General features: G+C 35.9%; 27 protein-coding genes and 1 pseudogene across 39 annotated transcripts; 5 read left to right on the top strand and 23 right to left on the bottom strand.

Annotated features, from left to right (window-relative positions):
- Positions 1 to 4713: 4713 nt before the first annotated feature.
- On the bottom strand, positions 4714 to 8456 carry LOC102616490 (subtilisin-like protease SBT5.3). Its single transcript, XM_025097461.2, has 11 exons — positions 8265 to 8456; positions 7998 to 8107; positions 7815 to 7912; positions 7560 to 7724; positions 7323 to 7431; positions 6676 to 7240; positions 6338 to 6435; positions 5954 to 6196; positions 5730 to 5844; positions 5404 to 5617; positions 4714 to 5314 (listed from the first exon to the last, which is right to left on the bottom strand). Exons 1-11 carry the CDS (start codon positions 8454 to 8456, stop codon positions 4752 to 4754), a joined length of 2472 nt encoding a protein of 823 aa, XP_024953229.1. The 3' UTR covers positions 4714 to 4751.
- A 2826-nt stretch (positions 8457 to 11282) lies between these two features.
- LOC102616778 (subtilisin-like protease SBT5.4) lies at positions 11283 to 14965 on the bottom strand. Its single transcript, XM_006475041.3, has 10 exons — positions 14882 to 14965; positions 14471 to 14580; positions 14264 to 14361; positions 14006 to 14170; positions 13791 to 13899; positions 13092 to 13644; positions 12901 to 13001; positions 12529 to 12771; positions 12322 to 12436; positions 11283 to 12215 (listed from the first exon to the last, which is right to left on the bottom strand). The coding sequence occupies exons 1-10, from the start codon at positions 14963 to 14965 to the stop codon at positions 11457 to 11459; spliced, it is 2337 nt and encodes a 778-aa protein (XP_006475104.1). The 3' UTR covers positions 11283 to 11456.
- Positions 14966 to 18238: 3273 nt separating this feature from the next.
- On the bottom strand, positions 18239 to 24005 carry LOC102617073 (subtilisin-like protease SBT5.3). Its single transcript, XM_052434143.1, has 11 exons — positions 23516 to 24005; positions 21354 to 21483; positions 21163 to 21260; positions 20911 to 21075; positions 20710 to 20818; positions 20044 to 20596; positions 19835 to 19932; positions 19469 to 19711; positions 19265 to 19379; positions 18944 to 19157; positions 18239 to 18855 (listed from the first exon to the last, which is right to left on the bottom strand). The coding sequence occupies exons 1-11, from the start codon at positions 24003 to 24005 to the stop codon at positions 18299 to 18301; spliced, it is 2772 nt and encodes a 923-aa protein (XP_052290103.1). The 3' UTR covers positions 18239 to 18298.
- A 5486-nt stretch (positions 24006 to 29491) lies between these two features.
- On the bottom strand, positions 29492 to 32377 carry LOC102607532 (BTB/POZ domain-containing protein At1g55760). Its single transcript, XM_006474735.4, has 4 exons — positions 31689 to 32377; positions 31056 to 31201; positions 30545 to 30663; positions 29492 to 30381 (listed from the first exon to the last, which is right to left on the bottom strand). Exons 1-4 carry the CDS (start codon positions 31805 to 31807, stop codon positions 29779 to 29781), a joined length of 987 nt encoding a protein of 328 aa, XP_006474798.1. The 5' UTR covers positions 31808 to 32377; the 3' UTR covers positions 29492 to 29778.
- Positions 32378 to 37404: 5027 nt separating this feature from the next.
- LOC102607832 (heavy metal-associated isoprenylated plant protein 47-like) lies at positions 37405 to 38497 on the bottom strand. Its single transcript, XM_006474736.4, has 3 exons — positions 38367 to 38497; positions 38100 to 38178; positions 37405 to 37974 (listed from the first exon to the last, which is right to left on the bottom strand). The coding sequence occupies exons 1-3, from the start codon at positions 38370 to 38372 to the stop codon at positions 37694 to 37696; spliced, it is 366 nt and encodes a 121-aa protein (XP_006474799.1). The 5' UTR covers positions 38373 to 38497; the 3' UTR covers positions 37405 to 37693.
- A 17384-nt stretch (positions 38498 to 55881) lies between these two features.
- On the bottom strand, positions 55882 to 56958 carry LOC112497921 (uncharacterized protein At4g26485-like). The gene is made up of 3 exons (XM_025097462.2): positions 56764 to 56958; positions 56321 to 56525; positions 55882 to 56206 (listed from the first exon to the last, which is right to left on the bottom strand). Exons 1-3 carry the CDS (start codon positions 56939 to 56941, stop codon positions 55933 to 55935), a joined length of 657 nt encoding a protein of 218 aa, XP_024953230.2. The 5' UTR covers positions 56942 to 56958; the 3' UTR covers positions 55882 to 55932.
- Positions 56959 to 59879: 2921 nt separating this feature from the next.
- LOC102609562 (disease resistance protein RPM1-like) lies at positions 59880 to 201244 on the bottom strand. 4 transcript variants are annotated; one of them, XR_008051680.1, is made up of 3 exons: positions 201199 to 201244; positions 159887 to 162779; positions 159326 to 159611 (listed from the first exon to the last, which is right to left on the bottom strand). XR_008051680.1 is itself a non-coding variant. In XM_052433486.1 (2 exons), the coding sequence occupies exon 1, from the start codon at positions 162764 to 162766 to the stop codon at positions 159941 to 159943; it is 2826 nt and encodes a 941-aa protein (XP_052289446.1). In that variant the 5' UTR covers positions 162767 to 162927; the 3' UTR covers positions 159326 to 159611; positions 159895 to 159940. The 4 variants fall into 4 exon arrangements, 1 of the variants encoding a protein (XP_052289446.1); XR_008051679.1 differs by lacking the exon at positions 201199 to 201244 and adding an exon at positions 175743 to 175856; XR_008051681.1 differs by lacking the exons at positions 159326 to 159611; positions 201199 to 201244 and adding an exon at positions 59880 to 60099 and having other exon boundaries at positions 159887 to 162927.
- On the bottom strand, positions 60748 to 61704 carry LOC102608124 (disease resistance protein RPM1-like). The gene is made up of 2 exons (XM_052434142.1): positions 61524 to 61704; positions 60748 to 61451 (listed from the first exon to the last, which is right to left on the bottom strand). The coding sequence occupies exons 1-2, from the start codon at positions 61702 to 61704 to the stop codon at positions 60748 to 60750; spliced, it is 885 nt and encodes a 294-aa protein (XP_052290102.1).
- Positions 67580 to 69692, bottom strand: LOC107176491 (uncharacterized; annotated as a pseudogene).
- Positions 74299 to 77506, bottom strand: LOC112497922 (heavy metal-associated isoprenylated plant protein 41-like). The gene is given in 3 exon segments (XM_052434141.1): positions 74299 to 74746; positions 75770 to 75832; positions 75835 to 77506. Coding segments are annotated over 3 exon segments (495 nt in total). The 5' UTR covers positions 75935 to 77506; the 3' UTR covers positions 74299 to 74414.
- On the bottom strand, positions 83791 to 85505 carry LOC127899966 (uncharacterized protein At4g26485-like). Its single transcript, XM_052434140.1, has 4 exons — positions 85337 to 85505; positions 84894 to 85098; positions 84539 to 84779; positions 83791 to 83892 (listed from the first exon to the last, which is right to left on the bottom strand). Exons 1-4 carry the CDS (start codon positions 85503 to 85505, stop codon positions 83791 to 83793), a joined length of 717 nt encoding a protein of 238 aa, XP_052290100.1.
- Positions 89068 to 175733, bottom strand: LOC127899965 (disease resistance protein RPM1-like). The gene is made up of 3 exons (XM_052434139.1): positions 173018 to 175733; positions 89492 to 89590; positions 89068 to 89145 (listed from the first exon to the last, which is right to left on the bottom strand). Exons 1-3 carry the CDS (start codon positions 175727 to 175729, stop codon positions 89068 to 89070), a joined length of 2889 nt encoding a protein of 962 aa, XP_052290099.1. The 5' UTR covers positions 175730 to 175733.
- Positions 108245 to 145890, bottom strand: LOC102608608 (disease resistance protein RPM1-like). Of its 2 annotated transcripts, XM_052433488.1 has the most exons (4): positions 144567 to 145890; positions 139014 to 139282; positions 108816 to 110270; positions 108245 to 108530 (listed from the first exon to the last, which is right to left on the bottom strand). In XM_052433488.1, the coding sequence occupies exons 1-3, from the start codon at positions 145720 to 145722 to the stop codon at positions 108870 to 108872; spliced, it is 2826 nt and encodes a 941-aa protein (XP_052289448.1). In that variant the 5' UTR covers positions 145723 to 145890; the 3' UTR covers positions 108245 to 108530; positions 108816 to 108869. The 2 variants fall into 2 exon arrangements, with proteins under 2 accessions (XP_052289448.1, XP_052289447.1); XM_052433487.1 differs by lacking the exon at positions 139014 to 139282 and having other exon boundaries at positions 108816 to 110539; positions 144567 to 145888.
- Positions 182766 to 185796, bottom strand: LOC102609288 (heavy metal-associated isoprenylated plant protein 41-like). The gene is made up of 3 exons (XM_006474741.4): positions 185470 to 185796; positions 184022 to 184220; positions 182766 to 183801 (listed from the first exon to the last, which is right to left on the bottom strand). The coding sequence occupies exons 1-3, from the start codon at positions 185687 to 185689 to the stop codon at positions 182955 to 182957; spliced, it is 1266 nt and encodes a 421-aa protein (XP_006474804.1). The 5' UTR covers positions 185690 to 185796; the 3' UTR covers positions 182766 to 182954.
- On the bottom strand, positions 188020 to 190900 carry LOC127899964 (disease resistance protein RPM1-like). Its single transcript, XM_052434138.1, has 3 exons — positions 188968 to 190900; positions 188443 to 188856; positions 188020 to 188360 (listed from the first exon to the last, which is right to left on the bottom strand). The coding sequence occupies exons 1-3, from the start codon at positions 190898 to 190900 to the stop codon at positions 188020 to 188022; spliced, it is 2688 nt and encodes an 895-aa protein (XP_052290098.1).
- On the bottom strand, positions 198360 to 201185 carry LOC112497927 (disease resistance protein RPM1-like). The gene has a single exon (XM_052434137.1). It carries the CDS (start codon positions 201183 to 201185, stop codon positions 198360 to 198362), a length of 2826 nt encoding a protein of 941 aa, XP_052290097.1.
- A 5264-nt stretch (positions 201245 to 206508) lies between the features above and the next one.
- Positions 206509 to 207482, top strand: LOC102607620 (uncharacterized protein At1g08160). Its single transcript, XM_006471236.4, has one exon. The coding sequence runs from the start codon at positions 206552 to 206554 to the stop codon at positions 207332 to 207334; it is 783 nt and encodes a 260-aa protein (XP_006471299.1). The 5' UTR covers positions 206509 to 206551; the 3' UTR covers positions 207335 to 207482.
- Positions 207483 to 208875: 1393 nt separating this feature from the next.
- On the bottom strand, positions 208876 to 210280 carry LOC102610573 (sufE-like protein 1, chloroplastic/mitochondrial). Its single transcript, XM_006474744.3, has one exon. The coding sequence runs from the start codon at positions 210187 to 210189 to the stop codon at positions 209113 to 209115; it is 1077 nt and encodes a 358-aa protein (XP_006474807.1). The 5' UTR covers positions 210190 to 210280; the 3' UTR covers positions 208876 to 209112.
- Positions 210281 to 227200: 16920 nt separating this feature from the next.
- On the bottom strand, positions 227201 to 229093 carry LOC102610883 (fructose-bisphosphate aldolase, cytoplasmic isozyme 1). The gene is made up of 3 exons (XM_006474745.4): positions 228930 to 229093; positions 227876 to 228558; positions 227201 to 227714 (listed from the first exon to the last, which is right to left on the bottom strand). The coding sequence occupies exons 1-3, from the start codon at positions 228955 to 228957 to the stop codon at positions 227352 to 227354; spliced, it is 1074 nt and encodes a 357-aa protein (XP_006474808.1). The 5' UTR covers positions 228958 to 229093; the 3' UTR covers positions 227201 to 227351.
- Positions 229094 to 229473: 380 nt separating this feature from the next.
- LOC102611190 (uridine kinase-like protein 3) lies at positions 229474 to 236390 on the bottom strand. 2 transcript variants are annotated; one of them, XM_006474746.4, is made up of 15 exons: positions 236223 to 236390; positions 235307 to 235472; positions 234656 to 234747; positions 233952 to 234021; positions 233502 to 233620; positions 233295 to 233391; positions 232663 to 232742; positions 232267 to 232461; positions 231988 to 232071; positions 231817 to 231877; positions 231308 to 231368; positions 230717 to 230810; positions 230560 to 230632; positions 230159 to 230241; positions 229474 to 230082 (listed from the first exon to the last, which is right to left on the bottom strand). In XM_006474746.4, exons 2-15 carry the CDS (start codon positions 235458 to 235460, stop codon positions 229906 to 229908), a joined length of 1440 nt encoding a protein of 479 aa, XP_006474809.1. In that variant the 5' UTR covers positions 235461 to 235472; positions 236223 to 236390; the 3' UTR covers positions 229474 to 229905. The 2 variants fall into 2 exon arrangements, with proteins under 2 accessions (XP_006474809.1, XP_024953163.1); XM_025097395.2 differs by having other exon boundaries at positions 230560 to 230810.
- Positions 236391 to 244648: 8258 nt separating this feature from the next.
- On the top strand, positions 244649 to 252505 carry LOC102611671 (kinesin-like protein KIN-14F). The gene is made up of 18 exons (XM_052433840.1): positions 244649 to 245026; positions 245216 to 245424; positions 246732 to 246895; positions 247027 to 247170; positions 247391 to 247747; positions 248198 to 248266; positions 248344 to 248568; positions 248732 to 248813; positions 248938 to 249033; positions 249120 to 249299; positions 249437 to 249543; positions 249710 to 249890; positions 250008 to 250170; positions 250358 to 250611; positions 250720 to 250883; positions 250973 to 251248; positions 251348 to 252060; positions 252162 to 252505. Exons 2-18 carry the CDS (start codon positions 245271 to 245273, stop codon positions 252319 to 252321), a joined length of 3489 nt encoding a protein of 1162 aa, XP_052289800.1. The 5' UTR covers positions 244649 to 245026; positions 245216 to 245270; the 3' UTR covers positions 252322 to 252505.
- A 543-nt stretch (positions 252506 to 253048) lies between these two features.
- On the top strand, positions 253049 to 253927 carry LOC107176496 (uncharacterized). Its single transcript, XM_015529137.1, has one exon. It carries the CDS (start codon positions 253049 to 253051, stop codon positions 253925 to 253927), a length of 879 nt encoding a protein of 292 aa, XP_015384623.1.
- Positions 253928 to 254316: 389 nt separating this feature from the next.
- LOC102612264 (uncharacterized) lies at positions 254317 to 257378 on the top strand. Of its 2 annotated transcripts, none has more exons than XM_006474750.4 (6): positions 254317 to 254485; positions 254787 to 255205; positions 255478 to 255652; positions 255863 to 255955; positions 256073 to 256160; positions 256738 to 257378. In XM_006474750.4, exons 1-6 carry the CDS (start codon positions 254412 to 254414, stop codon positions 257017 to 257019), a joined length of 1131 nt encoding a protein of 376 aa, XP_006474813.1. In that variant the 5' UTR covers positions 254317 to 254411; the 3' UTR covers positions 257020 to 257378. The 2 variants fall into 2 exon arrangements, with proteins under 2 accessions (XP_006474813.1, XP_006474814.1); XM_006474751.4 differs by having other exon boundaries at positions 256800 to 256945.
- A 120-nt stretch (positions 257379 to 257498) lies between these two features.
- LOC102611967 (leucine-rich repeat receptor-like serine/threonine-protein kinase RGI4) lies at positions 257499 to 261762 on the bottom strand. Its single transcript, XM_006474749.4, has 2 exons — positions 258690 to 261762; positions 257499 to 258591 (listed from the first exon to the last, which is right to left on the bottom strand). Exons 1-2 carry the CDS (start codon positions 261511 to 261513, stop codon positions 258137 to 258139), a joined length of 3279 nt encoding a protein of 1092 aa, XP_006474812.1. The 5' UTR covers positions 261514 to 261762; the 3' UTR covers positions 257499 to 258136.
- A 6394-nt stretch (positions 261763 to 268156) lies between these two features.
- Positions 268157 to 271707, bottom strand: LOC102612758 (protein transport protein SFT2). 3 transcript variants are annotated; one of them, XM_025097470.2, is made up of 5 exons: positions 271115 to 271263; positions 269996 to 270094; positions 269063 to 269330; positions 268847 to 268951; positions 268157 to 268663 (listed from the first exon to the last, which is right to left on the bottom strand). In XM_025097470.2, exons 2-5 carry the CDS (start codon positions 270034 to 270036, stop codon positions 268553 to 268555), a joined length of 525 nt encoding a protein of 174 aa, XP_024953238.1. In that variant the 5' UTR covers positions 270037 to 270094; positions 271115 to 271263; the 3' UTR covers positions 268157 to 268552. The 3 variants fall into 3 exon arrangements, with proteins under 3 accessions (XP_024953238.1, XP_024953239.1, XP_006474815.1); XM_025097471.2 differs by having other exon boundaries at positions 269996 to 270078; positions 271115 to 271262; XM_006474752.4 differs by lacking the exon at positions 269996 to 270094 and having other exon boundaries at positions 271115 to 271707.
- A 377-nt stretch (positions 271708 to 272084) lies between these two features.
- On the bottom strand, positions 272085 to 274602 carry LOC102613069 (peptidyl-prolyl cis-trans isomerase FKBP16-1, chloroplastic). Of its 4 annotated transcripts, none has more exons than XM_006474753.4 (8): positions 274411 to 274592; positions 273753 to 273941; positions 273565 to 273599; positions 273374 to 273467; positions 273145 to 273205; positions 272969 to 273014; positions 272496 to 272566; positions 272085 to 272328 (listed from the first exon to the last, which is right to left on the bottom strand). In XM_006474753.4, exons 1-8 carry the CDS (start codon positions 274467 to 274469, stop codon positions 272251 to 272253), a joined length of 633 nt encoding a protein of 210 aa, XP_006474816.1. In that variant the 5' UTR covers positions 274470 to 274592; the 3' UTR covers positions 272085 to 272250. The 4 variants fall into 4 exon arrangements, 3 of the variants coding, with proteins under 3 accessions (XP_006474816.1, XP_006474817.1, XP_024953240.1); XM_006474754.4 differs by having other exon boundaries at positions 273753 to 273938; XR_003064982.2 differs by having other exon boundaries at positions 272250 to 272328; positions 272496 to 272837; positions 274411 to 274602.
- A 2728-nt stretch (positions 274603 to 277330) lies between these two features.
- HSP90 (protein) lies at positions 277331 to 280018 on the top strand. Its single transcript, NM_001288915.1, is given in 3 exon segments — positions 277331 to 277456; positions 277941 to 278082; positions 278184 to 280018. Coding segments are annotated over 3 exon segments (2103 nt in total).
- A 1813-nt stretch (positions 280019 to 281831) lies between these two features.
- LOC102613852 (calcineurin B-like protein 3) lies at positions 281832 to 285671 on the bottom strand. 2 transcript variants are annotated; one of them, XM_006474757.4, is made up of 10 exons: positions 285470 to 285671; positions 284885 to 284954; positions 284648 to 284793; positions 283637 to 283719; positions 283413 to 283472; positions 283199 to 283307; positions 283002 to 283054; positions 282796 to 282876; positions 282582 to 282694; positions 281832 to 282137 (listed from the first exon to the last, which is right to left on the bottom strand). In XM_006474757.4, the coding sequence occupies exons 3-10, from the start codon at positions 284760 to 284762 to the stop codon at positions 282080 to 282082; spliced, it is 672 nt and encodes a 223-aa protein (XP_006474820.1). In that variant the 5' UTR covers positions 284763 to 284793; positions 284885 to 284954; positions 285470 to 285671; the 3' UTR covers positions 281832 to 282079. The 2 variants fall into 2 exon arrangements, with proteins under 2 accessions (XP_006474820.1, XP_024953651.1); XM_025097883.2 differs by having other exon boundaries at positions 284885 to 284956; positions 285572 to 285670.
- Between the last annotated feature and the right edge of the window lie 265 nt (positions 285672 to 285936).

The raw sequence follows: 285936 nt of genomic DNA, 5'->3' as shown, positions 1-285936 counted from the left end.
ACTAGATACTGTTCTGGAATAATTTGCGGCTCTAGAATGAATCTTTCAAGGCGATTTCCTCTGATTGAAGTTACCACTTGTTTGCGCCAAAGTAAGAAATTCGATTGATCAAGTTTCACAGTTGCAGCAAAAGTAAATGATGTTTGTGTATGTTGATTTGAGTTAATGATTGTTTGATTTGAGATTGTATTGCTTGAGCTGGCCATTTGTGGCTCTGATACCACGAAAGAAAACAGAGATGTGCTGTTTGGTTGAATAGAAAATCACAGAGAAATTCTCAATACTTGTATTTTATAAGATTCAATTTATATCTCTTTTACAAATTAGTACAAGTATTTATATTATTCCTTACACGTGAGAATTGCTAGTAACTCACTAACTAACTAACTTTCATGAGCTGGATAACTAACACTTGACTGAGCACGCTGAGCTGTTATTCTTCACTAACAACCTTCTGCTGACGTGGCTTCACCAAGCTGCTTGAATAATGAGCAGCCTTGACACTGTTCAAGCAGTGGCTTTTGTCATAAATATAAAATTTCAGAATATTGGAAAATGAAAACTTCTAATATCTAAACTTCACAGCTAGAGTTCTTTAGAATGAGAAGGTATTCGATGCAATGAATCAACTGCTCGACGAAATGCCACACTGAGGCAACATGCGGACTCAAGTCCAGCTCTTTATCCAGCGAGCATTGACATGGAAACTGACTCAGCAGCACTCTCAGAAATTGTTTGGATAGTTTGTGGATTTCAAAAGCCACTGAGCTCTGTCCTTTGTGAAGGTCAGTGAATTTTGTCCATTAGATTTAATCAAAGAGAGCCACTAGGTTAGCATTACAGCTGTTGTTGTATGCCTTGGCAAACAAGAATGAGTAATAAATATACAAATAAGAAATAAAATGCAAGTATATATGCTGAGCAAAATTTCCTTCTTCCCCCTGTAGTTTCGTGGTTTGCATTGTTAGTTCTCTAGTTCTGTCATGACAAAGTTTACTCATGTTTAGTTGTTGCATTAGCAGACTTGGCATGCTCTCCGGTAATAAGTGGGTAGACATTTTGAGATGGCATGTGTTTAAGCGCAATGCGTAGTCCCTGATAAATGGATCATTTTAGGGATTTTAATTTGAAATCAGACAAGGCATTGACAGAAGGTCAGGAAGCTGGAATACCTTAAGGACCTTTTTGTTGCCAAGTGCAACAGAATTTGTAAACTCCCTAGCTGTTGTGCTGGCACCAACCGTGAATAACCAGGGCGTCTCACTTAACAAGGTTCTGGGTTTTGGTCCTTCATTGCGGCAAGCTGCAACCACAGCAATTTCATGCATCATAGCATGGAAAAAACCAATTGCAATGGCTTGCTCAGAGAATTCACGGGTATTAGACAATGACATTGAAAGTACATCAACACCATCATATATCGGAGCATCAAATGCACAAGCATGTCTTCATCATGGCAAAGTTCCTGCCCGTCTGGCCACCAGCATACTCTATAAGATGCCACTCCGGCTTTAGTGGACCCTCCTTTCGCTGTCCATCACCAACATTGCCAAAAGCACTAACATTTTTCACAAAGCTGCCACCAACAGTTGATAAAGTGTGGGTTCCATGGCCGTGAAAGTCTGGGCCAGTGGATAAGTCAGGGGTGAGAGTGAAGTTGGAATCTTGCTTTCGAGCAAGTAAAAGTAGACCTTGGCTGAAGAACCTCATTCCTATCAGCTTCCTGTTTATACAAAGCACTCAGGAAGGAAACCATGAGTGCTAATCGTCTAGTCCAAGATAAAGATAATTAGTTAGCATTTCTGTAAAAAAAAGAAAAAAATGAATCCAGACTTTTTTCATGAATTCTTGAAACAATCTAATCCATTGCCATTAAATCAGCCTAATGGGGTTTTTTCAAAGGACAATATGTCTGATCTAGCTATCAGAATTAATTATGCAAAATCATATATAAGTGTTCTGAAGTGGCAGAGAACTTAATGATGCAGAAATTACCCCAACTTATTTCGCAAATTATCAATTATTTCAAATAACCTAACATACTGGTCAATCATATCAGCAGATTATGTGTGCTGCCCATTTCCCAAAATGAAAAGAAAAATGGAAAACAAAGATGGCAGCAAGTAAGATCCAGCAAAGTTCCTATTGCATTTAACTCCAAAATGGGTGTCATTTTGACAAATTCCTTGCCATTTTGGTGGCACCTGACCCATCCGTTCATCGCTAAAGCTTTTTGATTCAGGCCAAACACCCTCCATTAATATATAGCAAACAAAAATAAAGTAAAATAAAATAATATAATAATAACAAATGGAGGACGTCAAAAGCTGATAGCCATATAAAATATGCACACATCTAACGGATTCACACATGAAAAATTTTTCGGTAGGATTTGATTAGAATGTATCTAGAATGTTAAGAGAATGCAAAACCTACCTGTATCAATATTTCCGATAATCACATCTTCACCAAACCGTGCCTTGTTCCACAGTGAATTAGGAGGCATTATGTTATCCTTTTCCATTCCAAGAAAATCCCAGGAACGAGTCGTCAGAAGTTCCATTCGCCCATTCTCGAAAATTGATACCACCTCTGGATGCTCAAATTAATATATCATGCAAGTAATAAGTAGTTTAATAGATTCGGATACTACTAAACACCAGAACTTGGAGAAAATAATTACAAAACACAAAGTAAATTGAACTGCGCAGATACTTTCAAGTTGCTCGGCGTGTTCCTCTTCAAGAACTGCGGCAAAGTCATTGATATATTGAAAATACGAGGAAGAGATTGAATGTTTGGCCTCCTCAACGCTGTCCTTAATATTGTAAAATTGAAGAGAGTTACCGTTGATGATAATAACGAGTATAAAAGACCAGGGAATGACATTTTGGTCCCTCGTAGACCCTAGAAATTTGTTTACCATCATTGATTAATTTTTTATTATCCCGTTTTAGTTAAAAATAGTAGAAATAAAAAGTAGAACACAAAATGTTGAAGTGTGTAAATGTAATGATGTTTTTATTATATAAGAAATTTCTCATTTTGTATGACTAGATTTTGTACGATTACAATTTAAAGCTAGTTAAATTATTGATGGCCCAAGTGGTATTAAAAGTCTAAGAGGGACCAAAGTGTTATTTTTGCATTAAAAAATTTAAAGAATTGCTACCAAGCGTTTACCTTCCCAATATTGATCCAAGAAACTCGTTGCGATAATTTCTTGCAGGATCTATGTCATCAAACGTAGGATTTTGCCCATGTGAATGTGATCCTAAATAAACTATATAAGACTGCAAGATTCATAAACACGAACTTTAAGGTTAATGCTGAATTATACAAACACATAAGTAACCGCTGCATTGAATTGAATGAAATGCTGTAGGAATTACGAAGATATACAAAATGTAAGATAAAACCTAAGAGATTACTCAAAATTATAGTGAAAACTTTGGTGATCATAAAACAGATTTCTAATGCAGAAGAAGCTAATAATTACCTTTTTGGCTGCAAAAGTTTGTCGTTTGCAAAAGAGAGAAAAGAGAAAATAATAATAGCAGCAGCTTATTAGTAAATTTTAAAATTAAAATCCTCATGGTTTGATGAAGCGGGTGTAACGGAAGCACCAAGCTTAAGCGTGATTAGATTTTGTTTTAATCCAAATTCCAGAGGGAATTATAAAAAAAGAGTTTTATTAAATCATTGAATATGAAGTTATCAAAATAATTACACGACGTCTTTATTTATAATAGATAAAATCTACTTCCCTAAGTTAATTTAAATAGGAAACCAAATCACAATTATAATGGAAATAAAAGATACTTCCCTAAGTTAACTAAATCTAATACCTTAATTGACTCTAATAAAAATAGAAAGTCCTAAAATAATAAAATATCATAATTGACTCTAATTAAAATAGAAAGTCATAAAATAATAAAATTCTACAGTCTTAAAATTTCTAAAATAACGTCTTATGTCATGGTTTCTATATAAAATACATCCAATTAACTTGCTGCCGCTGTATTTCCTCTTTCTTCCTGATGAGATTCGAATGAGATATTTGTTTTCTCGTGTTGGTTTTATAAGTCTTGCCCTTTTCTTCTCCCGTTTAACATGGTACATTTTTTATTTTTTTTATTTTGATAGCAATGTGCTGAGTTGTGGGATGTTTTCAGGCGACAACTCAGAATTAGATATCATTCAGCTCCTTTATGTTTGGCTTAACCACAATTAACATCCAGTTAATTTATAAACTGTCATTGAAAAAAAAAAACACCATATTTTGACTTTAACACTATTTTTGTATAATGCAACTGCGCCGATCGACATGTTTTTAGAATGTTAGCTAAGAACTTCTTAATTAAAAAAAAAATGTTAAGTAAGAAATCAAGTAGGGATAATTTCTTTGTTTGTGGTTAGTGGAATAGTTTTTCTCCTTCTTTTTAGATATATAAACTAAGTGATATTATAAATTAGAAATTAAATTTATGAAATTAAGAGATATTAAATTACATTTATCTGCTAATTTAAGTAATATACATTTTTTGTTTCCCAAATGCGAATGAAAAACTCTAAACAATCTCTACCAGGACAGGAAATCTCAAAGAGGCCGGTTCCGATGGAAATTTTTTTTAACAATCTCCAAAAAATCATACTTTAGTTTTAGTAGTAGTATACAATAATTATCAAGCAATAACCTTTGATTTGCCCAACTATTCTTTCAGATTTTCAACTTGATGAATGTTTATTAATTACAATAGCTGCAACGCAATAGAACTACTCACATGGTGCAAACCATCTGAATCCGACCATATCAATTTTCCAAAAATATACTTCTCAGCCTTAGGCTTAGGCTCAACATTTCTCTCAGGAGTAAAAGTGACTTTAAATGTCCTTTCCTCGCCGTACTCTGTGAAGCTCAAGTTATTAGGCTCAACCACCACTGAGACTCCATCTACTCCCTCGACATTGGCCTCGTATGAGCTGTTGTGAGTACCGACATTCTTAACTCTTCGAGTAATGGTGACTGATTCGTTGAGATCAGGAATTGCAATTGTAGGGTAGTTGAAATCTAAAATACTGAATGACTTAGGACACGAGTGTATCTCAGGTGTTGTGAAATTGTTTATGATGCTTTGGTTGTAGCCACGGCTACATATGTAGCTCAAGTAATCGTAAAAACTTAAATCATAAACAAGCCCCGGATCCATTGCACTATTCGGATTCACATGTCCTGCTCCATATTCAAATGGAGTTGCCTTCAGGCCATCATAATCCGTAATAGGATTCTTGCCCGTATGATCCGTTGTTGTTGCTGCAATTTTAGATCAAATTTCATTCAATGAGCGAAAGGAACGTGGGCTAAGAAAAATATATTGAAATTATTTATAGATTTATAACTACCAGTAGTCATGATTGCAGATTTGATAGCCGCTGGACTCCAGTCAGGGTGTAGAGTTTTGAGAAGGCCAGCAATACCAGAAATATGGGGGGTTGACATTGAAGTGCCGAAACACGCATTGAAAGGAATTCTGCGATCATCGCTTGGACTCTTACTTGGAGCTACTGCTTCAGAGTAGGCGGCAATTATTTCAACTCCAGGTGCAGTGATATCAGGCTGAAATTGGATATTAAAAATTTACAAAATGTTCCAATATGAAGTTAATTACCAAAGAATGTTACTTTTATTAGAACTAAAAGATGAATGATGGTTTAGTTCTTTTGTCAACCTTGATGATATTGGGATTAATAGTAGATGGTCCCCTGGATGAGAAGAAAGTCATTTGTGGAGATGGCTTCGTATTGAATTCTGTCTTTACATCACTGACGGATGCTACCGGGTTCCTGTCGGACAGTAATGTTAAGCAACAGGATGCATATCCGTAAAATTGAATTCTTAGTAAATTGGAATTATTCGTGAAAAGAAGGGAAGTGAAAAGGGTAAGTGAGGTACTTGATCGAGTTGTTGTAGGCTATGATAGATTGAGCATCATCGAATTCAACTAATGAAGTCGGAAGGTGGTAAGGCAAGGGCAGAGATTCATTTTCCAGCTGTTTGGGGTTGACTAAGATCAACCCCGCAGCACCAGCTTGAGCAGCCAGCTGGCTCTTATCAATTCCGTGTGTGTGGTTCATGCACAGCAAGATTTTCCCATTAATCTTTTTTGGATCAATCGCTCCTGGGTTGCATTCTAAGCTGCAAGAGGTTCAAGCATTGGCTTTTGTCACAAATATATCGCTCTCACATTAGAATTTAAGCCGCTCATACATATATATCATTAAAAGGACATTACAAAACGGAAATCTTTAATACTGACAATTCACTGGATTTACTTGCCTATCATAGAGTGCTGCGTTAGTGGCCCTTGCATTATCTCCTGTAATCAATGAGTACAACGTTTGTGTTGCAACGCCTTTAGCCGCAATGCTTTTTCCCTGGCAAACCAATATAGTGAAATTGCCTCGCATGTTATTTTCACAGCCATATCAGAAGAGACTGGTGAACTAGTTTTATTAGTTTTCAAACTTCATTTACACTCTGACCTGTTATATATGATTCAGAACAAATTTGCCATAGCAACTTCACCTAGGTTGAGTTTGCAGAATTTATAAATTTAACACGAAGGAGATCAATTTGAAATGAAAAATGGCCAAATAGCAAAAATTAGGGAATACCTTGAAGATCTGCTCGTCTCCAAGGGTAACATAGCTAGTGAACTCTCTGTCCATTGTGCTAGCACCAACCGTCAATAACCATGGTGCCAAATTTACAACAGTATCTGGTTTCGGTCCTTCATTCCCAGCGGCTGCAACCACAAGAATACCATGCATCATAGCATGAAAGGAACCAATAGCAATGGCATCTTTAAAATACTCGGTATTTTTGTGACTAGGTTCGCCTAGTGAAACGGACAATACATCAACACCATCATGTATCGCATCATCAAAAGCAGATAAGATGTCAGAATCACGGCAATCTAGTGGTTGACCATTAACGTTCCAGCAAGACTTATAAGAAGCCAAACGGGCCCTAGGAGATCCTCCTTTTGCTGTTCCGTACCCATTACCAAAAACACTCACGTTAGCTACAACGTTACCAACAGCCGTTGATGCAGCATGTGTGCCGTGGCCATCAAGGTCTCGAGCCGTGGAATGTTCGGGAGTCGGATAAAAAGATGAATTTTGTGCACGAGCATGTTCAATTTGACCTTGGTTGTAGTACCTCATTCCTATTAGCTTTCTGTACACAACGTCCAACATATTGGAAAACTCAGATACAAAAGATTATGTTCATTTCAGAGAATGGTAGAAAGTGTAAAGACCTATTGCATTGAAATCCATAATGGGTGTCATTCTGACAAATTCCTCGCCATCTTGAAGGCACCGGACCCATTCCTTCATCACTAAAGCTCTTCGATTCCGGCCAAACACCTTTCAATATACCATGAATATACAACAAGAGATATCAAGTCCAACAGTTATTGATAGAAGTAATAGGGACAAAATGAACACAATTTATTGAATTTATGTAAAATTAAGGATGTTGAACCAAAACAGACCAGAGTCAATAACTCCAATAATAACATCTTCACCAAACCGTCCCTTGTTCCATGCTGAATTTTGGGAAATTACGTTATCTTTCTCTAATCCAAGAAAATCCCAAGACCGAGTTGTTTGAACTTTTCTTCCTTCATCCAAGAAAATTGATAGAACTTCTGGATGCTCTAGATAAAAAAAAAAAAAAATACAACATCCATTTATGAAAGAAATACAGCGATTGCAGAATCAGAAATTGGTAAATTTGAAACGCTAACTTGCAAGTTGTTGGGCATGTTCCTCTTCGAGAATAGCAGCAAAGCCATTGATATGCCGGCCGTAGGAGCAAGAGATTGAATCTCTTGCCTTCTTAACACTGTTGTTAAAAATAACAAAGCTCAAAAGAGTTAATGATGTTGAGTATATCAGCAAAACCACATAATTGGTTAGGAAGCTTTTACCTTCCGAAGAATGATCCAAGAAAATTGTGGTGATGATTTCTTGCACGATTGATATCATCAGCTGTGGGATTTTTACCATGTGAATGTGTTCCTAAATAAACTATATAAGACTGCAAGATTTACAAACGTGAAATTAATGTACGGTTAATGCTCAATTAAAGCACATTATTCCAAAAAAAAATTAATAACATGTAACTACATTGCAATTGGAAAAGGAAAATAATAATAATAATAATAAAAGACATAAAAATAGCTGGTAAGGCTTACCTTTTTGGCTGCAAAAGTTGGTGTTAGCAAAAGAGAGAACAATACCAGGACATACAAATTTGAAACCCCCATGGTTTCTGATTTGAAATATAAGCCTGGTATTTTCTCTTCCAAGAGAAGTTCTCTTGAAGAGATGCGTATGAGAACTCTGTCTTGCACAGGTTCTATCAGTCTGTTTCTTCCGTTTGACATGCGTCATTTTCGTTGTCCGGAGTTGAAGTTTTTTATGACCACAATTTCAGGTTGGATTGACTATATTGAGTGAGACCCTCCCGTAAGAATCAATCACGTCCTGTATGTTTGGCTTAAATACAATATGTATCCAATTAATTTGAAAATTATAATGAAAACACTGTATATAATTCTTTTTTAAAGCTAGAGTGGTAGGCAAAGGCCAAATCAAATTTTTAAGCATTAATTAGTTAAGAGGGTGCTTGAATAAGAAAATCTAACATTAAAAAATTAAATCTTTAAACTCTTATTTGTTCCTTTTTCTTTATTTATTATTTTATTTTGAAATGTTTATTTTCTTTAGTTTATTATTACTTATAATAACTTATTGGTTTTTAACTCATTTCAAGTTTACAATAATTAAAAAATTTAAAAAATAGATGAAAGTCCAGGCCCGACCCCGCAATGGACCTAGCCCAAGCGTGGCCCTTATGCTTCGAACCCTAAGCCCAAACCTACATTGTGCCATTAGGGATGGCAATGGGGAGGGGAGGGGAGGGGACCGATCTCCCCGTATCCATCCCCGATATTTTGCGAATGTCCCCATCAGAATTACTTGAGAGAATCCTCATCCCCTCCCCGAATTATAACATGGGATCCCCAAGGGTCCCCGATCCCCGAATAACTAATACAATTTTTATTTTCGATTTTGAGTTAATCATATTAAAATAAAAAATTCAAATAAAAGTAAAGTTTGAAATATATCTTACATTAATATCCATTACAAAAGTCACATATATTAAATTAGTAAGTAACACAGCATGTAAGGGATACAAACTTCTTTTACAAACTATCGTGAATAAATTAATAGTCTTGTTTGAGGGAAATACTCCGACGAGACCAGACGTGATGAGCAGATGTTTGGTGGCAGAAGTCTGTGAGCAGGTGTGTCCTGTAAGAGCCAGGTAGCAGGGAAACAGGGGCAGGAATATCCTGCTCATCCACGAGCACGTCATCCGCGAGACCAATTTCCCGTTAGAGGCATAAGGCCATTCCTGCTAGGAGTCGAGGCGAGGAGACCCGGTCAACGACAGTTGGCAAGACGTGCGTTCCTATCCGAGAATCAAGGCACGAAGTCCATCTCCATTCGCCCACAATGACTACAATGGGGCATCCACATCCGAGGGTGGGGAGAATAATGGGCGTGGACTACGGAAAACTGGGATTCAGAGGAAGCCTATAAAAAGGTAGCCAACGAAGGTAAAAGGGTTAGCAATTTTGAGACTAGAAGAGAGATAAAAGTCATTTTAAAAGAGAGAAAACAACCTAACAGCCATAAGATTTGTGGCAAGCGTTCCCCGAACCTTCATATCTGACTTGAGCGTCGGAGGGTTTGCGCCGGGAAAACAACCGACGTACTCTGACTTGTCTGTGTGCGCAGGAACCTCTGGAGAAGAAGCTTTACGAGGAGAGATCCTGGTCGTGGTGAAGTTGATCGAGCAGAGACCCTGGTCGTAGAACGAGGACAACCAGAATCTCGCATCAACAAGTCTAATACAAAATTGTTACAAATAAAATTGAATTTATATTCAAAATTAACTTTTTCAATGGTGGCGTGGGTACTTTATAAATGTGGACTATTCCCTTTACAACACAATAGTTAAATCGGAGCAAATCAATAGCAAATATTAGATTGGTTTAGATTAAATTAGATATTAAAATTGTGATTCGCTGTGGGCAATTATAACATCTAAAAATAAATAAAAAATATATTTAATTTTAAAACATTTAATAAATATTAAAATTAAAACAAATTTTTTGGGCTAATAGAATTTACCCAGTTTTGTTAAGGTCCTAAATAAAAATTTAGGATTTTAATTATTAATTAGGTCTAAAAGTTTAATAATATAAATATTTTGATATTTTTATTTTTACCAATATTTATAATTTTATAATTCAAAATTTATTATTTATTTACTAGTAATTATAAAAAATAAAAATAAAAATAAAATTATATTATGAAACCTCTCTTGTTCTTTATTTACAAATTTACCCTTTATATTTAAATTATATTAAAAATAAAACTTATCTAATTAAAACCACCTATGTTTTCCTATTTTTTCTCCATTATAAACTCATTAAATCTATAAAATTTGAAAAAACAATGAATTGTGATAGAATAAGAATTTGATTTAAATATAAATAAAGTTTTTGTAGGAAAGATAATTTTGTGAAGTTTGTTTACTTAGGCCTTTTTTTTTTTAAGATTCTCACACATGTCTTTATGTATATACCAAGGTTATTACCTACTAGGAAAAAGAAAGATGAATAGAGATAAAAATCATAAACTCATAAATGTTATAATCAAGAAAAGATTGAAAGTGGTTTGTAATGGGAGAAGGGTGAGAGAGAGCGCCTAACAATTTTTTTTTAAAGTATTGATGCAGGGGTTTACTAAGAAAATACAACAAATGAGAGTTATTTTAGGAATGAAAAAGAGTATGTAGACAAAAAGGGTTTAAAAAGAATGTTAAAGGTGTGCCAATAGTCCAACTCTATATTTAATTGCAATCAAATTAGATAGAATATAAATTTAAGTAGTGAGGGTTACGCTTGGAAAATTATAGGTAAATAGAATATGGATTAGTAGTAGCAACTCATGATCTTACTATCATGCTATCGTATTCAAATACAATTAACTCTTGTCTCTGTCCATATTTCTTGGGAGGGACATGTTATATTTAAATGAAGATGAGTTTGTTCTCTAACAAACAAAAATATTCTTAGAAGAGCTTGGCCTCTACTTCGGGTTTCATGCATTATTAATTTTCTTTTTCTGCATTTTCTGATAGTTTTTGAAAACTGCTTTGATTTATGGCTGTAAGATGGAATTATAATCATTTTTTAAATGGAGATCAAGATGAAGTCATTTAATTTTAGTAGGAATAAAAAAAAAAAAAAATCAGCATGATTTCTTTCATTGTAGTTCGCCACTATGAAAAATCAGTACATGGAGAAGCCTTAATGTAGCTTTACTGCAATCGGACTCCTTACATCATGAAAACCATCTGACCAAACCAATTCTCCAAAAACATAATCCTTAGGCTTATCATCACCCTTAACACTAAAGGTGACTTTAAATGTCTTCTCTTCCCCGTACTTTGTGAAGTTCAAAATGCTAGGCTCAACAATTGTTGAGACCCCCGTTATTTCTGAGGTGCGTGCCTTGTATGTGCTGTTTGCCGCGCCAACATTCTTAACTTTTCGAGTGAAGGTGATTGTGCCATTGAGCTTGGGAACTGCAATTGATGGGTAGTTGAAGTCTGCAAGATTGAATGACTTTGGACACGTGAACTTCTTTGGTGCCGTGAACAAGTCTATCGTAGATTGGTTGTAGCCGCGGTCACAAATATAGCCCAAGTAGTCCTCAAAAGTTAGATCATAAACAAGACCAGGATCCAATGCACTGTTTGGATTCACATGTCCTGCCCCGTATGCAAATGGGGTTGCCTTTTCGCCAGTGTTTTGATCAAGTATTGGACGGTTGCTTGAATCTTCTGCTCTTGCGGTGGTCATGATTGCAGACTTGATAGCTGCTGGGCTCCAATCAGGGTGCAGAGTTTTGACAAGGCCAACAATTCCGGCAACATGAGGGCATGACATTGAAGTACCTGACATCATGATGTAAGGAATCCGACGTTTGTCAGTTTCGTCAGGACTTGGTCCACTTGCTTCCGTGAAAGCGGCAATTATATCAACACCAGGTGCAGTGACATCAGGCTGAAAAAGATATTAAAAATTACCAAACTAATCTGCTACAAAAAATTAAAAATGCTACTTAATTTATCAATTGAACAGATAATAGAATTGATATCCCATCGCCAACCTTAAATATAGCTGGATCGATCATATTGGGTCCCCTGGATGTGAAGAAAGCCATCATTCGAGATGGTCTTGTATTGAATTCTGTTTTTGAATTTGTCATGGATGCTGTTGGGTTCCTGTTATGACAAGAAGTGGGCAGATGGATTAATCTTTAACTAAAAATGACAATTTCAATATGGACATCGTGAGAGAAGGATAGATGAATTACTGTGTGCTGTTTATGTAGGCATAGACAGATTCACCGTCTGTGTAATTAAGGTGTGCGGTCGGAAGATGGTGAACCATATTTAAAACTTTGTTGCCAGATTCTTTGCTGCTGACCAAAATCATCCCAACAGCACCTGCTTGAGCAGCCCACCGTCCCTTCTCATCTCCATATCTAGCACCATAGCAGATCAAGATTTTCCCTTGAACCTTTGCAGGATCAATAGATCCTTTCTTGCATTCAGAACTGCGTACAATCGGTTTCAAACTCATTACAAGCATGGCTCTTGTTAATTGCTTAAAGCAAAAGTTGCACGTATCATCTACATAATGCAATAAAAAAAACTTATACTCAAAGGTTACAAAGTGTACTCACGCATCAATTTCCGATACATTAGCAATCCTGGCATCTGCTCCACCAATCAATGGATAGGAATCCAGATCATTTAACAATCCTTTCTGAGAAACACTAGCCCCCTGACAAATCAATGTGATCATGTATATTACTTTGACATTTTCCACAACTATTCGACAGCTATTGTAAAAATTTTGTTAAGATAAATATACCTTGATAACCATCTTGTTGCCAAGAGTAACATAACTTGTGAACTCTCTGTCTGTAGTGCTAGCACCAACTGTGAGTATCCATGGAGCCACATTTTCTACGGATCCATCATCTGGGCCTGAGTTGCCAGCGGCTGCAGCCGAAACAATGCCATTCATCATGGCATGAAAAGAACCAATTGCAATCGTGTTTTTAAGATGTTCACGAGCGACCGAACCCAGTGACGCCGAAATCACATCAACACCATCATGTATTGCAAGATCATAGGCAGAAAGGATGTCAGCGCTAGAGCACGAGTCATTCTCGTTTGGCTTCCAGCATACCTTATAAGCAGCCACACGGGCTTTGGGTGACCCTCCTTTTGCTGTTCCATATCCACTGCCATAAACACTAACATTTGGAACAAAGTTACCCCCAGCAGTTGCTAGAGTGTGTGTACCATGGCCTTCTTCGTCTCGTCCTGTGGTTAAGTTTTGAGGAATAACAGCGTCGGGATTCTTAGCGCGAAGCTCTTCAATTGTACCTTGGTTGATGTACCTTATTCCTATCAGCTTCCTGCATTTCAAAAGAGAATACAAAAACCAACTTCTTAGCAAATTTGCTGAGGCTTCGGGTGATCATTCAAATATGCCCGAAAACGATTAAACAAAATGACTGTCAAAATGTTGATAGAACAAAAAGATGGGATTAAAATGACAGACTTATTGCAAGAAACTCCTTTGTAATTGTCATTCTGACAAATTCCCTTCCACTTTGACGGAATTGGACCCATCCCGTCGTCTGCAAAACTCTTTGATTCCGGCCAAACACCTTTCGGCACATACCATAAAGACAATAAGTGGACATAAATCGAACAACAGAAACAACAACTTCAAACAAATCAACTTTTGTTGATATAACGGATAAGAAAAATTACCGGAGTCAACATTTGCAATAATTACATCTTCACCAAATCGCGCCTTCTTCCAAGCTGAATCCGGAGGAATGAAATTGTCTTTCTCTAATCCAAGAAAATCCCATGATCGTGTTGTGTGCAGTTTTGCTCCCTCATCCGGAAAAACTGATACAACTCCTGGGTGATCTATTTCCAAAAAATAAAAAACATACAATTTTTACTACCAAGATGGAACAACAAACTAGACAAAGAAAGAAAAGAGTATATAACTAGGCTTACTTTCAAGCTGCTTTGCGTGCTCCTCTTCAAGGACTGCGCCAAAGCCATTGATAAATCGCCCATAGGAGTGAAAGATTGAGCTTTCAGCTTCCTCAACGCTATTCGGAAAAATTAAAAAAATAAAAATTGTATACAATGAGAAAGTTTATGCTAACCTATGCTACTAACCTGCTTTTAAAGTCCAAGGAGTATTTCAGATGCCTTTACCTTCCCAAGAATGATCCTAAAAACTCATGGTGACGAATTCTTGCTCGATCGATATCATCAGAGGTAGGATTGCTACCATGTGAATGTGATCCTAAATAAACTACGTAAGGCTGCCAGGTATATAGAAATTAAATTCAGTGTTAAAAGTCAATTGAACATGCATATGCAGTTATGTACCTAAACTCGATTTAAATGAAAATAAATAGTCAAAAATCATCATATACATCCATTTAGAGCTATTCAAGTTTAACCCAAAAAAAAATTAATAAATAAAGTTTTCTAGTATTATCAGAACACTTTCTTAAAACAAAAATTAACTAATGACAGCTTTGTTGAAGAGAAATGAATTTGAAATATGAGATAAAGAAAATAATAAAAAGAATAAAAAAAAAAGTATAAATGAAGGCTTGCCTTTTTAGCAGCAGAAGTTGGTGTCTGCAAGAAAGAAAGAAGAGAGAACAATAGCAGCAGAAAATATAGATTTGGGAGCCCCATGATTTTTTTTTGTTTTACTACTTCTGCTGCTATTTTCTCTCTCTTTCAAGAGAGAATTGAAATTACTCTTCTCTGTGCAAATGCCAATCAACCCTCTGTTTTCCCCAGGCTTTATAACTCTGTTTTTTTTCTATTTTTGCACCATAACTTGAACAAGGGTCAATTTTAGTTACAGATATTTCGGTTTTTAGTAATTTCAAGGAACCAATTTGGGCATAGAAAACAAGGGTCAATATTTATTCAAAAGAGTGTGCGGGAATGAGAATGAAAAAGATTATTAAAATTAGTTTCTCCTTTTCACTTATTCACAAGAATCGTCATAACAGCAAGACTTTTTTTTTTTCGGGGGCTGGAAAAACTTGACTATCTTTTGTATTACAACTTTGTTTTTGATGAACAAATAATAGCAATCAGATGTCACGAATATCTGTAGACGCATATGACTAGCAAAATAAAAATTGATTTCATTTGTGAAAGTTCCCTGGATATGAAACATGTGCCATAATTGATTCACCGAATCTTGCTTTCTTTCGTGATAGTCCAAGGGAACGACAACATTTCTCTTCACACCAAGAAAATGCTCCAACCTGTCTATGACAAAGTTATGGGTAGAACTCACTCTTAAAAATTGACTTGTAAGGAAAGGATAGGGTGCCTATGGACTTATGAGAAATGATATATATTTATACAGATGATGTATTTGTACTGAAAAATATGACATAAACAGTGATAAACCGATGTCAGCTTAATGCCTGTTTGGGGAGCTCGAGTATAAAGTATTTATTCCTTTCTCAGGGACAAGGATCTAGGGTTAATACCAATCAATAAGTTGGAAAAAACTTCGTAAGTAAATTTTCGATATAGGCGGAGGGTGCTTAAGACTAGAGGGCCACAACACCTGCAGACTTTAAAATATTTTTTGAAATTTCTAAAGGAAATATTAAAAATTAGGTATAAAAATATGATTTGGACCCTACATAATTAATTTATAAATTTTATGTATAGGATAAAAATATAATCTTATGTTTTGAAAATAGAGTCAAAGTGGCCCGATTGTTTGATCTTTATTTGGCTAATTACTTTTTCATTCTAACAAAATAGCAAATAGCCTTTTAAAAGATTGATAAACTTTGGACCCAACTCTTTGATTTTTAATTTGTTAATTGTTTCTTCATTTTATTTTTTGATTTGTAACTGTAGCCTCAATTATCCATCAAAATCCCCAAATCAAAATGTTGTAGGTACAAGCACGTTCCTGACAACTACACCACAGTTATAGATAAAAACCATCTAAAATCAATGGTACCCTTAGAGATTTACTCTGATCTCCACCCCTGCTATTTGATCTGACTTAGTATTTGTTTGTTATGACTTATTTAATAGGTATAAGTGCTTATTTAATTTTATAAGCTCGTATAATAATTTTTATTGTTATTTGATTTTTTTTAATAGAGATATTGAAGCTTAAATAAGTTATTTTGCCTCTATTAGTAAAAGCACAAATTTTGGGCTTTTGAGAGCAGATGTTGAAATTTTTTTTAAATGTTAAAATATTTAAAATATCCTCTACTTATTTAACAATCTTATTTTATTATTTTTACAACATAACTTTAAAAAACTTACTTATAAAAGTAATTTCATAAATTTTTAATATAAGCTCTTATTGACAACCAAACAACTAAATTTTTTTTGGTAAAATCTATATCTATAAAAGCTCTACTAACAAAAGTTATATTTAAATAAGCTCTACTTGAAAAACTATACCAAACAAAGCCTTATCTAATGGTCATAAGTGCTTATTTAATCTCATAAGTTCTTAACATAATTTTTGTTATTGTTTGGGTCCTTTTTTTTGTAGAGCTTTTGAAGATTAAATAAATTGTTTTGCCTTTACTAGCAAAAGCTCAAATTTTTGGGTTTTTGAGAGAAGACGTTGAATTTTTTTATATTAAAATATCTAAAATATCATCCACATATTTGGCAATCTTATTTTATTTTTCATAACATAACTTTAAAAAACTTATCTATTAAGATAATTATATAATTTTTAATAAACGATCTCATTGACAACCAAATAACTAAATTTTTTTGGATGAAAACTCTACTTATAAAAGCTAATAAAAGCTCCATTGATAAACAAACAAGTAAAAGTTTTTGAATAAGAGCTCTACTTGTAAAAGCTCTATTAATAAAATTTTACTTAGACAAGCTCTACTTAAAAAGTTATACCACTGTAGCCAAAAACACAATCCATAATTTGCGAACAATAATTTCAATAAACCGATATCAGCTTAATGCCCGTTTGGCAAAGGCGGACGATGCAAAGCCATAAACAGTGATTATTCAATTCATTGAAAATTAAGGCAAGCCAGTACTGACTATCATTGTTTTGTTCAACGTTCTATCAATGTTGTCTCTTTTGACATTTTTCAATACCCATTTAGAGGATAATTTTCAGCTCATTTTGAATTTTCATGATTGAGACATCCATCACGCTCCCCATCACTCCTAGCGGCAGCCAAAATAAAATGGTAGTTATGCTATTGTTAGAGCATCTCCAAAATGGTTTTTAAATTTTACTCTTTAAATTTCAATTTGTTTACTGATGTGGCAAATAAGTGTATAGAAAAATATAATCCCCTCCAAAAGACTCACCAAATAAGAATAAATTAATATTATTTTAATCAAATCTTTCTCACTATCAAATTGAATTGTTATTATATTTTTTAAAAGAAACATAAATAATAATTATTGCAGTCTTATCTTTTCAATAAATAATAATAAAATATTAATAGAAGAGGGAGAAACTCACTCGGCAATATTAAATAGTGAGAAATAAATCTTATTTGAAGAATCTAAATTAACGTGTCTTTTGGAGTGTTTAATATTGATATGACTCTTTAAATAAAAAATAAAATCTTATTTAAAGAGTCTTTTGGAGATGCTCTTACAATTTTTAAATTGATGACCGGATGGTCTGTTTTCTCCTAAATTTAAAGTGAAGTTCCTGATATCGAGTTCTATGTTTCTATTGGTTATTATTTCAGTTTTATTTTCTCTTTTGTTAGTTATTTAAGTAATTTAAGTTTGTGGATGCCATTTAGTTAGATTCATAAAATCTATTGTCTTGAAAACAAGAAATGAGGTTTAAGTCTACCTAATATGGGTGACGTGAGTTATCACCAAGTTAAAAAACAAGCAGATTAAGTTTGGTTTAAGATTTTATCATACTTGACAAAAGGGGACAAGCTCAAGAGGAAAAACTTCATAAAAGAATAGCAAAAGTCCTTCCTTTTAGTTTGGCACTGCCAATGTCATTACAGTAAGAAATTTTTACTGTAGCTTGACCGCAATAGTACTCTTAACATTGTGAAAACCATCTGACCAAACGAGTTCGCCAAAAACATAATCCGTAGCCACAGGCTTATCATTACCCTTAACACTAAACGTAATTTTAAAAGTCAACTCTTCCCCATACTTTGTGAAGTTCATGGTGATTGGCTCGACAACAGCTGATACGCCCACTATTTCTGTGATTTGTGCCTTGTATGTGCAGGTGGGTGTACCAACATTCTTAAGCCTTCGAGAAACGGTCATTGAGCCATTGACGAGATTAGGAACAGCAATTGAAGGGTAGTTAAAGTCTGCAATACTGAATGGCCCCGGACACTTGAACGGCTCCTTTGGTTGTGTGAATAGGTCGATAATGGATTGGTTGTAGCCAAGGCCGCATAAATAGGCCAAGTAATCACCAGGACCCAAGTCATAAACAAGACCAGGATCCAACGCACTGTTTGGATTCACATGTCCTGCACCATACGCAAATGGGGTTGCCTTTTGGCCAGTAACTTGATCAAGTATTGGATGCTTGCTTGAATCTTCTGTTGTTGCTGCAGATGAAATTAATTCCAGTTTAATAAAAAAGGGCTGAAACTCTTGTAATTTGACTGAATTTGAATAGGATAATTAAATTGATACCAGTAGTCATGATTGCAGATTTGATAGCTGCTGGGCTCCAATCAGGGTGCAGAGTTTTGACAAGGCCAGCAATTCCGGCTACGTGAGGGCATGCCATTGAAGTACCTGACATTACGTTATAAGGAACCCGCCGGGGGTCAAATTCTTCATGACTTGGTCCATATTCATTGGTGTAAGCAGCAATTATATCAACTCCAGGTGCAATGACATCAGGCTGAAAAAGGTATTAAGAAACTATCAAACTAATGTGATAGTAAATTATCCAAGAATGCTTATATTTTGAACAGCTAATAGAACTGAAAGTTTACTTCGCTGGTCAACCTTGAGGATAGCTGGATCGATCGAATTTGGTCCCCTAGCTGAGAAAAAAGATGTCATCCGAGAAGAGTTCTTATTGAATTCTGTGATTGAATTTGTCATGGATGCCACTGGGTTCCTGTCATATAACAAGTCTGGCGCATGAGTTGCAATTAACATTGACAATTTGAAGAGAGGAAATTTTGAGAAACCGGAAATATGGATTACTTGGTGTTGTATATGTAGGCATAGACAGATTGACCATCCTTGTAATTCACATATGCAGTAGGGAGAAAGTGAACCATATTTAAACTTATGTTTTGATCTTCTCGGCTGTTGGCCAAAATCATCCCAACAGCACCTGCTTGAGCAGCTTGCTGTCCCTTTGCATCTCCAAGTTTAGCATCATAGCAGATCAAGATTTTCCCTTTAACTTTCTCAGGATCAATCGTTCCATTCTTGCATTGGGTACTGCGTATGATCAATTCAAGTAAATTACAATCCTGGCTTTTGTTAACTGCTTAAACCAAAAGTCAGGACAAATCATTTGAAAAATGAAAACACTTATATTTACAGGTCACCAATTGTACTCACGCGTCCTCATTCGATACATTAGCAACTTTGGCAGCTTCTCCAGCAATCAATGGATAGAAATCTTGAGTTAACGATCCTTTCTCCGCAATACTTGCTCCCTGACACGTCAATGTGATCAATTATATAATACTTTATGTTCTACAACTAGCGAATGATAAATTCTGAAAATTTAGTAAATTCTGAAAATTCAGTTGAAGGGAAAAGAGTACCTTAATAACCATCTTGTTGCCAAGTGTAACATAACTGGAAAACTCCCTGTCTGTTGTGCTAGCACCAACTGTGAGTACCCATGGAGGCACATTATCCACGGTCTTTTCAGCTGGTCCTGAGTTGCCAGCGGATGCAACCACAAGAATGCCATGCATCATAGCATGAAAACTACCAACTGCAACTGAGCTCTCAAAATGTTCCTTTGGTTTTGAACCCAGAGAAGCCGAAATGATATCAACACCATCGTGTATCGCGACATCAAAGCCAGCAATGATGTCTGCAGCATTGCACAAATTTGCTCCATTTGGCTTCCAACATACCTTGTAAGCAGCTAAACGGGCTTTGGGTGATCCCCCTTTTGCTGTTCCATATCCCATACCATAAAGACTGACATTAGAAACAAAGCTGCCACCAGCAGTTGACAGTGTGTGTGTGCCATGGCCATTGTGGTCTATTGACGTGGTTAAGTTTTCAGGAACCAAAAAGCTGGAGTTCATTGCACGACAACTTTCAATTAAACCTTCGCTTATGTACCTTATTCCTATCAGCTTCCTGCATGTAGAACGCAAATGCGAAACCAACTAATTAGAAAGCGTGCCAGAGGCTTTTGAAGATCATTGAAATATGCTCGAAATCGAAAACACAATGTGGATGAGATAAAAGACCTATTGCAAGTAATTGCTTTATTGGTGTCATTTTGACAGGTTCCTTGCCACCTATCTGGAATTGGGCCCATCCCTTCATCCGTAAAACTCTGTGATTCCGGCCAAACACCTTTTAGTAGTACATGCCATAAAAATGATTAGCATTAATGTAACAAACAAATCCGGAAAATAAGCAAACACTACAAGAGCATTCCAAGTTACCTGAGTCAAGGTTTCCAATAATTACGTCTTCGCCAAACCGTGCCTTGTTCCATGCTGAATCCGGAGGAATTTGATTGTCTTTCTCTAATCCAAGAAATTCCCATGATCGTGTTGTGTGCAGATCTATTCCCTCTTCCAAAAAAACTGATACAACTTCTGGGTGCCCTATTTCCGAAAAAGAAAAAATTACCATTAAGATGGAACAACAAACACAGAGAACTTAAATAAAGTTTACACAACTAGACGGCTGACTTGCAATCTGCTTTGCGTGTTCCTCTTCAAGGACTGCGCCGAAACCATTGATATATCGCCCGTAAGAGTGGAAGATTAAGCCTGCTGCCTCCTCAACGCTGTTCAAAAAAATTATGTAAAAGAAAATGTTGATGCTAACTGAGCTAGGAAAAAGAAAAAAATTCCATTAGAGTTGTTTACGAATCCTCCACCTTCCCAAGAATGATCCAAGAAATTCATGGTGTTTAATTCTTGCTCGATTGATATCATGTGAGGTAGGATTGCTACCATGTGAATGTGATCCTAAGTATACCACATAAGGCTGCAAGAAAGATTTTGAACCTTATTAGCATTGGAGTTTATGGATTTAGTTTTGCATTTTTACTAGATTTTCTTACAATCAAAATAAAGGCTTGCCTTTTTAGCAGTAAAAGCTGGAGTCTGCAACAGAGAGAGAATAAAGAACAATAGCAGCAGAACAAAACCATTTGAGAGCCTCATGATTTATGCTGGTATTTTTTCTGCTGCTATCTTCTCTCTCAATACAGAGAACTAAAATAATTTCTTTCAGAAGAAATACTTATCGAGCCTCTGTTTTTTCTTTTTCCCAGGTTTAAAATTACTCTGTTTTCCCTTTTTTTTTTAGGTGAGACTTGTGACATTTGCTGGAATCAAAATTTTGAATAATTGGTTTTGGAGTCAAAAGTGATTACGGGAATGTTGTTGCCACTCAGGTATTTGCTGTGTTTACTAATTTCAGGAAACCGTGTTATGCACAGAAAATCAAGGGTCAAAATTTATTCGAAGAGTACCAGGGATAGGAATGAAGAAACAAACATCAAAACATCAAGATATTTTCTGTGTTACAGCTTAATCATTCCTTGAAAAAAATGAGATATGTATTTCGTATCGATGGCAAAGGCAAGTCTGGAACGTATAATAAACTTTTGATTCTTTTATCATTTTTATTTTTCTAACACTTAATTTTGCACTAAATTTAAACAATGCTTAATTAAAATCCAATAAACTCTCTTATACCTTTTTTTTATAATTATTGACTCATTCAAACTTGAACGACCTGTATTGTGTAACTGATGAAACAAATCAGAAATGATTTAAAAACGGCAGCATATATTGCGTTTTGAAGTTACTCAAGCCAAAACAACAGAAGATGCATCGTTTTAATGAGTGTTGATATTACTTGTTAAAAAGATATGTCAAGTTGCCGTTTCATTTAAGCCGTTATTGTTGAAAACTTAGAAGGACTGAATTGCTCAAAACTGAAACCATTTGAGCAATAGAATAATTTTGTTAAATTAAAGAATTTTATTTATATTTTACAAGAGACACTACAACGCTCACAGCTCACACTTCTTATTTTTCTCTCTCATTCTTCACTTCTCATTTGATGCCTATAACAAAGAGTTTAGGGCATTTATAGTAACCTAGAACTAGTACAAACCACTCAAATATAAAGTTACAAAAAATTAACACATTTTACAAATATCACTAAATATTCAAGAGTTTTCTAGATTTAGATATTTTCACCTTCATTAGATTTTTTTTTTTTTAGATTGAAGTCATCTCTCATTCTCCACACAATTCTTGAAACTTCCATGGATTGAGTTTTGAAATTGAGCTTGGACAAGTATAATTGGATTGGATTATAAAATTGGTGTTGAACTTTTAACACTCCCCCTCAACACTAACTATCATCTTTCGATCCACATTGAGTTGTTGGTGGAACTCTTCAAACTTTTCGGTACTAAGAATTTTTGTAAACAAATCAGTATCTTAATCGTTTGTCTTGACGTACTTCATCTCAACTTCACCTTGTAAAACCTTTTCCCCAATGATGTGATACTAGACCCCTATATGTGTAGTTCTTGCATGGAAAATTGGATTTTCCGCCAAGCCGATTATTGATTGATTATCGTAATATAATGGTACTACATAATTTACTGGTTAGTGTAGATTCTTCATCAACTGCATCAACCAAATGCTTTCTTGAGTTGTCACCTCTGTTGTTCTAAACTCTGCTTCTGTGGTTGATACTGATGTAGTTGGTTGTCTCTTACTATACCATAAATTTGTTACAGACCCAATTCTGAAAACATACCCAATAGTTGATCTTCTTGTATTATGATCTTTGGTGTACTCAACGTCATAATAGCCAGTTAGCTTGCAATTTTCACATTCCTTGCACAACAGACTATAGTTGATTGTACTTTTCACATATCCTAGTATTCGTCGAACCACTTCCAAGTGAGGCTTCTTTGGATTTTGCATGTACCGACTCATTACACCTATTGTATATGAAATGTCTAGTCGAGTCAAAGTTATGTAGATTAAATTTCTTATTAATTGTCGATACATTGTTCCATCTTGTAAATATTTGCCTTCATGCGTGCACGATTTTGCATTGACTTCCATGGAATTGAGATTAGCTTGCATTCTAACATTCCAAACTTCTTCAACAAGTCTTTGGCATATTTCTGTTGGCAAAGAAATATCCCATCTTCTGTTTGATCAACCTGTAGACCAAGAAAGTGCTTAAGCTGATGATGCTTTTTCATCTGAAAATGAACTGACCATTTCTCTCTTAACGATCGAATCTTTTCTTCATTGTCACCAGCAAGAATTAATTCATCCATATACACCAACATAGTTGCTAACTTTCCTTTACTATCTTTGACAAACAACCTAGAGTTTACATGTGCTACTGAATAACCAGATTGAATTAGAAATTTAGTAATCTTACCATAATATACCCTTGGTGCTTGCTTTAAACAGTAAAGTGTCTTTCTCAGCTTGCATACATACTCCGGCTGAGCTTGATTTTCGAATTCTCTCGGTTGGTTCATGTAGATCTCTTAATCTAATTCTCCATGTAAGAAGGCATTTTTTACATCTATTTGCCACAATTTCCATTCCTTACGAGTTGCAAGTACAAGTAGAACTGTTATTGTTGTGAGCTCTGCCACTGGACTAAACATTTCATCATAGTCTAACCAGTATTATTGTGAGAATCCTCAAGTTACCAACCAAGCCTTGTGCATTTTAATTGAACCGTCTTGGTGCTTCTTAATCTTGTACACTCATTCGTAAGATATTGGTTTTGCACCCTTTTGTCAGATCCCAAGTCAAATTCTACTTCAGTGTGGTGATTTTTTCTTCTATCGCCTTTATTTAATGAGAATTCTATGTTCCTTCTTCAAACTTCTCAGTATTTTTTATTTTTTCTTCTTTTACAACCGCTGCATTAGCTTACCTGAGATTTTGCTTTTTTACTTTTTTTAATCTTCTAAGTTGAGATTCAGCAGTTCTTGGTTCTGGTTCACTTGATTCTTTGTTTTCAATAGGGCTTTGGTAAACACCTGTCTTCCAAGGACTTTCCACCTCATCATGCTCAATATCATCATTCCTTGAATCATCAGAATCTTTAGATTCTTATTGACTTGAGCAAACTTTAACAATTTGTTCCTTCATTTAATCTTCAATTTCTTTTGAATTTGATAGTTTTTTTTTCTAAAGAACACCACAAAGATGTTTTATCAAACATTACGTTTCTTGTTGTGTAACATTATCCACTGGTAGGATCATAACACCAATATTCTTTCCTCTAGCTATCATACTCAATAAAAATACAATGGATTGCCTTCTTGTCAAATTACTTCACAAGTGGTTGATTGTAGGCTTCAAATTCTACAGCTTTTTGTAAGGTGATATGAACCTTATTTTCAGTTTAGGAAGTTTGTATATCACATGAGCCGCCATCTTCATAGATCAGCCCAAAACCTCCCTGGTACATTCTTCGCATGTATCATACTCTAACAGATCTTAGCTAGATGCTAGTTCTTTCATTCTTTTATATCATTATATTATGGTGTATTGAGATAAGTGAACTGATGACATATCTTATAATCTCGAAGATATTGGGAGACTCATATTATGTATACTCTCTTCTGTTGTTTGTTCATAAGCAATAAACCTTTTTTTTCTACTTCTTCTTCGACTTTATCTTTGAATTCCTTGAACTTTGAAAAAATATAGATTTTGAAGACCCAAATATACCACTAATAGAAGATTGCCTGACATGCCCAAACATGTCATAGTGTACTAATTCTAATAGTTCTTTTGCTTTGAACTTTGACTCTTTATATGGGAGTTGGTGAGCCTTGTCATGCTAACATTTTGCGCACATTGCGTTTATTCTTACGTCAAGTTAAGACAGTATTGACTTGTTCATCATTACCTTCAAATTGTGATGGCTAACATGTCCCATTTAAGCAAGCCATAAATTTGTTATCTCATTTCTTCGAGTCTTGTTTACATAAGCAGACTCTACTAACAATACGTAGACTAGCTCTAAACTTTGTCCTTTCATAATAAGTGTCCTAAGATCTTTAGGTCTTGATACACTTTGACATCTTAAGGATTGCACATGCATGGTTGCTTGATTATATTAGTTGTGATATTGAGAGTAGGTTTTTCTTTAAACTTAGGACATAATACACATCTTAAAATGACATTTTATGTGAACCATATTGAGGTGTAAGAACTATAATGCCAACGTGAGCTATTGTCAGTCGCGAATTATTTGTTATTACTAGCATGCAACCTCCTTTGTACTTGATAGCTCATGTAGCTTTTCTTCATCACCAGTCATGTGATCTGAGCATTCTAAGTTAACGTATGATTCAATCACTCTCGTAGTTAATCTGGCCATGTATTACAACTACAAGGGCTAGCTTATTTTCCTCGACGATGACTGATGCTTCAACTTCTCATTTTTCATCACTATAATTCTTTTGATTGAAGGTAGTAGTATTACTCTCTGCAAACTTTTTCTTATACCAGTATTTTTTCGCCATGTGGCCCCTCTTTCCGCAATTGTAGTAATTCTCTTCGACCTTCTTCTTTGACTTGTATTGTCAACCATTGCCGCGACTCCTTTGTGGTCCCTATATCTGTATGTTGTCTTCTTGTTGATAACCTATTCACTTATCAACATCTCCTTTGGATCCTCCACTATTATGTCGTCTGAATCGATGTCTCTTCTTATTAGTGAAGAATGCTTCATTATCATTATTTATGAGGCCCCACTCATTTCTTGTCAATTGCTTCTTGATTGGCAAGTAAATTTTCAAATTTGTTAATGGTTGGCTAAGTTAAACAACCTTGGATAGCCAGTACAAAGCTCCTAAACTCGGGCCTCAAACCATGGACAATAATTCTCTTCACTTTAGATTCAGAAATTGCAGCAGTAGGATTTAATTCAAAAATTTCGCAGCATAAAGACTTTACCTTGTTGAAGTACTCATCAATTGTCATGTTTTGTTGTGAAATTGACAATAGCTCATTTTTTAGAAGTTGTAGTTGTGTGTTATTCTTCTTTGAAAAAAAATCATTGCAAAAGTGTCCCAAGCTTCCTTAGGTGTTTTTAACTTTTTTTATGTGTTGCAGCAACTCTTCTTTAATTACACTTTTGATTGCAAACATGGCTTTCCCAACTTTAATGTTCCACTTCTTCAAAGCAGCATCCTTAGTTGATGGTTTCACATTGTTACCATAAACAATCTTCCAGAGATCCTAGCTTTATAAATAGGACTCCATCAATATTTACTATATTATAATTTTTTTTTTTTTTTGTTAAGCTTCTTGACTCCTCTAATTAAAGAAGAGCTTCTGCAACACATAAAAAAAGTTAAAACACCTAAGGAAGCTTTAATGTTCCACTTCTTTAAAGCAGCATCCTCAGTTGATGGTTTCACATTGTTATCACAAACAATCTCCCAGAGATCCTAGCTTTATAAGTAGGACTCCATCAATATTTCCTGTATTATAATTTTTTTTTTTTTGTTAAGCTTCTTGACTCCTCTAATTACTTAAAGGTCATCCATTGTGTTTGCAAGACTTTGACAATGCCAAGCAAGCTTGATTTTCACTAACGAACTTACAAAGTTTCAAACTCCTTGTGATTCAACAAAACTCTATCAAACGATCCTTGATTCGTCCTCGTTGTACTCATGCAGCTTCTCCACAATAGTTCTTGACTACTATGAACTTCTAGCAACACTGGTACAATGGTCCCTAACCAACCTCGCTATAATACAAATTATTAAAAACCAAAAAAGACTAAATTGTTCAAAATTGAAATTATTTGGGCAATACAAGCATTTTGCTAAATTAAAAGATTTTATTGATATTTTACGAGAGAGACACAAACTCACACTTGTTACTTTTCTCTCTTATTCTTCACTCTTCACTTAATGCCTACAACAAAGAGCTCAATGGTATTTATGATAACTTAAAATTAATACGAACCACTCAAATATTAAATTACAAAAATTTGACGACCATATTTTATAAATATCATTAAATATTCAAGAGTTTTCTTCATTTAGATATATTCACGACCATTAGATTTTTTTTTATTAAAATCATCCCAATTCTCTACACAATTCTTGAAACTTCCATGGATTGATCTTTGAAATTGGGTTTGGAAAAGTGTAATTGGATTGGATTATGAAATTGATATTGGACTTTTAACAGTTATTTCACATGCTTGGCACGTGCATTTCTAGGTTTCATCTGGGTTAGTTACAAAGCTATTGAAAGCAGCTACTTCTGGTGCAAAAAATTGAGAGAGGCTAGGAACTATATAAAGAGAGACTGCTGAGATAGAAAGCGCATTCTTATTCTCTGTATTGAACTTTGTCAACTCTTGTAATTCATCTTCAATAATCAATAAAGCCGATTGTCTATTCTTCCCTCGGATGTAAGCTAATGAGAATTAGTTTAACCACGTAATTATTGTTGTGCCCTGCTTTCTTCAACATTTGTAGTAATTATTAAACAAGATAAAGGCCTCCTAGATTTCACGGAGCATCCAGGATTTCAGGAAAGCTTGTCGATTTCAGAAAATATTTATAACTTTGTGCTATTTTAGTAATTTGCCGATGCTCTCACAGTCTCCCTTCAAAAAATGTTTAATTGGATCCATTCCGTCATAATAACGGGGAAAGAAATTTCTTCTTTTGGGTCCCAACGGGTTTGGACTTGTTCAACAGATAGAAAGGCTTTGGGCCTTGGGCCTGGAGCCCAATCAAAGTCACCACGCACTAATAATATTTCAAAAGATCCTAGTAATATTCCCCTCCATATTCCGAGTGTAACAACTAACTTCACGTTCCCTCCATGTTCCAGTTCCATGGTTCTTTTCACCAAACTGGTATTAGAAGATCCGCAGAGATTTCCTCTTGAAGGTGAGTTGATTCTTCATTCACGCACAAAAAACTTTACATGTTCTTTTGATGTTTATGCTGTTTGGGATACTGACTTGGTCTTGATATTCAATTTTTGATATGGAAGCTCCCAACTCAAATTGAGTTAATTAAATTATTGGTTAGTCATGCTTTTAAAGTTAAACAATTTGATTTCCATATGTAAACCATATCTGAAGAAATGAAAAAAGATTGATATGATTGTCTGTGAAAGTCAGCACTGTTGTTGTTATGAAACCATTATGGCCTAATAGAGTGGGCAAATTACAGCTTGAGCTGTCATTCTCGGCTGTGTTTCCCTGCAAAATCGCCATAAGAGCTAGTTTACTTGGAAGTGATGTCTTAGTTAGTATGATCCTTTTCAATATCTTAGTTAATATGATGCTTGCATTTTACCTGTGTTTTTAAAAAGAGAAGGTCAATGCGTTGGAGATTTTGCCTCTGTTGAGGTGTCATCAAATCCTGGATTTTGGTTGGGAAAAAAAAAAGAAAAAAAGGATCTTGCAGACTGAGAAAAGATTATTGATCAGAAAAGACCTGACTTTCAAATGTTTATGTTCACGTTTTAGCCTCCTTACTCTCATTTAAGTAATTTTGGGTCCCTTTTGGCAATATGATGGCCTATTAAGTAGCGGAATTATTTTGTACCACTGAGTTTTCCTGTCAAAATTTGTGACGTATTGTTATGTAGTTCCTGTCCTTCTACATGCTCACTTGATTGGCTCTTACATTTGCTAACCTCTTTGCTACCGAGGTTTATGAATCAATTGGAGATTCATTCTCAATCTAGTTTGATGGTCGAATTGAAACACGCAAACACAGAGAGTGGTGCTTCTATACATTTGATTCCCTTCCCCTTGTTTGTCTTTTTAATTCCAAAATCCACCTAATGCAAATCTCAGTAAAATTTCAGTTTTGCTTCATATATTTTTACTGCCTCTCCCTATATCAGTATAGGTCTGTAAAGCATGGCTGTTGCAGAAATAAAAAATTTTGTAATAGAAGGATCTCTTTAAGCAGGAGTCAAAAGTACAATTCATGAACATTGAGATGCAACAGTAAAATTCCAGTAAAAATCAATCATTGTATTTCGCAAATTATTCCCATGTCAAACGATTCATTACAATTTAATGAATTTGCATTCCTCTGTTTCAATAATACTCTTGTCTATGCCAAGAAAACCAATGTATATGTACAATGAAGAAGACATCGACAAATTCATCTGAACAAAAGAATCATCTTCTTGTCAACAAATTCTGCACACTATTTCTGTCTAATGACCCAAACAATTCATGGACATATGAGAATAGCGGATAGATTTTGTTCATCTTTTCCTTGTGTAAACTGAACTTCAGAAACCTTTCCAGGCACCAAGAACTTCATGGAATACTTCAGCTATAAGTTCCCTGTCTGCACATTGCAAGAAGACACTGAAGTCGTCTCGAATGTCAAATATCTTCCCAAACTTCACAAGATACCGCATGCAGCTGCTCTTCAGTTTTGGCAATTGATAGAGATATGCATTTTGGAGTCTCTCAAGTACATTCTTTGTATCAATATCTTCTACAAGGCTGTCATGACATGCCTCTTTCAAGTCGCAGATGTCATATTTATCAGCTGCACGAAGAAGAGCCAATCGATGGGTTAAGAATTCTTCATGTTCAATATTCCCATAAATATAACTGAGAAAAGCTTGGCAGGCATCAATTGACATGTCAGGGATGTCAATGGTTGAGAGTTCTTTCTCTTTCAAGTCATGAGAAAACATGCTGCGGAAAACAGGTGATCGTGCAGCAAGCACAGCACGATGAGCTCCAGTGCTTCCATTGGAAGCATTAATAATGATGTCTGTGTGGATGCCTTCTGTCAACATTCTACCAAGAGATGCAAGAGCTGTTGCATTTGATCGTTTTTGAGTGATTCCTTCGGCCCAAATGGAACAAGGTTCACCACCCTGTGTAGCAGATCACAAATGTTAACACAGGTATGCTAGTAACAACAATTCCTAAATTCTAGTTTAACTTAACAACAATTACTGAAAACAAAGAAGCACCAAATAGTTACTGCTCTCAACAAAAACTTTATAGTGTCAACAAATGTAGATATAAGATGCATACGTCTGAAGGTGCAATCTTCAAATCAAGAAATTCAACGTCAATGATGAATTTCCCAGTTAATGGGACTTCAATTGCCCAAACAAAATCGTCGTTATTCTTGAGCTGCCTGTCTGTGATTTCTGCATAGATATCGAAACAAATCCTTGAATTTTTCAAGCTAATAGATAAAGATAAGTAAGAACTAGACATGAATCCATCAAAATTTGATTTTGTACAACTATAAACAACAAATTATCAGAAATCAGCACAATTTAAAGCAAAAAATCTAGTATGAGCTCGTGGGATCATTCCTCTTGGCAGTAAGTTCCAAATTTCTTCAAGTTAATGCTCACAGATTCCTAATTCACATATAAGCCTTAATTACTAAATTAATAAAATCATTAACCGTCAACTCTGTTCTCTAAAGTTCTCATAATATCCAGAGCTAATACATGAATTAGTGTACAAAACTAAAGAACCGAGTACCGAAAGGATCAATGAAAACCAAAGAAGCCTCAGTTTCATTCATTACCTGGATGAGACAAAGCTTTGCGATCTCCAACAGAACTGACAACCCGAATAATGAAAGAAGCAATTGGGGGATTGTCTCTTGTTAAATTCGATACCTCTGGATACAGTTTAACAAATAACATCCGGTTCTTCTCCAGAGATAAATGCCTTCAATTCAACAAAATAAAACAAATAAAAGCCAAAACGGTTAAAAACTTGATTTGTCCCATTAAAAGAAACCAAACAGAGACTTGCAAAAACGGGGCATCCTTTCCCACAATTCATCAGCTACCAAACAAATTATCTCATTTTTCACCAAAAGATGTTTCCTAATCCAGTTTATAATAACAATATCATTAAACAAAAAAAATCAGATATAAAAAATGGGAGATTGATGAAAAGGTACAAAACTTGCAAAAGCAGAACAAAAAGAGGGCAGTCAAAAGTCATACTTTCTCGTCCTCTTTCCCACAATTTCTCAGCTACCAAACAAAAACATAAAAATTACACTCTCTCACCGTCCCATTTGTCACCAAAATTCAAAATCAAAATATCAAATAAAAAAGATAATAAATAAGACATGGGAAATTGATTAAAAAAAAGAAGAAGAACAAGAACAAGAACTAAAGAACAGAGGAGGAGGAAATTAACAAACCAATTCCACTTGCCGATCTTGAAAGGATCGGACTTGCGATAAGAACAGGAAGCCAAATTGTCTATCCTCCATTGAGCAAGACGCGACGTGGTATCAACCCTATAAGCAGAATCGCTCATCCTAGCAAAAGCCAGAGCCGTCGTAATTTCATGGATGCAATCAAATATTCCTTCGAACAGATACTCTCCGGGCTTCCCCAGGTTTACTAATTCCACAATCCTCCTTTCTCCTCATAAACATATGCTATATTTTCACAAAAAAGAAAAAGAAAAACCCCACAAAAGATAAATTAAAATGAAACCAAAAGAACCATTTGGGTTGTGTTTGTATTGTTCGGTTTTCCTCGAAACGGGTTTTGACAGGCACGGGCTTTTGTTGGTGTTGCTTTACGCCATTGAAGCTGCAGCTGCAGTCGAAGATAGAAAGATAGACTAGATAGAGAGATTTGGTGAGAGGTTGTTAGCTTACACTTCACCTTTAAGAGATGAGATAAATTTAATGGGGGAAGGAATGGGTTCCGAGTATTCGTTTTTGCTCTGTTTTTAAGTGTTTATATTTATTTTCATGTAAAGAGAGAGAGTATGCGTACGTAATTGGGTCATGTTTGGAAATCGAAAAAGCAAAAGAATTTTTTTCTTTTTAATTTATTGGGTGCTTTGAAGCAAAGAATCTGTGTTTTTATTATAGTCTGATTAATTATTTACCATAATTGGCTGCTTTTTTTTTTTTTTTTTTGTGCCTTACCGTAGGCTCACTCACGAATTTGCGTGCACCCAACTCAGGCTCCTCTCTCATCCCTGCCCACGACTCCACCCATGGCTAATAGCCTAATAGTAATAATAGCGTCTTCATAAATTATATATAATGTAATTTACAATAAATTTAAGTGTATTCACCATCTCTCGTTTGTTTCCACGTGTTATTATTATTTTTATATTGAGTGATTACTTTTAAATTATCGTAAGTTATATATAATATAATTTAAGAGCTACCCACAGGTTAATCAATGAACTTTTATTTTTCATAATCATATTTTTTTTCTTTCATTGTTTTTTTTTTTGGGAGGATTTTTCAAAAATACAAAATGTTTTGGTTTTATTGTATTTCCACATAAAGACTATTAAATTTGTTATTTTTTTAAGTAAACTATGAGATGTTTATTCACGTTCATATGAATAATTAATACTCATTAACACTTTTAAATGATATCAATATTCATTATCCTTGCTTAACAGGGTTTTGTAGACGAAAGTCAGAGAATTTTAGTTAGTAGTGGGTTGTTGATGACTGACCTTGTCAAAGAAAACCACTAGGGTTTTAATCTAGCATTGCTGTTGATGTATATATTTAGTCATTGCGTAGATTGGACCTAAATTTGGTTAACCAAAATTCTTCATCCAAGTTGGTTTTATAATATAAGCATTTAATAGATTCGAAGATTCTTTGCCACACTCCAATAGTGGCTTTTCTTGGGAGTTTGGACATTGGGAAGAGGGTTTATATTATTTGTACACTTGTACATCATATCCATGGATGAGTATTTATCAAGGTATGCAGGTAATCCCTTATATTTGAGCCCTAAAAGAAAAGGAAAAAGGACATGGAAACCAAATGCTTTCATCAACAATAATGTTCTCATGTACATGTCAACACTTTACTGCAGATATCACACTATACATCGTCATCAAAGCTTTTATTACACCTAATTTTAGTAATGGTTGGATTTTCGAAAATTTGCGAAAATGGCAAAACTTGAAGCCATTTATAATTTACACCAACTCTCCTTCTCTACGATTTTTATAGCTGAAAGAACCAATTTTGGAAGAAAAAATTACACCAAAAAAAGTATGTATATAAATTAAAAAAAGAAAAAAAGAAAACTTTCATTTAATTACAACCTAGGGTTCGATCGTTTGTTTCTTTCCCAAATATATAATAAAAATACTCATAAAATATGTTTGGGTATGTGTGTGTGTGTGTATATGTCCGTGTGTGTCTTTTCCTTTCCTCTTTGATTGGCGTTATGGAGCAGTGGATTTGCAAGTTGACAAGAAAGGTATCTGAGCGTGGGACACGGCACAGCAGAATCCTGGAGCATCCCCGTACTGCAAGTAATCAATACAATGATCCTGGCCATACACTCAAGCAGTTTCAGACTTCAGTCATATGATATTGAGGTTGTCGAATCAATTTTGCTTTTGATTTCGCTCCAATGAATTGCAATATCAATATATATAATAAAAAGGAAAATTAAAAATTAAAAAGATTGATAGCCTCACTTACTGAAAAACATAGAGGCTTTCATTGGACATAATTTCCTTACATAGCTGCTGCGTTAACCATCATCGTCTTTTTTTCTTTTTCTTTTCTTTTTTTTTTTTTTGCTTTTATTGTGTGCGTGGTCTCCTATTCTACGGTTAATTGAATTTGGGCCATCATAGTTCTTGAATCTTGATTTGAGAAATATTGGTGCTAATACCCCACCAATAAAGGAAGATTGTTTCAATTTCTACGCTATCAATGACTAGCTTCGATTTGGGGATAATAACATACTAGATTTTAGTGGTGGGGTAAAGTTTGATTATATTTTATTGGCTATCTTCTTCAAGATTCAAGATATTGGAATTTGTTCAGATGTGCCCTAGATATTTTTTCTTTTATATATATAGGAAAAAATTTAATTTAAAATTTTAAAGTGTAAAGAAATTTTGAGAAAACTTTGAATATATATATATATATATATATATTTATTTATTTATTTATTTTCTAACGAGAACATTCTCACTTTATTAAAATAAAAATGTCACTAACAAACAAAAAAGATAATTTTTAATGTATTAAAAATTGTGTATTTTTATATTTAATAATGTCTTTACCTTTTTAAAGTGAAGATTTCCTCAATAGAGAAGGATTATTTCTTTGTTGTACCATATCTTAACACGATTAACATATAATTTTATTCTTTAAATAATTTACTGTTGCTTTATATATAAAAGAAATTCACTCAAAATTAATCAAATGGATTGACATTTCTCAAGATGTAGTAATGTAATATTTTTATACCAAAGGATTTTTTGGATTATCAAGAGCAATAATTGAAAAAATAAAATTAAGGAAAAACGAAAGGCCACACAGATATAATTTATAGTGGTTCATTCTCAATGTAAGAGCTGTATCCACTTTCAAGCGTTGAAGGGTTTACTTGGTTGATCTTTGAATGCTTAGCATATACAGGGTTATAATTAATTAGGCTAATATAATTGTTTTGCTTGTTATGATGCCATTTTCTAAGGGGTTGATAATATAGAAAAAGACAATTTTTTTTTCCTTGACAATAACTAAATTTGCATAAACACACACTGATTTTTTATATAATATAACTTACAACAACCTAAAAGTAGTTAATTAATACTAAAAAAATGATATCATGTGAAACAATTGAGAGGTGATAGGTAACTATCTTTGAACGTAACCTAAGTTATATATGATACAATTTAGCAAGACCCCTAATTCTAATATGAACATAATTAATGACGATCACAATCAAGGTTATTATTAATTACCATTTTCTTTCATTGGTACAATAGATCATGTTTTGATATACATATATATCTACCACTTGACTTATATATATGATGTGTTGCTTAAAATAGTTTTTTTTTTTTCTATCAATATTCAACACTTAGGCTATATCTACCACTTGACTTTTATATATGATGTGTTGCTTAAAATCGTTATTTTCCATCAATATTCAACACTAAGGTCTTAAAAGGGGATCCAAATTCCAAATTATCATACTCGTGGTCTTTTCTTCCTTCTAACTATCTAATTACATGCATAATATATTTATAATAGTTAATGAAAAGGACACTATATATTAAAGAAAGACAATTGGGTCATCAAAATCGATCCTTTTTTTTTTTTGACCTTTTTTAATCAACTTCCAGTTCAAAGTTGGAACTTGAAATGGTAGTTGTAGTTTGTGCTCATTGGGACATGTGGCAGAAACATGTAATTAACTCGTTAGCAAATTAAATTATAATTGGCGTAATGATTATATTATTTTCATTAATAATTATCTATCACGTCTTTACTTTTGGGCACTCTAAATCAATGAAACCTGATAAATAAAATTAATTAACTGGTAAGGACAATTATTAAACCAACTTTTGTCATCAAATGCTAGCTGCCCATCTCTCACGACTGCTAATTTGCGAGATCATGCATTAGTTTCAACTGAGCACGCAAGACTTCATTTTTTTTATTTTTTTTTATTTAACACATATGATTAGTTGAATTCTTTAAAGTCTATTAAAAAGTTGATTTCTGGGTTTTACCATACAATCAATTACACTACAAGAGTCCAAAAATGAGCTGGTCCATAGTATATAGCAGCCCAGCCCATGATATGTACAAATATGTGCTTATATTGAACTTCACCGTCTCAAAAGATAGTCCCATAAGGCCCATAACTAATCAGGGATCTCTTGAAAAAGATTCTAAAGTCTTTTGATTGAGGAGAACTCATCCCATTCTTGTACAGAATGTTGATGTGAACAACGTACAATCCAGAAAAACGTAATTCGGAAGACCTCACGAACATGACCATGACCAAGACCGAGAGCCAGAAGTCTGCAGACGAATGACTTAATTGGAACCACAAGCTTGGTTGGGTTCCATGATGAACTTTACTAGATTTTTCAAGTATCTCATATCCTATTATCTTCAGTTCATGAACTTGTGTGACACTCGTTTATCGGATGATCGATCAATTTCACAATTTAAAAAATTACTCATTACTCTATTCCAGCACACTATCCACTGAGTGAACATCACCTCATTTGAGATTGTAAAACTTGTAATACTGCTGAAAAAGTCTAGACTATGTGATGATGTTAAAATGAACCAAGGCCATGTAATTAGAAATTGCATCTACGTCTATTCTATATCAATTTCAATTTAATTCACTGAAATTTATTACGTATAAATGTAAGAGAAAACAACGTTTACTTTAATGATTTAAACAAACCCAAAAGACTTAACTTTTACAAGCGATTGAAAATTTAGAGATTAAATGAAAAAATTGGCGTATTTGGAGAAACTGAATGACAATAATTTGGGAATATCATTTTGTTAATTAACAAAGATTTAGACAAACAATTCATATATATTCATTATTTTATTATCTCAATCGGCAAATTATTAGGTAAGACAATTAATTCTCACTGCCCTTAATAATATAAGATTCAGATAACCCTAAATTCTTGAGTTACTTTTTTCATACAAGTTAAGTGTAGGCTTTTTTCGTGAAATTTTTAAACCTTAACTTTAAAAATTATTAAAGCCTACACTTAACTGAAAAATAAAAGCTCGTTTTAACTCATATATATGCTTTTACTATTATTTAATGTAGTCCCCATTAAATCTATTTAAATAACCTCCATTAACACATATAACCCATAAAATTTCAGTTTTTTTACATCTTATTACTATATAATTTAGCCTCAGTAAATTATGTTTCTGGATCTGCTACTGCTCGGGGGCAATGCGACAACTATTTTGCACAATCAACATAGATTCTTGTTTTATATATCTTTATTTTGTATTATTTTCCTTAAAACATCAATTTATTAAGCAAGGGATTTTACTAAAAAGAAAAGGTTAAAAAGGGTATAAACGAAATGGAGAAAGCAGAAATTAAAAAGCCAGCCCCGACGTATACTCAAACAATAAAGTGATGATAATGCTTAATATATAATTGATACATTTCTCTTGCATGCATGCTGGTGGATATGAATTATTCTTTGTTAGAAAATGGATGGAATAATAAATGACCTTACATATATAAATCCGAGAGATTGACTTAAAGTTTTAAATAAAATCAGTCCAACTCAATACGAATTACCAAATCAAAGCGGAGCAGAAGCAGAATTTGGTGGTGTAAAAGCTATAGGTAGCTGCGTTGTTTTGATCATAGGGTGAATTATACATATGTGCCAAATCGATCACAGGATAAAGCAATTAGAACTTGGGTTTGCGTCTACCACAAATTGATGGTAAGGCGGAGGAGGAAATTGACTACAATATGCCCACTCAATTGGATTTTGTTTAATCTCTTTCGATTCCTTTTCCTTTTCCTTTTCATCTTTCTCTTCTTGGACGCTCAATAGAGACGCAAATCCGAGCCCCTTTCTCAGTGACCTGGTTAGGTTCACCGAATCCACTTCGTTTCCTATCACCACCAATTCATCTTTTCCTTCTCCTTTTATCTCCACCTTTATAACACCTATATATATATATATATATTAATATATATGCAATTAAAAGAATTGCAACATTAATTCATAACAATTGGCTATATACGAAGTAATTAATGAAGTTATTATTTCATTAAATGTATACAGTGCTAACCATCTGCCTTCACCGCAATCTTCATGGCTTTCTTTCTGCATTTTTTGCAAGTCATTTGCACCTTTATGACTATCTTTTGCTGAATATAAAACGCAGAACAAAGTATTTGTTAGTTCATGTTAAGAGAAGATCCTTATACTATAATTATTTGTTAACTTTTAAAACCTCTATATGGAAAAGAAGGAATTTTTTTTTTTTTTTTGCATGAATACATGATAAATCAATAGTCGTATGCTGTATTCTCTAGGAGAAAAGAGGCTCACGTACCTTCATGATTAACAGAATATAGCCAAAATCAATTAATTGGAAGCCTTAGCCCCTTTATGTAGAGAGCTTCCTTATGCTAGAGCTGTTAGCTGTATGATCTTTAATACTTCAAGAAATTGGCATCTATTTATATTACTAGAGCTCAAGGTTCGGTGTAATTATTTTTATTAATTTCTTGTTTTTCTCACGTGATTTGGAGTTGATTGTTAAATTAACTTAATATTGGCATGTCATGAGAACAAAATACGTGACTCAAGGGTCAAGGAAATGTTTAATCAACCCCCTTATACACGCAATGCTACCAATTAATGATGACGTGAGAGATAACTATATAAGAATAAACAAAGATGATAAACTTTTGTGGCGTTTATTGTGATCAAAAGAGTAATTGAAAATATTTCGAGTTATTCTCAGAAAAGAAAATATTTTAAGCAATTAGTTGGCAGATTTACGTAAATTATTATTATTTTTTTTCTTTTTAGCAAATCAAAGTACGTGGATTGATCGGATTACTGGCCTTTATTAAGAAAGGACATTTATATTTTTTTTTGAGCTTACTCCCGCCATATGTATGTGCAAGTCAAATTAGCCTTAAATCTTGATTGGAGGGATATATTCAGCAAGTTACTCCCATGAATTGTTATTAAATTGATAAGAAATTGTTGTTAATTTAATAAGAAAATTGAAGTTAGGTAATTTTCTTTTTTGTAAGGGAATTTCATGTTATAAGGCGGAATGCAAATGCAATAGTATTGTTAATATTAAAATCGAGAAAATAATGTCAATGAAAATTAACAAGAACAAGAATGCATGCACCCAGCTGAAGAAAAGTAAATACTGGGGCGTTCATATGCTTTCGGGGAAACTTAAACCTAAGTAATTCAGTAGAAAAGCCTGAACTCTGAATTTGCTATTGGAAATGATTATTGATTTCATTGACACGACTTTCGTTAATTATTTTTGTCTTTGGCGTGTAGACTAGGTCCTTGAAATTAAATGTACATGCATCAAGTTGTATTCATGATTTCACACACATTTTACATGGACGCGGTTTATAATTAATTCAACTTTAATTTTATTAAACTACATATTTAATAATGAATTTAACATTATTTATATATAGGGTTATAATTAATTAGGCTAATATAATAGTTTTGCTTGTTATGAGGCCATTTTCTAAGGTGATTGATAATAATAAAAAAAAAAGATAACTTTTTTTTTCTTCGACAATAACTAAATTTGCATGAACACACATTGATTTTTTTTTTATAATATAACTTACAATAACTCAAAAGTAGTTAGTTAATACTAAAAAAATGATATCATGTGAAACAACTAAGAGATCATAGGTAACAATTTTTGAACTTACCGTAAGTTATATATGATGTAATTTAGCAACACCCCTATTTCTAATACGAAAATAATTAATGACGATCACAATCAAGGTTATTATTGACTACCGTTTTCTTTCATTGGTACAATATATCATGTTTTGATATACATAAATATCTACCACTTGACTTATATATATGACGCGTAGCTTACCCAATGTCTTTGGTTCAAAACTTGGGAATGTAGTTGCGTTAAATACTTGTTGGAAGAATTTTGCCCCCCAGTGGTTTTGTCGCTCCAGTGGTCCTACCTGACTCGAATCTGAATTAGTCGATGTCCAATGTAATTTTTGGATACCAGATGATTTAATATGCAAAAAAATTAATAAGAAATTTAAAGTGAGGTAATTTTCTTTTTTGTAAGAGAATTTCACGTTATAAGACGGAATGCAAATGCAATAGTATTGTTAATATTAAAATTGTGAAAGTAATAACTACGAAAATTAAAAAGAAATAAGAATGCATGCACCCTGCTGAGGAGTGCTAGCGACAGTCGCCCTTGTCAGTCGCTAGCTTCTTCTTTTGTCACGCGTCCCATTATTTTGATATTTGTGTAATTTTAATTTAATATTAAAATATTGATAACTTTTAATTTTATTTTAATATTATTATCTTTATATTGAACGAATTTACCATTATTTTATTATCCTCATCCTCCACCTCCCTCCAACTGTTTTTCTTCTTTTCCTGCTCTATACCCACTGCAACTTCTTCTTTTTTTCCATCAGTTTCTTTTCTTTCTTTTTTTTTTATTTTTTGAAAGCTTATAAAAATAAAAAATTCTGATATGGTATTTTTTTTGGGTGTATACAGTGATAACTTTATGATTAAGATAATTTTGTTATTTATTTTTCAAATAGAATATTTTTAAAATAGAAGGCAATTCACCCAATTAAAGATTGAATTTCCAGTGAGTCTAATGCAAAATCCTCTACTAAATCGTTCATCACTATCCTCATTTCCGTGGGCTAGAGAAGAAACTAATGAAAAAAATGAAGAAGTTGCAGTGGGTATAGAGCAGGAAAAGAAGAAAAACAGTTGGAGAGAGGTGGAGGATGAGGATATTACGATAAATTCGTTCAATATAGAGATAATAATATTAAAATAGAATTAAACTCTATTAATATTTTAATATTAAATTAAAATTACATAAATATCAAAATAATGGGAGGCGTGGAAAAGAAGAAGCTGGCGACTGACACAGATAAGGGCGACCGTCGCTAGCGCTAGCACTCCTCCAATTGGGCAGCTTAAACGGTTAAACCTACGAGATTCAGAAGAAAAGTCTAAACTCTAATTTGCTATTGGTCATGGAAATGAGAATTGATTTTATCGACACGACTGTCATGAATTATTTTTGTCTTTGGTGTGTAGACTAGGTCCTTGAGAATTAAACGCACATGCATCAAGTTGTATTCATGATTTGACAGTTGACACACACACACACCTTCATATTTTTTCTTTCACATGAACGCGCTTTATAATTAATTGAACTTTAATATTATTAAATTATATAATTTAATAGTGAATTTAGGGGAAACCTTAGATGCAACTGTGGCACCGTGCCACAGTTGCATCTAGCCGTTGGATGCCAATGGACCCCACCAATCTAACTGCATCCAACGGTTAGATGCAACTGTGGCACGGTGCCACAGTTGCACCGTAGCCTGATCCGTGAATTTAACACTAATTGTGTTAAATCATGTGGTTCAATAATGTGTTTATATGAAAAAAAATAAAAGGACTTGCATGAGAAAAGGGGGGGTGTGTATACATATACAGATACATGTGCAATTGTACATCTTGCCCAATTGTATATGTGGCGAGCTCTCATTGGGACTTTAGACCCCACAACAGAACTCCTCCAAATGAGAGCTCGCCAAGCAAACAATTATGGTGTGCGATTGTGGGTACTAGATCAATTTCATCTATATATGTAGTAAATTCTTACTAAGTGATTTCTTACTTTATTAAAGTGAGAAATTAATTAAGAGAGAGAGAGAGAGAAACATGCTTGAATACACTACAAGAAAAAATATAATGCATTAGTGTGTGTGTGTGTGTTTTTTTTAATCTTTTAGTTTATCTCTCACTTTAATAAAATAAGGGATTTGTACAGGATTGTGAGGATATAACGAAGCACGATTAGTCAACATAATTTGGCTATACCGACATTGTATACATTTGAGATTAAGATCCTCTTTTAATATGAACTTTTTAGAAGTTTACGTGTTGATCGGTGGTTAATAAATAAAAAAAATTAAATCTTATTTATACAATATTCCTACAAGATACATGGTAAAAGATTTTTAAAAATTTCAAGAGAGCTAAGATTAAAAGATGATCCGAATCTATATACTTTATGATGACAATAATACTTGCCATATATCAATGTCATAATAACATTGATTTTTGGCTCGTAAAGATCTTCAATTCTCCATTGTTTTGATTGAAAAGATCTTCAACATCATCAACAAGTGATTCTTATAAATATTATGAACGAAAATTTTTTGACTTAAAATATGGAAAATTATAATTGTGAATGAAACTGTTTTGCCGTAAGACATTGAAAATTCTAAGTAAATATACACTTATAGAGGAAAAGAAAAGTTTTTAATTAGACAAGTACATGTTGCCTTGACGAGGTCAACTGGAAAACAACAAGCCAAGTCCACATATGGCGACTGAGTCGTTTGGAATTTCCATGTAGCAATGAAAAAGTCTTCAATTACGAAAAAACCCCATTTGCCTAACCGACTAACACGTACGAGACTCGATATGTCACACTAAAACGTCTATTTTTGTGAATTAATCGAATGCTCTAGACGTGTAGAGCCAAGATTCACTCAAACATGACATCTTGATAAGTGTACAAATTACAAAATATTAACTCTCGATAACGAGAAGTTAAGCACAAAACTCAACTAAAATCCTAGCAGGGTTACAACAGATGTTCAAATAAACGTTGAATATAGAGGAAATGATATGCATATTTTTATTATAAGATTGTCACAAGGTCGAGCATCTTTCAATTCCAATAGGGATGATCATGAATCATCTTATAATACACAGGGCGCTGTGGATATCCGCTACTACCATAACTTGATGAAGCATAGCACGTAACTTCCTCATCCTCATTATTATTATTCATTTTCTGTACACTTTCTAAGGAGGCATTGCCAACTTTATTCCTTAATGCTGTTGTCAGTTTGAATGGATCAACTCCATCTCTGATCACCATCACTCGATCTTTATTCGGCCCTTGGATTACTATCGATGTTACACATATTTAATGAACATAACAAATTAATTAATATGCTAAGTAAACTTGATTATGATTATTAATCATGATTACTGTTGGACCAAAAATAAAATAAGTCTAATAAGGCCCATCTAATAGATTTCCTCCCAATTAAGCCCACGAAGTGGTGGACAAATGACCTAGAAAGATCCTCCTAAGTAACAAGGTTTCAAAGCTTAAAAGGAGCCAAGGTCCTAGATTCCTATCCTAAGACAAATCACCTAGGATAAATCAACTAGGTGGCAAGGATTAAAAGTCCAAAACGTGTTGAGGTTCTAGGCTCTTATCCTAGGACAAACCTCCTAAGTTTGAAGGCTCTTATGATCCCAAGGTCTTAGTAAAAATAACCTAAGGATAAAACATTCCTTCCTCTAATTTGTAGACAAGTTTGTATATCCATGTGTCAATCCACATGAGCACTAGAGGACAAGTGTTGCCAAATGTCACAAGGACAATGACATTTGTCATCAAAATAACTAGGACTCAAGTCAAATCAGTTTGGTTGATAAATATGTCTTTCATTCACATCAAAAGGTAAGACAAAAAGAGACTCAAAAGGAAAAAATGCTAACTTTCTCCCTCTAATCTTTCTCTTTCTAAATTCATATTTCCAAAAGTCCGATGACTGACTTGACCGTCGGAGGGTTTACGCCGGCAAAGCCGGCCCTCTGATAATTTTCTTGTGTTTGTAGAGTATCACAGGACAATGACCTTCTGATTGCCTAAGGAAGTGGACTCAGAAGAGTATATACAAAGGCCCATAAAAGATCAGCCTAAAGAATGAACTCACCATCATAAGTTGGGACAAAATTTGCACCAACAGTTTGGCGCCGTCTGTGGGGACCTTTCGATAAAAGTCTTGGAAGCCCTACCATGAGCATGGATTCTAACAATGAGTACTATAACCTTGAGGCTGATGATGAAAGTTCCAGAGTGGATGAGGATGTTCACTTCCGACGAAGGAGACGACAACGAGACCTAGATGATGATGATGACGTGGTGCCTATCCATCTTCCTCCAGATCCTCATTTGAATCCACCTCACCACGCTAGACGTCGAGGACAGCCTCGTGTTGTTCGACTTCAACAACAAGTGGATCAGTTGGCTCGTAACTTCAATAGAATGTTCGGCCAATTTCCAGCTCGAGCTGAGGAAGGCGAGAACTCAAGTGGAGGTAATGTGGTTGATTCCGACTCCTCTAGAACAAGGTCTAGAGAAGAGTTAAATGAAGATGATCTCAGGCATTCCCTTAACCAAAGAAGATCTAGGAGGAGAATGACCAGAGAAGGTTTAGACCAAGGAGAGGAAGTCGACAAAGGATTACAAGAAAGGATGCAAAGACTTGAGCAAATGGTTTGAGAAATGGGCCCACTTGATGATGTAACAGCAGAACATGAGCCACCATTTACTTTTGATATAATGGTAGCAAAGTATCCACCTAGGTTTCATTTACCCCAAATTAAGGTCATGTCACGCTATTTACCGTTTGCTTTCGCGATAATCTTCATGACTTTGATTCTGCATTTTTCAGGGGTCATTTGCACCTTTATGACTATCCTTTGCTGCACCATTATGTAATAAGAATTGAGATGTACTAGTGTATGTTAACTCTAGCCACTAGCTACAATGATAAATGTGATGAGTGTACATAATATATACAGTCCATTAGAAGCTACCTAGGATCCTTCCTTTAATTTAAAATTTCGGTAACGCGGTTGGTTAAATGGTTATGATAGTTTCGATAATTAAAATATGTTAATATATTCATCAATTAATTGTTTCCACGTTACACGGTTCAATAGACCATGTCATCTATATGTTTATTCCTACCCCTTTTAAATTTTCCTACCATTCCATCTAAAAAGTATTACTAAATTCTTTGTATATATCCCAGTTCCATTTCCATATAAGTTTCTTATATGATCACTTGCGTGACATTGTCTGTTGATTGTTTATACGAATATCATTCAACCTTTTTATTTTATAAACTTCTTCTTCTTCTTCATTAATTATTATATATTTTTTAATTATTATTTGGGGTGGTAAAATGTCTACAGTGATCGAGAGAAAAAAATTATTAATGAAAAAATAAAAACTTATTTGAGTACAAGACGAATAATTAAGAAACTGATCAACAATTTACAACTCGTATATATATGTCAACTAACGTGGTAAATAGACTGGTAGTTTCATATTGGAAACACACCGCGTCATGTTAGTTTCATATTAACAATTTGTCTGTACTTAGTTCTCACGATTGACGACTCCATCTCCATTTCACAATGTCAATTAACTAATGTCAGTAATTTTAGATAGGGATTTCTGAAAGAAAAAAAAGATACAAATCTTGCATGATCAATAAAACGGAAGCCATAATTGATCGATCTTGTTTAATTATGTTTACATTTATAGGGTTAGAGAATTACTTTAATTTCTTGATGAGGATCTATAGGGAGTGATTGCAATCTTCTTTGCTATCTTCAATTCTTGATCCGTACATATGTTCAGTGTTAGAACCGACAAGGTCTCCTAGATTTCTTCCTCTCTTAGTTAATTTATTTACTAGTAATTTTTATGCTCCGTCTAGATTCATGGTAAAGTTTAGCCAATTAGTCGCAAGCCCGCACCATTTATGAACACACTTAATATCAATCATATATATCTAGGGGAAATTAGTAACCAGATGGTAAAAGAAGATGATCAAAAGATAAATCTTGTGTGTAAAAATTAGGGTAATTTTTAGGGACCTCCCCTGAGGTTTAACGTATTAACACATAGAGAGAATGTATCCACGTAATTACAAGCACCTCCCCTGCCGTTAGTATCCAGTTAGTTTGACTGTTAACAAATTATTGAAATTACAAAAATACCCTTTCCGTCAGAATAATAAATTATAAAACAGGACTTTAAGTACCGATTGGATTGTCAATTGCAATGGTAAAATGATTGTAAAATATCCCAAGCAGAGAGCTTAGAGCCTTATATTGTAAAATGATCATAAATGGTCGAATTGGCCTTAATTTTTCATAATGATTTTTTATGTAGATATGAAACTGGGAAAAAAATTCTTTTATTTTTTTAATCATTCATCAGTAAACAATAGGATAACAAGATGCAGCAAAGCAAGCAGAACTTTAAAACTGCATCAAATACAAAATAATCCACACAACCCCATCCAAAACATTATTCAAATCACAAATGGTCTTCAATCAACTGAAACCAATCCGTTTCTTTCCTCCAACTTTCCCACCACCCAAACACACACTCCTACGAAATTTAAACCTAACATCCTCGTACAGATCATCCTAGTACAAATCAATCTCGGTAACAATTACACGAGCACCGACTTACTTCAAAGCAGCAGCACAACCCTTGCCAACATCACAATAACCGCAAACAACAGCGGCTTTGACTCCCTCATGGATCAACAACGTGGCGTCACCATCATCATCGACGATGAGATCTGGGCCGTCGCCGGGACCCCAATCCAGGGCTTTCTTTGTGCACCACCAGTACTCCTGGAGGGTCTCGCCCTTCCAGGCAAAGACGGAGGCGGAGTCACGTGCTCTTGGGTTGAGAAGATGTTGCAGGAGCACTAGCGAACTTCGGCGCCGAGAGCGGTGAGGGTCTCGATGAGGTCGGCGGTTTGAATGGTCATGTGGAGTGAATCGGTGATCTTGGCTCCTTTGAAGGGCTGTGAAGTGCAGCTCCATAAAGATGAAGACGGTGTTGGGTGATGTTTGCGTGAAAGAGAAAGCCAAGTGCAATATTTGTGAAAAATTTAGTTTGCTTTTGTCCAATGGTAATTACATAGCATTGGTTAATGGAGTAAACCCTTACAGTTTTCTAGATTTTCTCAAACATCAAGAAACATAAAGCTGCACTTTTGATTTTTTTTTTAATTTTAAATATATTTTTACATATTTACCCTTATATACTGATACCATACGTATTTAGATACTAATAGCAGCGGAGGTACTTGTAATTACATGGATGCATTATCTCTATGTGTTAATACGCTAAACCTCAGGGGAGGTCCCTAAAAATTACCCGTAAAAATTATGACCAAATTTAAATTAGGTTATAAAGCTTGTCACGCCGACTGTAGGAAATGTCGTCTGTATTTTTAGAATTCGAACGGCAAGTCGTACTACCTCTTACAAGAAACGACCGGAATTTATATAGTACATTTGCGCACACAACCAAATTTGTGATATATTATAATTGTTATCAACTCAAAGCAATATTTTTTTCCCTTAATTAACGTTATAAGCGGATATATAATTAATGTTTATTGTTTCATGGGGAATTTCTTAAGTTATTTTTAAAAAAATGAATTTACAACGTCGACAGAACGAGAATGGATTTTATTAAAAATATATATATACAGTGCCAAGATAAAATTAAGAATACCAATCCCAGTAATCAGAGAGTAACTGACTGGACGGCTAAACCAAACCGGCAAGAAATGTAGAAAATAATTCTAATAAAATATCATACAAGTGGTGAAGAAACTTGGAATGCTTTATTTCCAACGCAACTCCAAATTCTCCCAAGATCACAAATCAAACTTGCAAGATGCTTTAAAGATATAACCAGATTAAATCACAACTAGACCTGATTTCAACAAGGTAGCAGTGGCGGACCCACGTGGGCTAGACCGGGCTGTAGCCCGGTTTAGTCCAGAAAAATCATCTAGAGCCCATACTTTTTAATTAATTTAGTAAAACAATAGAATTTTTATTTTCTTTTCATATATATCCCTAACTCAATACCCTTATATTTCCATCCATTTAGTATAACAGTAGAGTTTTTATTTTATATTCAAATATATCCTTAACTCAATTACCCTTATATTTTCATCAATTTTATATAACAGTGGAGTTTTTATTTTATTTACAAATATGTCCCTAATTCAATTATATTATTTTCAATTGAAATTAGTGACTTATTTTATAAAATGATTAAATTATATATTTATTGAATAGATTGAAAACACTAGGGAGCGAAAATTTTATCTTTGCTTTAATTTATTTTAAAAAACTTCTAATTGAAAAAAAATATGTCAATGTAATATAACATCGTCACTAATATTAAAAGTACTTACATAAACAACATATAGTAACTATTTTGAATTTTTCGATTTTATTTATTAGTTATATTAATTAAGAGGACAAGTTAGAAAATAAAATTTAATTAATTTAAGGAACTTTTGGTAGAAGAATCATCAACATCTAGTTTTTTTAAAGAGAGCTAGAGCGCCTGACAAAGAAACAACTACACCAAAATACATTTTTGCTGAATTGAGTTTAATTTATTATTGAAACTTTTGACTAATAATACTTTTACAATTTGAAAGGATGAATAAATTTTAATTGTTTAATTTATTAAGGTTGGTAATTTAGTGCATCACTTCAAGCATAAAATGTTTTATTTGTAATTTTTAATTGATTGTAATTACATGTATTAAGCTATTTTAATTTGAAATTATTAATTGATTTTTCAATCCTAATATAAGTACATGTTATCATAGGTTGCAATGTCAGATTTTATAATTGAAAAATAATGTTTTCATATTTGAGCTGCCTTTTGTTTTCTGCTATTTGTTTATAGTTATTTTTGTATATAGTACATATTTAGAGGGATAAGGTTCTTGGTGTTCCTCCTTATTTAATGTACTTCTTTCTACTTATAAATTTTTATATTCACTTTAAAATATAAATTTTAAAAATTAGCCCGGGGTAATATTAAGTCCTGGGTCCGCCCTTGCAAAGCTGTGATATGATCTTGATTTTTGGAATCAGATGAATCAAAAAGAAAAGAGATGAGCAGCAAGAACAGAAAGATTAACGTGGTTCAGCTAGTTCACACTAGCTTACATCCACGGAGGAAACAGGATCAATGTTTATTGATTCTTCAAGATGATTGTAGAGAGTTTACAGAGCTTAATACAGAGTATATAAAGCTTCATTCTCTCGAATCTTCTTCCCTCTATATAGCCCTCTTGGCACTCTCTCATGTTGCACCAGAACCAGCTGTTCGTAACAGCTTCCTAATAAACCAAGATGAGTCCAGAAACGCACGTAACTGATTCAAACGGACTTAAGCAGTTGTCTAGAGCACGTGTTTTACTCGTGCTTCACTCAAGGCGAAAACGACATACGATGTAGTCGTTCAAAACAAGTAAGAATATTACTCATTAAAACGCAGCATCAAATGTCGCCTTGATAAGTGAATCCTGCTTCAAAACGCACGATCATTCAGCCGTTTTGATCATCTTGATTTGCTTCACAACCCAACAAGTGGATTTATAATTAATGTTTAATGATTTTGAGTTGTGAATCTGTTTTCTTTTATGAGAACATGGAAATTTTAAATATTCACTTGACAAAAGTTTGGATTTTCTTCCATGACCATCAACTTGGATTCCTTTTTTTTTTTTTTTTTAATTGTGCAATTATCGACTTATTTCACAAACAAAAAAAATAGTCAACTCGATCTGTCTCTGCCTCCAACAAATAGTGATCAAATGTGTTTCATTTGAATGGTACGGCAGCCTAGTTTGCTTGAAGCCAGCCATGTCCACTTGGCTCTGAGTCTTATGGAGAAAGTCTTGATGAATCACAACAAATTAAACACTGATTTGCCAACAGATATTAAATACTAATTTTGTGGTACAAAATACAGTACGAACAAATTATATATCCCTCTCTCTCTACATATATTTCTATGTTATAAGGTGACTTGCCTGTAGAAATCCAGCAATGATGGCCAAGAGATTTTATCAACAATCTCATCTCACTCAAATAGTAGACTTATAGATATCAACTTAAACAAGTAATATTATTGTAACTCAAAACTCATGTAGAAGGAAAACCTAGCAAGTGTCAGATAGATGTTCAAACAACATCGAAAATTTTAAAGTAAAAGCCTCCAAAGACTCAGAGCCATGTGTTGCGGATAGTCACTGCCAAAATAAGTATTTGATGACGCATAGCACGTATTTTGATCGTCGTCTTGTGTATTATTATTATTATTACTTATTTTCTGCAAACTCACAATGGAGGCATTGCCAACATTCTTCCTTAACGATTTTACCAATTCAGCTGAATCAACTCCATCTCCGAGCACCACGACTCGATCTTTATCCGGCCCTTCAATTGCCACTGATGTTACACCTATTTTAGTTTACAAACCATGACAAACAATTTAAGTCTAAGTCAATTATGCAAATAAATCTAATGAACTGGAAATTTTTGTATCGGTTTTAGATACCCTATACATTAATTATTAAAGTTATATTTTGCTCTTTACCATATGCTTCGGCGATAATCTTCATGACTTTGACTCTGCCTTTTTCACCGGTCGTTTGTACCTTAATTACTGTCCTTTGCTGCAAAGAAATATACTAATGCATGTTAACTCTCACTCATTATCAGCGAATTCTCAAGGGAGGAAAAAAGATTATACCTTCATCTTAGATATGAAGATTACAATGGGAGATCTGATGTGACCCTAATTAGCAGAAATGGACGGTTACAATGAACAATGTGGAGAAGATACGGAACCAATTTATATATAATTGAAGCTTAGAGAAATTACTTGAATATTAATTTGGATTACGCGGTTACTTACGTATTGATTATGATAGTTCGATCTGACGTAATATTATAAATTCCTTACACTATGATAGTTCGTCTTCAAGACCACACGGTTCAAAAGACTGCGTCAGTTATTTGTGCCATTTTAAATCACCCTACAATTGCAAGGCATACTACTAAATTCTCTGTGCAAATCCCATTTCTCTTTTTATATTCTTGTGATTGCTTATCTTGCAGCTTATTGCACTACTTACATTTTGAGGACCACAAGAGGATCTGCCTTTAAATTAACTGCCCTTTTGATTGATTGCAACAATGCATCCAATCTTTTACATGTTAGTATGTTGTTGACACCAAAATCTAGTTGAGTCAATTAGTGGCTCGATATTTGACCCCTGCATTAGTATTAAATTTGTTTGGTTAGGAAGTGGCTTGCCAAGCTTACTGACTTCTTGCAACCATTGGCAGATAACCCTCAATCACCTAAAAATCACAAAGGACACTAAGAGACTCTAAAAGCTTTTCCGACACTCAAGTCAGTTTATGTGTTTTAAAAAATAAAATAAACAGCTTCTGTTTTTTGTGAAGAAGTAATCTCAAGATAAACTCTAATAGAAAAAGAAAAATAAAAACTTGAGAAGAAGAGTTGAACCTCCCTCTTTATCAATTTTCTCAGGGACTTTCATACAGGTTGGAGTTTTACTCCTTGTCAAGTCTGATTTTTCCATCCCTTTAATCTTGGTAGTCAGGATTTAATGATATGGACCCATATATTTAGGATAAGAAGTAGTAGTTGTTTTGACTAAGTCTTTCTTCCTGGTGACTTAAGACAAAAGTCTCCTCAAAACTCATCTGCTTGAGGTAATTAGAACTACGTTGTGGTCGAGGTGATTTGCTCAATGTCATTAGAATTACCACCTAGTCGAGGTGATCTGCTTGAGATCACTAGAATTCAGAGATGAAGAGTGAGATGGTTGCTGAATTTGCAGAGATATCGGCAGCGGCTGTTGAACAGCCCTGTCGACAGCCATGAAAATCTTCAGCTGGAACGTTCGGGGTTTGGGGAAGCCCCGGACGATCCGAGGTCTTTGTAAACTTCTCCAATTAAATAAACCGGATATTGTTTTTTTATGTGAAACAAAGATGTTGGCAAATCAAATGGAAGAAGTTAAAAGGAAAGTGAATTTTGATTGTTGTTTTACTGTCAATAGAGCTGGAATGAGTGGGGGATTGGCTATGATGTGGAATAATGAGATGGACCTTCAAATTACCTCCTGTAGTAGCCATCATATTGATGCAATTGTTAAACAAAGGAATGGGAAATGGTAGAGATACACTGGAATATACGGACACCCAGAGGTAGCTCAAAAAGTACACACATGGAATTTGCTACGGCGACTGTCTTCATTATTCAAATTACCATGGCTGTGTAGTGGTGACTTTAATGAAATTTTGGATCAAAAGGAAAAGAGTGGAGGGCTACCAAAAGATCCGTTTTTAATGATGGATTTCATGGATGTGTTAAAAGAATGTGGATTAGTTGACATGGGGTGGAGGGGTTATCCTTTCACATGGTCTAATAAAAGATTTGGGTCTCAGTTGATTGAGGAAAGGCTAGATCAATTCTTGTGTAATATGGATTGGCAGAGTATTTTTCAGACTTTGAAGGTGGAGCACATCAATGACTGGTGTTCTGACCATTGTCCTATCTTGTTAGAAGCTGGGATAAGCACATGGCAGAAGAAGAAATATAAGGGTGCCCCTAGATTCTTTTATGAAGATATGTGGAGTAGCTATAAAGAGTGCAAAGAACTTGTGAAGCGATGTTGGGTAGATGCTGGAAAGTGGGAGAATACAGATTCAGTGAGTTGTTTTAAAACAATGATGGAAGAATGTAAAGCTAAATTAAAAAGCTGGAGTAAAAACGAATTTGGGAGTAGAGAAGCTATGTTAAAACGGCTCATGAACAAACTTCAGGAAGTAAAGCAAAATGGGGGCCAATATGAAGAACAAAATGAGATTAGGCAATTGGAATTGTAGATAGACAACATTCTGCAGGATGAGGAGATCTTTTGGAGACAAAGATCAATAATTGCCTGGCTTAAAGAAGGTGACAGAAACACAAAGTTTTTCCATGCTCAAGCATCAGCTAGAAAGAGGAAAAATGAGATCAAAGGCCTTACTGATGAAGCAGGGGTATGGACAGAAGATGAGGAAGAAATAGAAAGTATTGCTGGCAGTTATTTTACAGAATTATTTTCTTTAACAGCCCCTTCAATTGAGCATATAGATACAGCTCTGAAGAAGGTCAGCAACAAGATCACAGACGAAATGCGAGCGAAGATGGATCAACCATTCACAAGTGAAGAAGTGTTAGCTGCTCTCTTACAAATGAACCCCACCAAAGCACCCGGGCCAGATGGATTTCCAGCAGCATTTTATCAGAAACACTGGTCATCGGTCTAACATGGAGTTATTAAAACATGTCTCCAAATCCTAAATGGTCAAGGTGATGTAACTCAGCTCAACCATACTTACATTGTCTTAATTCCTAAAGTTAAAAATCCAAAGAAAATGTCGGAATTTAGGCCTATAAGCCTTTGCAATGTAATCTATAGAGTAATTTTAAAAACAATTGCTAATAGGTAAAAAGGTTATCTTGATTTGATTGTATCAAAAAATCAAAGTGCTTTTATACCAAATAGGCTTATTTAAGACAATATTATCAAAGGATATGAATGCTTACACAAGATAAGATGCAGGAAATGAGGCAATGAAGGTTTCGTGGCTTTGAAGCTAGACATAAGCAAGGCGTATGACATGGTGGAATGGTGTTTTTTGCAGAAGACAATGGAAAGACTAGGCTTTTCTACTAAATGGGTGCAGCTAATAATGAAGTGCATCACCACTGCATCTTTTTCAGTTTTGATCAATAGAGTCCCAAAAGGCAGAATTCAACCTCAGAGGGGTCTAAGACAAGGCTGCCCACTTTCATCGTATTTATTCATAATGTTGCGGAAGTCTTCTCAGCATTACTACATGGAGCAGAGGAGGAGAAAAAAATACGAGGATTATTTTTTGGCAAGAATTTATCAATTACTCATATTCTCTTTGCGGATGACAGTTTGGTTTTTATTAAGGCGGCAAGGCAGGATTGTTATGTGTTGAAAGAGATGTTTGATTGTTATGCTAGAGCTTCTGGGCAAATTTTTAACTTTGACAAATCCTCATTATTTTTCAGCCCCAACACAAAGCAGCAAGTAGCATCAGATATTAAGTCCATATTCAACTTGAAGGAAGTCTCAATGCATGAGAAATACCTAGGATTACCATCAATGGTAGGGAGGAACAAAAAATGCTACTTCAATGAAGTAAAGCTCAAAGTGATGAAGAAGATTAAGGGGTGGCATAGTAGCTTGTTTTCTATTAGAGCAAAAGAAGTGTTGATTAAAGCGGTAGCTCAAGCCATCCCGACTTACGCAATGAGCATCTTTAAAGTGCCATTGGGGTTATGTGATGATTTGCAAAAATTATTGACAAGGTTCTGGTGGAGTGCAAAAGATTCTGAGAAAACAATCCATTGGATAGGATGGAAAAAATTGGCTCAACCAAAGAAAGGTGGAGGGATGGGTTTTAGAGAATTTGATTGTTTTAATCAGGCCTTGCTAGCAAAACAAGGGTGGAGAATTTTACAGAAGCCAAATTCCTTAATGGCAAGAGTTCTAAAGGCTAGATATTTTAGAAGGGAAGAGTTTCTTAAAGCAAAATTAGGTAGCAACCCATCTTTTATGTGGAGGAGTGTGCTGTGGGGTAGAGATGTTCTTCAAAAAGGTTTCAGATGAATGATTGGTAATGGAGACAAAGTATCAATTTACAACAGTAATTGGCTGCCAAGACCTCAAATGTTCAAGCCTTTTTCTCCTCATGTTCTTCCTATGGATACAAAGGTGAAATTTTTTATAAAGGAAGATAACAGCTGGGATGTTGAGAAGATAAGACAATTTTTTTTGGAGGATGATGTTAATAAGATATTAAGCATCAAGCTCCCACGAACTATACAAGAAGACAAATATGCTTGGCACTTTGATAGAAGGGGGATGTACTCTGTTAGAAGTGGTTATAAGGTGGCTCTGCAAACAAAATACCAAGATGTGCCTAGCTGCTCTGGTAATCCCACGAATGAATGGAAGTACATTTGGTCTCTAAACTTGCCAGCCAAGGTTAAAATTTTTATATGGCGAGCTCTTTCTAATCTCCTACCTACAGTTGGAAGACTTTACAAAAAGAATGTACTGGAGAGTCCAATTTGTCAAAGGTGTTCGAATGCAGCAGAAAATGTGTATCATGCTTTGATTGGGTGCAACCAAGCAAGGAAAGTATGGAAATTGGCAGGCTTCGTTCATCTAGTTCGACAAGTTCACAATGAAGACATTTGGGATGTTTTTCAAAATGCTATGCTATCAGTCTCAAAGGCTGAGTTTGAATTATTGGCAGCGTCCATGTGGACGATATGGCATGCAAGGAACGAGTTTCATTTCAGTAAGAGCATATCAGACCCTTCTAGTATCCTAGCCAAAGTAGAGGCCATGTGCAGTTCTTATCAAATGATAAGCTTCCAAGAGGAGACTGCTGCTGGAAGCAGAAGTGAACCAACTGTAACAGGGTGGAAACCTCCGCTAGAAAAGTGGTTCAAGTTGAATGTAGATGCAGCTACAAATGCTGGAGAGGGAAGGGCAGGGCTAGGGGCCATAGTTAGAAACTGGAAATGAGAGATAATGGCGGCAGGAATCCAGAGTACATACTTCCATGGGGATGTTGAATATGCTGAAGCTGAAGCTATATATTTTGGAATTAAAATGGCAATAAATGCTGGATTGGTGCCGCTAATGGTAGAATCAGACTCAAAGACTGTTGTCAGCTTGGTAAAAGGGTCAGATAGAAGCTTGAAAGAAATATCTTAGTTAATTGGTGAGATTAAAGGCTGTATGGGTGTAAAAAAGAGCTTCAAAATCAATCATGTATTGAGAAGCAGTAATACGACCGCTCATAGATTAGCTAAATATGCCGTTAGTAATCCGAGCGATGTAATTTGGTTGGAGGAAATTCCAACTTATGTAAGTCTTTTCCTTTCAAGTGATTAATAGAAGTTCTTTTGTTTCAAAAAAAAAAAAAAAATTCTAAAGCTTCATTAAGAAAGCAAGATATTATTTATTCAACTCATTCTCAACTAATAAGGTCATATATATGGCTCTATTTTTTTTGTTTTTTTTGTTTTAATTTTTAGCGAATTTGAATGAACTGCATACACCAACAGGAAAACTCTCATCGCATCTGCTCCCATCTCCCCTCTTATTTTGATAACCAGGATAATGCCACAGGTAAAATGGAACTTTTTCCACCAAACGCAGCCCAAATCCCACACCTAGCATCTTTATCTCCCACCTATTGAATGGATAAGCAATTTTGTGGGTTACATGAATTTCCCCATTCTCCTTCAACATGTTCACTGCACTTTTCAAGAATCCCCTTACCAACTCTTGGTGACGCCTGTAAACCAAAAGAAAAATATACATTGATATTCGCCATTGTATTGTTTTGAATCGATTAATTGTACTCCTTTCAATCAATTAATGATTGCAGATTCAGTTTAAATTAGCTTACTGAATAAGGAACAAGTCATGCTCCCGATAATTGAAATGGAAACCGGCATGGGGAAAGTTGAAGACTATCCTATCGAAAGATTTCGAGTAAAGCATCGGGTGTTGGCTCATTGTATGGGCGTCGACTTCATGCAAAATGGTACATCGACTCTCCTCCAGTTCTTTCAAGTTCGAGGTCGCTCTTGAATATTTTGCCATTAGAAGCTCTACAATTCAAAGTTGTATAGGTTAATTAGAACTATTAATTAAACTTCAGTGCTGATCTAATACTAGTTCGTGCTGGTTTTTACAAGGTTATGGTTGGTAGTTGTTAGATAATAATATATATGAGATGAAATCTTATTTACGCATTGTTATAAATTTGCATGCACATGTGGTTCAAAATCTTTAAATGATCAGTCACCACTAGATTCAACATTATTGTAATTAGAAAAGTGTTTGTACCTTTGGAGTCAAGTGAAGTGGCAACCATATTGTCAGCTGAGCCAAAAGATTTGGCTAAACAAGCAGCAAAAGAGAAATCTCCCTCGCCCACCAAAAGAATTTTGTGATGGCTGCTATAATGCTGTATCCATTTCTCACTTTCTCCTAATTCATTATCTAATTTAAAATTTTCCCACATATTTTGGTTCTTAGAAATTTTCTTTTACATTTCTTTTATCGGTATATAAATATACATGAGAGCTTGTACTATATATACACATGAGAAGAGGTCTCCTAGATTTCTTCCTCTCTTAATAAATTTTACAATTGTTTATATTCATCTAGATTCATTGTAATGTACTCTACACCATTAATGATGAACAATTACTATCACTTATATCTAGATTATTGGAGAAGATAAAAGGCCAAGCATATTTAAAGTAAAGTAATCTGCAAAGAACGAGTAGGTAGTTTCAACGACGGATGTAAGACAAGTCGTCTATTTCTTGACGAAGGAAACGGTAAGTCGTCCCAACGAAAGGACCGGGATTGAACTCTCGCACATGCAATTGATATTAATTGAATGCAACATATAATAATCATTCTTAATTAATGTTCCATAGGAAATTAGTGGAAAACCTTCTCACAAAAAATACTCAAGGAATAAACAATTTAAACTGCAGAAAAAAAAGGTTTGATAAAACTAATCAACCTTAATCAATATTTCTCTTTAAAAATTCTAAGTAAAAGAATTGGAGAGAACATAATCCATCGCACCAAAATACATATGTTAACCAAAACCAATACCTTCTAATTGCCGCATAATATTGCAAAAACTAGTACTTGCCAGCAGCAACCGGCTAATAGTAGTATGGGTAATAGGGCTGGTGATGATGCCAATGTGTTGGTGAAGGATCAATATTCCTATTATAATAATCCATTCTCCCATATGGCAAATAAGATCCATAGCCACCATAATAATAATTATAACCATAAGGTCCATAACTATTGCCATGAGTCATCCAGAACTTGTTCATAGAGTAATTATTGTCTGCCGGAAATTTGACGAATCAATAAATGAATCCCTGCTTTTCCAAGCATATCAACAATCTGGTACGGGTGAGTTTTACCAGACACATGCACCGTTCCATCCAAGTCTATGTAGTAGGATAATCCTAAACACAGACAATAATTAAATAAATTATAAGAATGAAAAAATTAATAGATATCAAGTCTAAAATTAATAAATTGAAAATATAAGTACCTCCAATGTTTGCCAGTTCTCATCTCAGCATCCAATTCCATCCAGGAAATGGGGTAGCCACCTTCAGAGCACAAGTCTGCAAGATTGCAATCTGAAAAAAATGAATAACCCCAAATTAAAGAACCAAAATGAACGATTGGAATGAGACACCAACGATATTAAAGCCCAAAAAGTAATCGGAGAAAAAATAGAAATAAAAATTACGACCGTGTATTTATTGTCCATTGTCCGCTAATGAATTTACTGAGATTTCTGAAACCTTTGCGATTACTTGAAAGATTTTGGGGAAAAAGGAGTAGCGAATTATTCTTTTTGGAAGGAAAGAAAATGAGGAATTAATTAAGGATGAAAGATTTTGTTAATAATTTTGTTTTACTGAAGAAACAATGATGCTTTGATAAATTAAGGAAAGTTTAGATATTTTCATTATGTTAATATTTGCAATTTGAGTCTTTAGTAAATATTGGATGGTTAGAAGCACTGAAGTTTTACTGCTGAAAGATATTGATCTTTACCATGGTTTTAAAATTTAAAATACATCCTTTAGAGAACCCTGAAAAATTAGAGAATCCTGAAAAACTGCATATAAATACTTTAGTGATTAATTGTAAAGTGTAAACCAAAAGAATTAGAAGGAAAAAAGAAACAAATTTTATGGATAATGGACATCAGAATTCAACAAGAAAAGATTAAATTCGCGAGCGAGATCCACTATCATTTTCATTAGAAAAACTGAAGCAAAATAGAAACTCAATTCAAGAAAACAGGGGATGCAGTGACAGAGGAGTGCAGAGAAGAAAATAACCAGACCAATTGTTGTGAGATCTGGTTGCTACTGTCTTCCTTCCACGTCTCTTAATTATTAAAGAGGCTACGTAAGATATATAAATAACAAAATTTAGCAACCTAATAGGCTTAAACATGACAAAATAACTCTGACAGATTTGCAAACGAAGAGGAAACTGGAAAGCTGGATAATCTCATAATTATTCACTTGTCACACCGAAGAAGGCAACATATAGCCATAAGCACACAGTTTTTAGTCTTGCACAGTGAATTGGATGACAATTAATCCTTGCAATAATACTACAGCATCACTAAAATATTACAAGAAGGAATTCACAGCAGCTAGCAACGGCTCAAACAGAATATGTTAACGATTACTGAAAGCATATTATACATTCACTACCATGACTGATCCTGTTTTCTTCATGGGGAAGAAGAACTCATCAGCGTACATTCATACCAATTTTATTATAAACGTCCGCCTTTCAGATAAAACCCTGATCTTGGTTGATAGAAGACCACCAACGGCAACAAAGTTTAATATCGTTGGTGTTTCATTCCTCTATGAAGAAGGAACCAACGCGAGAGTCACGTGGGACAATATTTCTGAATCCTTGCTCCACAGTCGTGAAGCTATAGTTTTGTGCTCTCCTCTGTATGTTGGCAAGTGATAATTTGATACCTTCAGTCTCGGAGGCAATTCCATGCAGTGGCAAGACGTCTTTTATGAGGCAACAAAGTTTTTGAAGGCGAGATATCATACCACCACCATGAGAATGTTTTGCCTCCGTCAGTATGCACTCGTCGATCATGTCTTCGATATGGTAAGTTTCCTCCCTCACTTGTTTCTCCGAAGTTTTGACACCCTGGTCACTTTACCATTTAACACTCACAACCCCCACTTTTTTCTCTTTCCTTGAGAGTAGGAGAATGCTATCGTTTAGTGGGTTATAATTGCCCAATTATAGTCTTTCTTTGTGTTGCAATAAGTCTGCAATGGTGATGGATTTTATTCTCAAATTATGTTTGATAATCAATTGTTTGATGACTGTTAGTGTATTGAGTTCAAAAAGACAACCCAAATCGGTTATATATGTTTAATTAAAATAATTTGACAACTCAAATAATTTAATTAACTAAATTATTGCACCCACCATAAACCCTAAGCATTTATTACATGATAACACTTATCATAATTACTCAAACTCAAAGCATATCAATAGTAGCATTGCCACCACAATCTGATCCAGTATCCAATCGATGAACTCATCAATGAATTAACCACAAGGAAGATATACATACTCCATCTGTTCATGGTAACAAAAAATATAATGGAAATTACTATCAAAACATTAATACCTAATCATTATATGATTCTAACTATATATTTGACTAGAAAAAGATTTACTGACCTACTGCATTTGTTTATATATTTATTAAACGTACTCAAATTACAGTGAAAAAGAAATTTTTTTGGTGAATTTTTATTTGAATTATATATAAGTAAATTGTCTGTCAAATGAAAAATAAGAAAATAATTTTTTTTTAAATGATTAGAAAACAATCCAAATACGTAGGAGAGAGGCAGAGCTGTTTACTTATTTCTATTTGAGTCCTCTTCTTCAGCAGATTTGCTCGACATATTCAGGAGACAGAGATGAGAAATCCTCTTTTCGATAATGAAACGCTTGCCCGGCCTTCACAAAAGTGACAAGGACATCTGGTATATGCTCAGTAACCTTCTCCCAGTTCTCGTCTTTTGTCATGTAATACACTTGTTTAACCATATGAGCAAATAGAAGTAGCTTAAGGTTTTTAAGATGTTCAATTCCAATAGGAATCTCCACCAACAGCGGGCAAGGCCCAATCCACAGTTCTCTAATATCAGGCATCGCACCTTTCTCTATTATAACCGATTTCACCGCGGCGAAGTCAGAGAGATGCAATATTTGGAGTTATGGAAACCAACCTGCTTCAAAGTGAAAAAGCTCGTAGTTGTATACCCCTGTGAGTAAAAGTTCCAATAAATTAGGCAAGGCTTGAAGGACTCTGATTGGATCCTGAGTCAATCCCGACAGTACCAAACCCAATCTGATTAGATTTTTAAGTTTAAAAATCCAATCCGGCAGTTTCTTCATATTCCCCTTCAAGTAGAGACGCTGCAGATATTGAGGAGGACTACTCAAAGACTGCAAGTCAAGTATTTCTTCTTTGCTTGCCATTAATACTATTAAAGACTCTAGGTTTTCCAAATTTGCAATCAAAGCACACACATCCTTGCCATTTCCATTTTGGGGCCTAATGCCCAACTTTCTTAACTGCCTTAGCTTCATAAGCTCTTTAAGCACTTGAGAGTCAGCTTCTATAATAGACAACTTCTGCAGATCCGTTAGCGACCCAAGGCCCCGGTGTACTTTGGCTACTGCTTCTCCTGCTATACTAAAACCTGCGGTATAATGGTACTGATACACCATTAGATAACGCAACTTTTTAAGATTCCTGATCTCAACTGGAAGTTCTCTCACCAAACTATTTTTCAGATCCAAAATCTCTAAACTGAGAAGATTTCCAACGGACTTGGGAATTTTTTCTACTTTTGTATTTCTCAAACTCAAGTAGTGTAAATTGAATAAGTTCCCCACTCCTTCAGGAAGGTAATCTACAGAAGCATCTTCCAGATCTAGTACTTTCATGAGTTTGATTCTGGTTCAAGTTCTGACACTTTCCTCACCGCCTCCTTCTAATTCTTCGACTGCTGCCCTTGCATCTGCGTCTTTGAGGACAGATCTGAGACTCTCCAGTTCGCTGTTGATGCTTTGAACTTCTTTCCTAACACCTCCCCACAATCTGATTTCTTCGACAAGCAAAGGACCCAAGGTCTCTATTGCAAAGTTCACCGCAGCCTCCGCCATATCACGCCAGCAGGTCTAATTTACAAAGCAGATGGATGCTTCTGCATACACCGTTTGAACATTGGTTTAAGAATGCAGAATTTTCAACTTGCAAGTTGATTGTTTATATTTTATTCTTCATACTCACTAGCCTCAAGTTAATTTTGAAGCAAAGTGGAATTTGTCGGCATTTGAGCTTTTTTCAGTTTATTTTAATATTTATTTTATTGCAAGTTGATTTGTTTATTTTTGCAGCCGTGTATATCTGGAGTAGCTTAATGAGTGGCGAGCTTTCATTGGGGAAGCTCTGCTGTGGAGCCCAGCGCCCTCTTAAACTTGTTGTGGCTTTGTTGTGGTGCCCAGCCCAGTGCTTTGCCGTTTTCATTCAAATTATTTGAATGTAGTGAGAGCGACAACTTATCAATTAATCAGTGGGATCCAGTTGCAACAGTAAATACCTTTACCATATTTTTTAATATTATTCTAAAGAGCCGTTCGATGAAAAATTGATAAATCTAACGATTGAAATTAGTCATTTGAATAAGTGAGGTAAGCACTAGCACTCTCTTCAAAGTTAGAATCCTTGTCCAAGGAAAAAAAAAAAAAAAAAAAACAGAACTCTATTCACGTGCTCTTTTTAAATTTATTGTGGGCCCATATTTTTATTGATTAATTAAATCATTTCTGTCTTCTCTCAGTTCAGTTCAAATAGCAGAACTCAATTAGAAAACGAACAAAAAGTGTTCAACTTTTTTTTGGTCCCTTATTGGGTCCTACATTGCACAAAAAGTCATCAAAACTTTTTGCAATTTCCATTTCTCTTCCCGGAGACCAGAGAAGACTTCTCTTTTGTGATAATTTATGGCCCAAGAGCCATTAAAAAAAAAAAAAAAAAAAAAAAAAACCCAAAACAAAAACAAAAAAGCCACAAAAAGAGCAAAAAATAAAGAAAACCAAACCTTGATAAATGTTGGGCGCAGGTCCATAGAATCAAGAGTAAGAAAGCTCAGAAGAGCAAGAGCACGAAACTCTCTAACCATACAGTAAGCTACACAAACAAATTGATGCACCTTTCTTTTAAATTACTTCCAAGGACTAGGAGAGTTCTGCGACTAACTGTATTAATTTTCTCGTTGACAACTAATTCCCATTATCATATCCAACACCATCTCATCATTTGTGGTTATGCATCATAATAAATCAATTAAAATAAAGGAGCTCGAACAGTTAAAATGAAGGAGCTCGAACTCAACTCTATTTTGATTATATGAATAGAATTATTCGAGTTTTTGCGATAGCCGTGATACAATTTCATGATCAAAGAAGTCAGCCATTCCTCTAAAGAAAAAGAAAGTAATGTGAATCTCTATTTAACCTTTCACAAGGAGGATTTTTGTGGAATCTGAAATGAAACTCAGATACTATTTACTATCATCTACTTCAACCAAGACGAGATCAATTGAATTTACAATCTAGAGGCAATCAGTGCACACAAAGTTTCCTGGCTAAGTTACTAATGCGATCATCATATAAAATGAAAACGATTCCTTCCGAACTCCTATGGTTGAGTCTTTTTTATTTTACATATTCAACATATATAAAGTAGCTTAATTCAGTATTTGTATAAATTCCCAGCAAAACTTTGTCGGAAGACATTAAATGAAAAAAAAATTTAAAAACAAAATGCAGTACCGAAAAAACCATAGTAATAGGTGCATAAAATTAGCACAAAGAATAACACATCATTACTATAATAAAAAAAAATTAACTACAGGACATATCATTATTCAAAAACATATGAGACAAGAGGTTTTTGCATGATTCAACATAAAAAGATTACATTCACGAGATGCACAATCATTTTCATTATAAAAACTGAAGAAAAACAGAATATTAACAAGAGAATACAGAGAGGAGTGCAGAAAAGAAAGTAACTAAGACCAATTCTTGTGAAAAACGGTCGCTATTGTTTTCTAAGAATTGAAGAACAACACCATGGCTTGGTAAGTTTTAATTGCCCAAAACCCAAAGCCCAAGTGTAATAAATATTTTATTTTGGAAGCCCATTTGTGCCCAGATCGAATTTTTTGAATTAGTTTGAATTTAACAAAAATTTTAATAGTTTGAATTAGTTTGAATTTAACAAAAATTTTAATAGGTTTAAAAACATTTATTTGAATGATATGTTTATTTTTCTTTTTTCAATATCTGAATATAAGCGTTAAGTTGTTTACTTTTTGAAATTAAAACATCTGAAATATGATATTTTGACATATATAACTTATAAATATTAACAATACTTAAATTTTACTGGTTAAACACATGACAAATTATAGATAAATTATTTAATTAGTAAAAGAAAAGTTTGATAATGTTTACCTTAACAAAGCAAGAAAAATAAAAAAAATATATAACATATGTATCTTTTTACATTAATATATGATACTTATAATGTTCTTTTTGGTATATTAGGTTGATATTCTGGTTAAGTAATAAAAAGCACCAGCTCAGGCATGCCTTGATTTCCCACCCCGAGGCGAATCATCTCAACTGAATGGTGCGAGAAGAGCCTTGGTCAAATTCCTTATACAAACATGTGCCAACCAGAGACGAGCACCGACCAAAGGAATACACCGATCAGATACACATACCGACCAGATACCCATCACCCGAAGAAAGGGCACACGATCTCATGAAATCGCAATAGTGTCGTTATGCCCCGAACTGTTGAGAGAAAAATGACATCCCACGTTTACCCACACTCTGGTAGTTGGGAACCCATGAGGGGCTGCCGTTACCCGACAAAGGAGGGGGATGAAGAGCATACAGAAAACGTGGGACAACAGCTATAAAAAGGGGGAGAAACGATGAAAAAGGGACAAAAAAATTGAGAGAAAAGAGAAAACTTTGCCAAATTGAAATCAGATATTCCATACAAATCTTTTAGAACATTAGAAGAGATCAGACCATTTTAAATTATATAGTTTTCCCGTAAACACTTTGTGCTAACTTAAGTATCGGAGAGTTTACGCTGGTAAAACCATCGGCGTCTCTGATCTTTTATTGTGAGTGCAGAATTAGAAGGGAGAAAAAAAGGGTGATTCCAATCCCTGGAGCTCTTGCAGTTGCGGAATGAGGCAAAGGACTGCATCCTCTTCAGTGAACATACAAACGTTGGTGGAGCAATCTGGTCGGGTATAGGGCGAGCAGATTTCAGCATCAACATTTTGGTGTCGTCTGTGGGGAGCTGGATAAAAAGTTACCACCAAACTAGTAGTCATCAGAGTAGCATACGAACGGTCGGTTATGGATGTGTCAAGGAAGGATGCCCTAGGGGGCGACAACGTAACTGTTGAAACAATCACGCTCCGAGAAATTACGAATGAAGCTAGAGAGAGGATGATGCAAGATCGACTGGAGGGGATGGAGAAACAAATGGAGACCCTCACGGTTATATTACATGAGCTGAGGGACGAGAGGAGAAGGGATTGTGAAACCACCGTGGTGAGGGATGAAGCCGTGGCAGAACCCAGCCTACGGCGGCGTAGGATCGAGGAGATCCCTCCACCGGTAGACCAACCCTATGGGGTACCTCCCCAAAGAAATGCAAGTCGAATCCCGGAATGAGAAGGCAAAGCAGATGGTTGAGCTCTTCCAAGAGGTAGAAATAAAGCAGATATCCCGGAATGAGAATTACCGAGCAGATATGTTGGCCAGAATGGCCGCAATTGCGGATTCAAAGTTACCGAAGTCAGTTCCATTGGAAGTGAGGACCTCGCCAAGTATAGGGGAGGAAGCAGAAGTAATGCGGGTGAGCACCGAAGAGTCCTGGATGGACCCTATTCTCTCATACATCCGCGATGACATTTTACCGGAGGACATGAAGTAAACAAGGAAATTAAAATGTCGAGCAGCAAGGTATACGCTACTCGATGGGGTACTCTACCGCCGAGGATTCACCTTGCCCCTTTTGAGATGTTTGGATGACGAGGAAGCAGATTATGTATTGAGGGAGATTCATGAAGGAATACGTGGCAACCACTCGGGGGCGAGAACTTTGGCTTTCAAGGCACTTCGGTAAGGGTACTTCTGGCCGACCATACACCAGGATGCGAAGAGGATGACAAAGAACTGTAAAATTTGCCATAGATTCTCGGAGGTTTCTGCTCAGCCCCCAGAAAAGCTGACCACTATGCCATTCCCATGACCTTTTGCCCAGTGGGGAATCGACCTGATTGGCCCATTACCTAAGGGCCGAGGAGCCGCAACGCATGCAATTGTGGCAATAGATTACTTCACCAAATGGGTAGAAGTGGGAGTCCTCAGTCAAATCACGTAGAGAAAGACAACGGATTTTATTTGGAAGAATATCATCTGCAGATACGGGATCCCCTATGCCATCATTACAGACAATGGGAGGCAGTTTGACAATCACAACTTTAGAGAATTTTGCCAAAACTTAGGGGTGGACCTAAAGTTCTGTACCCTAGCACACCCCCAGGCAAATAAGCAGGTAGAAGCAGCCAATAAAGTAATAAAGAAACTCCTGAAAACCAGGATGGGAGAGAAGAAGGGAGCTTGGGTCGATGAGCTACTAGGGTGTTATGGGCCTACCGGACAACCCACAAAACTGCCACGGGATAAAGCCCATTCACTCTAGCCTTCGGACATGAGGCAGTAATCCCAGCAGAAATCGGGGTGGGGACACATTAGACAGAGTATTTCAACAATGAATAAAATGACGAGTAGATGTGCATGAGCCTGGACCTACTAGAGGAAAAAGGAGAATGGGCCTCATAAAGAGTGGCAAAATGCCAATAAAGAATCATGCGCTACTACAACAAAAATGTACACGTGAGGCAGTTTTAAGCAGGAGATTGGGTACTTAGGAAAGTGAATCAAAACACAAGAGACCCTAATCATGGTGTTCTTGGCCCAAAGTGGGAGGGCCCGTACAGAGTGATACGAACAACCGGCCCAGGAGCTTACAAGCTAACCCACCCAGATGGGCGAGATGTGAAGAGGACATGGAACGCTGAGCATTTGAAGAAATACTTCCAGTAAGCATAATACTTTACCAAGTTTTCATTCTGATCATTTCTGCTATATGCATGATGATGAATTGTGACACATGCATGAATTTCGCTTTCTGTAACCCATGCAAATTTTAATAAAGATAAATTCAGCATGAAATTCCCCTGCTAGCAATATCCGTTAAATTCCTTAAGGCAAGAAATGCCTAATCCTGCTTGGCCGCCTAAAGGACCAGTAGGCAAATCTACAAAAATTACTAAGGCAAACAAGTGCCTATTCCTGCTCGGTCGCCTAAAGGACCAGCAGGCTATTTCACAAAAATCGTTAAGGCAAGCAAGTACCTATTCCTGCTCAGTCACCTAAAGGACCAGCAGGCTATTTCACAAATTTTACTAAGGCAAGTAAGTGTTTATTCCTGCTCGGTCGCCTAAAGGACCAGCAGACTATTTCACGAAAATAGTTAAGGCAAGCAAGTGCCTATTCCTGCTCGGTCGCCTAAAGAACCAGCAGGCTATTTCACAAAATTCGTTAAGGTAAGCAAGTGCCTAATCCTGCTCGGTCGCCTGAAGGACCAGCATACAAATCTACAAATTTGGTTAAGGCAATCAAGTGTCTATCCTTGCTTGGTCGCCTGAAGGACCAGTAGGGAAGTTCTGTAATTTCACTAAGGCAAACAAGTGTCCATTCTTGCTCGGTCGATTAAAGGATTAACAGGTAAAGTCAATTAAATATGTTAAAGAAATTTGCGGAAACGATCTATAAGCAAAACCACAGCAAGAAAGTAAATAAAAAGCATCAAAAGTTTATAAACATCCAAGTGTTTGTAAATAAATGAAAATCTAAAATTTACATTAAAAAAAGCCTAAGAATCATGAGGTTCAGCAGCCTCGGTAGGAGAAGGATCAATAATCTCAGAAAGAGGAGGACCAGCAACTTCTGGGAGAATGGGCGTTGACCCCTGGCCTGCTTCAAGAGCACGATCCCCTGTTCCCTCCTCCTGCACCCCACCTGAAGGAGGCTCCACCTAATCCTGATCCCCTTGCTCTTTTTCCCCCTGGTCGGACTCGGCCATATATTTCTGCACTCCAGCTTCCAGCTTGCTCATGTTAAGCTCTGGATATTCCTCCTTAAGCACAAACATGATGCACTTATAGCAAAAAGCAAGCCCAGAGTTATACTCTGCATCTAGCCGATCATCCACATCAGCAGATTTACCTTTCAGCTCGGCCAACTGCTCATTCAGAGACTTGATTTCCTCCTTGAGGGCCATCTTCAAAATATCTCGCTCGCTTTGAGTAGCCTGGAGGTCAGATTTCAAGTCACCTAACTCGCCCTCAAGCTTGGTAGAGTTGGACTCAACCATGGCCACCTTTTCTTCCAGATCCATGATATGCTTGTGCAAATCAAGCAGTTTTTCCTTCGAGCGGTCGGCAGACTCAACTCTTTTCTTCAAGTTCTGGTTGTCAGCTTGAAGCCTCCTCTCATGGCGCGTGGACTGTTCTTGTAACAAGAAACCAGAGTAGCCAGCTTAAAGGAGACCCTCTGGACGAAACCAGCCAATTCACTGAGATTCATGCTCTCAATATTCTTGACCATTTTCGGTCCCACTAACTTCCCGTAGTCCCTCTGATACGGGGTCAAATAGTCACCCTGGTCCCAAGGCGGAAGAGGAGAGGATCGGTCTCCAGAGTGAATGCTGACCTCAGGACTCTTGTCAATAGCCTTCTCCCCACCATTCTTCCAAGGTGGAGAAGGGGGCAGAGCAGAAACAGAAACCTTGGAGGGACCAACATTGGTTTTCTTCAAAAGAGGAGGAAGGTTGCTGGAGCTGCTCGGAACCCGACCACGTTTCCTTGTCATAGTGCTGAGGATCTTGTTGTCCATCCCGACAGTTACGTCCACTAAGCGTGACCCGACCAGATTTGTTGATGACAGGAGATCTTGACAGGTGGACGCGTTCACCAGAGCAGTTTCCGCTTGGAGCAACGGTCTGTCGTCAAGATTCTTGACCAAGCCCCACGACTCTGAAAGAGCAAACAAGGTTAAAGAACCCAATAAGTAACGACTAGAGAAGGAAAATATGCAATAAATAAACGACCTGGAGTGACAAAACACGTTGGAAGGTGAATATCACCACCAAGCGAATGGACTGCTGGACATCAATTTTCTCCAACAAAGAAGAATTTGTTCTTCCAGTTTTTACATGAGGAAGGAAAGCCAGTGATGGGCTTCCTCTTGGCAGAGCTTGACATGAAGTAGTACCAGCCTACTTCCTTTGGGCTGCTCTTCAGCTGGTATAAATGCTTTACTTCAGCAAGGGAAGGCTCCTCGAGTCCACACTTCTCCCATAGCACGTACAAAGTTGAGAGAACTCTCCTCCCATTTGGGTGAAGCTGACCTGGAGCTAGGTGTATGCCACCCAATATCCTGGCAAAATAAGGCTGAAGGGGCAACCGAACCCCTAATTTAAAACTCTCCAGATGCATTGTCACATACCCCCTCGGAGGCCGACTGGAGACGTCATCTTTCCCGGGGATTACAAGGAGAACCTCCTCAAGGATATTGTAGAGAGTTCTAAGCTTAAATAAGTCAGTGGGGGTGGTGGCACAAGCTATATAATCGATGAGGTAAATATTTACTTTTATCCTATGGCCAAGATTTCTCTTCTTAGGGGGTCTGCTTGGCTCGGAACTGCTCTCCTCACCGTCACCCACTTCCTCGGGAATCCCAGCCCCTTCAGAACTATGATTTTCACCAGGACCTGATGCTTGCCCCCCACGATTTCCCATAGGCTCGAAGTCAGAGGAAGGCAAAACGGCTTGGGGACGAGGGTATTCAAGGGTATCCTTATTATAGGAGGGGCCTTCACTACTGGAAGAGTGTAGAGGATCAAAGGGTCTTGACAGGTTGGGGTATGAATCCTCAATTTCTTCGTCACTCTCATCTACAATTAACTTCCCTCTCCGATTTGACATAGCGAAATCTCAAAAGGAAACCAAAGAAAATCCAAGTATACGGGTACAAAAAAAGGACAAGTACAGAACCCACAATACAGAACCCAATCAACAACAACCAGAGAAGAGGTTAAAGGCGATACCTGGAATAGATTGGCACTGGTAGCGCTGCCGTGACGGAGAAAGGACCCAGCAAACCAAGATTTCCGATGCGAAAAGTGCGGTTAAAGTCCAAAGAGGGAGCTGGCTTACGGCGGAATGACGGATAGTGAAACGCAATGGCTATTTTAATTTAGGGATTTGAAATAAAAAGAGGGAAATGGAAACACTTAAGTTACATGGAGGCCAGCTCACTCGCCGTATATCGAGGATAGATAGGCCGTCGTTTCAAATTTCAAATACGAAAGGACAAGGGACACGTCACCAACCGTAAATAGGGCCTGATGAAAGATCAGCCCAGCTACATATTGAACGCACTCAAGGAGGCCCATACTCAGACCAAAAATTCTTTAAACAAGAGAAGGAATCTCGGGCCCATCATACAAGGAGCAGATAAATGCTTCCCGAGGTCGAAAAAATTCAATTTTCAGTTTCTAATCTCAACTCACTTCACTCGCAAGACCAGAAACTGGGGGACTGGTATTAAGTAATAAAAAGCACCAGCTCAGCCATGCCTTCATTTCCCACCCCGAGGCGAATCATCTCAGCTGAATGGTGCGAGAAGAGCCCTGGTCAAACACCTTATACAAACATGTGCCAACCAAAAACGAGCACCGACTAGAGGAATACACCAATCAGATACACATACCAACCAGATACCCATCACTCGAAGAAAGGGCACACGATCTCATGAAATCGCGACAATTTCACTATGCCCTGAACTGTTGAGAGAGAAATGGCATCCCACGTTTACCCACACTCCGGTAGTTGGGAACCCATGCGAGGCTGCCATTACCCGAGAAAGGAGGGGGATGAAGAGCATACAGAAAACGTGGGACAACAACTACAAAAAAGGGGAGAAACGATGAAAAAGGGACAGAAAAATTGAGAGAAATGGAAAACTCTGCCAAATTGAAATCAGATATTCCATACAAATCTTTTAGAGCATTAGAAGAGATCAGACCATTTTAAATTATATAGTTTTTCCGTAAACACTTTGTGCTAACTTAAGCATCGGAGAGTTTACGCCGGTAAAACCACTGGCGTCTCTGATCTTTTATTGTGAGTGCATGATTAGAAGGGAGAAAAAAAGGGTGATTCCAATCCCTGGAGCTCTTGCAGTTGCGGAACGAGGCAAAGGATTGCATCCTCTTCAGTGAACATACAAACGTTGGTGGAGCAATTTAGTCGGGCATAGGGCGAGCAGATTTCAGCATCAACAATTCTTATTAATTACAAAAGTCAATTAAGAATTGTTTAATAATTTGAATTAAAATTAATGTATTAAACAAAATTCAAAATCCATTATAAGAATAGTAAATATAAATATAAAAAGATGGATCTGTTATAAAACGCACTCACCTAAAAATTTTATAATGCTAAAATTCTCATTCAAAGAAAAAGTTGAATACGCACATATACCCAAAAAAAGATAAATTAAAAAAATAATAAAAGAATAATCTATATAATAGGAAATAAATTCATTTAAATGGGGTAATAATAAGAGAGAATATTAAAGTTATATTTAGATGTTTTACCATTTAGATAAAAGTTAAAATATTTAACTTTTTTAATTAAGACGTAAGCATCTGATAACCAAACATAAGTGATAGAAAACTAATAAATTAAAAACAATAAATGTCTTAAAATAAGTAAAATGTAGACTTTAAACAAAAAACAAACAACTCCATTTGTGATTGGCCTATTTATCAATTGTACTGGATCCTACTTCCAAATTATATGTGATAATCAATTACTTGATGATTGCTAGTATATCGAATCTAAAACTAAGGACAATTCTTATCAACTGCACATGTTTGATTAAAATAATTTGAAAACTCAAACATAATTAAGGCATGCATCATTCCGCATAAGTTAACATACAGGAGTGGAAATCAATGTATTGGCTAGATGAGTGGACGATGGGGGCTGGAGCAATGCCAAAACTTCTTGTGAAAAACGGTCGCGCTATTGTTTTCTAAGAATTGAAGAACAATTCCATGGCTTGGTAAGTTTTAATTGCCCAAAACCCAAAGCCCAAGCGTAATAAATATTTTATTTTGGAAGCCCATTTGTGCCCACATTGAATTTTTTTACGTGAGTTGGACTATTGGCAACTCTCTAATTTCGTCATAAAATCTTTTTTTTTTCAGTTATTTTTATTTTAATTTCTTCTTCTTTTCTTTTCTAATCTTGTTGTCCTACACAATACGTTAAAATTTTTTTTTCAGTAATGGATTTTTAAAGTCACTTATTAAATAAAATTACACATATTTTAAACTATAATTTAAAAGTAAACTTTTGTCTTGTAACTACAAAAGGCAGTACACGACCCAGCTAAATTGCTGAAATGAACCCTTTAAAATCACATAATTTATGTATTTTAATTTATTTACAGGACTTAGGTAGAGTGTTTTTTTTTGTCTGAAATCTAAATTAGTTTGAATTTAACAAAATTTTTAATAGGGTATTTTTCTTTTTTCAATATCTAAATATAAGCGTTAAGTTGTTTATTTTTTGAAATTAAAACATCTGAAATATAATATTTTGACATATATAACTTATAAATATTAACAATACTTAAATTTTACTGGTTAAACACATGACAAGTTATGGATAAATTATTTAATTAGTAAAAGAAAAGCTTGATAATGTTTACCTTAACAAAGCAAGAAAAATAATAAAAAAAATATAACATATGTATCTTTTTACATTAATATATGATACTTATAATGTTCTTTTTGGTAATTAGGTTGATATTCTTATTAATTACAAAAGCCAATTAAAAATGTGAGAGAAGGATACGAAATAAATAAGAGAATGGGTTGCTGGCGGGTTCTCTAACTAAGAATGGGTTTACTAAGTTATGGTCCAAATAAGATTTAGAGAACGGGTTTACTAAGTTATGGTGCAGATAAGATTTTGTAAGATTTTTTAAGAATATGAAGATGAGATCAATGTGATTTAATCTTAAAAGAAAATATAGTGAAATTATGATTATCGAATCTAAAACTAAGGACAATTCTCATCAACTGCATATGTTTGATTAAAAATTTTTGAAAACTCAAACATAATTAAAGCATGCATCATTCCGCATAAATTAACATACAGCAGTGGTAATCACATTGGGACACAATTTTCTTTTTTTTTTTTTAAATTAAAACTTGATTACGATATGATGACAATAGAATTACAACAATTCTAAAATTACTGTCTTAGATATACAAAGATTACACTAACTCACAGCAGCAACCACTCACATAAGTATATATTACATAATAACACTGATAAAAGTATATTAATTGTAGCATTACTATAATTTGCATGTCTTAACTGACCGGTGGAGGAGTATCTTCCTTACGGTGAATACGTTAATGAGTTCATCGATCTTGTTAAGTTAAATTTAGTTCTATCAACAGGAAACAGATCGAGTTGTTTGCAAATGGGAGATTGACAACACCATGCAACACACTAACAGATTGCTGAAATTCTTAATTGTTAAAACAAACACAAATGAAAGCAAATCAAAACTTTTTACCAGCACTACGATACCTATATATGCTTAACTAGATAGAATTCACGACTAAAGACAAAAAGTCGCTCAATCTTCCACGAAAGAATAATAGCACCACTTCTCCCTTAAAGCAGCTGGCGACTAAATCCCAATCTCATCCTTGGCGGCTGTGCTGGTCTCAAAGTTCCCTCACAGTCACGTCCCTCCATAGGATACAAAAATCCGTTTAAGGTTCTTCCTGGTCGCACTGCTTTATCATAACTCCTAGCATTTTCTCTTTGGAATCCTGCTACTTCCGTGTTATATCCTTCATATGGAATTGGTGATTCGGGAACAACATAGCGCACGTCGTCAGCAACTGTTCTAAGCGTCGTGTTGGGAGTATTAAAGAAGCCATTATGGAACGTGGCATTACTCATCAAAGCTTGTCTCTTATATCCTGGACCATCAGTCATATTTCTGGTAAAGCCTGGAACAGAGTAACCCACCCAGCTACTATCAAACTTCACACACAATGGAAATTCATTCACATCAGTAGCTGACCTTGCATTAGTATATCTCCAGTCAAATGGATCCGTTTCAAGCTTCTGCGCTTCGATTGGAATCTCTTGAACAGCCTTAGGTCTTTTGATAGCAAATCCACCATAACTCATTCATTTAGACCTCTTGAGAGCACGATAGAATCCAAATTTGAAGATACTGCACTATCCCAAGGGAAAATGGTCATCGCATTGCGAGCCAGCTCCTTTATTGTTGTTGTGACCTGGGTCGTCTTTTTTTGTAATTTGGACACAGTCGAGTCTTGACAAAGAGTGTTTGCTAGCGAGTTCCTCGATATGTCATTTGCAAAATGGAGCTGTTGTTTTGTGGCTTACATGAATTTCACCATCACTCCTTAACATACTACTTGCATTTCTGAAGAAACCTTCCACAAGGCTCATATTCATTCTGTGATAATTACCAGAAGAAAGATCATGGAACAAGTGTAGGAGCCAACTTTTTGAGAATTGGTGAAGTGGATTAGTGGAATATCACAGCAAACTCCTGAACACTACATGCATCTTGAATTATTAAGAAATATGGATCACTTTATATATCAAGTTCCCTCGTATTATAACCATTTTTAACTCACTATATTGACACATGTGTCCAATGGACTCACCAGGCAGCTCACCAATAACTTCGTCATCTTCTTCCTTTCCATGAAAGCCAGCATGGGGGAAGTTGAAGATTATTCTATCGAACTTCCGCTTGCTAAATTGAGGATGTTCCTTCATTTCAGTTGCATCAACTCCATGGAGAATGGATGCTCCCAGCTTCCTTGGGGTGCCAATTTTGACCGTGCCTCCTTGAATTTCTGAATCACAGTTTCTAGTCCATCCAAATATACAGTTTAGGTTCACTTCCAAATAAGCAAGATACGCCAACAAAATAATAATAATAATAATTTAGTTTTTTTTTTTCAATGTTGTTCACAAAATTACCATGCAGAATTTATAAAACTAGCTACCACTGTTATTTTTAATAAAACACCACAGCATAATTTACAAGTTTATCGCTCAAGCTCACGGTCATTTTTCCCAACTTCTTCCCCACTCCATCTCATTTTAGAAATCTATGTTTGGTCTCAAGTAAACTAATTACAACAAGATATCTATCACTCATTTAGCTTTTAATTCTTTAAAGTGTCTATTTATGATTTCTAAGGATACCGTACTCTATAGACTAAGCATCATTAGATAATTAAAAAGTAATTAAAAGTCAATAATCTAGAACCATCTCGCAGTGCCAAGTTGTGGAGTATGGCACTCATTGAGTATTGTAGTCACAGTTTTGAAGTTTGATAATTTTTATTTTTAAATAAACATAATTCACAAAATATTTTTAAAGCCTAAAAAAATGTGAACTTATTGTTATGGTTTAATTCAATAGCTTTACTTTAAAAAAAATTTAACTTAAAAAAATTAATCTAACCACCAACTTGAAAAAAGTAGCTTTGCCCCTAAATACATGTGACCTTGAAATGATGTTCACCCTATAAAGAAGGGACCAGACTGTTATATTTAATTTTTGTACTAATGCCGACTCTTATTTAATAGTTCCAGTTTTGAAGTAAAACAGTTCAAATTGAAGATAAAGATTTGTAAACAGGGTCATTTTGGCCTCCCATCATATGAAATCCAATTATTGGAAAAAAAAAAACAGAGGCATTTCCTAGTTTTCCTAGTCATTTTACTATTTTCCTGTAAATTTGATCATTTCTTTACGGGTACACATCAAAGTAAGTGACAATTTAACATATCAAACTGAGGATAAAGATTTATAAATAGAGTAATTTTTGCCACATTATATGATAAAAAGAAAATCTAAAGAAACAAAAAAGATGTAAGAGAAGAGAAAGAAATTAGAGAAATGAATGAATTACCATAAGAATCAAGAGAAGAAGCCCAGATGTTAGAAGCAGAGCCAAATTTCTACGATAAGCAAAAGAAAACAAGAAATCTCTTTCACCCACTAACAGTATTTGATGCTTTGATGAATAATGCATTATCCATTTATCTTCTTCTTCATCTTTTTCTGTAAAACTCATTTCTCATTTCTCTTCTTCTTCAGCAGCCATACCTACTACTAATATTGCCATCAAGATTCAAGGGTCGATGTGTTGAATACAGAGAGAGTTTAACACTTAACAGTGAGATTAAAGTGCTGAAAAGTTTGTCATACGTTTGCAAGGGAAATGATCAATATGGAGGAAAATGCTTCACTTCACTTGACCCACAAATATACAATGACATAATTAACCTTACTATTTGATCAAATTAATAAATTATCTTCATGACTTATAATGCAGGAAAAGTTTGGAAAGGTGTTTTGGGAACGATAATAAAGAGATTGAAATTACAGCACTGATATTCACACCACATTTAGCACCGAACGATGCGTTTTGAGCACACTATAAAATATCATTGTTGAACGCATGGCATACAATGCACGATAGCTCACAACGCGCTCATTCTCCCCGTCACTCACACCAAATCCACACCTCACTTAAGCTACAAATCTGACCAGCCAATTCTCCCACACCACTCTCTGTTCTGACCGTCGACTCTCCCTCACGATGTCTTGTTCTCTTGTCTTTCTGAGAAACAATTAGTTCTCTGCCAATTGATTTACCCAATCAAGCATTTGAATATACTGAAGCCTTGGCAGTTGGAATACACTTTAGCTCAATTTCCCTATAAACATCTGTGGTCCATGCGTGGTCTTTTAATTTCACTTTCAATGAAATAAATCAATATTAATCAGGACTCAATCAAGCAGACAAGTGTTGGGCGTTGCGTATAGATGCATGTGCACATCTCTTACTAACATTCTACATCTCGTCTTTCTGCTGCTTCGCAACAATAAATCAATATACAACACGCGCAATGAAAAAAAGAGCAAGGTGAGATGCGTGAGCTACGAGAGAAGACGCGGGAGAGAGTTGATGGAGAAACACAGAGTTGAGAGAGAGAAAGCCGATAGAGCGAGCAAAGAGCGGTGAGATTTGCGTGAGAGTTGTGTGAGCTGTGTGTGAAATGTGGGCCACAGTGTGAGAATTTATAGTTAGCTGAAAACGCACCGTTCAGTGATATGTGTGGTGCTAAATGTGGTGTGAATCTCATTTTTCTTGAAATTATTGGAGGGTCGTGTTGTCATGTCCAAGGGCACGGCCCGGCCTATGTATATGTGGTCGTTTGTGTTTTTGCTTTTTTATTTGTTAACGTGAGGATTTGTGTTTCCTTATTTATAAGTTTCCTTAGTTAAGTTTACATTTCAAATTCAAATAAAATATCATCTGTATTTTTTCTGAAATTCTTCCAACCAAGATGGGTTTTTATTGATGAGCAATGTGTGGAAAATAGCACCACCTTTTCTAGAAGGTGGTGCCCACCACTTTTCCCTGCTTTGAATGCGGTTGTTGCTGCATTCTTTGAATCAACGAAAACAAAAAGAAGAAAGATTTGGTGCCGACCAAAGAAAAAAAAAAGAGAGAGAAGAAAAAAAGAGATGTCGGGCCGAAGAAGGAAAAGAAAATAATAATAATTAAATAATTGATGAATAGTGCCAAAACTTGCTCTATAAATAGAAACGAAGGGAATGAGCAAATTCATTCTATCGAGAGACAAGCATTTTCTTCCTTTTTAGTTGCGGTCCTGCTTCACCCACCAATTTACTAACAGTGGTATCAGAGCTATTGGTTGTATTTTTTTGGAGTCGGGTACTGTTCACGTAAGGGATACTATTCACGTATATGGTACTATTCATAAGAAACGGTGGGAGCGATCCAAAAATTTTACGGTGCAAAACAAGGAATAGTGGTGTGAGTAAAGCAATTGTGTGGTTTGGTATATGTCTAGGAAAGTTCTGTCACAAAGGCGATAAGAGCTTAAGGAGTTTGGGTTTTAAGTGGGACCATTGTGACCTCTCCAATCTTTCTTGGGAACTTTCCTAGTGTGCATTCTCACACATACTCACAACTATTCATGGTGATACACTAGCTTGTGTGCGGTATTTATCAACAAAATGGCGGCAAAGTATGAAATTGAGAAGTTTAACAGAAATAATTTTTCATTGTGGAAAATGAAGATGAAAGTTGTATTAAGGAAAAATAATTGCTTGGCAGCAATTGGAGAAAGGCCCATGGAGATAAGTGATGACATGTGGAATGAGGTAGACGGCAACACCATTTCTGATCTACACTTGACACTTGTGGATGGAGTATTATCTAGTGTGGCAGAGAAAAATACAACGAAGGAAATATGGGATACTCTCACAAAATTGTATGAGGCCAAGTCACTACACAACAAATCTTCTTGAAGAGGAAACTTTATACTCTTCGAATGGCGGAATCTACAATGGTGACCGACCACATCAACACCTTGAAGACTCTATTTTCACAACTCACAACGTTGGGTCATAATATAGAGGAAAATGAACGTGCAGAGCTTCTACTTCAAAGTCTACCAGATTCGTATGATCAACTCATCATCAACCTGATAAACAACAATCTAGTGGAGAGTCTAGTTTTCGACGATGTTGCAGCCTCTGTATTAAATGAGGAGAGCAGGCGGAAAAATAATGAAAACAGACAAGCAAGTTCGTAGCAAGCGGAGGCGTTATCGGTGACGAGAGGGAAATCAACGGAACGTGGCCCCAGTGGGAGTCAAAATCATGGTAGATCAAAATCCAGAAGTAAGAAGAATGTTAAATGCTACAACTGTGGCAAGAAAGGGCGCGTCAAAAAAGAGTGTTGGAGTAACCAGAAGAGAAAAGAGGGCAAAGAACCTGAGTCATCAAATGCTCAGGGTTGTGTAGCAAATACCTCCGATGATGGCGAAATTCTCTATAGCGAGGCAACAACGGTTTCAAAAGGCAGAAAACGACTATATGATGTCTGGCTTATAGACTCAGGAGCTACCTGGGACATGACATCTCGGAGAGAATAGTTCCACACATATGAACCTATCTTAGGAGGATCTGTATATATGGGAGTTGATCATGCATTGGAGATCGCTGGTATTGGTACTATCAAAATAAAAATGTTTGATGGTACAATTCGCACAATTAGGGAGGTACGACATGTCAACGACCTGAAAAAAATCTATTATCTTTGGGACAAATGGATAGTCATGGGTACAAAACTCATGTGGAGAATGGAATTATTAAGATCATTAAAGGCGTGCTTGTATTGATAAAGGCAGAAAAGATCGGTGCTAATTTATTCATGCTTAAAGGAGAAACACTGCAGGAGGCTGATGCGTGTGTCACATCAAATGGAAAAGAGTCAACAATGATATGACATCTCAAACTTGGCCACATGTCATAACAAGGTTTGAAGATTCTCTCTGAGTGAAAATTGCTTCCAGGGCTCAAATCGGTAAGTTTACCTTTTTGCGAGCATTGTGTTATAAGTAAGCAGCATAGATTAAAATTCAATAGATCTATTGCTAGAATTAAATGCATTCTAGACTTGATTCATTCTGATGTTTGGGAATCACCGGATATATCCATGGGAGGTGCAAAGTACATGGTGACTTTCATTGATGATTATTCCAGAAGATGTTGGGTGTATCCAATTAAGAAAAAGTCAGATGTATTTCCAGTGTTTAAAGAATACAAAGCGTGGGTGGAACTTGAATCTGGTAAAAAGATCATGTGCTTAAGGACAGATAATGGTGGAGAGTATACAGACGGCGAGTTTCTTGCTTTCTGTAAGCAAGAAGGTATTCAGAAGCAGTTCACGATGGCATACACTCCTCAACAAAATGGAGTGGCAGAGCGAATGAACAGAACTCTTACAGAAAGAATAAGAGCTATGTTGAAGACTGCTGGTTTACCCAATTCATTCTGGGCAGAAGCTGCCAAAACTGCCTGTTATATAGTAAATCAATCGCCATCTACAGCTATTGGGCTAAAGACAGCGATGGAGATGTGGACTGGAAAGCCAGCTTATTATTCCTACCTATATGTATTTGGATGTCGTGTGTACGTGATGTACAATGCCCAAGAAAGAACAAAGCTAGATGCAAAATCTAGAAGATGTATCTTCTTGGGGTATGCTAATAGAGTAAAAGGGTATCATCTGTGGGACCTCACTGCCTACAAGATCGTCATCAGCAGATATGTTATTTTTATAGAAGATCAATTGCAAAGGAGAGATGAGAATGATAGCAGGGTAAAAGAAAAGTCAGAGACTATACCGGTATATGTGGAAAATAATCCAAAAGATTCAGATTCTTCTGAAGCAGCACTAGAGCACGAAGAACAAGAACCAGTCGAGTCCGAGGCTCCAGAAGTTCGTCGGTCAACTCGTGAGAGACGACCGCCAACATAGCACTTGGAGTATGTCACAGAGATCAATGTTGCGTATTGTCTTCTAATAGAGGATGAAAAACCATCAACTTTCCGTGAAGCTTTAGAAAGCTCAGATATTACTTTGTTGATGACAGCAATACAAGAAGAAATTGAAGCTCTACACAAGAACAAGACATGGGAACTTGTACCACTACCACGTGGAAAAAAAGCCATTGGAAACAAATGGGTCTACAAGATCAAACGTGATGGCAATGACCAAGTGGAGCGGTATCGTGCGAGATTGGTGGTGAAAGGATATGCTCAGAAAGAAGGTATTAACTTCAACGAGATATTTTCGTCGGTAGTTCGATTCACAACAGTCAGAGTAGTCTTGGCGATGTGTGCTACATTTGACTTACATCTAAAGCAGTTAGAAGTGAAAACTACATTTCTTCATAGAGAACTTGAAGAAGAAATATATATGCTCCAACCAGAAGGTTTTGCAGAAGCAGGAAATTAGAACTTGGTTTGCAAGTTGAACAAATCTCTATACGGTCTCAAATAGGTGCCGAGGTGTTGGTATAAGAGATTTGATTCCTTCATCATAAGCCTTGGATACAACAGACTTAGGTCAGACTATTGTGCATATTACAAGAGGTTTAAAGATAATGATTTCATTATTTTGCTGTTGTACGTGGATGACATGTTGGTAGCAGGCCCCAACAAAGATCGAGTCCAAGAATTGAAGGTACAGTTGGCTAGAGAGTTTGAAATGAAGGACTTGAGACCAGCAAATAAGATTCTAGGGATGCAAATTCACCGAGACAGAAATAACAGGAAGATTTGGCTTTCGCAGAAGAATTATTTGAAGAAAATCTTGCGGCGCTTCAACATCCAAGATTGTAAGTCAATTTCTACCCCACTTCCTGTTAATTTCAAATTATCCTCAAGTATGTATCCTAGCAATGAAGCAGAGAGGAAGGAGATGTCTCAAGTACCGTATGCATCAGCAGTGGGAAGTTTGATGTTCGCTATGATATGTACTAGACCGGACATTGCACAAGTAGTGGGAGCAGTCAGTCGATACATGGCGAATCCTGGTGGAGAGCATTGGATAGCTATGAAGAGAATTCTGAGATACATCAAAGGAACCTCAGATGTTGCATTATGTAATGGAGGATAAGAGTTTACTGTTAGGGGCTTTGTGGATTCAGATTTTGCAGGAGACCTTGATAAAAGGAAATCTACTACTGGTTATGTGTTTGTACTTGCGGGAGCAGTTGTAAGTTGGGTTTCGAAATTGCAGACCGTGGTGGCTTTATCTACAACAGAAGCAGAATACATAGCAGCTACACAATCTTGCAAGGAAGCTATTTGGATACAAAGATTATTGGAGGAGCTCGGGCACAAACAAGAGAAAATTTCTGTGTTTTATGACAGTCAAAGTGCCTTGCATATTGCAAGGAATCCAGCTTTTCATTCCAGGGCAAGGCACATAGGAGTTCAGTATCACTTCATTCGAGAAGTAGTGGAAGACGGAAGTGTGGATTTGCAGAAAATCCATACCAAGGAGAACCTAGCAGATGTTTTGACCAAGCTGATCAATGCTGACAAGTTTATCTGGAGTAGATCCTCTTGTGGTCTAGCAGAAACGTAGGCAACATGATTATGGCGAAGCAGAAAGGATGGTGTGGAGATTGATTATTTTTCAATCTAATCTCCAAGTGGGAGAATCCACCACTTTTCCTTGCTTTGAATGCGGTATGCGGTTGTTGCTGCATTCTTTGAATCAACAAAAACAAAAAAAAGAAGGATTTGGTGCCGACCAAAGAAAAAAAAAAGAGAGAGAAGAAAAAAAGAGATGCCGGGCCGAAGAAGGAAAAGAAAAAAAATTTAAATAATTGATGAATAGTGCCAAAACTTGCTCTATAAATATAAACGAAGAGAATGAGCAAATTCATTCTATCGAGAGAGAAGCATTTCCTTCCTTTAGAGTTGAGAGTATTAAGAGTTTAATAAACTCTTGAGTGATTAGTGTTCTGAGAGTTTGGGTATATTAAGATTTTGGGAAGTGAGCTAAAATACTACAATACTTGTAACTTCTTTTTACTAGTAAAATATTTCCTTCTGTCTTCGCCCGTGGACGTAGGTTAAAAGCCGAACCACTTAATTTCTGGTGTCCATTTTTTGTGCTTATTCTTTATTTTTCTTCTAATTTTATTTTAGCTGCAGTCCTGCTTCACCCACCAATTTACTAACACAGCAGTTACAATTTCTTATATATGTTGCCTTTAACTCATATCCTTATTCTGAAATATGTTTTTATAATCATGTTTTAAGTCGGCCAATATACAACTGTGATGCTTAGTGCGAAACCTTGATAATGGAGTTAAAAATTTTGTATCTTATCATTTAAGGCCCACAAGTTTATTAACCAATAATTAATAAAGGGGCAGGGGTAAGGACGAAGGACTCCGTGTATTGAATATCATAAGGCTGAAGGAAAAGATGTATGTATGAAAATTGCTTTTATTGTGAAGAGACTCGACATTGTTTCGGCTCTCATTTATCCATGACATGAAAAAATAAAGAAAAAGAAATTTCTAGCTTTAATTCACGCAAAAACTAACACTTTGATCTAACATATAGATTATAAGGAGTGAGTCTCCGCAGGACCATTTATTGAGCAACTTAAAGAAATTTCAAAAAGCAAAATTACTAATTCAATCGCAATCATCTGTAATTTTCTAACTTGAGAGTCACCCATTTTTTAAAAATAAAATTTCTGTTTTATTTGATTGTAAATTTAGAGTCACCTACGCTTTCTTTATAAGTTTTTTTTTTTCTGTATTCTTTACCTTTAACACTAACTACTGCCACTTATTTTTTTCCCCCTAAGAATAGTAGAATGGCTTAGTAAGTTGAATTCCCCAAACCTAAAGCCCAATTATAGACTTTCTCTGTTTTACAAAATGCAATCCAGATAGATTTTATTCTCAAATTATTATATTTGATGATTGTGACTGTATCCAATCCAAAAACAACGTATGTTAACTTAAAATAATTAGACAACGCAAATATAATTGAGTAAATTTGTTTTAAATAAGTGATTGTTTGAAAATTTATTAACCACAATCTTAAATATGCATTTAATTTGTAGAATAACGGTTTCACATACGTGTCCAGTTCACTTCTTAAATAAAATAAATAAATCCAATGAAAGTTGTAGACTAATCCAGATAGATGTCGCAAAATAATAAGCACAATTATGCAAATGAAGAGGAAATTAAACTTGAGAATATGAAAATGCATGTGATACAATTTTTTGTTAAGTTATTATGACGAAGACAATAAGCTACAGATTAAAACTAAGGCAAATGCATCATTCCACACAAATTAACCACATACCAATGGTAACCACATTGGCACACAGTTTTTATTATTAAACATTAAATATTATATGATGACGATTCCTTGCAATAAATAGTACTACAACATTTCTAAAATCATAATCTCAGTCTTAAATATATAGAAATACACTCACACTCACAGCAGCAACCACTCACATAAGCATGTATTAGATGATAACACTGATAATGATTACTCAAACTAAAAGCATATCAATAATAGCATTGCCACCACAATCCGATCCAGTATATGATCGATGAACTCATCAATGAATTCACTGGAAGGAAGATATGTATACGCCATCTGTCCATGGTAACAAAAATATGATGGAAATTACTATAAAAACCATTAATACCTAATTATTATATGATTCTAAATATATGTTAGGGCAGGGCTAGGGGCCATAGTTAGAAACTGGAAAGGAGAGATAATGGTGGCACGAATCCAGAGTACAGACTTTCATGGGGATGTTGAATATGCTGAAACTGAAGCTATATATTTTGGAATTAAAATGGCAATAGATGCTTGATTGGTGCCGCTAATGGTAGAATCAAACTCAAAGACTGTGTCAGCTTGGCTAATGGTAGAAGCTTGAAAGAAATATCTTGGTTAATTGGTGAGATTAAAGGTTGTATGGGTGTAAAAAAGAGCTTCAAAATCAATCATGTATTGAGAAGCAGTAATACAACCGCTCATAGATTAGCTAAATATGCTGTTAGTAATCCGAGCGATGTAATTTGGTTGGAGGAAATTCCAACTCATGTAAGTCTTTTCCTTTCAAGTGATTAATAGAAGTTATTTCGTTTCAAAAAAAAAAAAAGTTAAAGCTTCATTAAGAAAGCAAGATATTATTTATTCAACTCATTCTCAACTAATAAGGTCATATTTATGGTTCTATTTTTTTTGGTTTTTTTTTTTAATTTTTAGCGAATTTGAATGAACTGCATACACCAACAGGAAAACTCTCATCGCATCTGCTCCCATCTGCCCCCTTATTTTGATAACGAGGATAATGCCACAGGTAAAATGGAACTTTTTCCACCAAACACAGCCCAAATCCCACACCTAGCATCTCTATCTCCCACCTATTGAATGGATAAGCAGTTTTGTGGGTTACATGAATTTCCCTATTCTCCTTCAACATGTTCGTTGCACTTTTCAAGAATCCCCTTACCAACTCTTGGTGACGCCTGTAAACCAAAAGAAAAATATACATTGATATTCGCCATTGTATTGTTTTGAATCGATTAATTGTACTCCTTTCAATCAATTGATGATTGCAGATTCAGTTTAGATTAGCTTACTGAATAAGGAACAAGTCATGCTCCTGATAATTGAAATGGAAACCGGCATGGGGAAAGTTGAAGACTATCCTATCGAAAGATTTCGAGTAAAGCATCGGGTGTTGGCTCATTGTATGGGCGTCGACTTCATGCAAAATGGTACATCCACTCTCCTCCAGTTCTTTCAAGTTCGAGGCCGCTCTTGAATATTTTGCCATTAGAAGCTCTACAATTCAAAATTGTAGAGGTTAATTAGAACTATTAATTAAACTTCAGTGCTGATCTAATACTAGTTCGTGCTGGTTTTTACAAGGTTATGGTTGGTAGTTGCTAGATAATAATAAATATGAGATTAAGTCTTATTTACGCATTGTTATAAATTTGCATGCACATGTGGTTCAAAATCTTTAAAAGATCAGTCACCACTAGATTCAACATTATTGTAATTAGAAAAGTGTTTGTACCTTTGGAGTCAAGTGAAGTGGCACCCATATTGTCAGCTGAGCCAAAAGATTTGGCTAAACAAGCAGCAAAAGAGAAATCTCCCTCGCCCACCAAAAGAATTTTGTCATAATGCTGTATCCCTTTCTCACTTTCTCCTAATTCATTATCCAATTTAAAAATTTCCCCCATATTTTGGTTCCTAGAAATTTTCTTTTACATTTCTTTTATCGGTATATAAATAGACATGAGAACTTGTACTATATATACACATGAGAAGACCCTTCCTAAAAGAAAAATCTTCAGTGTGCATGTGTGTGTGAGCTTTGAGGGGTCTCCTAGATTTCTTCCTCTCTTAATAAATTTTACAGTTGTTTATATTCATCTAGATTCATTGTAATGTACTCTACACCATTAATGATGAACAATTATTATCACTTATATATCTAGGGTAAAGTACCCCAGATTATTGGAGAAGATAAAATGCCAAGCATATTTAAAGTAAAGTAATCTGCAAAGCAACGAGTAGGTAGTTTCAACGACGGATGTAAGACAAGTCGTCTATATCTTGACGAAGGAAACGTTAAGTCGTCCCAACGAAAGGACCGGGATTGAACTCTCGCACATACAATTGATATTAATTAAATGCAATATACAATAATCATTCTTATTTAATGTTCCATAGGAAATTTGTGGAAAATCTTCTCACAAAAAATACTCAAGGAATAAACAATTTAAACTGCAGAAAAAAAAGGTTTGATAAAACTAATCAACCTTAATCAATATTTCTCTTTAAAAATTCTAAGTAAAAAAATTGGAGAGAACATAATCCATCGCACCAAAATACATATGTTAACCAAAACCAATACCTTCTAATTGCCGCATAATATTGCAAAAACTAGTACTTGCCAGCAGCAACCGGCTAATAGTAGTATGGGTAATAGGGCTGGTGATGATGCCAATGTGTTGGTGAAGGATCAATATTCCTATTATAATAATCCATTCTCCCATATGGCAAATAAGATCCATAGCCACCATAATAATAATTATAACCATAAGGTCCATAATTATTGCCATGAGTCATCCAGAACTTGTTCATAGAGTAATTATTGTCTGCCGGAAATTTGACGAATCAATACATGAATCCCTGCTTTTCCAAGCATATCAACAATCTGGTACGGGTGAGTTTTACCAGATACATGCACCGTTCCATCCCAGTCTATGTAGTAGGATAATCCTAAACGCAGACAATAATTAAATAAATTATACGAACGAAAAAATTAATATACATCAAGTCTAAAATTAATAAATTGAAAATATAAGTACCTCCAATGTTTGCCAGTTCTCATCTCAGCATCCAATTCCATCCAGGAAATGGGGTAGCCACCTTCAGAGCACAAGTCTGCAAGATTGCAATCTGAAAAAAATGAATAACCCCAAATTAAAGAACCAAAATGAACGATCGGAATGAGACACCAACGATATTAAAGCCCAAAAAGTAATCGGAGAAAAAATAGAAATAAAAATTACGACCGTGTATTTATTGTCCATTGTCCGCTAATGAATTTACTGAGATTTCTGAAACCTTTGCGATTACTTGAAAGATTTTGGGGAAAAAGGAGTGGCGAATTATTCTTTTTGGAAGGAAAGAAAATGAGGAATTAACTAAGGATGAAAGATTTTGTTAATAATTTTTTTTTTTACTGAAGAAACTATGATGCTTTTGATAAATTAAGGAAAGTTTAGATATTTTCATTATGTTAATATTTGCAATTTGAGTCTTTAGTAAATATTGGATGGTTAGAAGCACTGAAGTTTTACTGCTGAAAGATATTGATCTTTACCATGGTTTTAAAATTTAAAATACATCCTTTAGAGAACCCTGAAAAATTAGAGAATCCTGAAAAGCTGCATATAAATACTTTAGTGATTAATTGTAAGTGTAAACCAAAAGAATTAGAAGGAAAAAAGAAACAAATTTTATGGATAATGGACATCAGAATTCAACAAGAAAAGATTAAATTCGCGAGCGAGATCCACTATCATTTTCATTAGAAAAACTGAAGCAAAATAGAAACTCAATTCGAGAAAACAGGGGATGCAGTGACAGAGGAGTGCAGAGAAGAAAATAACCAGACCAATTGTTGTGAGATCTGGTAGCTACTGTCTTCCTTCCACGTCTCTTAATTATCAAAGAGGCTACGTAAGATATATAAATAACAAATTTTAGCAACCTAATAGGCTTAAACATGACAAAATAACTCTGACAGATTTGCAAACGAAGAGGAAACTGGAAAGCTGGATAATCTCATAATTATTCACTTGTCACACCGAAGAAGGCAACATATGGCCATAAGCACACAGTTTTTAGTCTTGCACAGTGAATTGGATGACAATTAATCCTTGCAATAATACTACAGCATCACTAAAATTATTACAAGAAGGAACTCACAGCAGCTAGCAACGGCTCAAACAGAATATGTTAACGATTACTGAAAGCATATTATACATTCACTACCATGACTGATCCTGTTTTCTTCATGGGGAAGAAGAACTCATCAGCGTACATTCATACCAATTTTATTATAAACGTCCGCCTTTCAGATAAAACCCTGATCTTGGTTGATAGAAGACCACCAACGGCAACAAAGTTTAATATCGTTGGTGTTTCATTCCTCTATGAAGAAGGAACCAACGCGAGAGTCACGTGGGACAATATTTCTGAATCCTTGCTCCACAGTCGTGAAGCTATAGTTTTGTGCTCTCCTCTGTATGTTGGCAAGTGATAATTTGATACCTTCAGTCTCGGAGGCAATTCCATGCAGTGGCAAGACGTCTTTTATGAGGCAACAAAGTTTTTGAAGGCGAGATATCATACCACCACCATGAGAATGTTTTGCCTCCGTCAGTATGCACTCGTCGATCATGTCTTCGATATGGTAAGCTTCCTCCCTCACTTGTTTCTCCGAAGTTTTGACACCCTGGTCACTTTACCATTTAACACTTACAACCCCCACTTTTTTCTCTTTCCTTGAGAGTAGGAGAATGCTATCGTTTAGTGGGTTATAATTGCCCAATTATAGTTTTTCTTTGTGTTGCAATAAGTCCGCAATGGTGATGGATTTTATTCTCAAATTATGTTTGATAATCAATTGTTTGATGACTGTTAGTGTATTGAGTTCAAAAAGACAACCCAAATCGGTTATATATGTTTAATTAAAATAATTTGACAACTCAGATATAATTGAGTAATTTTTTTTTAAATAAGCGATTGTTTGAAAATTATAATTAACCACAATCCAAAACGTGCATCTAATTTTGTAAAAAAGCGATTTCACTTGCATTTTCAGTTCACTTCTTAAATAAAATAAATAACTATTGTAGAATAATCCAAATAGATTTCCCAATATAATAAGCACAATTATGCAAATGAAGAGGAAATTAAGCTTGATAATACGGTAATGCATGTGATACAATTTTTTACTAAGTTTTTATGAAGAAGACAATAAGCTACAGATTAAAATTAAGGCAAATACATCATTCCACACAAATTAACGACATACCAACGATAACGGCATTGGCACATAGTTTTTATTATTAAACACTGAATATGATATGATGATACTTCCTTGCAGTAGTACTACAACATTTTTAAAATTATAATCTTCGTCTTAGATAGCACACTTACATTGACAGCAGCAATCACTCACATAAGCATGTGTTATATAACAACACTGATAATAATTACTCAAACTCAAAGCATGTCAATAGTAGCATTACCACCACAATCTGATCCAGTATGTGATCCGTAAGGAAGATATACATACTCCATCTGTTCATGGTAACAAAAAATATAATGGAAATTACTATCAAAACATTAATACCTAATCATTATATGATTCTAACTATATATTTGACTAGAAAAAGATTTACTGACCTACTGCATTTATTTATTTAACATACTCAAATTCCAGGGAAAAAGGAATTTTCTTGGTGAATTTTTATTTGAATTATATATAGTTAAATTGTTTGTCAAATTAAAAATAAGAAAAGATTTTTTTTAAAGTAATTAGAAAATAATCCAAATACGTAGGAGAGTGGCAGACCTGTTTACTTATTTCATAGATGTGCATGACTGCTCCCTGCTTGAGTCCTCTTCTTCAGCAGATTTGCTCGACATATTCAGGAGACAGAGATGAGAGAATATCTTTTCGATAATAAAACCATTTCCCGCATTTCACAAAAATGACAAGGACATCTGGTATATGCTCAGTAACCTTCCCCCAGTTCTCGTCTTTTGTCATGTAATAAACTTGTTTAACCATACCAACAAATGCAAGTTGCTTAAGGTTTTTAAGATGTTCAATTCCAATAGGAATCTCCATCAACAGCGGGAAAGGCCCAATGCCCAGTTCTCTAATGTCAGGCATCGCACCTTTCTCTATTATAACCGATTTCACGGCGACGAAGTCAAAGAGAGTCAATATTTGGAGTTTTGGAAACCAACCTGCTTCAAAGTGAAAAAGCTTGTAGTTGTATGTCCCCCCGAGTCTAAGTTCCAATAAATTAGGCAAGGCGTGAGGGACTCTGAGTGGATCCTCAGTCAATCCCGACAAGTCCAAACCCAGTCTGATTACATTTTTTAGTTTAAAAATCCAATCCGGCAGTTTCTTCATATTCCCCGTCAAGTAGAGACGTTGCAGATATTGAGGAGGACTACTCAAAGATTGCAAGTCAAGTATTTCATCTTTGCTTGCCATTAATACTGTTAAAGACTCTAGGTTTTCCAAATTTGCAATCAAAGCACACACATCCTTGCCATTTCCATTTTTGGGCCTAAGAGCATCACCAAAAGACTCTTCAAATAAGATTTTATTATTTATTTGAAGAGCCACATCAACATTTAAGGCTCCAAAAGACACTTCAATTAAGATTCTTCAAATAAGAAATGATCCTCTCTCTTCAAATTTGAAGAGTTACTTTCTCCCTCTTCAATTTATATTTTATTACTTTTTGTTGAAGAAAAAGAGAAAGGTGCTTTAATTACTATTGACTTTTTCTTTAAAAAAAATAGTTATTTAATTAAAATAATATTAACTCATTTCTATTTGAAGAGTCTTTTGGAGAACAATATCTTTTTTCACTCATCTATTTGCCACATAGGTAAGCAAATGAATATTTGAAGAGTAAAATTTATAGAGCCTTTTGGAGATGCTCTAAGAGCATCTCCAAAAGTCTCTATAAATTTTACTCTTCAAATACTTATTTGCTTACCTATGTTGCAAATAAAAGGGTAAAAAAATATGATATTCTCCAAAAAACTCTTCAAATAAAAATAAATTAATATTATTTTAATCAAATAATTATTTTTTTAAAGGAAAAGTCAATAGCAATTAAAGCACTCCTCTCTCTCTCTTTAATGAAAAGTAATAAAATACAAATTGAAGAGAGAGAAATCAACTCTCCAAATTTGAAGAGAGAGAATCAATTCTTATTTGAAGAATTTTAATTGAAGTGCCTTTTGGAACTTTAAATATTAATGTGGCCCTTTAAATAAGTAATAAAATCTTATTTGAAGAGCTTTTTGGTGATGCTCTGGGCCTAATGCCCAACTTTCTTAACTGTCTTAGCTTCATAAGCTCTTTAAGCACTTGAGAGTCAGCTTCTATAATAGACAACTTCTGCAGATCCATTAGCGACCCAAGGCCCCGGTGTACTTTGGCTACTGCTGCCCCTACTATACTAAAACCTGAGGTATAATGATACTGATACACCATTAGATAACGCAACTTTTTAAGATTCCTGATCTCTACTGGTAGTTCTTTCACCAAACTATTTTTCAGATCCAAAATCTCTAAACCGAGAAGATTTCCAACGGAATTGGGAATTATATATGCAAGAGTCATCCAAATCCCAGATGCCTTAAAATCAAAGCTGGGTTTTCGCTTTCAACTTGTATCTAAATCTAAACCAGACTATAATTTCTTCATCAGCAATTTAGCAATTCCCCTTTGGAAACTATGATTTTCAATTAAGTTTCAATCTTATCCATGAAATCTTCATAAGCATGAGTTGCTAATCCCCGTATTAACATCAAACGATGACAGTGAATAGCTGGATCATTGCAAAAGAAATGAAAATTTCATATTAGTAAGCAATACAGAAGAAACACAAAATTTCTACAAGGAACTGTATTTTAAAGCAGCTCATTGAATAAGTTGATTGTTGTCTTCCTTTCCAGAAAAGCCAGCATGGGGGAATTTGAAGATAATTCTATCAACGATCCGCTCTCTCAATTTAGGATGACGCCTCATTTCAGTTGCATCAACTCCATGGATAAGGGATGCTCCCAGCTTCTTAATTTAGAGTGTCCAAGTTTGACTCTACCTTCTTGAATTTCTAAGTGACAGTTTCTAATCCATCCAAAGATGGTTTATATTAACTTCCAAATAAACCAGATGTCACTGTTAAGGTAGCTCATAACGTGTACAAGTAGTCAGCTCAAGGTTAGCACGTGAGAGAATTTGCTGAGCTAAAGTTAGTTAAGTAAGCAATGCCAGCTCAGCAAATTTAGTTAAGGCTTACTGAGATTTTATTCTGATTAGTTTTCTTTTCCGTTAACAATGTATAAAAGGTGTGTTTTGTAGTCATTTGATGATTGAGAAAAGAAGAAATAAAATCCAGAATATTCTCTGAAATTTTCTCAGTAAAACAGAGTAAACTTTCTTAGTAACCAAACAGCACAGATCAGTAGAGTTTTCGTTTTCTTTCATGGTATCAGAGCCAAACAGTAACCAGCAAACAATGATGAGAAATCCAGCAATCAATAATATAAATCAACACACTCAAATCAATTTCTCTTTCATGAATCCAATTAAACTAGATCGATCAAACTATCTGCTCTGGCGTTCACAAGTTCTGGCTTCGATCAGAGGTAATCGACTAGAAGACTTCATAACTGGAAAATCAGCACCTGAGGAAAATATTTTGTTAGCTGGAGTTGATGGATCTACACAACAAATTGAGAATCCTGAGTATCAGACTTGGAGATCACATGATCAAATTCTTCTTGGTTGGCTGCTGTCAACATTAAGTGAAGGTATCCTTAGTCTTGTTATTAACTGTGAAAGTTCATCTGGTGTATGGAAAACGTTAGAAAAGAAGTTTGGAGTTCAATCTGAAACTCGAGTTCTTCAGCTCAGATATGAACTAAACACTCTTAAAAAAGAATCTCTTAGTATTGAAAATTATTGTGTTAAAATGAAAGCAATAGCTGATAAGCTTGCTAGTGCTGGTAGCTCAATAACAGAAAATGATCTAATGTTAACCATACTCAATGGATTAGGATCAGGATACCGTGATATTGCTACCTTCATAACTGGTTCATGTATGGAATTTGATGATGCTTATGCGTTATTGCTTACTCATGAAACTAGGTTGGAACAAGATCAAGATGATAAGAGTATGTTCAATGCTAACTATGCATATACTAATGCATATACTAATGCATTTCATCATAAGGTTTATTATGCACAGCCTAGAGGAAATTTTTGGAGAGGAGGTTATTATGGTGGTAGGAATGTCTTCTTTGGTAGAGGGAATATGAATTTTTCTCCAAGAATGTTTAATGGAGGTTTTAGAGGTGGCTTTGGTAGAGGATATCCTATTGGTAATTCTTTTAATGGTAATAATTCTTTAGCATCAAAGAGTTCACCATCTGTTATCAAGAATGGATCACAGGGAGTTTTCAGTAACAATTCAGGGGACTTAGTATGTCAGATTTGTTTCAAATATGGTAATACTGCTGATATCTGTTGACACAGATTTGTTGAAGATTATGTGCCAATGCTAAGGGGTTTTGGAAAAGGAAAAGCACCAAGAGCAACATATCTGTCAAATTTTGATGGTTCTGTTTCAAATCCAAACTTTGAAGATTATGAGAATTTCAACTATATGTCTTCAGCTTATAATCCTATGTCTGGCAGTAGCTATTATCCTGGTTTTGATGCTTGTACTCCTGGAGCAGCATTTATGGCTAACTTTGAAGGAGTTGCTGATGATGGATGGTACTTGGATATGGGGGAAACTCACCATCTGACCAACAAAATGGAGAACTTGCATATTAGTGAGGAGTTTAAAGGTACTGATCAACTCATAATTGGTAATGGTGAAGGTTTGTCTATCACTCATGTTGGTTTTGCATTTCTGTCACAAAGAGCATCATATTACTTATCTGCACATTCCAGAATAGCACTTAAGGATATATTACTTGTTCCAACAATTACCAAAAATCTACTAAGCATTTCTAAACTGACATCTGATAACCCTATAACTGTTGAATTTTGTGGGAATGTTTGTTTTGTGAAGGACATGAAGGGACAAGTTCTGCTGCAGGGACTTGCTGAAAAAGGTCTATACAAGCTGTTGCTGAGTTCTAATCCTTCTTCTTCATTTTCTTCATCTCATCTTTGTCATACTCAACTAAATAAACCTGTCTCAATGTTGTGTAGCTTTCGAAGCTTTGATAGTCCTTCTAAAGCTTGTTATCATTTTGTTTCCAATAAATGCAAAAACAATTCTGATGTAATGACATTGTTACATAGAAAATTTGGTCATCCAAGTTCAATGATTCTGATGCATTTAGCTAAGTCTTGCAAGCAATTAAAAATCTCTCAAAAAGATATTATGTCTTGTACAAATTCTTTGTGTGAGGCATGTCAGTTAGGCAAAGTTCACAGGCAAAGCTTTCCAGCAACTGAAACAAAAACAAAAGGAGTATTAGAACTGATTCATACTGATTTGTGGGGACCTTCACCTACTGTATCTAGAAATGGATACAAGTATTACATTAGTTTTGTGGATGATTACACTAGGCACACCTAGATCTATCCACTTAAGCTTAAATCACAAGCATTTGAAGTTTTCAAACTGTTCAAGGCACAAGTTGAAAATCAGTTTAATACCAAGATTAAGGAATTGCAATCTGATCTGGGGGGATAGTTTAGAATATTCAGTGATTTTCTCAGTCAAAATGGAATCAAGTTTAGACATTCATGCCCTTATACTCATCACCAGAATGGTTTTGTTGAGAGGAAACACAGACACATAATTGAATTAGCATTAACACTCTTAGCTCAAGCTAATCTCCCTTTTCAGTTTTGGTGGGAAGCTGTTCATGCAGCAGCATATCATATTAATAGGTTACCAACACCTGTTCTTAAGCTTTTATCTCCTTATGAAAAGCTCTTTAAGCACAAACCAGATAATTCATTTCTTAAGTGTTTTGGTTGCCTATGTTATCCATACATGAGAGATTTTAATAAACACAAATTTGATTTTCATACCACTAAATGCATCTTCATTGGCTATAATCCTTCTTACAAGGGTTACAAGTGTTTAACAAGCTCAGGAAAAATTCATATCCTAAGGCATGTCATCTTTGATGAAAATACATTCCCTTACTCAACTAACAAAGTCTTTCATTTATCTGAAAACAGTTCCAATTTTGAAATATCAGTGTCAAACTTTTCCCAGCAACATATTTATCATCTCTCCACATTATCCTTAACTGACAGCAGCTTGGAAGATCTTCAATCAGCAAGTTCAGAAAGCAATGAACAAGTACCTTCTGTTTCTGCACACACAAATAATCTGCATCAACAAGAGCATTCTCAAACTACAATATCAGAACATTCCTCATCAATCATACCATTATCACCAACACAACAACAAACTGAATCACAACTACAAAATGAACCACAACTATCTACTTCCCAGCACATAAATCAAACTCAAATCAGAAACCTTCTTTCACAATCATCACATTCAATGGTAACCAGATCAAAATTTGGAATCTTCAAGCCAAAAGTTTACATAACCACCTTAACCAACAAAGAACCCAGTACTGTTCCAGAAGCTCTAAGTGATCAGAATTGGCATCAAGCCATGAGAGATGAATATGAAGCTTTGCTTAGGAATGAAACATGGTCACTGGTACCATTTTCAGAGGCATACAAGGTTGTTGACAGTAAATGGGTGTTCAGAATCAAACAAAACACATATGGGAGTGTAGCTAAATACAAAGCCAGGTTAGTTGCAAAAGGTTTCCAGCAAACTGAGGGTATTGACTACTTTGAGACCTTTAGTCCTGTGGTAAAGGCCTGCACAGTAAGAATTATTTTTAGTTTGGCTGTGATAAATGAGTGGAAAATAAGGCAAGTGGATGCCAATAATGCCTTCTTAAATGGAGAGTTGACAGAAGATGTTTACATGCATCAGCCAGCATGTTTCATTGATGATAAAAAATCCAGCTTTGTATGCAAGTTGAAGAAGGCCTTGTATGGCTTAAAACAAGCTCCTAGAGCTTGGTATGACAAGCTGAAAAACTGTCTAATAAGTAATTGGGGTTTCCAAAATTCCAGAGCTGATACTTATCTCTTCTTCAAAGAGATTCAAGGCTCAATAATACTTGTGCTTATATATGTGGATGATATACTTATTACAGGACCTGACAGTGGAGAATTAGAGAAGTTTATCTTAGAATTCAGTAAGACATTTGCTTTAAAGGATCTAGGAATACTATCATACTTTCTGGGGATAGAAGTCTCTTATGCTGATGATTGTATGTACCTATCTTAGAGAAAGCATATTAATGATCTCTTGTCTAAAGCTGATATGTTGGACTGTAAAGGGTGTGATACTCCTATAGTGACTGGACTGAAACTTCAAAAGGAGGTTAAAGGTTACTTAGGTCAGTATGTTGAGGATGCAACCAGTTACAGAAGCTTGGTTGGAGGCTTGCAATAGTTGGTGTTAACCAGACCAGAGATAGCCTTTGTTGTGCACAAACTCAGTCAATATGTGACAGCTCTAACATTGCAGCACATAATGGCTTGTAAACGAGTTCTAAGGTACTTAAAGGAAACCATGGATTATGGTCTAAAATTTTCAGCTGGTGGGAAAATGGAAATAAAAGGTTTTACAGATGCAGATTAGGCATGCAATATTGATGACAGAAAATCTATAGGTGCCTACTTGATGGGTGTCGAAGCCAACAAAAATAAATTCCTACTCTAAATAAATTGTGTATAGTGATTGAGCAGGGTCGTGTCCACAGAGATCGGTAATTATTTAAATCCTTTTGAAACGTAAAACGTAAAATGGGGGAATTGTTGACAATAATAAAAATCAAATTAAAAATAACAAGAATGCAAATTAAAGTTGTAATTCAAATTGGAGAAAGCTCTGGTTGAAGGAATTAACTCAGCTTGATTCGACTACTGATCATTGATTCAAATATAGATTATTATTACTCATGAATAGACCGGTTATAGCTACTGAGACCCTCTAATAGCCAATCTCTCCTTAACTAGTCGATAACCAAGGTACGACCGTTGGTTATTTCCCTAATCAATAGACAACCCTAGATACGATCATAGAATTTAATCAATTGACAGCCTGAAAAACCAGAGAGACCCAAATCCTAATCAACACATATGATGATTCATTTAAATTAGATTGTTTATTCTCACAACACAACTCTCTGCTATGTTATTTGTCACAAACATTAAATTCTTCATACGATGAATCCTTTAATTGACAATAGATTAAGTTGATAATTAAATAGTGGCCAATTACCTAATTAACAAACATAATCATGAAAATAATTCAGAGAATAAACAAATACCCAAAAAAGTAATAAAACAATTAAAGCACAAGAAAGATCTCACAGTAGTGATGAATCAAAGCTTCATTAACCTTTAACCAGAAAAATGGGTTTAGTTCCTCATAGAGAGAAGAGAAAAATTAGATCTAGGGTTTCTTTTTCTCCAATCCAAAAAAATCCCCCTTTCCACAATAGATTCCTCCCTTAAATACTCTCTCTCTCTTCTCTTTTAGAATTCTATTTAAAATAAAATCCTAATATCTGAAATATTAAATTCGTAATTACAAAAATAACCAAAAATACAAAACACGTTAAACTAAAAACTGCAGGTCCGCAGTTGACAGCACGCGCCCACACCTTATCAACAAAGTTCTTCTGCCGCTCATAATTTCTCCAAGGGAACAATAATCCTTAAACATCATCTTATAGCTCAATTTTATCATCAATCAATAGAATTGCACCTACAAAAGTAAAACACAAGTAAATCACTATTATTAAGTGCAAAACATTGATATTAAGGGAAGTAAATAATGCAAAACTAGTGCATAAATTGCACTCTAACACTACTGTATCTATTTTGGAAACAATCTGGTGTCATGGTCATCCAAGAAGCAGTCTGTGGTGACAAGGTCTAGTGCAGAAAGTGAATACAGAGCTTTGGCTTCTGCAAGTGCAGAAATAGCATGGATTCAATCCTTGTTCAGTGAGCTGAATATAATATGTATCTCAGTACCTATCATCTGGTGTGACAACATGAGTGCAACGAAGTTAGCTAAAAATCCAGTCTACCATTCACGTACCAAACACATTGAACTGGATATGCATTTTGTCAGAGATAAGATTTTAGCAGAGGAGCTGGAAATTCACTTCATTCCAAGTGAAGAACAAATAGCTGATGTCTTAACGAAACCTCTCACATTCATTCATTTTAATTACTTTCGAAACAAACTCAATGTGCAGCCGTGCCCTTTGAGTTTGAGGGGGGCTGTTAAGGAAGCTCATAAGGTGTACAACCAGTCGGCTCAAGGTTAGCACGTGAGAGAATTTGCTGAGCTAAAGTTAGTTAAGTAAGCAATGCCAGCTCAACAAATTTAGTTAAGGCTTACTGAGATTTTATTCTGATTAGTTTTCTTTTCCGTTAACAATGTATAAAAGGTGTGTTTTGTAGTCATTTGATGATTGAGAAAAGAAGAAATAAAATCCAGAATATTCTCTGAAATTTTCTTAGTAAAACAGAGTAAACTTTCTTAGTAACCAAACAGCACAGATCAGTAGAGTTTTCGTTTTCCTTCAGTCACAATAGATAATAATACTTTTTAATAATTTTCCTGGTAATTTTACAATTTTCTATTTTTCTTGTTCCGTAAAATTGATTATATTACCGTACCATAAGAATCAAGAGAAGAAGCGCAGATGTGAGAAGCAGAGCTAAATTTCTGAGATAAAGTAAGAGAAAAAGAGAAATATCCTTCGCCCGCTAACAGTATTTTATGTTTTGATGAATAAAGCATTATCCATTTCTCTTCTTCTTATTTCTTTCTCTTTTTTTTTTTCCGTCAAACCCATTTATTTTTCCTCTTCTCTTTCAGCAGGTTCAGCCACTGTTGCCATTAGGGGTGGGCAAAATACCCAACCCGACCCGAAAAACTTCGGGTTCGGGTCGGATCGGGTTGTTAATATAACCCGATCGGATGAAATATTGCAAACCCGATCGGGTTGTGATCGGATCGGATAAAACCCGATCCGATCCGAAAACCCGATCGGGTTACTAAAAAAAAAAAAAAATTCTATGGCCAAACACACACACACACGGCACACAGCACACCACACATAATCACACAAATCAGTGAAATCACATACTCAAAAGGTTACACTTTACAGTTTACACAAACACAAAACACACACAAACAAAAAAATCACAACACCCAACCCGTGAACCCACCCTCAAGAAGCAAGAAAACATTCTCTCCTTCCCGCAATCTGCTGCTGCCGTGTTGCGAGTCCGGCCACCTGCTGCTGCGTCAGCGATCTGCTGTTGCCGTGCTGTTGTCATGTTGCTGCCGTCTTGCGTCCAGCCATCTACTGCTGCGTCCACGATCTGCTGCCGTCGTGCTGCGTCCACGATCTGCTGCCGCTGTGCTGCGTCCAGCCATCGCGAGGAAACTGCTGCGCGTCCAGCCGTGCGCAAGCTGCTGCTGCACGCCCACCGATCTGCTGCCGAAAACCCAGCTGCCGATCTGCTGCTCCAAGGCTCAAGCTCCAACCCGACCCGAGTTTCTCCCTTAGTCCCTTATGTGTTTTGAATTTTGAAGTTTTCATGGTGTATGGTATATATGTTTTGAATTGACCCGTTTTCATCAACCCGAATTGGTTTAATTTGACCCGAATTTAATATGATCCATTTTTAATTCGAACCGATTCAATCCGAATTCAACCCAATTTTTGACCCGATCCGAATATATATCGGATCGGATCGGGTCGGGTTGTAAGTTCGGGTTGTATTCGGATCAATGTTTGCACAACCCGAATAACCCGAAACCCGATCGGATTGACCCGAACCCGACCCGAACCCGATTTTGCTCACCCCTAGTTGCCATAGTAGAAGTGAGATTGCCGAAGAGTTTGTTATACGCTTGCATGGCAAATGATCATGATGAGGACAATACTTCACCAGACTTGACCCAGGAATGTAAAATGACATAATTAGCCTTGATGTAATTACTGTCTGTGAGTCTGTCTTCTGTAGTTTGAGAAGTTTGGAAAGGTGTTTTAGGAAGAATGAAAAAAAGATTGAAATTATCGGAGGGACATGTTGTCAGGTCCACGGCCCCGACCAATATGGTTTTGTGTTTCCTTTTATTTACTAGTTTCCTTAATTGAGTTTAAATTTCAAATTCAAAAACCCATCTATATTTTTCCGGAATTTCTTCCAACTAAGATTTTTTTCTTGAAATGTTCAACGTAATTTTTACAATGGAGCAACGGTTACAATTTCTTTTTAATGGTTAATTTAGAATGGAAATAAAAAAAAATCTTAGTAACATGAAATATATATATATATATATATATATATATATATAGATATATATATATATATATATATATATATTCTTAAATTCTAACGATCATTTAGGGCCACAAGTTTCTTTTACTGTGAAGAGACGCAACATTGTGGGGGGCATTAAATCTCATAAAGCTAAAGGAGAATAAGTCTAAATGTGAAAATGGCTTTTACTGTGAAGAGACTCAACATTGTGGCTTTCAATTTTATGAATAAATAAAACCATGACATAATAAATAAATAAATAAAATTAAGATTTCTAGCAATATTTCTCTTTTAAAGAACTATTCAACACTTTTGGTCTACTTTATGCTTCACGCTTCCTTAATCAGTTTAACATATCAATTACAATGAGTGAGCCTCCCAAGACTCACAGCAATTTCTGAAAAAAAAACATAACAATTTAAAATAAGCAGTATGACGCTTGCTAAATTGAAGATGTTCCTTCATTTCAGTTGCATCAACTCCATGGAGAATGGATGCTCCCAGCTTCCTTAGGGTGTCCAAATTTGACCGTGCCTCCCTGAATTTCTGAATCACAGTTTCTAGTCCATCCAAATATACAATTTATGTTCACTTCCAAATAAGCAAGATACGCCAACAAAATAATTATAATAATAATTTAGTTTTTTAGTTTTTATTTTTTTCTATGTTGTTCACAAAATTACCATGCAGAATTTATAAAACTAGCTACCATTGTTATTTTTAACAAAACACCACAGCATAATTTACAAGTTTATCGCTCAAGCTCACGGTCATTTTTCCCGACTTCTTCCCCACTCCATCTCATTTTAGAAATCTATTTTTGGTCTCAAATAAACTAATTACAACAAGATATTTATCACTCATTTAGCTTTTAATTCTTTAAAGTGTCTATTTTTTATTTCTAAGGATATCGTACTCTATAGACCAATGTCACAGGATGAGTGTTTTGCGCAGTAGACCCGTGAGGCAATTAGACAACTTTGCCGAATGTTGCTAAGTAAGCCTTGAACTTCTCGAACTAGAGAAAAGAGAGCAATGGAGCCAAACAAGAGAATTGTATTACTCGAAAGAATGCTTACAAGAGAGCTTACAAGTGTTTGAGTTGCTTGTTTTTAGCTTGTTGTTCAAATGCCTAATGTCATCCCATATTTATAGGGGAGGCTTGCCATGCTCTACAATTCTAGAGAATTCTACCATTTACATATGCTGGAAATCTATGGAGAATTCTAGAGTATTTACAAGCTCAAATGTGCTAGAGTTGCCTAGAAGTTTCTGGAATTGGGCCAAACTAGCACTCTTGGCCTTGTCTTGGCTCCCTAGCCCAAAATGATAGGCAATTGGGCTAGCAACTTGGGCGGTCCGCAACATCCTCCCCAACCTAAACTCGCGGCGTCCTCGTCGCGCTCTCATGCTTGAAGTGTTGGATGTGCTCAGCGAATTGCCATAAATCTTCTTCACATTCCCAAGTGGCTTCGCTTTCGGGGAGGTTTTTCTACTTCACCAAGTACTCGCTATGTGCTGGCACGCCTCTCCTCGAAACCACGCGATCTGCAAGGATGTAGTCCACATCTTTGTCGAATGCAGTGACAACGACAGTTGGCGCGCGCCTTGATTCTCCGCGACTTGGGTCGTCTACATCTCCATGGTATGGCTTGAGAAGGCTCACGTGGAAGACCGGATGGATCTTGAGTCTTAGCGGAAGTTGGTGTTGATACGAGACGTTGCCCACACGTCGTACAACTCAGAAGGGTCCCTCGTAGCGCCTCACTAACCCCTTGTGAACTTTTCGCAAAGTCTTGAATTGTTGGGGTAGGAGCTTGATCATGACTTGATCACGACTTGATCACCTTCCTTGTACTCAACATACCGTCTCCTTGTATTCGCCCACTTTTTCATCTTCTTCGCGACTTTGTCGAGATAGGCTCGCGTGATGTCCGCTTCCTCGTGCCATTCGCAGGCAAGCTTGTGTGCTGCGGGGCTTTTTCCTCCCTAAGTTAAGGCTATGGCGTTGGGAGTCATGGGCTGGAATCCCATGATGATCTCGAACGGACTCTTGCCCATAGCCTCACTTTGCTACAAATTATAAGAAAATTGGGCGATGTCGAGTAGCTTCACCCAATCCCACTGATGAGCGTTAACATAATGCCTTAGATACATCTCGAGAAGGCCATTGATGCGCTCGGTCTGCCCATCTGTTTGCGGGTGGAATATCTTGAAGAGCTCCCTCCAAAAACGTCCAGTGAACTGAGGGTCTCGGTCGCTCACAATGGTCTTCAGAACTCCCCAAAGCTTCACAATGTGCTTGACGAATAGGCGGGCTGCCTCATCCGCTTTGCAATCTACTAGTGCGGCAATGAAAGTGGTGTACTTGCTGTAACACTCGACAACGACCATAATGCTTCCACACCCTTCGGACTTGGGCAGCGATGTGATGAAATCCATGAAGACATTTTCCCATGGCCTTGTTGCGAGTGGTAGCGGCTCCAATAATCCCGCTGGAAGTTGATGATCTACCTTGTCTTGTTGGCACACAAGACAAGTGCACACATATGCCTCGATGTTGTCCCTCATGTGCGGCCAAAAATACGAGGCTTGGACTAGTGCGATGATGCGCTCGATTCCTGGATGACTAGCCCACTTGGAGTCGTGGCACTCTTTGATGACTTCTTTCCGCAAGGTTTCCCACCTTGGCACAAACAGCCGATCTCCCTTGGTGAGGAGGATGCCTTCCTCTTGCCAAAATCGCATTGTCTTGCCTTCGAGCACCTTCTCCAATAAGTCATTTGCTAGCGGATCTTGTTGGAGGCATTCCTTGATGCGTAAGACAAGATCGGATTTTGGTTGGCTCATGTTAAGTGTCGCCAATTCGGCCTTGCGGCTTAGAGCATCCGCAACGACATTGGCTTTACCCGGTTTATACTCGAGCTGATAGTCAAATTCCGCTAGGAAATCTTGCCACCTTGCTTGCTTCGGACTTAACTTCTTTTGTGTTTGGAAGTAGCTTGTCGCCACGTTATCCGTCAGGATTGTGAAGTGTAAGCCAAACAAGTAATGTCGCCACACTCTTAGACAATGGATGATGGCTGTCATCTTATTTTCTTGCACCATGTAGCGGCGTTCCGTATTATTTAGCTTTCGACTTTCGAACGCTATTAGGTGGCCTTCTTGCATAAGGACTCCACCAATGGCGAAATCTGAGGCATCCGTTTGAACTTCGAAGGGCTTAGTGTGGTCCGGAAGAGCGAGAACGGGTTCCTCCGAAATTGCTCTTTTCAACTCCTCGAATGCATGTTGGCATTCTTCGGACCAATGCCACATTCTGTTTTTCTTGAGCATATCCGTCAAGGGTGCCGCCTTGGCCGAGTAGCCCTTGATGAAGTGACGGTAGTAATTCACCAACCCAAGGAATGAGCGAAGCTCGGACACTTTTGTGGGAGGCTCCCAATCGATGATGGCCTTTACCTTGGCATTCTCTATCATAAGCTTCCCACCCGCAATCTTGTGGCCAAGGAACTTGTTGGGCAAACGAGCACTTCTCCATCTTGATGAAGAGCTCGTTGTCTCGGAGTACTTGGAGGACTTGTCGCAAATGTTGGGCATGCTCCTCGAGCGTGGTGCTATACACCACTATGTCGTCCAAGTACACGACCACAAAGCGGTCGAGGAATGGTTGGAGCACCTTGTTCATGAGTGTGCAAAATGTGGTGGGTGCATTAGTAAGGCCAAAAGGCATCACAAGGAATTCGAAAGACTTGTACCTTGTTGTGCATGCTGTCTTTGGTTCATCTCCCTTGGTGATGCGCACTTGATAGTACCCAGAGCGCAAGTCAAGTTTGGTGAAGTACCGCGCTTTACCAAGCTGGTCGAACAAGTCCGCAATCAAGGGAATCAGATACTTGTTCTTGATGGTGATCTTGTTGAGTGCTCTATAGTCGATGCACATCCGTAGCGATCCATCATTTTTCTTTTGGAAGAGGACCGGGCACCGAATGAGGTCTTCGAGGGGCGAATGTATCCTGTGTCCAGCAAGTGTTTGAGTTGTCTCTGCAACTCCTCAAGTTCGAGTGGCGCCATGCGGTAGGGCACCAAGGCTGGTGGCTTTGCGCCTTATTCCAACTTAATTGCATGATCTACCTCTCGTCGAGGTGAGAGCTTCTTCAGAAATTCTGGAGGCATTACGTCCTTGAACTCGTTGAGGACGGCTTGTATTCGTGGAGGGACTTGTCTTGGCAATTTTCCGCTATCTCCTTCCTCATTTAGTTCCCGGATGGAGACCAAGAAGCTTGGGTCCTTCTTGAAAGCACTTTTGAATTGCATGGCAGAGAGTGTCTTTTCCTTGGACTTGCCTCGTTCCATAGGAACCATGCATGCCTTACTCCCATCGAGGATGCTTAGGGAGTTTGTAGCAGGCAGCGGGAAGGCATGGACTTAGTCTAAGAACTCCATGCCAAGGACCATCTTGAAGTCATCCATGAGCACAATGGAGAACTTAAGCTTTCTGCTCCACGTACCGAGTGTTATGTGCACGCCTTGTGCAATTCCCGTAGTTGGCTTGGCCGGTGAGTTCACTACCTTCATCGTGCCTCCTTCCTCGGTGGCTTTGAGGCCTAAGCGCTTGGCCTCGTCTTCGGACACGAAGTTGTGCGTTGCTCTCGTGTCTAGTAGCGCGTGAACGGACTGGCTGTTTATCTTCGCGCTCACATACATGAGCCATTTCTTGACGAGTGCGGGCTGTTGACGATTGAGTGCGCCGAGGCATTGGAGAGAACCCATGCTGAGTTGGGGTTCTACCGCGGACATGTTACGGTTGTTCTTGAGTTGGGCAGCAAGAGCGTTGAACGACTTCTTTTCCGGACAGTCGCGTACCCAATGAGGACCGTTGCAAATGAAGCATGAGCTGCGTGGCTTCGGTGCCTCCTTCTTGCCCTCCGATTTTCCTTGTCCGCTCTTGTTGCTAGGCGGCTTTTTCTGCCCCCAATCTTTGCAGTTGTTGTTGCCCTTGTCCTTGCGACTCTCTCCCCCACCTTTGCCTTGGTTGGCCTTTTTGTTCTTGGATTGGGTAGAGTACTCGATGAGCGATTTCACAACGGCAATGGCGTCGTCAAGTGTTTGAACGCCACGCCTATCAAGCTCGGTCTTGGCCCAATCCTTGAGGCCATCTTGGAAGTAGAAGAGCGAATCCTTGTCGAACATGTCGCTTATCTCGAGCATAAGAGTGGTGAACTCATTGATGTAGTCTTGAATGCTACCCGATTGCTTGACACGACGTAAGTGCGCTCGCGCTTCCTTCTCCGCATTGTTTGGGGCGAACGGCTTTCGAAGTTCTTACTTGAAGTCGGCCCAAGTGTCGATGGTGCAAATGCCCTTGCCCATCTCGCCATGCTTGCGACGCCACCATAGTTGTGCAGCGCCTCATAGATAAGTGGGTTCTGTGCCCACTTTCGATGCCTCGTCTCGAACACCCATGGCATCGAAGTATTGATTAAGCCCAAAGAGGAAATTGTCCACGATTGTAGCGTTGCGTGTGCCATCGTAGGTGTCGGGCTTTGGCACGTCAATGCGTCGCGCATCACTTGTGCTTGCGGAAGCTGGACTAGCAGACAATGTGCGCTTGTGCCATGCCCAATCCGAGCGAACTTCATCCACTTCCGCACAGACAGCGTGTAGTTCATCCTAAACAAAGTTACGAAGTTTGAGCAACTCATCATGAAAAGAACGAAACTCACCTCGAAGAGTGTTCGCTTGCTCTTGGATGAGGGTTTTGGTTGCCACCGTGAACTCGGCGTATTCTCCCTTCAGATCGTCCATTCTTTCCTCTAATCCCTCGAGGCTATCTTGAGCGGCGGACAATGCGATTTCGAGAGTGCCTACACGAGGCTCCAACGCATCCACGGATGGGGCCTTGGACTTGCCGTGAGTCTTGCCTTGGGCGCGCTCTCCCTCACGGCCGCGGCTTGGTTCCGGTGGAACATCCACACCAACAACTCCCCTTTGTGTTGGATTCGAAGGGTTGGCCATTGTTCATGAGCTAACTTGCGTGCATGCAAACCTTAGCTCTGATACCACCTATCACGGGATGAGTGTTTTGTGCAGTAGACCCGTGCGGCACTTAGACAACTTTGCCGAATGTTACTAAGTAAGCCTTGAACTTCTCGAACTAGAGAGAAGAGAGCAATGGCGCCAAACAAGAGAAATTGTATTACTCGAAAAAATGCTTACAAGAGAGCTTACAAGTGTTTGAGTTACTTGTTTTTAGCTTGTTGTTCAAATGCCTAATGCCATCCCATATTTATAGGGGAGGCTTGCCATGCTCTACAATTCTAGAGAATTCTACCATTTACATGTGCTGGAAATCTATAGAGAATTCTAGAGTATTTACAAGCTCAAATGTGCTAGAGTTGCCTAGAAGTTTCCGAAATTGGGTCAAGCTAGCACTCTTGGCCTTGTCTTGGCTCCCTAGCCCAAAATGGTGGGCAATTGAGCTAGCAACTTGGGCGGTCTGCAACACTAAGCATCATTAGATAATTAAAAAGTAATTAAAAGTCAATAATCTAGAACCATCTAGCAGTGCCAAGTTGTGGAGTATGGCACTCATGGAATATTGTAGTAACAGTTTTGAAGTTTGATAATTTTTATTTTTAAATAAACATAATTCACAAAATATTTTTAAAACCTAAAAAATGTGAACTTATTGTTATGGTTTAATTCAATAGCTTTACTTCAAGATTCTTTTTTTGTTTTAACCAATAATTAATAAAGGGGCAAGGGTAGGGACTATACTAAGGACTACGTGCATTGAATATCATAAAACTGAAGGGAAAGACGTATGAAAATTGCTTTTATTGTGAAGAGACTCAACATTGTTTCGGCTCTTATTTATCCATGACATGAAAAAATAAAGAAAATGAAATTTCTAGCAATCTTTCTCTTTCATTCACGCAAAAACTAAGGTGACGTTTTTTTTTTTGTCTGAAATCTGAATAGATCTGAATTAGTCTGAATTTTGAATAGATCTGAATGACTGAATCTGAATAATATGTTTGTTTTTTCGTCTGAATCTCTAAAAATAAGTATTAAGTTGTTTTTTTTAACTAAAAAAACTGAAAATATGTACTTTTACATTTGTATCCTTATTAAATTTGGATGTTACATAAATAATATATTAAATACCACAATATTTTAACATTTATAAATAAAACTAATGATGAGATTATTATGTGGGGTAAATGTCTATGGGTGAGTTTTGGGATATACATGAAAAATAAATTATAAAGCAAGAATATTTTTGACATTAGCAAGTAATTGACTTAATTCACATTTCTCCATTAAGTAAAAAGCCAAAAAAATTAGCTTATTTTATTAAGTCAAAATTATCTAAAAATCTCATTAAGTTATAAAAACAAACATCTCTAATTAACTTAATTAATTAAGTTAAGTCACTTTAATTCATTAAGTTAAAAAACAAACGCCACCAAATACTTTGATCTAATATTTAGATTATAAGGAGTGAGCCTCCACAGGACCATTTATTGAGGAACTTAAAGCAATTTCAAAAGCAAAATTACTAATTCAATCGCAATCATCTGTAATTTTCTAACTTTAGGGTCACCAATACTTTTTAAAATAAAAAATAAAATTTCTCTTTTATTTGATTGTAAATTTAGAGTCACCTCTGCTTTTTTTATATAGTTTCTTTGTATTCTTTACATTTTAACCCTAACTACTGCCACTATTTTTTCCCCAAGAATAGTAGAATGGCTTAGTAAGTTTAATTCCCCAGTCCCAGAACCCAATTATAGACTTTCTCTGCTGCAATCCACAAGGATTTTATTCTCAAATTATATTTGAAAATCAATTATTTGATGATTGTGAGTGTATCTAGTCCAAAAATGATATATGTTTAAAATAAATTGTCAACTCAAATATGATTGAGTAAATTTTTTTTTAAAAAATAAGTGATTGTTTGACAATTCATTAACCGCAATCTTAAATATGCATTCAATTTTTAGAATAACGGTTTCACATACTTCTTAAATAAAATAAATAAATTCAATGAAAGTTGCAGACTAATCCAGATAGATGTCGCAAAATAATAAGCAAAATTATGTAAATGAAGAGGAAATTAAACTTGAGAATATGAAAATGCATGTGAAACAATTTTTTGCTAAGTTACTATGACGAAAACAATAAGCTACAGATTAAAATTAAGGCAAATGCATCAGTCCACACAAATTAACCACATGCCAATGGTAACCACATTGGCACACAGTTTTTATTATTAAACACTGAATATTATATGATGACAATTCCTTACAATAGTAATACAACATTTCTAAAATCATAATCTCAGTCTTAAATATATAGAAGAATACACTCACACTCACAGCAGCAACCACTCACATATGCATGTATTACACGATAACACTGATAACACCACAATCTGATCCAGTATAGGTTCGATGAACTCATCAATGAATTCGCTAGAAGCAAGATATATATACTCCATCTGTTCATGGTAACAAAAAATATAACGGAAATTACTATACTAACATTAATACCTAATCATTATATGATTCTAACTATATATTTGACTAGAAAAAGATTTACTGACCTACTGCATTTGTTTATTTATTTATTAAACGTACTCAAATTACAGGTAAAAAGGAATTTTCTTGGTGAATTTTTATTTGAATTATATATAATTAAATTGTCTGTCAAATTAAAAATGAGAAAAATAATTTTTCTTAAAAGTAAATACAAAATAATCCAAATACGCGGGAGAGTGGCAGACCTGTTTACTTATTTCATAGATGTGCATGACTGCTCCCTATTTGAGTCCTCTTCTTCAGCAGATTTGCTCGACATATTCAGGAGACAGAGATGAGAGAACCTCTTTTCGATAATAAAACCATTTCTCGGCTTTCACAAAAGTGACAAGGACATCTGGTATATGCTCAGTAACCTTCCCCCAGTTCTCGTCTTTTGCCATGTAATAAACTTGTTTAACCATACGAGAAAAGTTGAGTAGCTTAAGGTTTTTAAGATGTTCAATTCCAATAGGAATCTCCATCAACAATGGGCAAGGCCCAATCTTCAGTTCTCTAATATCAGGCATCGCACCTTTCTCTATTATAACCGATTTCACAGCCTCGAAGACCCCGAGAAGCAACTTTTGGAGTTTTGGAAACCAACCTGCTTCAAAGTGAAAAAGCTCGTAGTTGTATGTCCCCCCGAGTCTAAGTTCCAATAAATTAGGCAAGGCGTGAAGGACTCTGATTGGATCCTCAGTCAATCCCGACAAGTCCAAACCCACTCTGATTACATTTTTTAGTTTAATAATCCAATCCGGCAGTTTCTTCATATTCCCCGTCAAGTAGAGACGCTGCAGATATTGAGGAGGACTACTCAAAGACTGCAAGTCAAGTATTTCTTCTTTGCTTGCCATTAACACTGTTAAAGACTCTAGGTTTTCCAAATTTGCAATCAAAGCACACACATCCTTGCCATTTCCATTTTGGGGCCTAATGCCCAACTTTCTTAACTGCCTTAGCTTCATAAGCTCGTCAAGCGCTTGAGAGTCAGCTTCTATAATAGACAACTTCTGCAGATCCGTTAGCGACCCAAGCCCCCGGTGTACTTTGGCTACTGCTGCTCCTGCTATACTAGAAACTGAGGTATAATTGTACTGATACACCATTAGATAACGCAACTTTTTAAGATTCCTGATCTCTACTGGAAGTTCACTCACCAAAGTGTTTTTCAAATCCAAAATCTCTAAACTGAGAAGATTTCCAATGGACTTGGGAATTATTTTTACTTCTGTATTTTTCACACTCAAGTAGTGTAAATTGAATAAGTTTCCCACTCCTTCAGGAAGGTAATCTATAGGAGAATCTTCCAGATCTAGTACTTTCATGAGCTTGAAATTGGCAATACTTGTTTTCATGAAAGAGTTGGGCAGCTTATCTATATTGAAAAGAAAAACAGTACGGACCTTCGAGTGCTTGATGCTCTCTAAAGCACCATCATCAATACTTCTCTGTATAGTTATTCGTCGAGTTTTACTGCAATGACTCAAGTCCACTCCGTTCAGCACACGACCGAAGCCCAATTCTTCAGTTTTTCTGATGACGATCTCGTGCATAAGATCATGAACTTGGCAGATACTAGCTCGCCCAGAAATATCTCTCTCTGAAACTTGAACCAAGCTTCTGTCAACGAGCTCATTCAAGTATTCTTCTGCAACCTGTTCAGATGTGGTGCGTTTGCTGTACTGGACAAAGCCCTCAGCTATCCACAAACGGATAAGTCTAGCACAGTTAATTTTGCAGCTCTCTGGAAATAAGCCAAAGTACAGAAGACATGATTTGAGATGGTGAGGAAGATCATAATACCCTTCAGATAAAACTCGGTTGCAATCTTTTAGATGGGGATCGCTTCCTAACATTGAGCCCAACCTATCAAACAATTTCTTACATTCAGATACAACCCTGTTCTTGGTTGAAAGAAGTCCACCTACGGCCACAATAGCAAGAGGCAAACCTCCACATTTTGCAAGGATGTCCTGGGACAACTCCCTCAACTCTGAAGGACAAGAGCCTCCGGAGCTTGGTCCGAACGCCTTTCTACAAAAAAGTTTCCACGCTTCATTCGGATGCAAAGTTTCAAGCTCATAGACATGAACAGGGGAAGATGATTTGCAAAACTTAGCGACATTCATGTGCCGTGTTGTGACAATTATCCTGCTGCTTTTCTTGTTATCAAGTAAAGCATCCTCCACGTCTCCCCAGAAATCAATCTTCCAAACATCGTCGAACACAACCATGTAACTCTTGTCCTTCAGGTGGTCCCTCAGCGCGGTGATCAGCTCCATCTCTTCCATGTCGTGTGTCTCCACTGTAGCAGGCTCGTTTGTTACACGATGAAACTCCTTTAGAATTGTCCTCAACAAATCTTTTTTTTTGTATTCTTTCCCAACGGTGACCCAAGCCCGGCAACTGAAGTGAGCTTTTAAACCTTCATTGTTAAAAGTTTTCCCGGCAAGAGTGGTCTTGCCTAGTCCTCCTTCACCCACCACAGCAACCACTAAACGTTCGGATCTTCCGTTCCCCATCAAATCAATCAATTTATCTTTAATGGATTCGATGCCCACAACTTCATCATCTTCAACGAAAAAGGAACGAACTCGAGAGTCATGTGGGATAACATTTCTGGTTCCACTGCTCGATGGTTCATCAATAGATCTGAATCGATATCTTTCTCCCCTTCCCTTTATATCAGCAAGCGCTGATTTGATATCTTGAATCTCAGTAGCAACTCCACGCCGCAGCTTCAGCTTCTTTATGAAACGACTGATTCTATGGAGAACACCAACGAGGCCACTCCCAAGAGGGAGTTTTGCCACCATGAGTGTGTACCCGTCGATCACATCTTCAATGCGATAAGCTTCATCCCTCAGTTGTTTCACCCAAGTTCTGACACTTTCCTCACCGCCTCCTTCTAATTCTTCGACTGCTGCCCTTGCATCCGCGTCTTTGAGGAAAGATCTGAGACTCTCCAGTTCGCTTTTGATGCTTTGAACTTCTTTTCTAACACCTCCCCACAATCTGATTTCTTCGACAAGCAAACGACCCAAGGTCTCTAGAGCAAAGTTCACCGCAGCCTCCGCCATATCACGCCAGCAGGTCTAATTTACAAAGCAGATCGATGCTTCAGCATACACTGTTTGAACATTGGTTTAAGAATGCAGAATTTTCAACTTGGAAGTTGATTGTTTATATTTTATTCTTCGTACTTACTATAAAGTTAAAGGTAAATGCTATGTTAAAATTAATGTAACATACACACTTAATTTTATTATTTATGTAATTATTATTGAGTGTGTATGTTATATTAATTATAATATAGGAACTCCTTAAAGTTAATTTTGAAGCAAAGTGGAATTTGTCGGCATTTGAGCTTTTTTCAGTTTATTTTAATATTTATTTTATTGCAAGTTGATTTGTTTATTTTTGCAGCCGTGTATATCTGGAGTAGCTTAATGAGTGGCGAGCTTTCATTGGGGAAGCATTGCTGTGGTGCCCAGCGCCCTCTTAAGAAAGCTCATCCCACGCGCTATCGCACTCGATAATATGTGTGGCTCACACTTGACCACAGATGCTCTCTTTTTATCGGGCATATAATCTTTTGCAAAATTGCACCACAGTCATTACTAAGCAAGCATGGAGGATTGTTTAATCTCCTCTTTATATCTTGTGTAATGTATCCTTCAAATATTCCTGAAAACTAATTTGCTTAATCAATATTTATTGTTGCATTACAGCCAAAAATAAGAAGAAATGAGAAACTATATAATCATGGTGTCTTTTGTTTTTTTAAAAAGAAAAAAATGAAAAACTTGTTTGATGGCACCGTTTTGTAACGCATTTGAAATCTTTTGAAAACACAACACTCTCTAACCATACAGTAAGCTACACAAACAAATTGATGCACCTGTCCTTTAAATTACTTCCAAGGACTAGGAGAGTTCTGCAACTAACTGTATTCTTGCGAAATTAATTTTCTCGTTGACAACTAATTCCCATTATCATATCCAACACCATCTCATCATTTGTGGTTATGCATCATAATAAATCAGTTAAAATGAAGGAGCTCGAACTCAACTCTATTTTGATTATATGAATAGAATTACTTGAGTTTTTGTGATAGCCGTGATATAATTTCATGATCAAAGGAGTCAGCCATTCCTCTAAAGAAAAAGAAAGCAACGTGAATCTCTACTTAACCATTCACATGGAGGATTGTTTTTGGAATCTGAAATGAAACTCAGATACTATTTACTATCATCTACTTCAACCAAGACGAGATCAATTGAATTTACAATCTAGAGGCAATCAGTGCACACAAAGTTTCTTGGCTTCCTGAAATTTCTACTTCATTCATTAATGCTAGATATGCTTTAAAACATGCGCTACAATCAATTATGGAGAATGGGAACTATCAGCATGAGAATCTTTTGCTCCCTTGTTCTAATTCTTCCAAATATACAATGTAAGAAAAATTGATTGTTTGAAAGCTTCACAAGTTTGTGAAGGAAAAGGGACATTCACCTTGGAATCTCGAATGTATGCGGAAACTGAATTTATCTTTGAAAATCATTAGCACACTGTTCTCTTGCATTAATAAAGTCCCCTGTTCAAGAAAATATCCACTTAGCCAAAATATCTATTCAACCTCTATTCTCTGTTCAAGATTCAGGCACATTAGACCAAAAATGAGGCACATACATTCTACTCTCAATTTGTGAGAAGTTAAAGAGGCCATACTTATAAAAATTCTGGGGCAATTTATAATGACAATTTGAGCAATGACAATCAAAATAAAAGGAGGAACTGATGTCACATGCCATTGTTAAGCTAATTTTAGTTCTATACACGGGCAACAAATCTGTGAAAATTTTTAATTTACTTGCAAGCGCACAAATTTAAAAATAGAGTAATGGTAACGAGGTCGAACCCACATGAATTGTTATAAACTGAAAAGTCTAATTTAAATCTAAAATTAATATTAATTCTAACCTAATTAGGCAAATTGAGTTTTTTAAGAGAAATGAAACTAATTAAATTAATAAAACAATTAAAGCAAATAAGAATTCAATAAGACAAAAATTACCAAGGTTTCAGAATCTATCACTATTCAATTAGTAATTGCCTAATTATTAATTAATCTCCAATTTTAGAGTGACAGCTCGAAATCAATCTATGTCATCTCATGGATATAACAATTAAGCCCAAATAAAATTAATCTTGTATAAGTTTTTTTTCTGTTTAATAGTATGATATTTAAGCATCCCATGTAAATATATTGAATAACAAAGAGTCAAAATTTTTTAAGCATTCTGTATAAATAATTTAATAAAATACACATAATCAAAGATAATTATGTATAAACACTCGGCTCTCAGCACTTTGCTGTGCTTGATTAAATCAGTCATTCTGGACTACGAAGTTATTTATTTCGAGGTCATGGAGAAGTGAGAAAAATTTTTCTAAAGTGGCAGCTTCTTTTACTAATAGGGTAGAAATTTTGCTGTGCCATATAGTAAATTTATTTTGGCAGGGCTAAATATCTCCCTTACAAATACCGTGGAAATTTACCAATGGAATTGGTTCGAGTCCAAGCATTAATTCCCCAACCCTCAGCGCCGCGCCCAAATTTTGACTTTGAGTTGGGTTAGCTATCTCTCCCACTAACGTGTGTGGAGCAGGTGTGCTCTTAAAATATTTAATACGTAATCTATTCACATAGGCTGGTAGTTGTACCGAAATCGCGACTGCCATGACAAGTCAAGTGACTTAAATAGGGCGGATTGCTGACTAGAAATTGAAAATGAAGTAGGAGAGATTTTAAAACACGAAAAGAAAAAAAAATCATTAATGGTTTGAATAGAAACGACTCAGACTTGATAGCAACCTGAAAGGTTGTCTAAGTCTATAGCTCAGGAACTGTTTGTATAAAGTGAATCTGTTTCTAGAGGTTTCCATTTGCATCGTTTCATTGACGTTGCATTTGAAAGATCGCCCAAAATACACGGCAACAGAGCAAGCGATTTGCAAATAGGAGGTTGGTAACACCACACAACACACCAACAGATAATTGAAATTCTTAATTCTTAAAAGAAACAAAAGTGGAAGCTGATCAATGCTTTCAACCTGTACTAGGAAACCTATGCTTAACTAGAATTCACAAGGTAGAAGGATGCTCAAGTTTCCACAAAAGCATAACACCACCTGTAACACCCTAGCCCGAACTCCGAGGGCAAATCTGACCACACGAACATATGAATTTAAATAACCCTTTACAATCGAAAATAATTCAAACCTCCAATATAATAGGCAGCGGAATAATTTGAAAATTTAGCCAAACCATCTATCATCCTCAATTCAAGTCTACCTTCTCACTCATTACGAATCATTCCTGACTTCTGAAAACTGAATCACAATAAACTATAATGAGTACAAAACTCAGTAAGCAAACTAGTTTTTTTTTTATACGAAAATACATACATACTTATAAATAATGCGGATGGATGCTACGCCATGATCTTTTAGAAATACTGTAAAATAAATTCATAAAAATATCTTTCTGTCGCTTTTAAACTTTCTCATTTTTTTTCAATGAAATACATATTCTGCAATTGTGGCACTTTGTACTGTGCGTGACACTTTGCACCATGCGTGGCACTTTGCGGCGCTGTGGCCCTCAAGAGATGACCCCTGCATAGTCTCAAGAGGTGGTCCCCACACAACTTTAAGAGCTGGCCCCCAATGCAAAATCTCATAAAACAGAAATCTCATTTGCTAAAATCCACTTTCTCATTCATAGAAAACGCAATGCATTTTCATGTTCATGCCAATGGACCATCACACATACATATGCTCATGTACATAATCACGCCCAATACATAACAAAACATCACATAAACACATGAGCAGAGACATATAAATCTATATTCGTACATATCAAAATAAGCTTCTCATACAAGTCAAACATATATATTGTTTATTGTGATTCGTTTTTAAAGTCTAGTTTACTTACCTCTTGGCATCCTCATGCAACAAATGCGTACTGATATCATCAACCTAAAATCATCAATAAATATCGCATAAGATATAATCAAGTCTCAATCATAAACTCTAATGTCCTCAAATATCTCAATTTAAACATCTCCTAAGCCCAACCTCAATGTCCTCAATAATCGGCCCTCAAAACATAACAGTCCATATTCTCCGAGTTTTAATAAATTATTCCCTTATTGGAAGAATCTCAAATTTTACAGACCATATGCTGACACATTGAAAGTTCATTGATAAAAATTTCATAACTTAATTCCTTCAAAAACTATTGAAAATAATTGACGTTTTCAGACATCATCAATACTGTCAAACAGTTTTCTGTTTTGAACACACTTGCTTTAAAAATACAAAACAATTTATTGCTTTATCATAAAATCATGAAAATTTACAGAATCATACTAGACATTTATAAAAATCATTGGTCCAAATTTCATAATTTTTGAAGAAGTCTGGCTATGGTAAAAATAATTTCGTATTTCACGTTATTCACTGAAATCATAAATTTCCAGGTTTTCAGACTTGAATTTGAAAAATCATAATTAATTGAAATCTTATCCGATTAACTTGAAACAAGTTTCAAAACATTCTAGACGATGCCTAGTTTTACATATCCAAAAATCAGAATCAAAATCAATTTGGACAAATTACTATGATTTTCGTAATAATTCACTGTCAGCATATTTCTGCAAAATCTTAGGTTTCTACTTCTATTGCAATCATGCTTCTCCACAACAATTTAATAGAAACCAATAATTAAAACTTACCTCCAAAACTTCTCCCAACAATAACAACTTGATCCCATGTGTTGCCCATGACAGAACAAAGAAAAATACTTTCTTCTTTTCTTTTTCTTTTATTCTCTCTCTTTTCTCTCCATCTCTCTCTCTCTTATAATGGGAAAGACATCTTATTCTATTTATACTAGGGTAAAAAGGATCATTAAAAATTAAAAGACATAAATATCCTTAGGAGAATTGGGGTACTACACCACCACTTCTCCCTAAAAGCTGGCAGCTAAAACCCAACCTTATCCTTGGCAACTGTGCTAATTTCAAAGTGTCCTGACAGTGACATAAGTGATAGAATATTAAAGTTATATTTAGATATTTTGCCATTTAGATAAAAGTTAAAATATTTAAGTTTTTTAATTCAGACATAAACATCTTTTTTTTTTTTATTAATAAAGGGCTCTGGAAAGAGCTAAGGCAACACTAAACGGGAGTGTGCAACTCCAGAGACATCATTGTTTAAAATGTTTAGCATATTTAAAGGAGGAGACTGAAAATAATGCAGACCCACAGGAAAAGATAAACTATAGGTAGCAAGAAAGTCTGCTGCTGCATTTGCTTCCCTATAAATATGGTTCATTTGAATCAACCACTTTCGTCCAATTAGCTCTTGGATGGCTTTGATTAGAGAAAGATGCTCATTGATGGTGGGGTTCGAACTAGAGACTAGCTGCAAGATGCACTTGCTGTCCACTTCCACTATCACCCTACGATAGCCATAAAGCCAAGCTATGGATAACCCATGAAATAAACCCCACAACTCAGCAGATGTTACTGAACAAAAGCCTAAGTTGGCACAATATCCGATCTGCCAAACTCCTCTGTAATCACGAATGAGTCCGCCAGCTCCTGCATGATCTGAAGGCTTCATGGCACCGTCAGTGTTTAACTTAACCCAAGGCCAAGTAGGAGCACCCCAGCGAATCCATTTTTCGACACGGTTCCTGTCAGAGGCAATGAGGAAAGAATTGCCTCTTTGAACTTCAGCTGCCCTTACTTTTATATCCAAAGCTATAGTATTGCTCTCCCAATGATCTTTGGTGAAAATAAACCGATTTCTCCATAACCAGAGCCGCCAAATAGCAACACCAAAGATGACTCGCCAAAGTTTATTGCCTAAGGATGTGCTCTGAACTTGCAAGTTCGCAGACATCCAGTCTTCAAGATTAGACTCGAAGAAATGTTGCTGATTATTACCTCGAAGAAGTCGTAGCCAAACCGCTCTCGAATAGGGACAGTCACGGAGCACATGGATTGTGTTCTCCAACCCGGCACCACACCTTTCACAAGATGGTTCAATGTTCAAACGCCGTGATGCTAAACATCTTTTTTAATTCAGACATAAACATCTTATAACCAGACATAAGTGATAGAAAACTAATAAATTAAAAACAATAAATGTCTGAAAATAAGTAAAATTTAGACTTTAAACAAAAAACAAACAACTCCTTAGTACGTGTTTGGGATTGACCTATTTATCAATTGTACTGGATCCTACTTCCAAATTATATGTGATAATCAATTACTTGATGATTGCTAGTATATCGAATCTAAAACTAAGGACAATTCTTATCAACTGCACATGTTTGATTAAAATAATTTGGAAACTCAAACATAAATAAGGCATGCATCATTCCGCATAAGTTAACATACAGCAGTGGTAATCACATTGGGACACAATTTTCTTTTTTCTTTTTTTAAATTAAAACCTGATTACGATATGATGACAATAGAATTACAACAATTCTAAAATTATTGTCTTAGATATACAAAGATTACACTAACTCACAGCAGCAACCACTCACATAGTCACTTAAGCATATATTACATAATAACACTGATAAAAGTATATTAATTGTAGCATTACTATAATTTGCATGTCTTAATTGACCGATGGAGGAGTATCTTCCTTGCGGTGAATGCATTGATGAGTTCATCGATCTTGTTAAGCTAAATTTAGTTCTATCAACAGGAAACAGATCGAGTTCTTTGCAAATGGGAGATTGACAACACCATGCAACACACTAACAGATTGCTGAAATTCTTAATTGTTAAAACAAACACAAATGAAAGCAAATCAAAACTTTTTACCAGCACTACGATACCTATATATGCTTAACTAGCTAGAATTCACGACTAAAGACAAAAAGTCGCTCAATCTTCCACGAAAGCATAATAGCACCACTTCTCCCTTAAAGCAGCTGGTGACTAAATCCCAATCTCATCCTTGGCGGCTGTGCTGGTCTCAAAGTTCCCTCACAGTAACGTCCCACCATAGGATACAAAAATCCGTTTTTAGGTTCTTCCTGGTGGAACTGCTTTAATCATAACTCCTAGCATTTCTCTTTGGAATCCTTCTACTTCCGTGTTATATCTTTCATATGGAATTGGTGATTCGGGAACAAGACAGCTAAAGTCGTCAGCAACTGTTCCAAGCGTCGTGTTGGGAGTATTAAAGCAGCCATTATGGGACGTAGCATTACTCATCAAAGCTTGTCTCTTATATCCTGGACGATCAGTCATATTTCTGGCGAAGCTTGGAACAGAGTAACCCACCCAGCTATCATCAAACTTCACACACAATGTAAATTCATTCACATCAGTAGCTGACCTTGCATTAGTATATCTCCAGTCAAATGGATCCGTTTCACGCTTCTGCGCTTGGATTGGAATCTCTTGAATAGCCTTAGGTCTTTTGATAGCAAATCCTCTATAACTCATTACTTTAGACCTCTTGCGAGCACGATAGAATCCAAATTTGAACGTACTGCACTTTCTCAAGGGAAAATGGTCATCGCATTGCGAACCAGCTCCTTTCTTGTTGTTGTGACCTGGGACGTCTATTTTTCCAAATTGGACACAGTGAAGTCTTGCCAAAAGAGTGTTTGCTATCGAGTTCCTTGATACGCCATTTGAAAAATGGAGCTGTTGTTTTGTGGCTTACATGAACTTCACTATCAGTCCTTAGCATACTACTTGCATTTCTGAAGAATCCTTCCACAAGGCTCATATGCATTCTGTGATAATTACCGGAAGAAAGATCATGGAACAGGTGTAGGAGCCAACTTTTTAAGAATTGGTGAAGTGGAAATATCCCAGCAAACTCCTGAACACTACATGCATCTCGAATTATTAAGAAATATGGTTCACTTTATTTATCAAGCTCCCTCGTATTATATACAAACATTTTAACTCACTATATTGACACATGTCCATTGGACTCACTAGGCAGCTCACCGAATAACTTCGTCGTCGTCTTCCTTTCCATGAAAGCCAGCATGGGCCGAGGAAGTTGAAGATTATTCTATCAAACTTCCGCTTGCTCAATTCAGGATGTTCCTTCATTTCATTTGCATCAACCCCATGGAGAATGGATGCTCAGAGCTTCTTTAGGGTGTCCAAATTTGATCGTTCCTCCTTGAATTTCTGAACCACAGTTTCTAGTCCATCCAAATATACAATTTATGTTGACTTCCAAATAAGCAAGATACGTCAAAATAATAATAATAATAATAATAATTTAGTTTTTTAGTTTTTTTTTTTTTCTATGTTGTTCACAAAATTACCATGCAGAATTTATAAAACTAGCTACCACTGTTATTTTTTACAAAACACCACATTATTTTTTACAAAACACCACAGCATAATTTACCAGTTTATCACCCAAGCCATTCTTAAAATTTGGTCACGGTCATTTTTCCCAACTTCTTCCCCACTCCATCTTATTTTAAAAATCCATTTTTGCCCTCAAGTAAACTAATTATAACAAGATATTTATCACTCATTTAGGTTTTAATTCTTTAAAGTGTCTATTTATGATTTATAAGGGTACTCTGGAGACTAAGCATTATTAGATAATTAAAAAATAATTAAAAGTCAATAATCTAGAACCATCTAGATTAATAATTTTTATTTTTAAATAAACATAATTCACAAAATATTTTTAAAACCTAAAAAATGTGAACTTATTGTTATGGTTTAATTCAATAGCTTTACTTTAAGATTTTTTTTTTTTAACTTAAAAAATATTAGTCTAACCACTAGCTAGAAAAAGGTTCCTAACTTCGCCCCTAAATATATGTGACCTTGAAATCATATCCACCTAATAAAGAAGGGACCAAGCTATTATATTTAACTTTTGTACAAATACTGACTCTTATTTAATAATTCCAGTTTTGAAGTAAAACAGTTCAAATTGAAGATAAAGATTTGTAAACAGGGTCATTTTGGCCTCCCATCATATGAAATCCAATTATTAAAAGAAAAAAAAAACAAATGCATTAATACGTTTTCTTGGTTTTCCTAGTCATTTTACTATTTTCCAATAAAATTGATCATTTTCTTTACTGTTACACATCAAATTAAGTGACAATTTAACATATCAAATTGAGGATAAAGATTTATAAACAGTGTATTTTTTGCCACATCATATGATCAAAAGAAAATATAAAAAAAAAAGATATAAGAGAAGAAAAAGACATTAGTGAAATGAACGAATTACCATAAGAATTAAGAGAAGAAGCCCAGATGTTAGAAGCAAAGCCAAATTTCTGCGATCAGCCAAAGAAAAAGAGAAATCTCTTTCACGCACTAACAGTATTTGATGCTTTAATGAATAATGCATTATCCATTTATCTTATTCTTTATCTTTTTCTGTAAAACTCATTTCTCTTTTCTCTTCTTTTTCAGCAGCCATACCTACTAGTAATGAAGAGGAAATTCACTATGGACGTCGTCTTTCACGAAAATATCATGTACTACCCATCGGAGCCTGAATTTTAGGGGGAGTATAATGAAGAGGAAATTCATACTCTTAAATATCTTCCACTTGAAAAAGATCAATCCTCCATTGAGGTAGTAAACCTTCAAGATACTGAAAAAGGAAATGGTGATGATTCTCAAGCTGAGATAAGTGAAGACACATTTAGGGAGCAAAATAACTCAGACACAACCACAATAGAGAATGAATCCAAAGAAGAAGCACATGAAGAAATACATAACCAATCATCTGCAGAGGATGTTCCTACCACAAATCTCAGTCTAATCAGAAGAATACTTTCCTAGCGTCAAAATAGAGGTATCCCTAAACCCACATATGAGCATGACCTCTCTAGTAGGGTCAAATACCCTATGAGTCATTTTGTATCTAACCATCGATTGTCAGAATCAAATAAGTTATTTGTGAATGAATTATCTACTTTATTTATTCCTAACAGTGTGCATGAAGCCTTAAAAGATCCAAAGTGAAAAACGGCTATGAATGACGAAATGAGATCGCTTCAGAAAAATCAAACATGGGAACTAGCTTCCACCAGGAAAGAAACCAATGGGTTGCCGATGGATCTACACTATAAAGTACAAGGCAGATGGCTCCATTGAACGATACAAAGTAAGGCTCGTAGCTAAGGGTTACACCCAAACCTACGGGATAGATTATACCGATACATTTGCACCGGTAGCAAAAATTAATATAGTTCGTATCTTATTATCATTATCAGTAAACTTGGATTGGCTAGTGTAACAGTTCGATGTAAAGAATGTTTTCCTCCATGGGGACCTGTGACATGAATTAGAAGTGAATTCTAACTCTCAAGTATAAAAGTGTCTTGTTATATTATAACTCGGTGAGTCCGAGGTCGATCCATAAAGAAATGATTTTATTTGTTTATTTAAGTTAAAAACTTAAAATTAAAATTAAAAATATGAAATTTAATTTTAGAAAAAACTATGAAATTGAATTAGTTAGGGTTATGGATCCACTTTTAGTAATAAATACAATTTAACAAATTCTTTTTATTTTTATTTTATTTCCCAAAAGATTAATTGTATAAATTAAAATTATTTTCCTATTTATTTTATTATGGATTAAGAACTTAATGTGCCAAAACTTAATTTGTCTACAATAAATCAAAATACCATTTTACCATACTTTATACTAAGATATTAAGAATTCATTGTGCCAAACTCCCATGTTTGTTTACAATAAATCAAAATTTCAAAACATAAAATATGGATAAAATTAAATAAAAAACAATTTAATTTATAAAATTAAAAATAGAATTTGGTTAAACCATATTTTTACTAAGAGTTTCACCTTCCCCTAACTACTAATATTTAGCTAAACATTTTTTGAAATAAAGGGAATTATTAAAATTGAAAAACACATAATTAAAAAATGGATTTTGAAAATTAAAATAAAACTAATTTTATTGATTGAAAATATATTACAAAGAGAGATGAGAAGAAGAATTTGGGGGGAAAGAAGAGAAGAGAAGGTGTGAAGAGGTGTGTTACCCCCCTCTCTATTTATACTAATACATGGCAAATCTATACCACACAAATAAATAAATCTAATTACATCTTAACCTTACATTTATCTCACTAATAAAACATAAACCTAACTTAATCCATTCAAGCATATCCAACACATTCCACTAACAATTAGCATAGCTAACATGATAAAAACTTATAATTTTACAATTACCACATTTACCATGGTAAAAACTTAAAAATTTACAACAAAAGTCTCGCATCCTCCTCGACAATGACATAATTTCTCAGACGTCCAGAATCCAAATTTGACATCCGTACATTTGTTTGAAGCCTCAAATTGCATGAAATTATTATTTTTACCTAATAAACACACAAAAATACACAAAATCAAATATTTAGAAAAATAATTAGAAATTCACAATATATTACACAGTTACAAATATAAATTACATTAATATCACAAAATAACATTTTTACCCCTTAATAAACATATAATTTTTAACACTAATCAACCTGACTGAAGAAATTTATATGGATTTTCCACCAGGATGCAGTGGACCAGAATGACTCAATCAAAAAGTATGTAAATTGAAGAAATCATTATACGGGTTGAAGCAATCCCCAAGAGCATGGTTTGGGAAATTCAAAAAGGCTTTGAGGTTTTTTGACAAATCATACCTTGTTCATTAAAAAACGACAAGGTAAAATCACTGCCCTTATCATCTATGTGGATGACATGGTAGTTACAAGCAACGACGAGGAAGAAAGAGAAGCTCTTTAGAAGTATTTGTCGAGAGAGTCTGAGATGAAGGATTTAGGAGCCTTAAAATACTTTTGTGGAATCGAGGTTTCTCGATTTAAGGAAGGAATCTTCTTATCTCAAAGGAAATATGCCTCAGATCTATTGCACGAAATGCGAATGACAGCTTGTCAGCCTATTTACACCCCAATAGAAGAAGGACTAGAGTTATGTATTACCTCAGACCAAATTTCAGTAGACAAAGGAAGATATCAAAGGCTGATTGGAAGATTGATGTACTTGTCTCACACAAGGCCAGATCTTGCTTATGCAATGAGTGTTGTAAGTCAGTTCATGCACAATCCCGGAGAACATCATATGAAAGCAATCATGCTGATCCTGAGGTACTTGAAGTCAAATCTAGGAAAAGGAAACATATTTTCCAAAAATAAAGATTGCAACAGCATAGAAGTTTATACTAATATAGATTGGGCTGGGTCAACTAGTGATAAACGTTCTACCTCAGGCTCCTTTACCTTTGTGGGAGGCAACCTTATCACATGTAAAAGCAACAAACAACATGTCATTGCCCGTTCGAGCACTGAAGTAGAATATCGAGGCATGGCCCTTGGGGTATGTGAAGGGTTATGGTTAAGCTGTATCTTAAAATATTTGGGCTATTAATAGCAACAACCAATACAATTATACTGTGACAACAAAGCTACATGATATATTGCTCATAACCTAGTTCAGCACGATCAAACAAAACACGTCAAGTAGATAGATTTTTAATTAAGGAGAAATTAGATGAAAAATCTTAGAATTGTTGAAAATTTAGTCAGAAGATCAACTTACAGATATTTTAACAAAGGTCATTTCTAGCCAAGCATTTACAAAATTCCTAGACAAGCTGGGTATGCAAGACATCTATGCATTAGCTTGAGGGAGAGTGTAACACCCCAGTCCAAGGGCAAATCTGACCACGACTCACATATGAATTTAAATAACTTTTTACAGCCGATAATAATTCAAGCCTCAAATACAAAAGCCAGCGGAATAATCTAAAAATTTGGCCAAACTATCTATCATCCTCAATTCAAGTCACTTCTCACTCATCACGAATCAATCATGACTTCTGGAAACTAAATCATAATAAACTATAATGAGTACAAAACTCAATAAGCAAATTAGTTTTTCTTATACCAAAATATATACATACTTATAAATAATGCACACATGGATGATATGTCATGATATTTTCAAAATACTTGAAACAAACTTATCGAAATCTCTTTATGTCGCTTTCAAACTTCCACATTTTCTTTCAATAAAATATGTATCCTACAATGTGGCACTTTGTGCTATACATGGCACTTTACACCATGCGTGGCACTTCGCAGCACGTTGACCCTCGAGAGTTGGCCCCCACATAGTCTCAAGAGGTGGCCCCACACAGCTTCAATAGGTGACCCCCAATGCAAAATCTCATAAAGTACAAATTTCATTTGTTAATATCCATTTTCTCATTCATAGAAAACTCAATGCATTTTCGTGCTTATGCCAATTAAATTTCACACATACATATACCCATGTACATAATCACGCTCAACACATAGCAATACATCACATAAACACATGGGCAGAAACATATAAATCTACATATGTAAATATCAAAAATAGACTTTTCAAACAAGTCAAACATATACATATTGTTTATTGTGATTTGTTTTTAAGTCTAGTTTACTTACTTCTAGGCATCATCATGTAACAAATGCGTACTGATATCGTCGACCTAAAATTATCAATAAAATTTTCATAAGATATAATCAAGTCTCAATCATAAACTTTAATGTCCTCAAATATCTCATTTTAAATAGCTCTGAAACTCAACCTCAAAATGAAACAGTCCTTGTTTTCTATTTTTAATAAATTATTCTCTCATTGGAAAAATCTCAAATTTTATAGACCATATGCTGACATATTGAAAATTCTTTGATAAAAAATTCATAACTTAATTCCTTCAAAAACTATCGAAAATAATTGACATTTCAGACATCATCAATACTATCAAACAGTTTTCTGTTTTGAACATACTTGTTTAAAAATACAAAACAATTTATTGTTTTATCATAAAATTATAAAAACATATAGAATCATATTAGACATATATAAAAATCACTGATCCAAATTTCATAATTTTTGAAGAAGTCTAGCTATGGTAAAAATAATTTCGTAATTCATGTTATTCACTGAAATCAAAAATTTCTAGGCTTTTAGACCTAAGTTTGAAAAATCGTAACTAAATGAAATCTTATCCGATTAACTTGAAACAAGTTTCAAAACATTCTATAAGACGTCTAGCTTAACATATCCAAAAATCAGAATGAAAATCAATTTGTACAAATTACTATGATTTGCGTAATAATGCATTGTCAGCATATTCCCTGTAAAATTTTAGGTTTCTACTTCTATTGCAAATATCTAATCCTGTTTCTCCATAACGAATTAATAAAGAAAACCAAGAATTAAAACTTACCTCCAAAACTTCTCCCAACAATATCCAATTCAAACAACACAACTTGATCCCATGTGTCACCTATGGCAGAACTAAGAATAATTCTTCTTCTCTTTTTCTTTTCTTTTCTCTCTTTTCTCTCCATCTCTCTCTCTATCTTTTCTGTCGTTTTTTTTTCCTCAACCGATCTCCCTCTCCCTCCCTCTCTTATAATGGGAAAGACATAGGGTTAAAATGATCACTAAAAATTAAAAAGACTTAAACCCTCAGGAGAATTGGGGTATTACAGGGAGTGTTGAGAATGTCAATAAAACGACATCGAATTGAAGTTGTCAAAGACACAATCCGCACCAAACGGCAACGACGCGGTTGGTGAGATCCTTCCGTAATACGTGTATCTAATTTTTGAAAAATTGTAATATCTGCATCTATAAATATGCTCAATGTATAACATTTTACTTAAGAAATGAAAAACACTCGTTTCTTCATATGGATCACTTTATATATCAAGTTCCCTCTTATTATATATAACCATTTTTAACTCACTATATTGACACATATGTCCATTGGACTTACTAGGTAGCTCATTGAACAATTCGTCGTCGTCTTCCCTTCCATGAAAGCCAGCATGAGGGAAGTTGAAGATTATTCTGTCAAATTTCCGCTTGCTCAATTCAGGATGTTCCTTCATTTTAGTTGCATCAACTCCATGGAGAATGGATGCTCCCAGCTTCTTTAGAGTGTCGAAATTTGACCGTGCCTCCTCGAATTTCTGAATTACAGTTTCTTGTCCTTGCAAATATACAATTTATGTTGACTTCCAAATAAGCAAGATACGTCAAAAAAATAATAATAATAATAATTACTATTATTATTATTATTATTTAGTTTTTTTTTTACTATGTTGTTCACAAAATTACCAGTATTTATAAAACTAGCTATCACTGTTATTTTTTTACGAAATACCACAGCATAATTTACAAGTTTATCACTCAAGTTGTTTTAAAATTTGGTCACGGTCATTTTTCCCAAATTCTTTCCCACTCCATCTTGTTTTAGAAATCTATTTTTGGTCTCAAGTAAACTAATTATGACAAGATATTTATTACTCATTTAGCTTTAAATTCTGTAAAGTGTCTATCTATGATTTCTAAGGGTATCGTACTCCCCAGACTAAGGTGGCATTTGTTTTTTAACTTAATAACTTAAGAGTAATGATACAGCCACAAACTCTTGTACAAATTTATTTTGTACAAACTGATGTGGCATGATAAGATTGGTTGAATTAAATATCACTTGGCCCGCATGATTTATTTTTATTAATTTATATTTTCATTCAACCAATGAATTAATGCCACGTCAGTTTGTACAAAATAAGTTTGTACAAGAGTTTGTGGCTGTATCATTACTCATAACTTAAAGTGACTTAACTTAATTAATTAAGTTAATTAGAGGTGTTTGTTTTTATAACTTAATGAGACTTTTTAGATAATTTTGACTTAATAAAATAAGCCAATTTTTTTGGCTTTTTACTTAATGGATAAATTTGAATTAAGTCAATTACTTACTAATGTAAAAAATATCCATGTTTTATAATTTATTTTTCATGTCTATCCCAAAACTCACCCATAGACATTTACCCCACATAAAAATATCCCTGCTTTTTTTTCTTATATTAAATACGATAAAATTTGAAATTTATGGTATTTTATATATTAAAATTCTAAAATAATTATGTATTTACTTGAATATAATTTTACTTATAAATGTTAAAATATTGTGGTATTTAATATATTATTTATTTGACATTCAAATTTAATAAGAATACAAATGTAAAAGTACATATTTTCAACTTTTTCAGTTGAAAAAAACAAACAACTTAATACTTATTTTTCGAGATTCAAACGAAAAAACAAACATATTATTCAGATTCAGACATTCAGATCTATTCAGAATTCAGACTAATTCAGGTCTATTCAGATTTCAGATAAAAAAACAAATGACACCTAAGTATCATTAGACAATTAAAAATAATAATTAAAGTCAATAATTTAGAACCATCTAACGGTGCCAGGTTGTGGAGTATGGCAATCATGGGGTATCGTAGTCACAATTTTGAAATTTGATTTTTTTGAAATAAACATAATTCAAAAAATATTATCTTCATGACTATTAACGCTGGAAAAGTTTGGAAGGGTGTTTTGGGAACGATAATAAAAATTGAAATTATTGGAGGGTTATGGTGTCACGTCCAAGGGCCCGGGCCGGCCTATGTATATATGGTCATTTGTGTTTCCTTATTTATTTATTTATTTGAGGATTTGTATTTCCTTGTTTATTAGTTTCCTTAATTAACATTTCAAATTCAAATCAAATGCCATCTGTATTTTTACGGAAATTCTTCCAACCAAACCAAGACGGGTTTTTATTGATGAGTAGCGGTTACAATTTCTTTTAATGGTTTTTTTTATTTTATTTATTATATTTGTTGCCTTAATATACGATTGTGATACTTGTGCGAAAGGGTGATAATGAAGGAAAAAAGTATATATGCGATCATTTAAGGCCCACAAGTTTCTCAACCAATAATTAATAAAGGGGCAGGTGTAGGGACTAAGGACTATGTGCATTGCGTATCATAAAGCTGAAGAAAAAGATGTACGAAAATTACTTTTATTGTGAAGAGACTCAACATTGTTTCGGCTCTCATTTATCCACGACATGGAAAAGTAAATAAAATGAAATTTCCAGCACTCTTTCTCTTTAATTCACGCAAAAACTAACACTTTGATAGAATATATAGATTATAATGAGTGAGCCTATGCGGGATCATTCCTTGAGCAACTTAAAGCAATTCCAAAAGCAAAAATGCTAATTCAATCAAATCATATGTAATTTTCTAACATTAGAGTCACCTACATTCTTTTTTTTTTTTAAGTAAAATTCCTCTTTATTTAATTGTAACTTTAGAGTCACCAACACTTTTTTTTTTCATAAAGTTTCTCTGTATTCTTTAACGCTAACTACTGCCACTTATCTATTTTTTTTTTTTTTCCTATGGATATTAGAGTGCCTTAGTAAGTTTTAACTCCCCAATCCCAAAGCCAATTATAGACTTTCTCCATGTTACAATAAGTCTGCAATCGAGATGGATTTTATTCTCAAATTATATTTGATAATCAATTATTTAATGATTGTTAGTGTATCAAGTCCAAAAAAATTCAACCCAAATTGATGATATATGTTTACTTAAAATAATTTGACAACTCAAATATAATTAAGAAATCTTTTTTAATAATTGATTTTTTAAAAATTAATTAACTACAATCTAAAACATGCATTTAATTTGTAGAATAACGGTTTGCATACATTTCCAGTTCACTTCTTAAATAAAATCAATAAATCCAATGAAGGTCGTAGACTAATTCAGATAGATGTCACAAAATAATAAGCACAATTATGCAAATGAAGAGTAAATTAAACTTGACAATATGGAAATGCATGTGATACAAATTTTTGCTAAGTTGTTATCATGAAAGCAATTATCATGAAAACAACAAGCTACAGATTACAATTAAGGCAAATGCATCATTCCACACAAATTAACCATATACCAATGGTAACCACATTGGCACACAGTTTTTATTATTAAACACTGAATATTATATGATGACAATTCCTTACAATAGTGAAATTAAAAATGAGAAAATAATTTTTCTTAAAAGTAAATAGAAAATAATCCAAATACGTAGGAAAGTGGCAGACCTGTTTACTTATTTCATAGATGTGCATGACTGCTCCCTACTTGAGTCCTCTTCTTCAGCAGATTCGCTCGACATATTCAGGAGACAGAGATGAGAGAACCTCTTTTCGATAATGAAACCATTTCCCGCCTTTCACAAAAATGACAAGGACATCTGGTATATGCTCAGTAACCTTCCCCCAGTTCTCGTCTTTTGTCATGTAATAAACTTGTTTAACCATACGAGCAAATAAAAGTAGCTTATGTTGATGCGAGATTCTGGTTCTCCTCGTTCTACGACCAGGCTCTCTGCTCGATCAACTTCACCACGACCAGGAGGTCTCCTCGTAAGGCTTCTTCTCCAGAGGTTCCTGCGCACACAGACAAGTCAGAGTACGCCGATTGTTTTCCCGGCGCAAACCCTCCGACGCTCAAGTCAGATATGAAGGTTCGGGGAACGCTTGCCACAGATCTTATGGCTTTTTCATAGTTTTCTCTTCTTTAGAATTTCTTTAGCTCTCTTCTAATCTCAAAATTGCTAACCCTTTTACCTTCGTTGGCTACCTTTTTATAGGCTTCCTCTGAATCCCAGTTTTCCGCAGTCTACGTCCGTTATCCTCCCACCTCTCGAACGTGGATTCCCCATTTCCGTAGTCGTGGGTGGTTGCGTGGCCTTCGTGCCTAGATTCTCGGGCTGGAGAGCATGCCTCGCCAACTGTCGTTGACCGGGTCTCCTCGAATCAACCCTCAGTGAGAATACAACAGGAATGGCTTTATGCCTCTTACAGGAAATTGGCCTCGCAGATGACGTGCTCGTGGATGAGCAAGATATTCCTGCCCCTGTTCCCCTGCTACCTGGCTCTTACAGGACATACCTGCTCGCAGAATTCTGCCACTAAACATTTGCTCATCACGTCTGGTCTCGTCGGAGTATTTCCCTCAAACACCGGTCCCCCAGTTTCTGGTGTTGGGTAATGTAGTGGACCAGCAGTAGAAACTTGACAGTACTTGCTCGCGTGGGATTGGAAAAGGCTGCCAAGAGTCATATCGCATTTAATTGCGGACGAGGTGATGTGGTAGAAATCTGCCCCTCTATTCGAATTTCAAACCAACGGTTACCAGGCCCTTGGGATTTGGTGCCACTAAATGCTGGCAACCCAAGAGTCCGTCCCCATTAGGAAACCTAAATCCTTTCAAACAGCAAATTCATCATTCCCTCCGTCTCCGTCTCTGTCTCTCCAGCAAAGAAATTCCGGCATACAGGCCTTCATCTCTGTCTTTCACCGACTGAACCATTACTTCAGGTATTTCTTCTATCTCCTTGGTCTCGGATAGTTGTAGATAATTTCTCTTCTCTTTTGTTCGGGTAGTAGTTGGTGGTGGTGTTGTGGTTAGAGTTTAGGGAATGTCGAGAGGTAAAGAGAAGGTCATTGAGGTTGACGACGATGAGTTGGACCTCCTGCCTAGTCTGCTCACTGATCCTGCTTTTGACCCCGGGATCCCCTTAGAGCCCATTAGATCTGGTGTCGGCACTAGCGCTAGGAGGATGTCTCCCCAAACAACCTCTTCGAGCAGAAATAGTGATGAAGAGGGGTCTTCTGGCTCGGAAAACACCCTGAGTGAGGGCCGAGGAGATGATTCTGGCGAGGTGTCCCCATCAGGAGCGTCGCGACCAGAAGGACGGAGTACAATAGGAGGTAGAGCCCTATCGCGGGATTACGCTATTGATTACATGACATGTATGACCACGTTTGGTGAGCTCAATGACCTCCAGCTTAGGTATAGTATACCTGGTGAAATCTCTCTCAAGGTCCCAGGAAAGAAGGATACTCCTAGCCGGCCTCCTAGGGGATACGTTACCCTGTATCTGGATAGCTTTAAGTATGGGCTGAGGTGTCTCGTGCAACCTTACTTTGCCCGGATACTTAACGGGCTGAATCTATCTCCTGGTCAGCTGAACCCAAACGGTTGGAGAGTACTTTCTGGTCTGTTCATATTGTGGGACAGATGTTGCCAAAGCGAGCCCACAGTTGATGAGGTGAAGCACCTGTACCAGCTAAAGAGCAGCCCCAAAGATGCCGGCTGGTACTACTTTCAATCTAGTACCAAGACCAGGAGACCCATAACCGACCTCCCTACTGGTGGTGGTGGGAATTGGAAGAGGAAATTCTTTTTTGCTGGGGGTCCTTGGGGTCAAGTTGCACAAATAGACGGGAAGGATTATCGCGTCCCACCCCGTTTCACGGTCCCAGGTTGCCTGCTCGCTTTAGATGTCTTGTATCCGTAATTGTTCTCGCTTTGTTGGTTTGTCTCTAACCAAGTGTCTGTTTGTGTTGTAGTTTCTTGGGGTGTTAATTTCTCGCTCAAACCTGACCAGCTCAAACGGGTCGAGGCTGTGCTAGCCAATTCCTGCTCGAGCCAGGAGCTGATAACTACATACAACTTGCTCGAGTCTCGCTTGATACTCCCTGGTCATAAGATGGAGGACGCTGTGATTGGGGCTCTGAACAGGAAACGTTCTCGACCTCAAACCACGAAGAGGGACCAGAATAAGGACGCCCCTACTGCAAAGCGGGCCAACATCCTGCAGCAGGTCTCTCCCTTGAAGACTTTACCTCCTGCTCCTGCCAAAGTCGGGGAAACTAGTGGAGGAGCAGCCACCGATCCTACTTCTTCTTCTCCTCCTATCGGGCCTCGATCTCGCTTACCTGACAGCCGAGCAGACCCTATCTCAATGAGTTATCTAAACTCGTGAGCAAGAAGGACCTGGAGGACTTTGATGGCTGTACTCTGGGAGAGCTGGTGGGAGCCATGCGGTATAGCGCTTTCCATCTCAGCTGCATGACCACCTACTATAAGGCCAAGGTCGGCCATTATGACAGGAAGATGAAGGAGGACATTCAGTCAACGATGACCAGAGCTGACGACGCCGAGAAGAAAGCAAGAGCGCTGAATGTCGAGAACCTGAAGCTGATAGAGCAAGAATCTCTTGCTCAAGCGAAAGCCATTACCCTCGAGGAGGAGCTGACCAAGGTCAAGGAGGATCTTCAAAGGCAGAAGGCTATGTATGAGGCTCAGCTCGAATCTCTCCGTGATTCCCACCGGGTTCAGGTCGAGAACTTAGAGAAGGAGGCTGACAACCAGTACGACCAGGGACTTCGGCATTCCTATTGTTGCATCATGGCCGTCCTCGGGAAGCAACACCCTGATCTCAAGATGGATGACCTTGCAGCTGGTGTTGCTCAACATATGGACGAGGAGGCGGCCAAGGAAGACGCTGAAGGGGTAGAGCCGATCGTGATTGAGGAGGAAAACTCTCCTCCTCGTGTAGTACCTGCTGATGTTGGCGAGGCGAGCAGCCCCCCGGACGCAACTGGTGATACCCTCCCTACACCTGAGGAGGTCCAGCCAACCGATGCTGCTCGGCTTACTGATCTACCATCTTCTTGATATATTTCTTGTATTGTAATGAACAATGTTTGTGAAGATTATCTCATCTGTTAATTATTAACAAATTAATAAAGATGTTTTTGATTACTTTCTTGTGTTGTAATCATGAGTTATTTTTCGTTTGAGAATCTGCTCGTCTTTGTCTGGGCGAGCAGGTTCTGGCTTGGCACACGGTTTTGCCACATGCCTTTGAAAATTCTTCAATGCTTGGGATTCTGCTCGCCTTCGCGTGGTCGAGCAGATCCTGGCATGCTTGGCTTCTGGTCTCGCCATAAGACAGGCTTTGAGACTTGGTGAGCCTTCGCATGCCTTAGGAATTTTTTCGAATGCTTTGGAGTCTGCTCGCCTTCTCGTGGTCGAGTAGATCCTGGCACGCTTGGCTTCTGTTTCGCCATAAAACAGGCTTTGAGACTTGGTGATCCTTTGCATGCCTTAGGAATTTTTTTTCGAATGCTTTGGACTATGCTCGCCTTCTCGTGGTCGAGCAGATCCTGGCACGCTTGGCTTCTGTCTCGCCATAAAACAGGCTTTGAGACTTGATGAGCCTTTGCATGCCTTCAATTCTTCAAGGATTGGGATTCTGCTCGCCTTCTCGTGGTCGATCAGATCCTGGCACGCTTGGCTTCTGTCTCGCCATAAAACAGGCTTTGAGACTTGATGAGCCTTTGCATGCCTTCAATTCTTCAAGGATTGGGATTCTGCTCGCCTTCTCGTGGTCGAGCAGATCCTGGCACGCTTGGCTTCTGTCTCGCCATAAAACAGGTTTTGAGACTTTGGTGAGCCTTTGCATGCCTTCGATTCTTCAAGGATTGGGATTCTGCTCGCCTTCTCGTGGTCGAGCAGATCCTGGCACGCTTGGCTTCTGTCTCGCCATAAAACAGGCTTTGAGACTTTGATGAGCCTTTGCATGCCTTTGATTCTTCAAGAATTGGGATTCTGCTCGCCTTCTCGTGGTCGAGCAGATCCTGGCACGCTTGGCTTCTGTCTCGCCATAAAACAGGCTTTGAGACTTTGATGAGCCTTTGCATGCCTTTGATTCTTCAAGGATTGGGATTCTGCTCGCCTTCTCGTGGTCGAGCAGATCCTGGCACGTTTGGCTTCTGTCTCGCCATAAAATAGGCTTTGAGACTTTGGTGAGCCTTTGCATGCCTTTGATTCTTCAAGGATTGGGATTCTGCTCGCCTTCTCGTGGTCGAGCAGATCCTGGCACGCTTGTCTTCTGTCTCGCCATAAAACAGGCTTTGAGACTTTGGTGAGCCTTTGCATGCCTTAGGAAATTTTCACAGTTTCAAGCGAATGAAATTCCTCATTGATTCATTTATTACTGAGATCGGCTTACATGAGGTTGCTTTGAAATAAGAAATCAAAAATAGAAAACAACGGACCCGAACAGAAAAAAATTTTAAAACATGAATGAGTCTTACTAGAAATATTTCCTGAGGTGTGCCGCGCTCCAGGGGCGTTTCACCTCGTGGCCCTCCGTGCGAACCAACTTGTAGACTCCGGGTCCGACTAGCTGCCATTCCCGGCTTCCACTCGGGTACCAAGGTATGTTATCTGGTCTCCTCGTACCACTCCAAGTACCCCATTCACCCGGTACTTGAGAGCCAGATAATGATTAGACAGCACCGCTTTGCTCATCCTCAGAAATGGCCGGCCTAGGATCATCTGATAAGGACCTTCCTCATCCACTACCACAAAGTCCAGTATCATTGTCCTTTTTGTCGGGGAGCTCCCAATCGTGATAGGCAGCTCGACCACGCCCAGAGGGACCAACTTTCCTCCTCCAAACCCCTTCAAGGAGGTATTGGTGTATTCCAACTTCCGGTCTGCTATTCCCATCTCCTCCAAGGTTGACTTAAATAACACATCAACTGAACTCCCTGTATCAACCAGTAACCGGTCACACTTCTTGCTAGCGACAGTAGCCTTGATGACTAAAGCATCCTCGTGGGGGTATAGAATTCCTTCCTCATCTTCATCCGTCCACATGATTGGCATTTGCCTGACCCTTGCTCGTTTGGCTGCTGGGGTGTTGAAGAATACCTCTTTACTAGTCATGGCGTATCTAGCATAGTTCTTCCTAGATCTGTTGGAATCTCCAGCCAATGGCGGGCCCCCAGCAATCACCCTTATTGTAGGCTGCTCGTGCCTCAAATTTCTGCCACTCTACTCCCCTTCACATGTCGAGGCCACCATCGGGAAAGTCTCATCTACAAACTCGTCCAGGTACCGATTTCTCACCAAATCTTCAACCTGGGTCTTGAGATCTTTGCATTCTGCGGTGGTATGGCCATGAGTGCCATGGAACTTACAATGGCGTCCCCTATCCCTCCTGCCGGGTAGCTTTGTTATTGGGGCAGGGAGGTACAGCAATCCTCGGTCCTTTATGGCCTCGTATACTTCGTCCAGGGACATCTTCAAGGAGATGTATCGCCCGTACTCCTGGTTCTGGTCAATCAGGTGCACAGCCCTTTCTCTATTTGCTCCGTTCTGAGTTGGAGGCGATGGCAGCATTTCTGGTCTGCTCCCTCTACTACTGTGGGAGTGTTGATGAAGACCACCATATGCCGAATCATGCCTTCTCCAAGGCTCCATAGCTGGGGAACGAGGAGGGTGCGCCCTGCTGCGCTGATACTGTGGTGGCCTCTGATGAGGCTGGTGAGCTGTTATCCGACCTCCTGTTCCACTACCTGAGGCCTGGAGGTCCCTTATCCTGATCGGCCCATTTCCCGATAATACCCTCTTCTCTTTCTTTTCCAGCCCCTCCAGCTGGTCTGTCTTAATCCGAGCTGCCTTTTCTTCCTCGATCTCTATGTCTCTTTTAGCCTGCTCGTATGCGGCTGCATACGTCTGAATAGCTGGGCTTCTCAAGTTGTACCACAGCCTTCCTATCTTCACTCCCTCTTTCAATCCCCTTAGTGCCTGAGGATGGTCGAAGGCTCCCAAATCGAGGACAGCACGATGAAACCTCTTGATGAATTCCTGAAGGGTTTCTTGCTCCCCTTGCTTCATGCTTTCAGCTCCATCATGTCATCTTCTGGTGCCATTGCCCCACGAAACTGCTCTGCAAACTCCTGGCACATCTGCTCGAAGGTTTTAATGCTCCCCCAAGGAAGTTTCCTATACCACTCTCGTGCACGTCCCTCAAGGGATAGTGGGAACACCCTACACCTTTGGGATTGAGATAATCCTTGTACCCCAGTTATGTCGTTGAAACGCTCTATGTGCACCAGCGGATCCGTTCGTCCCGAATACCTAAGGTCTGGGAGGCGGAAATCTCTCGGAATAACTGCCCTCATGATCTCTGCTGCGAGCGGTGATTCTCCATCCAGCATTATCCTCCAACCAGAAGGTCTGCTCCTTCCTTGCATGTCGTCAATTATCTGCGCTAGTCTGCGCACTTCCTCCTCCAGCTGCACTGCACGACCAGGGTCACGTGCTGCAGCTTGATCCCGCTCTTGTTCAACATCAAACAAGTGTTGCCTCAACTCCGTTTCCTTTGCATTTGCCACCCCGTCGTCCTCGTCAAAAATCTGTCTTGCCGGGGATTGCTCTTCCTCTCTACGGAATTCTCCCTGCAGAGGTATGTTACCTCTCTCACCGCCAACTCTCCCGGTGGTTTGACTTCTCCTCGTACTATCGGGACCTGGAGCCACTCCCCCAACTCTCATCCTTTCCTCCTGGGTTACCCTTCGTTCACTCCGCAACTCATGCAGGATGGTTGTCAGGGTCTCCATCTGCTTTTCCATCCGTTCCATCCGGTCGAACATGGCTTTTTCCCGTGCTTCACTGGCTATCTCCCTCAGAGTCACGGAATCGTTAAGCCTCATATCACTCCCTTGTGCACTACTTCCTCCTGTCTCCATTGTTTTTCACTTGCTTCACTCTTCTTCTTGCTATCAACAGAAGCTTTTTGATCAGCTCCCCACAGACGGCGCCAAAATGTTGATGCGAGATTCTGGTTCTCCCCGTTCTACGACCAGGCTCTCTGCTCGATCAACTTCACCACGACCAGGAGGTCTCCTCGTAAGGCTTCTTCTCCAGAGGCTCCTGCGCACACAGACAGGTCAGAGTACGCCGGTTGTTTTCTCGGCGCAAACCCTCCGACGCTCAAGTCAGATATGAAGGTTCGAGGAACGCTTGCCACAGATCTTATGGCTTTTTCGTAGTTTTCTCTTCTTTAGAATTTCTTTAGCTCTCTTCTAATCTCAAAATTGCTAACCCTTTTACCTTCGTTGGCTACCTTTTTATAGGCTTCCTCTGAATCCCAGTTTTCCGCAGTCTACGTCCGTTATCCTCCCACCTCTCAAACGTGGATTCCCCATTTTCGTAGTCGTGGGTGGTTGCGTGGCCTTCGTGCCTAGATTCTCGGGCTGGAGAGCATGCCTCGCCAACTGTCGTTGACCGAGTCTCCTCGAATCAACCCTCAGTGAGAATACAGCAGGAATGGCTTTATGCCTCTTACAGAAAATTGGCCTCGCAGATGACGTGCTCGTGGATGAGCAGGATATTTCTGCCCCTGTTCCCCTGCTACCTGGCTCTTACAGGACATACCTGCTCGCAGAATTCTGCCACTAAACATCTGCTCATCACGTCTGGTCTCGTCGGAGTATTTCCCTCAAACAGCTTAAGTTTTTTAAGATGTTCAATTCCAATAGGAATCTCCATCAAAAGCGGGCAAGGCCCAATTTCCAGTTCTCTAATATCAGGCATCGCACCTTTGTCTATTATAACCGATTTCACCGCGACGAAGTCAAAGAGCTTCAATATTTGGAGTTTTGGAAACCAACCTGCTTCAAAGTGAAAAAGCTCGTAGTTGTATGTCCCTGCGAGTCTAAGTTGCAATAAATTAGGCAAGGCGTGAAGGACTCTGATTGGATCCTCAGTCAATCCCGACAAGTCCAAACCCAATCTGATTACATTTTTTGGTTTAAAAATCCAATCCGGCAGTTTCTTCATATCCCCTTTAAAGTAGAGACGCTGCAGATATTGAGGAGGATTACTCAAAGATTGCAAGTCAAGTACTTCTTCTTTGCTTTTCATGAGTACTATTAAATTCTCTAGGTTTTCCAAATTTGCAATCAAAACACACAGATCCTTGCCATTTCCATTCTGGGGCCTAATGCTCAACTTTCTCAACTGCCTTAGCTTCATAAGCTCTTTGAGCACTTCAGAGTCAGCTTCTATAATACACAACTTCTGCAGATTCGTTAGAGACCCAAAGCCCGGGTGTAATTTCGCTGCTGCTTCTTCTGCTATACTAGAACCTGAGGTAAAATAGTACTGATACACCATTAGATAACGCAACTTTTTAAGATTCCTGATCTCGACTGGAAGTTCTCTCACCAAAGTATTTTTCAGATCCAAAGATTCTAAACCGAGAAGATTTCCAATGGACTTGGGAATTATTTTTACTTTTTTATTTCTCAAACTCAAGTAGTGTAAATTGAGTAAGCTTCCCACTCCCTCAGGAAGGTAAACTACAGGAGCATCTTCCAGATCTAGTACTTTCATGAGCTTGAAATTGGCAATACTTGTATTCATGAAAGAGTCGGGCAGCTTATCTACATTGAAAAGAAAAACAGAACGGACCTTTGAGTCCTTGATGCTCTCTAAAGCACCATCATCAATACTTCTCTGTAGAGTAATGCGTCGAGTTTTACTCCAATGACTCGAGTCCTCTCCGTTCAGCACACGACCGAAGCCCAATTCTTCAGTTTTTCTGGTGATGATCTCGTGCATAAGATCATGAACTTGGCAGATTCTAACTCGTCCAGAAATATCTCTCTCTGAAACTTGTACCAAGCTTCTGTCAATGAGCTCATTCAAGAATTCTTCTGCAACTTGTTCAGATGTGGGGCGTTTGCTGTACTGGACAAAGCCCTCAGCTATCCACAAACGGATGAGTCTAGCACAGTTAATTTTGCAGCTCTCTTGAAATAAGCCAAAGTAGAGAAGACATGATTTGAGATGGTGAGGAAGATCATGATACCCTTCAGATAAAACTCTGTTGCAGTCTTTTAGATGGGGTTCACTTCCTAACATTGAGCCCAACCGATCAAATAATTTCTTCCATTCAGATACAACCCTGTTCTTGGTTGAAAGAAGTCCACCTACTTAAAATTCTTAAAGAATTGCTTTTTCTTAGCAAGCAGAGCAGAGTAAAACCAGAGAGCTTTCGTTTGCTCTAAATAAAACTTGAATTGATTTCATTGCTTACAGGCCAACGTATATATACATAAGAAAACAAAATGACAGCTAGCTAAAAGATAACAAATTCAGATAAAACAAAAACAATCACTAAATCATTGGCCAATGATATAGAGCTTCTAGAATCTTCATCCAATCATCCCATATGCTGATATTCCTCTGTGTAACTGTTTTGCCACCTCATTGAATTCCTCTCATTTCTTTCATCAGCTGACTGTAATTGTGAGTAGCTCAGGTGGCATGCCACTGTGTCATTGAGGTCATCAGTTGACTGGCTGAGATCATGGCTGCCATGGCTGCTATTTTCAACACCCTCTCTCAAACACAAGGTTTTGTCAAACACCTTGAGTTTGCTTCTGAAGCAGCTAAATTTGTAATAAGGTAACGGCTTAGTTAGAACATCAGCTATTTGATCCCTGCCTGCAACAAAACTGATTTCCATTTCACCTTTAGCTACCTTATCCCTGATAAAATGTACGTTTATCTCAAAGTGTTTAGTCTTTGAATGAAAAACAGGATTGGTAGCTATTGCTGCTGCACTTGTGCTATCACTTAAGATTGTTGGTGTTCTTTGCATCTCTAGTTTCAGCGCACTTAGTAAGGAGCTAATCCATGTAATTTCTGCAGCACAGAGGGCCATTGCTCTGTATTCTGATTCAGCCGTAGATCTAGCAACCAAACCTTGCTTTCTTGAGCTCCAAGCAATGAGATTTCCACCCAAAAATACGCAATAGCCACTGATGGACCTCATGTCATCCAAATCATTTGCCCAGTCTGCATCTGTGTAAGCCACCAGATCAAAATACTCTGACTTCTTGAATTTCAGACACATGTTCATGGTGTTTTTAAGATACCTCAATACTCTTTTGCATGCTGTCCAGTGAGGTTGCCTAGGATCTGACATGTATTGGCTGAGCTTGTTCACTGAGTAAGCAAGCTCAGGCCTTGTGAGTGTTGCATACTGCAGGCTGCCTATAACACTTCGATACAATGTGGGATCATGAAACTTTTCTCCTTCATTCTTCTTCAGCTTTTCTGTGGTACTGAAAGGTGATTCAATTCCTTTACAGTCACTCATTTCTGTTTTGGCAAGCAAATCTTGAATATACTTGGTTTGAGACAGCAAAATGGCATTTTGTTTTCTGTTTACCTGAATCCCCAGAAAGAAGTTTAGCTCTCCCAAATCCTTTAAGGCAAAGGTCCTATTTAAGTTGCTAACCAGCTCTTCAATACTACCACTATTATCACCAGTAATAATAATGTCATCAACATAAATAAGCAATATAACTATCTCAGATTTAGTTTTTCTGTAGAACAATGAGGTATCACACTTAGAATTTTCAAATCCCCAAGAGTTTAAGGCACCCTTCAGTTTGTCAAACCATGCCCTGGGGGCTTGTCTCAAGCCATACAGTGCTTTCTTTAATCTGCATATGTGATTTGGCTTGCTTTTGTTCACAAAACCTTCAGGTTGTGGCATGTAAACCATCTCTGTCAGCTCACCATTCAAGAAGGCATTGTTTATATCTACCTGCCTCAGCAACCAGTCATTGTTCACTGCCAAAGTGAGGATGATTCTGATTGTTACAGCCTTGACAACTAGGCTGAAAGTCTCTGTGAAATCAATGCCTGGAATTTGCAAGAACCCCTTCACCACTAATCTAGCCTTATATTTGTTTATGGTTCCATCTGGATTTTCTTTAACTCTGTACACCCATTTATTTCCAATTAGCTTGTGGCTTGAGTCATTTGGTACCAAGGTCCATGTTTCATTTTTCATCAATGCATTGTACTTATCTTCCATTGCCCTTTTCCAGCTTGGTTCTTTTAAAGCTTCTGAGGTGTTTGAGGGTAATGCTATGTGTGGTTGAGTAGTGATTTGGTACAATTTTGGTTTAAAGATCCCTGCTTTAGATTTTGTTACCATAGGGTGTGATGATATAACTTCTTTTGTGTTGGGTGCTGTGATAGTGGATGAAGGTTGGTCATTTGCTTGAGGCTGGTGATTTGAATGAGGTGAGGATAACTGATTATTTGATATCATATCATTGCTTAAATTCTGTTGTGTCTTACCTTGGTCAAGGTTCTGGGATTGTTCTGTGGTTTCAGGAGCTTCAAGAGAGTGGCTTTGATCAGCTGCTAACTGAGTGTTTTGAGGAGTATCAAGGAAGAATGACACGACCTGAAATTTTTCTAAAAGATTAAGGAAGACATCCTGACTTGTGGACTCTTCCCTGCTGAACTTGGGGTCATTAGAAAAAGGGAATGAGCTTTCATTGAACCTGACACTTGTAGAGACATATATTCTACCTGAGTGATGCATGCAAACATATCCTTTGTGAGTTAAGCTTATTCCTAGTAGTGTGCATTTGGCAGTATGGAAATCAAACTTGTGCTTGTTATATGGTCTTAGAAATGGATAGCATTCACATCCAAACACTTTGATTTGTGAGTAATTTGGTTTGTAATGGTAAAGCATTTCAAAGGGGGTTTTGTTTCCAATAACAGGTGAGGCTAATCTGTTGATAGTGTAGGTAGCATAACTGAAGGCTTCTTGCCAGAATTTTAATGGCATTTTAGCTTGTGCCAGCAATGTGAGTCCAGTTTCTACCACATGTCTGTGCTTTCTCTCAACCTTCCCATTTTGTTCATGTAAATAAGGACATGATTGTCTCAATATAATGCCCTCTTTGTCAAGGAATGGTTTGAATGGTTTAAACTCTCCTCCCATGTCTGTCTGTAGTGCTTTAATTTTCAGATTCAGTTGATTTTCAATTTGGCTTTTGAAGGTGATGAATGTGTTGAGAGCTTGAGATTTTGTTGCCAAAGGAAACAACCAGGTGTATCTTGTCATGTCATCCACAAAAGATATGTAATATTTGTGTCCATGATTTGAAGGAATTGGTGCTGGTCCCCATAGGTCAGCATGAATCAGCTCTAGGGCTTTGCTGGTTTTAGTTTCTGTGCTTTTGAAATTTTGCTTAGACAATTTTCCATACTGACATGCACAACAAAATGAAGGAACAGAATTCTTGTTTAATTTGAACTGATTACAGGACAACAAGGTGCTTTTCAAGGCAGACTCATTTGGATGCCCTAGTCTGAGATGCCAGAGATCAATATCTTTCAAAACATCATTGCTTGACTCATCAGTTCTAGAAGACTCAAAACAAACATTAGCTAGCTTGACACCACTAGGATTAAATGACAACATAGATACTGGATTGCTGATGCAACTTATTGACTCAGACATAAAAGATGAAGATAAAACAGCAGCATAAGGAGTTTTGTTCCCACTCAGGTGAGTAGGCAAGCACAGCAACTCATAAAGCCCCTCTCTAGCCACTCCTTTCACCAGAATTTTCCCTTGTCTCTTGTCCTTGATAAAACACACAGATTTTTGAAATTCAATGTCAATATCATTGTCATGTAATAATCTGGAAATGCTAATGAGGTTTTTAATGATGCTTGGCACAAATAATATGTCATTCAAAACAATGTGTTTATGTGGATTTAAAGTGGAAACCATAGAGTTACCAACATGAGAGATCAGGAGTTTTTCACCATTTCCAACAGTTAATTTTTCATTACCTTGATACTCAGAGTTGATGTTTATGTTACCAAGAGCATTTGTCACATGGTTTGTGGCACCACTGTCCAGGTACCAGGCTCCACTGCTTTGGCCATCAGTTGCAGCCACATATGCACCTCTTGGTTCTCTCCTTTGGCTTGGTTGTGGCACATAATTCTTTTTGAATCTGTGCCAGCAATCAGCAGCTGTGTGTCCCATTTTCCAGCAAATTTGACAAGGCCCCTTTGGATTTGAACCATCCTCATCACTCACAGCTTTACCTTTCCCTTTGTCCTGAGAGTTCTGATTTCCCTGACCAGATCCATTTCCAGGGGTTCTGAAGACTATTCCAGGCTGGTGTTGGTTTCCAGCCATGTTGTGGTTGTTCCAATTCCTTCTTCCATTTCTTGCTTGTGCATAGTTTGCCTCTATAGTCCCTGAGCTTAAGTTATGTTCAGTTCTGTTTTCTTGGCTGAGAAGCATGCCATAGACTTCAGAATGTGAGGGACTTTCTTGCATTGAGTTTATGCTGGCTATAACTGGGTCATATTCTGATCCTAAACCAGCAAATACACACATGGTGAAGTCATCATCACTCATGTTACTCCCTGCAGCCCTAAGAGCATTCAATATGGACTTCATTCTAGAGTAATACTCATGAATAGTTAATGAACCCTTTTTGGTGGTCTGGATTTGTGTTCTGAGGTGTAAGATTCTAGCTCTAGTTCTTGCACCAAACTGATTGGAAAGAGTTGTCCACACCTCAAGAGAGGTGGAACAATCCACCACAGTGCCTAAAACTTCCTCAGTCAGTGAAGATAACAACCAACTCAGAAGAATGTGGTCTTGTTTCTTCCAGACTTGGTATTCTGGGTTGGGTGTGGTAACTATTGTTTGGTCTTGTCCAAGGTTTATGAAGACTCTAGGAGGGCAGATATGACTGCCATCTATGAACCCCTCAAGCTCATTTGCTCTAATGCTGGAAATCACTTGTGATCTCCAGAGCATGAAATTGTTTTGATTGAGCTTAATGGGGGTTGTGAATACATATGTGCTGCTAGTGATGTGTTGAGTGGGTGAGGGTGTGTTGTGACTTGAACTTCGTTCAGTGTTTTGGTTTTCATTTTGATTCAAGTTGCCCATCTGATCATTTTGATTCACATTTGCTTGTGTGTTGCTACTGCTTGCCATAGCTTTAAAGATGGCTCTGATACCAACTTAAAATTCTTAAAGAATTGCTTTTTCTTAGCAAGCAGAGCAGAGTAAAACCAGAGAGCTTTCGTTTGCTCTAAATAAAACTTGAATTGATTTCATTGCTTACAGGCCAACGTATATATACATAAGAAAACAAAATGACAGCTAGCTAAAAGATAACAAATTCAGATAAAACAAAAACAATCACTAAATCATTGGCCAATGATATAGAGCTTCTAGAATCTTCATCCAATCATCCCATGTGCTGATATTCCTCTGTGTAACTGTTTTGCCACCTCATTGAATTCCTCTCATTTCTTTCATCAGCTGACTGTAATTGTGAGTAGCTCAGGTGGCATGCCACTGTGTCATTGAGGTCATCAGTTGACTGGCTGAGATCATGGCTGCTATTTTCAACACACCTATGGCCGCGATAGCAAGAGGCAAACCTCCACATTTTGCAAGGATGTCCTGGGACAACTCCTTCAACTCTGAAGGACAACAGCCTCTAGAGCTTGGTCCGAACGCCTTTCTACAAAAAAGTTTCCACGCTTCATTCGGATGCAAAGTTTCAAGCTCATGGACGTGAACAAGGGAAGATGATTTGCAAAACTTAGCGACATTCATGTGCCGTGTTGTGACAATTATCCTGCTGCTTTTCTTGTTATCAAGTAAAGCATGCTCCACGTCTCCCCAAAAATCAATCTTCCAAACATCGTCGAACACAACCATGTAACTCTTGTCCTTCAGGTGGTCCCTCAGCGTGGTGATCAGCTCCATCTCTTCCATGTCGTGTATCTCGACTGGAGCAGGCTGCCCTGAGAAACTGTGAAACTCCTTTAGCATTGTCCTCAACAAATCATTTTTGTTGTATTCTTTCCCAACGGTGACCCAAGCCCGGCAACTGAAGTGAGTTTTTAAACCTTCATTGTTAAAAGTTTTCCCGGCAAGAGTGGTCTTGCCTAGTCCTCCTTCACCCACCACAGCAACCACTGAACGTTCGGATCTTCCGTTCACCATCAAATCAATCAATTTATCTTTAATGGATTCGATGCCCACAACTTCATCATCTTCAACGAAAAAGGAACGAACTCGAGAGTCATGTGGGATAACATTTCTGGTTCCACTGCTCGATGGTTCATCAATAGATCTGAATCGATAGCTTTCTCCCCTTCGCTTTATATCAGCAAGCGCTGATTTGATATCTTGAATCTCAGTAGCAACTCCACGCCGCAGCTTCAGCTTCTTTATGAAACGACTGATTCTATGGAGAACACCAACGAGGCCACTCCCATGAGGGAGTTTTGCCACCATGAGTGTGTACTCGTCGATCACATCTTCAATGCGATAAGCTTCATCCCTCAGTTGTTTCACCCAAGTTCTGACACTTTCCTCACCGCCTCCTTCTAATTCTTCGACTGCTGCCCTTGCATCTGCGTCTTTGAGGACAGATCTGAGACTCTCCAGTTCGCTGTTGATGCTTTGAACTTCTTTCCTAACACCTCCCCACAATCTGATTTCTTCGACAAGCAAAGGACCCAAGGTCTCTATTGCAAAGTTCACCGCAGCCTCCGCCATATCACGCCAGCAGGTCTAATTTACAAAGCAGATGGATGCTTCTGCATACACTGTTTGAACATTGGTTTAAGAATGCAGAATTTTCAACTTGCAAGTTGATTGTTTATATTTTATTCTTCATACTTACTATAAAGTTAATTTTGAAGCAAAGTGGAATTTGTCGGCATTTGAGCTTTTTTCAGTTTATTTTAATATTTATTTTATTGCAAGTTGATTTGTTTATTTTTGCAGCCGTGTATATCTGGAGTAGCTTAATGAGTGGCGAGCTTTCATTGGGGAAGCTCTGCTGTGGAGCCCAGCGCCCTCTTAAGAAAGCTCATCCCACGCGCTCTCGCACTCTATAATATGTGTGGCGCACACTTGACCACAGATGCTCTCTTTTGATCGGGCATATAATCTCCTGAAAACTAATTTGCTTAATCAATATTTATTGTTGCATTACTGCCAAAAATAAGAAAAAATGAGAAGCTATATAATCATGGTGTCTTTTGTTTTTCAAAAAGAAAAAATATGAAAAACTTGTTTGATGTCACCGTTTTGTAACGCACTTGAATTCTTTTGAAAACACTAACATTCTCATTCTTTAATTTAAAAGAAAAAAAAAATCATTCTCATTCCTTCATAAAATTAGAAAACAACAAAAGTGTGTTCAATTTTTTTGGGTCCTTTATTGGGTCCTACATTGCACAAAAGTCATCAAAACTTTTTGCAGTTTCCATTTCTCTTCCCGGAGACCAGAGAAGACTAGTCTTTTGTGATAATTTAAGAGCCATAAACGAAAAAAAAACAAAAACAAAAAAGCCACAAAGAGAGCAAAAAATAAAGAAAACCAAACCTTGATAAATGTTGGGCGCAGGTCTATAGAATCAAGAGTAAGAAAGCTCAGAAGACCAAGAGCACGAAACTCTCTAACCACACAGTAAGCTACACAAACAAATTGATGCATCTTTCTTTTAAAAGTACTTCCAAGGACTAGGACAGTTCTGCGACTAACTGTATTCTTGCGAAGTTAATTTTCTCGTTGACAACTAATTCCCATTATCATGTCCAACACCATCTCATCATTTGTGGTTATGCATCATAATAAATCAGTTAAAATGAAGGAGCTCAAACTCAACTCTATTTTGATTATATGAATAGAATTACTTGAGTTTTTGTGATAGCCGTGATATAATTTCATGATCAAAGGGTCAGCCATTCCTCTAAAGAAAAAGAAAGCAACGTGAATCTCTACTTAACCATTCACATGGAGGATTGTTTTTGGAATCTCAAATAAAACTCAGATACTATATACTATCATCTACTTCAACCAAGACGAGATCAATTGAATTCACAATCTAGAGGCAATCAGTGCACACAAAGTTTCTTGGCTTCCTGAAATTTCTACTTCATTCATTAATGCTAGATATGCTTTAAAACACGCGCTACAATCAATTATGGATGTTGATGCAAAATTTTTGCTCAATGTACAGCGATTGATTTGTGTTTCGGGCTTTCTTTTAAATCGAGTTATGTGGCTTATTTTTTCCTTGAGGCGAGTGTCTCAAATTACACATCTCCTTGTCGTTAATTGTTCTGCAAAAAGAAACAATTATCAAAGGGTGCCGGGGTTGCCGGCAATAACCCTCTGATGCTCAAGTTAGTCTTTTAAATTTGATTGTAAAGAGAGAATTTAGAGAGAGAAGGACAACATTTCCTTACCCTTTTTCTCTTACCTTCAAATGGGGAGTCTTGGTCTTTATATAGGCAATTTGATCCATGAGGTGGAGGTGCCATCATGACACATGGCATTGTCTTAGTGACAAGTGTCTGCAAAACTCATGCATAAACTTGCCTTTGGGGCGTTTTACTTAGAACTTTCTTCTAAGGACCTAGGTCATTTTCGTGAAATTTGACCTAGGTCACCCTTTTTTTTTTAAGTTACGCCCTCGGCATTTGTCGACGACATGTCATTTGGGCGATACAATGAGACACACTCTTAAGCATTTTGTCAAGACACTATTTCAACGATGAGGCCGCTTGTTGGCCACCGGTACAGTTACAACAAAAGTTTTTTTTTCTTCTTTAGTCGGATGAAAATCAAAATTCGTTGTACACTTTTTTATAATTTGTGGCCAAGCTCTCTCTTTGTCGTTGAAGTTTGGCTACATAACTATACCTTTCATGTTGTGTAGAAAGATTCAAGTTTTGCTGGTGAGGGGAAATTGCAATACAACTGTCGATTCACTACCCGACTCAACCAAGTATCATTTTTGTTGGAAAGGGATCTTCACCTCCATTAAACTTTTATCATTAGCCACAAGATCAAAGTAGTTGTAATTATCATTGACGCCCAAGATAAGCCAATGTGGCTTTTTGTTCAAGTCCCCACAGACGGCGCCAACTGTTGATGCAAAATTTTTGCTCATTGTACAACGATTGATTTGTGTTTCGGGTTTTCTTCTAAATCGAGTTCTGTGGCTTTTTTTTTCCTTGAGGCGAGTGTCTCAAATTACATGTCTCTTTATCGTTAATTGTTCTGCAAAAAAAAACAATTATCAAAGGGTGCCGGAGTTGCCGGCAATAACTCTCCGACGCTTAAGTCAGTCTTTTAAATTTGATTGTAAAGAGATAATTTAGAGAGAGAAGGACATCATTTCCTTACCCTTTTTCTCTTACCTTCAAATGGGGAGTCTTGGTCTTTATATAGGCAATTTGATCCATGAGGTGGAGGTGCCATCATGGCACGTGGCATTGTCCTAATGACAAGTGTCTACAAAACTCATGCATAAAGACACATGTCATTATGTGTCAAGCTTGTTCATGACAAGTAATTTTTGGACATTTGTCATGCTTTTAGGCTGTTAACCTTTAATGGACTTTAACTTAAATTCGGCACTTATATTGGTTCTTTACAAAGAGGATTGATTTTGCAATATTTTGCCCGTAAGTACATTCTACCCATAGGTGCATTCTGTAAAATACATATATTTGCCCATATGCACATTTCGAAAAATGTATATTTGCCCGTAGGCGCATTCCGTAGAATTTGTATTTGCCCGTAGGCCCATTTCGTAGAATGTGTATTTGCCCGTAAGCCCATTCCGTAGAATGTGTATTTACCCGTAGGCCCATTTCAAGTAGCTCGTGTGCTTTTATTTAGAAATATTTTCGAAGTATCTAGGTCATTTTTTGCGAGGAATAGACTTAGGTCGTTCTCTGCGAGTAATGGACCTAGGTCGTTCTTTGTAAAGAATAAACCTAGGTCATTCTTGTTAAATCATGTCTTTGGCACTTTGTCGAAGACTCGTCCTTTAGGCGTTTTACTTAGAAATATTTTCTAAGTGCCTATGTTGTTTTTTGTGAGGAATGGACCTAGGTCGTTCTTTGTAAAGAATGGACCTAGGTCGTTCTTTGTAAAGAATGGACCTAGGTCGTTCTTTGTAAAGAATGGACCTAGGTCATTCTTTGTTGAATCATGCTTTTGGTTTTTTTATCGTGTCTTGAATTTAGACACTTTAATTAGAATTGTTAGTATCTTGGCTATTCTTATAGAGAACAGACCTGAGTTATTTTATATAAAATAATTTCATTGGGCCTATATTTTTCATGCATTTGGGTCTTTCATATTTTGGTCTAACAATGGAGAATGGGAACTATCAGCATGAGAATCTTTTGCTCCCTTGTTCTAATTCTTCCAAATATACAATGTAAGAAAAATTGATTGTTTGAAAGCTTCACAAGTTTGTGAAGGAAGTGGGACATTCACCTTGGAATCTCGAATGTACGCGGAAACTGAATTTTTATAAGCATGGCCTCTTTAACTTCTCACAGATTGAGAGCAGAATGTATGTGCCTTTTTGGTCAAACGTGCCTGAATCTTGAACATAGAATAGAGGTTGAATGGATATTTTGGCTAAGTGGATATTTTCTGGAACAGGGGACTCTATTAATGCAAGAGAACAGTGTACATTCGAGATTTGAGCAATGACAATCAAAATAAAAGGAAGAACTGATGTCACATGCCATTGTTAAGCTAATTTTAGTTCTATACACAGGCAACAGAGCAAGCGATTTGCAAATAGGAGGTTGGTAACACCACACAACACACCAACAGATAATTGAAATTCTTAATTCTTAAAAGAAACAAAAGTGGAAGCAGATCAATGCTTTCAACCTGTACTAGGAAACATATGCTTAACTAGAATTCACAAGGTAGAAGGATGCTCAAGTTTCCGCAGACGCATAATGCCAACCACTTCTCCCTTAAGGCTGGCAACTAAAACCCGGCCTTATCCTTGGCAGCTGTGCTGATCTCTAAGTGCGCTGACAGTGACGTTCATCCATAGGATACAAACTCGTAGTATTTTCTGTTTGGAATCCAGGTACTTCTGCGATGTATCTTTCACACAGAATCAGTGATTTGGGGACAAGATAGCCCACACCTTCACCAACTCTTCCAAGTGTCTTGTTGGAACTATTGAAGCCTATTAACGTATAGAATTCGTATAGCATTCGGTTTTGTATATAGAAGTCATATAGAATTCGGTTTCATATTTAAAGCAATTAGATTTGTATATATATTATGAATCTGTAATGCTTTTCTAGTTAGGATTCTATTCTTTAGGGTTGTACATCTATATATATATGTAGCAACGTTAATGAAAAGACAAGAGTTTGATTCATAAGCTCCGTTCTTTATTTTACATGGTATCAGAGCTTTGCTCACTTATCAAATTATTATCTTCGTTCTTTTGCCTTTGTTTAAATACTCATGGCAGATAGTCAATCATCAAAACAAACTGCCATCCTTAATAAACAGGAGGATGACGTCTTCCTTGTCCATCCATCAGATAGTCCAACTGCTGTTTTGGTCTCTCCTTTACTCACGGGTGATAACTATGGTACATGGGTAAGGGCAATGACTATGGCTTTACGAGCGAAAAACAAGCTCGGTTTTGTTGATGGAACTATATCAAAACCAGATGAAGATGAAGATGATGGTGGTAGATGGCAGCGTTGTAATGATCTTGTTGGATCTTGGGTGTTGAACTCCATATCAAATGAACTTGCGGGAAGCGTGTTGTATGCACAGTCTGCTAGAGAAGTATGGCAGGATTTGCAAGAACGTTTTCAGCAGACCAATGCGCCAAAAATCTACGAACTCAAACAGGCCATCTCTAATTTACGACAAGGAGATGCATCTGTTTCACTTTATTATACTCGCATGAAGGCGCTTTGGGATGAGTTGAATTCTCTACAACAAGTAGGACCATGTACTTGTGCGAATGCAAAAACTGTCAGTCAAATGCAGCAACTAGATCGAGCTATGGAGTTTCTTCAAGGATTACATGATAGATATGCAGCAACGAGGAGTCAGATTTTGTTGATGGATCCTTTTCCTTATGCAAATAAAATTTATTCCCTTGTGAGGCAAGAAGAAAAACATCAAGATATTCACGCTATAGGGGGATCTCCAGAAGCTGCAGCATTGACAACACAAAGCCGAAATTCATTTGGAAATAGGAATTGGAATAACAATTCTGCAGTAGATAACAGAGGAGGAAACTTGAATGCAAATGGGGGCAGACCATCGTGTGAACACTGTGGAAAATTAGGCCACACAAAACAAAAATGTTTTGAGTTAAATGGATATCCACCAAATTGGAGAAGACGTGGACAAGGTAATAAAAATGAGATTAAAGCTGCCTTGGCAACAAATAGCAATCAAGACGTCGAAGCACCAATATTTACTCAAGAGCAATATCAAAAACTCCTAGCTATGTTGTCCTCTTCAGGTAGTCTACATACTGCGAATCTTGCAGGTATATCACTTAATTCCTCTTTATCACATACTTGGATCATAGATACAGGCGCTACCAATCATATGTGTAGTTCGCTAGATTTTTTGCACTCCTATGAACCATGTCATGTTCCTCTTCACGTTCAATTACCAGATGGTACAGTAGCACAAGTCACTCACATAGGGAAAGTCTCCTTTTCACCAGATTTTTTATTAGACAAAGTATTTTACATTCCGAGTTTTAAGTTTAATTTACTGTCTATTAGTCAGTTAACCAAATCAAATAGATATAAGGTAATTTTTTCTTCCAATTTTTGTGAGTTTCAGGACCTATACACGAAGAAGCAGATTGGCAAGGGTAGACTTCGTGAAGGTCTTTTCTACATCCAACTTCCAGCTGCATTTTCTTTCACCTCCCAAATCACCTCTACACATGAGATTGATCTTTGGCATTGGAGACTTGGCCACCCTTCTCTTGGACGTTTAGAGCATTTTTCAAAAACTTGTCCTATGGTTAGTTTTAATAAAGAATATGTTTGTGATATTTGTCCTAAAGCAAAACAAACTAGAAAGCCATTTTCCATTAGTAGCATCAAAAGTAAAAAACCTTTTGAATTAATCCATTGTGATGTTTGGGGTCCTTTTTCAACTTCAAGTTTTTCAGGGGCTCATTATTTTTTAACCATTGTTGATGATTATACTCGATGCACTTGGTTATATTTAATGAAAACCAAATCCGAAACCCAATTGCATTTACGTTCTTTTCATGCATTGATAAAAACTCAATTTAATGCTAACATTAAAATTGTGCGTTCTGACAATGGGACTGAATTTCTTGTTAAAGAATTACAGAAATTTTTTTTAGACCAAGGGATTATTCATCAAAGAAGTTGCGTTTGAACACCGCAACAAAATGGTGTGGTTGAGCGTAAACATCGCCATCTTCTCGAAGTTGCGCGAGGTATACGTTTTCAAGCCAATTTACCAATTAAATTCTGGGGGGAGTGTGTTCTTACTGCAGCGTATTTGATCAATAAATTGCCTAGTGATGTTCTTAATGGAAAAACCCCACATGAAATGCTTTTTGCTATAGCACCAGATTTATCACGCTTAAAAGTTTTTGGTTGCTTGTGTTTTGCCAAAAATTTACAAGTTAAAAATAAATTTGATCAACGGGCAAAAATGGGAATTTTTATTGGTTATCCTTTTAGTCAAAAAGGATATCGGATTTATGATATTGAATCTAGGACAATCTATGTGTCACGTGATGTTCTCTTTTATGAACATATTTTTCCTTTTAAGGATGTTAAATCACCGGTTTTTTCTACACATGTCACTAATGAGTTTTTATTTGATGAAAATTTTTTCGAGTCCAATATTTTTTTATCATCTTCTCCTAATGACAACATAAGTTCATCACATGCTCTTCATGAACGTGACCCACCTTTGCAAGACACAGATCCATCCGTGACCAATTCTTCTTCTCCTAACACCACTCATGAACACATCATCACTGAAACATCATCTACCCAACAGCCTAGTTCACCAGCAGATGCAACCTTAGATTCATCACTTTCTTTAGGCAACCAAACTATCCAAACTCCCACACGACCCCAACGTGATAGACGCCCACCAGCTTACCTTCACGATTATTGTACTCTGGCTTCTCACAATTCTACCCCTGCTGATCTTATTTCTTCGTCTCCAGGTAAGAAATATCCTCTTCACAATTTTATTTCTTATCATCGTTTTTCTCCAGCACATAAGTCTTTTTTGTCTGCCATTACCTCTACAACCGAACCAAGTTTTTTTCATGAGGCAGTCAAGTTACCTGAGTGGCGCAAAGCCATGGAGGATGAGATAACAGCTCTTGAGAAAAATAATACGTGGACTCTAACTCATTTGCCGGATGGTAAAAAGGCTATTGGCAGCAGATGGGTTTACAAAATTAAATATCAATCCGATGGCACCATTGAGCGTTACAAAGCTCGTTTAGTTGCTAAGGGATATACTCAAACAGAAGGCATTGATTATCATGCTACTTTTTCACCGGTTGCTAAGCTTGTCACTGTGAGAGCTTTACTTTCTCTTGCGGCTGTTAAGGGATGGATTTTAGAACAATTAGATGTAAGCAATGCTTTTTTACAAGGAGATTTAGAGGAAGAAGTTTATATGCAAGTACCATAAGGTTTTTCTAAGCAGGGGGAGCATCTAGTCTGCAAACTCAACAAATCTATCTACGAATTAAAACAAGCATCCAGAAATTGGTTTTCCAAGTTTTCTTCTACCATTCAACAAGCTGGTTTTCGCCAATCTAAAGCTGACTATTCATTATTTGTAAAAACTAATGCCAAATTTTCAACCTTTGTGTTAGTTTACGTTGATGATATTATCGTAGCAGGGAATGATGCTGCCGAGGTTAGCAGAATTAAAGATTTCCTTGCACAGAAATTTTACATCAAGGCATTAGGGAAGTTGAAGTATTTTTTGGGGATAGAAGTGGCACGGTCATCACGTGGGATTTTCTTGAGTCAGCGAAAATATGCCCTGGATATTTTAAAAGATGCTGGTTTACTTGCTGGACGAGTTTCTCATTTTCCAATGGAACAACAACTTCGGCTTTCATCTACAGATGGCGACCTTCTATCAAATCCCTCAAGCTATCGACGTCTTGTAGGTCGGTTGATCTATCTCACAGTTACCAGGCCTGATATTGTCTTTGCAGTGCATGTTTTAAGTCGATTTATGCATGAACCACGAACTACTCACATGGATGCTGCCATTCGAGTGCTTCGGTATTTAAAAGGCTCACCAGGCAAGGGTATCTTATTATCTTCAACAAGTGACTTACATATCCGGGGTTACTGTGATGCGGATTGGGGTAGTTGTCCTACTACACGCCGATCTGTTACTGGTTATTGTACTTTCCTTGGTGACAGCCCTATATCTTGGAAGACAAAGAAGCAAAATGTGGTCTCTCGATCTACAGCAGAAGCTGAGTATCGCTCCTTGGCTGATCTTTCATGTGAATTACAGTGGCTTAGAGCACTTTTTGCTGATTTGGGGCACCTTCAACATGATCCTATGACTGTCTATTGTGATAATCAATCAGCTTTATATATCGCCGAGAATCCTGTCTATCATGAGCGAACAAAGCACATTGAGTTAGATTGTCATTTCGTGCGAGAGCGTGTGCAATCCAATTTGTTATTACCACTGCATATTCCTACTTCCATGCAAGTAGCTGATGTGTTTACAAAACCTCTCGGACATGCTCTTTTCCATCATCATATATGCAAGTTGGGCGTTGTTGATCTCCACGCTCCACCTTGAGGGGGAGTATTAACGTATAGAATTCGTATAGCATTCGGTTTTGTATATAGAAGTCATATAGAATTCGGTTTCATATTTAAAGCAATTAGATTTGTATATATATTATGAATCTGTAATGCTTTTCTAGTTAGGATTCTATTCTTTAGGGTTGTACATCTATATATATATGTAGCAACGTTAATGAAAAGACAAGAGTTTGATTCATAAGCTCCGTTCTTTATTTTACAAAGCCGCCATTATGGGACCTAGCATTTTCTCTTTGGATATTACTCATCAAAGCTAGTCTCTTATATCCTGGATGGTCAGTCGTATTTCTGGTGAAGCTTGTTTGAGGATGTATGAAACTGTCAAACCTAGGATATTCACGAATAGAGTAACCCATGCCGCTGCCATCAAACTTCGAACAGGCTGGAAATTCATTCATACCAGTGGCTGACTTTGCATTAGCATATCTCGAGTCGAATGGAGTTCCATGCCACTGCGCTTGGATTGGAATCTCTTGAACCGGCCGATGTCTTTGGTTAGCAAATCCACCATAACTCATTACTCTAGACCTCTTGTGGGCACGATAGAATCCAAATTTGTAGGTACTGCAATCGAGAAACGGCAAACGATAAAGAAATATGCGATTATCTCCATTAAACGTCCACAAGAGAGATGCTAAATTACTAATGCGATTATCATATAAAATGTAAACGATTCCTTCCGAACTCCTATGGTTGAGCCTTTTTTATTTTATATATTCAACATATATAAAGTAGCTTAATTTAGTAATTTATAAATTCTCAGCAGCACTTAGTTGGAAGACATCAAATGAAAAAAAATATTAAAGAAAAAGGCAGTACCGAAAAAATGCATAAAATTAGCACAAAGAATAACACATCATCACTATAATACAAAAACAATTAACCACAGGACAAATCATTATTCAAAACATATAAGACAAGAGGTTTTGCATGATTCAACGTAAAAAAGATTACATTCACGAGATGCACAATCATTTTCATTATAAAAACTGAACAAAAACAGAATATTAACAAGAGTATACAGAGAGGAGCGCAGAAAAGAAACAAGACCAATTCTTGTGACCGTTATTGTTTTCTAACTTCTAAGAATAGAAGAACAATACCATGGCTTGGTAAGTTTTAATTGCCCAAAACCCAAAGCTCAAGAATAATAATTTTTTTATTTTGCATGGCCATTTATGCCCATATCGACTGGAATAAATTTTTTTGACATGAGTTGGACTATTGGCAACCTCTAATATCTTCGTAAAATCTTTTTTTTTCAGTTATTTTTATTTTAAGGAAAATTATCATTGCACCACTTTTACTTTACTTTATGTTCATCTAACCACCAAAAAATTATAATATGTTCTCTGCACCACTTTTTTTTTCACATTTGTATCAACTAGCCACTTTTGCACTAACGCCGTTAAATAATTTAAATAAAATGATAATTTTACCCCCAAATAAATTAAAATACTATTTTATCTTATAAAAACTTTGAAAAATAAAAAATTATAATCATAAAAATATCTCTAAATTTAATAAAAAATAAATCCCAAATAGAGGTGCTAAACTAATTTTTATTAAATTTAGATTCTACAAAATTTTAATAAAAATAACTGAATTTATTTATTAAAAAATTATAATTTTGTAAAATTTTATTAAAATAACTGAATTTATTTCTTAAAAGGTTAAATCCTAAAATTTTAATAATTTAGGGGATTTTTATTAAATCCCAAAATTTTGCAATTATTTTTATAATTATAATTTTTTATTAAAATAATTTTTTATTAAAAATAAAAATTCTAATTTTGGGATTTATTTTTATTAAATTTAGGGATATTTTTATCAATATAATTTTTATTTTTAAAAGTTTTTATAAAATAAAATAGTCTTTTAATTTATTTGGGGGTAAAATTATCATTTTATTTAAATTATTTAACGGTGTTAGTGCAAAAGTAGCTAGTTGATACAAATGTGAAAAAAAAGGTGGTGCAGAGAACATGTTATAATTTTTTGGGGTTAGATGAACATAAAGCAAAGTAAAGGCGGTGCAATGATAATTTCCCTTATTTTAATTCCTTCTTCTTTTCTTTTGTAATCTTGTTGTCCTACACAATACATTAAAAAGTTTTTGGAGTAATAGATTTTTTAAAGTCAATTATTAAATAAAATTATAAATATTTTAAATTATAATTTGAAAGCAAACTTAGGTATAAAAACTTTTAATTAGTAAGAAATAGGAAAAGAAAAATAGATTAGTTTAAATTTTATAATTTATTCTAATTAGATAGACGTGACGAGTAGAAAAAAAATAAATTGATTATGAATGTCAGTAATTTATTGAAAAAAATTTTAAGTGTGTTTAATTCTTATTTATTTTTTAATGTAATTTTATCTTAAACGAGTTTTTACAAGAAGGAGTTCCAATTAATAGCTTCACGATAAGAAAATAGGAAGGAGGTTTCCTTAGCAAAGGAGAAAAATGTGAGGGAAGGGTAGGAAATAAAGAAGAGAAATGGGCTGCTGGCAGAGTGGCGGGTTCTCTAACTGAGAATGGGTTTACTAAGTTATGGTGCAAATAAGATTTTGTAACATTTTTTAAGAATGTGAAGGTAAGATCAATGTGATTTAATCTTAAAAGAAAATATAGTGAAATTATGATTTTCTTTGGTCAATCCTCACATGGTCTTGTAACTCACAAAAGGCAGTACATGACCCAGCTGAACTGCTGAAGTTAACCCTTTAAAATCACATAATTTATGTATTTTAATTTATTTACAGGATTTAGGTTGTGCTTTTTTTTTTTTTTTTCTGAAATCTGAATAAATTTGAATTTAATAGAAGTTTTAATAGGTCTAGATACATATATCTAAATAACATGTTTACTTTTACTTTTTTAATAGATGAATATAAATGTTGAATTGTTTGTTTTTCAAAAATAAAACATCTGAATAAATATGATATTTTGATATATATTAACCTTACTGTTTGATCAAATTAAGATTATCTTCATGACTTTTAATGCAGGAAAAGTTTGGAAAGGTGTTTTGGGAACGATAATAAAGAGATTGAAATTTGGAGGGTCGTGTTGTCATGTCCAAGGGCACGGACACGACCCGGCCTATGTATATGTGGTCGTTTGTGTTTTTACTTTTTTATTTGTTTACGTGAGTATTTCTGTTTCCTTATTTATTAGTTTCCTTGGTTAAGGTTACATTTCAAATTCAAATCAAATATCATCTGTATTTTTACTGAAATTCTTCCAACCAAGATGTGTTTTTATTAATGAGCAGCGGTTACAATTTCTTTTAATAATTTTTTTAATTTTATTTCTTATATATGTTGCCTTAACTCTTATTCTGAAATCTGTTTTAATAATCATGTTTTAAGTCAGACAATATACAATTGTGATACTTAGTGCAAAACCGCGATAATGGAGTTAAAAAGAATGTATTCTATCATTTAAGGCCCACAAGTTTCTTAACCAATAATTAATAAAGGGGCAGGGGTAGGGGCTAAGGACTCCGTGCATTAAATATCATAAAGCTAAAAGAAAAGATGTACGAAAATTGCTTTCACTGTTTAGACTCAACATTATTTCAGCTCTCCCTTTACCCATGACATGAAAAAATAAAGAAAATGAAATTTCTAGCAATAAAATGAAATTTCTAGCAATCTTTCTCTTTAATTCAGGCAAAAACTAACACTTTGATCTAACATATAGATTACAAGGAGTGAGCCTCCGCATGACCATTTATTGAGCAACTTAAAGCAATTTCAAAAGCTAAAAAGCCAATTCAATCACGATCATCTGTAATTTTCTAACCTTAGAGTCACCCATATTTTTTTAAAAATAAAATTTTCCTTTTATTTGATTGTAGATTTAGAATCACCTACGCTTTTTTTGTAAAGTTCCTCTGTACTCTTCACCTTTAACACTAACTACAGCCACTTATATTTTTTACCTAAGAATAGTAGAATGGCTTAGTAAGTTTAATTCCCCCACCCTAAAGCCCAATTATAGACTTCCTCCGTGATACAAAAAGCCTGCAATCCAGATAGATTTTATTCTCAAATTATTATATTTGATAATCAATTATTTGATGATTGTGAGTGTATCCAGTCTAAAAATAATATATGTTTACTTAAAATAATTAGACAACTCAAATATAATTGAGTAAATTTTTTTCTTAAATAAGTTATTGTTTGAAAATTCATTAACCACAATCTTAAATATGCATTTAATTTTTAGAATAACGGTTCCACATACATGTCCAGTTCACTTCTTAAATAAAATAAATAAATCCAATAAAAATTGTAGACTAATCCAGATAGATGTCACAAAATAATAAGCACAATTATGCAAATGAAGAGGAAATTAAACTTGAGAATATGAAAATGCATGTGATACATTTTTTTGTTAAGTTATTACGACGAAGACAATAAGCTACAGATTAAAATTAAGGCAAATGCATCATTCCACACAAATTAACCACATACCAATGGTAACCACATTGGCACACAGCTTTTATTATTGAACATTAGACAGTTTTTATTATTAAACATTAAAAACCATTAATACAAGAATACACTCACACTCGCAGCAGCAACCACTCACATAAGCATGTATTACATGATAACAGTGATAATGATTACTCAAACTCAAAGCATATCAATAATAGCATTGCCACCACAATCCGATCCAGTATATGATCGATGAACTCATCAATGAATTCACTGGAAGGAAGATATGTATACGCCATCTGTCCATGGTAACAAAAATATGATGGAAATTACTATAAAAACCATTAATACCTAATCATTATATGATTCTAACTGTGTATTTGACTTGAAAAAGATTTACTGACCTACTGCACTTATTTATTTATTTAACATACTCAAATTATAAGGAAAAAGGAATTTTTTTGGTGAATTTTTATTTGGATTATATATAATTGAATTCTCTGTCAAATTAAAAAATAATAATTTTTTTAAAAATAATTAGAAAATAATCCAAATACGTAGGAGAGTGGCAGACCTATTTACTTATTTCATAGATGTGCATGACTGCTCCCGACTTGAGTCCTCTTCTTCAGCAGATTCGCTCGACATATTCAGGAAACAGAGATGAGAGATCCTCTTTTCGACAATAAAACCACTTCCCGGCCTCCAAAAAAGTGAAAAGGACATCTGGTATATGTTCAGTAACCTTCTCCCAGTTCTCGTCTTTTGTCATGTAATAAACTTGTTTAACCATACAAGAAAATACAAGTAGCTTAAGGTATTTAAGATGTTCAATTCCAATAGGAATCTCCATCAACAGCGGGCAAGGCCCAATCACCAGTTCTCTAATGTCAGGCATCGCACCTTTCTCTATTATAACCGATTTCACCGCGACGAAGTCATGGAGATTCAATTTTTGGAGCTTTGGAAACCAACCTGCTTCAAAGTGAAAAAGCTCGTAGTTGTATGTCCCCCCGAGTCTAAGTTCCAATAAATTAGGCAAGGCGTGAAGGACTCTGATTGGATCCTCAGTCAATCCCGACAAGTCCAAACCCAATCTGATTACATTTTTTAGTTTAATAATCCAATCCGGCAGTTTCTTCATATTCCCCGTCAAGTAGAGACGCTGCAGATATTGAGGAGGACTACTCAAAGACTGCAAGTCAAGTATTTCTTCTTTGCTTGCCATTAACACTGTTAAAGACTCTAGGTTTTCCAAATTTGCAATCAAAGCACACACATCCTTGCCATTTCCATTTTGGGGCCTAATGCCCAACTTTCTTAACTGCCTTAGCTTCATAAGCTCGTCAAGCGCTTGAGAGTCAGCTTCTATAATAGACAACTTCTGCAGATCCGTTAGCGACCCAAGCCCCCGGTGTACTTTGGCTACTGCTGCTCCTGCTATACTAGAACCTGAGGTATAATTGTACTGATACACCATTAGATAACGCAACTTTTTAAGATTCCTGATCTCTACTGGAAGTTCACTCACCAAAGTGTTTTTCAAATCCAAAATCTCTAAACTGAGAAGATTTCCAATGGACTTGGGAATTATTTTTACTTCTGTATTTTTCACACTCAAGTAGTGTAAATTGAATAAGTTTCCCACTCCTTCAGGAAGGTAATCTATAGGAGAATCTTCCAGATCTAGTACTTTCATGAGCTTGAAATTGGCAATACTTGTTTTCATGAAAGAGTCGGGCAGCTTATCTATATTGAAAAGAAAAACAGTACGGACCTTCGAGTGCTTGATGCTCTCTAAAGCACCATCATCAATACTTCTCTGTATAGTTATTCGTCGAGTTTTACTGCAATGACTCAAGTCCACTCCGTTCAGCACACGACCGAAGCCCAATTCTTCAGTTTTTCTGATGACGATCTCGTGCATAAGATCATGAACTTGGCAGATACTAGCTCGCCCAGAAATATCTCTCTCTGAAACTTGAACCAAGCTTCTGTCAACGAGCTCATTCAAGTATTCTTCTGCAACCTGTTCAGATGTGGTGCGTTTGCTGTACTGGACAAAGCCCTCAGCTATCCACAAACGGATAAGTCTAGCACAGTTAATTTTGCAGCTCTCTGGAAATAAGCCAAAGTACAGAAGACATGATTTGAGATGGTGAGGAAGATCATAATACCCTTCAGATAAAACTCGGTTGCAATCTTTTAGATGGGGATCGCTTCCTAACATTGAGCCCAACCTATCAAACAATTTCTTCCAATCAGATACAACCCTGTTCTTGGTTGAAAGAAGTCCACCTACGGCCACAATAGCAAGAGGCAAACCTCCACATTTTGCAAGGATGTCCTGGGACAACTCCCTCAACTCTGAAGGACAAGAGCCTCCGGAGCTTGGTCCGAACGCCTTTCTACAAAAAAGTTTCCACGCTTCATTCGGATGCAAAGTTTCAAGCTCATGGACATGAACAGGGGAAGATGATTTGCAAAACTTAGCGACATTCATGTGCCGTGTTGTGACAATTATCCTGCTGCTTTTCTTGTTATCAAGTAAAGCATCCTCCACGTCTCCCCAGAAATCAATCTTCCAAACATCGTCGAACACAACCATGTAACTCTTGTCCTTCAGGTGGTCCCTCAGCGCGGTGATCAGCTCCATCTCTTCCATGTCGTGTGTCTCCACTGAAGCAGGCTCGTTTGTTACACTGTGAAACTCCTTTAGAATTGTCCTCAACAAATCTTTTTTTTTGTATTCTTTCCCAACGGTGACCCAAGCCCGGCAACTGAAGTGAGCTTTTAAACCTTCATTGTTAAAAGTTTTCCCGGCAAGAGTGGTCTTGCCTAGTCCTCCTTCACCCACCACAGCAACCACTAAACGTTCGGATCTTCCGTTCCCCATCAAATCAATCAATTTATCTTTAATGGATTCGATGCCCACAACTTCATCATCTTCAACGAAAAAGGAACGAACTCGAGAGTCATGTGGGATAACATTTCTGGTTCCACTGCTCGATGGTTCATCAATAGATCTGAATCGATATCTTTCTCCCCTTCCCTTTATATCAGCAAGCGCTGATTTGATATCTTGAATCTCAGTAGCAACTCCACGCCGCAGCTTCAGCTTCTTTATGAAACGACTGATTCTATGGAGAACACCAACGAGGCCACTCCCAAGAGGGAGTTTTGCCACCATGAGTGTGTACCCGTCGATCACATCTTCAATGCGATAAGCTTCATCCCTCAGTTGTTTCACCCAAGTTCTGACACTTTCCTCACCGCCTCCTTCTAATTCTTCGACTGCTGCCCTTGCATCCGCGTCTTTGAGGAAAGATCTGAGACTCTCCAGTTCGCTTTTGATGCTTTGAACTTCTTTTCTAACACCTCCCCACAATCTGATTTCTTCGACAAGCAAAGGACCCAAGGTCTCTAGAGCAAAGTTCACCGCAGCCTCCGCCATATCACGCCAGCAGGTCTAATTTACAAAGCAGATCGATGCTTCAGCATACACTGTTTGAACATTGGTTTAAGAATGCAGAATTTTCAACTTGGAAGTTGATTGTTTATATTTTATTCTTCATACTTACTATAAAGTTAATTTTGAAGCAAAGTGGAATTTGTCGGCATTTGAGCTTTTTTCAGTTTATTTTAATATTTATTTTATTGCAAGTTGATTTGTTTATTTTTGCAGCCGTGTATATCTGGAGTAGCTTAATGAGTGGCGAGCTTTCATTGGGGAAGCATTGCTGTGGTGCCCAGCGCCCTCTTAAGAAAGCTCATCCCACGCGCTATCGCACTCGATAATATGTGTGGCTCACACTTGACCACAGATGCTCTCTTTTTATCGGGCATATAATCTTTTGCAAAATTGCACCACAGTCATTACTAAGCAAGCATGGAGGATTGTTTAATCTCCTCTTTATATCTTGTGTAATGTATCCTTCAAATATTCCTGAAAACTAATTTGCTTAATCAATATTTATTGTTGCATTACAGCCAAAAATAAGAAGAAATGAGAAACTATATAATCATGGTGTCTTTTGTTTTTTTAAAAAGAAAAAAATGAAAAACTTGTTTGATGGCACCGTTTTGTAACGCATTTGAATTCTTTTGAAAACACAACACTCTCTAACCATACAGTAAGCTACACAAACAAATTGATGCACCTGTCCTTTAAATTACTTCCAAGGACTAGGAGAGTTCTGCAACTAACTGTATTCTTGCGAAATTAATTTTCTCGTTGACAACTAATTCCCATTATCATGTCCAACACCATCTCATCATTTGTGGTTATGCATCATAATAAATCAGTTAAAATGAAGGAGCTCGAACTCAACTCTATTTTGATTATATGAATAGAATTACTTGAGTTTTTGTGATAGCCGTGATATAATTTCATGATTAAAGGAGTCAGCTAAGACGAGATCAATTGAAACTCAGATACTATTTACTATCATCTACTTCAACCAAAACCAGATCAATTGAATTTACAATCTAGAGGCAATCAGTGCACACAAAGTTTCCTGGCTAAGTTACTATTGCGATCATCATATAAAATGAAAACGATTCCTTCCGAACACCTATGATTGAGTCTTTTTTATTTTATATATTCAGCATATATAAAGTAGCTTAATTCAGTAATTGTATAAATTCTCAGCAAAACTTCGTTGGAAGACATTAAACAAAAAAAAATTAAAAAAAGGCAGTGCCGAAAAAACCATAGTAATAGGTGCATAAAATTAGCACAAAGAGTCACACATCATTACTATAATATAAAAAAATTAACTACAGGACATATCATTATTCAAAAACATATGAGACAAGAGTTTTTGCATGATTCAACATAAAAAGATTACATTCACCAGATGCACAATCATTTTCATTATAAAAACTGAAGAAAAACAGAATATTAACAAGAGTATACAGAGAGGAGTGCAGAAAAGAAAGTAACTAGACCAATTCTTGTGAAAAACGGTCGCTATTGTTTTCTAAGAATTGAAGAACATGGCTTGGTAAGCTTTAATTGCCCAAAACCCAAAGCCCAAGCGTAATAAATATTTTATTTTGGAAGCCCATTTGTGCCCACATCGACTTGAATAAATATTTTTGACATGAGTTGGACTATTGGCAACTCTCTAATTTCGTCATAAAATATTTTTTTTTAGTTATTTTTATTTTAGTTTCTTTTTCTTTTCTTTTCTAATCTTGTTGTCCTACACAATACGTTAAAAAGCTTTTTGAGTAATGGATTTTTAAAGTCAATTATTAAATAAAATTACACATATTTTAAACTATAATTTGAAAGCAAACTTTTGTCTTGTAACTCACAAAAGGCAGTATACGACCCAACTGAATTGATGAAATGAACCCTTTAAAATCACATAATTTATGTATTTTAATTTATTTATAGGACTTAGGTAGCGTGTTTTTTTTTTTTTTTTGTCTGAAATCTGAATGAGTTTGAATTTAACAAAAATTTTATTAGGTTTAAATACATATATTTGAATAACATTTTTATTTTTCTTTTTTCAATATCTAAATATAAGCGTTAAGTTGTTTATTTTTTGAAATTAAAACATCTGAAATATGATATTTTGACATATATAACTTATAAATATTAACAATACTTAAATTTTACTGGTTAAACACATGACAAGTTATAGATAAATTATTTAATTAGTAAAAAGAAAAGTTTGATAATGTTTACCTTAACAAAGCAAGAAAAATAATATATATATATATATATATAACATATGTATTTTTTTACATTAATATATGATACTTATAATGTTCTTTTTGGTATATTAGGTTGATATTCTTATTAATTACAAAAGTCAATTAAGAATTGTTTAATCATTTGAATTAAAATTAATGTATTAAACAAAATTCAAAATCCATTATAAGAATAGTAAATATAAATTAAAAAGATTGACCTGTTATAAAACGCACTCACCTAAAAAATTTATTATGTTAAAATTCTCATTCAAAGAAAAAGTTGAGTACGCACATATAACAAAAAAAAAAGGATAAATTAAAAAAATAAAAGAATAATTTGTATAATAGGAAATCAATTTATTTAAAAGGGGTAATAATTAGAGAATATTAAAGTTATATTAAGATATTTTGCCATTTAGATAAAAGTTAAAATATTCAATTTTTTTTATTCAGTGTAAACAGCTTATAACCAGACATAAGTGATAGAAAACAAATAAATTAAAAACTATAAATATCTGAAAATAAGTAAAATTTAGACTTCAGACAAAAAACAAATAACTCTTTGCACATGTTTGGGATTGGGCAATTTATCAATTGTACTGGATCCTACTTCCAAATTATATTTGATAATCAATTACTTGATGATTGCTAGTGTATCGAATCTAAAACTAAGGACAATTCTTATCAGCTGCATATGTTTGATTAAAAAAATTTGAAAACTCAAACATAATTAAAGCATGCATCGTTCCGCGTAAATTAACATACAGCAGTGGTAATCACATTGGGACACAATTTTTTTTTTTTAAATTAAAACCTGATGACGATATGATGACAATAGAATTACAACAATTCTAAAATTACTGTCTTAGATATACAAAGATTACACTAACTCACAGCAGCAACTACTCACGTAAGCATATATTACATATTAACACTGATTAAAGTATATTAATTTTAGCATTACTATAATTTGCATGTCTTAATTGACCGATGGAGGAGTATCTTCCTTGCGGTGAATGCATTGATGAGTTCATCGATCTTGTTAAGCTAAATTTAGTTCTATCAACAGGAAACAGATCGAGTTCTTTGCAAATGGGAGATTGACAACACCATGCAACACACTAACAGATTGCTGAAATTCTTAATTGTTAAAACAAACACAAATGAAAGCAAATAAAAACTTTTTACCAGCACTACGATACCTATATATGCTTAACTAGCTAGAATTCACGACTAAAGACAAAAAGTCGCTCAATCTTCCACGAAAGCATAATAGCACCACTTCTCCCTTAAAGCAGCTGGTGACTAAATCCCAATCTCATCCTTGGCGGCTGTGCTGGTCTCAAAGTTCCCTCACAGTGACGTCCCACCATAGGATACAAAAATCCGTTTTTAGGTTCTTCCTGGTGGAACTGCTTTATCATAACTCCTAGCATTTCTCTTTGGAATCCTGCTACTTCCGTGTTATATCTTTCATATGGAATTGGTGATTCGGGAACAAGATAGCGAAAGTCGTCAGCAACTGTTCCAAGCGTCGTGTTGGGAGTATTAAAGCAGCCATTATGGGACGTAGCATTACTCATCAAAGCTTGTCTCTTATATCCTGGACGATCAGTCATATTTCTGGCGAAGCTTGGAACAGAGTAACCCACCCAGCTATCATCAAACTTCACACACAATGTAAATTCATTCACATCAGTAGCTGACCTTGCATTAGTATATCTCCAGTCAAATGGATCCGTTTCACGCTTCTGCGCTTGGATTGGAATCTCTTGAATAGCCTTAGGTCTTTTGATAGCAAATCCTCTATAACTCATTACTTTAGACCTCTTGCGAGCACGATAGAATCCAAATTTGAACGTACTGCACTTTCTCAAGGGAAAATGGTCATCGCATTGCGAACCAGCTCCTTTCTTGTTGTTGTGACCTGGGACGTCTATTTTTTCCAAATTGGACACAGTGAAGTCTTGCCAAAAGAGTGTTTGCTATCGAGTTCCTTGATACGCCATTTGAAAAATGGAGCTGTTGTTTTGTGGCTTACATGAACTTCACTATCAGTCCTTAGCATACTACTTGCATTTCTGAAGAATCCTTCCACAAGGCTCATATGCATTCTGTGATAATTACCGGAAGAAAGATCATGGAACAGGTGCAGGAGCCAACTTTTTAAGAATTGGTGAAGTGGAAATATCCCAGCAAACTCCTGAACACTACATGCATCTCGAATTATTAAGAAATATGGTTCACTTTATTTATCAAGCTCCCTCGTATTATATACAAACATTTTAACTCACTATATTGACACATGTCCATTGGACTCACTAGGCAGCTCACCGAATAACTTCGTCGTCGTCTTCCTTTCCATGAAAGCCAGCATGGGCCGAGGAAGTTGAAGATTATTCTATCAAACTTCCGCTTGCTCAATTCAGGATGTTCCTTCATTTCAGTTGCATCAACCCCATGGAGAATGGATGCTCCCAGCTTCTTTAGGGTGTCCAAATTTGACCGTTCCTCCTTGAATTTCTGAACCACAGTTTCTAGTCCATCAAAATATACAATTTATGTTGACTTCCAAATAAGCAAGATACGTCAAAATAATACTAATAATAATAATAATAATAATAATAATTTAGTTTTTTTGTTTTTATTTTTTTCTATGTTGTCCACAAAATTACCATGCAGAATTTATAAAACTAGCTACCACTGTTATTTTTTACAAAACACCACAGCATAATTTACCAGTTTATCACTCAAGCTATTCTTAAAATTTGGTCACGGTCATTTTTCCCAACTTCTTCCCCACTCCATCTTATTTAAAAATCTATTTTTGGCCTCAAGTAAACTAATTATAATAAGATATTTATCACTCATTTAGCTTTTAATTCTTTAAAGTGTCTATTTATGATTTACAAGGGTACTCTGGAGACTAAGCATTATTAGATAATTAAAAAATAATTAAAAGTCAATAATCTAGAACCATCTAGATTAATAATTTTTATTTTTAAATAAACATAATTCACAAAATATTTTTAAAACCTAAAAAATGTGAACTTATTGTTATGGTTTAATTCAATAGCTTTACTTTAAGATTTTTTTTTTAAACTTAAAAAATATTAGTCTAACCACTAGCTAGAAAAAGGTTCCTAATTTTGCCCCTAAATATATGTGACCTTGAAATCATATCCACCTAATAAAGAAGGGACTGAGCTATTATATTTAACTTTTGTACTAATACTAACTCTTATTTAATAATTCCAATTTTGAAGTAAAACAGTTCAAATTGAAGATAAAGATTTGTAAACAGGGTCATTTTGGCCTCCCATCATATGAAATCCAATTATTAAAAGAAAAAAAACAAAGGCATTAATAATACGTTTTCTTGGTTTTCCGAGTCATTTTACTATTTTCCAATAAAATTGATCATTTCTTTACTGTTACACATCAAATTAAGTGACAATTTAATATATCAAATTGAGGATAAAGATTTATAAGCAAGGTATTTTTTGCCACATCATATGATAAAAAGAAAATCTAAAAAAAAGATATAAGAGAAGAAAAAGACATTAGTGAAATGAACGAATTATCATAAGAATTAAGAGAAGAAGCCCATATGTTAGAAGCAAAGCCAAATTTCTGCGATAAGCAAAAGAAAAAGAGAAATCTCTTCCACACACTAACAATATTTAATGCTTTAATGAATAATGCATTATCCATTTATCTTATTCTTCATCTTTTTTTGTAAAACTCATTTCTCTTTTCTCTTCTTTTTCAGCAGCCATGCCTACTAGTAATGAAGAGGAAATTCACTACGGACGTCGTCTTTCACGAAAATATCATGTACTACCCATCGGAGCCTAAATTTTAAGAGGAGTATAATGAAGAGGAAATTCATACTCTTAAATATCTTCCACTTGAAGAAGATCAATTCTCCATTGAGGTAGTAAACCTTCAAGATACTGAAAAAGGAAATGGTGATGATTCTCAAGCTGAGACAAGTGAAGACATATGTAGGGAGCAAAATAACTCAGACACAACCACAATAGAGAACGAATCCCAAGAAGAAGCACATGAAGAAATACATAACCAATCATCTGCAGAGGATGTTCCTACCACAAATCTCAGTCTAATCAGAAGAATACTTTCCTAGCGTCAAAATAGAGGTATCCCTAAACCCATATATGAGCATGACCTCTCTAGTAGAGTCAAATACCCTATGAGTCATTTTGTATCTAACCATCGCTTGTCAGAATCAAATAAGTTATTTGTGAATCAATTATCTACTTTATCTATTCCTAACAGTGTGCATAAAGCCTTAAAAGATCCAAAGTGAAAAACAACTATGAATGACGAAATGAGATCGCTTCAGAAAAATCAAACATGGGAACTAGCTTCCACCAGGAAAGAAACCAATGGGTTGCCGATGGATCTACACTATAAAGTACAAGACAGATGGCTCCATTGAACGATATAAAGTAAGGCTCGTAGCTAAGGGTTACACCCAAACCTACGGGATAGATTATACCGATACATTTGCACCAGTAGCAAAAATTAATATAGTTCGTATCTGATTTTCATTATTAGTAAACTTGGATTGCCTAGTGTAACAGTTCAATGTAAAGAATGTTTTCCTCCATGGGGACCTGTGACATGAATTAGAAGTGATTTCTAACTCTCAAGTATAAAAATGTCTTGTTATATTATAACAGGCCCTTAGGGTATGTGAAGGGTTATGGTTAAGCTGTATCTTAAAAGATTTGGGCTATCCATAGCAACAACCAATACAATTATACTGTGACAATAAAGCTACATGAGATATTGCTTATAACCTAGTTCAGCACGATCAAATAAAACACGTCGAGTAGATAGATTTTTAATTAAGGAGAAATTAGATGAAAAATCTTAGAACTGTTGAAAATTCAATCAGAAGATCAACTTGCAGATATTTTAACGAAGGCCATTTCTAGCCAAGCATTTACAAAATTCCTAGACAAGCTGGGTATGCAAGACATCTATGCAATAGCTTGAGGGAGAGTGTAACACCCCAGTCCAAAATCTAAGGGCCAATCTAACCACGACTCACATATGAATTTAAATAGCTTTTTACAGCCGATAATAATTCAAGCCTCAAATACAAAAGCCAGTGGAATAATCTAAAAATTTGGCCAAACTATCTATCATCATCAATTCAAGTCTATTCTCATTCATCACGAATCAATCATGACTTCTGAAAACTAAATCATAATAAACTATAATGAGTACAAAACTCAATAAGTAAATTAGTTTTTCTTATACCAATATATATACATACTTATAAATAATGCACACATGGATGATATGTTATGATCTTTTCAAAATACTTGAAACAAACTTATCGAAATCTCTTTATGTCGCTTTCAAACTTCCACATTTTCTTTCAATAAAATATGTATCCTACAATGTGGCACTTTGTGCTATACATGGCACTTTACACCATGCGTGGCACTTCGCGACACGTCGGCCCTCGAGAGTTGGCCCCTGCATAGTCTCAAAAGGTGGCCCCACACAGCTTCAATAGGTGGCCCCCAATGCAAAATCTCATAAAGTAGTTGGGAATTATTTTTTTTGGTAATAATTTTTTTTGTGGCAATTAAAGTAGTTTTATATTGACAATGTAGCACAAATCAAAGTCGAAATTCACTTCAAATATACAATGAATGTGGTGGTCAAATGAAGCTGTTAACATCAAATCTAAATCACAATGCAATTTTGAGATATATACAACCCAATTGATGGAATCTCAACTATATTTTCTTCTCTCATATCATATACTAAGGAAAAGGATTTTTTGGATGATTGTCAACTCTCAATGTTTATTTTCTTGTCTTAGCCGAAAAGAATGGATGCACATTCCAAACGTGCTGATAGAGAGGCATTAGGCTGTTAGTTGCTTCTGCTACCAAGGTTCGAATGTTTATTGATTCATTTGCCAAAAGAATTATATATATTATAGGCTGCAATTACTTCTGTTAATGCTGAATTTATTAAGATCAATTTGTTATTAATTACTTGTGTTATGAATGAGCAAATACTCCTGCCCTAATGCCGTTCTCTATGCTTGTGAAACGAGAGAAAAATCTCAACTCAATCCTTTCACGTGAGGAGTAGTGCTTTTCAGCTGGAATCAAACGTGGGGGAGAAAGAGTAAAAAATGTGGAAAAATCAAAAGGAGCAAAAGTTCACGTGTTGGGGTGGGGGAGGAGAGAAACGGCATTCTCTCAGCGTTCTCGCTGAGAAGCATTTTCCTATATCTTATCATTTAAGGCCCACAAGTTTCTTAACCAATAATTAATAAAGGGGCCGGGGTTGGGACGAAGGACTATGTGCATTGAATATCATAAAGCTGAAGGAAAAGATGTATGAAAATTGCTTTTATTGTGAAGAGACTCAGCATTGTTTCGGCTCTCAGTTATTCATGATATGAAAAAATAAAGAAAATAAAATTTATTGAGCAATCTTTCTCTTTAACTCACGCAAAAACTAACACTTTGATCTAACATAAAGATTATAAGGAGTGAGCCTCCGCAGTACCATTTTTTGAGCAACTTAAAGAAAATTCGAAAGCAAAATTACTAATGCTATTGCAATCATCTGTAATTTTCTAACTTTAGAGTCACCCATACTTTTTTTTTTTAAAATAAAAATTCTCTTTTATTTGATTGTAAATTTAGAGTCACCTATTTTTTTTTTATAAAGTTTCTCTGTGTTCTTTACCTTTTAACCCTAACTACTGCCATTTATATTTTTTTCCCCAAGAATAGTAGAATGGCTTAGTAAGTTTAATTCCCCAATCCCAAAGCCCAATTATAGACTTGCTCTGCTGCAATCCACATGGATTTTATTCTCAAATTATATTTGAAAATCAATTATTTGATGATTGTGAGTGTATCCAGTCCAAAAATGATATATGTTTACTTAAAAAAAATTGTCAACTCAAATATAATTGAGTAATTTTTTTTTTAAAAAATAAGTGATTGTTTAAAAATTCATTAACCGTAATTTTAAATATGCATTTAATTTTTAGAATAACGGTTTCACATACATGTTCAGTTCACTTTTTAAATAAAATAAATAAATCCAATGAAAGTTGTAGACTAATCGAGATAGATGTCGCAAAATAATAAGCACAATTATGCAAATGAAGAGGAAATTAAACTTGAGAATATGAAAATGCATGTGATACAATCTTTTGCTAAGTTATTATGACGATGACAATAAGCTACAGATCAAAATTAAGGCAAATGCATCAGTCCACACAAATTAACCACATACCAATGGTAACCACATTGGCACACAGCTTTTATTATTAAACAATAAGTATTTTATGATGACGATTCCTTGCGGTAGTACTACAACATTTCTAAAATCATAATCTCAGTCTTAGATATTTAGAAGAATACACTCCCACTCACAGCAGCAATCACTCACATATGCATATCAATAGTAGCATTGCCGCCACAATCTGATCCAGTATATGATCGATGAACTCATCAATGAATTCGCTAGAAGCAAGATATATATACTCCATCTGTTCATGGTTACAAAAAATATAATGGAAATTACTATCAAAACATTAATACCAAATCATTATATGATTCTAACTATGTATTTGACTAGAAAAAGATTTAATGACCTACTGCATTTATTTATTTAAAATACTCAAATTACAGGGAAAAAGGAATTTTTATTTGAAATATATATAATTAAATTGTCTGTCAAATTAATAATAAGAAAATATTTTTTTAAAGGTAATTAGAAAATAATCCAAATACGTAGGAGAGTGGCAGACCTGTTTACTTATTTCATAGATGTGCATGACTGCTCCCTACTTGAGTCCTCTTCTTCAGCAGATTTGCTCGACATATTCAGGAGACAGAGATGAGAGAATGTCTTTTCGATAATGAAACAGTTGCCCCGCCTCCATAAAAGTGACAAGGACATCTGGTATATTCTCAGTAACCTTCCCCCAGTTCTCGTCTTTTGTCATGTAATAAACTTGTTTAACCATACCAGCAAATACAAGTAGCTTAAGGTTTTTAAGATGTTCAATTCCAATAGGAATCTCCATCAACAGCGGGCAAGGCCCAATCCAAAGTTCTCTAATATCAGGCATCGCACCTTTCTCTATTATAACCGATTTCACAGCCTTGAATTCCCAGAGAAGCAACTTTTGGAGTTTTGGAAACCAACCTGCTTCAAAGTGAAAAAGCTCGTAGTTGTATGCCCCTGTGAATCTAAGTTCCAATAAATTAGGCAAGGTTTGAAGGACTCTGATTGGCTCCTCAGTCAATCCCGACAAGTCCAAACCCAATCTGATTAGATTTTTAAGTTTAAAAATCCAATCCGGTAGTTTCTTCATATTCCCCGTCAAGTGGAGACGCTGCAGATATTGAGGAGGACTACTCAAAGACTGCAAGTCAAGCATCTCTTCTTTGCTTGTCATTTCTACTGTTAAGGTCTCTAGGTTTTCCAAATTTGTAATCAAAGCACACAGATCCTTGCCATTTCCATTTTGGGGCCTAATGCTCAACATTCTTAACTGCCTTAGCTTCATAAGCTCTTTAAGCACTTGAGAGTCAGCTTCTATAATAGACAACTTCTGCAGATTCGTTAGCGACCCAAAGCCCCCGCGTACTTTGGCTACTGCTGCTTCTTCTGTTATACTAGAACCTGAGGTATAGTGGTACTGATACACCATTAGATAACGCAACTTTTTAAGATTCCTGATCTCTACTGGAAGTTCTCTCACCAAAGTATTTTTCATATTCAAAGTCTCTAAACTGAGAAGATTTCCAATGGACGTGGGAATTATTTTTACTTTTGTATTTCTCAAACTCAAATAGTGTAAATTGAATAAGTTTCCCACTCCTTCAGGAAGGTAATCTACAGGAGCATCTTCCAGATCTAGTACTTTAATGAGCTTGAAATTGGCAATACTTGCATTCATGAAAGAGTCGGGCAGCTTGTCTACATTGAAAAGAAAAACAGAACGGACCTTCGATTCCTTGATGCTTTCTAAAGCACCATCATCAATACTTCTCTGCACAGTAATGCGTCGAGTTTTACTGCTGCGACTCAAGTCCTCTCCGTTCATCACACGACTGAAGCCCAATTCTTCAGTTTTTCTGATGATGATCTGGTGCATAAGATCATGAACTTGGCAGATTCTAGCTCGTCCAGAAATATCTCTCTTTGAAACTTGAACCAAGCTTCTGTCAATGAGCTCATTCAAGTATTCTTCTGCAACTTGTTCAGATGTGGGGCGTTTGCTATACTGGACAAAGCCCTCAGCTATCCACAAACGGATGAGTCTAGCACAGTTAACTTTGCAGCTCTCTTGAAATAAGCCGAAGGACAGAAGACATGATTTGAGATGGTGAGGAAGAGCATAATACCCTTCAGATAAAACTCTGTTGCAGTCTTTTAGATGGGGATCACTTCCCAAGATTGAGCCCAACCGATCAAATAATTTCTTCCATTCAGATACAACCCTGTTCTTGGATGAAAGAAGTCCACCTACGGCAACGATAGCAAGAGGCAAACCTCCACATTTTGCAAGGATGTCCTGGGACAACTCCTTCAACTCTGAAGGACAACAGCCTCCGGAGCTTGGTCCGAGCACCTTTCTACAGAAAAGTTTCCGCGCCTCGTTTGGAGGCAAAGTTTCAAGCTCATGGACGTGAACAGAGGAAGATGATTTGCAGTACTTAGCGACATTCATGTGCCGTGTTGTGACAATTATCCTGCTGCATTTCTTGTTATCAAGTAAAGCATGCTCCACGTCTCCCCAAAAATCAATCTTCCAAACATCGTCGAACACAACCATGTAACTTTTGTCCTTCAAGTGGTCCCTCAGCGCGGTGATCAGCTCCATCTCTTCCATATCGTGTATCTCCACTGGAGCAGGCTCGTTTGTTACACGATGAAACTCCTTTAGAATTGTCCTCAACAAATCATGTTTGTTGTATTCTTTCCCAACGGTGACCCAAGCCCGGCAACTGAAGTGAGTTTTTAAACCTTCATTGTTAAAAATTTTCCCGGCAAGAGTGGTCTTGCCTAGTCCTCCTTCACCCACCACAGCAACCACTGAACGTTCGGATCTTCCATTCACCATCAAATCAATCAATTTATCTTTAATGGATTCGATGCCCACAACTTCATCATCTTCAACGAAAAAGGAACGAACTCGAGAGTCATGTGGGATAACATTTCTGGTTCCACTGCTCGATGGTTCATCAATAGATCTGAATCGATAGCTTTCTCCCCTTCGCTTTATATCAGCAAGCGCTGATTTGATATCTTGAATCTCAGTAGCAACTCCACGCCGCAGCTTCAGCTTCTTTATGAAACGACTGATTCTACGGAGAACACCAACGAGGCCTCTCCCATGAGGGAGTTTTGCCACCATGAGTGTGTACTCGTCGATCACATCTTCAATGCGATAAGCTTCATCCCTCAGTTGTTTCACCCAAGTTCTGACACTTTCCTCACCGCCTCCTTCTAATTCTTCGACTGCTGCCCTTGCATCCGCGTCTTTGAGGAAAGATCTGAGACTCTCCATTTCGGTTTTGATACTTTGAACTTCTTTTCTAACACCTCCCCACAATTTGATTTTTTCGACAAGCAAAGGACCCAAGGTCTCTATTGCAAAGTTCACCGCAGCCTCCGCCATATCACACCAGCAGGTCTAATTTACAAAGCAGATTGATGCTTTTGCAAACAGTGTTTGATAATTGTTTATGTTTGCAGACATGTTTACCCCCGTTTGGACATTGGTTTAGGAATGCAGAATTTTCAATTTGCAAGTTGATTGCTTTTATTTTATTCTTCATACTTACTATAGAATTAATTTTGAACTGAACAACCTGGAATTTGTCGGCATTTGAGCTTTTTCAGTGTATTTTAATATTTATTTTATTGCAAGTTGATTTGTTTATTTGTCGGCAAAAAATAAAGAAAACCAAACCATACAAATAAGAAAACTGCGTAGACCAAGAGCATGAAACTGTCTAGCCATACAGTATGCTACACAAACAAATTGGTGCACCTTTCATTTAAATTACTTCCATCCATAGGATACAAACTCCTCGCATTTTCTATTTGGAATCCTGATACTTCTGCGATATACCTTTGACACAGAATTATGGAACTATTGAAGCGGCCATTATGGGACCTAGCATTTTCTCTTTGTATATTACTCATCAAAGCTAGTCTCTTATATGCTGGATGGTCAGTCATATTTCTGGTGAAACTTGTTTGAGGATGTATGAAACTGTCAAACCTAGGATATTCAAGAACAGAGTAACCCATGCCGCTGCCATCAAACTTTGAACAGGCTGGAAATTCATTCATGCCAGTGGCTGACTTTGCTTTAGCATATCTCCAGTCAAATGGAGTTCCATCCTTCTGCAGTTGGATTGGAATCTCTTGAACCGGCTGATGTCTTTTGTTAGCGAATCCACCATAACTCATTACTCTCTTGCGAGCACGATAGAATCCAAATATGAAGGTACTGCACTCTCCCAAGGGGAAGGGCTCATGACATTTCAAACCAGCTCCTCTCTTGTTGTTGTAACCAGGGTAGTCTTCTTTTTTAAGGTTGACAGGGTACATTGATGACAAACAGTGTTTGGGAGCAAGTTCCTCGATATTCCAGTCGCGAAATGGAGCAGTTGTTTTGTGGGTTACATGAACTTCACAACTATGCCTCAGCATGCCGCTTGCATTTCAAGAAACCTTCCACAAGACTCATATGCATTCTGCGATTACCAGAAGAAAGATCATCGAACAGGTATACGAGCCAGCATTTTCAGAATTAGTGGTTTTTAAAATATCACAGGGAACTCTAGACTACAATGTATTGAATTTTTAAGCAAAACGTATCACTTTATTAAGCTAGTTCACCCTTTTTTTTTTTTTAACCATTTTCATGTCACTGTAGTGTATCGACCCACGTTTCCACAGGACTCTGCATATTTCGTCACTCTGAAATTCCTCACTAACAAGTAATCAACCATTGAAAGCAAAACATTACAATAATATCCTATATATGCAAGAGTCATCCAAATCCCAGATCCCTTAAAATCAAAGCTGGGTTTTCGCTTTCAACTTGTATCTAAATCTAAACGAGACTATAATTTCTTCATCAGCAATTTAGCAATTCCCCTTTGGAAACTATGATTTTCAATTAAGTTTCAATCCTATCCATGAAATCTTCAAAAGCATGAGTTGCTAATCCCCGTATTAACATCAAACGATGACAGTGAATAGCTGGATCATTGCAAAAGAAATGAAAGTTTCAGATTAGTAAGCAATACAGAAGAAACACAAAATTTCTACAAGGAACTGTATTTTAAAGCAGCTCATTGAATAAGTTGATTGTTGTCTTCCTTTCCAGAAAAGCCAGCATGGGGGAATTTGAAGATAATTCTATCAACGCTCCGCTCTCTCAATTCAGGATGACGCCTCATTTCAGTTGCATCAACTCCATGGATAAGGGATGCTCCCAGCTTCTTAATTTAGAGTGTCCAAGTTTGACTCTGCCTTCTTGAATTTCTAAATGACAGTTTCTAATCCATCCAAATATAGTTTATATTAACTTCCAAATAAACCAGATGTGTCAACAGATAATAATACTTTTTAATAATTTTCCTGGTAATTTTACAATTTTCTATTTTTCCCTTTTCCGTAAAATTGATTATATTACCGTACCATAAGAATCAAGAGAAGAAGCGCAGATGTGAGAAGCAGAGCCAAATTTCTGAAATAAAGCAAGAGAAAAAGAGAAATCTCCTTCGCCCGCTAACAGTATTTTATGTTTTGATGAATAGTACATTATTCATTTCTCTTCTTCTTCTTCTTTTTTCCAGTCAAACCCATTTATTTTTCCTCTTCTTTTTCAGCAGTTTCAGCCAGTATTGCCATAGTCGTAGTGAGATTGCCGAAGAGTTTGTTATACGTTTGCGTGGCAAACGATCGTGATGAGGACAATACTCCACCAGATTTGAGCCAGGAATTTAAAATGACGTAATTAGCCTTGATGTAATTACCGTCTGTGAGTCTGTCTTCTGTAGTTTGAGAAGTTTGGAAGGGTGTTTTAAGAAGAATGGTAAAAAGATTGATATTATCGGAGGGATATGTTGTCAGGTCCACGGCCGAATATGGTTTTGTGTTTCCTTTTATTTTATAGTTTCCTTAATTGAGTTTAAATTTCAAATTCAAAAACCCATCTATATTTTTCCGGAATTTCTTCCAACTAAGATTGTTTTCTTGAAATGTTGAACGTAATTTTTACAATGGAGCAACGGTTACAATTTCTTTTTAATGGTTTTTTCTTAAATTAATTTCTTTTTAATGGTTAATTTAGAATGGAAATAAAAAAAAAATCTCAGTAACATGAAAAATATATGTGTATTCTCAAATTCTAACGATCATTTAGGGCCACAAGTTTCTTTTACTGTGAAGGGGGCATTGAATCTCGTAAAACTAAAGGAAAAGAACTCTAAATGTGAAAATGGCTGTTACTGTAAAGAGACTCAACATCGTGGTTTTCAATTTTATGAATAAATAAAACCATGACATAATAAATAAATAAATAAATAAAATTGAAATTTCTAGCAATATTTCTCTTAAATTTCAATTTTAAAGAAGTATTCAACACTTTGGTCTACTTTCTGCTCCACGCTTCCTTAATCAGTTTAACATATCAATTACGATGAGTGAGCCTCCCAAGACCAATGCTTCAATTTCAAAAAAAAAAAAAAAGGGACTAATTCAAACACAAACATCTGTAAGTCCCAACTTTAGAGCCACCTATACTTACTTTTGCCATTCTCAAAAACAACACATTGGTCCCACAAGTTTCTTACACAAACATCTGTAAGTCCCCCCCCCCCCCCCCCCCCCCCCCCACCCCCCCCCCAGAATCTGAGCACAAAGTCAATTCACTAATAGTTATTGTTTGGGGTATACAAATGTAGCCACTTAATATAAAAGTCAAGGGTGATGTGAAACATCGAGGAGAAAGTTATCTGGTAACATATGCAAGGACAACCAGCAGTCTGCGAGGAGACCATAATCATGTCGTTCGATTTTATGGTCTTGGTTTAATTTTCAGATTGTAGAACTTAACCTGGTAGTTCGTCCGTAACGTCTAAGCATGTCCTGCTATAATGTTTAAAGCACCATCAGACACGATAGCTCAATAACTATACAGAAACGGATACATTAACCCTTAATTCAAGTGGCACATTCAATTTGGTAACATTAGCGCATTGAAGAACAAGAGATGCTTGCGGTTGTCTATAAGAATTGGGAAAGATCCTGAAAGGGAGATTTTTTTTCTGGGGAATAAGAAATTTGAAAAGAAAGTACTTAAGATCACAAGTGCGTGACATTATTATTTTTCTTGCAAGAAAACTTCATTACTAACTTGAGCATCGGAGGATTTTCGCCGAGCCCTCCTGACAGTTTTCTGTTATTGCAAATAAAAGAAAGCAAAAAGCATCATAGCAATTCAAACTCTACTGGAGTAGCAAGCGATAGTTCGCCATCAAAACAAATTCAAGTGTTGACGAAGTAATCTAATTGCCATCATCAACTCGACCAGATTTCGATATCAACAATTATAATACCACTCCATTAACGGTTGCACCATCAATTCATCAACTACCTCGCACATTCATCCATTATCCCTTAACAATTACTTAACCAACCCATGAACGGTGATGCAAGGGACTGGTCAATGATTGTGTACCCACGATAGTGCAACAGGGCTATAAAAGGCCTGTAAAATCCCAAAGTGGTGAGTTCTTTTGCCCACTCTGAAACGAAATTCTGCCTCTCTAACTCTAGAATCTGTTTTTTAGAATTTATCTCTTTTTGAGAATCATTAAAATATTTGTTCTGGCTTCAGTTTTAATTAAGCCATGGAAGTTGTGGTATAAGTTTTTCCCAAAGAGACCTGAGTACCGACGTATCGGAGGGTTTATGTCAGAAAAACATCCTGCACCCCTTAATTGTTTCTGTGAACGTCGGAGAATCCAGAAATGTTGGAGAATCCTGAGGGAAGTGAATGTGGGCGTAAGGATCTGTTTGGAGGAAGGAAGTGCAAACAGTACCGTCTCCCATCAAAACAAATTCAAGTGTTGACATGGTGACCTGCCCATGCTAACGGTTTCGACCAGATTCTGCACCAACATTAGGCTTCTTTCCTCACTTGTTTCACCCAAGTTTTGATACCTATTGACTCTCTCTTTCTTCAAAATCTTCTAGTGCGGCTCTTGCATCCGCATCTTTTAGAAAAGATCTCATGCTCTCAAAAACACCATTTCTTGAGCAAGCAAAGGACCCAGCTTTTCAATGACAAAATTCACCACAGTCTCCGCCATATCTCAGATTTTTCTCGTTTACTCCATTGATGTAGAACTAGTAGTATGTCTGATAGTTTGAAAGAGATTTAGTTTTACTAAGGAAGCTATTGGCAGTGAACCTCTTTTCCAACGTCTTCAATAAAGTGGATTCTTAGAGCTAGCAGCCATGATGAAACTTGAAAGAATAATCTAGCCCTACAAGAGGATTTGTTTCACTTGATTCCCTGATGATTCTATCTAAAAAGCTAGACAAGAATTTCAAAAGATATCATTTAAGTCCTCAACGGTTACATTTTATTTCATTGGAATTAAGTCATTGATCAAATTTGATTAGTTTCAAAAAATTGTGTGCATTACGTTGGTTGCAGTGCCTATTATTCAACATTCCACCCAGTCAAAACGGTGGTCTAGAAATTAGAAGATTGGCCGGTCCGGCAATTTCAGGCAAGTTTCCCTGAGCAAGCAAGCATTGTTGTTATTTTTCTGTTGTGAGTTTTAGATCGAATACTTTATTTTTCATAATGGATCATGTCTTTTATTTTAACTGTGGACTTTTAAAAAAAAAAAAACTCGGCAGTACCTCTCATTATTTGCAATTGCAGGATATCTTGTGTGGGAAAGAAATTACAAATAATGATAGTTAAAAAGATTAATACTGTGATGATTAGAAAAACTTCATTAAAAAATTTCATGAGTTTTATATATTGAGAAGAGTGCAAATAATAATAATAATAATAATAATGCAACTTAAGAGAAGTCCATTTGGAAGTGAGGAAACAGTGTGTTTATGGAAAAAGAACAAATGTGCAAACTCTAATCTTGTGGCCATATGTAGACGTAGTAATAATTGAGCAAGAGCAAGGGTCACATTTCTGAAATGGTTAAGAAAGTGAATTATCAAAGACGGTGGCACTAATAAATAACTAAGACGTGTTTAAATATCAGATTTTTTTTTTAATGATTAGATGCCTAGCAAACTTTACGAGGAATTAGCTTCAGGAATACACACACATGCATACATAAATACAAATTCTAATATATTAACAAACAAAAATAATAATTTTCAATAAATTAAAATTTATATTTTTTATTATAATAGTATTCTCACTTTTAAAAAAATAAAAATATTCTCTTTAGAAAATTTTATATTCTGCCAAATTGTGGAGTCCACCATCCGCACCGCGAAGATTATGTTCTCATCGCATCCCCACCGCTTTAAAGCATCAAATCTAAGAATGGAAGTGAAGAAAAATACCGTGGCTTAGCAAGTTTTAATTGCCTACACCCAAAGTCCACTCATAAGACTTTTTATTTGCAAGCCCATTTACATTTACGCCCACACACAACTGAATAAACTTTTTCCACGAGTTGGGAGTATTGGCGACCCTATCTAATCACTTTATAAAATCTTTTTTTTTTCAGTTATTTTTATTTTAATTCTTTTTTTTTCTTTTGTAATCTTGTTGTCCCACACAGCACATTGAAAAGTTTTTTGACTAATGAACTTTTGAAAGTCAGTTATAATTTGAAATAAGAAAGATAGATTATTCTAATTTTTTATAATTTATTTTGATTAGATGGAAGTGAGGGGTAGAAAACAAAAAAAAAGGATTAATTACTAATGCAAGTAATTTACTGAAAAAATTCTCAAATATATTTAATTCTTATTTCAATGTAATTTTATTTGAAATGAGGTTTTATAAGAAGGGGTGATGAAGTGAACCCTTCAAAATCACATAGTTTTATGCATTTTGATTTATTTACAAGACTTGGTGAATGTATGAAATTGACCGATTGACAGATTGCGATGGGTTCTATTTCTAAATTATATATGAGAATCAATTGCTTGATGGTTGCTAGTGTGTTGAATCTAAAATTAAGGACAACTCTAATCAAGTATATATGTTTGATTAAAAAATTTGAAAGCCCATTAAGGCAAAAATTGCATCATCCTCCATACAAATTAACCGTATAGCAGTGGTGATCAAATTGGCGCACAGTTTTTTTTTTTTTTCAATTAAACACTGAATATACAATATGATGACAACAGTCCTATAACAATTCTAAAATTAAAATCTTAGATAAAAACTATAATAGATTCTATAAAAGATTACGCTAACTCACAGCAGCAACCACTTACGTAAGCATATATTACATAATAACACTGATAATAATTACTGAAAGCATATAAACTTGTAGCATTGTTGACTGATTATACTCCGTCTTCATAGTATCTTCCTTGCTGTGAATACGTACGTTGATGAGTTCATCGATGTTATTAAATCTAATTATAGTTCTTTAAACAGGAAACAGATCGAGTGCTTTGCAAATAGGAGATTGACAACACCACACAACACACCAACAGATTACTGAAATTCTTAGTTCTTAAAACAAACCAAAGTGAAAGCAAATCAAAGCTTTCTACTTGCACTATGATGCCTATATATGCTTAACTAGCTAGAATTCACGACTAAAGACAAAAGGTCGTTCAGTCTTCCATAAAAGCATAATAGCACCAATTCTCTTTTAAAGCTGGTAACTAAATCCCAACCTCATCCATGACGGCTGCGCTGGTTTCATAGTTTCCTGATAGCGACGTCCATCCACAGGATACAAGGTTCTTCCTCGAGGCACTGTTTTATCGTAGCTCCTACCATTTTCTCTTTGGAATCCTGCTACTTCCGCGTAATATCTTTCATATGGAATTAATGATTCGGGAACAAGATAGCCCACATCGTCAACAGCTCTTCCAAGCGTCGTGTGGGAACTATTAAAGCAGCCATTATGGAACCTAGCATTACCCATCAAAGCTAGTCTCTTATATCCTGGATGGTCAATCGCATTTCTGGTGAAGCTTGTTTGAGGATGTACGAGACTGTCAAACCTAGGATATTCACGAACAGGGTAACCGGCACCGCTACCATCAAACTTCACACAGGCTCGAAATTCATTCATATCAGTGGCTGACTTTGCATTAGTACATCTCCAGTCAAATGGATCGGTTTCACGCTTCTGCACTTGGATCGGAATCTCTTGAACAGCCTTAGTTCTTTTGACAATAAATCCACCATCACTCATTACTTTAGACCCCTTGCGAGCACGATATAAACCAAATTTGAAGGTACTGCACTTTCCCAAGGGGAAATAGTCATCGCACAGTGAACCAGCTCCTTTCTTGTTACTGTAACCTGGGTAGTCTTCTTTTCTAAACTGCACACAGTCGAGTCTTAACAAAGAGTGTTTCCTAGCGAGTTCCTCGATATGCCATTTGCAAAATGGAGCTGTTGTCTTGTGGCTTACATGAACTTCACCACGAGGCCTTAGCATACCACTTGCATTTCTGAAGAAACCTTCCACGAGGCTCATATGCATTCTGCGATTACCAGAAGAAAGATCATTGAACAGATGTAGGAGCCAATTTTTTAAGAATTGGCGAAGCGGAAATATCACAGCAAGCTCTTGATTACTACATGCATGTTGAATTATTAAGAAATATGGATCACTTTAAATAGCAATTTCCCTCGGAATATAACCATTTTTCACTCGCTGTATTGACACGTGTCCATTGGACTCACTAGGTTAAAGCAGCTCACCGAATAACTTCGTCGTCTTCTTCCTTTCCATGAAAGCCAGCATGGGGGAAGTTGAAGATTATTCTATCAAACTTCCGCTTGCTCAATTCAGAATGTTCCTTCATTTCAGTTGCATCAACTCCATGGATAATGGATGCTCCCAGCTTCTTTAGGGTGTCCAAATTTGACCGTGCCTCCTTGAATTTCTTAACCACAGTTTCTAGTCCATCCAAATATATAATTTATGTTAACTTCCAAATAAGCAAGATACGTCAACCAAATAATAATAATAATAATAATAATGATGACGACGATGATGATGGTGATGATGATAATTTTCCGGGTCATTTTACAATCTTTCTGTAAGATTGATAATTTCTTTAAGGTTAAGTTATTTTTTCAGTTGCATCAAACTATCGAATTGCATTCATGCAAGGGCGAAGCTAGGCTATAGCGCGGCCAAAATTTGGCAAAATTTCTAGTTTCTTTATTACGTTGTTCATAAAATTACCATGCAGTATTTATGAAGCTAGCTATCACTGTTATATTATACAAAACGACCGCAGTATTATTTACATGTTCATCACTCTTTTTTTTAAAAAAAAAAAAAATATGGCCACTGTCATTTGTTCCAACTTCTTTCCCACTCAATCTTATTTTAGAAATCTATTTTCGGTCTCAAGTAAACCAGTGATGACAAGATATTTATCACTCATTTAGCCTTCAATTATGTAAAGTGGGGGTCTGTCTATGATGTCTAAGGGTACCGTAATTCATAGACTAAGCATCATCAGATAATTAAAAGTCAATAAACAAGAACCATGTAACTGTGGCAGGTTGTGAAGTATGGTAGCCGTAGCGTACTGTAGTCACCGCTTTAAAGTTGACAATTTTTATTGTTAAACAAACTTAATTCACAAAAAAAAATTTAACACAAACAATATTAATTTAATTTTATGGTTTAATTTAATAGCTTCACCGTAAGGTTCTTTATTTTATCTTTAACTTGAAAAAAAAAAGATGTAACCCAGCTTAAAAAAAATTCCTAACTTCGCCTCTTAATTCATATCATATTCAGTCATCCACCTTATAAAGAAGGGACCGGACAGTTACATTTAACTTTTGTGCTAATGTTGACTCTTATTTAATAGTTCCAGTTTTGAGGTCAAAACACTTCAAATTGAAGACAAAGATTTATAAACAGAGTGATTCTCACATCATATGAAATCCAATTAAAAAAAAAAAACAAAGACGTTAATTATACGTTTTCCTAGTCATTTTACCATTTTTCTGTAAAACTGATAATTTCTTTACAGTTACACATCAAATTAAGTGGTAACTTAACGCATCAAACTGAGGATAAAGATTTATAAACAGGATAATTTATGCTACATCATATGATAAAAAAAAATCTTGAAAAAAAAAACATGTTGGAGAAGAGAAAGAGATTAGAGAAATGACTGAATTACCATAGGAATCAAGAGAAGAAGCGCAGATGTTAGAAGCAGATCCAAATTTCTGCGATAAAGCAAAAGAAAACGAGAAATCTCCTTCACCCACCAACAGTATTTGATGCTTTGATGAATAATGCATGATCCATTTCTCTTCTTCTTTTTCATCTTTTTCTGTAAAACTCATTTCTTTTTTCTGTTCTCCTTTAGCAGCCATACCCACTACTACTTTTGCCATCGAGATTCAAGGGTTGGTGTGTTTAATACAGAGAGAGTTGAGCACTTGACAGTGAGATTAAGGTACTGAAATAGTGAAATGTTTGTTGTACGTTTGGATGGGAGATGATCAAGATGGACTTGACCCACAAATATACAATGACATAATTACCTTTACTGTTTGATTAAATTAATAAATTATCTTCATGACTTTTAATGCAGTAAAAGTTTGGAAGGGTGTTTTGGGAACGATACTAAAAATTGAAATTATTGGAGGGTCGTCAGTTGTCATGTCAAAGGGCCCGGGCCGGCCTATGTATATATGGTCCTTTGTGTTTCCTTATTTATTTATTTGAGGATTTGTGTTTCCTTATTTATTAGTTTCCTTAATTAAGTTTACTTTTCCAATTTTCATTAAAAAAAAAAGCTTACATTTCTACTTCAAATCAAATACCATCTGTATTTCTACGGAAATTCTTCCAGTCGAAATGGGTTTTTATTGATGAGCAGCGGTTACAATTTCTTTAAATGATTTCTTTATTTTATTTCTTATATAGGTTGCCTTAACTCTAATCTTTATTCTTAAATCTGTATTAATAATCATGTTTTAAGTCGGACAATAAACCATTGTGATACTTAATACGAAACTGTGATAATGGAAAATAAGATTTCTTATAACGCGGACAAAAAAATAAATATATCTGATCATTTAAGGCCGCAAGCTTCTTAACCAATAATTAATAAAGATACAGGGGTAGGGACTAGGGACTATGGGCATTGAATATCATAAAGCCGAAGAAAAAGGTGCAGGAAAATGCTTTTACAGTGAAGGGACTTAACATTGTTTGTGGCTTTCATCTACCCATGACACCAAAAAATAAATAAAATGTAATTTCTAGCAATCTTTCTCTTTATTTCACGCAAGAACTATTCAACACTTTGATCTAATTGCTGGTTCATGCTTCCTTAATCAGTTTAATCAATTTATGGATTATAATGAGTAAGCCTTCCCATGACCATTTCTTGAGCAATTTAAAGTAATTTTAAGAGCAAAAAAGCTAATTGAATCACAAACATGTGCAGTTTTCAACTTTAGAATCACCTACACTTTTTTTTTTCTTTTTTATGAAGTTTCTCATTCATTTGATTGTAACTTTAGAGTCACCGACTAACTTTAGAGTCACCGACGCTTTCTTTTATATAAAAATTTCTCTTTTATTTAATTGTAAGTTCGGAATGTATCCATTACCATTTAACACTTGCAACTCCCGCTTTTTTCACTTTCCCTAGGAATAGAAGAATGCTATCCAAAGCCCAATTATAGACTTTCTTTGTGTTACGATAAGTCTGCAATGGTGATGGATTTTATTCTCATATTATGTTTGATGACTGTTAGTGTATTGAGTTAAAAAAAGACAACCCAAATCGGTTATACATGTTTAATTAAAATAATTTGACAACTCAAATATAATTGAGTACATTTTTTTTTTAAAATAAGCGATTGTTTGAAAATTATAATTAACCACAATCCAAAACGTGCATCTAATTTTGTAAAAAAACGATTTCACAAGCATTTTCAGTTCACTTTTTAAATAAAATAAATAACTATTGTAGAATAATCCCAATATAATAAGCACAATTATGCAAATGAAGAGGAAATTAAGCTTGATAATACGGTAATGCATGTGATACAATTTTTTAGTAAGTTGTTATGAAGCAGACAATAAGCTACAGATTAAAATTAAGGCAAATGCATCATCCCACACAAATTAACCACTCAAATAAGCATACATTTACATTTTTTAAAATTATAGTCTTAGTCTTAGATATATAAAAGAATACATTTACATTGACAGCAGCAACCGCAACCACTCACATAAGCATGCGTTACATAATAACACTGATAATAATTACTCAAACTCAAAGCATGTCAATAGTAGCATTACTACCACGGTCTGATCCAGTATATGACCGATGAACTCATCAATGTATTCACTGTAAGGAAGGTATATATACTGTTCATGGTAACAAAAAATATAAGGAAAATTACTATAAAAACATTAATACCTAATCATTATGATTCTAATTAACAATAGACTTGACTAGAAAAAGATTTACTGACCTACTGCAATTATTTATTTATTTATTTATCATACTCAAATTACATGGAAAAAGGAGTTTTTTTTTGGGTGAATTTTCTTAAATTATATATGATTATATTGTCTGTCAAATTAAAAAGAAAAAAAAAAGAAAATAATTTTTTTTTAAGTAATTAGAAAATAATACAAATAGGCACACCTGTTTAGTTATTTTATAGATGTGCATGACTGCTCCTTACTTGAGTCCTCTTCTTTAGCAGATTGCTTGAAATCTAAAGGAAAGAGATGAAAGAACTTTTTTTGGACAATAAAGCAGTTGCCCCGCATCAATATAAGTGACACGGACATCTGGTATATGCTCAGTAACCTCCCACTTCTCGTTCTTTGTCATGCAACAAACTTGTTTAGACATATCATGAAATGTAAGTAGCTCAAGGTTTCTAAGATGATCAATTCCAATAGGAATCTCCATCAACAGGGGGCAAGGCCCAATCCACAGTTCTCTAATATCAGGCATCGCACCTTTCTCTATTATAACCGATTTCACAGCCTCGAAGTTCAAAAGAACCAACTTTCGGAGTTTTGGAAACCAACCTGCTTCAAAGTGAAAAAGCTCGTAGTTGTATGTCCCCATGGAGCATAAGTTCCAATAAGTTAGGCAAGGCCTGAAGGATACTGATTGGATCCTCAGTCAATCCCGACAAGATCAAACGCGATCCGATTAGATTTTTAAGTTTTAAAATCCAATCCGGCAGTTTCTTCATATTCCCTCTCAAGCTGAGATACTGCAGATGTTGAGGAGGACTACTCAAAGATTGCAAGTCAAGAATTTCTTCTTTGCTTTTCATTAGTACTCCTAAAGTCTCTACGTTTTCCAAATTTGCAATCAAAGCACAGAGATCCCTACCATTTCCATTCTGGCGTCTAATGCTCAACATGTTTAACTGCCTTAGCATCATAAGCTCTTTGAGCACTTGAGAGTCAGCTTCTATAGTAGGCAACGCCAGCAGACCTCTTAGAGACTGCAGACCTCTTAGAGACCCAAAGCCCCGGTGTATTTTGGCTGCTGCTTCTGTTGGTATTATAGAACCTGTAATATACTTGTAGTGAAAAACAATTAGAGAACGCAACTTTTTAAGATTCCTGATCTCTTCCGGAAGTTCACTCACGAAAGTGTGTGCCAAATCCAAAATCTCTTAACTGAGAAGATTTCCAATGGACTTGGGAATTATTTTTACTTTTGTGTTTCTCGCATTCAAGAGGTGTAAATTGAATAAGTTTCCCACTCCTTCAGGAAGGTAATTTATAGGAGAATCTTCCAGATCTAGTACTTTCATGAGCTTGAAATTGGCAATACATGATTTCACGAAAGAGTCGGGCAGCTTATCTACATTGAAAAGGATAACAGAACGGACCTTCGAGTCCTTGATGCTCTCTAAAGCACCATCATCAATACTTCTCTGTATAGTAATGCGTCGAGTTTTACTGCAATGACTCGAGTCCTCTCCGTTCAGCAGACGACTGAAGCCCAATTCTTCAGTTTTTCTGATGATGATCTCGTGCATAAGATCATGAACATGGCAGATTATAGCTCGTCCAGGGATCTCTCTGTTTGAAACTTGAACTAAGCTTCTGTCAATGAGCTCATCCAAGTATTCGGCTGCAACCTGTTCAGATGTGAAGCGTTTGCTGTATTGGACAAGGCCCTCAGCTATCCACAAACGGATAAGTCTACCACGGTTAATTTTGCAGCTCTCTGGAAATAAGCCGAAGTACAGAAGACATGATTTGAGATGGTGAGGAAGATCATAATACCCTTCAGATAAAACTCTGTTGCAATCTTTTAGGTGGGGATCACTTCCTAACATTGAGCCCAACCTATCAAATAATTTCTTCCATTCAGATACAATCCTGTTCTTGGTTGAAAGAAGTCCACCTACGGCCACAATAGCTAGAGGCAAACCTCCACATTTTGCAAGGATGTCCTGGGACAACTCCTTCAACTCTGAAGGACAACAACCTCCGGAGCTTGGTCCGAACGCCTTTCTACAAAAAAGTTTCCACGCTTCATCCGGAGGCAAAGTTTCAAGCTCATGGATACGAACAGAGGAAGATAATTTGCAAAACTTAGCGACATTCATGTGCCGTGTTGTGACAATTATCCTGCTGCATTTCTTGTTATCAAGTAAAGCATGCTCCACGTCTCTCCAAAAATCAATCTTCCAAACATCGTCGAGCACAACCATGTAACTTTTGTCCTTCAAGTGGTCCCTCAGCGTGGTGATCAGGTCCGTTTCTTCCATGTTGTGTATCTCCTCTGGAGTAGGCAAGAGTGGTCCCTCAGCGTGGCGATCAGGTCCATCTCTTCCATGTTTTGATAAACGGTGAAACTCCTTTATGATTGTCCTCAACAAATCATTTTTATTGTATTCTTTCCCAACGGTAACCCAAGCCCGGCAACTGAAGTGAGTTTTTAAACCTTCATTGTTAAAAAGTTTCCCGGCAAGAGTGGTCTTGCCTAGTCCTCCTTCACCCACCACAGCAACCACTGAACGTTTGGATCTTCCGTTCAACATCAAATCAATCAATTTATCTTTAATGGATTCGATGCCCACAACTTCATCATCTTCAACGAAAAAGGAACGAACTCGAGAGTCATGTGGGATAACATTTCTGGTTCCACTTCTCGATGGTTCATCAATAGATCTGAATCGATAGCTTTCTCCCCTTCGCTTTATATCAGCAAGCGCTGATTCGATATCTTGAATCTCCGCAGCAACTCCACGCCGCCGCCTCAGCTTCTTTATGAAACGACTAATTCTATGGAGAACACCAACGAGGCCACTCTCATGGGGGAGTTTTGCCACCATGAGTGCGTACTCATCGATGAAATCTTCAATGCGATAAGCCTCATCCCTCAGTTGTTTCACCCAAGTTCTGACACTTTCCTCACCGCCTCCTTCTAATTCCTCGACTGCTGCCCTTGCATCCGCGTCTTTGAGGAAGGATCTGAGACTTTCCAGTTCGCTTTTGATGCTTTGAACTTCTTTTCTAACACCCCCCAACAATCTGATTTCTTCGACAAGCAAAGGACCCAAGGTCTCTAGAGCAAAGTTCACCGCAGCCTCCGTCATATGACACCAGCAGGTCTAATTTACAAAGCAGAGTGATGCTTTTGCATACGGTGTTTGATCATAGTTTATTTTGACCTAAGAAACCTGGAATTTGTCGGCATTTGAGCTCATTCTAGTTTATTTTAATATTTATTTTATGGAAGTTGGTTTGTTTATTTTTGCAGCCAGATATTTGTTGACGAGCTTAATCTCGTGCTTTTGACTGGACAGCATTCATTAGGGGAGCTTTGCTGTGGTGCCAAGCGCCTTCCTAAGAGTTATCGCCACACACGCTATTCGCATAGTCTAATACGCGTGATGGCCAACACTTGACCACATCCTTATATATAGATGCTCTCTTTTTACGGAGCATAGAATCTTTTGACAAAATTGGACTAACCTTTATTTCCTATGTAATCTCTCCTTCAAATATTCCCGAAAACTAATTTGCTTAATCAATGTTTGTTATTACTGTTTGTTTACTGCCAAAATTAGGAAGAAATGAGAAACTACATAATCACGGTGTCTTTTATTTTTCAAAAATTTTTAAAAAATGAAAAACTTGTTTGATGGCACCGTTTTGCAACGTACTTGAATTCTTTTGAAAACAGATCATTCTCATTCTTTCATAAAAGTGAAAAACAACAAAAGCGTGTTCAACTTTTTTATTGGGTCCTACACTGCGAAAAAGTCATCAAAACTATTTACAATTTCCACTTGTCTTCCGGAAGACCAGAGACGACTTGTCTTCCGGAAGACCAGAGACGACTTGTCTTTTGGAACATAATTTATTGAGGTGGCAATATGGGTCAAAATTCGTTTATTGGATTCGATTCTATGCGAATTAAATGAGTTTGGGTTTAAAAAAATTGATTCGTTTAATAAATTGATGAATTCGATTCGATTCATTAATTAAACGAATCGAATGTGGGTTTGAAAATTTTGATTCGTTTATTCGTTTAGAATTCATTTAATAAATGGGTCATAAACGAATCAAATACGGATCAATTCATTTAAAATTTGTTTAATTAAATTACTTTTTTATCCTTAAATTTATTTGAAAGCTTTTTAAAATTTGAAGGTTAATATTGTAATTTTAAGCAAATAACAACTTAACAAGTAAGACAACCCTAATTTTACACGCTTCACAGTTCACACACGATTACACAAGGCCACAAACACAAAAACCCTAACGCGTAGGGAAAGAGAAGCCATCACCGCAGCCACCAAAGCCGTTGGCCACTGCTGCAACTCCTAGCCACCGCCGCCAATCTGGGCACACGGTACACGCCAACCCTCACCGACGCAGCCACTGGTGACACTAACTCACGCCACGACAGCCGCGCCACCACCACAACAACCGCACACAAGATAGGCTTTCATCCCCAGCACTGCTTTCCGCTGCGCTAACTACCCACCATCACGGTACACCACTGAAATTTTTCCTTTTATTGTTGTTTTGTTGTTGTTTTCCTGCTGTTTTGGTGTTGTTTTATTGCTGTTGTTTGGCTGTTGTTTTATTGTTGTTGTTTGGTTGCTGTTTTGCTGTCCTTTTTTGCTATTTTTCACTGTTTTGTTGCTGTTTTACTGTTGTTTTGTTGTTGTTTGGCTGTTGTTTCACTGCCGTTGCTGTTTTGCTGGCATTGCTGCTATGTTTGCTGTTGTTTTACTGCTATTTTTTTGCTGTTTTGGTGTTGTTTTGCTATTGTTTTTCTTCTGCTTTTCTCTTGTTTTGTTTTTTTTTTCTTTTTTATCATATTTTAAGTTTATAAACTAATTTAGAATTGTTACACATTTAATTGATGTTATAATGTCAAATTTGGAATTCAAAGTTGATACATCGAAATCTAATTCGCATATGGATGTTCAAGAGAATGAAGATGATGTCGTTCAAGTAGTTGAAAGGGTTGAAGAGGCATCCATTAATGATCCAAATGACAGTGTGTGAGTGTGGTAGGTAAATTTTTTATCTTGTTTAATTATTATTTCCTTGAAAATGCTACAAATTTGTTATATATTTGATTTTTGAAATTTTACAATGGCTATTATCAATATTGCAGCATGTTAATAACATTTTATTTACTTTTTGGTGTAGGATTTTTGTTTTCAAGGTGACAAATACAAATGAAGAGAATTAAAGAAATTACATTTCTTTATAATTTGAATTATAATTATTGTTATTTGTAATATTAAGGATTTATAATTTGTTATTTGGATGATTGTACAATATGATTTGAATTATTTGTATTTTGTTGTGGGATATTAAATTTGTGTTTTTTTGCTTAATTTTGTTTATTAATTATATTTTTCTAAACAAATTGTAAATGAATCCTGATTCGATTCGATTCGTTATGGATTCGTAAAGGATAAACGAATAATAAACGAATCCGGATTCGATTCGATTCGTTTATCAATTCTATTAAACGAATTAAACGAATCGAACCGAATATTCATTTAATAAACGAATGGAATCCGAATCCTGAAATTTCAATTCGTTTAATAAACGAATCGAATCTAAATCCATAGAATTTTGACCCAATTCGTTTATGATTCGATTCGAATTCGATTCATTTATTCGTTTTGCCACCCCTAATAATTTATAACCAAAGAGCCATCGAGGAATGAAAAAAAGGGGGCCAAAGAGAGCAAAAAATAAAGAAAACCAAACCATGTTGTATGTTGGCTGCAGGTCTATATGGAAGAAAGGCTATTAACGTAACTTAGTGCCTTTCACAGTAACAATATCCGGTCTCATCAGTGATACTGTTACTGTGAGAAGCGTAAGTTAGTTAAACGTAACTTAAGCCCTCCCATTGGAAGAAAATGCTTCACTTTAACTTGACCCACAAATATACAATGACATAATTAACCTTACTATTTGATCAAATTAATGAATTATCTCCATGTCTTTTAATGCACGAAAAATTTGGAAAGGTGTTTTGGGAACAATAATAAAGAGATTGAAATTATTGGAGGGGAAAAGTTTGAAAGGGTGTTTTGGGAACGATAATAAAGAGATTGACATTATTGGAGGGTTGTGTTGTCGTGTCCAATGGCACGGCCGGCCTATGTATATGTGGTCGTTTGTGTTTTTGCTTCTTTATTTGTGTTTCCTTATTTATTAGTTTCCTTAATTTACTTTTCAAATTCAAATCAAATACCATCTGTATTTTTATTGAAATTCTTCCAACCAAGATGGATTTTTATTAATGAGCAGCGGTTACAATTTCTTTTAATGATATTTTAAATTTTACTTCTTATATATGGTGCCTTAACTCTTATCCTTATTCTTAAATCTATTTTAATAATCATGTTTTAAGTCGGACAATATACAATTGTGATCCTTAGGTAACATTTATTTTTTGTCTGAAATATAAATGAATCTGAATTTTTCTAAAGTCTAAATGGGTCTGATTATGAAAATCTGAATTACATGTTTGTTTTTCTTTTTTAAATATCTGAATATAAGTGACATTATGTTTGTTTTTACAATAAAAAACATCTTACACTTGGTTATTTGATATTTATATGCATATAAATTAAAACAAAAAAGAGGATTAGATTTTATAGTCTAGGAAATAAGTTATTTTACAGATATATTTTTGGAATATTATATTTACTTGTCATTCAGACATTTTTTTATTCAGATAAAAGTCATAAAAATTTACTTTTTCTATGCAGATATAAATATCTGAAGATCATAAATAAATTCTAAAAAACAAACAAACATATTTTAGAAAATGTCTAAAATTAATAAAATTTCAGATTTAAGACATTTAATAAACACAATCTTAGTGCGAAACCATGACAGTGGAGTTGAAAAAAAAATGCATCTTATCATTTAAGGCCCACAAGCTTCTTAAACAATAATTAATAAAGGGGCAGGAATAGGAACTAAGGATTACGTGCATTGAATATCATAAAGCTGAAGGAAAAGAGATGAAAATTCTTTTATTGTGAAGAGACTCAACATTGTTTCGGCTCTCATTTATCCACGACATGAAAAAATAAAGAAAATGAAATTTCTAGCAATCTTTCTCTTTAATTCACGCAAAAACTAACACTTTGATCTAACATATAGATTATAAGGATTGAGCCTCCGCAGGACCATTTATTGAGCAACTTAAAGCAATTTCAAAAGCAAAAAAAACTAATTCAATCACAGTCATCTGTAATTTTCTAACTTTAGAGTCACCCATAATTTTTTTAAAAATAAAATTTCTCTTTTATTTGATTGTGATTTTAGAGTCACCGACGCAGGTTTCTCTGTATTCTTTACCTTTTAACACTAACTAATTGCACTTACTTTTTTTTTCCCGAAGAATAATAGAATGGTTTAGTAAGTTTAATTCCCCAATCCCAAAGCCCAATTATAGACTTTCTCGGTGTTACAAAAAGTCTGCAATCCAGATGGATTTTTTTCTCGGGCTATTTTTAGAAATCTCCCCTGAAATTTAATATAATTTCACTTAAATGGTGAGATTGATTGTATTCTGACTTACCTCCCCTACTGTTAGTATATATACGGATTGACCGTTAGTTGACTTATGAAATGACTAAAATATCCAAACCAATTTAGGGAGACAGAACATGTCTCCCGGGCGACAAGTGCATGTCTCCCCAAATTACAGAATGATTGTACGGCTGGAGAGTGAAATCAAAAACCACTAAAATATAATTTAGTTCTCTCAAAAATAGACTATGCCAGTCTCCACCAAACAAATCACCAATATTTTACTTGTTTAAAGACATAATTAAATTCAAAACCATCAAGTTGTATGTCACCAAACCGGCAGCACAAATAAAAAATAACAAACATTTTAATTTGTGGCGAGAGGAAAAAAAAATTAGTATGAGTTAATTGAATTGCAAAATAACACTAAGTAGAATGACACCATCATTTAAATAATAGTCACATATGCATTTCCATAGCTTTGATTTGGTGACAATCACAATTTGACTGAATTTCATCAGCCTATACATTCAACAGTCGCTCATATACACAAAAAGAATAAAAATAACAACTACACTAACAGTATGGCATGATAGATAAGTTATACTTTATACATGGCATTGTCCATTTCTGTTGCAGGTTCCAGTGAAACAATAGACGGTTCAATTGGCCTTTTGTCCCTATCATATGTCAATAAGCACACGTTAATAAGTGAAAGCAAAGTAATAATTATGAATAATAATAATAATGACATTACTAAACAACAACAACAGTTATAATAATAAAGAAAAATAATGATATTAGTAATACATTTTAATATTTTTCATGTGACATGTCTGTCGCTTAAAAAAATAGAAACTACATTCGTATAACAAAAATTATCGCACAGGAGATATCATTTGTTGCCCAAAAATACAGAATGTCTGTATGTGCGACAAAAACAATGTTTTGGAGACATGGGTTGTCGCCTAAAAAAAAGAAACTGAATTCGGGTGACATAAGTTCATCGTACGTGCGACAACAACGTTACTCAAAAACACAGAAACTATGTTCGTGCGACGAGGGCTTGTCACCTTGTCGCCCAAAAACACAAGAATTGTGTTTGTGCGACAGGCGCACACAAACACTGCAAATTTACAAACAGATCAACTTTAGTAAATTTTGGCTAGAAAAATAAAAATTACAGTTAAGATTACTTCTATTTTACATATCCATTTGCATAAGAATAATAAATTATTGACTTTATATGCCTTATTACACTATGTATGGTGTAAATCACAAATATAAACTAACCAATAATTAATTTTTTTTCAACTCATGACCATATATGGCTGAACCCATTCTCCTTTTAATCAATTTTTCCAACACCAACCTATGAACAAGACAAATAAAATACAACCAACAACAATCACTTATAAAATCTCTAAAAATAAGAAAATCAAAGGTATTTTAAAATTTTAGATTTTGATAAAGTAACTAACCTCTTACAAACTCTAATACCAGTGGCATATCCCGGCTGCCGTCAATAGTCACCGGTCGGTGGCCTTCTCCGATCACCCATGTTTTTTTTCTTTATGAGTTATATATGCTCTTGGTGTTTATTTCCTTTTATTCCAGCAAATGAGAGTAGGGAAGTGGAGTAAAAATTGTGAGAGAAAGAAATGGTAAAGATCGACAATTATGAGTGAAAATGATGTTTTTCTCTATTGCTTTTTTGTGGTGGGGAAAGAGAAATGCACTCTTTTACACAATTGATATTGTGTGTAATTGGATAATACAATTATCCAATAGATTTTAAACCATTTTTTATTGTTATTTGATTTTTTTAGAATTTCAACTTATCTTTTACATTTTTGCCCTCAAATACTAACGTTATACATGTATATATACTAACGGCAGGGGAGGTAAGTGAGAATACAATCAATCTCGCCATTTAAGTGAAATTATATCAAACCTTAGGGGAGGTTTCTAAAAAGAACCCTTTTATTCTCAAATTATATTTGAGAATTAATTATTTGATGATTGTGAGTGTATCCAGTCCAAAAACAATATATGTTTACTTAAAATAATTTGACAACTCAAATATAATTGAGTAATTTTTTTTAAAAATAAATGATTGTTTGAAAATTCATTGACCGCAATCTTAAATATGCAATTAATTTATAGACCAGTTCACTTTTTAAATAAAATAAATAAATCCAATGAAAGTTGTAGACTAATCCAGATAGATGTCGCAAAAGAATAAGCACAATTATGCAAACGAAGAGGAAATTAAACTTGAGAATACGAAAATGCATTTGGTACAATTTTTTGCTAAGTTATTATGACGAAGACAACAAGCTACAGATAAAAATTATGGCAAATGCATCATTCCACACAAATAAACACATACCAATGGTAACCACATTGGCACACAGTTTTTATTATTAAACATTAAATATATTATATGATGACGATTCCTTGCAACAGTACTACAACATTTCTAAAATCATAATCTCAGTCTTAGATATATAGAAGAATACACTCACACTCACGGCAGCAACAACTCACATAAGCATTTATTACATGATAACACTGATTATAATTACCGAAACTCAAAGCATATCAATAGCAGCATTACCGCCACAATCTGATCCAGTATGTGATCGATGAACTCCCCAATGAATTCGCTAGTAGTAAGATATATATACTCCATCTGTCCATGGTAACAAAAAATATAATGGAAATTACTATACTAACATTAATACCTAATCATTATATGATTCTAACTATGTATTTGACTAGAAAAAGATTTACTGACCTACTGCATTTATTTATTTATTTAACATACGCAAATTACAGGGAAAAAGAAATTTTTTTGGTGAATTTTTATTTGAATTATATATCATTAAATTGTCTGTCAAATTAAAAATAATAAAATATTTTTATAAAAGTAATTAGAAAATAATCCAAATGCGTAGGACAGTGGCAGACCTGTTTACTTATTTCATAGTTGTGCATGACTGCTCCCTACTTGAGTCCTCTTCTTCAGCAGATTTGCTCAACGTATTCGGGAGACAGAGATGAGAGAATATCTTTTCGATATTGAAACACTCTCCCAGCCGCCAAAAAAGTGACAAGGACATCTGGTATATGCTCAGTAACCTTCCCCCAGTTCTCGTCTTTTGTCATGTAATAAACTTGTTTAACCATACAATCAAATCTGAGTAGCTTAAGGTTTCTAAGATGTTCAATTCCAATAGGAATCTCCATCAACAGCGGGCAAGGCCCAATCTCCAGTTCTCTAATGTCAGGCATCGCACCTTTCTCTATTATAACCGATTTCACCGCGACGAAGTCCCAGAGAAGCAACTTTTGGAGTTTTGGAAACCAACCTGCTTCAAAGTGAAAAAGCTCGTAGTCGTATGTCCCTGTGAGTCTAAGTTCCAACAAATTAGGCGAGGCTTGAAGGACTCTGATTGGCTCCTCAGCCAATCCCGACAGTTCCAAACCCAATCTGATTAGATTTTCAAGTTTAAAAATCCAATCCGGCAGTTTCTTCATATTCCCCATCAAGTAGAGACGCTGCAGATATTGAGGAGGACTACTCAAAGACTGCAAGTTAAGTATTTCTTCTTTGCTTGTCATTCCTACCGTTAAAGACTCTAGGTTTTCCAAATTTGCAATCAAAGCACACACATCCTTGCCATTTCCATTTTGGGGCCTAATGCCCAACTTTCTTAACTGCCTTAGCTTCATAAGCTCTTTAAGCACTTGAGAGTCAGCTTCTATAATAGACAACTTCTGCAGATCCGTTAGCGACCCAAGGCCCCGGTGTACTTTGGCTACTGCTTCTGCTGGCATTATAGAACCCGTGGTATAATTGTACCGATACACCATTAAATAACGCAACTTTTTAAGATTCCTGATCTCCACAGGAAGTTCACTCACCAAAGTGTTTTTCAAATCCAAAATCTCTAAACTGAGAAGATTTCTAATGGACTTGGGAATTATTTTTACTTCTGTATTTTTCACACTCAAGTAGTGTAAATTGAATAAGTTCCCCACTCCTTCAGGAAGGTAATCTACAGGAGCATCTTCCAGATCTAGTACTTTCATGAGCTTGAAATTGGCAATACTTGCATTCATGAAAGAGTCGGGCAGCTTATCTACATTGAAAAGAAAAACAGAACGGACCTTCGAGTCCTTGATGCTCTCTAAAGCACCATCATCAATACTTCTCTGTATAGCAATGCGTCGAGTTTTACTGCAACGACTCAAGTCCACTCCGTTCAGCACACGACCGAAGCTCAATCCTTCAGTTTTTCTGACGACGATCTCGTGCATAAGATCATGAACTTGGCAGATTCTAGCTCGTCCAGAAATATCTCTCTCTGAAACTTGTACCAAGCTTCTGTCAATGAGCTCATTCAAGCATTCTTCTGCAACTTGTTCAGATGTGGGGCGTTTGCAGTATGGGACAAAGCCCTCAGCTATCCACAAACGGATGAGTCTAGCACAGTTAACTTTGCAGCTCTCTGGAAATAAGCCAAAGTACAGAAGACATGATTTGAGATGGTGAGGAAGATCATGATACCCTTCAGATAAAACTCTGTTGCAGTCTTTTAGATGGGGATCACTTCCTAAGATTGAGCCCATCCGATCAAATAATTTCTTCCATTCAGATACAACCATGTTCTTGGTTGAAAGAAGTCCACCTACCGCCACAATAGCAAGAGGCAAACCTCCACATTTTGCAAGGATGTCCCGGGACAACTCCCTCAACTCTGAAGGACAAGAGCCTCCGGAGCTTGGTCCGAACGCCTTTCTACAAAAAAGTTTCCACGCCTCGTTTGGAGGCAAAGTTTCAAGCTCATGGACGTGAACAGAGGAAGATGATTTGCAATACTTAGCGACATTCATGTGCCGTGTTGTGACAATTATCCTGCCGCATTTCTTGCTATCAAGTAAAGCATACTCCACGTCTCCCCAAAAATCAATCTTCCAAACATCGTCGAACACAACCATGTAACTTTTGTCCTTCAAGTGGTCCCTCAGCGTGGTGATCAGCTCCATCTCTTCCATGTCGTGTATCTCCACTGGAGCAGGCTGGTTTGCTACACGATGAAACTCTTTCAGAATTGTCCTCAACAAATCATTTTTTTTGTATTCTTTCCCAACGGTGATCCAAGCCCGGCAATTGAAGTGAGTTTTTAAACCTTCACTGTTAAAAATTTTTCCGGCAACGGTGGTCTTGCCTAATCCTCCTTCACCCACCACAGCGACCACTGAACGTTCGGATCTGCCTTTCACCATCAAATCAATCAATTTATCTTTAATGGATTCGATGCCCACAACTTCATCATCTTCAACGAAAAAGGAACGAACTCGAGAGTCATGTGGGATAACATATCTGGTTCCACTGCTCGATGGTTCATCAATAGATCTGAATCGATAGCTTTCTCCCCTTCGCTTTATATCAGCAAGCGCTGATTTGATATCTTGAATCTCAGTAGCAACTCCACGCCGCAGCTTCAGCTTCTTTATGAAACGACTGATTCTATGGAGAACACCAACGAGGCCTCTCCCATGAGGGAGTTTTACCACCATGAGTGTGTACTCGTCGATCAAATCTTCAATGCGATAAGCCTCATCCCTCAGTTGTTTCACCCAAGTTCTGATACTTTCCTCACCGCCTCCTTCTAATTCTTCGACTGCTGCCCTTGCATCCGCATCTTTGAGGACAGATCTGAGACTCTCCAGTTCGCTTTTGATACTTTGAACTTCTTTTCTAACACCTCCCCACAATCTGATTTCTTCGACAAGCAAAGGACCCAAGGTCTCTATTGCAAAGTTCACCGCAGCCTCCGCCATATGACACCAGCAGGTCTAATTTACAAAGCAGATTGATGCTTTTGCAAACAGTGTTTGATAATTGTTTATGTTTGCAGACATGCTTACCCCCGTTTGGACATTGGTTTAGGAATGCAGAATTTTCAATTTGCAAGTTGATTGCTTTTATTTTATTCTTCATACTTACTATAGAATTAATTTTGCACTGAACAACCTGGAATTTGCGGCATTTGAGCTTTTTCAGTTTATTTTAATATTTATGTTATTGCAAGTTGAGTTGTTTATTTGTCGGCAAAAAATAAAGAAAACCAAACCATACCAATAAAAAAACTGCGAAGACCAAGAGCATGAAACTCTCTAGCCATACAGTATGCTACACAAACAAATGGATGCACCTTTCATTTAAATTACTTCCATCCATAGGATACAAACTCCTCGCATTTTCTCTTTGGAATCCTGGTACTTCTGCGATATACCTTTCACACAGAATTATGGAACTATTGAAGCGGCCATTATGGGACCTAGCATTTTCTCTTTGTATATTACTCATCAAAGCTAGTCTCTTTTATGCTGGATGGCCAGTCATATTTCTAGTGAAACTTGTTCGAGGATATATGAAACTGTCAAACCTAGGATATTCACGAACAGAGTAACCCATGCCGCTGCCATCAAACTTCGAAGAGGCTGGAAATTCATTCATACCAGTGGCTGACTTTGCATTAGCATATCTCGAGTCAAATGGAGTTCCATCCTTCTGCACTTGGATTGGAATCTCTTGAACCGGCTGATGTCTTTTGTTAGGAATCCAACATAACTCATTACTCTCTTGCGAGCACGATAGAATCCAAATATGAAGGTACTGCCCTCTCCCAAGGGGAAGGGCTCATGACATTTCAAACCAGCTCCTCTCTTGTTGTTGTAACCAGGGTAGTCTTCTTTTTTAAGGTTGACAGGGTACATTGATGACAAACAGTGTTTGGGCGCAAGTTCCTCGATATTCCAGTCGCGAAATGGAGCAGTTGTTTTGTGGGTTACATGAACTTCACAACTATGCCTCAGCATGCCGCTTGCATTTCAAGAAACCTTCCACAAGACTCATATGCATTCTGCGATTACCAGAAGAAAGATCATCGAACAGGTATACGAGCCAGCATTTTCAGAATTAGTGATTTTTAAAATATCACAGGGAACTCTAGACTACAATGTATTGAATTTTTAAGCAAAACGGATCACTTTATTAAGCAAGTTCACTCTTTTTTGTTTTTAACCATTTTCATGTCACTGTAGTGTATCGACCCACGTTTCCACAGGACTCTGCATATTTCGTCACTCCGAAATTCCGCACTAACAAGTAATCAACCACTGAAACCAAAACATTACCATAATATCCCATATATGGAAGAGTCACCCAAAGCGGGGTTTTCGCTTTCAACTTGTATCTAAATCTAAACGAGACTATAGTTTCTTCATCAGCAATTTAGCAATTCCCCTTTGGAAACTATACTTTTCAATTAAGTTTCAATCCTATCCATTAGATCTTCAAAAGCATGAGTCGTTAATCCATGTATTAACATCAAACAATGACAATGAATAGCTGGATCATTGCAAAAGAAATGAAAGTTTCAAATTAGTAAGCAATTCAGAAGAAACAGAAAATTTCTACAAGGAACTCACTGAATAAGTTGATTGTTGTCTTCCTTTCCAGAAAAGCCAGCATGGGGGAAGTTGAAGATAATTCTGTCAACGCTCCGCTCTCTCAATTCAGGATGACGCTTCATTTCAGTTGCATCAACTCCATGGATAAGGGACGCTCCCAGCTTCTTAATTTAGAGTGTCCGAGTTTGACTCTGCCTTCTTGAATTTCTAAAAGTTTCTAAACCATCCAAATATAGTTTATATTGACTTCCAAATAAACAAGATATGTAAACAGAAAATAATACTTTTTAATAATTTTCCTGGTAATTTTACAATTTTCTATTTTTCTTTTTCCGTAAAATTGATTATATTACCGTACCATAAGAACCAAGAGAAGAAACGCAGATGTGAGAAGCAGAGACAAATTTCTGAAATAAAGCAAGAGAAAAAGAGAAATCTCCTTCGCCCGATAACAGTATTTTATGTTTTGATGAATAATGCATTATTCATTGAGTTCTGCTTTTTACGGCGGGTCAAACACCGAAACCAATAAACGACGCCGTTTCAATCTCCTCTTCTTTTTTTGCCCTTTCATTCTCCCTAAAACGACATCGTTTTAGCTTGATTAAGGCAGTGACAACAGCCCCAAATTGCTCAATTGGATCAGTTCATACTTCATGATGCAGGAAAACTGAAAACGAATTCTTCAAGAAGAAAGAAGCTCAAATGATTTAAAAATTTCTTGCATTCTTCTAGGTTTCTGAAACCTGTCCGACAAACTCACAAATCATAAAGCAAAATCAGACAAAGTTAAATAAAAAATATGCTGAAGAACTTCACAAAATTTACAGGTTCCGCTTTGACCACTGCGGCTGTTCTTGCTTCTAAGAATAGTGACACTACATTTTGATTATTGTTGTTGTACTATGCTTCCAGAATTTATTTGTCCATAAGTTTCACTTATGATCTGCTTGGGGATTTTAGATGGTTCTCTTAGCCCAAGTTCTTTTTGCATAGAGTGAGAAAAACCCAGATAAAATACACATGACATCTCATTAAACTGCTAACTAGGTTTTCATGCAAGTATCATTTGCCAATGACAGTTATACCAATTGTGAAACGAAGGGGAAGAAAACAGTGGCTTTACATAGAAATAGACGGAGAATGGTTGTGGTGAGAGTAAGACGAAGCGGAAAGAAAGTAATTTGGGGCAACGAGCAATTTGGGGTTGTCGTTGCCGCCTTAACCACGCTAAAATGACGTCGTTTTAGAGAGAATAAAAGAAAAAAAGAAAAAAAGAAATTAAAATGGCATCGTTTATTGGTTTGGAGATTTGACCAAGGGTATGACTCGGGTTAAATAGCATTTTCGTTATCCATTTCTCTTCTTTTTTTTTTTTTTCTTTTTTTGGGGTCAAACCCATTTCTTTTTCCTCTTCTTCTTCAGCAGCTTCAGCAACTATTGCCATAGCAGTAGTGAGATTGCCGAAGAGTTTGTTATACGTTTGCATGGCAAATGATCTTGATGAGGACAATACTTCACCAGATTTGACCCAGGAATTTAAAATGACATAATTGGCCCTGATGTAATTACTGTCTGTGATTCTAGGGATGGCAAAAATCCCCACGGGGACGGGTACCCTCGGGGATTTTCCCCATTCGGGGAGGGTACGGGGATAATTTTATACCCAATTTTTTATTCGGGGAGGGGACGGGGAAAATTTTTTACCCAATTTTTTATTCGGGGAGGGGACGGGGATGAGGTGGAATCCCCATCCCCTACCCATTTCCCCATTTTAATTTTTAATTTTATTTTTATTTTTAAAATTACTAATAAATAAATAACAAAATTATAAATATTGTTAAAAATAATAAATATTAAAATAATTATATTATTAAACTTTTAAACTTAATTAACTAATTAAAGTCTTAAATTTTTAATCCAAACCACAATGATACAGGAGAGAGCTGCCTAATTATAATTTACAACAGTTCTAATCCTAATTCGTATCCTACATTAGCTCGAATTGCTAGAGATATTTTGGCAATTCCAATTACAACAGTTGCTTCTGAATCAGCTTTTAGCACCGGTGGTAGAGTTGTGAGCTCACACCGTAACAAACTTCATCCAAGCACATTGGAGGCCTTAATATGCTGTCAAAGTTGGTTACGAGCTTACAATAGCAGTATGAGTTTATTTTACATTGTAATTATATTATACAGTTATTAATATTTGCGCTTATAAGTTACGTTACTTATATCATTTTCATTGTTTTAGGTTTGAAATCTGAGGTTAGCTCTCAATTTGCCACATTTCTCGAGGAAGAACTGGAGGAGCAGGAGGTAAATAGTTTTATTAAAAATATTAATTAAGTATCTACATTTATTTTATTGTCGATATAAAAATAATTTTTTTTCTTTTTATTGTAGGATTATGAAGATTGAGTCATTGACAAAGATAATTATTTTAATAATTTATATTTTTGAATGTGACTTTGAAATGGATCAATATTAATGCAAGATATATTTTGAACTTTATTTTTATCTGAATTTTTTATTTTAATATGAATAATTTAAAATCGAAAAAAAAATGTATTAGACTATTAATTATTCGGGGACCGGGGACCCTCGGGGATCCCCTGTTAGTATTCGGGGAGGGGATGGGGATTCACTTAAGTAATTCTGACGGGGACGGGGAGGGGACGGGGACATAACAAAATATCGGGGATGGGTATGGGGAGATTGGTCCCCTCCCCTCCCCTCCCCATTGCCATCCCTATGTGATTCTGTCTTCTATAGTAGTTGGAGAAGTTTGGAAGGGTGTTTTAGGAAGATTGATAAAAAGATTGAAATTATCGGACGGATATGTTGTCATGTCCACGGCCCCGGCCAATATGGTTTTGCGTTTCCTTTTATTTACTAGTTTCCTTAATTGAGTTTAAATTTCAAATTCAAAAACCCATCTATATTTTTCCGGAATTTCTTCCAACTAAGATTATTTACTTGAAATGTTGAACGTAATTTTTACAATGGAGCAACGGTTACAATTTCTTTTTAATGGTTAATTTAGAATGGAAATAAAAAAAATCTCAGTAACATGAAAATATATATATATATATATATATATTCTTAAATTCTAACGATCATTTAGGGCCACAAGTTTCTTTTACTGTGAAGAGACGCAACATTGTGGGGGGCATTGAATCTCATAAAGCTAAAGGAAAAGAAGTCTAAATGTGAAAATGGTTTTTACTGTGAAGAGAATAAACATTGTGGCTTTCAATTTTATGAATAAATAAAACCATGACATAATAAATAAATAAATAAAATAAAAATTTCTAGCAATATTTCTCTTTTAAAGAACTATTCAACACTTTGGTCTACTTTATGCTTCACGCTTCCTTAATCAGTTTAACACATCAATTACAATGAGTGAGCCTCCCAAGCCTCACAGCAATTTCCCCCCCCCCCCCCCCCCACCCCCCCCCAAAAAAAAAAGGACTAATTCAAACACAAACATCTGTAAGTTCCAACTTTAGAGCCACCTACACTTACTTTTGCCATTCTCAAAAACAACACATTGGTCCCACTACCTCTCAATCAAAAAGCTTATTTTCCTTAACCCTTACTTTAATCCACTACTGGGTCTGGGATTGATTTATTTAAAGAAACCACCACCTGAATTCCCATCTTCTTTCTCATTACTTACCTCAGAAGTTCTTTTCCTTTTCCCTCCAAAGCACTTGGCTGAAAATGCTTTCTCTTCCACCTCCGCCTCCGCCTCCCCTTTCACCATCAACACCACTGACGCTAAGGCCACCACCAAGGAAGCAATCCACCCCAGTGTCTCTAAAACAAATTGTCATATCAAAGCCACCTACAAACCACCAGAGTCCAGCACCGGAAACAGAACCTCTTGACATCAAAAGACCAAGAAAGCCATCAGTACTCCATCATCCTCGGCCTCGCCAGACTAACATCCTTATCTGGTGTTGTGCAACTCTGTGTCTGATATTTAGCCTAATCCTTATCTTCTTTGGAATTGCAACTTTAATAATCTTCTTGGTCATTAGACCAAGAACTCCTGTGTTTGACACTCCAAATGCAAACCTCAGCACCATCTACTTTGACTCACCTGAGTACTTTAATGGTGATTTCACCTTTCTGGCAAATTTTTCCAACCCAAATCGGAAAATTGGTGCGAGATTCGAGTTTTTGGAAATAGAGCTTTTATTCTACAACAGGCTCATTTCAACTCAGATTGTTCAGCCTTTCAGTCAGCAACCGAGGGAGCAGAGGTTAGAATCAGTTCACATGATATCAAGCTTGGTCTTCATGCCACAGGATCATGCTGTTGAACTACGGAAGCAGGTGCAGAATAACAGAATTAATTATAACATAAGAGCAAGTTTTAAGGTGAAGGCAACTCTGGGTGTGATCCATTTTTCTTACTGGTTGCATAGCAGATGCCAGTTAGAGATGACAGGTCCACCAACTGGTGTTTTAGTTGCCCATCGTTGCCAAACAAAGAGATAAAGTAGCAGAACATGTTTCCAGATTCCTAGTTGTTATTTTTCCCTTTTCTTCTGCCTGAAATGAAATGTAAGAGGCAATTTCTAATGTAAAGAACATTCAGATAAGCTATATACTTAAATTACAAAACCATTGTTTTCAGTTGCGATAACTACTCCCAGAGAATGTTTTATTGGCACCTTGGAATCAACATTTGTAAAAGTTATTGCCAATGTAGTTCTTGGTTATAGGCACAGTAAAAAGTTACAAACCTAGATAATTATAATTATCAGTCATGAAGGTTAAAAAATTGACAGGGGAAGAATGTGGATTAGAAAGCTCAAGCAGGCAGTTAACAGGAGTAGACAAGATCTTCAAATAATTTAAAATTGCATTCATTCTCATAAAAGTAAATTCGGGAAAGGGGGAGGTGGATGGAGACTTCAAAGTTGCTAAGCTCTAATTGCGGAAAGATTCAGCTGTGAAGCGAGGAGTGATTGAAACAGATTGCTAAATTGATTTCCAAGTTATTTATTAACTTTTAATTATCCACTATTAATTTATAAATTTATTAATTCATATGTCCTAGGGCAGCTGGATCAATCCAGAATCTTAAAAGGGATGTTCTTTATCTTTTGTGTTTGAGATAAATAAATTTATTTGTTCAAAAAGAAAAAAGGTAGAGCAGAGGCCTAACTGGCTACAAAAGCTAAAAGAGCATAACGACTACCATTAAGAAAACTCAGTCCATGAACAGACAAATACTTAACCACAAAGATACCTAAGCAATATTAAACAGCATGTGATTGGATGTTGGTTGGAACATATGATCTGCGTGAATAAGTTTTACAAATGCAACCTTCTGTTCTTTTCTTATCATACATGGTATATAACTGAACTGAAAGCAAGGTCCAAAATGAATATAGAAAAAGCTTAGCCTTTTTTGAGATTTCTTTGCCCAATAAAATTCTCTTCTTAACTACCTGCTTCCACCCAGATTTGACATTTCTGCAGAATCTTTATTCCATGAAAATTTCTTATATAGTGCAAGCAAAAAAGAATATGTTCGGTTGACTTCAAGCTCCAAATACAAAATAAGAAATAGCAATTAGCATTTCTAACCTATTATTGCTTCTTACTTTGGCGAGTGTTCAGTCAAAAGAACCAGCTAAGGCAGTGTAAGGATCATTAAATGCCAACTATCACACAGAAAAGAATCAAATTACTCCCGATTTGCCAAATTAAGATTAGTCCAGCTATATAGTTCAATTTCAAAGTCTTTCTACAACCTTTGCTACAATCACCAGGTAAAGTCTTTCTACAACCTTTGCTACAATCACCAGGTATCAGCACACGAAAGATATTTCATTAAACATTACAGAGATGATACCCAGCATAGATAGCATTCAAAAGAACACTAATTTAGAACTTTATTTGTAAATGGAAAACTCAAAACAAAATAAGATTAACTCAGGCACAGCTATGACCAAGCCTAATGAAATAGAAATTGAACAATAGAGAAGTCAGTTAACAACTGAGCTAAGTCCTATAAGCAGTACAGATGATTAATCTTAAGAAAACCAACCACATAAGTGGTTTAATTTATTGCCCAGAACCATCAATATATTAAGCTACATAGTGTAAAGATCAAAGACTTAACTGTTACAAGTGAACACCCTTTAGGAATAACTATAGAAATACATTGTCTCGCATGAATTAAAACAGGAATATTATTAATTTCTCACTGAAATGAATCGAGTATAGTAGAAAAATGAACCTATTTCCATCAGTGTTAATACCACTTAAACTTCAGAAGGTGTCCTAGCGACAATTGACAATGCGTGCAATCCATTCTGCAGCTCCTCTTGTAATAAATCATAAATCAACCTATGCCTCTTCACCAAACTCTTCCCTTCGAACTCCTTTGATACAATCTTCACATTAAAATGTGTCTCCCCATCACTTCCTCGAACACCAGCATGCCCAGCGTGCTGATACGAAATATCTTCCACTTCTAATACAACAGGCCTGAGCTCCTTTTCTAATTTATCCCTAATTCTCATCCCTCTACTCCCCAAACCACCTGAATTCGACCCATTGTCACCAGCCCCACTATCACCTTCCATCTCCAAGGTCAAATTTTTACCACTACCCACTTGAGAGCTTGATTCAACCTTTGACTCCAAACCTCCAACACCATCACCTTTCCTCTCCAAAGTCAAATTTTTACTATTTTTCGACCCCAAATTCGATCCCTCAACAGAGCCACCAGCCTTCTCACTCTCAAAAACCAATTCAACTGCTTTCTTTTGCATCAACTTCAACATATTCAAGAACCCATTATTCCTAGAAGGAGTCAAACTCTGTTGCAACCCAAGAAGCACAACAAAATCAGGCGTAACTTTCACAATCTCCTCTACAGGCCTATTAGACAAGCCTTGAACAAGCAGAGCCGCCAATCCTTTGGTCAAAACGGAATCAGAATCAGCTTCGTACACAACGTTCTTTTGGTCATCAAGATAAGCCCTGACCCAGACCTGAGAAACGCAGCCTTCCACTTTGTTCTCCCTCGTTTTGAACCGGGTATCGAGGGGTTTCAAACTTTTTCCGTAGAACAGTAGCTGCTCGTACTTGGCTTTGGGTTCTTGCACTGACTGAAAGAGCTGGACGATTTCTTGAAGCTTTGGCGGGAGGTCTTCGACGGGCTGTATTGGTGACGTGGAGGTTGATGATGAGACTGCAACGAGTGATTTTGAGAGTGGGTTTTTGGCGAAGCTTGTGGGTTTGTAAAAGAAAGAGAGATTTTTGCGGGGTTTTGGTGAAAGGAATGATCTGGTTGTGAATAAGCGAAGACAAGAGGAGATTGATGATGAAGCCATTGCTAGAGAGCCAGAGCAATCGAGAGAGAAACGGACACCGCACCGTAACGCTCAAAAGACAGAGCATTAATTAATTAATTGTGGACGAAAATTAGAGTTAAAAGTAATTGGGACGGTTTTTTAACACGAATTGTTTGGACAATCCAATTTGAGCCCAATACGGCACCGTTGTCGTATTGGTGATTCACTTACGCGCCAATCAATTAAAAAATTAAGCCTGTACGCTATCAGTAAAAGTGATCATCGAAAATTTCGCACACCCAATATGCATTTTTCATTATTTCTCTTATCAGTTTAATAATATCAACAGGTACTTATGGCTGAGTACCACTGCTATTTTCTATATTTTACGTGGGTTTCAAGGATTGTATTTGTAGCTTTTATTGGATTATTTGATTAGGAGATTTGGTTGGTTGGTTAGCGTTGTGAGCATTACGGATTTCATTTGTAACCTTGCTTCGTTGAGTAACTACAATCTAATTAGCTTTAACCAAATTAGTCACATTAATTAATTTGTAATCTACATATTAATATTATTGTAATGGTAGGGTCCACACGGTTTTGTTTTTGTCTTCACAGCCGGCGGCCTTACCTAACAACTCAATGGGATCTATTGCCTAGTTGTATTTGGTGGAATCAGCATGTAGTTTTGCATATTTTATATGAATCACTTAAAATATGTTATGATGGTAGAAAGACTAATGTGGACTTACTTTGCAAAACAGTCAATGTTGGCTCTCTGAGTTAGTCACTCTTATTATTGTTTGGTCTCATCAGTCTCTTTTGTCACAATTAGTCTTAATTTCTTTGTTTTGATAGACTCACAACACAACACAAGCATGGCTCTGGCGCTGCATTTCTTCAATTGCTGCTCCAAAAAATTGGCTTCTCGGAGTTCTTGAAGTTAGTGTGCGGAGATGGGTACGTTCAAAGCTGAAAAAGCTGATAAATTTGGAAATGATTCTGTTGGGGGGACGCATAAGATTTTCTAAATATTCAATTCAAAAGACTGATTTTTTAAGTAGAGTAACTTACATCCTTATAAACTCAAGTATCTATCCTTTATTAGGAGACGAAACCACCGTCAGATTCTGATCTTTTCGTCTGATACACTTAAATTATTACACCACCACATTCCGGCTACTAGGGTCTAGCTCTAGTCCTTTCGTTCAAACTTTGTCAAAATCTGGCAATCCAATCTCCAACACTTGGCTTATGTTATGGAAGACTTGGCGGACGAGTTTGTAACTGAGCATCTGAGTTGCAAGATTATGGCGGAAAATAGTGTTGCTAGTTCCAGCAGAGTGAAAAAAATTATCGCTGATAGATTCACTCGTTTGACTCCAAGTACTGTCAAGTTTGACGCTGACACGAACTCCCAGATAAAACCAATCAACTGCCGTTTGGATGAACTCTGTAAACAAAGAGTGTCTCTGGGATTGCAGAAGATTCTCGGAGGAACATCAACAGCAGCTGCACAAAAGCAAATACCGCGCACAACTTGTGTGCCAACAGAACCTGTTGTTTATGGGAGAGAAAATGATAGGGCCAAAATACTTCATATGGTACTTAGGGTGCTTTTGGGATTGAGGTTGGGTAGTTGTAGCTTAAAAGCTACAGCACTAAAGTGTTTGGTAAACACTAGCTGCTGTAGCTTTTAAGTTATGTTGATATGATTTTTCACTTGTATAATATAAAATTTATTATATCTTTAATAATTTTATCAAAATTATTATTTAAAATTTATATTTATTATATATTATTAACTTTTGTTTCATAATTACAGCTTTTTTTTCACAGCAGCTGTAGCTTAAAAGCTATAGCACCTCAATCCCAAACGCATCCTTAGAGCTGAACCAACTGATGATTCCAATTTTCACATGATACCTATTGTGGGTATGGAAGGAATAGGTAAAACAACTCTGGCTCGGCCTATGTGTAGATGAGACCATGAAAGGTTTCGACTTAAGAGCTTGAGTGTGTGTTTCTGATGAGTTTGATGTTCTGCAAGTCTCAAAAGGTAATACTTAAGTCAATCACTCTTTCCTCCTGCAGTCTTACGGATTTAAATCCAGTGTAGGTCAAGCTAAGAGAACTAGTAGCTAGAAAATTCTTGCTTGTTTTAGAGGATGTTTGGAGCAAGGATTATGGCTTGTGGGAAGCCTTGAAGTCTCCTTTCATGGCAGGAGCCCCGAGAAGCAAGATAATTATATCAACGCGCCTTGGAGATGTTACATCAACAATGGGAACAACTGATTGTTACAATATAGAGCTTCTACCAGAAGGTGATTATTGGTCCTTGTTCTTGATGCAGGCATTTCAGAGTAAAGATATTGTTGGTACAAGCCGAGATTCAGTACTAATCCGAAAGAAAGTTGTGGAAAAGTACAGGAGTCTGCCCTTGGCCGAAATGACTCTCGGCGGCCTTCTACGTTCGAAACAAAGCAATGAGGAGTGGAAGCAAATATTGAACAGCGAAATGGGATTCATATGATGAAAGTGGCATTCTCCCGGGGCGAAGAATAAGTTACTACCATCTCCCATGGCATTTAAAGAGATGTTTTACTTTCTGTGCAATCCTGCCGAAAGACTACGAATTCAGGAAGGATGAGGTTGTAATTTTGTGGATTGCTAAAGGTCTTGTCCAACGGTCTGAAGACAATGAGAAAATGGAAGATCTTGGCTGTGAGTATTTTCATGCTCTGTTGTCTAGGTCAATGTTTCAGCCATCAAGTAATAATCAGACTAAATTTATAATGCATGATCTTATCAATGATTTGGCACAATAGTCTGGAGACGAATGTTTTGGGCTGGAAGATGAATATGGAACCAGTAGACAATAAAAAAGGCTTAATATGGCTCGGCATTCTTCACACAACTGTGGTTAACATGATGAATAACATAAATTTGAAGTCTTCCACAAATTTGAGCGTTTGAGGACATTAATGCCTATACTCTTACACGGCAGTGATTAGTATGATTATTTTTATCATTCCATAAGTAATGTAGCTCTTAGAGCATCTCCAAAAGGCTCTATAAATTTTACTCTTCAAATATTTATTTGCTTACTTATGTGGCAAATAGATGAGTGAAAAAAGATATTGTTCTCCAAAAGATTCTTCAAATAGAAATGAGTTAATATTATTTTAATTAAATAACTATTTTTTTAAAGGAAAAGTCAATAGTAATTAAAGCACATTTTTCTTTTTCTTCAACAAAAAATAATAAAATATAAATTGAAGAGGGAGAAAGTAACTCTTCAAATTTGAAGAGAGAGGATCATTTCTTATTTGAAGAATCTTAATTGGAGTGTCTTTTGAAACCTTAAATATTGATGTAGCTCTTCAAATAAGTAATAAAATCTTATTTGAAGAGTCTTTTGGTGATGCTCTTAGTGATTTGTTGCCAAAGCTCAAAAATTGAGAGTGTTATCTTTAAGAAAATACTATGTGATTGAGTTGCCCAGTGCAGTAGGAGGTTTGAAACGTTTAAGGTGCATAAACGGATGAGCATATAATATATACATATTTTATCTTTAATTATATAATTACTAATTATTTTTATTTGATATTTTTAATTAATTAAATTATTTTATTGAATAAGAAATTAATTAGAGATTATGAATAAAAAAGACATGAAGGAGTTCAATTTAGGAAGCATTAAACATTAATTGATTTTGGAAGCAATTAGACATTCATGCATGTGGAAGTGAAGCCAAGGAAACCGAAGCTAGTAAATTAATTAATCCAGCACGTGAAGAAGAAATTAACTACAACATAGGTAGCTTTAGCTTAATTGGTGTGCACCTGCATTGCAATATATGGAAAGCAATTTAAAGGGACTCGCACTTGGCTTTCAAAAGTGGAAAGTAATGGCTTATGGTGGCGTTAATTTGGAGGATTTATCTTATATTTGGAAAAGGATTTCAATTAGAATTAAAAAAGGATTCCTTTAGAATTGTTGAAGGATTCGGTGGCCAAGCACTATAAAAGCTGAACTTTTGCTTTTGCAAGAAAAAGTTGCCAGAGGAAGCAAGAGGGAGACGCGCAAGATAGAGTGAAGAAAACCGGCAGCAGCAGTCAGTCTTCCCATGGCTGGTTTTATTAATTTTGTTGCTCCCAATTCAAGTATGTTTAATTAATTTTCTTATACTGAGATTAATGATGAAACTTTATTCAATAAAATAATTATCTTTTTATTTAATTAATTCCTTACATGTGTGCTTTAATGTTTATAGTTCTTGTTTTATATGATTAATTAGATGTTATTAAATTTTTTTCACTAATTCTGTCATGTATTATTGTTCGTTAAGATTAATATTTGATTAAATTTATACTTGGATTTATGAAGTCTATATATGATTATCTTTGATTATGTGTCTTTCATTAAATTGTTTACACAGAGTACTTAAGAAACTTTGACTCTTTATTATTCAATATGTTTACATGAGATGCTTAGTATGATTATCTTACTTTAAATTGGGCTTAATTGTTAATTGGGCTACTTTAAATTAATTTTAATTGGGCTTAATTGTTATATCCATGAGATGACATAAATTGATTTCGAGTTGTCACTCTAAAATTGAGGATTAATTAATAATTAGATAATTATAGTTGAATAGTGATAGATTCTGAAACCATGGTAATTTTTTATCTTATTGAATTCTCTTTTGCTTTAATTATTTTCTTATTTTAATTAGTTGTATCCCCCTTAAAAACTCAATTTGCAACTAGGTTAGAATTAATATTAATTTTAGATTTAAATTAAAATTTTTAATTTATAACAATCCTTGTGAGTTCGACCTCGTTAACACTATTCTATTTGTAGATTCGTGCATTTGCAAGTATATTAATTTTTTTTCACAACATAAACCTTTCTGGCACAAGATCAAAACTTTACTAGAGTCAACAAGGTCCTTGTTCAACTTGCAATTTTTTATATTAGTAGAATGCCTTTGTCTCATGAAGTTGCCTTCCAATATGAGGAATTTGATCAATCTATATTATCTTGATATTAGCGATGCAAATTTGATCGGGGAGATGCCACTAGGAATGAAAGAATTGAAAATTCTACGAAAATTGTCCAACTTTATTGTGGGTAAAGGTAACATATCTGGCATAGAAGATTTTAAGAAACCTAAAACTTCTTCATGGAAAAACTTCACATTTCAAGATTAGAGAATGTAACAGATTCAAAAGACGCAAGAGTAGAGAATGGGGGTCTCAATTTGATCACTCACGAAATGAGGCAGTAGAAGAGAATGTCCTTGACATGTTGCAACCTCAAAGAAATCTGAAAGAGCTCACAATCAAATGCTACAGTGGTAGGATATTCCCATCTTGGATAGGACATCCATCATTCAACAAAATGGGTGCCTGAGATTGGAAAACTGTAAGAATTGCACAGTCTTACCGTCTCTTGGGCAATTGAGATCACTTAAAGATCTTACTATCATTGGGATGACAGGAATAAAAAGTATAGGCTCTGAGATGCATGGAGAGATTAATTCAGTACTGTCGTTTCAATCATTGGAGAGTCTATCTTTTGATGATTTCCCGGAATGGGAGCATTGGGAGCTTGCTAATGAAAATGAGCATGTCTAAAGATTTCCTCGCCTACGTAAGCTTTCCATTGTACAATGCCCCAAACTATTTGAGAGATTACCTTGCTATCTTTCTTCATTAGAGAAGCTTATGATTTGTGACTGTTCACAGTTGGTGGTTTCACTCTCAAGCATTTCAATGCTCTGCGATTTAACAGTGGATGGATGCAAGAGGATGGCACGTGGCAGCCCAACTATGCTTCAACAATTAAATTCTTTCACTCTTTCAAATATTTCAGATTATGGAAATTGGTTAAAGTGGGGTTTTCCAAGTGTAGAAAATTTACAGTCGGTTGTGAAGATGTCAGACATTTGTGGCAAAATGAAATTTCTATTGGGAAGCCACCAGAAGGGCTGCATAGCTTCACCTCCCTCAGAGGCCTATGCATTACAAATTGCCCATGTCTTGTTTCGTTTTCAGATGCCAGCCTCTTTTCCCATCTAAGAGAACTTTTTGGTTATAAATTGATTCGCTCTAAGTTCGTTACCCGAGGGAATGCTGCTTGAGTGCTTGCTTTATTGAAGGCTGTCATTCTCTGCAATTTATAATAAAAGGGCAATTATTGCCTTCTCTGAAGAAGCTTAGCATAATGAAGTGTGAGAATCTGCAGTGTGTGATAGATGATAAGGAATACAGTTATATTTCTTCACCTTCGACTTCAATTTTGCAACAAGAGATTGCAGTGTTTCAGCAGTTGGTTATCTCCAAGTGCCCGTCTCTTATCTACTTAACATCAAGTGGCCAGTTACCTGAGTTCCTTCAATACTTGGAAATTAATGATTGTTTGAAGCTAGAGTCGATAGCAGAGAGGTTTCACAATAACTCTTCTCTTGAATAAATATCGTTGAAGAAATGTGAACATCTCAAATCTATCCACCAAGGCCTACGCAATCTTAGCCATCTCCAAGAGATTCATATTGATAATTGTACAAGTTTCGTTTCCTTTCCACAAGGAGGGCTTCCCATCACCAACTTAAAAGTTCTTTATATCCACTGCTGCGAGAAACTTAACGCTCTACCCAACTTCATGCACAGTCTCATGTCTCTTAAAGAATTAAGCGTAAGCCAAATTGGAACAAGCCTCTTATCCTTTCCGGAAGAAGGTTTTCCCGCCAACCTAACATTTCTCGTAATTGCAGATCAAAATATCTGTAAACCATTGTTTGAGTGGGGATCGCACAACCTCACCTCTCCTAAAGAGCTATACATTAATAGATGCTCCTATGCAGTTTCCTTTCCTGATGAGGAGATAGGAATGATATTGCCTTCCTCTCTAATTACCCTAAATATTATGAAATTCCCAAAATTGAAATACCTATCTTCTAAGGGCTTTCAAAACCTCACCTCTCTCAAATATTTGACTATCCAAGATTGCCCCAACCTCTCGGCCTTTCCAGAGGTGGGATTGCCTTCATCACTGTTAGATATAAACATAGATTACTGTCCTAGGCTGAAAAAACATTGCAAATAAGATGAAGGTAAAAAGTGGTCCAAGATAGCTCACATCCTTGCAGTTTTCTTAGATGGCAAGACAGTCCACAATACACAGAAAGATGCTCACATTCCATTCCCACCCAGGTAAATTTTTTTTTTTTAACACTTGAAATATCATCTATCTACCTTTTATCTGAAAGTATCACTTAAAAAAAATCATTTTACTTATCAAGATGTTTATGAATATTTGACTCAGTTATATCAATGCTTATGTATTGAACTGTAATGGCAGCCATGCAAAACTTTGTAGTGATTAAGGTAATTATTGATCTTGTTCTGTTCAATTTCAGTATTCAGTCAACTTTATTTTAATACCATGTACACTTATCCTGACTCTTGTGTTATAACACATGTTCCATATTTGTTTGATTTTAATTATACTTACCTATTTATTTGTTTATCTTTTGTTTGTGTAAAACTATTTTAATTAGCATTATTTGAGATAAGGTATAATATTATTTATTTTAAAAAAAAATAAATTATAAGGGATTATCTATCTTGATCTTATAATGTATTTTTATAAAAGCCATAATAAAACTTAAACTCTTCCTATCTCCCTACAATTTAAAACTCTTGAACTAAATAAATGTATAAAAGTAAAGAATTCTAGGGTTTTCTTTTATGCACGTTTGAAAGAAGTTTTGAGATATTTATCTTTCTTTAATACATGCTCTCTAATACGATCTTATGTGTTTGATGATGAATGCACGCATTGTTCTCTTTATCATAAATGACCAGGTAGGCATTATGAGGCATGAGCGGAGTGATTTGATTACTGTTTTTCCTTTTACTTTTGATTTAATTTCTACATGATTTTCCATAATCCTACAGTTTTCAATGATATAGTTTGTGTAAAGAGATTCCAAGTAACTAATTTATCGTGAATTTTCGAAATTGGAACAGTGGTGTTGGAAAACTTTGATTTTCAGCAATATGTTTGATTCCGCCGATTTTTCTGACTAGCCAAATGATCTCTAAAAATTATGGTGTTTTTTTTTTTATCCTCATTATGTTTACTCACTGAATCTTTAATTTCATAATTTTTGGTTGAGTATAAAAGTTATTAAAAATCATTATGTCAGGTTGCTGCAATTTTAGAGACTGCTTTCTAGAATTGCAATGGCTGATGGTAAAAATTACTTTAGGTTGTTAGAAAGGCTTTAAAATGACCCATAAAAGTTATATTTATACAACATTATGAGTCTTCTATGATTTTTAAAGTTTGTTTGACTAATTTTTATTGAGTTACCATTAAGTTATGAATTTTTTAAAGTGCAAACACAAACCTGAAAGTTTCTAGATATGTTTGCTGGTCTCTTAATATGAATTCGTTGTTTGCAAACACAAACCTGAAACTTTAGGTTGTTAGAAAGGCTTTAAAATGACCCATAAAAGTTATATTTATACAACATTATGAGTCTTCTATGATTTTTAAAGTTTGTTTGACTAATTTTTATTGAGTTACCATTAAGTTATGAATTTTTTAAAGTGCAAACACAAACCTGAAAGTTTCTAGATATGTTTGCTGGTCTCTTAATATGAATTCGTTTAAAATAGTTTTATATCTTCAAAAATTCAAGAAATTTTGTATATTGTTTTTTGATGTTTCTACTATTGTAAAATTAAGTGGTCTAATTTTTATGAGTTCTACTATATTTTATAAATTTTCTAATTCAAAGACCTTTGTTTTTATCACTGCCAGATAGAGTGGATATGGGCATGTAAAATTCTTTTTGCAATATGTTTCTAACTTTTATTCTTTTTTTTAATTTTTAGATAAAATGCTACACGTCTATGGTTTTTTTTCTTTAATTTTTATAATTTTCCAACATATGATTAGCTTGGAAATCAGCTTGTATAAAATGGTCAGGTTTAGACTAGCGTTGATGGTTTTGTGCTTATGATTAGGTTAATTATGTTGGATTTATATTAAGGTCAAAATAAGTAATAATATTGATAAGAATGTGTTTTAATGTTTTAAGACGAGCAGTTGAGGTTATTGTTATTTTTATTGTTGAAGATCGAGGTAAGTAAATTCATGCATAGTATATGAATTTCACTATTAAATTAATTTTAATTCGAGGTATGTATTATGTTGAATAAAAAATATATACAACTGATTTATTTAATTTGTTATAATATTTTGTTAAGTAAAAATCATTTTTTAAAATTATTTATAGCAAAACTTTATTTATTAAAAACTTGTGTTGTAAATTGTCTTTAAAATGAAAATCTTTATAAATTGTTTTAAGCCAAATACTTTGAAATAATTATCAATTATTTAAATGTAATTTATGGAAGCTTACAAATGATTAGAAGTTCAAGAACGATTTTAAATGATTTGGCTCATTGTCTGTATTGATGTTATGCTATGTTACAAAAGGCTAATCAAAATTTGCGCACATATGATATTAATGTTAATGATTCTCGTAGGATATTGTGTCCTAAATGATATTATATGACCGAGTCACCAGGTTTATAGGTGATACTATGTGGTATGAGCTAATTATGTTTTATGTGTTTAAAATGCTATTACTATGTTTAAAGGATTTAAATGACTTTGATGTTTTGATTTATTTATATTGTTAAATGATGATTTTAAAAGCTAATTTCTCTTATTATTATTATGCATATCTAAGATATCTTTTTTTTTTTGTATTGTGCATAAATTTTACTTACCGAGTTGACAACTCATCTCTCGCTACCACATTTTTGCAGATAAAGTTAAATTATATAAGCTTATGGTCTTAAAAGGAAGAATAAGAACTCGGTTTTTTATGGGAATTAACATTACGTTAATAATCCATGAATATTTTAATTTCCTTTGGGATAATATTTATTTGAAAACATGCTATTTCATTACTTATTTTCTTTTGGAGGTTTAGAACATATATTATTGGATCATTTTGGTGGCTTTTTAGAAATGAGAGTGATGAAAAGTAGTTTCAGTTTAATTTCACCTTAGTACCTTATTAGTGGAATTGGGGTATTACACGGAAGAGATACTAGACTTATAAGAGATGATCCACACCTTAATTGGCAAGATGCATTTTGAGGAGTATGGGCGACCCAAAATGCGTGCCTTGTTAAGGCCCAAAGCGGACAATATATTGCTAGATCTGGGTTGGGCCATGACAGATGGTATCAAAGCGGGTCTGCATGTCTTCTTGAACAATGGCGGGGCAAACTTCAGCGAAGACGCTAAGTCCCTAAAGTGGGGTGTATTTAATGCCCTAGGCAAATCACACATCGACAAAGTATGAGAGAGATGATATGTTTATAAGGGGTAATCCATATCTTAATTGGCAAGACGCATTTTGAGGAGTATGACCACCCCAGAAACAAAACCACCCGAAGCAGATAATATCTTGTTAAGTTTAGGTTGGGTCATGAAAGATGGAGTCATAGTAGTTTCACGTGTCCTCTTAAATAATGGTAGGACAAATCTCAATGAGGATGCTGAGTCCCTAAGGGAGGGTGTATATAACACTCTAGACAAATTACACATTGATAAGGTACGGGAGAGATGCTAGTTTTATAAGAGGTGATCTACATCTTAATTAGAAATAAGTGTTTTGGGGAGTTTTGGTACTCTAGAAACAAAACCGTGCAAGCCTTATTAAGGCCAAAACCATGCAGAACTTGTTAAGGTCAAAGCAAAACAATTGAAGAAACTGGTTGCGTTGCTTGATCAGTGAGAAGATGGAGATGACGGCACATGCAAATCTCGACTCACATGATTGCAAACTTAGAACGCAATGATCCTAGAAGTGAATGATAAGTCAGAAGCTACATTTTTTTTACATTACGTCCCAAATATTTCTTTCCTGCGATGCTGTTGATTAATTTTTCCAGCTTACGGGTTTTGTCAAGTTGACGCATTGCGATTTTTGTTTCTGTTTCTGTATGCAATCTTAAATGTTTTAATAAAATATTCTCTTAGTATTTTGATACGTGCTGGTGTGCATGGGGATTGCATGCATGCCTTCAGACCATCAGACCACGTATGGAAATACATGGGACGTATGAAAATGCATGGGATTGCATGCACGTCTTCAACTTTAAAGCGGGAGGAGAGTGAGTGGAAGATTTGGTCATCATCAAGACTCGGTCAAGTTTGTTAGACCTTAGTGGTTCCGTTGAATAATCTCGAGTGCTGATTTTGCGGCACCAGTTAGTTATTTTCCAGATCATCTGCTACTGTTATTCTATTTTCTAGCGTAAGTGTTTAGTTCAGAGACTATATATATGTGTAGCTCATGGAATAAAGGATAATAAGTTTAAGCTTTTGACATCACTTCCTCTCGTCTTTCTTTCTCAACTCTAGCTTATTTGTTAACTACAAATTAAACATATCAGTGGTATCAGAGCAGGTTAGATCATGGATACTCGCGGCAAAACTAATGCTGAATTCCGCAACGAAGTTAGTGAAATTATAGCCCGCCATGAGTCAAGCTTTGATCAAGTTAATGCCACCTTGCAAACGGTCTTGACAGAGCTTCAAGCCCTTCGAGTATCCCGTAGCTCAAACACTGTCAATGCTGAAACCAATTCCTTTGCCCCTGCAGAATCCTCACAAAACCGAAACCAACCAAGCCCTTCTCTCCATGGTCCAACTACTGACAGAACCCATCACCATATAAATTTGTCGTTTCCAAAGTTTAACGGTGAAGACCCAAGTGCCTGGATCTACAGAGCAGAACAATACTTTGACTTCAAAGATATTGCCCCTGATCAACAAGTTCAACTAGCCTCTTTCCATTTAGAGGGAATTGCCTTACAATGGCAGAGATGGTTGATGAAGTTTCGTGGACCTTTAAGTTGGGAGGAGTTCACCAAGGCAGTCCTGCTCCGTTTCGGCCCGACCGACTACGAGGACCCGTCTGAAGCTTTGTCTCGCCTCAAACAGACTACAACAGTAGCAGCCTACCAAGAAGCCTTCGAAAAGCTCTCCCATCAGATCGATGGCTTACCTCAACATTTTCTCGTTGGCTGTTTTGTTGCAGGACTTCGAGATGACGTTCGCTTAGACGTTAAGATCAAACAACCTCGAACCTTGGTAGACGCCATAGGAGTCGCTCGGCTCGTTGAAGAACAGAACTTATTGCAAAGAAAGGCTCGCACGTCCTATCCTTTCCAAACAACCTCAGTGATGCCTAGGACGATGCCAAATACAACAGCTAGCGTGCTAGGACCTCCGCCCACCCAAAAAAATCAGAACTCTAGTAATACACCAATCTCCTTTCGACGAATCACCAACCAAGAGGCACGCGAACGCAGAGAGAAGGGATTATGCTACTACTGTGATGAAAAATTCGTGCCAGGACATTGTTGTGAGCGGCCACAACTATTTATGATAGAAGACTCTCCCCAATTTAACTGTACTAATGATGAAGAAGCTCAACATGTACCAGAGCATTATGACGTTATACCAGAAGTCTCTTTTCATGCTATTGCAGGTACGACACATCCTCAAACCATTCGTGTCCAAGGCAAACTGAAGAATAAGGATGTTACGGTTTTAATAGATGGGGGAAGTACTCATAATTTCATTGATCAAGCTATTGTCTCCAAGTTTGGGCTACTCGTGGTTTGTGACAAGAAGCTTCAGGTCATGGTTGCAAACCGAGAACAGATAGAGTGTACAGGACAGTGCCAGGGACTCACTCTCACAGTTCAAGGTCATCCTATCACCGCAGATTATTTCATCCTACCAGTTACAGCATGTCAATTAGTATTGGGTGTTCAATGGCTTGAAACTCTTGGGCCTATCGAGACGGACTACAAGAAATTGACAATGACCTTTAGAAAGGGAGAAGGCATCCATACCTTCCGAGGAATGGAACGAGCGGGCATGGAGGCTCTCACTGGTAAAGAATTTCTCAATTTACAAGGCACTGGTTTCTTCTTTCAAATTATTCCTGCTAACAACAATAAAAAATTGAATGAATATCCACCTGACCTCATATGCCTCCTAAATAAATTTTGTCATGTATTTCAACCACCTTCTAGCTTACCACCAAAACGGACACATGATCATCAAATTCCCTTAGAGCCAAATACAAAACCAGTGAGTGTAAGGCCATACCGATATCCCTACTACCAAAAAAATGAAATCGAAAAAATGGTTAAAGAGCTCATACAAGCAGGATTGGTTCGACCTAGCAGCAGTCCTTTTTCATCTCCAGTTCTATTAGTTAAGAAGGCAGATGGGTCTTGGCGATTTTGCGTGGATTACAGAGCACTTAACACTATCACAGTCAAAGATAAATATCCAATCCCAGTCATAGATGAACTCTTAGATGAACTCCACGGCGCCAAATTCTTCTCAAAGTTGGATTTACGAGCAGGTTACCACCAAATCCGTGTGAAGGCGGAGGATGTTTCAAAGACAGCCTTTCGTACACACGAGGGACATTACGAGTTTCTTGTGATGCCATTTGGACTTACCAATGCTCCTGCAACCTTTCAGAGTCTCATGAACGATCTTTTTCGTCCATATCTTCGGAGGTTCATACTTGTTTTTTTTGACGACATATTGGTGTATTCTAGAACTTGGGAAGATCACCTCTCGCATCTTCGTCAAGTTTTAGATATTTTATCAACTAACAGCTTGTTTGCCAAAGAGACAAAGTGTCAATTTGGAGTTTTGCAGGTTGAGTATTTGGGTCATATCATCTCCGAAAACGGTGTGGCTGTTGATCCTGTTAAAATACAAACAGTCATTGATTGGCCTACGCCAACGACGACGAAGGGGGTTCGTGGATTTCTTGGGTTGGCTGGATATTACCGGAAGTTTATTCGCAATTTTGGGTGTATAGCAGCTCCTTTGACCAGGCTCTTAACTAAAGAGGGCTTCCATTGGAATAAGGATGCAGTAGCGGCTTTTGATCAATTAAAAACAGCATTGACTTCTCCACCTATTTTGCGTCTACCGGATTTTTCCCAACGTTTTGTGATCGAGTGTGATGCAAGTGGGATCGGAATTGGAGCCATCCTCTCTCAACAAAATAGACCAGTAGCTTATTTTAGTGAGGCCTTAAAAGGTTCTGCTTTGGCGCTGTCCACATATGAAAAAGAGATGCTTGCTATCGTTAAATCAATCCGCAAATGGCGACCGTATTTACTCGGGAAACCATTTACCATTCGAACTGACCAAAAAAGTCTCAAATATCTGTTGGAACAGCGGATCACAACACCAGCACAAACTCGATGGCTACCTAAGATCCTTGGGTATGATTATGAAATTGAATATAAAAAGGGGGCTGAGAATCAGGGTGCAGATTCATTATCTCGACTGGTGGAGTTTTTAGCAATTTCGTTACCCCATGCAAATTGGTGGCCAGTTCTTCAACGGGAGGTACAGCAGGACACGTTTTATGAAGGCCTATCTCGGCGGAGCTCGTCTCAGTCTAACCAGTTGTTACAGAGAGATGGAGTTTGGTTCAAACGTGATAGAGTTTACTTGAGTTCCACTTCCTCACTGATTCCTAAGATAATCTCCGACTGTCATGCATCTCCTGTAGGTGGGCATTTTGGTTACCATAAAACTCTTGCTCGTATCAAGCGTAGTTTTTTATGGCCCAACATGAGGCGGACGGTGAAAGAATTCTTGCAACATTGTGACATCTGCCAACGATATAAAGTAGATAATATGAGGCCCGCCGGACTATTACAACCGCTACCCATTCCGCAACAAATGTGGACTGACGTTTCCATGGATTTCATAGAAGGGTTACCATCTTCTAATGGGTACACCGTCATCATGGTGGTCGTGGATCGTTTAACGAAGTATGCCCATTTTATGCCCTTAAAGCACCCTTTTACTGCTATAATTTTAGCCAAGGCATTTGTTAGCAATGTGGTTCGTCTACACGGTATTCCCACTTCGATTGTTAGTGACCGAGATAAGGTATTTATCAGTTCGTTTTGGCGTAATCTGTTTCAACTGCAAGGGACCAAGTTATGCATGAGTTCTAGTTATCACCCACAATCTGATGGCCAAACCGAGGTGGTCAATCGCACTTTGGAACAGTATCTACGCTGTTTTACAGGCGATCAGCCACGCAAGTGGCTGGAATGGATCCCCTGGGCTGAGTTCAGCTATAATACAGCCATTCATTCTTCCACCAAACTATCGCCCTTTGAAGCTGTCTATGGCATTCCGCCCCCAAGCTTATTAGCATATGTACCGGGTACTTCGCGGGTCCAAGCAGTGGATGAATACTTGCGAGACAGGGATTCTATTTTGCGTGAGTTACGGCAGAACCTTTTCCGGGCTCGGGACCGTATGAAATCTCAAGCGGACCAGCATCGACGAGAAGTAAACTTCCACGTGGGGGATTATGTGTATTTAAAGTTACAGCCGTATCGGCAGACATCAGTGGCCTTTCGTGGCTCCATGAAGCTTGCTGCACGTTATTTTGGTCCATATCAAATCATTGAAAAGGTGGGCTCGGTTGCTTATAAGTTGGCTCTTCCGCTTGGTTCTCAGATCCATAATGTTTTTCATGTTAGTCTACTACGTAAGCAATTGGGATCAATACCACTTGCTTCTCCCCGACTTCCTCCAGTGTCAGAAACTTCAACACTTCTTCCACAGCCTGAGGCTATCTTGGATCGACGTGTGATACGTAAAGGTAATTATCGCCCAAAACCTCAGATATTGGTTAAATGGGCTAGTGCGCCAGTGGAGGATGCAACCTGGGAAACGGAGTGGCGTTTTTCCAAGACATACCCTGATTTCATCCTTGAGGACAAGGATATTGTGAGTGGGGGGGAATGATACGTGCTGGTGTGCATGGGGATTGCATGCATGCCTTCAGACCATCAGACCACGTATGGAAATACATGGGACGTATGAAAATGCATGGGATTGCATGCACGTCTTCAACTTTAAAGCGGGAGGAGAGTGAGTGGAAGATTTGGTCATCATCAAGACTCGGTCAAGTTTGTTAGACCTTAGTGGTTCCGTTGAATAATCTCGAGTGCTGATTTTGCGGCACCAGTTAGTTATTTTCCAGATTATCTGCTACTGTTATTCTATTTTCTAGCGTAAGTGTTTAGTTCAGAGACTATATATATGTGTAGCTCATGGAATAAAGGATAATAAGTTTAAGCTTTTGACATCACTTCCTCTCGTCTTTCTTTCTCAACTCTAGCTTATTTGTTAACTACAAATTAAACATATCATATTTTTTATTTTAGATCTATGCATACAGATTTTGTGGGCAAGACTAGTTAACCCCGATATTTTCTTTCTATTGATTAAATTTTCCTTCTAATGACAAGGTTAATAGTGAGATGAAATTAACCTCAATGCAGGTTAATCGAATGAACCTTCAATTTCCTATATGTCATAACTTGTTTGTGAAGCAAAAGTTCTGACTATCACTTTTCCAGGTATTACTGTTTGAGCTAACGCCTGAATCCTGATAAAGTTTTTGACATGATTTTTTTGCCCCTTTATTATCATTAAATTTTCTACATTTATTATTATTATTATTGTTATTAGTAGTAGTCGTAGGAAGCTAAGAGACCATTTGAATCTAAAATTGGAGAATAGCTTGCACAAGGTCTTGAGACTCGGGCTTACTTGCATTACAGGCAACTTGAAAATGGGGTTTCCATCTCTGTTTTTCTGGTGAATTGCTTCTTCACCCATTGGTTCTCTAAACTCTTGCGGATGAAAGGAGCCCTAAACGTTTGTAAATTTAGTTTAAAAAAAAAAATTATCTACATTTATTTGAAATTCTCAATGGCTCACACGCACTGATACTTCTTGCGCAATGAATAGGTTACATCCACTGAATTTTTTTAAAATTTTTTTGTAATATTTTTACTAGTTTTTGGTCATATGTTCAAAGTTTGTTCCTTAGATTATTCAACTTGTACATTATAACTACAATAACAGATAACGCTTGAAAAAGATTATAATTAACTGGATAAGTTAATATGAACAGTAATTTGTAAGATATGTGGCAAAATTAAATGCAGTTAATAGGAAAAACACAAGTCACATGTGACACATCCTTCATCCCCCCAACACAACACGTAGAAAATGCTCTAGTACTTGTAACCCTTGACGTACAAACTCTCCGAAGCCAATCCACCGGCACTGCCGCCAGTATATTTCCCGAGGGTTGCCTCAGAATTGGCCTTGCACCTCACGGAGAATGCATCTTGAGCTTTGGCAACATTCTCCTTCTTTCCACCCCATATCTTGAGTGTGCTCTGCTGCAATGCTCGCCCGAATGAGAATGACAATGTCCATGGCTTCAACACCTCTATCTTGTTCATTGCATTGAGATTCACCGTGGCCTCTTCCTCGCTTTGCCCGCCGGACAAAAACACAATGCCCGGAACAGCTGGTGGGACAGTTCGACGAAGTGCAGTCACTGTGTACTCTGCTATCACCTCTGCTGCCACCTGTGAAACAACAAAAAAAAAAAATTGTTGGGCCTCGAAAATATACACAAATTTCTTTTGTAACCCCCAGTCTCCTCCAATATTCGGGGGAAGAAATTAAAAAAAAATAAAATTTGAAAATCAATCGGCCAACCGGCCAAGCCCTGTAGGCCAAGAGTTACCTTTGGGCCGTCAGAGCCAGGGGCGACCATGTTAGGCTTCAGAAGGGTTCCTTCGAGAAGGACGTGGTGATCATTGAGAGCCTTGTAAACAGCAGCAAGCACTGTTTCCGTGACAGCAGCGCATTTCTTGATGTCATGGCTTCCATCAGTCAACACTTCTGGCTCAACAATTGGGACCAAGCCGTTTTCCTGACAAATGATAGCATAACGAGCCAGGCCCTGAGCGTTCTGCTGGATTGACAATTCGGATGGCTCAGTGGGGCCAATCTTCAGGACAGCACGCCACTTGGCGAACCGGGCACCTGCCTTGTAGTACTGCTGGCACCGGGCACCCAAAGAGTCAAAGCCTTGAGTTGTGGTCTCACCGTTTGTTCCGGCTATTTCGACAGTTCCCTTGTCAACTTTGATGCCTGGAATCACATTGTTTTCCTGAAGGACTTCAACAAAAGGCTTGCCATCAGAGGTTTTTTGGTAAAGAGTTTCTTCAAACAGGATGACTCCTGAGAGGAAAGACAGGGCGTTGGGAGAGGTGAAGAGGAGTTCACGCAGAGCCTGACGATTGGACTCGATGTTCTCGACGTTGATGCTTGCAAGACGCTTGCCAATTGTGCCTGTGCTCTCATCTGCGGCCAAAATTCCCTTGCCTGGAGTGGCAATGTACTTTGCATTCTTGATAAGTTCCTCTGATCAACAATACAAAGATTTAGCTCAAGGAACTTTCCTCAAGAGTGTTTTTTAGATAACAAGCTAGAAAAATATAAAATACATCCATTGTAGTGCAATCTTCCAATGATAATAGTTAACGAACAAGTTTTGGTCTTAGGTTTGCTGCACAACAATGTGTAAAGCTTTGTGTATAAAAGTAGAATACACATGTGAACCCCAATTAATTCAACTGGTAAAATCTTTTAGAGTGGTATGATTAGGTTTGCACCTTACTTGCATGAGTATTTAGTTTCATTTATTGGCATACTTACAAAAGGAGATCCTTAATGATTGAGTATACATGTATGGTTATTTAAGCCTTTTGGTATGAGAGACAAGGGAAGATTACCTGCATACTTTCCAACAAAGGCAGACATGGTGTAAGTGAGATTTGGATGATGTGTTGGATAAAGGGAAAAACCACACAGGAAGAAAATGCAAAAACAAACTACACAAACACCACTGTATATAGATATCACCTAGCATGGAATTGGAATATACCAACGGAATCCAACCCCATGCCATGCACCAACACGTGTCGAAAGATTAGCCCGACGAAGGTTATCATCCTTGGATAAAGCAACGAGTGATCACTCTCCTTGCCAAGTGGCACTAATCCAAGGGATTTTTAAACTTATTATCCATAATAAGAAACTTGAAAATTATTGTGGAAAAGCTCCTTCCTCACGTCCTGCCCTCTACAATTTAAATGTACAACCCAAAAAGCAATTCCTGGATATTACTGATTTCATTATCTCAGCCACTGCCCACAAGCTCAACAACCATCCAGAATCTTTCATATAGTAGCAGTAACATGTTGACTAAGCTAAGCTAATTCAACAAAATGATAGCAATTTCAATAAATAAAATGACGAGAATATTCCAATCCAAAGTAGCAAAAAATGTAGCATGAAATTTCATAAATGTCCGGATTTTGTAAATACATATATGAAAGTTGGGGAAGCAAGCAGTTTCAAATATTGTCCCCAGGAGTGCTCGTCCCTAGCAATTCAGATGAAAGCTTTATTTCCTATATGGGGGTTGACTAGCAATGTTAATGACATGGTATTTGAGCCATTTTAGATTTCTGTCTTGAAACTTGAAGCTAAGTAATGAGACCCCCCAAGTATAACTTGAAAATGTTTTGGAAAATAAGGGGGAAAAAAAAAGAGATATCCAAAAACAATACTTCTATGTGTTTGATTGAATCAAAATTTTTGCAAACTAAAACCCCAAGTCCCACACATTGAAGCCAATTCTCCAAACTCAGTAGTGCAGGATGATCATCTCAGAAATGATTGGTACAAACATCTGTTCCTGTAGATCTACTGTGAACGGATCACCACTTGTTGGTCGTCGTCATCTGTACCAAAATATCGGTCTCCAAATTCACCCATGCCAGGTATGACACGGAAATCTTCATTCAAGCCAATATCAATCTCAGATGTCACAATCTTTAGTCTTGGGAAGCTTTTGCAAACCACATGCACACCCTGAGGTGCCTGGTGAGATTCAGAGACAGAAAGTGCGGATGAGAAAATATCCATAGAAACACTAAAAGATATTAAAATTACTTACAGATATGAGATTCAGAAATATGATGTTGGACTCTGGTACACCTTTTCTTAGAAGTAAAGAAATAGCTTGAACAGCCGAGTTGCCTGAATGAAGGGAATGATAACTATATTAAGTTAATTCCAGCCACTTGGCTACTAAATGTCCAATTAGCTTTTAAGAGAAACAAGTTACAGATACCTAAAAGCAAGCAAATATTTTTAAGGTCATGAGACATGAGTTGCAAATAACTTGCTTAAGGGAGCAAGGACAATTAGGAAGAGTAAAAGATACATGAGTTAAGGACTGCATAAATACTAACAACTAATACTTTTGCAGAAGTTATTGATTATCTATGTTAAAACAGAACTAATTAAGGCGATGCACAAGCTGAAAACATAAAAAGCACATCAAATCAGTCGAACCTGTGCCTAGAATAGGATCCAATAGTAACACATGCCTTTCTGAGATGTCTTGCGGTAATTTTTCATAGATTAACTGCCAAATCATTGAACCATAAAAAATCAAAACTTTAGCAGACACAAAAAAGCACATTCTAGACATTGGAAGAACTTTGCAAACCTGTTGACCATTGTCCCCTTCTCTATGAATTAAGATCTTCCCAATCTTGATACCTTTACAACAAGCTCGCAAAGCATTCTCCATACTCTCACCACTTGAATCGATTTAAAGAAAGCATTAAAGTAGTTGTTAGGCATCATAATATGGAAGGAGAACCAAAAAAAAAAAAGCAAGATAAGAGAAGAAATTAAGGGAAGCTCATAGCAAACAATTAGTTAATGACCAAGTTTATTCATGGCTAACACCATATGCTAATAATCATTGTTCACCTATAAAATAGTTAGGAAAATTTTAAATCTTGCTTTATCCCTCAAACAAACCCCTACCATACTCCAGCTTCGTAGTTTCTACTTTCTACTGCCTGTCCATGGTTCAGCCCTAGGACTTGATGCTGTTTCCCCAGAATGTATCCTAATTTTTGGCCTAATTCTTCTTCTGATGATTGATTCAATATAGTGACTACTTTCTGGACCAATGAAATTGTCTTTATATATGACATATAATTGAGATACATCTCTAACATTTCAAATCAAGTAGTAAGAGGTATTTATATTGTACTTCAAGATTTGAAAGTTGAGACAAGATATCTACCTCCTAATAACAGAGACACCACATAACCTTTTACAGAAATCTACACCAGTATATACAGCTCCTGCATTCACAGCAAGAAGTTGTAAAAACAACACATAAGCAAGTAAAGTTTTAAAGCAAATTGAATAACAAACAACCAAGCACTAGATTATGGGGAAAATAATGGAGAAGATTGTAACAAAAAACGACAAATACCAGAAAGTAACACAATAATATTATGACTCATCTTGGATCTTAAGCATTACCATTTTTCAAATCCTAAGATTAAAAACAAGGGGAGTTGAGTCATGTAAAGTGAAAAAGGATCTAAAATCTGCTAATATCTAGTAGAAGCAGAAAACATTTCAATTTGCAGAGAAACGTACCAATCAAGTGTTATTATGCAAATTAAGGTCAAGACATCACATACATTAAACAAGTAACATTTCAAAAACAAACCAAAACCACAAGTAGGATACTCTATGTTAGAGATTAAGATGATGAATTATACATCGGTAACATTTGCTCACCAGTTGGAGTAATCACTTGCTTCTCAGTAAATGGTAGATGTCCCAGACCATGTTCAACAACCTGACAAAGGTGTAAAAGAGCTGATGAATTGACAAATGAAAGTAAAGAATTTCTAGCATCCATTATGACCCAAGAAACCATGATAAAAATTAACCAAAACATGTGCCCACCAAACGAATCAATCGGTCAGAATAAAAGACAAAGTCATGTTTTGTCGTTTGAGAATCACGTATAAGGGTATGCATTCCCCGTATCTGCAAAAGCAGTCATTCATTAAAATCTCAATATGCAAACAAAATAGTATATTGAAGAAAGCCTGCACTTCCAAAAATAAAACTACTTGAAAACATTGATATTAGCTACCATAACAATTCAAAATGACAAGCTTGGATCTCTAGAAAATATATATTACTTAAAAGTTAAGTAGTCAGTGAGTAGGAAAATGATACCTGAAAAGTTGAATGGATGACATACAGATTAGGGTATATTTTACAAAGATCATGCTGGCCAAGTTTTGTGCGAATATGTTGCACAATCAGATCAATGGCAACATGATTATCTCCCCCACGGGGAATGATGATATCTGCATACTTCTTTGTTGGAAGTATGAAGTCATCAAAAGCAGGCTTCACAAATTTTGAGTACTGCATCCAAATTAGATTATATCAACATCCATTCAAGGAAACATTAAAAACATTAACATGCTTTACAATATCTTAAAAACAAAATTATTAAAGGGGGTTAAAAGTTAAAATTGGCTTGCATACTGTATTGCTAAAAAAAAAAAACAAAAAATATCAACGTCAATTCTATTATTCATTGAGATAAAAAAATTATGTTCTAACCTGGTCAAGTACTGTAGCAATATCTCTACCCTTCTCAACAGTGTCACGCCTTATTCTCCTTGCCAGACGTACATCAGCATCTGCACTGAAAAATTTAAAATGTGAAGTGACAGCCCAACTTAGTGACACAATGAAGCAACATAAATTCTTTCCCATAACTAGGGAAATCAATCTCTTAATGGAAAGTCAGCAACGGTTTTTTTCACTGATTGGAATGACAAGAAAATTCTTGGACACTTAATTATCAAATACTAGTAGCTTGTTAGGTACTACATACCGTAAGTTTCAGGACAAAGCAGGGATGAAGTTAACTTTAACTGCAACTCCAATTTAGTTTAACAATACTTAAAAATTTTAAAACAGCATTCAAATGTGAAGAGACATGCACCTAATAAACAAGCATTCATCAAACCAAAAATCCACCAGCTTTAGGGAGCTACAGACTACCAGTGCTCCAAAAATTACTTCTTATAGACCAGTCTAATCAAGTGCTTTACAGGTTAAAGCTTCTATATGACTACGTTTTCTAAAATTAAACACACAGGTACAAAAAATTAGTCCTGCTAGTAACTTCTAACAATTTTGATATCCTAAGGTCAATATCTAGTAATTGAAATATCTAAGAAAACAACCTGTATCAACAAATATCTTCATGTTCATCAACTCTCGGACACGGGAATCATGGAAAACAAGTATGCCCTCCAATAGTATAACATCCGAAGGGTTTACCTGCAGAAGATAGTCGGAATTATCTTTCACACTGAAAACTGCAACAGATACTTGCAGAAAAAATCAGTAACAACATATTAACTCGCATCTTTTGGAGCAGAAGGATATACCCTTCTTGCTGGAAAGACGTTATTTTTGTAACTCTTGAAGTCATAGTTTGGAATATCTACTGCTTGTCCGTGCCTCAGCTTCTCCATTGAAGATAATAGCTTCTCAGTATCAAAGGCATCTAACAGTAAGAGCAATCTTGTGTTAAAATGGCAGCATAAACTTTAGGATAAAAAACTCCATGTACAGTAAAGGAAACAAAAGATCATAATTCCGTAATGCTATATAACGTTAAATTGCAATCAAGTTTTAATTTATTTCCCAATGAATTCCTTATAAACAATTGCAATATATGAATCATAACATCTCAATGGTTCAGGAGATACAGCCAAGTGGTAAGATTATAGTACGATTCAATAATTGCAAATAGCTTCAGCACTTAGGTTATCTACTTGTCCAAATTCCAATAAAATAATTAATACTACAAATCTATTTTACAGAGATTCCCTCACCAGGATGGTCGAAGTTGTATTCATGAACTCGAGCAAGTTCCTGTTCTGTAAGATTGTGATAAAAGGAATCCTGCCACAGTTTTCCGATTAAAATATTTATTTCTGAAGGAAAAATGATCATCTCACGTAAAATACCACAAGATCATATGATGAGTATCTGATATATTACTGCATTACCAGCATTAAAATTGAGAAAAAAAAAAAAGAGTTCCACAGAAAGGTTTTTAGATTTATTATTACTATAGTAAAGAGTAAAGACACAGTGGAAGAATCCAGAGATAACCAGCCAAAACAGTCCAACAACTGAAAACAATAATCACATTTTAAAACAAAGTTCCCAAAGTTTTATATATGTGATCCAAAAGAAGCACCAAAATTATAAATATCTAAATATTAAACCAAATAAATGGATGAATTGCTCATATTCAGCCTAACATGATTTGCTGGTGTTCAAAAACATAGAGTGTTTTCCTTTTAATATGGTTCAAAACTAACAAATCTGTTACCATTATCTGACTTTTTCTTTTAATGGCAGATGGAGAGAAGCAAAGAATTATCGGTAGTCAGGAAGATATCAGACAGTAAGTAGCTAACAACACTCTAAAAATCCAGAAAATGTCAAATTCTAAGGAAGCTGTGATTTAGTTTGAATAATACTTATCACCACTATGCCAAAGTCCATTTGGTATCAAGAAGGCCATTACCTGGTTAACAAGTACAACACGTTGATCATGAAGCTGCTGAATAATCATATCACAAACAGTGGTCTTCCCAGATGCAGCTCCCCCAGCAACTCCTGCAGAAAAAGGAAATATTAAAGCCAAAACTAGAATAAAGGTGAAGAAACTACACCAAATTTTCAAGATTTAATTAGAGGAAGGAAATGCGTGGAAAAATAGGCATAGACCAACATTTAGCATGTCAAATGGAAGTACCTGATCAGTACCAAACAAAGACTGTTAAGTCTGATACACGAAGAACCGAACGTCAAACCTTCCTATCTCTAAAGCTATGGTGCCATTGACTCTTACTAAACCGGAGAGTGTATACATTATCAATACTTGATCCCAAATACTTAGAACTATACGTCATAATACTTACTCATTCGATATATTTTAGATCTTAGACTACCATACAGCATATTAGAGATACCTGACGTAGTAAGCTAGAAAACAATATAATTTGGGAACAACAGGATGCTTGCATCTTGCTTATACCAAATTCTACCAATTATAAGTAGTTAAGCACTTCATGTTCACATTTCAATAATATGCTCCAAGGGACTATCAAACATATTTAACCAAGTATGGTAAAATAGATAGTTATTCAATAAAACTTCACATACCAATACTTACCAATCACAAAAGGTTGTCTATGCAAGTTTTCTGCTGCAGAAATTGTTGGTTGCCCTGTTTCTTTATTTCTAACCTCTAAACCATCCATATGAAACCCAGAAAAATGAACCCCAGAAGAGGCCTCTATCATATCCACAACTGTTTTAGAATCCATATCCTCAACTACCTGCTAATTCAATATACAAGTAATCAAAAAGGGAGACAAAACAAAGGGCACCCGGATCAAGGTATTAACCTTTAAATTCCACTACCAATCAATGTCAATAAGTAAAATCAAAGAGATTTCCAGTTAAAGGTATAGCATTTCCAATACGTGGAAAGAAAAAAAAAGGTAACAATCAAGGAAACTCAAATACAATGTTCAATGTACATTGTCCAGCTGAAACCAAATCACAAACAAAATTCTAAAGCAAATGCTGTAGCTATTCATAGTACTAGTTCCAGTTGCATGTACCATTAAACACAATCATGTCTTTTAGCTTTTGTTCCTTTGGACAAATGAAACAAACTCATGTCACGAAAAAAAAAAAAAAAAAAAACTAAAAACAAGTCACCCAAGACACTAATTACTTCAGCTCCAAAACACAATCAAACTTAAACACATTGCACTAAATGCATAATCACGCATACACATACACACACATGTTCCTAAACAGTTTCTATCCACACAGATTGACTTAAAAGAAACTGGAAATCAAATAAGTTGATTACTACAATCAACAATCCCTTAATCAGCAACAAATACACAAAGATCACTTACTAAATTCAATAAAAATCAAATCTTTGATAAAAAAAAACAACAACTCTAGATCAAATAAACCATATTTCAGATTCACTAAACATACCCAGATCACCAACGGTAAATTTATTTCATCAAAAAAAAATATTAAAATCAAATGCATATCATTAAACATACCTGATAAGCCAATAATAAAAAAGAAAGAGAAAAAAATTTGAACTTTTTGTAAGAGAGAGAGAGGTAAAGAGAGATGTAAACACAGATTTTGAGGATTTTTTTTTAAAAAAAATTAATTTTGTATGTTTTGTTCACGTAATAATTGAAGGGAAAATTTTTCACAAAGAGAAAATTGAACTGAGATATTTATAGCCTCTATCTAGGTTTAAAAAATAGAGGCTATTTTCAGAGTTATTTACAATGGAGTCCTTGCTCCCACAATCAATTCATTCATGTCCTTGTGTTGAAATTATTTGTCTAGTAGTTTTTCCACAGTTTAAAATACAAATTAAATCATAATAAGTAAAAATTAAAAATTTTATGGGTTTATAAAATTTATAGAAATTAATTGATTAGATTTAATAGAAGATAAATTAATAATTGTAAAACCATCCATATGTTTTGTTATATATTTTTATTTTTTAACTAAAGAGTATAATTTTATAATTTTGTAGAGTTAAAGTTTAAATGTTATGGAATTATGAGTTTGCAAAGCTTTTTTTTTTATATTTAGATTTAATGATACAATTTTAATAGATTTAATGAGCTAATTGGAAATTCAAGTAATTTTCATTTAATTTTGAGAATTTTTTTCACCTCTATGATTTGAGCGCATTAATCATGAGCACATCTGCCCCTAATTATATGATCTATGGACTTTTGTAGAATTTCTTATCATCAAATTATGCTCAAAAGTCTAGAATTAACATACCCTCAAAGTACCTAATCAGACATAATAAGTAAGTTAATTTTCTTTAAATAATTAATTTTTCTTAGAAATTTTCGTGTGTCCAAAAGAATAAACTTGAAATTGACACAATTATTACTATTACGAATAACAGTTTAAATTTATTTGAATTTATTAATTTTCATGATACGTTATTATCGAATTCATGGAATGTTACCACTAATTACAACCTTAACTGAAAATTTTAAATATTTTTCTTTTTATTTATTTTTCGGATTATTATTACTTTTTCAGAATTTTATATTACAGCACAGCGTATTGCAGTAAAAGGCAAGTTATGGCACACTCAAAGCTGCGTCGGTTTTAGATTAGAAACAAGAGATTCCACGTCAGGACCAATTCAGCTATGGGCCCCATTGGATATGGGAATTGTAATTGTTCTTGTTCTTATGTGAGTGGGGTAATTTTTAAAAACCTCCCCTGAGGTTTGGGCTTGTTGCAAGTAGATAGCGAGAATTGATTTATTTGTAAAAAACTCCCTACCGTCAGTTAAGTTTAACATTGACCGTTAGTTGACCGTGCAAAGACAATATTACCCTTAACAATAGTTTGTAAACGAAAATAACTAAAAAAAACCAAAATTATTGGTGTAAAAAGCACAAACCCTATTTTTTGACAATTTTATCCTTGTCAATTCTAAAAATTTACAATATCATAGGTAAAGATTATGACTATTTCATTTTTAAATTTTTAATTTTATCTTTCTTGTAGGAATTTTAAGAAAATATCAATAATTTAAAGAGGATTTTTTAATTTTTTAATTTTAATTTTTTATAAGAACTTTAAGAAAATATCAATAATTTAAAAAGTGTAAAATAACTAATAATTTTAGTTTTTTTTATAGTTATTTTCGTTTATAAACTATTGTTAAGGGTAATATTGTCTTTGCACGGTCAACTAACGGTCAATGTTAAACTTAACTGACGGTAGGGAGTTTTTTACAAATAAATCAATTCTCGCCATCTACTTGCAACAAGCCCAAACCTCAGGGGAGGTTTTTAAAAATTACCCAATGTGAGTGTCACAATTTCTCACTTCAAAAAAAAAAAAAAAAGTAATAATTTCTAACAATTATCTGGATAAATTTCACTCAAATCCCGATATTTGCCTTTAAATGCAGTGAAGTCCTTTAAAGACTTTAAAAATTGTTTTTCTTTTTCTTTTTTGAATTACCACATTACAATCTATACCTATTATTAGAATTAGAAATTTATCAAAAATTCTTAAATTAACGCTTTGTAAATCAATTATGCGATAATGCAATCTAAATATTCAAGTACATGACGAGAGAGATCCACTTCTAAATATTTAAACTCGAGCTCTCGACCTAAAAAATGAGATATTCAATACACAACTAAAGAGTAATTAATTACTTTTTATTTTTTAATTTCTAAAGTATTTCACATTGACTATAAGATTCATAAAAGAAGAGTTGCGAATCAATAAATGTAAATATATATATATATATATATATGTATCGAACAAATTCACCTCCTGTTAATACATAAAACATATTTACTACGCTAATGAAAATACTATTATTGCAAATTCGCAATATTAATGTTCTGAATTGCGTGCTTTTATTTATATAATTGCAAGGTATTAATGGTATTTGATTTGTCATGTGTCGTCTACGAGGCCCGTGACAGTAGCTGATACACTTACCAAATTGGTGAAATTTTTTAATCAATTTTTGAACGGCTAGACGGCATTGATTAAAAAAAAAAAAAATTTGGGGGTCATATTTAGGATATTTAAATTAATATTCAAAATCTGATTTCAATTTTATTTCTTCTTTTGGGATTCAGGAATTTTACAGAATCTTCCATGTTCGGATTTGATTCATTCACCATCACTTCATAAAAATGATAATAATAATGTTGCTTCACTTTAAAATATTTCGCAAATCTAATGATTGTACTTGGCTGCTACTTGCTAAAATTTTCGGAATATTTTGTTGTTAAAAACGTTAGAAATCTTTTCCAAAAAATCAATGAAAATATCTTTCTATCACTAAAAAATTACAGTCAAATTAACTTTCTTTTATTATTCATGCAATTCTAAAAATTATTGCACCAAATATATAATAAAAAAAAAAATCATTGGACAAACCCAGAGAGGAATTTGGACAAAGTTCAAGATATGATATGTTCACTTTCCTTCTTTGTAATTTTCTAAATACTTTTAGCTCGTAAAATTAATATATTTTAACAAAGCCCTTCCATGGAAAGTGCTTAAAATGGCACAATTGAAAAATTGGTTAGATGATGGGGAGGCCTGCTAGTGCTAGTCTCATTGATTTTGTATCCACTACATGCCATGCTAAGATTATTCCTCGACCGAGATTTTTTTTTTTTAAAGTTTTTTTTATATTTTTTAAATAAATATTTAATAAATAATGCCAAAAAAATTTCTTTTCCAAATTGATATTAAGTTGCTATCAAGGTAAGAAAATATGTATATAAATATTGATAGCAGCTATGATGTTAGCATCTTACATAACAGATGACACATAAAGGGATTGTTAATAATTAATTTCGATAGCAAGGTAAAAATACTGTCGTGGTATTAGACATCATCGACTTAGTAGACAAGTCTCTTTCAGTATATATTTTACGGGAAACTAACCATGGAACATAATTTGTAAGGTAGTGATTGTTGTTATTTGAATTCTTTATGATTATATTTGTCTTGTTTTAGTAAAAGATAATGTTGAAAAAAAAAATAAGAAGAAGAATAGGATTTGAATAGAATTGCCACTCGGTTTAGCCAAGAAGTCAAATATTTTTATTTTTATTTTTTGTAATGTATGTAGAAGATGAATGAAGTTTCAAATCAAATTGAAAACGTAATTTAATTATGTGATGTGTGCGTGAAAACTAGGTATAAATTTATTTAAACTAGTAAAAAATATTTGAGTAGTAGCACTATAAATACATACCTCACCTCATTATTTAGGAACCATCAAATGGGTAGATTTTATTAACTTCTTAATTATGTGAAGATATCTAGATTGTGGGGTGTATTATTATCATAATAGTTCTCCAGTCCGGAAAACCTTTAAAACCGCACGATTTTGAAGTATTGTGAAATTAAACCTTTAATCGAAAATCCTGCATTTCCCAAATTTCCCCACATTTAAAAAATGTTTGATTAAAAAATTTATAATTATTATCATATCCAAATGGTAACGTTAATCGAAAATATAACATTCGTTGTCGTAGGATTAAATAGAGAATATCTATTAATTTTTAATCTAACTTTATTTATTTATTTTTTTCATAGCAAAAACAAGATCTTGTGGTAGGCCTGTAAATAATGATTTTGAAAAGAAAGTTGGAAATTAGGCATGGAGACTTGAGAATTGAAAATTTTAATTGGGTGTTTTTGGTGGGATGATGATTCATCGTTGTTGCAAGGTCTAATTCCAATATTTCTTTTCATCCCAAACGACGTTGCTGTTCATTGTGACATTTCACTTCTGATAGACATGAAAATGTGTTGCTTAATCTTATCCCAAAAGTGACTTCTTTTTCTTCATTTCGCATACGGATTGGCTGCCGCTACATCTTTTGATCTATCCATCTGAATGAAAGAAAATGATGGAAGCACTTATGGATAGAACCGATGGAAGCACTTTTGGATAGAACCAATGGAAGCACTTTTTATTTTACATTGACTTCTCGAGGGGATGAAATTGTTTGTGCCCACTCTTCATGATCATCCAATTCGGCTGAGATTTTGACTCAGTTAAGCAACTAAGGCCCAAATTTTTGTAGTTCTGGCCCATTTTTATTTTACAATGGCTAGGCCCATTTTTGGTTTTAACATTGGAGGCCAGAAGAAGCAATGAAAGCGATTTTGTTAAGAGGGAGACTATTGACACCCCTCTAAATACCTCATAAAACCCCTTTAATTATTTTATAATTTTAATTTTTATTAAAATTACATAATAGCACAATTTCTAATTAAACTCCACTCAAAAGTTGTATAATTTTTTATTTTAGAAATTAAAAAGTTTTTTTAAAAATTTTCAGGTGAGGAATTTACCATCAATGGCTACAATAAAAAAAAAAGAAAAACTCTTTTTTTTTTAAATGGAAGAAATCTGGTTGTTAAAATGAGTTTTAATAATAAAAATTAAAGAATAAAATTTACACAATAAATTTTACTTAAAGGTATTTTATCATTGATGGAGGTGTTAAAAGAATTTTATAATTTTTTAAAATATTGTAATGAAGTTAATTTAAAAAAAAAAAAAGGGTGTTAAGAGATATTTAGAGGGGTGCCAATAGTCCCACTCTTTTGTTAATGTTGTGAGTTGTGCGAACCAAACCCACAACGAGTTGAATCCATCATAATAATGAGCTCTGTTGCCAGAAGTTGAGCACGAGCCACACTTACATAATCTTGTACTTGCACTTTAACCCTAATATCTCATCAAACGCTACCATGCTCTCTTCAATTTTGATAGAACCTTGGCGACTTGGAAAAGGGTCCAAAGATAATCTGTTATATATCATATAATTATTCAAAGGTGTGGGACCCTCATTTTCTTTTTAATGTGCAATTTAAGAGAGTTAAAAAAATAATTTTCTTAAATTTATAGTTTAAAAAACGTGTCTGCATAAAAAAAAAAGCAGCATGCTCATACTAAAGAATAATTCATATATCATTATAAGTGTGTAATATATTAAATTATTATCATGTGTGTATTTACTCTTAGAAAATTACATGTAACAAGAATTTAATAAAATGAGATATTACGTCGAGAATTCCTAAGATCGCCTCTAATTATTGAATTCCTAAGAATTTAACATAAATATCCACAACGTGAATCACTTACAAACTAGAACCACAAAACATATTAAAGGGGAAGCGATAGACAGCATGCGTGAATGATTTACGATATATAGAGGGGACCAAACAATCAATATGCGTTGCATGTTTTGCTGGATGGAAAAAAAAAAAAAATTCTCTCTGTCCAAAAAAGAAATGTACAAATTGTTCATGTTTCCATAATTTTGAATTGGAAAAAAAAAAAAAAAGGGTTGTTTTGCACAGGGATCATGGCTTTAATTAATCTTATGCTGAAAAAAACAAAGAAGTGTGGTAAATCATATCATTGTTCTCGGAAGATATTCAATTGGGTTTGTGCTATTGCACCGACCAGTATTGATGGTGGAGAAGTTTAATGCTTTAAGGTGACAAAGCATAATAATTATGGCACTATATATTTACATCTTTATAATCATAATCCTTACAAATAATAATAAATCATGGGATTATGAAGCATCAAGTGCCCATTGACTAATATTCTATATTGTTCTTGGAGAAAAATAATAGTTATCAAACAAGATCCACCAATGCCATTGACCTTTCTTTCGAGCGTTAGATCCAATAATCATATAAATATTTGGAACAAAAACAAAAGAAAAAAAAACTCCCAAGTCTTACCCATAATTTTGATGATTGTAGAGTGACAATTTTATCTTTCGAATATTTTTTATCGCCTGACCTTATAAGTTGGTATAAGAACTACAAACCTAATTAATTTTTTATGTTGAAAAATCATATTTATTCTTTGATAAATAAAAAATTTACGTGGGATGATTTGTTATTATTCTACCTTTAAGTGACAAAAGAGAAGATAAATTGAAGGTCAAGCCATTTTTATAAAAATAAAAAGAACAAAAAAATCTTGAAAGAAAAAGATATATAATTACAGATGTTTCTTGACCATATGATAATCAAACATCTTTTTAACTGTAACAATTTTGACTATAGACACCACAACAACGCTTATAAAACAAGTATCATTCACAAACTCTCTCTCTCTCTCTCTCTCACACAACTTTATCAATTATCAACTAATGCAAAAGAAAAAGGGGGCGAGAAAAGTAATTGCATGCAGCAGATTGAGGGAACCCTCCTTAAATGGGGTACAAATTTTAGAAAGACTCAATGAAAAAGTGGCCCTCCACAATCATTTAAATCTAGGGGATCCAACGTTCCCACAATGAAGTTAATTCAACTTTGCCTCTTTTTTATTTCAAAAACCCTAACGTTGTGCTTACACAGACAACTTTAATTTACTTGCCTTTATTGGTGTCAAAGTGAGAATATCACCACTTTCTCAGACCTAACGAATATGTAAAATATGAAGAAACTTTGTTTTTTTTTTTTCCCTTTTAATTTTTGGAGGAGAATCTACAGCCAGTATTTTCTCACCAACCATTGTTTATTTCTTCACCAAACACTAGGATTTTAGTTCAGAAAAAAAGGGCAGCTTTCTTGTTTTATAGTTCTCAGATTAGAGTGTTGATTATTTAATTACTCTCTGAATATTGTTTTCTACACATATGTCACATGAACATGTTTACTAATTAATTGAGAATTTGGGTATCATTTTTTAGCACCAAATTCAATTTAAAACTAAGGTAATTAATGGGACATTTCGATTGTTCCAGAGCACATAACGAGGTTGAAAATACTGCAAAACAGTCATTAAGCTCCTAATTGAGAATTATAATCATCCTTCACCATCATCATCGAGCAACAAAATTAATATGTATACAAAATGGAGAGAAAGGGATAGACAGCGAGTGCATGCATGAGAATGACAAATATCATAACATCCACTTTGAGAGGAAACACCATAACAAAAGAAATGCCAAAGTCCGAAGCTTTATAAAGCCACCCAAATTATGCCATCATTTTGGGTGGATCTTGCCGTGCAGTCCAACGGTTTAAGGGTCCCATTGCGTTCCACAGTTGTCATTTCCTAATTTGCCTTCGTGGCATGCCATTTGGAAGCACATTTTCAAAACTTTTAAGTCAATAAATATAGCCTTAGAAATAATATTATTATTATTATTAATATATTCTTCTTATACGAGATCTACTTAAATTTTATTAATAGTAAATCATTTTAATTGTCAGATGTTGCGAAATCTTTAAACCTTTTGTTCAATGGTTCGAGATTTGGGAATGTAACTACATTAAATATTTGTTAAGAGAGTTTTGCCGTCTTAGTGGTCTTACCCGAATTGAATTTAAATTAGTCAGGATCCACTGTAGTATTCGCATATTAGATGGTTTAATATACTTAAAAAAACTTTAAATCTATTATGTGTATTATAAAAAAAAATTATTATCAATTTTTTTTAAGAATTAATATCTTCTTCTTATACGAGATCTACTTCAATTTTATCAATAGTAAATATATTTTAATTGTCAGATGTTGCGAAATCTTTAAATCTCTTGTTCAACAGTTCGAAGTTTGGAAATGCAATTATATTAAATATTTATTAAAAGAATTTTGTCGTTCTAGTAGTCCTACCCGATTTGAATCTAGATTAGTCGGGTTCCAATGTGATCTTCAAATACCAACAGATTTAATATACCAAAAAAAAATCTTTAAAACTCTTGTGTGTATTAGAAAATTATTATTTTTCATTATTTAGAGATAGATTCTATCTATTTTATACCTCGTCGTTTAAACTATACGACAATATTACTATTGTACATATATTGAGAGGGAGGTAAGTTACATTAGACATGACCCGAAAAAAAAAAGGATGAAGAAGAAAGAGCAGTTACGACCCATTTAAAAGCATTATGAATATGTCACTTTTGTAGAGTAATTTTGATTCTTTATTTAGATAGAAGAAGGCAAAGACACTAAAACGTTTAAATTTCATTAGTCCTTTGATTTTCTCTTACCAGGACTCTTTCTCTTTCAGTTTCTTTCGTAAGCAGCAAAGAGAAACATATACACACATGTAAGTTGAAGCATTTAATGAAGCAGAGGCTCATCATGTACATGTAATTTCATTAATGCTCTCTCTTTAACCCCACACGGGAAGCTTATTTGTTTCACCTCCCATTTCTGCAACAGCTCTGAGTTCCGACCATCTTCTCAAGCTCAAGTACAGCTTCCCCCCCCCCCCCCCTTCCCCCCCTCTTCTCTCGCTAAATTTTCGAGGACTCTTCACAATTTTAAAGACCCTTCAAGGTAACTTCAGTTACTATTTGCTTGCTCTTAAATTAGTATCACTGAACAAAGTCATTTCGTTTCTGGGGTTGTGTGCTCATTCATCTGTTTCTCTTGCTCTTACATCTTCATGCATTGTATCATTTCTTGAATATTTTTTTTTTCATTTACTGATCATCAAAGAATTCATCATTTCATGTTTTTGAGCAGTTCTTTTTTGTTTGTTGTGGCAATGAGTTTAGAGAGAGAGAGATAAGATAGGAGGATGCCACAAGAAACAAATTACTCAAGTTCAGTTTTCACCTCTCCTTGCAAGAACTTAAGAGGACTAAAGTCGGTAGTCTCCAACAATGAGGCTTCATACACTGAAGAAATTATTAATGACTATGAATTAGCCCACAGAAAAGCTGAGGAAGCAGGTGCCATTTCTGATTATTACTATTTTGCCTGTTTGTTTCTCTATAATTTTTTCTTTTTTTGTGTAATTTACTTTCTTTTTTACTTTATTTTCGTGGGTTTGGTGATCATATGATATTATTCTCATTTTGGAAAAGAAAAGGAAAAAAAAAAACAAATAGGAATCATGATGTTCCTTCCACAAAATGCGGGTGATCTCTGTTTGAAAAATGAAAAGGGTTTGGTATCCCCGTCACAAATAGTGCTGACATGGGACCATCTTGGAGAAATTAATTCAATTTAGCCCCATTGTTAGTTTGTTTATTTACTTTAGTATGAATCCCCAGTTTTTATTACACCTAACTTTACAAACACTCTACCTTTTTTGGGAGTGTATAGAATGAAACATTGCAACTAATGATGGATAGTGGTCCAATTCTCAGCTCATAGGTATGGTAGATAAAAAAGTTATAGTGACAGTAAATGAAAAAGAAAAAGCAAAAGATAAGATGGTATTAAGTCACAGTAAAGTATCTGAGAAATATTAGCAAGTCTTGATCAGATGATGATGTGTAATCATGTCAATTATTTTTTTGTTTATACTTGGTGCTTGAGTTTATATCATAAGCATGGATTGATGGAGCTTGGAGACTAAATCTTGATATTCAACTGTTCAAGTACTGGCATATTAAAATGTGCAGGCTAAAATTACCAGAATCAAAATTTATATATTCATTTGTTTGTTACTTGTTTCACCTACCAAACCTGAAAGTTTATAGAATTTGTCAGTGAGGTGTGGGTCAATGTGGTGGTAAATAAGAGTAAAAATGGCCCCAATTATGATGCTCAGGGCCACATAAATGCAAGCAGTTGTAGTTTATAAACTGCACACCGCTCACCATTAGTGCACACTTCTCTGCTTTTATAGCTCAAAATCTAGTACTGGGTACTCACAAATAGCAAGGGATCAACCTTAAAATTCTATCTGACATGTATGTAGTAAAATTTACAAAATGAAAGGACCAACATTGTTAATACACTATACGCCATCAGTTTTAGTTAGATGCCTATCCTTTCTAAGGCTCTATACGAAAAAGATTGTCCCTTAATATGTTTAACATAATTTTTATACTTAGTTTAGCATAGTTCATAAGGATTATCAATTATGATGTCTATTGATTATATATATATATATATATATAACAAAAGAATGTGATAACTTCTGTATAATTCTCAAAGAAAAAGCACAGAAAATGAGAATATGTTAGTGAATGAAGAACAATTTCTAAATCTTTAAGTTATAACTATATTAATTTCTTATTTATATCAGCTGCAAGGAGGTACCAGGCAGCAGAATGGCTAAGGCAGATGGACAAAGGTGCTTCAGGAACCCTGCCTAAAGAACCCTCTGAAGAAGAGTTTCGCCTTGCCCTTCGCAATGGCCTTATTTTATGCAATGTGCTTAACAAAGTCAATCCTGGAGCTGTTCTTAAGGTACTAATGATATAGCAGATTATGTAATTGTTTCCTTTGACAAGAAAATTTACGTAATCATATACATTCATTGTTCTTGTAACCACTCAATTCTTTTCTTAGTTTCAACTCTGTGTTTGAAATGTAAATAGGTGGTGGAAAATCCAATTATTGCAGTACAGGCAACGGAGGGAGCAGCACAGTCTGCAATTCAGTATTTCGAAAACATGAGGAACTTTCTTGTGGCTGTTAAAGATATGCAGCTTCTGACTTTTGAAGCATCTGATTTGGAAAAGGTTTTAACTCTTTCTTAAACTGTTTGGTATGTAAATCAACATGCAGGATGATGCATTTAAAATCAGTTGTCATCTGAGGCAATCAAATGTTATTTCATTTAACATTATCTCAAGTGCAAGACCATGCCAAATTTTTTTCTGCCTATTTTCTTATAGTAGTTTTATGTGTTTAGCATGTTATTTCCTTAAAACTGAGCTTGAGAAACTTTATGTGATACAGGGAGGCTCCTCAAGTAAAGTTGTAGACTGCATTCTCTGCCTGAAAGGTTATTATGAGTGGAAGCAAGCTGGAGGAATTGGTGTTTGGAGGTATGGAGGGACTGTAAAGATCACATCCTTCCCGAACAGGTCACCATCCTTGGTTGGTAGTGAAAGTACAGATGAGTCCTTTGATGAATCTGAATCATCACAATATGAACAGCTATTGGAATTTCTCCATCTCTCCAATGAGGTCTCACTTGAAGAATCCAAAACTGCAAATGCTCTGGCATTCCTTTTTGATCGTTTTGGGCTTCGACTTCTTCAGGCTTACCTTAGAGAGAGTAATGGGATTGAAGAGTTTCCTTTGAATGCAATGGTAGGTAAGATCCTTTCCAATTTGTTGTGCAAATACTCTTACAAATATCAAAAGTTCATTTGAAGATAAAAGTATATTTAACAGCACTTTGAATGGGCAATTACGAAAATTCAAAAAGATCTGAACTAAATACTACATTATTATTAATTAATCTCAAATTCTTATCTAATCATGCTGGCATACTACTGTCTTCAAGTCAAGATGATTCTCTGATGTTCTTTCGACTTAAATTATCATGGAATTTGTGGTATGGCCCCTGGAAGTATGTAAAGATCAAAATACAAAATACCGTGCTTCGGAATCTGTTATTTGTTTATTTTTTTAATAATGAAATTTCTCTGCATTCATAGCCGAAAAAAAAAAGAAAAAAAAAGCTATCTTATTGCATATGCTCATTTCTCTTTCTTTCTTTTGGTTAAATTTTCAACTCTTTTGTATGAAATGTTGTAGATAATTGACACTTTGCTCGGTAAGGTCGTTAAGGATTTCTCAGCAGTACTAGTCTCTCAAGGCACTCAGGTACTTAAAATTTGAACTATCACAACGTATGTTGTGCTTTCATTGACATTTCAATGAGTACTAAACATTTTCTACAGCTTGGACTATTTCTGAAGAAAATATTGAAAGGAGAAGTTGGTTCTCTGTCAAAAGCTGAATTCATGGAAGCCATTTCACAATACCTTGGACGAAAAACTAGTTTGGTATCTGGTGATCACTCCAAATTCTGCATCTGTGGTGAGAAACGTGAAGTCATTCAGCATTCCATCAGTCGTTCTTGTGATCATGCAGAACTAACAGATCGGCATCAGAAACAACTTCAGGTTTGATCATAATGCACTGAAATTATTACGCATTTGAAATCAACTTAGATGCATCTTCTGTTTTATACAAAAAATGGTTTTCCAAAAATGGGTGATCAAAAGATCGAATCACTATGCGTATCTTGGTGGTCGTTACTTTATGTTAATTTCCTGCTGATTTTAGGAGTTAAAATTGCAATATCTGGAGACAAAAGGAGAAGTCAAAGAAATTCAATCAAATTGGGAGGAAGAACTTTATAGACTTGGTGAGGATCTGGAAAAAAGAAAAGAAAGAAAATCCTTTTGACATCATTTTTTGGTTATTATATGTTGACTTGAAAATTTCCATTATTAGCATTTCCATTGAAGCTGTATTTTTACTTATTGCAGAGCATTATATCAAGAATCTTGAAGTCGCCTCTTCTTCTTACCAAAAGGTTTTAGAGGAAAACCGTGTACTTTACAATCAAGTCCAAGATCTTAAAGGTTTTTCTCCATTATCTTGCATCTTTTGAGTTGAGAAAACAAAAAATCTTATGATGCAAGGTGCTTATCTTTTGAATTCAATGCAGGAACAATAAGGGTATATTGTAGAGTAAGACCCTTTTTACCAGGGCAATCAAATGGACAATCCACTGTTGATTATATTGGTGAAAATGGAAATATTATGGTTACTAATCCTTTCAAACAAGGCAAAGATGCACGAAAGATGTTTTTATTCAATAAGGTGTTTGCACCAAATGTGTCACAGGGTATCTTCTCTTTCTTGAGATTAGGCTTTTCAATTATTTTCAAAGTCTGTTAATAATCTAAAATCCTAAAATGGTTTAGTGACCATACGCCACCCTACTCATGATTTTTATTTTATTTTATTATTTTTTATGCACAGAGCAAATATATGTAGATACGCAACCATTGGTCAGGTCCGTTCTAGATGGTTTTAATGTCTGCATATTTGCTTATGGACAAACTGGATCAGGGAAGACATACACAATGGTAAAACCATGCTTGTTTGAATTCCTTAATGTAAAAGTACTGCTGTGTGTTAAGTCAAAACTTGATTCATAGCAAATAACTTAATGCTGCACTAACATTCTGAAAATAAAAGAGCAGCAATATTTTCTTCAACCTCAATTTACAAATAACATATTTTCTTTTACAGAGTGGCCCTGACCTTACAGCTGAGGAAACATGGGGTGTAAACTATCGAGCTCTACGTGACTTATTTCAAATATCAAATACAAGGGGTGATATGATAAAGTATGAGGTTGGAGTTCAGATGATTGAAATTTACAATGAACAAGTGAGAGACTTGTTAGTCAGTGATGGCTCTAATAGAAGATATCCTTTTTGAAATTTACTTTCTACAACACATTTGATGACTTTAAAACTTTATGTTTGTTTGCAATTTGAGTTGAAAAGCTGCAAAAGTAGTTGATTTACCTTAACAATCATTACATTAGATATACGTAACACTGCTCAAGCAAATGGCCTTAATGTACCAGATGCAAGTTTGATTCCAGTTACAAGTACTGAAGATGTTATTGAGTTGATGAGAATTGGTCAAAAGAATCGTGCTGTTGGTGCTACTGCTCTAAATGAACGAAGTAGCCGTTCTCACAGGTAAAGATTTTCTTTTTGTAGCATTTATTTTGCAACTGTAACATAAACCAAAGGCTTCTAATAATACTACTGCAAGTTTTAATGTTACATTTGTTGGTTCCGTATTACACTGTCACAATAGTTGAACCTTTTTTATCAATTTAGCTAATTTAGTTATGTTTTTGTGAATGCAACCTTCCTTCTGCAGTGTTTTGACAGTTCATGTCCTGGGAAGAGAGTTGGTAACTGGATCCATTCTTAAAGGTTGCCTTCATCTGGTGGATTTGGCTGGAAGTGAGAGAGTTGATAAATCAGAAGCTGTAGGTGAAAGATTAAAAGAAGCTCAACATATTAATAGATCACTTTCAGCCCTTGGAGATGTCATTTCTGCTCTTGCCCAAAAGAGTGCACATATTCCTTACAGAAACAGCAAACTTACTCAAGTATTACAGGATTCTTTAGGTATGCATAGACTTATTTTGCCACTCATTTGACAAACGGTAGTAGACTTTTTCCTCTCTAATCTCTTTAGTCTCTGATTGCTTTTATTGTTTTTGATTTAATGAACAGGTGGGCATGCTAAAACATTAATGTTTGTACACATAAATCCTGAACATAATGCTATTGGAGAGACCATTAGCACACTCAAGTTTGCTGAGAGAGTTTCCTCCATAGAACTAGGGGCTGCCCGCTCTAACAAAGAAAGTGGTGAAATCCGAGAACTCAGAGAAGAGGTTTGTTTTTCATCACCCTCAAATACAATTTTTTGCATGAGTGTTTCTCACTATATTTGAAACTCGACAACAATTTACAATGTATTCAGATATCGAATCTTAAACAAACATTGGAGAAAAAGGAAGCAGAATTGGAACAACTGAGACGTGGGGTAACAAGAAATACTTCAGAATCTCAAAAACCAAGAGCAGTTTCACCTTTTCATACTTCAGAATCTCAAAAACCAAGAGCAGTTTCACCTTTTCATACTTCAGAATCTCAAAAACCAAGAGCAGTTTCACCTTTTCATGTGCCACGATATGGAATTAGTGCTAGCTTGAAGCCTGGGATAAATCAGCCAAATGACGACAGTAGAAGCCTTGAGGTAAAAGAAATCACAATGTAAAATATATATCCATATTTTTTAAAAAACATTGTATTGTGGACGCCTCATCTCCGTCTTGCTGTCATGTATGATTTTCAGCCTAGAAGCACTTCTTCAGGTAAGCAAAGGAGGTCAAGGTTTCCTTCTGCATTGACGGACAAGGACCCATTGCCAAAGATTCCTTTAGTGGCTGAAGACAGATTGGGGGGGTCATCAAAGCCAAGAACATCATCCCCTTCTGTTAGGAGATCAATATCCACTGATAGAGGAACCCTCCTGAGAAGCAGGGTCAAGGCTGACACAACTGAGAACCAACCAATTTCACGAGTACCATTTCCAGCTAGAGTACCAGTCAATAAATCCATCTCCGCAACGCCAGTGATCACATCTTCAATAGAAATCAATAATTCAAGAGTGTATATAGGTTCACAAGAACCGGCAAAGCAGCAGGATAATGTTTTAGATGCATTGTCCAGCCTCCAAAAGGTCAGCCACAGGAGTAAATACCCAGAGCATGAAGATGACCAAATTCGGCAAGCTCTTAATATAAGACAAGGTGGCATTAGAAAAAGCAAGCCAGAGAGCAAGGCCAAGGCCAAGCATCAACTTCCAGCTAGATTCCAGAAATCTGATATGGGAATAACATTGCTTTCTGATATGGATACCGGTGAAAAGATGGATGAGGCTAGAAAAAGTGATTTCTCCGAACCAGAAAATGAGCATTCGTTTCTTGGTTCACCAGTGCACAGTGAATTAAAGATGAAGAAGGTTCAACAGAACTTCTCAAGGAACTCCCAAAATCTAGAACCAAGGTTTTCAAAGCTTTTTATCCTCATTTGATTAGTTCTTGTTAACAGTTACTGTTGGTATCTTCATATGTTTGCTGTTAAGTTACATTGTGCAATGTGTGCAGCAGGGGATTGGTGCAGCCAGTGGAACCCTTTTTGGCTGAGAAACTTGAAAACAAGCTGCGAAATGCTGCAACTCACCAAGCACAGGAAGGAGGCAAAAATACATCAATGCCCGAATTTAAGAGGAGTCGGTCTTCACCTCGTGGAAAGTTTTTGATTTGACCTTAAGGATATACAGTATAAAAAAATATCGAAATTTTATCTGTTGCCACTAATATTTTACGTTTTTGTACATTGGATGTTCACGTTGGTGTCTTGAGTTGTATACTATAAGTTATTGAGAGTGAATTGTTGTGGTACCTAAGAGCATTTTATCAATCAAAAGAATCTATAATTACGAAGAGTACATCTCAAGGGCAGTCTGGCTGAACTTTTCACTTCCAAAAAAAAAAAAATTAACAGCACAATTTTAAGTATTACGATTATATTGGGCATGATGATTGTCAGCAGATAGAAGGGGAAAACTGAAAATAACTGGGCTTAGTTCCTGATCTTATTAGTTGTAATACAACCTTAACTTAGTTTTTTACTTGAATTTTTCAAAGAAGGTTTCATGCTTACTAAAGATAGTTTCAATATTACTCGGGTGGTTCAAGAATTAGCCATATTTACCTCCAATCTGGAAGACTCTTAACTTAAATTAAGTGAAAGAATCAATCAAGTTTTAGTAACAGAAAACAAAAAAGCTTCTATCTAGGACCTGACATTAATGGCCTCTGCTTATATGCATATTTCCTCCAAAGTAATCTCTACGGAAACTTCCCCAAAACCTCCCACCATTGTCCTATTTCCCGTCTTCTCATTTTTTGAGGGCTTCAAATCCAAGGCTGAGATTCAGATTCCCTCGTGACATGCATATTTTACGACTTGAATCAGCCTCGAGAATCCAATGCCTGAACATTTTTATGAAACCGGATCACCTTTCATTCCAGCAAAGCCGCCACCATCATCAACAAAAAGGGAGGATCGGGTGGCAAATAAAGCTTCACAGAGCTGGCTAATCCTCATCTACCAAGCCAAAATTGCAGATTTTTTTCGGAAGATAACAGTTACATGGAGTAAGAACCTCGTTAACCATTACCTTTGCTTCAACGTGGAGAACCCTTACGATGATCAACATCCGTACACCTTCAAGACTGATTTAAAAGCTTCTCAGTTTTGGAACAAGAAGGGACTCAAAAACTTTGAAATTGATGGTAAAAGGGCTTTTGTTTATTGGGATTTTCGACAGGCCAAATTCTCCAGCAACCCAGCTCCAAGTTCAGATTATTATGTTGCCATTGTGTATGAAGATGAGATTGTGTTATTGCTAGGAGATTCACTGAATGACGCGTACAAGAGAACCAAGAAAAGACCAACCTTCCCAGAGGCTACCTTATTGTGCAAGAAACAGAATGTGTACGGGAAAAAGTTGTTTTGCACTAGAGCCCTTTTGGGTGATGGGAAAGAAGAGCACGACATCGTCATCGAAAATTCTTTATTTGGTCCGGGAGATCCTGAAATGTGGATAAGTATAGATGGGATCTGGACAATTCGCATTCTGAACTTGAATTGGAGATTTAGAGGAAATGAGACCATCTCAATGAATGACACATCGATACAAATTTTTTGGGACGTGCACGACTGGTTATTTAATGAATCTAGCTCAAGCTATGGATTATTCATTTTTAACCCAAACACAATTGAATGCGCATCTAGTGCCAATAAAGAAAGTGATGATTCAATCCAAGGGTTTTGCCATGTTCTGTATGCTCTGAAAATGGGATAAGGTAAAGATAAGATTATCAGCAGGTCTTGTAGCATTCGAGTTGAGTGAATAGGTATGAAGCAATTTGATATTGCTTATGGTATGTATCTTTTAAGTTGCCTGTAAATATTCACTAAAAACGTTATTTTCTCATCCCTAATATCAAAATAAAGAACTACATGGGTGTTTGATTCTTGAATCTTGAATATAAAATGTTTGCTAAACCATGAGGGGGTAAAATAATGTGTATTTAAAAAAAAAAAAATCATCTTGTCAAATTAACAAAAACAAAAACAGAAAAATATTTTTGGGCGGAAATTATTATTGGCATTAACATTTTTGAAAGTTCGGTAACCGCGCCAAAAGTGGGGTCCACAATAGTTTCTATAAGTACCAACTGGTACGCTCCTTAGAGACACTGCAAACACGCGCCATTTGAGTTAAAATTTAATCTAGGGTTTATGGACACGGTCTCCTCTGCGAAAAATTGAAATTTTAATTTAAAATGGCAACTCTAGCGGGAAATGTCGGGTTAAAAATCTCGTCTCGGCTTGAATTTCGCGGGCTGTTGATTCCTTGGTAATATTTCTCTCTCAATTTTGGCTTCAATCACCGTTACCCTCCGTTTGGTTGGTTAGAATATGAAGGAAAATGAAATTGAAGCGCAGAAAGATCCTTTTGTAGGAAACCCTTTTCTTTTCCATTTAATTTCACCTTTTCTTTTTTTCTTTTTATTTTACCTACATCTTCTTGGCAACCAAACGGAATATCTATTTGTTGGAAAGAAAATGTGTGGCATATTATTTAGATTTTGGTAATAATGCAATTTTAATGTAGTGATGACAATTCTGATTTTATTTTATTTTGTTTTTTATTTTAGGATAAGTAAAAACAATGCAATTTCGTGTGTGAAAGGAAGGGACTACAGTTCATCTTTTCCTGTTAGGTATGTCCCTAAGAAATCTGTAAAGATTAAGGAATCAGAAAATTCTGTGCCGGTAAAGGGTTTGGAAAGAAATGAACTGCGCAAACAGCCAGATGCAAGTGGGTTAAGAACTGAGGTTTCAAATAGTGGGAGAGATGTAAAGAAACCTTTAAAGATTTATGAACCGAAAAATTCTGTGCCGGTAAATGGTTTGCAGAGAAATGAACTGCAAAAACAGTCAGATGCAAGTGAGTTGAGAACTGAGGTTTCAAATAGTGGGAGAGATGTGAAGACAAGTTTTGCTTCACATAAGAAGTTCCAAAATCATAATCGAATGACCAAAAACAACATATTGTTGGATGCTGCTAAACAAGGTATAATTTTCTCTTTAGCTTGCTTTTGTATTGAAACAAATTTGGAATTTTCTCTTTAGCATGCAAAAGGTGGACTATCTACTAAAATTAACTTCTTTATGTGCATGTATTCAAAATATTGATTTATGTTAACTCTGTTGAAAGTTTATTTCACAGAAATGTTGGCTATATAGTATTGTTATTACCTGTCTTAGCTTTATTTATTTACTATTTCTTTTTTTCTTCTTGTATTAAAATTAAGCATATGCTTTATATATTTAGTCTTTTTTCAGAGTTTGGAGAAGAAATTAGTTGTGAGCATGGACTTTTCGAAGAATCTGAGGTATTTGAAGAACCCCAGGAGGTTGCTGAGGAGATGAAAATCCTTCAACAAAAAGATTTTTATTTGCAAGCAGCTAAAGCAAGACAGGATGCTGAGAATTTGGCAGTCAAATTACTTGCGACAAGGTTAGAATATAGTTTTGGTCTTAAAGCTTCTCAAGATTTGAAAATTTTTCAATATGTTTCTTGTTGTTGAAATTTTTAGTTCTTCTAGGAAAAGTAGTTTACTGCATTGTGGGTACTATTTCTAGCGTGTTGGAAATACATCTGCTGTTGTTATCAGGTTCATATCATTTCCAGTGCTTTGAAATTCTTAAGCTTGTTTTCTTTATTTAGAGCATTTACAGCAGTCGAGATGAGAAAGAAGCTGAATGGAAAGAAATTTCCTTCTCATGTAATTGAGGCTGTGATAACTGATTTCCAAAGCAGGTAAATACTACCTAGTTAGGATATTGTCCTTCAGAATGTGTTGTGTGCTACTTCTTGGGAACACCATTACTATACTTGGCTAGTTTCTTAAACTCTTTGATCTCTCGGTTATGCTAGAGGGTTGATCAATGATAGCTTGTACGCGGAATCATATTCTCGATCTAGGTGGTCTTCTGCAAGTTGGGGACCTAGACGAATCAAGCAAGTAAGCATCTGCCTTTTAGTATTTTTCTTTACGGTCAAATGATTTACTACATAATCCTTCATTTCATTGTTTTGCCATTTCTTTGCAGATTTTAGACATTCTTTTAAGGGAAAACAAATCTAGATGGTTATGTTTACATACGAAGCTAGTCCTAGTATTAAATAATTTTAAATTTCTGATATAAATGTTTACACAGTATGACTCTGCAAGATTTTTCAGAGAGGAAAGACCATACAACACTGAAATTCCTTTTGAAAATTTGCAGTCATGAGAGATTGTCACGGACTTGAATTAGATGAAATATTAAATATTACCATAATCATATGCTGCACAAGCTCATCACAACTATCAGGAGACATGGGAAAATATTTTCCAGCTCACTTTAGGTATTACAAAATATTGTGGTAGTTAACCGATGCTTTGCATGTATCATATTCAGTGAGTGAATTTACTGGTTATATGGAAAGACATGTAATGGGGCAAAAGTATTGGTTTTTTCTTCTGAGTTTTTATTCTTTATGAGTGAAGCTACTAATTCGTTGAGTTCCTTTTTTTTTTTTTTTTTCCAAATTATTAGGCATTGTTCAAGAAGGGAATAAGTCAAACTGATGCAAAAAAGGCTGTGAACCTGGTTTTCAGGGATGGTGAATCTGATGAAGACCAAGAATCAAAACTTGGCATGTCAAAGCATTCAATTGATCGTCTATTTGTTCAGGCCTCAAAGCAATGGCTCCGAAGTCAAGGTGCACCCAAGGAGACACGTAAATCAAGGATTATCCATTGGCTTCAGTACCGTGGTTTCAATTGGTGTGTCACAAGTTTCATATTGAAGAAGCTAGAATCCCAGTATCCTTCCTAAGCTCAACAATAAGTTCTCCTTATGCCATGTTAGACTGGAATGATGGTCCATAGCCAGTTCACTTAAAGTTGTTTGAAAAGGACAGGGTATGCCTTTCATTGGAACAATGGCGGCCAAAAAGATGGCCACTGTAGCACGCAACTGTCCCAAACTTATTTTTTGTCAGCCTACCCTAGTGCCATCCTGTATATATGTGTTTTTTGACAACCTAGCTCCATGAAAAAGAAACAAGTGGCTTTGGTTTGAAGTTTGATTCTGTTGATAAGATCACCTTTTTGTTAGAATGTAAGAGAGATCCCATCAATTCATATACTGCAAATAAATAGTTCAATGAAATCCTCGGGTTTCTGTTGGCACAACATTTGTCTTCTTCTTGATGTGTACAGTTTGGGGAAAAAAAATGTGCAAATTTAAAGCATATAAAGCTCGTCATTGAAGTGCTGCTATCAAGATTACGGTAGAACGTGAGCCTCTCTAGACAAGGACAGTAGAATTTTAAAACATTACTATTGCTTCATTTACAGTTCTTGCACACTATAAGTTAAATCATAACAGTAGATTTGCAGTAATACTCAAAATGGGACCTTAATTCCTTTGCATGTGAAGCGATCTTGTTAATGAAATGACTTAATTTATAGATGAAGTGTGATGACTGATGATCTTGTTACACTTACACGTGCTCCTGATTAGGACATACTGACTTCAATAACAAAGTTAATATATTTTAATTGGCGAGTGTCTTTACATTGTTGTGGAAAGTCTCTCTCAGACAGCACATGGACATGTGATTTGATGAGCCTGGGGACCATGTGAGAGCCGGTGCTTAGACTGCATTGTTCAGGAAAGAAAGAGAGAGAATCCCATAGCTTTTGCACTAAATTCTACTTGCATAAATACAAAAATACCAATCATTGTTACAGCTCCTTGCTTTTTCCTGCAGTCACTCTCTCAACCTCCAAAACATCTCTCATATCTACTTCCAAGATAATCACTTCTAATAAAAGTGCTTTCCATCCCTTCAAGCTCACATTAAGTGCTTATTTTTGTTACAATAATACAATTGGTGAATGTATTATATTAGCTGAAATTATACTGATGCTTCCTCTAGTATTGGGGATTATACTGACTCATCAGAGAAGGCAAAAGAACAGTTAGATGACCCATGTGAAACTACAATCTTAGCTGGAGGCGATGAGCGAGGAGCTGATAAATGAGGTTTTGATATGTCAGGTTCTGGCCTTGTGGAATCAACATGTTTGATTTCCTTGAGCATTGCAACAACATCTTTCATCATTGGCCTATCATCAGCTTTTGTGCTGATGCAGAGAAATGATACAGCCAGTGTTTGTAGCATCTCATGCATTATTGGGTCTGCTCTGCCTCTAAGTTTAGCATCAAGAACATCAGAGGGGTCTCTTTTGCTGGCTAAATGGTCCCTAACCCATTGAACCAAAGGTGCACCACCTGGCAATGTTGGGTCCAACGGATGCCTTCCTGTTAAAACCTCTAAAAGAACCACACCAAAACTGTACACATCACTTTTCTCAGTGATCCGCTGCATTGATGCATGTTCTGTGAACAACCCAGATAAATAAAACTGATTAATCATACATTATTAAGCTGATTAAGAATCTAAATATTAAAAAAATGGTAGAAAAACAAATGAATACCTGGAGCCATGTAACCATAAGAACCAGCTAATTGAGGCCTTTGATTTGTTTTGGAGCAATTATCGTCTCCGCTGCCACTGACTATTCTAGCTAATCCAAAGTCTGCAAGATAGGCTTGATATCCAGGGCCTAACAAAACATTCATTGCTTTGACATCTCCATGCAAAATTGGAGGCATGCAATCATGATGCAAGTACGCAAGCGCATGAGCTACCCCCAATACAACTTCATATCTAGCCTCCCAATCTGCTCCTCCTTTGCCTGCTCCATGCAGCAGTGAGCTCAAGCTTCCATTGGGGAGGTAATCATAGAAGAGAAGCTTCAGGTTCTTGTTAGAACCCCAACCTAAAAGCCTCACAATGTTCTTGTGTCTGATTGAACCTAGCGTCTGAATTTCAGAGCTGAATGCACCAGACTCATCTGATGACCACATCTTCTTCACTGCTAGTGTTTCTCCATTTGGGATTGTCACTCTATACACAACTCCGGAGCTTCCAGTGCCAATCACATTAGCTGACGTTAGATTCCTGACAACGTCATCAATGGAAAAATCTAGCTTCTGATACAAAGTCATCTCCCAAGTGTCATCTGCCGTGAAGCTATTGTTAGCCATTCTAGTACGAACTAACACATAGATTGCTAGCAGCACAAGCACTGCACTGGCACTAACGAGGATCGACATCACTAGCTTCATTGCTGACCTTGCCTGGCCTGTGGGTAAGTTGTCTGTTGGAGAAACAACTCCACCAGAGATATAGAGGCCTCGGTTTGAAGCAAGGTCACTAAGTGGGAGCTTTCGGAAAAATGGAGTGTTAGGCAATTCACCAGAGAAATCATTGAAGGAGACATTGAGGGAGACAAGGTTTTGCAAGCTTGCAAGAGCATCTAAGTCCCCAGATAATTTGTTGTGAGAGAGATCAAGTATTCCTAGCTTGGTAAGGCCAGAGAATTCTGATGGGATCTCTCCTGAAAACTGGTTAGAGCTAAGATTGAGAGAGATTTCAAGTGATGAAATTTGACCCAGTTCCTTTGGAATTTCACCAGAGAAACGATTGTTTCCAATGTCCAACAATATCAGCTTCCTGCAAGACAATATCTCTGCTGGAATTCTGCCAGAAAGTTGATTCTTTGACAAAAGAAGCTTGCTTAATTCTGTTAGAGATCCGATGCTGTGAGAAAGTGAGCCTGAGAGCCTGTTGTCTGAAAGGTCCACAAGCTGTAAGCTTGTAGGCAGAGTATCAGGAACAGAACCAGTAAGCCCATTTGAATGAAGATCAAGAAACTCCAAGCTTTGACATCCGACTACTGATGGAGGAATTCCTCCAACAAGATGATTTTCACTCATGTCAACAAAATTCAAGTTCTTCAAGTTTCCCATCTCCGATGGAATAGTACCAGAGAGCCTATTGTCATTCAATCTTAACCGGCGTAAAGTGGTGCAGTTTCCTATATCTGGTGGTATAAAACCAGATAAATCATTGGAAAGTAGAAGCAACTTAGTGAGATTTCTCAGGCCAAAAATCTCTTTTGGTATTGGACCGGAGAGGTTATTGTAAGAAAAATCAAGAGCCTGAAGCTCTTGACATTGAGAAAGACTCTCTGGAATATTGCCTGTTAGCTTATTTTTCCAGGCAAAGAATAGAGTCAAACCATTTATATTGCCAATATCAGCAGGAATCTCACCAGATATTGCATTGTTGTCAATTTCCAAATGAGTCAATGCTGTGCAGGTTGCAATTTCAATTGGTATGGTACCTGACAGCTGATTGACACTAAGCTGAAGCTCTTGAAGCTTTAAGAGGTTTCCAAAACTTCTCGGTATGCTGCCAGTTAGAAGATTATCTGAGAAATCCACAACTGTCAGCTCTGTGCAGCTTCCAAGCTCATCTGGAATTGCACCAACCAAGCTGTTCTGCCACAAGAGTAAGCTTTTAAGCTTGCTGAGAGCACCAATTCTCCCTGGGATTGGACCTGAGATTGAATTCTGATACAAGTAAAGATTCAGCAACTCACTGCAGTTTCCAATCTCCTCTGGTATAGGACCTGACAGCAGAGATGTGTAAATGGCAATGGTTTGAATCCTTTCCAGCATTCCAATTGATGAAGGAACATTTCCAGAAATGCTGGTTTCGGCAAGGCCTAACATGACCAAGTTGCTGCAGTTGCCTATCTCCCAAGGCAGCTCCCCCTTCAGATTTTGATTCCCACCAGCTCGAAAGACTTGTAGCTTACTCAATGCTCCAATACTCTTTGGAATTTTTCCACTGAGTTGATTGTCGTAGAGTGTCAAATATGCAAGACTTGACAAGTTTCCAATGTCAGAAGGAATTTCACCTTCAAGAAGGTTTGTGTTCAGATACAAACTTTCTAGCTTCCTTAGCCTGCATACTTCTGTAGGAATTTCACCCCAGAGAGAGTTGCCACTAAGATCAATGAAAGTAAGCTCGCGATAGTCTCCAAATTCTTTTGGGATTGTGCCAGTGAGGTTGCATGATGAGATGATAAGCCTCTTTAAGGACTTGAGAGGCTGAAATATTGAAGGCAATGAGCCTTGCAAATCCACTGCTTTCAAGCTTATCTCCACCACTTCTCCATTTGAGCTGCAATGAATCCCAAACCATTTGCATGGACTTGTTTCTGCAGGATTCCATGAGCTTAATGCATCTGTTGAGCTGTTTAAACTGTTCTTCCATGTTAACAGAGCCTGGCCTTGTTCATCAAGAGCATCACAAGTAGAAAAGAAAAGAAAATTTATTGAAATAAGTAACAAGGTGAATGAGAAAATGTTTTGAGAAAACAGGAGATGCCTTAGAGCTGCAGGCATTGCTTAGAGATGAGAACAGGTGATCTGTTTTGGGATTGTTGAGGGTAGAACCCCATGTTTTGTTTATAGAAGAAAAGCAGAAGATCTGGATCCAAGAGCACCTTCTTTTTTATTTATTTATTTATTTTATTTTCTTCATAGTATTATTGTAATTAACTGGTGTAGTTGTTAATTCAAAGAAGGTGACGCAGATGGGGTTTTTTGGTTTTATTTACGTAAGTGGACTTTTTATGAAGTTATGCTGTCAATACTAAGCAGAGTTTTTTAGCTTTTGCTTTCTGAAACATACCCTCTAGTAGTTTTTACTAGGAGTAACAATCATAAAGCAACGTCTTGGTGCCTAATGCTATCAAAATAATTTCCGTTTTCTAACTTTTACCCGCTCTACCTTCTTGTTTCCTCTTTTTTGGTCATTTTTTGGGGTCACCCTCAAAAGAGAATTTCAACTTGTCACACCCCAGAAACTGATTAAAAAGAAGATTAGCACTGGCACTATATCTTATCAAAATTGCCCCGTTCGATTGACGGATTTCATCTATCAGAAAGTGATAGCTTAATGATCAACCCAACGAGACACACCAACTATTCTTGAATGTCTTAGCTCTTGCTTAGTTAAAATCAATACGATCATTCATATCATATCTTCTGTACGAAGCCAAAAGCTCGAGGTGGTCCATCAATTTATGTGGACACAAATCAATGAAACAGCAAAATGCAGTACATTCTGTCACATAGTTTTTGGCTTAAACCCATCGTTATTTTGTGGCACAAACGAAGGTAAAAAACTCTTAAATTTACACTTTTTCTTAATGTCTATTGACAGCAAATTCCTGTGAATTTTTGGGATCTTGTATAGAAGCAGATTAGGTATATTTACTGAATATAAAAATAATGACAATGCATTGATGAAGATTTTAAATTTGTGGAATCTCATGGAGTAGTGAAGTGCACATGAAAGTAAGGAATAAGTAAAAATATAATTAGTTTTCCATAATCTGCAAATCTGGTCAAGCTGTCTAGGAGTCTTTGCTGTAAAGGATCAAAAGAATACATATAAAATGAACATTTGCCTTGAGAGGAAGGAACAGCATTACACCAACTTAGGGTTCTTAATTAATTTTATCAACCCATTAAAGCTAAATGGCCTGCAGAAAACAAAAGATGGTTCATAATAAAATTGCAGATGATGTGGATCAGCATCTCTCATACCATGGCGGTTAACATCATTATTAGGTCACGGGAGCGGTTTCGAGTCAATATTTAAAGTCTTAATAGTAATGATTCGAGATTTATGCAAGAACTAGATGTAAAATTTGCTGCAGTTTTGATATTCAATGTAGCAGGAAGGTGGATGACTTTTGATCTTCATCCTTTATGTTTCTCTGAATATACGGACATTCATTAACTTCTTGTGCAAAATTTGGCCAGCATGAATGGCGATTGGTGCTTGACATGATTTTCCAAAGGCCCTTGCTTCATAATACGCACACACACATATATAGGAAATTAATACAATAGGGGAAAACATATTTGATTGTTGGACGAAAAGATTTATAAGAACCGAAAAAAGAAAATTAAAGGGACTACAACATGCAATAACATCAAAAGAAGAGACAAGGACCCCAAATAAATATGTACTGTACATAGATGAGCAAGAATATGAAAAAAAAAATTGTACAATCTAAAATGGTCCCCTTATTCAACTCCACTTTTTATTGTTTACTTTTTGGGTGAAGTGCAACTTGTAAAAGTTTTCCTGCCCTAAGACATAAAGGTTTCATTTGTAAGATATACATGAAATACTTTGTGGTACGCTAATGGGATGATGTCAATTTTCACTTATATAGCATAATAATAGTTTAATCTCCCAAATATGTGATGCAGCAAGGCCTCTTTTGAATTAACAGAATTAATTTTTGACTATTTTAAGACATGGGTAATGTTGACATTGTAACATCTAATTGAATTTGAGCCTGTCTTTTTAGTTGCATACATATTTCTTAAAAGCACTTAACCAGCAAGTGATTCAGAGCACTAAGCATGTTGCATCAACTATTGACTACAAGTGATTCAGAGCACTAAAAAATAGAAAAAAAAAATGAATACAAATATAAGAACTGATCAAAATAGATCCAAATCTAAATCATAATATGAAAATATAACTAGACAGTAGAGATCTCATCACATGAACTTGATCTCATCCATGGTTTATAAATTTTCATGCTCTTTAGCTCCACAATGCATGGGAATCTGGTAAATTTTTCAAAGTTTTAATTCGTTTTTAAAACGGCAGAAAGGATACAAGTAAGGCACATGATATGACCTCATAGTGCTAGTCTTTAGAACAACAAAAGTACAAAATCAACAGAAAGGTAACTAGAAAATTGCAATGAATGTTGCAAAGATAGGAGAAAAACTTATGTTTTAAGCTTAGATTTATAATAATAATTAAACATACTGCTCTTTCAAATTTACTTTTTAATGATTTAGTTGTCAGCTTCTTGGTTGTGACATGAGATTTGCACATGAATGAGAGAGAGAAAGAGAGAGTGAGAGAACGTGGAGATAAAGAATAATTATAGTCTATTAATTAGTGGAAGAAGTGTGGTTAAAAGGTTGATTAATAAAAGGTATTGTATAAAGATGTTTATTGGGAAATGTGTCTAAAGATGTTTTAAGCTTATGGTCTTGGTAAGGAAATATGAATAAAGAATGAAGGCATCAACGGTTAAAATAAATCAAATCCCATTTCTTGCATTGCCTTTGTTTGAAACTTGAAACTTGAAACTTCAAAGTTTATGTACATATATGTATTCATTCATATACAGGCTGGGGGAGAGAGAGAGGAAAGAGTCTTGCGCGTACGTTATCATGTTCTATAAAACTATATATCAATCATGATAATAATTCCTACGGATAGAAAACTATTTTCTTAGATATGTATATGAAATATATAATTTTATTGGATTGTGCTATATGGGGACAAATCATTGGCATATAAACATATTTTTGGTTAAAATCATAGTTATACAGTTGGTGAAATCATTTCTTTTTTAAGGGACTTGCAAGGACCAAGCCTCCTGAAGACCTTCAATCGGTAAATGTCATGTATTCACAATATGTCTTTGTTAATTGAAAAAAAAAAAAAAGGGGGTCAATGGTAGTAGCTTAAGGATTTTAGGTAAATAACAAGAGTTTTCAAGAATTATTATAGCAAATGATGTGATATATATTATTATAAATTTGGGGGGGGGGGGGGGGGGGGATAAATTTAATTTTTTTTTTATTTAAAATTGGGGGGGTTTGAAAAAATGGGCGTGTGAATCCTATAATGGACCTACAATTATACCATCACAAGACGTTTAATTGTTTGGACATGGCCACACGTGCTATGGAGTTGGCAAATTGGATTTATGTGGAATCCATGCAACCCCACAAATATTTTAGTGATTTAGTCCTAAAATCAACAATTATGTTGATGATGGATCCAAAATAATATTTGTCATTTCCTAAATCCAAAACCCACTTACCGTAGTAATCAATAGTCTCCTCCATGACCATGACCGTCTCCATAATGAAATTTCAATCGATTTTGATTGATTTGGTTTTTGCATTATTTGGCGCAAATTATTGCCACTTCTCCCTCAAAGTTGACCTCTATCAAATACTTGCTTAAACTTATCTCCTATTTCTTTAACTAGATTATTCAATTATCTCTAAAATGGTTTTTGTTTGGCTTAATTTCACATTTTTTTAAGTTTTCAAGAGGCTTCTAAATCTATGAATGGGCAATAATTTTGTAACTCATCAAAGTTTTGCCTCTTTTTCTTTTTAATCAACTGGGGCTCAATTAAGAGCTAAAAAACAATCGAGCGAAGAGTCGCAATCCCGTAAGAGTCATACAAAAAAAGGCATGTAACCCCCAGTGGGGGACTAGGGTACATGACCATAAGGCCAAGAGGCAAATAACAAGTAAGGTTCGCCATAAAATCAGCAGCAGAGTTCGCCTCTCTGTACACATAAGAAATAGAAACCTGTCAATCCTTTAAAGTTGTGCCTTTTTAATGTAACTGGCTGATTTTTTGCGAGCGATATATCAATAATTTTTTTTTTGGGACCAAATATAATACAATTAAATCAGTTCAAGCACTTGAAATAACTTCAAAATTTTGTAAAATAATACCCTATAAATAGAAGCAACAGCACACTGCCTTTGCATTATTTATTGACTCCTATTATTTCTTGAGTAATACCCTAGAAATAGCATAGATATAGAGATGAAGAAACAAAACTTTCTTTTAAAATAAAGCACAAAACATACAACATGAATGAATTATAGATAAAAATCGGTGGATGAGCACTTAAAAGCTAGTCTCTTTCAATTTAATAACATGGGTTTTTATTCTTTCACTACTTTAACCATAACAAAATAACAAGCTACTACAAGAATTATTAAAGTGTAACATTTTAACTACATTAATTATGAAAACATAATATTTTACTACTCTTTCATCAGTTCTGTTATTTAAAATTTGGAAGCTTATTTAGTTTATTCTCGATCAAGGCTATCTAGACACAAGTAGTATAATTTCAATAGATTTCGGAAAGGTAAATATTAGTAAACTATAATTATATTTTAAAAAAAAATATGTCCCTTTCAATTGAATCGCATTATTTAATGGAATTTATTTATTCTTCCTTTAATCATAATGCATGATACTTGGTTAACAATAGACCACATCTCATTTGGTTACAATTTTTTTTTTTTTGGGGTTTCCTTTTGAATTATCAAAGCAATGCCTACGTGATAGACTATAGAGTTCATTGATTTGAACGCTATTTTGGCTTTCCCTTTTGTTAAGGCTATAAAATATATCTTGCTTGTGTCATATGAGGAGTTTAAGCCCCTCAATTTGCTACATCTTTTTATCACTTTATTTATCTTAGTGAAGAAGATGACCCATTACTTTCAATAATGCTCTCTTAAAATCCAGGGTTTGTCATGCACAAGTTCAATAAAGGTCAAATCACTGTCCCCTAATCCAACTTTGCTGTACTAATCTTTCCCTTAATTTCAGGATTTGGGTTCCCAAACACATCTTTTTTATATTTCATTTTGTAATATTGTATTAGTGGATTATGTGTGTAAAGAGAATGAAAGCTTACATAATTCCACCCGTTAACTACAAGAACACAGCTTGTAACAAAATATAATCAAAGATCCACAGTCAAAACTTTGTGGCTTTAGGCTTTTTTGGCCCACCTCAATTAAATAACCTTGATAGGATCGTAGCAACATGGATGAGGTCAAGGGTTTTTCATTTTTTACTTTGTTAATGATATATTTAAGAGTAGAGCTTCTAACACACCTTTTAAAACTCTTAAGAAATCTCACTATCGTAAAAAAAACATAAAATTATAATAGAATTTCAATCAGATCACTATCGTTAAGAGTAAATTTTGTACATGTACTTTTACATAAATAAAATTATTTTTATTAATTAAATTTATTTCTTTATTGTTTCAAAATTAACTATATTATATATTAAGATTAAAAAATAGCTAGAGTCTCTGATTTGTAAAGAAATTTTCGTTTAATTAAATGTATATTTGTCTTTTTACGTAAATTATAGAAACAATACAACTGTAATTATAAAAGCGGGCTGATGAAAGGATATCAAGAGGGTGTGAAAAGCTTGGCTCTTTTTACAATGGGTGTTAGAGTAATAAAAAATACAAGGCAAGCATCTCCCCATTCCATATCTGGGAACGAATCTCCCCGGCTGAATGTTACGAGTCGGTTCCTTGTAGCACATCTGTTATAGAACACGAGCCGACCAGAAATGAACACCGACCAGAAGTCCATACCGACCAGATACCTGTCACTCAGAGAGAGGACACGATCTCACGAACGCACGATAGTTTCACCATGCTCCAAACCGTTGGGGGGAACACGATGCCCCACGTTTACCCATGTTAGGTTGTGGAAGACCCATCAAGGTCCTTGATCACCCAAATTTGACGGGCATGAAAAATGCTCAGAGAGAGTGGGATGACAGCCTATAAAAGATTGAGAAATCGATGAAAAAAGGAATACAAAAAATTAGAGAGAAGGGAAAACTCTGCCAAATTAGTATCAGACATTAATACATAAGAATCCTTGATACATTTTGTCTTAAGAACATTGCGTTTAATCTGCATAACTTGAATCATATAATTTTTCCGTAAACACCTTATACTGACTTAAGCATCGGAGGATTTACGCTGGAAAAACCACCGGCGTCTCTAATTTGTTTCTGTGAACGCAGGCTTGGAAAGAAGAGGAAGAGAGATTTGGGCCCCAAGAGCTCGGGCAATTGCTAAAGCTGGTAGAGTGCAGCCTTTTTGTCGGTGTCAACGTACTCGTTGGTGAACCGATCTGATCGGACGAAGGGCAACTAGATATCAGCATCAACAATGGGTTTGCATGTACATTCTTCCTGCCAAAAGAGATTAGGGTTTGGGCCTAATGAACCAAAACTTGGGCCCCTAAAAAGCTAATGTAGCTGACGTTGATTGCGTTGAACATTTTATCAAAAACAAGAGCCGGGAACTGCTTTAGTCAATTAAAATGGAAACCCAGAAGATTACCACGAAAATGAAATTACTGCCAAGGAATCTGTATTTTCATTTTACAGGCCAGTTTCAACGGGATTCCAGAGTCCAGAGCCTGTTTCAATATTCCTTCCTCGAAATTCTTACGCACAGACTATTGCAAAACTGATAAAAAGTACACACCCCATCTTTCACACCCTTGAGAAACTTAAAAGGAAAAAAAAAAAAAAAAAACTAACAATTCATACAGCATGTGCTCATCCATCCACATTAAGAAAGAACAATCTCAGACCGGCATCTGTGAAATGGGAAACGAAAAGACGATCATAGCACAATTGAACAAAATTCGGGAAAATTCTTGTTGCCTTTAATCTATATTTTCAATTCAATCATTCAGAAGACGAGTAATGTACATGGTGCAACATCCCCAAAAGTTGCACCAAGGTCACCTCCCAAAACATCTCATTACTGAAGAGGTAAGAGCAGAAGAGAGGAATTTCATCCCTGCAGAGCCACCAGGGAAATAGGAAATAGCATAGTATGCAAGCGCTAGAACCTAATGCACAGAAACACCAATCCAAACATTAGATAGTATATTTGAATTTAATGTGAACAGAAACTTTTATCCAATGAATAGGCAGAAGATATTTGGGCAAATTCAGATAAATTACAAATCAACTGCTCTTTTATTTGAAAGAACATGAAAATGGTGTATTATAACGGAAGCAGTATTTCATACCTGAATAACAGAGAAGAGCACAGAAAGAATGTAGCTGTGAAGCACCATGGAAACATATATGGTGCCTGCCATACTGCCGATGAATCCCAATGTAAATGGAAGTCTCTGGATAAGTAGTTAAACAGGAGGTAAAAGGAAAAGAAAAGAAAGCATCAGATATGCACAATTGAATAAAGAAGATGAATTTGAAGGCAAGTGCAATATAGCATTAGGTACCTCTTTTGATGACATGTGAGCTAGCTGATTCTTTGGACCCCTAAGAGCGAAGAATGACCCAATTATAAAGCCACATCCAACGGTAAAGCAGAGAGCAAATTTCTGAGGCATCAGCACCATGACTGGAAGGAACATGGTAAATGCGATGAAAATGAAGAACACCCCACTAGCCAGAAACAAGCCAAAATACATAAGGGCTTTTCCAGAAGGGACAGTGCTGGTGGCAGACTGAAGATTCCCAGGTAGATCTCTAACTCCTTTTGAAACCCTGATAAAGAAACTCTAGATAAGATTGTTATCAGGACACATAAGTAAGAATATATATAAGAATCTGGATTTATAACTATTGCAAGGCAAGCAGAGCTATTCGAACTGCCTGAGCTGCCAGAACGAGCTGAGCTAATAGAGCTAAACTGCCTATTTCACCAGGGAAGCTTAAATTGGTGTGTAAACCTCTGATTCAAGATTTCACCCTAACATGTCTTATTCAAGATTCCACCCTAACATGTCTTTCTCCCACTTGTAGCCACACCATCCAAATTCTAGAATGTTGTTGCTTTAAGTTCCTTTTCTAATAATGAAAACTTCAAGGATGATAATGCTTATTTCTTAGCAAGAGTTTAAAGTACTACAAAGAAATGAAACAAGATTGAAATGAAAATCCTTTTCAAATTGTGATTTATTAGAACTTAATCACCATTCCACACTTGCAGTTACCATGCACATTGCATAATTAAAATAGTCTAGGCTAAGCATGAATATCGTAAGTCACCACAGTCATTGTGAAGTCACATAAACCGAAATTAAATCCCAGAATAACTTCTGCATCAATCATAGATCCTTCCCTGTCTGCATTATCTCAATGTCAATGCCTTTACACGGAATGAAGTATTCCACCTACTTTAAGTTTGTCTTTTCAACTTTCTTAAATACCTTCCACCCAAAGGACCCGGTAGAATTGACAATTGGCACATCCTCCACAATATCACATCTGGATCCAAAAGCCCATCAGCTAGCTTCAATCACAACACCCTATGAAAAGGTTAGTCATGTTTATTTTCAGCTTCAAATCGACACCACATAATTCAGGTTGTAAGCATCTCCTACTAGGGTTTAACTCATGTAGTTAAGGGACTAGACTGTATTTTAGATTGTTCTTAGGTTCAAGTCTTGCCTAACTGCTTAGATGAGGAACGGAGAGAAAGAGAATTAACCACACCTACAGAGCATCATTAAAGGACAAACAAATAACAGAAACGTCATAAAATATTGTCCCTTCCACTGGACACAGATATGTCTTAGTTTTGAATTGTGAGAAATATTAATTAACAACTTTAGAATGGTGAAATACTGCCCTTCCAGTCAACACAAACATGTCTTTTGGAACAAAGACCAGCTGATAGCATAACCAAACTCCTAATTCCCACATTCACTTGCTACTTAATCTAGATTCAAGACAAACAAGGTACAGTGGTATCCATTTAATGCTTTTAAACCACTAAAGGAATTAACTTTTCTTCATTGTACTATCAAATACGAGTTTAGTTTTACACTCTCTCTTTAAGGAGCTCAAATCATCTAACATCAGCATAAAGAAATCACCATAAATACTTCTGTAACATCACACTATGCATCAACAGAATCCCCATAGCAAAATTCAGCTACTCAGCGAGCATTTCCCATTACCACTTCCATAAACACAACCTAAATCCAGTAACAAATCAACACACCCTAAAACCCCCACCAGGTATTAAATCTGTACATGTAACATAAAGAACCAAAAATCCAATAAATCCCAAACCCTGAACCCCAAAATCCATAGATCCAAGCACCCATCATCAAATTCAGCAAACCAAATCAAATAGTGAATACACTTAATGCAGCTGATACACATAAAGCTTAATTCTCTGCAAGAAATGGAGAAAACTAACCAAATCCCGATAACTCTATATTATCCAAACCCAAATACCCAAGATCAAATTCAAGCATAAGGATAATGGGAAAAGTAATGAGCAACTAAGGTAACAGGAACCAAGACCAATTTTTCCTTACACATTAAAGGTGCCGGAGACCGTATCATTAGCGGACCTAACAGCTGATTCAATATCGAACCCGAAAGCCAACCCGGACCCATCGTCAGCGTCTCGTGTGGCAGCGTACGAGTTCCAATCGGCCAGTAAAGAGGATGAGGAGGACGACGTCGTTTTCTGGAGCTGATCTTCGGTGCCGCTGCTCTGTGAGAACCAACCCTGTGCCATTTTTTGCATTTGCTCACCAAAAAAAAACCTCGCAGGTAAAGAAATATTTGATTATCCTTTTTTAAATCTTTGGGATGGTCGGGTGGTATCAGTTATAATCTTTCTGCTGGTGGGAAAAATTGAGTGTCTGGGTTTGTGCTTGGAAGTATCATTGTCGTTGCAACAAAGCTTGAAAATTAAGGAAAGTTATTTTTCAGGGGAAGAATGATACGACGCCGGTTTGCTCGAATTGTATTAGATTATTCAGGGTGGAATCTGGACCCGCGACGGGATGTGGGTCAAAATTTCATTGCCACTAAATTTTTGACGGCATTCCGTCGCAAATTATAACGTCCGCCTTGTGTAAAATTATTTCAAGAAAGTACTAATTAATAAAAATAAAATTGTTAGTTCACTTTAAACTGCTATGAAACTAAGGATTGGTGGCACATGATTCAGTGTTGCATTTACACATACAACTAATGAATCCGCTAGAATATTAACTCGGAAAAAGATACATAATTGTGAGTAGTTTTCTCTTGTTATTAATCCATGGGAGAAATGGTGAACAAATTTTTACTTTTTCAAGTAGCTTTTGAACAGTTACATTCATAAACACAATGATGAACAGTTTTTTTTTTATTTCATTTAATCTGCGATTATCTGTTGTGTTTTTGCATCATCTGCACTTGTAAAATGTTACTTCAAATTCTATATGCTGCAGCAAATTTTCAGCAGAAAGAAACAATCTGAATAAGCTGTTTGCCTGAAGGTGAACAACCTGGTTCTCACAGTGAAGAAATAAAAATGTATAAACATGTATAGAAGTAACAGTCATAGAACACATCTTTGATAAGAATGAATGAATAGTGTGGGAGTTCAAGTAATTTAATCAAAGCAACAAAGAAATGAATCCGAAGAAGAACTTGGATGAATATGTCATAAATGAACTCATAGTACTTTCAAGAGCTGCACCTCAAATATCAAAGGCTCATTTGCATGAGACAAAAGGCTTCGACGAGGGCCAAACTGCAGTAGATAACCACAAATGTAATGGTATCAGTTAACTTTACCAACAAGATTTCTTCTGCTTGTCAGAAAAGAAAAGAAACAAAAGGTGAAAAGGAAAACCAAACATCAGGAATGCAAAAGTCCGCTGGAAATCAAAGTTTCAGAGAGTTAAACGAAGGCAAAACCTCGTCAGGGATAGGTTTTAAGTTTTCATTGATGTATCCCGCGGAGGGTGGTATCAATGCTCTTCTCTTTCCTGTGAAAGATGTAAACGTCATTTGATTAAATTTATTAAGCAGAAATAACTCATATAAAAAACACAAACAATTGTTAGCATGATGAATTGGAAATTCCATATCAATACAAAAATGAAATGATACAACTTTTTTGGTCAGTATTTTTCTTGGATGTAGAACTCATTTTTCTTCATAGCCAGGTCTGACAGAAAGAGAGGGACATGTAGCAAAAGTTCCACAGAAAATGTGATGAATGGCAAAAGAAACATAACCCCAAGAAAATATGGGCAGCTGAAACGAATAAAATAATTAATTTTAAATGGTCTGCAGCAAAGTGACAATTCAGCCCTTCAAGAATTGGTTAATAACTTTTGCGGAAAATCAACCCTGCAAACATAGGATCTAAAATCTCTGTTACATACCTCCAACCTTCATTCCGACCAAAACCTCCTTAAGGCCCTTTATAATCTGTCAAATTGTGCAGTAATGTTATCAACACATGCTAGACAAGAAAAGCAATGATTCTGATAAATATTTGTTGAACAATTTCAACGAAGTTCTTTACACTCCAATCTGTTAAAATGGGAAACGCGCTAACCTTGTTTTCGTCCAAAGGAAGTATCACAGGTGCACTTTCTCCACTCAATTGATCCACAGTACTGCATTTAAACACAGAGTTTGCAGGTGTGGATTGTATAGCAGAATAAAGTAGAGTGCAAGTGTAGCATTAAAGCAAATCTTATCATAGTAAGACTCAGGACTATAATCTAGAGACACACCCTCCAAACGAATACTATTAAAATCACCAGCATGATGTATGCAATTACCTATGTACAAAATATCCATTTGAACGTCGGCATACGTAGTTTAATTGAACTATGTCTCCTTCACTAGCTTCAGGTCCTTCCCCTTCAATAATCTCTGGAAATAAAACCGAGAAGTAATACTAATTGATTTAACAAATGTCCATCAAATTCTCATCATGGTCAATAAACTAACGTATTTGAGAAAGTTATACCTTGAATTCGTACTCCACTGGCAAGCTTTAATGTCCTGGACACTTCAGACAACAATAACAACCTTATATTAGTAAATACTAGAAAGCATCTATTGAAGCTCGACACAACCTTGTCATTTACCAAGATTAAGTAACTAAAAATTCAAAATATGAACATGAAAAGAAAGCTAAAACATACAACATTTTACCGAATTGCTTCAGGTTCCTTCATTTCTGGCATTGGTGCAGCAAAATCAGGATTTACATGTAATAGCATGGAACTGAATCCAATAAACTGCAAAAGTGTCCTCCTTGGCAATCTTTTGACTGTTACTGAAGAGAATGTGGCATGCAAATTCTGACTCACGCCACCATTGGGTCGTCCTCTTTTTATGCTGCTGTCATAGTGCCAAAATAACAACACGGTCGAATAAATACACTAGCTAAAAACATGAATAAGCATGCAAAATTGATATCCCATCACAACACACAAAACTGCTCCCAATATAAATGAAGCACCTAAGATAACACCAGAAGGCACCATTTGGTCAGTTCATCAGATCATAAGAAAGAGAGGCATATCATCACATTTTGAACTTACACTAGTCCCGTGTCCTCATTGAGGTCATCTGGAGACAGCTAGGCAATTCTATGATACCCAGATGCCAAATTCTTGCTCCCTTAAAGTTTTGATAGAGCCTCTTATAACAAAAACTTTGCTTAAGAATTATTAACATTATATGAAGGAGTTGCACAATTGGAATATGCAAAATTGGCTGATAATTATGGACAAGTTAAACAAATTTTCTACATAAGCAACTAAAACCAAGAACTGTAAATGAAGAAAAAGACTGTTCTACTACTTACCTTGAAGATTTAGAAGCACACGGGAAGAGCAGTGATGCCTGAATTGCCAGAGTTCCCATGACCGGAGAGACGCACAAATGGAATTTCCCTTGGAAAAAAAAAATTGAGTTGGTTGTCAGTTGATTGCTGTTGATAAGTTGGTGTACTTTCAAGCGGTCCAGGGAAGTTACGGGCTAGGGTGTGTTGGGTTGTGATTGTCTGTTAACAACACTATGGTTAACATATTAGGTTTTGTTGAGTTATGTCTCACATTGGCTAGTAAAGAAGAGATATTTGGGTTTATAAGGAGATAGGTCACACCACTTAAAAGACTAATTTTTTTAGTTGGATACTTAAAAATCTTATGCTAAGTCTCCCAACAGATGGTATGACCCTAGTAGTGGAAATATAGTGGTGGAATAACTCAGATGTGTCAGACAAAAAAATCAGAATCTGGCGGTGGTTTCGTCCGAGGAGGAATTATTGAGTTGTGTCTCATATTAGCTAGTAAATAAAAGATACTTAGGTTTATAAGGAGGTAGGTCAAACTACTTAAAAGACTAATTTTTTTTTTGGTTGAAAACCTATAAATCTTATGCTAAATTCCCAAAAGGCTTAAACTTGAACCTCGCCGAGTATGGAGACCAGAGGGGCCTCAAAAAATAGAGTGAGTGCAATTAGAGATCGGTTCTCTAATTTCATTATTATATAATAATTGTTGTAATTTTGACTAATGCAAAAGTTTGTCACCCCGCCATCGGCGAGCAACCGAAGACACTTTCACATTATGAGAAAATGACTTTTTAGTCCTCCATTGGATAACAATTATCGCTTCTAAATATTTATAGGTGTGAAGTTGCCCATATTTTGACAGTTGACGTAAATTTCTTAGCTGTGCTCACGAGGGCGAAGTCAGGAGTTTATTTAGGAAGGGGTAAAATGTTTTTTAGTGAAGGAGTTAATTATGTATCTTTTTAGAGAGTGCCATATTAAAATTATTTTTAAAAAAAAAAAAATACGTACGTATTTCACTGAAAAGTTTATCAATGTAGATGAAAAAAAAAAAAAAAAGAGTGAATGAGAATTTATCATTAATTAGATTTCAATAATTTTAAAAAAAAAAAAAGGGAGTTGGCTCTTGGCCCGCAATTTGCTAAGCATTTGATTAAGAAAATAATGAAGGAAAAGAATCATAAACTATTGATGTGATTTAAATAAATCATAACATTAAATTGAAATTGAACTTGAGATGTTTGTATTGTAAATCACATTCTTTAATTTTAGGATCAAACATAAAATTCAGGCATTTAGTATTGTCTTTTATATGTTTTCTGTCATCAAAGAAGACTAATTAAACAGACCCATAACTGTTTATGAAAAGAAAAAAAAAATCCTCAATAGAACTCAACTGATTGAGGTAAATTATTGACCATAGTAGAAAAAAAATAAAAAAGCCATATTTTATTTTTAACTGGCATGATTTTGACACCAGATTTGGCCATGGATTCCCTTTGTCGCGATCAAAATTTGCCGTAAAATGACTTAAGCTTCAGTAATTGTTTTAATCTTTGACTCAAACATCCACATTTTTTCTCTGTTTTTTCTCAATTCATTCATTCATGGCGATACAGCAAACCAGTGGTTGCAATCCAATGAAAAAAGTGGGACTGTTACAACAGAGCACAAGTATGCTGGCAAAATCATTTTCATCGTCAAAAATCTTCTTATTCTTTACCAGGTTTAAAAAATGGCCGTTAACTAGATTTGAGATGACGATTGAAGAGAGAGAGAGAGAGAGAAAAATGATTGGAATGAGATATTGAAGAGAGAGAAAGCATTTATTAATTATTATCTCTAGTTTTTTAAAACGATTAATTTTGGATTACCTATTTTGTGAATTAACTATTTTTAAACCACTTTCTTATTATTATTATTTTTTAACCTTTTGAATAAAAAGGTAACTTAAAGTTTTAAAAAATATGAGATTTAATTTAAAGATTGTCAATTTATGAGAGGAGTAATTTAATATTTTTCATTTTTAAAATTCTAAAATTTTAGAGAGATTAAGGAAAAAGGAAATTAAACAGTGTTTTAAGATATAGCACCACATATCCCATTATCTTAAGTCGATGATTTCATATTATATTGCCAAGTGAAACATTATGAGTATTATAAAATTTCTCCAAAATTAAATAATAAAGAGTGAGAGATTTATAGAGAAATTTCTCCAAAACATTATGAGAGAGATTTTAAACATTATGACTATTCAAATATTTGACAAAATCCCTAATGATGATGTTAGTAATAAAAATTTGCATTATCATAGTGTTAGAAAGAATAATTAAAGGTAGCTCAGAAGATGAACAGGAAATTAAAGTTAACTGTTAATAAAAGAAATGGAAATCCACTCCTAACAAGTAATATATAAATCCTATTCGAATAACAACAAAAAATAATAAGGAATCTAAAGACGACTTAAAAGAGGCCTTAGGAGACTTGACTCAAACGCAGCGTTTCCTCGAAGGCAAGAATAAAGCGCGTAGATATTCTTCATAACATCCCCCGACGGTCAGCCAACAATCTCACAAACAAACGCGATTGCACAACGAAACACCACAACCGCGGCCAACCACACACGTGGCAACCGGCCAAACCCCAATGTGAAATCAACAAATCGGCTGACTCGGCAACTCAAGAAGAAAACTAAAGAGAAAATAAAAAAAAAACAAGACGTCAATAAATAAAATCGAAATAGAAGGATCTAGAATGTAGAAACCCTAACCCAATGGCTTCTATATAACGCTCGCTTTCACGGGCTCTTTAGCCACACTAACTCTCTGCGTTTTTTCTCTCTCTCTCTCTCTGTCTCTCGTTCGCTTCCAAAACCCCTAGTTTATAATTCAGAAGAGATCGTTTTTTGGTTGAACGGCAGGTCGTTTCGATGGCATCAGAGACAGAGACGTTTGCCTTTCAGGCTGAGATCAACCAGTTGTTGAGTTTGATCATCAACACCTTTTACAGCAACAAGGAGATCTTTCTTCGTGAGCTCATCAGCAACTCCTCCGATGTATGTATCTTTCTTGTAGAACCCTTGAATTTTTTTTCTACTTCGTTTTTATGGATTTAATTTTTGTATTTATGCTAAGAAATATCATTATGTTTTAGTTGTCTGTTTTAATCAATATTCTGTTGTATGGTTCAATATAGTTTGTGGATCTGTGTTTCTGTTTATAATTTGATTAATTCTCTCAATGTTGATTCCTGGTTAAAAGTAGCAACAAAGCAGCGTCCTTTTTTCAGGATTTTTTTTAGTGTTGAACAAAGTAGCTTAAGCATGACCAAGCTTGATATCGGGCCGATAAAATTTTGCTGGTTGTTTTGAATTGAGATTTTGCTTGTTATATAGAAGAAACCTGGACAAAAATTTTAGGTTTTCTCTTTTTCTTTTTCGGTTGTTTATGCTTTTGTTTTGGTTGAACTTGCGTGTATTTATTTGGACTATGTGTTTACGGGCTGCTAACTAATTTTGCTGGCCTAAATGTAATGAACAGGCATTGGATAAGATCAGATTTGAAAGCTTGACAGACAAGAGCAAGCTAGATGCCCAACCAGAGCTTTTCATCCACATTATCCCTGATAAGACCAACAACACTTTGTCTATTATTGACAGTGGTATTGGCATGACTAAGGCTGGTGAGTATTTGTCTGTGTCACTGACTACATAGTATCGAGGTGGGTTTCAATGTAGTGTATTTGGCTAACAATAATTTTTTTTTTTTGAATGTTGTCTTCAGATTTGGTGAACAACCTTGGTACAATTGCTAGGTCTGGGACCAAAGAGTTCATGGAGGCATTGGCTGCTGGGGCGGATGTGAGCATGATTGGTCAGTTTGGTGTTGGTTTCTACTCAGCTTACTTGGTTGCTGAGAAGGTTATTGTTACCGCCAAGCACAACGATGATGAGCAGTACATCTGGGAGTCTCAGGCTGGTGGATCATTCACTGTTACCAGGGACACTTCTGGTGAGCCTCTTGGCCGCGGTACAAAGATCACTCTCCACCTCAAGGAAGACCAACTTGAGTACCTTGAGGAGCGCCGTTTGAAGGATTTGATTAAGAAGCACTCTGAGTTCATTAGTTACCCAATTTCCCTCTGGATTGAGAAGACCACTGAGAAGGAGATTTCTGATGATGAGGACGAGGAAGAAAAGAAGGATGAGGAGGGTAAAGTTGAGGATGTTGATGAAGAGAAAGAGAAGGAAGAGAAGAAGAAGAAGAAGATCAAGGAGGTGTCCCATGAGTGGTCATTGGTGAACAAGCAGAAACCCATTTGGATGAGGAAACCCGAGGAGATTACAAAAGAAGAGTATGCTGCCTTCTACAAGAGTCTGACTAATGACTGGGAGGAGCACTTGGCTGTGAAGCACTTCTCAGTTGAGGGCCAGCTTGAGTTTAAGGCTATCCTCTTTGTTCCCAAGAGGGCACCTTTTGATCTCTTTGACACAAGGAAGAAGCCCAATAACATCAAGCTCTACGTCCGCCGTGTCTTCATCATGGACAACTGTGAGGAGTTGATCCCCGAATACCTTGGTTTTGTTAAGGGTATTGTTGATTCCGAGGATCTCCCTCTTAACATCTCAAGAGAAACGCTCCAGCAGAACAAGATCTTGAAGGTCATCCGCAAGAACTTGGTGAAGAAGTGCATTGAGCTCTTCCAAGAGATTGCTGAGAACAAGGAAGATTACAACAAGTTTTATGAGTCATTCTCTAAGAACCTAAAGCTTGGTATCCACGAGGACTCCACCAACAAGACCAAGCTTGCTGAGCTGCTCCGATACCATTCCACCAAGAGTGGTGATGAGTTGACTAGCTTGAAGGACTATGTGACCAGAATGAAGGAAGGCCAGAATGATATCTACTACATCACTGGTGAGAGCAAGAAGGCTGTTGAGAACTCCCCATTTCTTGAGAAGCTCAAGAAGAAGGGCTATGAAGTGCTCTACATGGTTGATGCCATAGATGAGTACGCTGTTGGTCAGCTCAAGGAGTTTGAGGGAAAGAAGCTTGTCTCAGCGACCAAAGAAGGTCTCAAGCTTGATGAGAGTGAAGATGAGAAGAAGATGAAGGAAACCTTGAAGGAGAAATTTGAGGGTCTCTGCAAGGTGATCAAGGATGTTTTGGGTGACAAGGTCGAGAAGGTTGTGGTGTCTGACCGTGTTGTTGACTCACCCTGCTGTTTGGTGACTGGTGAGTATGGATGGACAGCCAACATGGAGAGGATCATGAAGGCTCAGGCCTTGAGAGACAACAGCATGGCTGGTTACATGTCCAGCAAGAAGACCATGGAGATCAATCCGGAGAACCCCATCATGGAGGAGCTCAGGAAGAGGGCTGATGCGGACAAGAATGACAAGTCTGTGAAGGACCTTGTCCTTCTGCTCTTTGAGACTGCTCTCCTCACTTCTGGTTTCAGCCTTGATGACCCTAACACTTTCGGCAACAGAATCCACAGGATGTTGAAACTCGGGCTGAGCATCGAGGAGGATGCTGGTGATGCTGATGCTGACATGCCACCATTGGAGGATGCTGCTGACGATGCTGAGGGCAGCAAGATGGAGGAAGTTGATTAAGAAGCTATAATAGTCTGATATACTAGTCTTTTTTCATGAAACTCTTTTAACTAGGTAGTTTCTTTTTGTTATGCGTTCTGTGGTGGTAGTACTGTGGGATTAGTGCTTTTATATTTTTATTTTCCCTCTTTGGTGGAGGTTTTGTTTTATTGTTTTGCAAATGCTTAAAAAGTATGCTGTTTCCGAATCTATCTTATTTGATATAGTTATCTTAATGCGGCCAGTTTATATTCTTGGTAACATTGATTTTTAGTTTCTAACTTTGATTCAAGCATGTTATTGTTGCTCATGTGTAGCGCCGAGGGGGGCAATGTGCATCTTTGGATGCTTCAAAACTTGGGCCATTGGCCTTGAACACAAACCATGTTTGCTAGCTGGTCTTATGCAAGTTCAAGACGCCTACTAGTGTAGCAGGCTTTGCGTTTCTGTGGTCCCCATGGAGAGGCAGGGTAGCAGGGCATCATCGAAGAACTAAACTAGACAATGGTTTTCGATGCGAAATGGTGTAATTGGGTGAAATTGCATTGTTTTTGTCATATTTGAGGTTTATTCATTCAATCTCTGTGTGGGATCATATTTGATTTTTTGTCCGGCCTAAAGCATTAACATAGTGGTGTTTGATTAGAAGAAAAGTAAGTAATTGATGGTGTTTGATTAGAAGAAAAGTAAGCAATTGAAGGGAGAGGAAAGTGAAAGAAAATAGAGACAAGTATATTGAAATTTTTTTAAATGTTGATTGTTACAAAATTATATAAATAAAGAAAATATCTTATTTTTTATTTGGATAATTTTGCCTTTTAGTGTGAAACTTTCAATATTTATTATAAATGTAATTCAAAAAGTTAAAAAATAAATGTATTTATAATTAAAATCTATTTAAAAAGTTATTAACATAATTTTATTTTATAATTAATTTAATTTAATTTGTTTCTAAATAAATTATGACATAATATAAATAATTTCTTAATTAATATATTATAATTTTAAAATTTTTATTTGAAAAAAAAAAGTTACTGCAATCGCCGCCGACCATCACCATACCATGTTATTTCAGCTCGAAAATTATATGAAAATTATTAGAAATTGATGATGTACAGATTGAAGCAACTTATGAAAACGAAACACTTTATGTTTGTTCAAATTAGGAAAAGAAAATTTTCAAACTTTTTAAACTGAATTTAAAGAAAATAAATTCATTTTTTCACCTCTACAATAATATGAGGACATTGATCGTTGGCCGATGAGTCTAATAGTTCCAGCAGTGACGTCCCATGCGCTAGCGATGACGACGACGACGACAACGACTATCTGACTACAGCAGCAGCAATTTTCCAATGATTTAAATCTATATTTTCTATTTTTGTAAAATAAATAAATAAATAAAATGATTTTATTAAATTGTTAAAATCGTTACTTTAATTTTTATTAATATAAAATTAATTCTCCACAAAATTAAATTGATAAAATAAATTATAAATAATAATTATTATTTGATAATACTAAACAAGGTAATAAAAGATTGAAAGGATAATTTTGGATGTTTTGACTTCTAATAGAAGAGAAAATTAAATTCCTCACTCATCAGTTTGAAATATAAATTCCACATTATGATGTCCATTAAATTTTAATGAAAATTAAATTTTTATAAATTATGGTCTGCTGTCAGAAATCAAAAAAGAATTTAAATTGCTTTCCCCTCCCCCTTCCTCTCTTTCCAACCAAACACCTAAGCACATATTTATCTACAGGCCTGCACCGTACATAGTTTCTTCTATTTCAGGTCTAATATTGAACACAAGAAAACGAGCAAACAAAACACGCAAACTGCTGGACTTCAGATAGAAGAGATCAAAAGACAGATAATGATAAGCGGGTAGAACCATAATTTTTAATACTAAATACACAAAAACAAACATCCTCAAAAAAGAAACCAATACCAATACGATGCAGAAGCAACACTCTCCCATGCCCTTCACAATCATGCACGAGAGAGCCATGTTGTCTATAAATAAACAAAACATAAAAATAACAATCTCTCTTGAGCTCTAACCGTTCCCTAGTTTAGGTATCTTCAACTCTTGAATGGAACACAAAGCTCGGGAACGTTGTTGTGATGTCCCTGCACAAGGATATTAGAATCAGAATCAACCATACCAAAAGCCACTTTTGCACAAACCAACCCAATCCAATTGTAGTCTCTTGCAAATTAATTTCACAATTCTAAAAAGGAACTTGCAATAATTTATCTATGTTAAAATTACAACCATGTCCTTTGCAACAGTTTCAGGTTCAATACATTAAATCTGCTATCCCATGTTAATACATAAGCATCAAGTTTTAATCCGTATGAATAAAATCTACAGGAATGTGAAGGCCGTTAGTGCCAATATCACATTTTTAGGCCATGCACTTAAAAATATCAACAATGCTGAGAACAGAGATATATTGCGGCTCCGGAATGCATAAAGCAGTGATAGTAAGTCTCTCTCAGAATTCCCTGATGGCCAGTAAGTATTTTCTTAATGCTGAGACAGAAGTAAAAACAATTTTTAATTAAACTCACTTGAGGTACTGGAGGGTCATATTCTTCAAAAGTGATGGATGACGCAAAACAAGGCTTCTCCACTCTTCCTTGTCGATCTTCCCATCATGTTTTGTATCAGCTTCTTCAAAGGTCTGAAACAAAGTTAAAGTTCATAATGTGAACATATTCACACCTTAAAAGGACAGCAGAATGACAAAAACTTTTGAACAAATCAAAGCAGGTTGGGAAGGACCTTATCAATTATAGTTTCTATAACATCATCCGAAAGATTCATGCCAGATTCTGCAAGTGTAGCTACCACCATTTGCTTCACCTATAAGGGGAAAAATCAATGAAAAAGCTGAAATGTCTAAAAGAAAGAAAAAAATAAATTAATAAATCAAATAACAAAATCAAATTCCGGATGATTTAAGATCACCCAGATATCAAAATATTTACCTCCTGCCTCTCAATAAAACCTTGCTGCTTGAGATCATATAGTTGAAAAGAGACTGCAACAGAATACCAAATAACTAACAGAATGAATAGCTGAAAATGAAGTACAAAATCTAGATTTTGACATCCTTTTAGAAGCTCAAGTTTAGCATAAAGCAAGTAAATCGCATAAAGAAAATTAGTTAATGGATTAAACCCACACTCAATTTTATCATCAATTGGGGCATTTGGATGGAAAACAGAAAGAGCACGAGCAAACTCTTCAAACCCTAGTATTCCATTGTGCTTTGTATCAAATAAGTCAAAAACCTGCAATCAATTAGCAATACATTACAATACTCATAGTATTCAACCAACATTATGATATTGAAAAGTAAACTTTTTGAAAATCAAACAAACAACAGTTACTAGTACCCGATCAGCAAACAAGCTCTCTTTTTTGTTTGTCTTGAATAATGCTAACTGGAACTCTTCCTGAAACAGGATTATAAAGAATCAAACTCAAATTATGGAATAAGCTAAAGGAAAACTAATCATCCGAATGTCCACATGAACGATCATCAAATATGCATGAAGAAAATCAGACATTACAATACAAAAAGTAAATTCAAATTTCTGTCTAAAATACATATTGTTACCTTGTTAATTAGACCGTCATCAATCACAGCACTGCTAATCTTCTTAAAGAGCTCATACAGTGCCTCGATTTCACTTACACTAACTGCATCCAAGTCAAAAAAAAAAAAAAATTTCATTCAAAGTTCCATAGTTGCTTTAAAATGCATATTAAGTACTGAGCATGTTTATGGTGCATTTACTAGTTGGTAATCAAAATGGACAAGAATTGAAATGGACTGGAATCGGAATGAAGAATGAGAATCATAATAAATTATTTACCTAACCTATAGGAATTGGAATCAGAATGAGTTACATTACTATTGATGCATTTACTTTGTCTTCGAGTTGGAATGAATTATTGTAAGTTATTAAAATGACCTTAATTGATTATTGTCATTACTTATTATAATAATTATGATTATCATTATCATTATTCAAAATAATTATTGTTAATAATAATCATAATAATTTATAAATTTTAATAAATACTATTATTAATATAATAATGACATTAATAAATAATTACAATGATAATAATAATAATAAAATAATGAAGGACCTATTTGCAAATATTACAAAACTTCTACAGGGACCAAATGCAAAAGTGACAAAACTTAATTGAGGGCAATTTATGGATTATGAAAATTCAACGGGGTTAAATGGAGAGTTCAAGGAATGGGAACCATGTTGGCCCCTCATGTTTCATTCCCATTCCCCCTCCTACTTTAACAAGCAAACACAATCAATCATTCACATTCAGGGTTCCGATTCCTTAATCCTACTAGTGAACACAGCCTTAGTGTGAGTAACATCTGATAATGAAATAAAATCTAATGATATTATAAGCTAACTAGCAAATTTTTCTACATTTGTTATATCTTCGGACAGCTGCAACTAATAGTCATTTATAAACACACAAGACAACTCATGCAATGAGATGCCTGGACAAGTAATGGTGTAGACAGCGGGTCTGCTTGCAGTAAACAAATACACTCATATTCTCATAAAGAAACAGTAAGTTGATGCCATACAAACTGTCTCTCTCGCAAGTATTTCAGGATCTTCGAGGCCCCTAGACGGATTTGTATCACAACACTGCAATAGGGAAGCAAATAAATGCTTAAATCCCTCTATGCACTGCAACATGATAGTCTCTGCACATCAAAACACTCCATACCTACACAACACATAATAAGACAGTAGAAATCCTATTCAGTTTTCATAAAGCAAAAAAAACCTGTTTATAGAGCGCAAATAACAGAACAAACCTTTTAACCATTTCCTATTTGTACTCGGCAAGTCCAACTCGCAAAAGTTGTTATACCTGCCAATCAATATCTGTATTCACAATCATAATTAAAAGCAATATTCCATCAGCAGCAAAGATACACAGAAGCAATATAATATGAAAACATAATTCTAAATGTTTCAGTCATGACATACAGTCTCAAACACCAGCATTAACAACAGCAACAGCAACAGCAACAGTTTTCTTAATGATGCAACAACAACTCAAATCTTACAGCAATGAATTTTAGTATTTACATACTCAATTAGCAAAACACAACACTACAAATAAGAAGTTTCCAAAATATCAAAACTTTCAAAGTTTTTGTATGAAATAAAACATCATACAACAATCAACTCATCGCTATAAAATAAAATACAAACTTTACACAAGCACCCCATCTATCTGCAATCAATCATAATAAAAATCAAAACTTTAGAGATGGCAAAATTAAACAATCTAAGATCCAATCATGCAATTCGAGTTCAAGTCCCAATTAAAAGAGATTAAGATTCAAAATCTATTAACCAAATCCGGAAAACTAATCAATAGATCTAGCAACAACCTGAACTCGAATTGGCCGCCGAGAAATCGCAAAGAAAAAAGAAAATTATTTTCTCTCGGATTTTCTGGGGAAAACAAACCGATTACAGAATTATCTGTTACCTTTTGGGAAAGCAGGAACAAAATTTGAATTGATGAGGGTGGTGTTGCTGTTGAGACTTGAGAGTGAATGAAGGCAGTTCTTTGAAGACAGGCAATGGATGAATTATTCAGAGTTTAATAATTTTTTATTTTTTTACTGGTTTTATATTAAAATTAAAATAATAATAATTATTTTCATTTTATTTAATTTTTTCATAACATGAGGACGTTGATGGAAAAAGGGGTTTAATTTGTCTATGGGTTTGATAATTACAGGAGGACACGTCGTCGTATTGATGAGTTGGACAGTTTCTCTAGTTTACGCTATCGTCCCTCCTTATAATATCTGCATTAGGATTATTTCACACTTGCTTTCTTAATTAATAT

The sequence above is a fragment of the Citrus sinensis genome, chromosome 9 (genome assembly GCF_022201045.2).
Source record: "Citrus sinensis cultivar Valencia sweet orange chromosome 9, DVS_A1.0, whole genome shotgun sequence".
Taxonomy (NCBI): domain Eukaryota; kingdom Viridiplantae; phylum Streptophyta; class Magnoliopsida; order Sapindales; family Rutaceae; genus Citrus; species Citrus sinensis.
Note: the sequence above shows the minus strand (reverse complement) of the source record. Positions and strands in the feature narration are given on the sequence as shown.

Excerpts from the sequence above, each read along its gene's own strand:
- LOC102611967 (XM_006474749.4), bottom strand. The coding sequence starts at position 261,513 with ATGCCTGCAGCTCTAAGGCATCTCCTGTTTTCTCAAAACATTTTCTCA. Across the intron at positions 258,592-258,689 it reads TTATGGTTACATGGCTCCAG|AACATGCATCAATGCAGCGG; the intron begins GTATTCATTTGT and ends GGTTGTTCACAG.
- LOC102607620 (XM_006471236.4), top strand. The coding sequence starts at position 206,552 with ATGCTTTCTCTTCCACCTCCGCCTCCGCCTCCCCTTTCACCATCAACA.
- LOC102613852 (XM_006474757.4), bottom strand. The coding sequence starts at position 284,762 with ATGTTGCAGTGCATAGAGGGATTTAAGCATTTATTTGCTTCCCTATTG. Across the intron at positions 283,473-283,636 it reads ATGACGGTCTAATTAACAAG|GAAGAGTTCCAGTTAGCATT; the intron begins GTAACAATATGT and ends ATCCTGTTTCAG. Across the intron at positions 283,055-283,198 it reads AATTGATGATAAAATTGAGT|TCTCTTTTCAACTATATGAT; the intron begins GTGGGTTTAATC and ends ATTCTGTTGCAG.
- LOC102612758 (XM_006474752.4), bottom strand. The coding sequence starts at position 271,329 with ATGCAAAAAATGGCACAGGGTTGGTTCTCACAGAGCAGCGGCACCGAA. Across the intron at positions 269,331-271,114 it reads GTCTCCGGCACCTTTAATGT|GGTTTCAAAAGGAGTTAGAG; the intron begins GTAAGGAAAAAT and ends TTTCTTTATCAG. Across the intron at positions 268,952-269,062 it reads CTCACATGTCATCAAAAGAG|AGACTTCCATTTACATTGGG; the intron begins GTACCTAATGCT and ends CTACTTATCCAG.
- LOC112497927 (XM_052434137.1), bottom strand. The coding sequence starts at position 201,185 with ATGGCGGAGGCTGCGGTGAACTTTGCAATAGAGACCTTGGGTCCTTTG.
- LOC102609288 (XM_006474741.4), bottom strand. The coding sequence starts at position 185,689 with ATGGCAAAAGTAGTAGTGGGTATGGCTGCTAAAGGAGAACAGAAAAAA. Across the intron at positions 184,221-185,469 it reads TTCTTCTCTTGATTCCTATG|AAACTGTGGTTAAGAAATTC; the intron begins GTAATTCAGTCA and ends TGGATGGACTAG. Across the intron at positions 183,802-184,021 it reads GAAGACGACGAAGTTATTCG|AATGCATATGAGCCTCGTGG; the intron begins GTGAGCTGCTTT and ends TGGTAATCGCAG.
- LOC102611671 (XM_052433840.1), top strand. The coding sequence starts at position 245,271 with ATGCCACAAGAAACAAATTACTCAAGTTCAGTTTTCACCTCTCCTTGC. Across the intron at positions 247,171-247,390 it reads AAGCATCTGATTTGGAAAAG|GGAGGCTCCTCAAGTAAAGT; the intron begins GTTTTAACTCTT and ends TATGTGATACAG. Across the intron at positions 251,249-251,347 it reads ACGACAGTAGAAGCCTTGAG|CCTAGAAGCACTTCTTCAGG; the intron begins GTAAAAGAAATC and ends TATGATTTTCAG.
- LOC102607832 (XM_006474736.4), bottom strand. Across the intron at positions 37,975-38,099 it reads GATTGCGGTGAAGGCAGATG|GTGTTATAAAGGTGGAGATA; the intron begins GTTAGCACTGTA and ends ATATATATATAG.
- LOC102616490 (XM_025097461.2), bottom strand. The coding sequence starts at position 8,456 with ATGTCAAACGGAAGAAACAGACTGATAGAACCTGTGCAAGACAGAGTT. Across the intron at positions 7,241-7,322 it reads TATGGATTTCAATGCAATAG|AAAGCTAATAGGAATGAGGT; the intron begins GTCTTTACACTT and ends CGTTGTGTACAG. Across the intron at positions 5,618-5,729 it reads TTAATCCCAATATCATCAAG|CCTGATATCACTGCACCTGG; the intron begins GTTGACAAAAGA and ends ATCCAATTTCAG.
- LOC102610883 (XM_006474745.4), bottom strand. The coding sequence starts at position 228,957 with ATGTCTGCCTTTGTTGGAAAGTATGCAG. Across the intron at positions 228,559-228,929 it reads CTTTGTTGGAAAGTATGCAG|AGGAACTTATCAAGAATGCA; the intron begins GTAATCTTCCCT and ends ATTGTTGATCAG. Across the intron at positions 227,715-227,875 it reads CTGGCTCTGACGGCCCAAAG|GTGGCAGCAGAGGTGATAGC; the intron begins GTAACTCTTGGC and ends GTTGTTTCACAG.
- LOC102616778 (XM_006475041.3), bottom strand. The coding sequence starts at position 14,965 with ATGGGGCTCCCAAATCTATATTTTCTGCTGCTATTGTTCTCTCTTCTT. Across the intron at positions 13,900-14,005 it reads TATTGCAAATGTTGACTCCG|GTGTTTGGCCGGAATCAAAG; the intron begins GTAATTTTTCTT and ends ATGTGCCGAAAG. Across the intron at positions 13,645-13,790 it reads AAAGGAGTTTCTTGCAATAA|GAAGCTGATAGGAATAAGGT; the intron begins GTCTGTCATTTT and ends TTTGAAATGCAG.
- LOC127899966 (XM_052434140.1), bottom strand. The coding sequence starts at position 85,505 with ATGGGGGAAATTTTTAAATTGGATAATGAATTAGGAGAAAGTGAGAAA. Across the intron at positions 84,780-84,893 it reads CATGACTTGTTCCTTATTCA|GCGTCACCAAGAGTTGGTAA; the intron begins GTAAGCTAATCT and ends TTTGGTTTACAG. Across the intron at positions 83,893-84,538 it reads ATGAGAGTTTTCCTGTTGGT|ATGGCGTATACATATCTTCC; the intron begins GTATGCAGTTCA and ends TACCATGGACAG.
- LOC102617073 (XM_052434143.1), bottom strand. The coding sequence starts at position 24,005 with ATGAACCAACCGAGAGAATTCGAAAATCAAGCTCAGCCGGAGTATGTA. Across the intron at positions 21,261-21,353 it reads CTTGGATCATTCTTGGGAAG|CGTTGAGGAGGCAGCAGGCT; the intron begins GTGGAGGATTCG and ends TTTTTTGAACAG. Across the intron at positions 18,856-18,943 it reads ATCTGCAATCATGACTACTG|CAACAACAGAAGATTCAAGC; the intron begins GTATCAATTTAA and ends TTTCATCTGCAG.
- LOC107176496 (XM_015529137.1), top strand. The coding sequence starts at position 253,049 with ATGCCTGAACATTTTTATGAAACCGGATCACCTTTCATTCCAGCAAAG.
- LOC102608608 (XM_052433488.1), bottom strand. The coding sequence starts at position 145,722 with ATGGCGGAGGCTGCGGTGAACTTTGCAATAGAGACCTTGGGTCCTTTG. Across the intron at positions 139,283-144,566 it reads TCTTGCTATCGCGGCCATAG|GTGGACTTCTTTCAACCAAG; the intron begins GTGTGTTGAAAA and ends AATTTTAAGTAG. Across the intron at positions 110,271-139,013 it reads AACGCCCCACATCTGAACAA|GTTGCAGAAGAATACTTGAA; the intron begins GTTGCAGAAGAA and ends ACATCTGAACAG.
- LOC102612264 (XM_006474750.4), top strand. The coding sequence starts at position 254,412 with ATGGCAACTCTAGCGGGAAATGTCGGGTTAAAAATCTCGTCTCGGCTT. Across the intron at positions 254,486-254,786 it reads CGCGGGCTGTTGATTCCTTG|GATAAGTAAAAACAATGCAA; the intron begins GTAATATTTCTC and ends TTTTTATTTTAG. Across the intron at positions 255,653-255,862 it reads GTCAAATTACTTGCGACAAG|AGCATTTACAGCAGTCGAGA; the intron begins GTTAGAATATAG and ends TTCTTTATTTAG.
- LOC102608124 (XM_052434142.1), bottom strand. The coding sequence starts at position 61,704 with ATGGCGGAGGCTGCGGTGAACTTTGCAATAGAGACCTTGGGTCCTTTG. Across the intron at positions 61,452-61,523 it reads CGAAGAATTAGAAGGAGGCG|ATTACCTTCCTGAAGGAGTG; the intron begins GTGAGGAAAGTG and ends ATGCTTCTGTAG.
- LOC102613069 (XM_006474753.4), bottom strand. The coding sequence starts at position 274,469 with ATGGGAACTCTGGCAATTCAGGCATCACTGCTCTTCCCGTGTGCTTCT. Across the intron at positions 273,600-273,752 it reads AAGGAACCTGAAGCAATTCG|GACATTAAAGCTTGCCAGTG; the intron begins GTAAAATGTTGT and ends TGAAGTGTCCAG. Across the intron at positions 272,567-272,968 it reads GGTCGGAATGAAGGTTGGAG|GAAAGAGAAGAGCATTGATA; the intron begins GTATGTAACAGA and ends CATCTTTCACAG.
- LOC102611190 (XM_025097395.2), bottom strand. The coding sequence starts at position 235,460 with ATGGATTCTAAAACAGTTGTGGATATGATAGAGGCCTCTTCTGGGGTT. Across the intron at positions 233,621-233,951 it reads ATACAACTTCGACCATCCTG|ATGCCTTTGATACTGAGAAG; the intron begins GTGAGGGAATCT and ends TCTTACTGTTAG. Across the intron at positions 232,743-233,294 it reads GAAGATATTTGTTGATACAG|ATGCTGATGTACGTCTGGCA; the intron begins GTTGTTTTCTTA and ends TTTTCAGTGCAG.
- LOC112497921 (XM_025097462.2), bottom strand. The coding sequence starts at position 56,941 with ATGTGGGAAAATTTTAAATTAGATAATGAATTAGGAGAAAGTGAGAAA. Across the intron at positions 56,526-56,763 it reads CACTTCACTTGACTCCAAAG|AGCTTCTAATGGCAAAATAT; the intron begins GTACAAACACTT and ends TTTGAATTGTAG. Across the intron at positions 56,207-56,320 it reads CATGACTTGTTCCTTATTCA|GCGTCACCAAGAGTTGGTAA; the intron begins GTAAGCTAATTT and ends TTTGGTTTACAG.
- LOC102610573 (XM_006474744.3), bottom strand. The coding sequence starts at position 210,189 with ATGGCTTCATCATCAATCTCCTCTTGTCTTCGCTTATTCACAACCAGA.
- LOC127899964 (XM_052434138.1), bottom strand. The coding sequence starts at position 190,900 with ATGACGGAGGCTGCGGTGAACTTTGCTCTAGAGACCTTGGGTCCTTTG. Across the intron at positions 188,857-188,967 it reads GTCCATTGGAAATCTTCTCA|GTTCTATAATACCAACAGAA; the intron begins GTTAAGAGATTT and ends AGTATATTACAG. Across the intron at positions 188,361-188,442 it reads ATTGACTGAGGATCCAATCA|GTTGGTTTCCAAAACTCCGA; the intron begins GTATCCTTCAGG and ends ACTTTGAAGCAG.
- LOC127899965 (XM_052434139.1), bottom strand. The coding sequence starts at position 175,729 with ATGGCGGAGGCTGCGGTGAACTTTGCAATAGAGACCTTGGGTCCTTTG. Across the intron at positions 89,591-173,017 it reads AAGACGAGAACTGGGGGAAG|GTTACTGAGCATATACCAGA; the intron begins GTTACTGAGAAT and ends AACTGGGGGAAG. Across the intron at positions 89,146-89,491 it reads CATCTCTGTCTCCTGAATAT|ATGGAGTATGTATATCTTCC; the intron begins GTCGAGCAAATC and ends TACCATGAACAG.
- LOC102609562 (XM_052433486.1), bottom strand. The coding sequence starts at position 162,766 with ATGGCGGAGGCTGCGGTGAACTTTGCTCTAGAGACCTTGGGTCCTTTG.
- LOC102607532 (XM_006474735.4), bottom strand. The coding sequence starts at position 31,807 with ATGAGCGATTCTGCTTATAGGGTTGATACCACGTCGCGTCTTGCTCAA. Across the intron at positions 31,202-31,688 it reads AAGATCGGCAAGTGGAATTG|GCATTTATCTCTGGAGAAGA; the intron begins GTTTGTTAATTT and ends GTTGAATTGAAG. Across the intron at positions 30,382-30,544 it reads TGAAGATTGCACCTTCAGAC|GGTGGTGAACCTTGTTCCAT; the intron begins GTATGCATCTTA and ends TCTGCTACACAG.